This window comes from Panthera tigris, chromosome C1, assembly GCF_018350195.1.
Source record: "Panthera tigris isolate Pti1 chromosome C1, P.tigris_Pti1_mat1.1, whole genome shotgun sequence".
NCBI lineage: Eukaryota > Metazoa > Chordata > Mammalia > Carnivora > Felidae > Panthera > Panthera tigris.
This window is the reverse complement of record NC_056667.1, coordinates 149,367,519-149,629,083: the sequence shown is the minus strand read 5'-3', so window position 1 is coordinate 149,629,083 and position 261,565 is coordinate 149,367,519. Positions and strand designations below refer to the sequence as shown.

The 261,565-nt window shown below is 36.4% G+C and overlaps 2 protein-coding genes, 1 long non-coding RNA gene and 1 other non-coding gene across 7 annotated transcripts; 1 reads left to right on the top strand and 3 right to left on the bottom strand.

The window, feature by feature from the left end:
• The first annotated feature begins 56,099 nt into the window (after positions 1 to 56,099).
• Positions 56,100 to 58,718, top strand: LOC122241355. 2 transcript variants are annotated; one of them, XR_006221443.1, is made up of 3 exons: positions 56,100 to 56,217; positions 57,497 to 57,612; positions 58,533 to 58,718. It is a non-coding gene; the product is annotated as an uncharacterized LOC122241355 (long non-coding RNA). The 2 variants fall into 2 exon arrangements; XR_006221442.1 differs by having other exon boundaries at positions 57,414 to 57,612.
• A 45,590-nt stretch (positions 58,719 to 104,308) lies between these two features.
• On the bottom strand, positions 104,309 to 112,304 carry TBR1 (T-box brain transcription factor 1). Its single transcript, XM_042997240.1, has 6 exons — positions 111,613 to 112,304; positions 110,867 to 111,021; positions 110,381 to 110,502; positions 109,657 to 109,815; positions 108,426 to 108,487; positions 104,309 to 105,186 (listed from the first exon to the last, which is right to left on the bottom strand). Exons 1-6 carry the CDS (start codon positions 112,302 to 112,304, stop codon positions 104,328 to 104,330), a joined length of 2,049 nt encoding a protein of 682 aa, XP_042853174.1. The 3' UTR covers positions 104,309 to 104,327.
• Positions 112,305 to 117,232: 4,928 nt separating this feature from the next.
• On the bottom strand, positions 117,233 to 215,408 carry PSMD14 (proteasome 26S subunit, non-ATPase 14). Of its 3 annotated transcripts, XM_042994569.1 has the most exons (13): positions 215,205 to 215,408; positions 208,875 to 208,998; positions 206,088 to 206,139; positions 183,857 to 183,914; positions 161,189 to 161,260; positions 160,847 to 160,966; positions 158,260 to 158,330; positions 157,121 to 157,271; positions 143,060 to 143,167; positions 136,412 to 136,486; positions 131,688 to 131,813; positions 120,122 to 120,184; positions 117,233 to 117,649 (listed from the first exon to the last, which is right to left on the bottom strand). In XM_042994569.1, exons 6-13 carry the CDS (start codon positions 160,964 to 160,966, stop codon positions 117,551 to 117,553), a joined length of 813 nt encoding a protein of 270 aa, XP_042850503.1. In that variant the 5' UTR covers positions 161,189 to 161,260; positions 183,857 to 183,914; positions 206,088 to 206,139; positions 208,875 to 208,998; positions 215,205 to 215,408; the 3' UTR covers positions 117,233 to 117,550. The 3 variants fall into 3 exon arrangements, with proteins under 3 accessions (XP_042850503.1, XP_042850501.1, XP_042850502.1); XM_042994567.1 differs by lacking the exon at positions 183,857 to 183,914; XM_042994568.1 differs by lacking the exons at positions 183,857 to 183,914; positions 215,205 to 215,408 and adding an exon at positions 211,374 to 211,421.
• LOC122241778 lies at positions 133,949 to 134,049 on the bottom strand. The gene has a single exon (XR_006222001.1). It is a non-coding gene; the product is annotated as a small nucleolar RNA U13 (small nucleolar RNA).
• Positions 215,409 to 261,565: the final 46,157 nt, after the last annotated feature.

Below are 261,565 nucleotides of genomic sequence, written 5' to 3'. Positions count from 1 at the left end.
TGAATGAATCATTGAGGTAAACCATAATTTCCAGAGTCAGGTCAGGACATCAGGGATAACAACAATGGGCTCTCTTCATAAGGGCATGGACGTTTTTGGTTTTTGTTTTTTTGAAATGAGTGAAAAAAGATACTGATTTAGGGCTTCATTCAAAAGATTCCACCAGAGTCTACGCTCCATAACAGTATGGACTAAGTCTGTCTTGTTCCCTGTTGTTTTCTCGAGGTCTGTTTTGGTGCTGGATGCATAATAAGAATTCAGTAAATATTTCTGAGTGAACAAGTGAATGAATGAAATCATGAAAGAATTAATTAAATGAATAAATGAATGAACAGCACCCAAACCATATGTTAGACAATGTATTACAATTAGGGTCTTATCTAATAAAACCCACCACACCTAACTCTAACCACACATATAGAACATTTTAAGGACTACACATGTTATCTTTATTGATTAACCAAACAAAATACTATTCCTAACTTCACAGGGGTATCAGTTAAAAAAAACTTAATTTGGCTTTGTTTGTTTTAGAAGCACTAGAAGTTTCTAACAGGTAATATTCCTAAAAGGAAGACTACCTTTATTTTGAGAGAAATGCCAAAAAAAAAAAAATCTGTGAAGTCACCATAAATATGAATGCTTGTGTGGAGAATTCAGAAGCATGCTGTTTAAACAATAGGAATTGGATTAATCCTTAGCCTGACTGTGGCCTTCTAGAACAAAAGAAAGATTTCCTGTATCTTAAGATTTCCTATATATTAATGTCTCCCACATAGTATATTGATATCATTTATGACTAAATTACACACACTTTTAGAAATATACTGCTCAATATTTTTATTTTCTTGTCTGAGTAATAGAGACTAGACCATACCTGTGGGTGGGGGTAAGCATTCGCCTAAAAGAAACAGATGATTCTTTCTGTCAGTCACCCTGGGGCATATCTTAGACTGGGCATGAAAAAGGCTCTGAGTCCGGGATTCCTACAGACTTCTCTTTGGTGGGGATCAAGCCTGCTGCACAACATGATGCCATTTGGGAGCAAATTGATATGGGGAAAAATAGCTTAGAGAACTACAATACTGTCTTTATTCATCAGTACATCCCTAGAATAAAATCATTCAGAGTATGAACAACTGGTGGAGGGCATAAAGTGCCACCAAGACAGATTAGCAAAACAGAAAAATTCCTTTGGTAGTCCCAGACATTAATTGCGTAAAAGAAACTAGTAAGGAAAAAATTTTAACTACCCTATGTATGCAATGGACGTTTATAGTCATGTTTTTCAATATTGTGTTGGGAATTTTTTGTTTTGCTTATCATGAAAAGTACCCTTCCCCTTCATCTGGAAAATGTCCTATTTAAGCTTTTGGCTAGAATTGATTGGTCCTATTGATATTGGTCCAATAGGAGCCAATCAGTATCAGTATGCTTCCCCTGGATTCTTAATATGAGACAGACCTGGCCTGCATGCATGTCTGATGGAGGAAATGTGAGGCTATAGGGCTGACAGAGACCATGCTTCTCACCATAAGAAAAAACCTGGGGGAGAATGACTCTAAATCATAAAAATTTATCAAGGAGATATGTAATGAGTGACAAATAATAATTATCCTTTACCCTAGATGTAGTCCAACCCTTCCTGTGGTTTGATTACTAAAGCAAATAACCCTTTTTTTCCAAAGCTAATTTAAACTAGGTTTCTGTCTCTTACAATTCTAAAACCAGTGTCCCTTCACTAAACACTATGCTGAAATCACTATATCATGGACATCTTGACATTTACTGTAATATTTATGAAATATACTCAAAACACTTGATAACTGATGGGTTAAGAGTTTGCAGAACTACTTTACTTAGCAAATGGACTAATCTTACATAACATTCAGTGTCTATTTAACATAATTTGTTAATAATGGACTGGTAGCACACTTCATACTTGACCTGGAAGCTTTTTATTCACTCAAGAAATACTTAAGTGTGACAACTGTTGGGGGTTTGGGGGGGGGGGACAAAAAAAACACTAAGCCAGTGCTCTGTGCCAATGAATCACTTGGGAATCTTGTTAAAATACAAATTCGGGTTCAGTAGGTCTGAAGTGCCATCCGAGATTCTGCACTTCTCCAAGCTCCCAGGTGATATCAATGTTGCTGATCTACAAACCATATTTTGAGTACCAAAGTGCTAAATTCTCTGGGAGATGAAACAATTAATGCATATTAACCATGCTTGAGAAGCTTTTAAAGTAAAATGAAATAAATGTTGTTAAACGAAATTTTAGTTTAAAACAAGATTTTATAACAGCCAAGGAATGTGTGCAAAAGATATTTTTTACCCCATTGCTAAGCCTAGCAAAGCATAATTTTGAAATAATGTCTAGTAGCAAGGTGTAGGATTGGTTAGGGGTCAGGAATTGGATGGAAGAAAACTACAGGTAAGATTCAGGGATGGATAAAAGTCAGTCTCATTGCATAATTAATTCTAAAAAGTATTTTTACAATATACATATACCAAAATAGTTACCTCAGATTGACTATATCCAAATGTGCTGATTCAGAGAAAAACACACACACAAGTATAACATACCATTCACCCAACAAACATTTATTAATTTTTTACTCTATACCAGTAGCTTTTCTAGGCACTGACAATACAGGAGAAAACTAAATACAAAAAAAAAAAAAAAAAAAAAAAGACTATAATAAATACCAATTTTCATACTTATTTAAGATTTAGGACCCTGGGCACCCCAAAAAATGTGGTATAGAAATTCAGAGGAAAAAAAATATCATTTCTAAGATTATCAGAGAAGATTCAGTAAAGAAGATTGCAATTGGGGGCACCTGGGTGGCTCAGTCAGTTAAGCGTCTGACTCTTGGTTTCAGCTCAGGTCATGATCTCTTGGTTTGTGAAACCAAGCCCCACGTCGGACTCTGCACTGGCAACACAGATCTGCTTTGGATTCTCCCCGTTCCCCTCCACCCTGTCTCTCTCAAAATAAATACATAAACTTAAAAAAAAAAAAAAAAAAGGTTGAATTGGCCTCAACTAGCAAGAGAATAAGATTTCCAGAGGTAGAAATAGAAGAACACAGAATTTTAAGCTGAAGAGATGGCATGAGAAGGAAAATCATCCGTGTGATAGGGGATTGAAAAGAGCTCAGACTGGCTGAATAAGAGAGTAACTGGGCAATTGCAAGTGATAAGGTTTAAAAAGGTAGGTTGTTTGTTTGTCTTTTTTACGTTTATTTATTTTTGAGAGAAACAGAGAATGAACGGGGAGGGTCAGTGAGAGAGGCAGACAGAATATCTGAAGCAGGCTCCAGGCTCTGAACTGTCAGCACAGACCCTGAAGTAGGGCTTGAACTCAAGAACCAGGAGATCATGACCTAAGCCAAAGTGGGACACGTAACCAACTGAGCCCCTCAGGCGTCCCTTAAAAGGCAGGGTTAAGTAAAATCATTTGTTCCAGTTTCAGAGCATTTTCACTAGCCAGATATTTACCCTAAGCCAGAATTCTTTTCCCCCAGATCTTTGTGGGGTTTTTTTAATGTTTATTTATTTTTGAGAGAGAGAGAGAGAGAGAGGGAGGGAGGGAGGGGCAGAGAGAGGGAGATAGAATCTGAAGTAGGCTCTAGGCTCTGAGCTGTTAGCACAGAGCCTGAGGTGGGGGGACTGGTACCCGCGAACCGTGAGATCATGACCTGAGGCAAAGTCGGACACTTAACTGACTGAGCCACCCTGGCGCCCATTCCCCCAGGTCTTTGAGTGGCTTGCTCCTTCTCAAAACTCAGGTCGCAAGCTAAAATCCACCCTCAGAGGTGTTTTCCCTGAACAGTCCTTCTAAAGAGCTTAAATCTGAATTTCCCATAATCGTCTTCTTGTTAACTTATTAGCTGTTTTCCCTACTGAAATAGAAGCTCCACTTTCCCTTCTAACCTTTATAGAATACAAGTGATCAGATTTACTCTTCTGCATGGAAATACATAAAACCTGGACAAAATATGTGAAACCATAGTTCTCAGACACTTGACATCAGGCAATGCAGGACAGGGATCCTAGAGAGATAGAAACAAAATGAGCTCCCTGAATACCCCAGCTTACCGTTTCGAGAACGGCTGTAGCACAGGAAGGGGAGGATCCAGGCAGAGCTTGATGGTCTCCTTACGTTGAAGAGATGAAGCTGGAAGTCAAGACAGGTCAAGGTGGTCAGAGTGGGCAAGGCAGATACCTCAGAGGAAAGAGATACATAGAGAGGGAGACCCGTAGAAGGCCTCCTCAAGTTTTCAGCTGGATAATGATTTAGCACGTGTGTGAAGAAACTACCTGAGGCACGTGGGAAAGGGAACCAACAACAACACCTGAAAGGAGTAGAGGGATAATCCTCCAAAGTCAAACAGAGCCAGGGATACTACATTTTCCCATCAGAGTGGGAAACATCAAAACTCACAGGGCATTGGGTAGAGTATTCAGAAATGTATTGCCTCAGGTGTGAGGCAAAATTAGCCCTAGTTAAAAGGCTGGTCTGTTCCTTAACAGCAAAGCTTGGAAGGATCAAAGTGTTTCCAAATAACTTAATTGTGTCCTGGAAAAGAAAAGCTCTAGAACATTTACAGGAATAAAAGCATATCCAGCAGTCAACAAGGTAAAATGCACAATATTTAGCAACTAATAAAAAATTGTCAGGCATGCATAGAGAAGGAAAACACAGCCCCTAAAAAGGATTAAAAAGTCAACCAAGAAAAAACAGACCTAGAAATAGGCAGATAAATAGAACTAGTAGACAAAGCAAAACAATTACTATAATTATATTCCATTATTCAAAAGGATAGAGAAACAAGTAATCATTTTAGTTAGAGATATGGACCTCATGACTGACTTCACAAAAATTTAAAGAATTATAAGGGGTTATTATGAATATTATGTCAGAATAATATGCCAACACATTAGATACTTTACATTAAATGGATATATTTCAAGAAAGACATAAACTACTAAAACTGAAATGAGAAGAAATAGAAAATCTGAACAGATCTAAAACAAATAAAATATGAAATTAGTAATTTAAAACTTTTCCACAAAGAAAAACCCAGACCCAGAAAGCTTCACTGGTGAATTCTACCAAACATTTACAAAGGCATTTAAAGCGCACCTGGGTGGCTCAGTTGGTTGAGCGTCCGACTTCGGCTGAGGTCACGATTTTACAGTTTGTGGGCTCGAGCCCAGTGTCAGGCTCTGCGCTGACAGCTCAGGGCCTGGAGCCTGCTTCAGATTCTGTCTCCTTCTCTCTCTGCCCCTCCCCCACTTGCTCTGTCTCTCAAAAATAAATAAATGTAAAAAAAATTTTTTTTAATAAAAAGGCATTTAAAAGAATTAATATGATAACATCACAAGCTCTTCCAGAAAACAGAAGAGAACTCTTTGCTGCCATTATGGGTAAAATAAACGAACAAAAACCCTATGGAGTTCCCCCAAAAATAATAAATAGAATTACCAGGGGTACCTGGATGGCTTAGTCAGTTGAGCATCGACTCTTGATTTGTGGTCAGGTCATGACCCAGGGTCGTGGACAGAGCCCCTCAGTGGGTTGTGGGTGTGGACCCTGCTTAGAGGATTCTCTCTCTCTCCTTCTGCCGCTCTCCTCAGCTTGCTGTAAAAATTAAAGAAAAAAAAAAAAAGAATTACCAGATGATCCAGCAGTCCCACTTCTAGGTATACATCTTAACCTGGGTATACATCTTCTGGATATATAGCTTATCTTAGTGAAATCATGAACTCAAAGAGCTACCTGCACCCCCACGTTCACTGCAGCATTATTCACCATAACCAAGACACAGAAACAACCTAATTATCAATGAATGAGTGGATAAAGAAAATGTGGGATATATAGACAACGGACTATTATTCAGCTATTAAAAAAAGAAGAAGGAAATGCTGCTATTTGCAATAACACAGATGGAGCTCAAGGGAATGACGCTAAGTAATAAGTCAGACAAAGACAAATACTATATGATCTCACTTACAAATGAAATCTAAAAAAGCCGAACTTACAGAAAGAGAGTAGAATGGCATTTACCAGGGACTGCAGGAAGGGGATAATGGGGTGATATTGATTAAAGGGTACAAACTTCCAGTTATAAGGTTAATAAATTCTGAAGATGTAATGTACAGCATGGTAACTATACTGCACTATATACGTGAAAGTTGCTAGTAAACTTTCAAGAAAGTAAATCTGTTTTTATTTTTTTTAACGTTTTTATTTATTATTGAGAGACAGACACAGAGCATGAGCAGGAGAGGGGTAGAGAGAGGGGGAGACACAGAATCCGAAGTAGGCTCCAGGCTCTGAGCTGTCAGCACAGAGCCGACGCGGGCTTGAACTCACCAACCGTGAGATCATGACCTGAGCCGAAGTGGGACGCTTAACCGACTGAGCCACCCAGGTGCCCCGAAAGTAAATCTGTTTTTAATTTTAATTCCCGTATGGTTAACATACAGTGTTATATTAGTTTCAAGTATACAACATAGTGATTCAACAATTCTATACGTTCAAGAGAATAAATCTTAAATGTTTTTACTACAAAAAAAAAAGAAATTATGCCAGGTGATGGTGATGGAAGTGTTAACTAACCTTACTGTGGTGACCATTTTGCAATATATACATACATGTATCACATTATCACATTATAAAATTTAAATTTACACAATCTTATATGTCAATTATATCTCAGTAAAGCTGGAAAAAATTAAAATGTTTAAAACATAATGAGGTTTCATGGCACCTGGGTGGCTCGGTCGTTTGGTGTCAGACTTCGGCTCAGGTCATGATCGCGCCGGTCAGTTTGAGCCCCATGTCAGGCTCTATTCTAACAGCTCAGAGTCTGGAGCCTATTTCAGATTCTCTCTTTCTCTCTCTTTCTCTCTCTCTCTCTCTCTCTCTCTGCCTCTCCCCTCCCTCTCTCTCTCAAAAATAAACATTAAAAAAAATTTTTTAAAGGAGTTTCAAAAAAGAAAATGTCTAGCCAGTTGTCTCACTAGCCAGATTTTTACCTTACACCAGAATTCTCTTCCCCCAGATCTTTGAATGGCTTGCCCCTTCTCATTATTCACGTTCTCGAAATGTGATCCCTGTACCAACATCATTACTATCACCTGGGAACACATTAGAAAAGGTGGGGCCCTACAATTTATAGCTCAATAAGACTTCCAGGTGATTCCGATGCACATTTTCAAACAAAAGTATGAGAACTGCTGCTTATTCTAATTATGGAATAGTTAGCATGGTGATTAAAACAGCTCAGGCTTGGATTTCAATGTTGACTTCAACCAGTTACTGCCTTAGGCAAATCTGTAATTCTCTTTAAACGTCTGTTTCTTCACTTTAAAATGGGGATACAAATTGTACCTACCTCATTTAACAGTTGAGAATTAAATAATAAAGCTCTTAGAGTATTGCTTGGAAAATAATTAGTTTCACAGCCATTTATTATTGTTATCACTTGTGAGCTTACTAGAAATACAAATTCTTTTTCTTGTTAAGTTTATTTATTTATTTTGAGAGAGTGCAGGGGAGGGGCAGAGAAAGAGAGAGAGAGAGAGAGAGAGAGAGAGAGAGAATCCCAAGCAAGGTCCACGCTGTCCGTGCAGAGCCCTAGGTGGGGCTCAAACTCACCAACCACAAGATCATGACCTGAGCTAAAATCAAGAGTCTTAACCAACTGAACCACCAAAGTGCCCTTTGAAATGCAAATTCTTAAAATGCAAATTATAAGACCTGAGATCCTTCAGTGTATATTAAGGCTTAAGGAACCTGACACAGGTTGTTCCTATTGTTAAGTCTCAGGTGAGAATTATTTAAGGGTGTTATCTCAGCAATAGCCCTCAGCTGCACCTACATGGGGTTATGGTTGCTCTGCTCTGATTTTCTCCTTTCCTGATCCCATTAGCTTTTAACCTCCAAACCTCAAATGTTCTCACCCAGTCATGGCTCCTTTCCAGTTTTCTAGCAAGGTTATGGATCTTTTTGTTTCTTACCAAAAATTAATGAGATGTAGCAAAAGCAGTTCTAACAGGAAAGTTTATAGTGATAAATACCAACATAAAAAAAAGAAGATCTCAAATAAATTAATTTTATACCTAAAGGAACTAGGAAAAAAAAAATAAGTCCAAGGTTAGCTGAGGAAGATGATAACAAGGATCTGAGCAGAAATAAATGAAATAGAGACCAGAAAAGCAATAGAAAAAAATCAACCAGGTTTTTTAAAAACATAAAATTTGCAAACCTGATAGCTTCACTGGTGAATTCTACCAAACACTTAAAGAAGAACAAATAGCAATCCTTCTCAAATTTTTCAAAAAATTAAAGAGGAGGGGAAATTTCCTACCTCATTCCATAAGGCCATAACTATGGCCATAGTTATAAGGGTATAACTATGATACCAAACTCAGACAAAGACATTATAAGAAAACTACAGACCAGTGTCCCTTATGAATATTGAAGCAAAAATCCCCATGTTCCTTATGAATATAGATGGAAAAATCCCCAATAAAATACTAGCAAACAGAATTAGCAAGGTAGCAGGGCAATAGGCAAGAAAAAGAAATAAAAGCCATCCAAATTGGAAAGGAAGAAATAAAATTATCTGTTTGCAGACAATATAATCTTATAGGTAAAACAAAACAAAACAAAAAAACCCTCAAGAGTGTCCACAAAAAAAACATGTTAGATTTAATAAATGTATTCATCAAAGTAGCAGGCTACAAAGTCAATGTGTCAAAAAAAATTCCATTTCTATACAGCGAATGATCTGAAAACGAAATTATAAAAACAATTCCAGTACTGATGCATAGGGGCACTTGTACCCCAATGTTTATAGCAGCACTCTTAACAATAGCCAAATTATGGAAAGAGCCTAAATGTCCATCAACTGAATGGATAAAGAAATTGTGGTTTATATACACAACAGAGTACTACGTGGCAATGAGAAAGAATGAAATATGGCCATTTGTAGCAACATGGATGGAACTGGAGAGTGTGATGCTAAGTGAAATAAGCCATACAGAGAAAGACAGATACCATATGGTTTCACTCTTATGTGGATCCTGAGAAACTTAACAGAAACCCATGGGGGAGGGGAAGGGGGAAAAAAAAAGAGGTTAGAGTGGGAGAGAGCCAAAGCATAAGAGACTCTTAAAAACTGAGAACAAACTGAGGGTTGATGAGGGGTGGTGGGAGGGAGGGGAGGGTGGGTGATGGGTATTGAGGAGGGCACCTTTTGGGATGAGCACTGGGTGTTGTATGGAAACCAATTTGACAATAAATTTCATATATTGAAAAAAAACAAAACCATTCCATTTACAATAACATTAAAAAGAATAAAATACTTAGGAAATAACTTAACCAAAGAGATTAAAGACTTGTACAATAAAACTACAAAACATCGCTATAAGAAATTATTAAAGACATAAATAACTGGAAACACATCCCATGTTTATTAATCAGAAGATTTAATATTGTTAAAATGTCAATATTACCCAAAACAATCTAAAGATTAAATGCAATCCCTATTAAAATACCAATGATTTCTTTTGCAGAAATATAAAAACCCATTCTAAAATGTATATAGAGTATCAAGGGAGCCTGAATAACAAAAACAATCCTGAAAAAGAACAAAACTAGAGGTCTCACACTTCCTGATTTCAAAAAACTTACTACAAAGCTGTAGTAATCACAACAGTGTGGTATCAGCATAAAGACAGACATATAGACCACTGGAATAGAGAGCCCAAAATAAATCCTCATGTGTAAAGTCAAATGATTTTTGTCATTGGTGCCAAGATACGTTCAATGGGGGAAAGAACAGTCTTTTCAACAAATGGTGCTGGGAAAACTGGATATCCATGCACAAAAGAATGGAGTTGGACACTAACCTTAATACTATACACAAAACTCAACTCAAAATGAATCAAAGATCTACATTTAAGATCTACAGCAATAAAACTTTTAGAAGTAAATGCAGGGCAAAAGCTTCATTACATTGGATTTAGCAGTGATTTCCTGAATAGCGCACTAAAGGCACAGGTAACAAAAGAAAAAATGGACAAATTGAACTACATAAAAATTTTTAAAAATTGTATATCAAAAGACTATTCACAGAATAAAAAGGTAGCTGACACAATGGGAGAAAATATTTGAAAATCATGTATCTGATAAGAGATCAACATTCAGATTATATACAGAACTCCTAAAATTCAACAACAGCAACAAAAACCCAATTCAAAAATGGGTGAAGGACTTATTTAAGATACAAAATAGATAAACATAAGGGAAGGGAAGCAAAAATAATATAAAAACAAGGAGGGGGGCAAAACATAAGAGACTCAAATACAGAGAACAAATTGAGGGTTGCTGGAGGGGTTGTGGGTGAGGGGATGGGCTAAATGGGTAAGGGACATCAAGGAAGACACTTGTTGGGATGAGCACTGGGTGTTCATAGGGGATGAATCACTGGAATCTACCCCTTAAATCATTACTGCACTATATGCTAACTAACTTCGATGTAAATACATACATACATACATACATACATACATACATACATACATAAATGTGGGTGAAGGACTTGAATAGGCATTTCTACAAAGACGATCTACAAATAGCCAATAAGCACTTTGCAAACAATATAGAGGTTCCTCAAAAAGTTAAAAATAGAACTACTCTGGGGTGCCTGTGTGGCTCATTTGGTTAAGTGTCCAACTCTTGGTCTCGACTCAGGTCATGATCTTTTAGTTTATGAAACTGAGATTGCGCCCTGTATAAGGCTTTGTGTTGACAGCATGGAGCCTGCTTGGGATTCTCTCTCTCCCTCTCTCTCTGCAACCTTCTCCATTCATGCTCTCTCTGTCTCTCAAAATAAAAAAAATACTTAAAAACAAATAGAACTAGCCTACAATCCAGCAATTTAACTATTAGGTATTTACCCAAAGAATACAAAAACACTAATCCAAAGGGATAGATTCACCTCAATGCTTATAGCGGCATTAGCTACCATAGCCAAATTATGGAAACAGCCCAAATGTCCACTGATTGATGAATGGATAAAGAAGAAATGGTGTATATATATAATAGAATATTACTCAGCCATAAAAAATAATGAAATCTTGCCACTTACAACAAAGTGGATGGTGTTAAGCAGTATTATGCTAAGCAAAATAAGTCAGTCAGAGAAAGACAAATACCATATTTCACTCATATGTGAAACTTAAGAAACAAAACAAATGGGCATAAGGAAAGAAATAGAGAGGCAAACCAAGAAACAGACTTGATTATAGACAGCAATCTGATAGTTACCAGATGGGAGTTGGGTGGGCAGATGAGTTAACTTGGTGATAGAGATTAAGGAGTTCACTTGCTGGGATGAGCATCAGGTGTTGTATGTAAGTGTTAAATCACTATATTGTACACCTGAAACTAATATTACACTGTATGTTAACTACCTGGAATTTAAATAAAAATGGGGAAAAAAAACTTGAAAGATGCTCAACATCACTAATCATTTAGGAAAAGCAAATCAAAACTACAATGAGACACCACCTCACACCCAATGGGATGGCCTGTCAAAACAAAAACAAAAACAAACAAACAGAAAACAAGTGTTGGTAAAGATGTGAAGAAATTGGAACCCTCATACACCGTTGGTGTGAATATAAAATGGTACAACCACTGTGGAAAACAGGATGCAGGTTTCTCAAAAAATTAAAAGTAGAATTACCATATGAACCAGCAATTCCACTGCTGGGTATATGCTCAAAAGATTTGAAAGCAAAGACTCAAAAAGATATTTGTATGCCCACGTTCATGGTAGCATTATTCACAATGCTAAGCTGTGGAAGCAATCCAAATGTCCATCAAGGGATGTATAGATAAGCAAAATATGGTACACACATACAGTGGAATATGACTCAGCCTTAATAAGGAAGGAAAGTCTGCAAGATACCGCAACATGGATGAACCTTGACAACATTACACTAAATGAAATAAGCTAATCACAAAAAGACAAATACTGTATGATTCCATTTATAAGAGGTGCTTAGTCAAAACTATAAAAATAGAAAGCATAATGGTGATCTCCAGAGGATGGGGGGAAAGGGGTGAAGAGGAAATTATAAGTATAGTTAAAGTTTCAGTTTTACAAGATGAAAAGAGTTATGGGAATGGATGCTAGTGATGACTGCACAGCAATGTGAATATATTTAATACCTCTGAAGGGTACACCTAAAAAATGGTTAAGATGGTGTATTTTATGTCATGTGTATTTTAACACAACAAAAAATTCAAAAAGAACATAAATAAATAGCTGAAAAAACTCAATGTCATTAAGTTATAGAAAATATTAAAAAGAATATTATCTATGTACTTAGAGATTAATATATATGAACATTTTTATATTTGTTTTTTACCAAGGTATTGTTTTGCTATAGTACAATTAGTAGAACTCTAAGTCAGAACACACAGAACACTAATTAAAATATAATTAGAATATATATACAAGGAAATTTCACTAGTTTTTTTAATTCAAAATTATTTATTATGCTACATCCCATATCTGCTAAAACTTCAAATTAGACAATTCTTGGTTAAAGTAGCACAAAATCAAGCTGGACAGATGGATATATACAATTAACTGGCTCTATAAATATTACAATGCACAAATTATAATAGAAGCACAGAAGAGAGAAAAATACTTCTACTACAGAGTAAATGATATGTTAACTGGTCCTTGAAGACTAAGTAAGAACTTGATGACCAGATAGAAAGGTATATTAACATCCTTATAGCATTGGAAGCTGTAAGAAAAAGACAGGGAACTGGAAAAAAAAAAGCATGTTGAGGTGACAATAAGAAATTTTTTTGTTGTAGCTAATTCATAGAATAGGTAAATGGATGTGACACTAGGGAGAGAAGGCAGAATTATGTGGGTGAAAAAACAGTTATACTAAGAAAATCCAACAATGCCAGGATTAGGAGGTAGGACTTTTTCTTCTGGAGTTAACAGAGTTCAGCTGGTGATTTCTGAGTCAAGAGTGATATGAAACTTCTGACTCCAGCATGGCAAATAAACTCATACTAGGATGGCCCTCACACAGAGAACAACAATAACTTCTGGAAAATTTACAAACCAAAACCAAAAAACAATCTTAAAGCACTGGAGAGTAAACAAAAGAATACAGTTTATGGAAGGAAATCAAAACCTGGAGAAGGTGAATAGTGAAGAATGAATTTCTTCGTTTGTATGGCCTTTAGCCCATAACCTTTCTGAAGGTCTTAAGAGTCAGAGGACAAAGATCAGGACCATCACTTCTACTAGACAATGCAGTGGAAATCTCCAAAAATAGAGATGGAAAGGCCCAGCTTCTGTGTGTAAAATCTGCCCAGATCTCTGAGGGCTCACCGCATCTCGCATGCATGAGCAGACACAAAGCAGCCCATCAAAGATTTTAACAACTAACCTGAGACTGGAGCTGCCACTCAGGAAACACAGTACTTTGAATTCAACCAGGAAAATTGCCTCCTAAAACCAAAAAAAAACAGCACTCCTTGTAGTAATAGAAATGATCTACAATGTAATATTCACAATTTCCAGAAATTAATTCAAAATTATTCAACAAGTGAAGAATCAGGAAAAAAAAATAACCCGTTCTCAAGTGAATAAATAAATAATCTATGAAGCCCAATTCCAATATGACAAAGATGTTAGAACTAGCACACAAAGAATTTGATGCAGTCATTACAAATTTACTCAATGAAATAATTGGAAATATGCTCTCAGTGAATGAAAAGATAAGAAATCTCTATTAACAAATGGAAAGTATAAAAAAATTTAAATTGCAGAAACAAAAACTATAAATCCTGAAGCAGAAGTTAATTGTATGGTCTTAACAGCAGAGTGGTGTTAATGGAGGAAAGAGTCAATGAAATTGCAGGTAAACAATGGAAGTTATCCAATCTTATGAATAGGCAGATTTTAAAAAAAGATTAAAACAATGAACAGAGCCTCAGACATCCATAGAAAAATATAAAAAAGACTAACATGTGTAACTGGAATCCAGGAATCAGAGAAGAGAAAGAATATGCGGGGGGGGGGGGGAAATGGAAGAAATAATGGTGAAAGATATAAATGTATAATTTCAATAATTTGGCAAAATCCAAGCAATATAAATCTAAGCACATCATCGTCCAAATTCTGAAAGCCAAATATAAAGAGAAGAGTCTTAAAAACAACCCCTGCCCCCAAGTAACATAAACAAAAACAAAAACAAAAAAAAAAACCTTACAAAGTACTTACAGGGAAATAAGGATTCACAGGGATACTGCCTTTTCATCAGAAATCATAGTGATCAGAAGATAGTAGAACAATACAGAAAAGTTCTAAAAGGGAAAAAAAAGGCAACCCAAAATTCTATACCCAGTGAGAATATTCTTCAAGAATGAATTCAAAGTGAAGACATTTTCAGATGAAAGAAAACTAAGCAAGTTTGTTGTCAAGATGCCTGGACTATAAGAAATGATAAAGGAAAGTCTTCAGGCTGAAAAAAAAAAGGATGCCAGAATAAAAGTCAGACATTCAGAAAGAAATTGAGAGCATTAGAAATAGTAAATGTCTGAATAAATACAAAGATTACCCTTTCTTTTTAATTCTATAAAAGATGACAACTATAGTAATAATTATAGAAGGCAGGTAAATGGAATATTATGGTTGCAAATTCTTATGTTTTAAATGAAGTAGTATAATATTAACTCTAAATAGATTGTAAAGTTGAGGATGTGTGCTACAATCCTAGAGAAAATAATTTAAGAGAAAAATAATTTTAAAATAATCCAAAGAAGAATAGCTAAAACTCCAATAGATGTTAGAAGAATGTAAGCTATAAGAATATGCCTTTTCTCAATTATAAGAATATACCAATGGAATACTCGCAGAAGAAAATAAAGAATTTAAAGTTTAGAGAAGCAAGAGAAGTAAGAATGACTTTCTTCCTCCACCAAAATAACCAAATTCTAATTTTTTTTCAAACTGGAATGACACTGATATTTCCTAAATTCGGTCAAATGTATGAACAAACACACATTTACAGGTATAAATAAATAGTCTCTACAGATGCTTGAATTCAGAAGTAGTGTTTACTATGGGTCTTGCAACCTGTGTGGGCACAGGAGCTTAACAACATACATATGAGTGCACTCTGTCTGCGAACGTTCTTCTAAGTATGAATTCCTCCTTCTCTGCAAAGAAAAGGGGGAAAGATTTCAAGAATAGGTTGCAGTGAGGTTAGGCATCTTTGGTATTTTAACAGCAGTTTACTTCTTGTTTTCAAATAATTTACAAATAACAGCAACAGAGTTTGGTTAAACTTCCAGCTCCCAATATAACTTATTGTCAAACTAACTTTTCTTTCTTTTCTTAAGTTCAAAGTATCTTTTACCAATCCTTTTTGCACTTTCTCAAAGACATACCCATCAATAGACCCCTGAATCTTAGAATTTGAATCAGCAATATTTTGTCTGTGACCTAGGCTTTAGTGCCACTCAGTGTTCAAATCACAGAATTGCAGCAAATCAAACCACCAAGTCTATCCTAGCAACCTCAAAACATTTACTCCGGATTTAAAGACATCAATTCAAGGTCTCAAATCCCTGCCTGCTTCACACTGCCCAATACATATGAGCAAGATGAAAATTCCAGCATATAAAAGATACCCGTTGGAACTTTGACGAGGAGAAAGTGGAAAATGAGTGCCAGAGATCTTAGCTTCTCCTTTCTCTGCTTGAATCATCTAGTACTGTGCCATGTTTCCAAATATAAATGGACTTACTGAAAGCATAGAAGAGAGAGATCACTTGCTCAGAAGGAAAAAAAGCATCCAGCCATTCAGGAATAAGACCTAACTAACAGCCCCACATTAACAGAAAATAGAAACACTGACGGAAGTTTATAAACAAATGCTGAAATTAAACCACCATTATTGGGAACTAGGTTATATAATCTAAATTCTGTTAAGTAACATGAGATAAAATAAGCAAGCAGGCAATCTTCCACTTCTCACAACAAATTCCACACCAATTTTTCAAAATTTTCACTGTGTGGGAAAAAGATTTGAAGAATGAAGACTGAAATTGTGTTACAAAAGAAGAAATACCAAAATAAGAAAGGCATTATTAAGTAGAAAATAATTAGAAAAATAAGGAATAGGAATGCAAATATAAATGTGGAGAGGTTAAAGAAAATAAAATAAAAATTTGGCCAGCAAGTGAGGCTAAGAAAAATTCACCTGGAAATTATGCATAAAATTACCTCATTAGAGTTCAGCTTGGAATAACATTACTGACAACTATCCATTTTAAAATCAAAATAATGATCCATATGTATTCCTTGGAAATTTTAAAAGGATGGAGAGATCAAAATTTCCTTTCTGCAAACCTGTGACTAGCCTTTCAAATATCTTACATGCAACAAGAGGTAATTTAAAGGAAATTTCATAGTAACCTTTTCTTCTTAAACAATTAAAATGTCTATTTATTGTAGAAAAAAATTTTTAATTAAAAAACCACAAATTATAGTCACACTATTGGGACTAATAAAATGATCCCTGTTAATATTATGGTGTAAACTTTTCCAGTCTTTCATCAATACAAAAATTTACAAGTTCTAAATGAAATCCTAGTGACTTAATGACCTGATTTATTCTTTTAATATACAGTGTATATATTAAAATGTCATTAAATAATCTTTTAAAATATCATATTAAACATCTCCCGGCTTCTATTTTATAGATGTACACTAATTTTTTTAACCAATGTTGGCTGTTTCCTGATTTTAGCTATCATAAACAGACACTGAGTTCTGAAACTAACTTGTAACTAAATCCCATATATATACATATACATATATACATATGTATACATATATACATATGTATACATATACATATATACATATATGTATATATATGGGATTTTTATATATATGCATATTTATATATATAAATCCCATATATATCCCATTTATATATATATATATATATATATAAATGACTACTTTCTCAGAAAAAAAAGCTGAAAATTGAATTACAGTGTGAAAACCATAAAAGTTTAGGGACTTCGAAGATGATTTTCTAAAAGAAAGGATTTATCAATTGTCTGGTTTTCTATATCTTGCCAATTATGAACATGACCACTCTTTTTACATCTCTATCAGTTTGATAAACAAAAATGTTTTCTCATTATTTTCATTTGGATTTATTTGATTTCTGAAAAGAGTAAGTAAGTTGGTATATGTCTATCGTCTATTGTACAGCTTTCTTTGTGAATTGCCTGTTCCTATCTGTGGAATGGAGGATAGTGTCTCACAGTGGTTAAGAGGAAAGAAAGAAAGAAAGAAAGAAAGAAAGAAAGAAAGAAAGAAAGAAAGAAAGAAAGAAAGAAAGAAAGAAAGAAAGAAAGAAGAAAGAAAGAAAAAGAGCACGGGCTCTGAGGTCAGACCATCTCGGTTTGAATTCCTAATCCATCACTAACACTAAGACCTCTCCAAGTCCTAATTTCTGCATTTGTAAAATAAAGATAACAGTACCTAGCTCGCCAGATGAAATGATGGCCACTCTTTTATATTTCAAGAGCTCTTTATAAGAAGGATTTTCACCCTTTGTTCACCATATGTGTTGCAGCCATTGTTCCCAGTTGTCACTTGCCTTTCAATCTTGTTTATAGTAGATTTTGGCAGACGGAAGCTTTAAATTTTCTGTAGTAAAATCTATCACTCTTTCCTTCAGGATATTTGCCTTTGGTATCATGCTTAGAAAGGCAACAGATTTAGAGAAGGAGTAAAGATAGTACAACTTTTTCAGGAAAGCAAAATATATCTGGCATGTGTATTGTGAATCAGATCAAAATCCAGCATTCTTCTCATGCACCTCTACTAAGCATGTACAATTTTTAAATAACTTCAGTCTGAAAAAGAAATGCACAAAATTCACAATGTCAGTCACCATACACAAAACTTCCAATAATCACGGCCTGTCTAGTTCCCTGGTTTGGCTGAATCTTGGTTTTCAGCCTCAAAAAAAAAAGGTACATAGAGACATACTCTAGTAATTAAATTAAGTTCCTCTTTTTAATCCATTTCCCAGATGATTGAAAAATTTGTAATAAAATTATTTCAAAAATCAACCAACTTCCCCAAATCACTCATATCTGAGGGTTTCGGCTTATAAGTTTCTTCATCCTAGCCTCAGCAAATGTAACACAAAGACTTGCAAAGTTTAAGCAAAATAAATCAGTAGTAAGACAGCAAGGTGCTGTGCATTTGAACTAGGATGACGTTTTCTATCCAGCAGAGGACAGTACACACAAGCTGAAATACCAAACTATAAATTGGTTCTTAGACATCTCTAACACAATAGCGTGATTTATCATGGTCTCATTACAGAGATAGTGTTTTATCAGTTAGTATCTCTGAAATAAAACGGTAACCAGTAAAACATAATTGAAATTTTATAACAATTTTTCAAATTTAGATTAATACTAATTCAGTTTTAATATCTAAAAGACTTGAAAATCTAAAGAATTTCTGTAACAAGTAGAAGTACAATTCACTATTTATATTTTCATTTATAATTCACATAGAAGTTCAAACCAAAAAGTTATCACTAGCCTTACAAAAGGCTTGTCTTTAGCCATTGAAGAAACCGCATTTAAGTCAGCCACTTTGAAACCATTAACAGTAGCAAAGTATTATGCCAGGTTTTAAAAAAAAAAACAGACTTGTGTTTAAAATCTCAGTCTTCCTATTTTACAGATATTTTGGGCAATTTTTGCCTTTTTTACAATATAAAATTGTGGTTAATAAATCAGACCCATAGGAAAAGCTACTGGTTTCTCCCAGATTGCAAATAAGTAAACAATTGCATATCAGTGATAAATTTTTCTTAGTCTGCTACTCTATCCACCACAGTATGTAATTTTTTCTATAAACATCTTAAAATATGTAAGAAGTCATAAGAATTGCTAATACTACTTTTCAGCACTGTCATATTTTGTCCGCTGAGCCAAACGTACCAGATGTCTTTAAATAAAAGATTTAGACAGCATAAAAATAAAGTGTTATTGTATATGGGATTTTTAAAAATATACCAATACATTAGAAATACCATAAGGTTTGGATATATGTTATTACGAAAGAGGAAAAGAGTTTATAGATACTAACAGAATATACCTAAAGACATGAAGAGATAGTGACTGTAAATGTAGATAGTTAAGAAGAAAACAATAAAAAAATCAATGTAACACTCTGCATGATAAAGAATATTTTATCTATTTTAACATAATGAGCTAGAATCATACATTCTCATTTCTTGAAGAAAATGTGGATTTTTCATTTCCTAAAAGTAAGATAGCCCCATCAGTGTACAATTCTACTAGATCCTGTGAAGAAACCACTGTTGTCAAGTAGGTTGAAATGACTATGAGGGGGGTGAGGGGCTGTGAGGTGACCACTGGGATTAACTGGTGCTACTATATTTAAACCCATGCACTCACACTCACAACTAGTGAAAATGGAACTATCTGGGAGAACAGATTTGAAACAATAGCTTCATCCTGAGCTGCTCTTGTGCATCTGTTACATTTACACATTTCTATCTAGTAACTCTAGATGTTTAAGTGAACATTTCTATCCCCCCCACCCCCATTTCTGTCCACAGATGATCATATAGGGAAAGGTAGACGCGGAAAGAAAGGAAGATGAAGACACAATGGCAAATCTTATATCCACACATGTAAAAAGATATAAAAGGATACATATGGACATAGTTATAAACATAACAAAAATAATGTTTAAATGCTCAAATAGTTTAAAGATTACCCTCCTTTGCCTGCAGAAAGTGTCAAACTTCTTTAGCATTACATAACATATTAAAGCCCTCCACAATCTGACCCAACCTGTATTTTCAGCCTAATCTCCCACCACGCACTGATATGAGCCCCTTACTCCTCACGTCAATGCTTGCCATTCTCCTAGGACCACAAAATGTTGTGCTTTTGAGCCTTTAAACAAGCCATGTCTTCTGCCTAGATCATCATCTTCCAGTTCATCTAAAGAATTTCTACTCATCTCTCAGGAGTCATTTCACTTACCATGAGATAGTATTATTTTTTATTTGGGTGTCAAGCTCCAATAGACTAGATTTCGAGCTCCTAATAGGCAAAAATAATCTTACTTATTTTTGTATTCCTAGCACCAATCACACTGCCAGGCATCAGTGTTGATTTATAAATGTTTGCAGAATGATGAATAAATGAATGAATGAACACATTCAATCAGGACTCATAGATCTTTTTTAGGAATGACAGAATCTGTTTTCCCTTCCTCTCCTCAAACACTCAACAACACTATAAATTAACTAAAATGGAATTTTCCTCCTTTGCCCAAAACCGCCCCATTCTTGTTCACAGCAACTACTAACCTCAGCAGCAAATAAAAGATTTTCTCTATTTTGAGACATTAAAAGACACATTATTCAGAAAGATAAAGTAGATAAATTTTTCCATATTCCCCCCACTAGGTACAACTAAATATCCTAGACATTATATATAAAATAAGTTCCTAGACTCTGGAAGGTGGAGAGAAGAAGGCAGACTGATTAGGGACATCAAAACCCAAGGAACAACATGGTGGTGTGCCCTTGGGTTTTCTTGCCTCATACAACCCAGACTTACTGCTGAAGAAGCCAATAACCTGGAAACACCAACAGGCATAAAAATAGCCACAACAAAGGCTTGCTCTATCTAATCAAAGGACCAAGGAAAAGTCAACCTAGTGAGACAGAAAACTTTTAGACAATAGTTGTTCAACTCTAGTCAAACACCACAAGAAAAACTGTGGCTCCACTCTCAACCATACCAGCAAAGGCCAAGTGAGGAGTCTAGATATCCACCCTCACAAGACAGTAATGAGGTGTTCCAACACCCTCACCAGAATGGTTTCAAAGGCATCCAAATAGGAAACTGGGACTTCTATCCCTGCTGGCCAGTAATATGATCTCCCCCTCCCTGCAGCATCGGTGGAGGACACAAAGGAGCCAGGATTTCTTCCCTACCCAGCAACAAGGCACCCTTCCCATGAGGGGAGTGTCAGAGGAAGCCTAATGCAGAATAGGACTCTCACTATCACCCAGTGGTATTTAAGGTCATACCTACCACAGGGTCAATAGAGACAGTCCCCACTGCCACCCAGCAGCAATAAGGAGTCCCTTCCACTCAAGTGCCAACAATGTACTTAATATTCTTACTCCACTTAATATTAACATGGTGATACCTCTTCCCCTCCTTCCACTGCCAGAGTGGTGTCAGATAAACTCAATCAAAAAGGAAAGTTTAAGTAAAATGTAAAATCTCATAATATAGTAAGAACATGTCCACATTGCTAATAAAATATCACTCGCCACACTGACAACCAGAAAAGTCTCAAACTGAATGAAAAAGTCAATCAATGGATGCCAACAAGAGATGACAAAAGAGCTAGAATTAAGTGACAGAGATTTTTGTAAAACCCATTATAAAAATGCTTCAGTAAGCAATTACAAACACACTTGAAACAAATAAAAATTAGAAAGCCTCAGCAAAGAAAGAGAAGATATAGAGAAGAACCAAATGGAAATCTTGGAACTGAACTGAAAAAGACAATAATCAAAATTTAAAAGGCTTAGTGGACGGGCTCAATAGCAGAATGGAGAAGATAGAGGAAAGGAAAGGTGAACTGGAAGAGAACACAATAGAAATTACCGAATCTAAATGTACGTAATAGAGATTGAAAAAAAAGAAGAATAAAAAGAATAGTGCTTCAGGGACCTGTGGGACTATAACAAAAGATCTAATATTTGTGTCCTTGGAATCCTAGAAAGAGAGGAAAAACAGGGCAGAGATGAAAAACATTTAAAGAAATAGTGGTGAAAACTTCACAAATTCAGTAAAAGATATAAACCTACAGAATCACAAAGTTGAACATGACCCAAACAAAATAAACCCAAAGAAATCTACACCAAGACATACTATAATTAAAATCCTGAAAACTAAAGCCAAAGAAAAAGTCTTGAGGGCAGCTATGACATCTTACCTATAGAGGGGAAAGTATTTGAATGACATGAATATCTCATGAGAATTCTTGGAGGCCAGACAAGAAGTGGCACAATATATCTCAAGTCCTGAAATAAAAGAAATGTCAACCAAGAACCCAGGACCCTACATCCAGTGAAAGTATTTGTCAGAAATTAAGAAGAAATAAAGACATTCTCAGATGAAGAGAAACTGAGAGAATTTAATACTAGTAAGCCAAAGGAAGCTCCCTAAACAGAAAAAGAATGATAAGAGAAAGAACGCCTGGGACATCAGAAATACAAAAAGAACAAGTAAGCAAAAAGTATTGCTAAGTACAATAGGCTGTCCTTCTGGAGTTTCCCAACTTCCATTACACAATTCAAGCAAGTTTACAATACTGTCCTATGTGGTACTAAATGTATGTAGAGGAAATATTTATGACAATTATATTATAAACAGAGGAAGGTAAATGGACATCAAAGGAAGTAAGGTTTCTAAACTTCATACAAACTGCTAAAATGATAACACCAATTATTGTGATAAGATATATATTGAAATCTCTTGCAATAAAACAAAAAGGGAAACAAAAGACATACAGATTAAAAAAAGAAGAAATAAAATGGTCCGGTTTGCAAACAGCATGACTATCTACATAGAGAATTCCAAAGAATACACACACACACACACACACATAAAACCAACCTCCTAGAACTAATAACTGACTTCAGCAAGGTCATAAGATACAAGATGAACATACAAAAATTAATTGCATTTCTGTACAGTAGCAATGAAAACATAAACACTGAAATTTAAAATATCATGTCATTTATAATCACTCAAAATGAAATACAGTACTTAATGTAATTCTAACAAAACATATTCATGATTTGCATGCTGAAACCTATACAAAGCTGATGAAAGAAATCAACGGAAATATAAATAAATGGAAATATATACCCTGTTCATTGGTTGGTAGGCACAATATATTAAAGATGCCAATTCTCTCCAAACTGGTATACACTTTTAATGCAATTCCTATCAAAATCCCAGAAAGATTAGATAAATAGATAGATAAATAGATAGATAGATAGATAGATAGATAGAGAGATAGATAGATGATAATAGGAAGGAAGGAAGGAAGGAAGGAAGGAAGGAAGGAAGGAAGGAAGGAAGGAAGGAAGGAAAACTCTAAAACCACATATCCAAGAAAGGACTAGTGTCTAGAATATATAAAGGACTCTCAAAACTTAACAGTTTTTGAACAAGTCAATTAGAAAACAGACAAAAGGCATGAATAGAAATTCGCAAAGAAGATACACAGATGGCAAATCAGCACATGAAAAGGTGTTCAACATCATTAGTCATTAGTGAAATACAAATTAAAAGTACAAATTAAAAATTAAAAATTAAAAGTACAAATACAAATGCCGCTACACACCTAACAGAATGGCTAAAATTATTAAAAAGTGACAAAATCATATGCTGGTGAGGATGCACAGAAACTGGATCACTCATATATCGCTGGTAGGAATGTAAAATGGCGCAACCACTCTGGAAAACAATTTGTCAGTTTCTTTAAAAATCTAAACATGCAACTACCATATAACACAACAATTGCACTAAGGAGCATTTGTCTCAAAGACATAGTCACAAAAAAAAAAAAACCTGAATACAAATGTTTATGACACAAAAGTTTATTCATAATAGCCAAAAACTGGAAACAATCCAGATGCCCTTTCATAGGTGAATAGTTAGATAAACTGTGGTACATCCATACCACAGACTACTACCCAGCAATAAAAAAGAATGAATTCCTGATACATGCAATAAGCTGGATAAATCTCCAGAGAATGATATTTTAAAAAGTCAATCCCAAAAGATTACATACTACATGATTCAATGGAAAAGGGGAACATGTTAGAGTTATCAGGGCAGAAGGAAACGGGGGCAGAAGGAAACTGATATGGGTATAAAATGGCAACATGAGGATCTTTGTGGTGATGGAAATGTACTGTCTCTTGACTATATCAATGTCAATATCCTGATTGTAATATTATATTATAATTTTACAAAATGTTACCATTGGGTAAAGGGCACATGGGATCTCTCTGTACTATTTCTTACAACTGTAAGCAAATCTACAATGATACCAAAATTAAAAGTTTTTTTTTTCAGAAAGCTTTTTATTTGTTTAAAGAACTAAAAGAAGGAAATAGAATTATCTCCCTGCTCAACAAAGAAGGAAATAGAATTATCTCCCTGCTCAACAAAATACATATGTTGAACATCTGTATTAAATCAAAGAATGAATGAGTAACTAGGCAACCCCTATTGGCCCATGCTTCATCTAGTGAACAGCCCTGTCTTGACCTCTAGGTAATTAAAATTAAACTCAACATCTTTGTTTTGTGTCCTGATGAGCTATGCAAGCTTAGTACAAAAGGTCAGAAGGAGTCTTAGAGGTCACCCAATCCAACCCTCCCATTTTGTAAAAGAAGAAATTGAGGATCAAAAAGATTAAATTGTAAGGTCAAGGTTAAATACAGAGTTAGTAGTGAACAAGGCCTAAGTTCCCATTCACCAGTCCAAAAGTCTTTCCATCACAGACTTTAATTTACACATCTCCAAGAGTGAAGACAGTCTCCTTGACAGGTATATATGGAGAATTATTTAAGGAATCTGCTATACACCATCTGAAACTGAACTCCCACTGCATACTCTCTGGAACAGAATGGCATCTTTTATACAAGATGGCTGATCACCAAACCCTTCCCTGGAAACTATCAGGAAAGAGAAAGCACAGCAAAGAAAAACATCCATAGCCTAGAAGCTCATCATCCCTCCTGGACAAGCACAGAAGAGATCCTCACCAATAAGGAGTTCCCTTGACCCCTAGAGACCAGGGAAGAACTTTACTTTGCATCTTCCTTCTAGCTGTATTCCAGCATTCTGGAACCTAAAAACATTAAATATTGATTAATTATTAAATGCCAGGTATTATGCTAGATGCTAGAGGCAGTGAACAAGAGACACAATCCGAATCCTCAAGGAGTTTGCCATCTGTGAGAAACAATTACAAGTAATTACAATACAGTATGTTAAAGGTTAAGAGTACATCCGTAACACCCTGAGAGCACAAGAGGGAGATTGCCTCCTACTGGGAAGGGAGAGAAGGTAGGAAGGTGGTGGGGAGTGGGGGGTAGTAAGCATTCAAAATAACCAGACTGGGGCACCTGGGGAGCTCAGTTGGTTGAGCTTCAGACTCTTGATTTCGGCTCAGCTCATGATCCCAGTGTCAAGGGATTAAGCCTGGCGTCGGGCTCCTCGATGAGCATGGAGCCTACTTGGGATATTCTCTCTCTCTCTCTCTCTCTCTCTCTCTCTCTCTCTCTCTCTCCTTCTGTCTCTCTCTCTCTCCCTCTGCCGCTCTCCCCTGCTCATGCTCTCTCTCTAAAATAAAAAAACAAATGAAATAATCAGATAGTGAAGAATTGAGTTGTTTATGCAATTTACTCAACTGAGAAAGTATTTTAAGTTTATTTAGAGAGAGAGAGAAAGAGTGTGCGTGCATGTGCCTGTAAGTGGGGGAGGGGCAGAAAGGGAAGGAGAAAGAGAGAGAATCCCAAGCAGGCTCTGCGCTGTCAGTGTGCAGCCCAACCCAGGGCTCAAACTCACCAACTGTGAAATCGTGACCCGAGTGGAAATCAAGAGTCGGACACAACCCACAGGGCTACCCAGGTGCCCCAAGAAAGTAACTAAATAAAACAATTATTTTGGCCTTCCCATGGTTTACATTGAAGCTTTGGTAAATGCTTCTATAAATTTCATAATTACATTCTAATTTATCTGTTTTGTAAAATCAGCTTTTTATATAGATTTACTTTTAAAAGACTTTTCACTATTTGTAAAAGACTACTGTATCACCTCCCCCTACTCCCACTCCCTAAATCAGTTCTGTCAAAAGAATTTTTTATTGTATTTGTTTTGATACTTAAAAACCCAATATGTAACTCAAGCGACATGGTTTACATTTTTTTCCACGACTGGCATGCCATATTTTGTCACACCCACTAATCAGATATTTTCCACTCATCTCTCTGTTGTATATGAAGCTGGCAGAAGACAATATTCTAAATTGCTTTCCAATCACAGCACCTCAAGAGACTTAAAAACACATTAACCTCAGGCAAGATAGCATGCTTTCATTTTGCAGAAAAATAAAACACTAATTATTGTCCCCAAACCTTCCTTAAAGGTCAAAAATAAATCCATAAATGCAATAAAACTGAGAGAAAACTTAACCTAGACCTTAAGGGGATAAACTCTTGATCTTGGAGTAAACTTTTGAAAAACTCACTCTCATTTAACTTCTTCCATGCCACAGTACCAAAACAAAGGGGGTTAATTAAGGACACAGTAATCTTTTGTCTGGTTTGCTTTTTTCTCATTCTCACAGGTAGAAGTGTAAATTACTTGTCTAGCTTAAGATACTTGTTCACGTTTCAGGTCAATGGATATCTGCTTAGAAGAAGGCAAGCACTGTGAACGGTGTTCTTAATTAATAATATCTTCACTGCATTGTTACATATTCTGGTAAATTGAAATCAACAGCAAAAATGCCTCATTTATTTCAGTAGGACTAAAGAAAATTTTAAAATTTATGTAGTACAAACAATATGTGTGAGCCACCTGTTTGCTTTTTAACTAAATGGATTGGTATGGAATGACAGCTGCTGCAAAACCAACAACACTTCAAATACTATATATTACTTTGCCAAGAAGATGAAATTTTGGTATCATTTACTTTATTACCATGGGACGTGTTAATGGAGATTCCTACAGAAGAGCACTGTAATGAATATTTCTAGCCACTAAGTGTCACTGTTCAGTTAAATATTTTAACTCTGCACTGACAGGGGCATGATGACTGTAGAGTCTTTTGAATGGGGTCAATCAGAAACAAACGAAATAGATTATATTATATAATACACTCAAAGTAATGCACAGGCGTTATACCAGTATAAACTGCAGAAAGAGGAATTCCTAGAGATAGAGGTGTTGCTCTCAGTGGAATGCCAAGTGATCAAATCAGACATTTTGCAAGCTTAAATAAGGTTTGAGCTGCACTAAGCCTTGTAATCTGTTTTTACCAATATAAATGCCAAAACTGAATTGCCACTATAAAGTCTGCCAAGTTTTTTTGTATTGTATGTCAGTATGCTGTTTTCCTTGATAGTGCCATCAATAAACATGTCTGGGGATCAACCGTTTGTGATCAGATATGCTACTTTCATTGTTTCAAGCTGAGCTGATACTGTATAAAAAGCTAATGCCAGAGAAGTTCCATTCAGGCTTGAGCATTTGAGAGAAAGGATAGGGCAAATTCCCTGCACCCTGCATACAAGGGTCTAGGTTAATGTTGGAAATCTCCCAATGCTCACAAGTCGTAGACCTCATTTCTGAGACATGCATACATTGTAGACAACAGCATAATGCTCTGCCCCTTCTAGGTATTTTCCAAATAATTCAACAGATAAATACTCCAAGTTTCAAAGAACAGGATTTTCAGCCATACCACTCATCATTATGTAAGAGTCTTGTTATCTCAAGATAGCAATATTATTGTATATTTTTCTGGTTATGTCACCATACAGGATAAAAATATATGTTGTTGCTGGAGTTTCTTTGCAATTAAAGGATCCCTTCAAATGTTTTTCCTCAAAATAAAAAATCTATACACAGAGTTACTCAAATCTCTATCTTTTCTTGCAAGGCAGACTGCTTCCATTTTGAAATCATAGTTTCCTAGGTTCTCCTAAGTTTTGGGGGGCTTGTTTGTTTCATTTGGATTGTTTTTTGTTTGTTCAATCTTCGGCATTTCAGGCTGGACAATCTTTCATAGTTACAATACAAGTCAGAAAAATTAATGATGGTAAAAAAAATAACACAAAGAAATAAGCATGTTAAAAAATTCAGAGCTGAGAAAAGTAAATGTGTAAGGGTAGGAGTGAGCAAGTAAAACTGTATAAAAATAGTATGTTCCATTACTATATGGATAGAATCTCCTTAGACCTAAAAGTGGAGACAGGACATTCATATAGCTAGAATGGTGTGAGCAAAGATGTTGAAGCAGTGTATTTTGGAGACAGTGAGTACAGCAATTTGGATTGAGTAAAGATTTCACATAAGAAAGTGGTAATTGACTAGGATTAAAAGAATTTTTGGAACCAGACTGGAATGGAAAACAAAGTCAAAAAGTTTTAGCTCATATACAGTAAGAGACAATGGGAACCATTAAAACTTGATATGAAAAAAAATGTATCCATAAGATTAATCAGACAGAGAGGCACAGAAAGTTTAAAGGCGGCAGATGACAATTTTAAAATATTTTTTTAAGAAGGTATACTGCAGGGGCACCTGGGTGGCTGAGTCAACTGAGCGTCCGACTTTGGCTCAGGTCATGATCTCGTGGCTCATGGGTTCGAGCTCTGCATCAGGCTCCATGCCCAGTGCAAAGCCTGTTTGGGATTCTCTCTCTCTCTCCCTCTCTGCCCTCCCACTTGTGCTCTCTCTCAAAATAAGCTTTTTTAAAAAAGGATGTGTATTGCAGATATAGTTCAAGATTCTTAAAAATGTCTAAACATTTACACCAATAAATTCTTCTGCTGAATAAACCCACAAAAAAATTATTTTTTTTTAATTTTTTGTTTATTTTTGAAAGAAAGAGACAGAGCCCGAGTGGGCAAGAGGCAGAGAGAGAGAGAGAGAGACAGTATCCAAAACAGGCTCCAGCCTCTGAGCTGTCAGCACAGAACCTGACATCGGGCTTTGGCCCACAAACTGTGAGATCATAACCTGAGCCAAAGTCAGATGCTTAACTGACTGAGCTCCCCAGGTATTCCAACCTGCAAAAAATTTTAAATAAAATTGAAAAATTAAAAATCCACAAAAGGAAAATAATAGGTATACCAAAATTACAGCAACATTTCTAATAAGAAAAAAATCTCAATATCCAAAATTGGGGAAATAATGGTATGTATTCTTGAAGAAGTTTATGTAGTAGTAGTCTAATAATAATGAAGGCTATGTTAATTACATGGAAAAATAGAAAAACATGTGGCATATATATAGAATATCACTTAGTAACAATTTGGAGTGTAAAAAACATCCCCAGAGTGTAACGTCTGTTTGCCTAAGACACTAGTAATAAGGAAGTTGAAAAGACAGCCTACCCCTGACCCAAGACTATAAAAGCCCTTGGGGCACCTGAGTGGCTCAGTAGGTTAAGCGTCCGACCTTGGCTCAGGTCATGATCTCACAGTTCATGAGTTTGAGCCCCGCGTCTGTCTCTGGGCTGACGGCTCAGAGCCTGGAGCCTGCTTCAGATTCTGTGTCTCCCTCTGTCTGCTCTGCCCCTCCGCTGTTTGCACTCTGTCTCTCGCATTGTCTCAAAAATAAATAAACATTAAAAAAAAATTTTTAATAAAAAAAAAACTATAAAACCTCTTCTTCTTTGTATACCCAGAGGTCCCCAAGATTTTCATGAAAAGAGTCTAGGGGGTCCATCCCAAACCAGTACACTGGCTGTAACAGAGGGGTGTTACTACTGGGGAAAAGCTGGCCGTGGCAGGTGGGGACCAAAGCCAGAATCTAAAGCAAGGGGTCTTGCTTCTAGCAACCATTGGTGCTGAGGCAGCACCTTGAACTACTAGTAGCAATTATTCTAGAATCTCAGTTCCATTGTTCTAGTCAAGAAGAAAACTCCCAATCAAGTTGAACAGAGTCCACTGGATTATAGTGCTTTTCATTCCCTCTCTCAACCACTTTCACACAGTGCTTCAGGTCAAGACAGAAAAGGTTCTGGTGACAGTCAACTCACAGGCTTGAATCAAGAGGGGTTTTGGCTTTTATGTAACAGTGACTTTCATGGAGCACATAGGGCTAGGCAGCTCCAGAATGGAGAACAGTCTGACCCACATAGAATATAGGCCTTAAAGGGTTTTATATTTCTCCGATCACCACCTTCAGCTGTACTGGCTCAAGTCTCCCTCTCTTATCCCTTACAAACCTTTCAGAAAAAGTACAGAACTTTCTAGATCACTTTTAAGGTATAAAATAGCCCAATCTGAAATGAAACTTCCAACTTAGAGATCATTGCATCCTTTCCTCTGCAGTGCTGTCCAGGCCTTAAAGACAGAGTGACAAAGAAAACGGTGTGATCTTTCACTCCTCCTCCCCAGCCAGCCTTATTTTGGGCTCCTTTCCCCCAGCTTGTGGCAAGATGGGAAGAGTTTTCAATGAGACAAGTGGCTCTTTCTTATCTAATCCCTGTTGTTATCCTTTCTTGGCCAAAGCTGGTATTGATGAGGTCTGTGTGGCAGGTATCCAAATGTTGGCTCTTTCGTTAAGCAATGTGGTTCCATGGTATAGAAAATCTGCCTCCAGCTTGTCCTCTTCCAATGCCCCTCAGTTTGCACTCTTGGAGGTCCCTTCACTTCACATCTTCTTTCTGCCAGGACATACTTGCCTGGAGGCAAGTTGTCTTGAGTAGGCTTCTGTCAAGATGGCTGAGGCCCAGCTACCTTCCCAGCTGACTCTCCAAAAACTCACACATCCCTGATAGGCCTAACATGGGAGTGCAAGCTGTCCACATGGCCCCTCCTCCATCACACACTCTCCATTCTCTACTTTCCTGGTGAACAGGCACTGGACAGATCGGCAAGTCTATAGCATAAGCGGACATCAAACCAGGACTCAAATATCTTTACAAGTAAATCCCCATCTCTTGGCTTGGGGGTGTTGAGCACCCCCTCTTCTTCCCCTCAATAAAAGAGGAAAAACCACAGCCCTCTCCCCTTAGGCTAACGATGACCTTCCCAGTGCTTTTTCTTCCTTTCACCCGAGTCTTCTGGTCTTTTGCTTATATAGCTGGGAGCAGGGAGAGGGGGGAGAGTGATAATGGGTGGTGCTAGGGTGGGGAGTAGGAGTAGCAGAGCCTGTTTACCTCTTAAGAAATCCTAATCAGTTGCAGGGTCTAGTCCCTAATTGTTTCATGCTCTCTTAGCTACTTGATGCCTCTCTGTCTCCAGCTTTGTGTTCTAGACAACAGGAAAAGTTCAACTCAATATCCTGTTACAAGAAAGGCTGTAGGAAGTCTCTGAACTGAGAAACACAGATTTCAAGGAAGCAAAATGCTGCCTAAATTAAGAAATTTTTTCCTGAAGTTGAAAACCTATCCCTGAAGGACAAGCCTGAAACACAGAAATGGAGCCCAAGTCCTCTTTCGCAATGTTAGAATGGTGCCCCTCCAGTTGTGCTCTGCAGAGGGAAAGTCATTTCTTAATAAGCCCAACTGCCAAACATTTTCTTTCTTTGGGCCCAGCTCTGGATTCATACATACAATCTCTTCTTAAAACTGATTTCAAAAGGGGCACCTGGGTGGCTCACTCAGTTGAGCATCCAACTCTTGATTTCAGCTCAGGTCATGATCCCAGGGTCGTGGGATCAAGCTCTGCACTGAGTGTTCAGGATTCTCTCTCTCTCTCTCTCTCTCTCTCTCTCTCTCTGTGCTCCTCTTCCCTGCTCTCTTCTCTCTCATGCACGCATGTGCACACATTCTCTCTCTAAAATAAAAAAAAAGTATTAAAACTAGTCCCCAAAGAATTGGAATCAGGTGCAGAACCGACTTCCTCAAAGATTCAGAACTACTGTTGGGATAAGCACTGGGTGTTGTATGGAAACCAATATGACAATAAATTTAGATAGATAGATTCAGAAATACTACCACCACTTGCACTGTCTACCCACTTCCGTCTCACTCTGTCCACCCGTCCCATTTCCCTCTCTAACCTGCCCCGTCAGAGTCCTTGCCTAGCCCCGAAAGATTTCCCGAAGTTCAAACCACAGGGAATAAGGTTGGAACATTTTTGTTCCTCATCTCCTTCTTGACATCACCACTGGTCTTCAGATGCATAACAAATGTGATCCAAGTGTAGTACAGTTTTCTTAAATAAAACAGACTTTCTTTGGTCACCTTCCACCCCAAACTCAGAAATGGCTACTGTTTAAAACGGCACTTCTTTGGGGGGGTTTTTTTGGTGTTGTTTTATCTTAATACATAACCATAAGATCTTTTTCTAGTCAAAATAAAAATGATTGGTAAGTCTCTCCAGTTTCTTTATAGAAGAAGCAGTAAGTCCCTAAGCCATATATGTGAATCCATATATATGAATCTACTCCAATGATAGCAATTTCACACACAAAATTATTTTCCTTTTGAAAAAGTTGTCACCACAATCAGTTATAACTCTTGTGATTTTCCCCATAAACCATATAGAGACCACAGAATTAAAGTAAATTAAAACCTGCCATTTTCCCTTTCCTCCCATCCCCAATTTCAATTAAATGAAGACCAGAAAGCCGTATTTATGAAATGCTTAGAGCTCCTCAACCAGAAATGACTGCAGAAGACCACGTGTTGCTGCAAAGCTTTCTAGTATACACTGACTATGAAACCGTGGTGATGGGGTGAGCTTCTGTCTTCCAGGGTTGAGTAGAATAGAATTTGAGAAATGTGGAGGCCAATAGGAAGAAAAATCTTAGGAACACAGTCTCAAACAAAATAGGAAAAAGAAACCAAAACACATTTTTCATAAGCATGGCAGCACTATTTGGATACAATCCTGAGCCCAATTCAGCTTCCATAAGACCACTACCACAGACTAATAGCACATATCATTAGATTCTAACTTTAACAGCACAGCCTCATGGAACATATGTGCTGTCTGCATGGGAGGTCTGAGGGCTAAAGCTAGATCATGCAGCAAAAAAAATGTGAGAAAAGCAGTGCACTTCTGAAAGATTTTACCGAATATTAACATCCATTAAAAACTTTCTTTGTGTTGCACACAACTCATAACCTTTACCCATCTTTCCCCTGCCTCACTCTGTAGTATCTGTATATAAACAATTGAGATAACTAAATAATTCTCAGGTTACTCACTAAAAATAAACCTAAATACAATTCCTTAGCAAGATGCATTCTAAGCACTTATGAGCCACTAAGGCTTCTCACAGGAATCTAAAAAATTAGAGAAATGAAGATCCTCCTGTGAGTGTAAAACTCTGAAAGCTTAATACACAAGAGTAAAGTTGCAAAGTCACCTTAAAAGACAAATGGAAACCATGCCTGTAAGACTCGGCTGCTATTTGATTAATTATATGATGATGCTTTATTAAATATGTCAATCAAAAAGGGAACTGACCAATCAAATACATACAGATAAAGAAGCCTCAGAAAGCTACATGTTGGCAGCATTCACCCAAGCGCTTGTACATGAGAAAATCAGTGTGGGCCAAAATAAGGCCCACTGAAAAGACCATTAAATTAATCTAATTCTCTTTGTCCTAATTAATGCTCAAAAAAAAGAGTATTATGATTTTACTTCCCAGGTACATACACCTACAAGGAAAAGGTGGGCCAGCCTACATAAATTTGAGTATACTGGTTCTAATGGCAATTATATTTATTTTTATAAATCAATAATATTGGCTTCCCAAGTAACCTAACTACATCCTGAGCTCATCAGGATGACTAGAGTTTCTCACTACCTGTTCCAGTTAAAGTTCTCAGCATAAATTAACAAATCTACTTTATGAGCTTGATTGTTATGAGTCACCCATGACATATGGATTGAATTTACCATCAAAATTAACTTTCTAAATCTGCTGAGCTCAGGGCTTGATCCCAAGATAATAAATGTCAATTTGTGAACTCTGAGTAATAGTTTTCCATCATTTCCATTTAACAGAGATCAGCTACACTATCCTCCATAGGAATCACTTACTGGAACACATCCCATATACCTAAAGTTTTGAAATATAGATAAGATATTTCAAATAGGCCTTTAGGCCACTATTTCTCCACCCCTACCCTTGGCAGACTTCACAACACTCTTTCCTTGAAACCCAGATGCAACCTCAGAACCATTCTTAACATAATCTTCTAAACAGCCAGTCCATTAAAACTGGCATGAGATGAGACCTATTTGCCATCTCCGATATAGACTTTAGGTGGTTTGGAATTGATATTTCACATTCTTCCATGTATCAAAAGTTTAATTTGTGTCAAATATATATGGCCATATTGTATTGTGATAAACCTTCACGGTAAAAAAATATTTTCTTTGGAAAAATCGCTAAAGAATAAAAACAGTTATGCTATTCCCATTAGGCTTAAGGTTAAACATTTAAAAGAGAAAATTAAATTTCGATCTTAAATTATTTGAGTTTCCCAATAGTAAAAGTCACTTCTCCATTTTTCTTCAAACTTCGTAGGACTGGGGCACCTGGGTGGCTCAGTCGGTTAAGTTTCTAACTTCGGTTCAAGCCATGATCTCACAGTTCACAAGTTCAAACCCAGAGTCAGGTCCTGTACTGACAAGTTAGAGCCTAAAGCCTGCTTCAGATTCTGTGTCCCCCTGTCTCTACACCTCCCTGCTCTCGCTCTCTCTCCCTCAAAAATAAACATAAAAAAAAAAAAAAACTTCATAGGATTTGTCCCATAGCTTTGCATCTTGTTCAATCTTCTATATAGTAAAGAAGTTAATACCAATGAGACAGAGTGGCTACTTCAGAGATTAAAGGCACATACCAGCTGCCATAAAGCTTGGGACAAAACAGAAGACAGTGAGAAAAGATTAGCCAAAAGCCATCAGAGATAGCAATCATGATTTGTTAATTTTATCATAACTGCACACAGAGAACATACATCATCTTACTCTATATGCTAGGACAGAGTGATAGTCTAACAGCAATATTAAAATGTGAGAAAAATTTTCATACTTAGTAGGACTATTCCTTTGTCTACTTCTACTAAAAAACTAACAGTAGGAATTAGGTTTAAGCTGTCTGATGAAGGACTAAAATTGAATACAAGGGAATTTTCCTCATTACGAAATTGTCAATGAGAAGGGAAAACAGGGCCCTCATTAAGTGTGCGAAAGGAAAGCATACTTTGATTAGGATAAAGGCTAAGAAGTTGGGTGAGAAAGACCTTGCTGAAGCAAAGAGGATATCTAGACCTGGTGGGATACAGGAGTCTTAGGGAAGCTGAAAAAGAACGGTAATTATATTCTAACTAAAGTCACAAATAAAGCTTTGCTACTACATAAACTGTATGGGAAATTTTTGCCAACTTAAATAAAAAATAACAAAATAAAATTAGAAAGGAAGAGGGAAATTATTTCCAGGGGACATAGTGATGTAACTGGAAAAACCCAGAAAAATCAATGGAAAAACTACAATAAGATAATTCAGTGAAGTAACAGAATAGAAAATTAAATAAATCAATAGTTTCATGTACAAATTATTACCAATTGGAAAATAATAGAAAACCCCTAAATTGAAAAAGAAATGTGCAAACCTACATGCCAAAAGCTATAAAACTCTCATTAAATACATAAAAGTAGATGTGAACAACAGAAAAATCATGCTGTTGATATAATCAATTCTCCTAAAATTTAGTTTAACACATCTCAAAAAGGAGAAAAAAGTACCAAGAAGTTCTTGGATCTAGATATGTAGATTCTAAAGTTTATATATAAAGGGGTGTCTGGGAGGCTCCGTCACTTCAGCATCTGACTCTAGATTTTGGCTCAGGTAATGATCTCATGGTTCACAGGACTATGAGGTTCTGTGCTGACAGCATGGAGCCTGTTTGGGATTCTTTCTCTCTCCCTCTTTGGCCCTGCCCCACCTCAAAATAAATAAATTAACATTTAAAAGTAAGTAAATAGGGGCGCCTGGGTGGCTCAGTCGGTTAAGCGTCCAACTTCGGCTCAGGTCATGATCTCGCGGTCCATGAGTTCAAGCCCTGTGTCGGGCTCTGTGCTGACAGCTCAGAGCCTGGAGCCTGTTTCGGATTCTGTGTCTCCCTCTCTCTGACCCTCCCCCGTTCATGCTTTGTCTCTCTCTGTCTCAAAAATAAAAAAAATTAAAACGTTAAAAATAAATAAATAAAAGTAAGTAAATAAATAAGGTTTACATGTAAAGAAGAGTAATGGGGGTGGGGGTGGCTAGGCCTATCAGATCTTAAAAACCCTACAAAGCCTCTATAACTTATTTTTAAAAGGTATTTTTTTAAGTTTATTTATTTATTTTGAGAGAGAGAACACAAGCAGGGAAGGAACAGAGAGAGGGGGCGGGGTGAGAGAGAATCCAAGCAGGCTGTGGCACAGCCTGATGCAGGCCTCAAACTCACAAACTGTGAGATCATGACCTGAGCCAAAATCGAGTTGGACGCTTAACCAACTGGGTCACCCAGGCACCCCGTCTCCATAATTTATTGACACAGAAATGGACCAATGGAACTGACTATAAAGTCTAGATATAGAGCCAGTACATATCAAATGTTAGTTTATCATTAAAATGACATCTTAAATGATTGGGGGAAAATAATTTTTTACCAAACAATGCTGGGACAATTGGATACCATCTGGAAGAAGACAGAATTGGAGCAGTACAGAATAAATAAACTCCAAATGGTTCAGAGGTCTAAATATAAAAATATTACACAGCCATAAAAAAGGATGAGAGATCTTGCCATTTGAAACAACATGAATGGGCCTAGAGGGTATTACACTAAGTGAACTAAGTCAGACTGAGAATGACAAATACAATATGATTCCACTCATAAATGGAATCTTCAAAAAAATGACTAACCAAATGAAAAGCAGAATCAGAATTATTAATACAGTGAACAAACTAATGGTTGCCAGAAGGGAGAGTAGTGGGAGGATAGGCAAAACAGGTGAAGGGAAGAGGGAGATACAGGCCTCCAGTTATGGAATGACTAAGTCATGCGAATAAAAGAGCATAATGAATACAGTCAATGATACTGTAATAATGATGTAATGGGACAGATGGTAGCTATACTTGTAGTGAACACAGCATAATGTATAAAACTTGTCAAATCACTAATTATACACCTGAAACTAATATAACATTGTTTGTCAACTATACTCAAAAAAAAATTGATGCAGACCTGTCTGTCTTAATCTGTAGAACATGCAACCCTTGATATCAGGGTTGTGAGTTCAAGCCCCAAGTTGGGGGTGGAGTTTACTTAAATGAAAAAAATTGAAACTTTATAAGTACTAGAAGAATTTATACCTTTATTACATGGAATGAGGAAACCTTTTTCATGACTTAAAATCCAGAATCCATAAAATAAAGATTGACAAATTTGACTTTATAAATATAAATAGATTTGCACGGCAAAAATATACACATACAGAGATGTGTGCATACAGGTATAGATATATATAAAGAACCTAGAACAAATGAAGAAAATGACCAAAAATCTAACAGAAAAATAGGAAAGTAACAGTTCACACAAATAGAAATGCTAATAACCCTGAAACAAATTAAAATGTGTTCTACCTGCGGCACCTGGGTGGTTCAGTTGGTCAAGGGGCCTTGACTTGATTTCCTCTCAGGTTATGATCTTACGGTTCGTAAGATCCAGCCCTGCATCAGGCTCTGCACTGACAACACAGAGCCTGCTTGGGATGCTCTCTCTCCCTCACTCTCTGCCCCTTCCCTGCTTGTGCGTGCACACACTTGCTCTCTCTCAAAATAAATAAATACACATTTTTCTAATGTGGTCTATTTATCTCATAAGAGAAATGCATATTGCACTACACTGAGATCCATTTTTTACCTATCAGACTGGCAAAACTCCAAAAGTTTAAAAACATACTCTGTTGTTCAAGGCTGTAGAGAAACAGGCACTCTCAAACATTTGTGGTTGGAATACAAAATGATGTGATCCCTATTCAGAAGGAAGTCGATATCATAAAAAAAAAATACAAATGTGTTTACTCTTTACCCCAAAAATCCCACTTCTAGCAATCTTCTCTGAAGATACACTTCAAGAAATACAAAACTGCATGTATACAAGGTTGTCCAATGTAGCATTATTAGTCATACCAAACAATTGAAAACAACTCAAATGTCAGGTTAACTGAACAGGTCAACAGGTTACATCCACAAAATTGATAAATACCATCCAACCATAGAAAAGAATAAGAAAAATCTCTCTGTACTGTGATGGTGTGATCTCCAGAATATACTATGTGAAGAAAGCAAGACATAAAACATGGCTACCCTTTTTGTAAGAAAGGAGACACAAGAGTGTGTGTGTGTGTGTGTGTGTGTGTGTGTGCATTTATCTATTTGACTAATTTGCAAAGAAACATTGGAAGAATTAACCATAAACTAACACAAATTGTAAACAAACTTTAAAGACAGATTAGGGGTGAGAAAAAGGGAATAATCATGTAACACTCAAGACAAATTTGCCTACTCTACATTTGCCTAGAGCCAGCACACCTGTGTGCAGGCATACACACACAGAGAATTTCTCTATCCTTTTTTTATTTTGGATAATCTAATATTACACAGTACCCTGACACAATTAGAAATTGAGAGCCACCACAAAATCTAAACTATCTTTTTGGCTCATATTTTGTGGTAATGCATAATTCACGTCTAGTCATAAATGAAAGAATGAGTACCATATAAAAACTTGGTGGCTGATTCTCTGAGCTGTGTTTTATATTAAATCAACAGAATTTACACAGTTTTTATATAAGGGATAGGTCAGTTTTGAACATTTTTATAATAATTCTAGGTCTGTATATTATAGAAGGAAAAAAACTTCTTCATCGTATCTTGGGATTTTATTCACATAACTTGTAAAATAATACACTTCTAAAATATAAGCCAAATGTAAAAACCTTTCATGAAACAGTAATAAAGGACTAAAAAAATATACTCTCACTATTACCTCCTACATAAATTTCATCCTAAGGTATTATATAATGAATTTTAAGGTACTATATAAAATGAAACAAAATTTATACCAAGGTTCACTTCAATGACCATTAAGACATTTAAATCAGATGTGGAATCTCAGAGGCAATGCTATTTTAGAATGGCTTGGGGAAAAAATTAGGAAATGCTCATTAGGCTATCCAGATGGAGAAACAGAACTAATACCTTTTCTTTTCCCCAATGAAAGACCTATTAAAAATTGTGCCATATCAACAATTTAACAATTAAACTACTTTCAACATCAAAGAAAAGCAATTTAAAGGTAGGAATATTATTTTTCATTCTTATTAGTGAATAAACATTCATACAAAAGAATGCAGTCTAGTATTCACTAGAAATATTTTATAATTGAATTTACTGTAAAATATTTGATACATGATACATATAAAACAATATGAGTCCACCATTTATCTTAATGAGAACATTACCAATAGCATTAAAACTATCTCTGGGTTCCACTCTGATTCTATTTCATTCAGAGTAATCACTATCCTGAATGTTATCATTCCCACATGTATATAAATCCCTAAACCACATATTCTTTACTTTTTCCTTTTTGAAAGTATTATTTTAAAATGGTATCATACTATATGTAGTCATCTATGACTTGATTTCTTCACTAACTCTCATGTTTCCAAGATCCATCCATATTACTGTGTGAAAGTGTATTACATTCACTCTTATGTCACTATGACAATTTCTTAATCCATTCTCCTGTCAAATAACAAGTGGTTAATTTTAGGTCTTTTGCTAATACAAACAATGTTATGTAAATATTTTTGCTCACATATGCTAATATACTTGTGCAAGAGTATATCTAAAACATATACCTAGATGGAATAGGTGGGAGGTAGGATATGCATATGCTCAATTTTGAATCTAAAACTTGTTTCCAAAGGGAATATATCTATGTATACTCCCATCAGCTGTATATAAAATTTCTTATTCTTCCATACACTTACCAACATTTTGGGCTGCAAGACTTGATTGTACCAAACTGATTGGTATAAAATAGTATCTCATTGTAACAATAACATATTGTTATGATATTTACATAATATTATAATAAATGGACATAATCTAATGAGTTTTAGCATCTTTTCCATAGGTTTACTTGCCTCTGAAATGTTCACCATCTATTTTTTTAAGTTTATCTTTTCTTATTAAATTATAAAAAGTATTTGCATACTCTAGATACTAACACTATGCCAATTTTATGTCTTGTCAATTTCTACTCCCAGGATATTTTTTGTCTTTTCAGTTTCTTTTTATGCTCTTAATCTTTTATTTTATATATAGTTCACATTTTTTAGTTATGTTTAAGAAATTCTTCCTTATACAAAAGTCATAAAGGCACTCTTTTACATTTTATTTTAAAGTTTCAAAGTTATGCCTTTCACATTTGTTTTTTATGCACCTGTTATTGATTTCTATATATTATATGACATACAGACCCAATTTCATTTTACTGTATGATTGATCAATTGTTTTGAACCATTCAGTGGATAGGTCATTTTTTCCTAATGATCTGCAATGCCATATTAGTTCTATATCAAGTTTCCACATATAATTCAGTATGTTTCTGGATTCTCTAGTCTATCAGTCAACCTGTCTATCTTTGTCCACACTATCTTAATAATAGACTTTTCTATATAGCCAAGATAACATTTTCACAATATAACAGAAATTCTTTAGTATCATCTAATATTCAGTTCATAAACCATCACCCCTAACTTGCTCTCAAAATGTCTTATAGTTGGTTTTTTTCAAACAGGATCCAACCAAGGACCTCACATTACATCTACTTGTTCAGCCAGTAAGGCTTTTTTACATACCATTTTTCATGACACCAACTGGTTGAAGTAACTGGGATACCAGTCCCACACAATATCTCATCTTCTAGATTTATCTGATCGCTCCCTTGTGGTATTATTTAGTTTATTACCTATAACCTGAATTTCCTGAAAAAAAATCAACTGGAAGTTATATCTAAAGATTTGTCGGGGGGGCACCTGGGTTGCTCAATCAGTTAAGCTTCTAACTTCAGCTTAGGTCATGATCTCGTGGTCCATGAGTTCGGGCCCAGCATTGGACTGACTGGGTCTGATAGTTCACAGCCTGGAGCCTGCTTCGGATTCTGTGTCTCCCTCTCTCTCTGCCTGTCCCCTATTCACACTCCATCTCTCAAAAATAAATCAACATTAAAAAATTTTTTTTATTTAAAAAAACAAAGATTTGTCTGGATTAAAATTAAACATTTTTTGTCATAAAAAAAAGTATAAATGAGACCCGGTGGTTCATACTGCATCACAATGGAGACATATATCTGATTTCCCACCAATGACCACTGTATTCAGGTGATAACAATGCCATCCCTCCATTGCATATTTCCCCTTCCTATTTTTCAAAGGGGAATCTATGTAGTATTATTTTAGCACCATTCAAATGTTCAGCTCAATTTCAACCATTCATCCAATAGTTTTAACACCAATTAATTGTCTAAAATAATAATGTCATTAAGGATTGTGAAATAGTAATTTTCTGATTCTAATGATTTTTCTAAATTCATGTCATTATTTTGTAAAGATAGAGATTTCTCTTTTGTTTACCCTGAATTATAGTTCCTACTGGAAAGACAGTACAGATGCTTAAAGTCTTTCCCTCCATTAACAATTTTCAAAACAAATTTCTTTGGTTTAGTAATAATCTATGTCCTTTTTTAAAATAAACTTCTTTAGACCAGGTTTAGTTTTATAGAAAAAGTGTCATTCCAGGATTCTTTACTTGGTTAGAATATCCTTGAAGAATGAAGGAAAATAAAGACATTCTCAAAGAAAAGAAAGCAAGAGAAGGTGTCACCAGCAGACATACTCAATAAGAATGGCTAAAAAAAGCTTTTTAAACAAAGGAAATTAAGAAAGATGAAAATTTTGAATATCAGGAATTAAGAAAGAATGACAAACATTAAAAAAGAAAGAAGAACAAAAATATGGGTACACATAATAGCATATCCTCCTGAGTTTTCTAAATTATGTTAGACAATTGAGGCAAAAATTATAACATCATTTGATATAGTTCTCAATGTATACAAAGGAAAATATTTAAGACAACTATATTATAAAGGAGGAGTATAAAAGGACGTAAATGAGAGCAAATGTTAGCACCAGTAAAGACTGGATTAAATTATGTATATATAGCATAATGCCTAGAACAACCACAAAAAATATATACAAAGAAAAACATTTTAAATTCTAAAGATAAGTCAAAATGGAATTCTAAATAATTCCAAATAACAAACATGAAAGCAATGAGCGTGAAACAGAAGAATGAAAACAGGAAGTAAAAGCAATAAAATAGCAGATCATATCAATAATTATCTTAAATATAAATGAATTATATATACTAATTAAGAGAAAATTAGCATAATGGATTTAAAAAACATGGCCCAGGGTGATGTGACAGAAGATGGATGAGTAGGAAGCTCCAGGAATCAGCACCTCCATGGAGACAACTATTGAGTTGGCAAAAGAAGTCAAACCAACTATTTGGGAACTCCAGAGTGTAGTCAAATACTTGAAATATTCAAGGGAATACTTCATGAAGAAGAGGCTGGTAAGTTTTTTATAAATTTCACTGTTTTGCATAGCAGCTGCTATTACCTATCCCTCTATCATATTTCAAGCAACCATGGGGATAATAGCCCATGTTCTTGATGCAGCTGGATGTTGCCAAGGTGGTCAACAGGGACCCTCTACTCCAAAACTCATAACACGTATTTTTATCTGCCTGGCAGTACACTACCAAAGGACTGGCACAGAAGCTTTCTACTGTTTCAACCCCATCAACCTACAGTAGCTTCCCAAGAAATCTCTGTCAAAAAAAGTTAAGGTGAGAACGCATTTGTTGTTGTTCTTGTTCTTTTTGTTGTAGCACATTTGTAAGAAAAAAGAGAAGACACAAATAACCAAAATCAGAAATGAAACTGTACACTAACTGCAAAATTACAAAAGTTAAAATGATAGTAAGAGAATTCTATGAACAACTGTGTATCAATAAATCAAATAATCTAGAGGAAATGGATAAATTTCTATAAACACACAAACTACCAAAACTGTGTCAAGAAAAAACAGAAAATCTGAACAAACCTATAACAAGTAACCAGATTGAATCAACAATAAAAATTTTCCAAACAAGAAAAGCTCTGGATCAGATGGCTTCTCTGATGAATTCTACCAAACATTTGAAGAAGAATTAACACCAATACTATTCAAATTCTTTCAAGAAAAAGAAAGCAATACTTCCTAACACATTCCTTGTGGCCAGTATTACCAAAGCCAGACAAAGATACCATGAGAAAACTACAGGACAATATCTTTTATGAGTATGGATGCAAAAATCTTCAATAAAAACTAGCAAATCAAATCCAACAGCACATTAAAGGATTATATACCATAACTAACTAGGATTTATTCCAAGAATACAATAGTAGTTTCACATAAGAAAATTAACCAATGTAGTTTATCATAGTCAATAACAATGGAAGAAAAATGTTCATGATCATCTCATTCAACAAAAGGCATTTGACAAAATTCAACACATTTTCAACATAAAAAATGTTCAGAAAACTAGGAATAGGAGGAACCTTATTCAACACAATAAAAGAAATTTATTTTAAAAAAACACATAGCTAACATCACACTCAATGGTGAAGGACTGAAAGCTTTCTCCCTAAGACTGGGAACAAGACAAGGATGCACATTTTCACCACTTGTTATTTAACATTGTACTGGAATTCTAGCCAGAGCAATAAGGTAAGATTAAAGACATCCAAATAGGAAAAAAAAAAAATAAGTAAAACAATCCCTATTTGCAAATGATATGATCTTGTATATAGAAAATCCTAAAGCACCCACAAAATGAACTAATAAACTAATTTAGCAAAATTGCGGGATACAAGATCAACACTTAAAAATCAGTTGTATTTCCATACACTAGCAATAAACAATCCAAACAGGAAACTAAAAAACAATTCCATTTACAACAGCAACAAAAAGTATAAAACACATAGGAATAAATGTAACTAGGCAGGTGCAAGACTTGCACACTTAAAACTGAAAGATTAAGAATCATTGAAAGATATTAGAGAATACCTAATAAACGGATAAAAGATACGATTGAAAGACTTAATATGGTTAAAATGGCAATACTCTCCCAGGATGATCTACAGATTCAATGTGATCCCTATCAAAATCCCCAAAACCATTTTTGCAGAAGTGAAAGAGCTTAGCCTAAAATTCATATGGAATTGTAAGGATTTCAAGTAGGCAAAACAGTGTGGTACAGGAATACAGATAAACATACATCAACAGAACTGAACTGATGTCTCTAAATATAAACCAATCTGTCTGCAGTCAACTGATTGTCAACAATGGTGACTGGACCACTCAATGGGAAAAAAATACTCTCTTCAAAAAAGCATGGTATGGGGCACTGGGGTGACTCAGTCAGTTAAGCATCCAACTTCAGCTCAGGTTAATATCTTGTGGTCCGTGGGTTCAAGCCCAGTATCAGGCTCTGTGCTGAGAGCTCAAAGCCTGGAGCCTGCTTCAGATTCTGTGTCTCCTTCTCTATCTGCCCCTCCCCCACTCGTGCGCTGTCTCTCTCCTCTCTCAAAAAATGAATAAACATTAAAAAAAATTTTTAAACAAAAAATGATGCTACGAACATTGGGTATGCACAAGCAAAAGAATGAAGCTAGACCCCAACCTCACACTATACACAAAAATTAATTCCAAATGGATCAAAGACCTAAAACTATAAAACTCTTAGAAGAAAACAAAGGGGTAAATCTTCATGGCCTTTGATTAGCAATGGATTCTTATAGCTGACACCAAAAGCACAAGCAATAAAAAAACAGATATAATTAACTTTATCAAAATTAAAAATTATTTGCACATTAAAGGATATTATCAACAGAATTAAAAAGCAACCCACAGAATGGGGGAAAATATATGTAGATCATATAGCGGAAAACGGTCTAGTACCCAGAATATCTTTAAATGGGCAAAAGACTTGGATAGACATTTCTCCAAAGAAGATATACAAATGGCCAAAAGCACATGAAAGGATGCTCAACTAGTAATCACAGAAATGTCAACCAAAATCACAATGAGATACCACTTCAAATACATTGGGATGGCTAAAACAAAAAACAAAACCTAAGACAGATTAGAAAATAAGTATTGACAAGGACGTAGAGAAGTGAAACACTCATATTGCTGGTGAGAATGTCAAATGGTACACCTGCTGTAGAAAACAGTTTGGCAGTTCCTCAAATATTTAAACATAAAATTATCATCTGAACCTGTAATTCCACTCCTAGGTATATATCCAGAAAAACTGAAAACAGACATTCCAATAAATCTTGTAATGAATGTTCTTAGGAACATTATCCACAATAGCCAAAAGGAAGAAACAACCCAAACTGCCATCAAAGATGAATGGATAAACAAAATATGACAGGGTCATACAAAACAATATTATTCAGCTGTAAGAAAGAATGAAGTACTAATACATACTACAAAATGAATGAACCTTGAAAATATTGTGCTAAGTGAAAAAAGTCAGACACAAAAGCCACATATTGTATGGTTTCATTTATATGAAATAACCAGGATAGGCAAATCCATAGAGACAGCAAATTTGTGGTTGCAGAATTTGCGGGGAGAGGAGAAAGGGGAGTGACTATTTAAAGGGCATGCAGTTTCCTTTTGATGATAAAATGTCCTGGAACTACAGTGATGGCAGTTGTACAACATTGTCAATGTACTAATACATGTAACTAAATTAGACACTAAAATGGTTTGAATCCTGAATTTTATATGTATTTTGCCATAATAAAATATATAAGGAGAAAAAAGTTCAATGACCATGTTCAAGTGGTAATAACATCTACTTTGCTTATAAATAATTGCTTATAAAAATATTTCCAGAAATAAGTCAGTTGATACAAAAGATTTCAAAATTAGGACAAAGTACTAAACTTACTACCAAGACTCAGGGAGAGGGCAAAGTATAAGATAATCTGGATCTTTCATGGTAACGAAGATTTTTTAAAAGAAAAACTTACAGTAATAAGACGTAGCAAAATACACAGAATTTATTACACCCCGAAGAAGTGCAAACTGATAAATAACTTCAAAATGATTTAAAGTAAAATACGATGGTCATAATGACTTAAGGAAATATGCAATGTTTTAAGCCTAGCCTTCTGAAACTAATAAAAAGAAGGGAAAGCCTTCCTTCCTACAACATATCCCTTGGTTCTACTAGTGGAAACTAAATTTGGGGCAGGAAAAATAGTGGACCAACTCCATACAGCAGTTTTTATATTCGTAACTCAATATACTTTTACAAGTTCAGTCTGAGTCTTCACAACCTACTTTCTCCTAAACCTGTCTACAAAACATTTCATTGACAGATGTGGCTGGTGGTAGGTTTCCATTTTTAACAAAACTTGGTTTCTTGTCTTGAGGATGGAGTTTGCTTAAAAATCTTTCTGTATTTTTTTTCTAATTATGTTGGTGCATCCACTAAAATTCTGTTTTCATAACAACTACTATTCACGGATGTCTATTTTTATTTTATATGAAAGGAAAACTGTAATTTGGAAACACAATGGCACATTTTTTAAATATTCATTTATAAATGGGCTACCTTTGGACCAATGAGCTAGCTTTGGGAAAAAATGTTTACATTTTTGTTTCTTTTTAAAATTATACTAAAATTATTCAAAACCATTTATTTACTGTTAGATTCAAAAAGCTTGCATCTGGTGGTGATACAGGTATCATGCCAATGATTAAGCTCTTAGATTAGCAGTGCTAATAATAATTTGTACACAGATGTTATAAAAAAAAAACTCCTCTTATTCTAGTTATGCTTATTTTTATGTAACACAAAATTTGAGGGTTTTTTTTTTGTCAAGTAAACAAATGACATCGACATTTTAAATCCAAATAAGTTTCTGGCTCAACTCCTACAAGTTGAAATCTACCTTCTATAGTTATATCTCCTTTTTAAAAATATTACTACAATTCAGGATAGAAGGGACATACTTAAAGATCATAAAAGCCATTTATGAAAAGCCCACAGCTAACATCATCCTCAATGGGGAAAAACTGAGAGCTTTTTCCCTGAGATCAGGAACACGACAGGGATGTCCACTCTCACCGCTGTTGTTTAACATAGTGTTGGAAGTTCTAGCATCAGCAATCAGACAACAAAAGGAAATCAAAGCATCAAAATTGGCAAAGATGAAGTTAAACTTTCACTTTTTGCAGATGACATGATATTATACATGGAAAATCCGATAGACTCCACCAGAAGTCTGCTAGAACTGATACATGAATTTAGCAAAGTTGCAGGATACAAAATCAATGTACAGAAATCAGTTGCATTCTTATACACTAATAATGAAGCAACAGAAAGACAAATAAAGAAACTGATCCCATTCACAATTGCACCAAGAAGCATAAAATACCTGGGAATAAATCTAACCAAAGATGTAAAAGATCTGTATGCTGAAAACTATAGAAAGCTTATGAAGGAAATTGAAGAAGATATAAAGAAATGGAAAAACATTCCCTGCTCATGGATTGGAAGAATAAATATTGTCAAAATGTCAATACTACTCAAAGCTATCTACACATCCAATGCAATCCCAATCAAAATTGCACCAGCATTCTTCTCGAAACTAGAACAAGCAATCCTAAAATTCATATGGAACCACAAAAGGCCCCGAATAGCCAAAGTAACTTTGAAGAAGACCAAAGCAGGAGGCATCACAATCCCAGACTTTAGCCTCTACTACAAAGCTGTAATCATCAAGACAGCATGGTATTGGCACAAAAACAGACACATAGGCCAATGGAATAGAATAGAAACCCAAGAACTAGACCCACAAACATATGGCCAACTCATCTTTGACAAAGCAGGAAAGAACATCCAATGGAAAAAAGACAGTCTCTTTAACAAATGGTGCTGGGAGAACTGGACAGCAACATGCAGAAGATTGAAACTAGACCACTTTCTCACACCATTCACAAAAATAAACTCAAAATGGATAAAGGACTCGAATGGGAGACAGGAAACCATCAAAACCCTAGAGGAGAAAGCAGGAAAAGACCTGACCTCAGCCGTAGCAATTTCTTACTTGACACATCCCCAAAGGCAAGGGAATTAAAAGCGAAAATGAACTACTGGGACCTTATGAAGATAAAAAGCTTCTGCACAGCAAAGGAAACAACCAACAAAACTAAAAGGCAACCAACGGAATGGGAAAAGATAATTGCAAATGACATATCGGACAAAGGGCTAGTATCCAAAATCTATAAAGAGCTCACCAAACTCCACACCCAAAAAACAAATAATCCAGTGAAGAAATGGGCAGAAAACATGAATAGACACTTCTCTAAAGAAGACATCCGGATGGCCAACAGGCACATGAAAAGATGCTCAACGTCCCTCCTCATCAGGGAAATACAAATCAAAACCACACTCAGATATCACCTCATGCCAGTCAGAGTGGCCAAAATGAACAAATCAGGAGACTATAGATGCTGGCGAGGATGTGGAGAAACGGGAATCCTCTTGCACTATTGGTGGGAATGCAAATTGGTGCAGCCACTCTGGAAAACAGTGTGGAGGTTCCTCAAAAAATTAAAAATAGACCTACCCTATGACCCAGCAATAGCACTGCTAGGAATTTACCCAAGGGATACAGGAGTACTGATGCATAGGGGCACTTGTACCCCAATGTTTATAGCAGCACTCTCAACAATAGCCAAATTATGGAAAGAGCCTAAATGTCCATCAACTGATGAATGGATAAAGAAATTGTGGTTTATATACAAAATGGAGTACTACGTGGCAATGAGAAAGAATGAAATATGGCCCTTTGTAGCAACGTGGATGGAACTGGAGAGTGTGATGCTAAGTGAAATAAGCCATACAGAGAGGGACAGATACCATATGGTTTCACTCTTATGTGGATCCTGAGAAACTTAACAGAAACCCATGGGGGAGGGGAAGGAAAAAAAAAAAAAAAAAAGAGGTTAGAGTGGGAGAGAGCCAAAGCATAAGAGACTGTTAAAAACTGAGAACAAACTGAGGGTTGATGGGGGGGTGGGAAGGAGGGGAGGGTGGGTGATGGGTATTGAGGAGGGCACCTTTTGGGATGAGCACTGGGTGTTGTATGGAAACCAATTTGACAATAAATTTCATATATTAAAAAAAAAAACTGAGAACAAACTGAGGGTTGATGGGGGGTGGGTGATGGGTATTGAGGAGGGCACCTTTTGGGATGAGCACTGGGTGTTGTATGGAAACCAATTTGACAATAAATTTCATATATTGAAAAAAATAAAAAAATAAAAATAAATGAAAATAAAAATATTACTACATTAATTGTAAAGAAGTTTTGTGCCAAAATTATCAGAATACCAAAGGGGAAAAAAGGTCATAATCTCTCTACACAAATTAAACAGCACAAATGAAGTATTGATATACAACAACTCATTCATTTTTTTTAATGTAAGAGATGCTGCACTTCCTGCTTGTCAGGCACCAAGCAAGGTACTAGTAATACAGCAGAGAATAAATACAGATCCTGTTCACAAGGAGGTTACCCTGTTGTCAGAGTATTGAATATACAGTAAAGCCTTGGTCTGAGAGCATAATTCGTTCCGGAAACATGCTTGTAATCCAAAGCACTTGTATATCAAAGAGAATCTCCCCATAAGGAATAATGGAAACTCAGATGATTCGTGCCACAAGCCAAAAATATTCATATAAAATGATATAAAATGATATGATATAATGATATAACGATATAAAAATAGTAAAGGAAACACAAAATATAAGGGAAAATAAGGAAATTAACCTGCACTTACCTTTGAAAACCTTCGTGTGACGGAGATGAGATAGGAGCGTTATTGCGTAGGACAACTTTCACTATCACTAATGGCATCACTGCTATCTATTGGCTCGATGGAATATTTTTCTGCATGGGGGCCATCATATATGCTCACATGTTGACTACAGTACAGTATTAATAAACTCTTGTCATATGCTGTATTTAATGTAACTGACAATAAGACAACAAAGGAAAGGGCCTATATTTGCAGGCAGCCTAACCTAGAATGAAACAGAACATTCCTAAGCTTACTCTTATATGGAAAAGCAAAGGACTGTCCACAGGTGCTTTGAAGTAACAAAAAATACACTAATGCCAGTTGTGGGCATTCCAACGTTCTGAAAAATCACCGATTACTGCCAAGCACTGTGACCTGAAACCAAGCATCTGAGCATGGGAGATGATCACCCACAATCCCACAGCAAGAGAGAGACAGAAGAACCATTGGCTTAGTTGTGATCATGTGATATTTGGCATCACATACTACTCATATTACAAGGCATCATTCATTTATCAAGTTAAAATTTATTAGAAATGTTTGCTCATCTTGCAGAATACTCGCAAAATAAGTTACAATCCAATGTTTTACGGTACAACTATTCAAATAACGAAATATTTTTTTAAAAGTCATGGCATCCCTCTTTTCAAGTGCTTTCTTTTTTAATTTCAAACATTTTAAATTTTGCTTTGTAAAACCACTATTAAGACATGAAAAATTAGGATTAAACTGAGCTACCAGAGTTTTTTTTAAGGTTAAGCTTAATTTTTGATAAATGCTGCTAAGACTTTGGATTAAGCATTATAAATATCAGTAATATTTATGTGAACCTGGGGAGTGCTCAGCAAAACTATATTAGGGCCTTTCATGTTGTAAGGAATATAGACAGACCAAGGTGATGCCGATTTACTGGAAGAACACATGGAGAAGAAATTATCTGCAGAAACTGACTCAGCTGCTACACAACCAGACAACACTGAGAAATATAAAGACAGCTTCTTGTTGGTGAGGATACAATGGTTTTAAAACACAAATAGCAGCTATAGTAACCAACTAGTGGCTCTGATGACGTGCTCATCTAATGATCTCCTCTGTCTCAAACATGTTATTATCTGTCTCATAGTAATTGCCATTTGAAGTCATCATTCAGGGGTGCATGACTGGCTCAGTCAGTAGAGCATGTGACTCTTAATCTCAGGGTTGTGAGTTCAAGCCCCACACTGGGTGTGGAGCCTACTTGAAAAGGAAGGGAGGGAGGGAGGGAAGAAGAAAGAAGAAGGAAGAGAGGGAAGGAGGAAGGGAGGGAGGAAATGAAATAATCATTCAGTCTTCTCTTTCTCACATGTCACAACAAAACCACTGGCAAATCTTGACTGCTCTAGATTCAAAATATAACCCGAATCCAACCACTTCTTATGAGTTCCACAGCTAATACCATTTCAAGCCACCATCATCTCTCTCCTGGACTTATCATCCTGCAATGCCCTCCCTCCTAACTTAACATCCTGTTTCTGCTCTCTCCCTCAGTCCATTCTCTGACAGCCCAAGTTGCTGTTAAGGTGCACATCATGTCCCATCACTTTCCTGTTCAAAATCCTGCAATGACTTCCCAGCACACTTGAAACAAAAGTGCCTCACCATAATTTGTAAGACTTTATATAATTTGATCCCTGGATACGTCCCAATCTCATTAGCTACCAGTCTCGTTACCTATCTCCCACTGCTCCAACATTGGCCTTCTCCCTGTTCCTTAAAATACGCAGGCATACTCCTGCCTCAAAGCTTTTCCACATGCTATTTTCTCTGCCAATAAACACTCTTCCTCCACCTGCTCTCTCCCTCATGTCTTCTAGATCTCTCTCAGTTCAACTACTTCTTCCTAAGAAAGGCCTTCTTTGACCACCAAATCCAAAACAAAAACAAAAACAAAAAACTCTATTCCCATCTCTGATTTATTTTTCTTTGTGGACTTATCACTACCTGAAATAATATTATATATAATTATTCTTTACTTAATGCAAGTCTCCCCAATTAGAATTTAAGCTCATGAAGGCAAACTTTTGTTCACTACTGCATCTTCCACACCTTAAATTAGTGCCTGACACATAGTTGAGATCCAGTATTTCTTTAATAACGAATTACTTCTTGTGACTCCATGTCCCTCTATCTGCCTCTCTCTACTGACTCTGTTTTTGTGTGCCTAGAATTAAGAAACCCTCCCATTACCTGAGTTAATCATCATTCAACAGTGAGTGTCTAATTAGATAGGTTACCCAATAAGCAGCCAGATGGGTGTCTTGGCTAGAGCACCAATCCTTGGTCCCCAGTCTCTTTTGGCTACAGCATCAAGTCACGTGGCATAAAACATGTAGCCTTATGGGGTGTCTGGTGGCTCAGTCAGTTAAGCATGCGACTCTTGGTTTCAGCTCAGGTCATGATCTCACAGTTCATGGTTAAGCCCTGCATCGGGCTCTGTGAGTGCGGAGCCTGCTTGGGATTCGCTCTCTTGCTCTCTCGCTCTCTCCCCCTCTCTTTCTGCCCTCCCCTGCTCACACTGCTCATACTCTCTCTCAAAATAAATAAATAAACTTAAAAAAGAACATGAAGTCTTACATTCAAAAAATCACCTGTGGCCATTTTCCTCATGTTTTGTGAAAACATAATAGGCACTTAAGTTACTGGACTCTCCTCTAATATAAAAATAACAAAAGAGACCTTTCTCTTTAGTTATTTTTCTTCACTTCTTCTATTTCCATTATGGGCTACAAATTTTCATGCCTCCTATCTAAGATAATAAATGGAGCCAAACTTCAAAGGGAATTTCTTTCTTCTACCCACCAAAATGCTTATTCTATCTTTCCTTCTAAGCAAACCCGTAACCCCACCCACATTACTTTCCTTCAGTCTTTATGGGGAAAATTTGCTAATGTGTATCTGAGAGCCAGATTTCTTTATTAACTAAATTGTTTTTTCTGAAGATTTTTTTTTTCATTTTAATAAGGAATCTTACAGAAAGCAGCGCTTTAGCCCAGCAGCAAGAATTGTTAATACGCAATTTGGGGCAGTAGGACAATGATTATGGAGATACTGGCCTTAAAATCCCTCAAATGACTTCACTTGCATGACTATTGCTACCCTATTTATGAAATTACCCGGTTATGTGCGATTCTCATTCATTCACACATTCATTCAGCAAATGTTTGAGTGTCTATTTTGTTAAGGAACCATACAGTGCTCTTGGGTCACAAGAGTGGACTTTAAGCAGAAAGTTATCCTTTTTAAGACTTTATTATGAAATATTTCTGGGAATAAATATACTTCTGAAGCATGTTTTATCAGCAACAATCAGTGTGGATCACTTAGGCTTCTTTTTTATGGATCACTTGTTTGTAGACAGTGTAGGTATATTCTGAAATCATTAAATCTATGGGGGAAATTTTCTAATGTATAAACCCCAGTGATATGGTGTCACTGCCAATTTAGTTAAGAAATTGCATTTTCTTCTGCACGGTACTCAATTACCTCAACAATCTGTTTTACCTTTTTTTTTAGGGCACACAAGCAATATTTACTAAAAGATGAGTACCATGCTTAGGTATACACTATTTACACAGATTTACTCACAAGTGTAAACACTTTATGTAGGCTTCCATAAATGTCCATTACATCCATTCATTTTGCTAATATGGTCAAACTGTGTTTTATTTTATAAATGGGTCAACCATTTCTATTTTGATAAAAAGGTAATATCTATTCTTTATAAAGATTTGGAAAATGTTCATTTTCACCAGCTTTAAAACCATCTCTAGCCAATTTAATGTGCCCTACAATATAGCCACAATACATTGCATTGCCATCTGTACTAAATGCTATCCTCCCACTCTGCCTTGTTATTCTTACACCTAATCCTCTCTGTAACCCTTACACCTCCCACACTATCCTAACTTCATAATTGTCACAAAGGAAATGATCATTTCATCTCACACACCATCGTTTTCAGCAAATTTTCTTATCCTGGTGATGTGGCCTTTAATTCCAGCCATCTGACTGTATAAGCCCTTTCTTATCAGGCCATCAGTGGGATGACATTGATAAACTCTGTACCTCTACTCCTCTAAATAGATGACTGCTATATTTTGCTTTGACTCTTAGACATATTGAACACATATATAACATTCTAATAGCCTGATGTTCAAAGGCTTTTTCATATCTCCACAACATTTTTATGTTCTCCTACAATGTCATTTTAAGATCAAATATCTAAGCCACTTAACTTAATTGGGAAACATTATGCTAATTAAACTAAGGGTGTTGGTTCATGTGCCATAATAACCAATTAGCCAGAAAAAAAGCAAATATAAAAAAGACTATATCTCAACATTGGGTAAAGACATCACCATTTCATCAATATCAGAAGAGGTTACCAAAGTATAGAGATTACCAAATGGTATAGCACCATATTTGAAAAGCAATTGACATCCTACGCTCACTAGGTTAGCCATATCAGCTCCACAGGCTCTGGACAACATATTACATGCATATAATTGCTATGGAATATAAATTATATATGCATAATTAATTTGTGCAACATTCTTATCCACAAATAGCTATATTGAAGGTGATGGGACAGAGAGTTATGAGACCCAACCTGGTCCTTGACTCTTTTTTCAATCCCAAATAATAACTGTTTAAACCAGATTGTACCAGAGAGTGGAAAAGGCGAGAAAGGTGAACAGTTATCTAAAATTCTTCTGTTGGTGGGTAGACAATAAATCTCCTATGTCTAAATAGTGGAGAGAAAGAACACTGGAAAACACTCACAGTCCAAAATGAACTGACAGAAAATAAGTAGTAATGCAAGGAAGTTAGCAATCAGCATTAACAAAGGTAACCACAAAGGGATATAGTCCTTCATAACTACAGAGCATTTACTGATTCAGATGTGCCAGACTGAAGTGACAGAAATGAACAGACCAGTATCTCTCAACTGGGTCTATGGCCTCAGGGAGTCTGAACAGGTATTTTCTATAAGATTTTTTTTTAACGTGTATCTTCATTCCCATATTAATTTTTTTGTTTATTTATTTTTATTTTTATTTTTATTTATTTATTTATTTTTAAATATATGAAATTTATTGTCAAATTGGTTTCCATACAACACCCAGTGCTCACCCCAAAAGATGCCCTCTTCAATACCCATCACCCACCCTCCCCTCCCTCCCACGCCCATCAGCCCTCAGTTTGTTAATTTTTAAAATTATTTTCAGCATTTTACTTTTCATCTGAATGCTTGCCTTCCAATTATACTACAATGTAATTTTGGCTTCCATGTTTATTTTTCCTTTACAATTACATTAACCCCAAATAATCACCTAATATAACAACATTAAACTTATAATGCGCTCTCCAACAAGGAATGCTTCAAATCTGAATATGAATCAGTTTTCCAGTTTTACCTTACACTGTCTAAAATTCTTCTTCTCCTGCTCCACCCAATATATTCACTGCCTTAAGTCTATTTGAGGATTTCTAGCTTTTGCCATATTACTGGTACCCACCATGAAATGACTGCCAAATGTCTGCCAAAGGTACTACCATCCAATGACTCTAGAGCTACCAATTTTTAAGTTGTCGGACAAGTGTCATGTTCCCACTTTGTGCCATGCTTGAACACCTGGGCCCAAGTAGTGCCTGCCACTTGTGCCCATATACTCAGTCCCTCATGGAAGCTTTTTCACCTACCATCTGCAGCCTTTCTCTCCCCAGAATTGGATATGGATCCATCGAGCCAGGTCATGGAGGCAATACCTGAGACAGACAAACACTATTCCATTACATCGATGCTTTGCAGCAGGTCAAAATCTTCCTTTCTTTGGGAAAAAAAAATTTAAAGCAAAATGACTTCCAGTGATGCTCTGATCCAGTTCATAAGACATCCTGGAACCTATCTGAATCCTCACTAAAGTTCTAGCTGGCGTATCTTCCCTCAGTCCACTCCCTACTGCCCAGAATCCCATTATGAGGCAATAAGGACCATTCTGGATTCTGGGGGTAAAATGCAACCTAAAAGAAGAAGTAAAGATGCAAAAAGAACTAAAAATAAAAACAAGAATTAAAAAACTTAGAGTTCAAAGGAAAAGGATAATTCTCAATACACCACGTTTCCAAACTTACTCTCCATATATCTAGAATTCCTATGGTGAGTAACAGCCTCTAAGCAAAATTTGAAAAGGTCAGTGTGGTTTCCTGTAAGATACTGGAACTCAGATGACACTCTTTGATGGTCTTCTAGTGTAATATATCACTAAGGAAAGGGAGGGATTCTCCACCAGTTCACCAAAAACTACCATTCAGCTCTGGGGATGCCAGGAAAGGGTACCTGAAAGTGTAGCAGCAATGCCCAATAGGAGATTGAGGAACCTGGCAAGAAATAGTAGGTTTCTCTTTTAAGAACACATGTGAAAGATCATCTGGAAAGTTTGAGGGTACCCAGGTAGGGACAAAAGCCAAGAAACTGTGGTCATTATTCTTAATTTGACCCTTGGAGAAAGGTTATAATGATCAGGGGCACCATTTATTCGGTGCCTACAAAACAATATATGGGATAGACTTACACTAGAAAAAAATTATTAATTTTTTATCTGGAATTCAGAGCCTACAAAACAATATATGGGACAGACTTATACTAGAAAAAATTATTAATTATTTATCCGGAATTCAGATTTAACTGGGATCATGTATTTTTTATTTTTCTTAATGTTTATTATTTATTTTTTGAGAGAGACAGACAGAGCGTGAGGAGGGGCAGAGAGGGAGACACAGAATCTGAAGCAGACTCCAGGTTCTGAGCTGTCAGCACAGAACCCGATGCCAGGCTCAAACCCACAAACTGTGAAATCAAAACCTGAGCGAAAGTCAGACACTTAACTGACTGAGACATCCAGGTGCCCGGATCATGTATTTTTATTTGCTAAATCTGGCAACCCTAATCCTAGAAGCTTAGGATAAACATGGAGATGCACCACCCAGATCCCCCTTCTAAGAAAGACTTGCTAAACAGTAACAAGGAAAACGGCCAGTGCACAGATGTCTCCTTCTGTCAGCCCCAGCAAGGTCTGCCTCAACTGCAGAGAACTGTGTTCAAGAAGTCATACATTTTCTAGGGTGGCCTACATCCAGTGACTGAGCAAGGAAGGAATTCGAAGGCCCAGCAACTCTGGCCTCACATGGGATAACTCTAGAGCTGCCCAGTGAGCTGGCCAAGGTTTTGTCAGGCCTACTTCACAGTTCAACTTTTCACTCTATTCTGTACTGCCTCTTCCCATTGCCTTTAATAGGAATCCATCCCTAACAAACACCTTACAACCCCAGTTCAATTTTCATTCTGATTTCCAGAGAACCCAACCTGCAAAAGTTGGGCAGTGCCTACAAACAATATATGGCAGAGACTTATACTAAAAAAAGTATTGTTTGTCCAGAATGGACATAATGTCTCGAAAAATAGGCAAGAAGATGGAGCTGTGCAACAAGAGCACTCACTACCTGACGATGAGGACCCTGTTACTGATGGGCAGGTGGAACAAGGCACTAAATGGTAATCTGTTGTTAAACCTTTCCTAGTGGTGAATTAGGAGAATGTACTAGCATGGAGGAAATAGTGACCATGAGGGTAATGAGGTTAGATTAGTATTTCCTAAACCCCACAGGTGTTCTACAAGAGAAAACGGACAAATGAGAGTGAGTAACAGGTAACTGAAAGTCAGATGTAAAAGCCAGAAGACCTTCTCAGTTGCATACCAAAAGGTTCTCATTCCCCACAAGAAGAAGGCAGAGAAAGAGAAGACCAAGCCCAGAATTTAACTGTCACAGTAACTGAACCAAAGCAGGTCTGTGTGTAAAGGTCAGGAACTTGGCTGGGAAAACTTTTGACTGGGACAGAAGTAATGTGAACATATTGGCGAATATCTCCAAAGACTTTGACTCCCTACTAAATCTAAATAGAATTGGCCTCTACCCTACTAAGAGCTAATACCCCCAACCTCTGTCCCCCCACCCATTTCTACCCGTCACTGCCCATCTCCAATCCAGGTGCTAAAAGACAATTCAGAGCCCTCAGTGACAGAGACTGCACCTTGTCCTACTAACCTTCTTCTTCTAAGATTCCCTCAGGGAGAGAGCACCATCAGAAACCTGATAGAGCGACTTCCCAAAAATATATGGAGAGGTGGATCTAAACACTGCTAAAGAGGAGATAGGGCAGATGTAGGTCCCCACAGTTTGGCTAAGGCTTTACTTGGTCTGCACAACAGTTTGACTTCTTCCTCTGCACATTCCTGCTCCCCCCTTCCCTTTCACACGTGTTATCCCCTAGTGAATATTTTATATTTACTCTACTTTATATATACTCTACTTTCAGAGAACCCAACTGCAACAAAGGTTAGCCTAAAGTCTGTTGTTTCTGTTCCCCACTAATTTTGTGAGCTTCGTAATTTTTTTCCTACTTAAACCCTCTAGAGTGGACTCCATCACATGCAACTTTGAAGTCTGACCAATATCAACATCAAGATGTTATTCAAATACAAAGAAAACATTCAGAGATCTTCAAATATTAAAGAACACAGAGATGACAAAAGACATTACTGCATCTTGCCAATCAGCCATTTAAGAGATTATCCAAACTAAAGAACTGGAAGATGAAAAAGCCACAGTATAAAAACAAATAAAAACAAAAACAAAACACAAGATTGGTGGCAAAGAGTGAACTCATTTATATACATTACTAATAAAGAACAACTGCAGGAATTATGGTTACTTGATCACGGATATTATAAACATAGAAAATGTAACAATAATCATATAACTTAAGAAATTGGAGGGTGGTAAGCCAGGAGGATGTATAAGAGAACTAATATTCTCACTTTTCACAGCAGAGTGTCAATCAATTCTATCTAAAATTAAAACAGTCATTTAATAAGACATAATGCTCCAACTTCTTAGTTTTTCATAATCTTTTAAAATCAGAATCAGAATCTTACAAGAAATAAATCCTGTGGTAAAGAGGCACTTATTTGAAGTTCAACATTGTTTTAACTGGTCTCTTTCACCTCTATTTAATTTACATAAAATAAAATATAATATTTCATTTAAAATAGAATCTGTAATATGATCCATTTTTATAAAACTAAAAATATTTTTATGTTTTCCATCGGTACAATTTCTTTATGTCTACAGTTCTGCCTATACATACATATACTTCTGTGTGTGTGTGTGTGTGTGTGCACGCACACAGTTCTGCATTTAGAAAGAAAGTTCTATGTAGACAAAGATACCTGGAATAATATTCTCCTAATTGATAACAGTAATTTCTGAATGGTAAAATAGAGGCTATTTTTTTAATTTAATTTTTGTATTTTCCACATTGTTTGAATTACTGATAGTCAGCAAATATAATTTTTCCCCAAAGGAATGAAAATAAGCAAAGGCCAGATATTTAAAATTTTGTGTGCTATGCTAAAGCTGCAGATTTTTTATAAATTTCTGAGGATCGAAGCTCTTGAACTAGTTTGAGACGAAAATTAAAGCCATATGAATAGGTGTGATCTCCTGAGAAGATCAGAAAAAGAAAAGAAGATAACCACATATATATAATTTTTATGCCTGAGGAGCAGGAACAAAGAGAAAAGAAATACATGAAGAAAATTCAAAAGTCAGGGCAGTAAGATGAAAATCAGGATCCTATGCTATCATGAAAACCAAGAAAGGACACAGTGGTCAGCATTGTCGAACGCTACAGAGAGGCCATGTAAGACATTAACTGAAAATCACAAGCAAGAAATTACTAGTAATCATGGAAAGATAGCTTTCAATACTGTGATTGAAAGTGGAAGCCAGATTGTGGTGGTTCATGAGTGAATGACTTATAAGGAAGCATTATACTATTCATTTCTAGAGTTTGGATAAGGAGGAAAGAAAAGATCTCAAGCTGGTGTAGTTTAGAGAGAACAAGAATTTTTTTGTTATTTTTTAAGATGATAAAGACTTCAGAATATGCATATAATGAAAGACAACTATCTATAGAAAAGGAGATGTTGAAGATGAAGAAAAATAATGGGTTGGTATCTAAGAAAAATAAAGAAGCATGGATTTGACGCACAGAGGAAAAAGAATAGACAGTACTTTCAAATGAAAGAACCTAAAAATAAATCCAAAAAGAAGTACATTTCATGGAGAAGAGGAAGTTGGGAGAATTGTTATGTTCACCAATTGCGTCATTTATAATAATTGGATTCAAAGGATATCTTTTTAAGGTGATACATGACAAGTTAAGTATAAGCATATTTAATAGTACAACAGTAACCCTTACAAAAGATTATATAATTAACTAAAATAAGATAGTAAAGGAGTGTGAAGGAAAATAAAGGAAACACACTAATGTTATTGCTCAGAGTAGAGAAACAATTGTTACTGTTTAAAGTAAGACTACTAAACATATTACATAAAGATGCAGTTCTAAAAGGAACTATTAGGATAAAAACAAAACTTCTATAATAATAGATTTATGTAAAAAAAGGAAAAGGAAAAAAGACAAGACTTTTTGAAAAAGTGGAAAACAATATAAAAATTATTATGAATTAAAAATTAAAATTAAAAGCATTCAAATTAAAAGCAAAGAACTAAAAGCAAACATCTGTTATATTAGTAAGTGCAAATGAGTTTAATTCAATCATTAGAAGAAAAATATTCTTAGAATGGATCACAAAGCAAAACCCAATTCTGTAGTGCAACAGTTATCAAACATTTTTGGCCCTAGGACCCACACCCTCTAACCTCTTAAAAATTTTAGAGGACCCCAAAGAGTGTCTGTTTGTGTAGATTATATCTATTGATATTTACTGTTACTGAAATTAAAACTGAAATTTTTATTTGTTATTTATTATATAAATAAATTATTAATTTTTTAATTTATTTAAAAATAACAAGCCATTAAATGTTACCATAAATAATGTATCTTATGGGGAAAAACTATATTTTCCAAAACAAACAAAAATTTAGTAAAAAAAAGTAGAATTATGTTACATATTTTGCAAATATTGTTAATATCTGGCATGATATAGGACAACTGGATTGTCATAAATGACTCTATATCTACCTGTAAATTCCAGAAAACAGAAATAAAACAGGCTACAACATGACCACTATGTAATAACATTGGAAATTAACAAACTCATAAAATGAAAAGGCTTTTACATCTGGAAATTTTAAAACTGCAAAATAACTGCCAGGTCAAAAAATATATATAAACCAAAATAGAGAAAATAGCATTATTTTCAATAATGATAACACTATGTATTCAAATACAGTTGGCCCTTGCACAATATGGGAGCCAGAGGCACCAACCCCTGCACCATCAAAACTCCATGTGTAACTTGTGACTCCCTAAAAATTTAACTACTAATAGCCTGCCGTCGAGCCTTATCAATAACACAAACAGCCAATTAACACATATTTTGTATATTATATGCATTATATGCTGTATTCTTACAGTAAAGTAAGCTAGAGAAAAGGAAATGTTATTAAGAAAATCATAAGAAAGAGAAAATACATTCACAGTACTACTGTGTTTACTGGAAAAAAAAAAAAAAACATGTATAAGTGGACCCATGCTGAACAAACCCTTGTTGTTCAAGGGTCAACTGTATAATTTACCAAAACTGAACACAAAAAATACAGAAAATGTTAATAGACCAAGTTCCAAAGAAGCACTTGAAAATTGCTAAAGAGAAAGACACCCATTCCCACCCCCCAAAAAAGAACAGTTTCCAAGAAGTTTATGAAACTTTAAAGAAAGATTGTCCAGTGTTACTTAAACTTCCCAATTACAGAGAGATAGAAAGAAAATTTGCATATATTTGTATGAAATAACATTAATACCAAGTCTGACAAAGACTGTACAAAAAAGAAAACTATAAATCAGTATCATTTAGGAAAATTTATGCAAAAATCTTAAGTAAAATATTGCTAAATATATTTGAGCAGTACATTAAAAGATTAATATGTAAAAACCTAATAAGATTTGTTCCAGAAAGCAAGGATGGTTGGAAATTATCAAGTGGGATTCATTTCATAAATGCAATTGTTCAAAGCTTTAGAAAATATAAACATTTTACTAGTTCTAATAACAGAAAATGTTTATCTCTAATGTGCTGAATATTTCTTTAATTTTTTTCTGTTTTATTAATTTTTGAGAGAGACAGAGACAGAGTGTGAGCAGAGAGGGGCAGACAGAGAGGGAAACACAGAATCCAAAGCAGGCTCCAGGCTCCAAGCTGTCAGCCCAGAGCCTGACACGGGGCTTGAACTCACAAACTGTGAGATCATGACCTGAGCTGAAGTCAGATGTTTAACTGACTGAGCCACCCAGGCACCCCAAAATCTATTTTTGATTAAAGAAAACGACTGAATGAAATAGAAATACCGAGATACTTCCTGAATGTGATAAAATATTTCTGTTATGGCCCCAAAGCCCACATCATATTTTATAGGAAACATTATAAGTATTGACACTACAGTCAGGAAGAAATAAGCTACTATCACCACTATTCTTTAACGTGGAATGAATGCTGATGATTTGACTGAATACTTAGGGGGAAAAATACACATACACACACATGGAAACAGAATAGTTGGAAAACACAATAGATTATAGATAGATAGAGATTAGATAGATAGATAGATATTAGATAGAGAGATAGATAATAAAGATGGAGTAGAGATATGACATGACTAACTCTTACCAATGAATGTAAGCAGTAGTGCTATGTGTCACTTCCCAGACAAGGCTTTTAAAATGCAGGGTTTGTTTTTTTTATACTGTATCCTTCTCTGACTAAATGCAGACGACAGTAAGGCTCCAATAGATGGTGAAACCAAAAGATGAAGGAGCCTGAGTCTCTGAATGTAAGCTCTGAATAGAGGAAAGCCATACACTGGACAGGACTAGATTTATTAGCATCTAAGGCTAGAAGGGACAAGATGAACTACTCAATAGTCTTGGGAGAGGGTGATCACCTGAAAAAATATGATATCCATACCTCAGACTGTATATGGCATAAATTTAAATTTCATCAGATTTAAAACCATAAGCCACAATAGTATTATCATTCAAAATCCAGAATTCATAAGAGAAATCAAAATAAAAATAAATATTCTAAATGGTACAAAAAATACCATAAACAAAGTAATTAGACAGTAACAAACTGGTCAAAAAATAGTTGCAACTCATATCACAAACAAAGGGTTAATCTCACAAATTTATAAAGCCTTCAAAAAAATTGATAAGAAAAAGACCAATATCCAATAGGAAAAAAAAGAGTAAAAGATAAGATAAGTCCCAAAGAAAGGAAATATAAATGGTTTTTAAATACACAACAAGATTCCCAACCTAACTCAAGGCAAAATAAACCAATTAAATAAAACTATATTCAGATACCATTTTTACCAATCAGATTTGAAAAAATTCAAAATTATGATAAAATCATTGCTGGAGAGTCCGTAGGAAAATAGGGGATCTCATATAACTGGTGGAAGGACTAATCAGTATCATTTAACAATATTTATAAGAATTACAAATGCATATATCTTCTGACTCAATGATTCCACTTCTGGGTATAGAGCCTACATATAAACTTACACGTATGCAAAATAATTTATGTACATGTTGACTTATTACAGGATTGTATTTAACAGCAAAATGTAGGGAACAATTCAAAGCTCCTTCAAAAGAGGACTAGAGTTTTGAAAATTATAGGGAGTGCCTGCCTGGTTCAATTATAGAGCATGCAACTCTTGATCTCAGGGTCATGAGTTCAAGCCCTACATTGGGTATGGAGCTTTAAAAAATAAGATAAAAATAAAAATTATGGTATATCTATATAATGAAATGTTATTTAAAAGAAAAGAACAAGAAAATTTCTTACTTGTATGAAAGGATCTCCAATATCTATTATTAAGTTTCAAAAAAAGAACAGAAAAGCAAAAATAGTACGCTACTTCTGTGTTTTTAAACAGAGGGTAAACAAAACTGCATATACATATTTGCTTATGCTTGCATAACTGTAACTCTAGAAGTAAATACAAAAACTAATTTAAGTGGTCAACTACGGTGTACAAATCACTGAACAGATGAGTGAGAGATTTCATATTCCATCCCATTTTGAACCATGTGACTATATTCTCTATTCAATATAAAATTTTAACATAAACTTTTTCATATTCATATTTTTCAAAAGAAATAATTTCATGGGGGCGCCTGGGTGGCTCAGTCGGTTAAGCGTCCGACTTGGGCTCAGGTCATGATCTCGCGGTCCGCGGGTTCAAGCCCCGCGTCGGGCTCTGGGCTGATGGCTCAGAGCCTGGAGCCTGCTTCCGATTCTGTGTTTCCCTCTCTCTCTGCCCCTCCCCCGTTCATGCTGTGTCTCTCTCTGTCTGAAAAATAAATAAACGTTAAAAAAAATTTTTTTAAATAAAAAAAGAAATAATTTCATAAAGTTTTCTTCTATTTTATTTTACTTTTTTAATGTTTATTTATTTATTTTGAGAGAGAGAGAGAGAAGCAGATAGAGGGGAAGAAAGAAGATTCCAAGCAAGCTCCATACTCAGCGCAGAGCCTGATGTGGGGCTCAAACCCACGAACTGCAAGACCATGCCCTGAGCCAAAATCAAGATTCAGACACTTAACCGAATGAGCCATACAGGCGTCCCCACCCCTGTTGCTGTTTTTTGGTTTTGGAGTTTGTTTTTGTTTTTGCTTTTGAGAGAGAGGGGGCTCTTTCACGAGCGGGGGAGGGGCAGAGAGAGAGGGGGAGAGAGAGAATCAAGCAGGCTCTATGCTTAGCACAGAGTCAGAGGCAGGGCTCAATTTCAAAACCCTGAGATCATGACCTGAGCTAAAATCAAGAGTTGGTTGCTTAACCAACTGAGCCATCCAGGCACCCCAAAAGTTTCCTCTTTTAGTTAACCTGGAGTATATTTCTCAGATATCTTATTTTGGAAAGTGTATAGATAGTAGCAATTCTCTAGCAATTTTCAAAGCTAGGCATTCTCTTCTGTGGGATTTTTACTGAATTTTTTTTTTTCATGGCTAAGGAGGCATCGGTTACACATTTCTTAAAATATTCCAAGCTAATATTATCATGGTTTTGCTACATGTAACATAAATGTTCTCTTTGTACATTAGAGCAAATCATAACCATTTTTATAAGTGGACTCTTGGCCATGCCTATAAGTACTCCCACAGCTTCTCTTGCACCGGGGGTGGCCTCCTAGTCAGCCGTGTGTCTATATTAGGCAACTCAATCTTCACAAGAGGATATCAATCCTACTCCCAATTCAACTGTCTGTTAAAGCATATGGGTCTTTATTTAATTGGCAACATAGACTAGCAGCACTCCAGGTAGTTGTCAGCAAATACAATCTTGAACTCATGCTGTCCAATACCGATCAAAATCTTGGCCAAGATAAACAATATTTAGAGGACTGCTTCAAGGATAGAGTGGACATTTGCTATCTTTGTCAGCTCAACTTCCAAATACCGTTCCTACGTTGGGAAAATCCCAAGATAGAGGAGAGGCAGAGTCCTGCTTCTACTTAGAAATACCAAAGAGGACTCTCTAGAAACTAGAAGTCCACATGCAATCTAGTGCTGATCAATTGGATGATCTATTATTCTGGGACTTTGTATCATGAGAAGGTGAAGCAAGATGCAAAGACAATCAGATTATCTACCACAGTGGTAGCAACAGAAATGAGGTCAGCAGAATAGGTGGGAGAGTCTATAGACCAAGGGCAGCAGTGTGATAAGTGTCCTTTGCAGACTACTCCTGTGATAGGATCTTTCCTGAGGATTGCCTCTTGATTCCCACCTTTTCTGTAAGCCTGGTTCTCCAAGTTTTTAGGAACTCTGTGTGAAATCCTTACAACAACAACAAAAATTTTTTGCTTCTAAGTTAGAGTTGATTTTCTCTTACCTGCAAGCAAGAAGGGTGAATGATGAAAGATTGTTCCATGGATTAAATTAGGTAAATTTACTACCAGAATGTGTTTAGATCATATTATGCACACTCCCTGCAATTGTCTTTATGGAGACAAACTTTCACATGATGTCATTGATTGTATGTTGTATAAAGCTCTGAAATACTCACTATTTTGTTTACAGTATATCCAATATATTATATGTTATCCTCTTTATGTAAACTTTGGGAGTAATTTTTGCCTTAGTGTAGCATCATAAACACTTGGGTTTCCCTAAAGAATTGATTGGGTTTATATTATGAATAAAAATAAGTGGGTCTTACTATTATTAATGGAAATAACATGCATGTTTCCATTATTTTTAATGCTAATATTCATGGTTGTGATTGTTTTTTCCAGTATCCCATATGTTGGAATAGAGAAGACAGGTTTTTGGATTGCTTCTGATTTGAAGTTGTGAAGATTGGATGCAGTGAAATGACAAATGGTAGGAAAGCTGAGAGCACTGACAAGAGAGTAGTTGAATTTATACACCCTGGTGCCTGGGCTGGACAATAATACAACCAGAAGGGTGTTGATACTTTGAAAGAAGATAGAGTTTCAGGGACTCTCAAGTGTCCATGACAGCTAAAAAAAAAAAAAAAAAAAAAATACAATCTGTAGAGATGTATAAGAACTACTAAGATAGAAAAGTATTGTAAAAGAATAATAAGATTGGAAGTTTAAGATGTCAAATCTGGGCAATTCAAGTTTCATATATGACTACGGAAATATTTTTGGATCTAGAGGGTGGATGAACATCACTGAAGTTGAGAATATTTGGATGGGTCTTTGTTTCTAGAATGATGAAAAATTCCTAGAATGATGATAAGACTTGGAATGCAGAGAAAACTCTGAGTCTGGTATTAAAATCACGAGGCGTGTGTGAAGTGGGGAACCAGGACAGAAGGAAGAACCACGTCGTCTTTCTCTTCTACACTCCTGCCTTGGCCCATGAAATGAAACTTCTGGCCTCTCGGAAAGATTCGACAAAAAGCTTCTGCCCTTTCTCCAGTTCTCACTAGCACTTATTTGGAAATACGATAAGAGACTTATATTCCAGGGTCTGTATTTCTCTTTTGAGGATGATAAATATAACGCACATACGTAGCACAGACACTATTTGACTATCTACTTTGGAATTACTGCCCAAGGAGTGTTCTTCTGTCTAATCCTGCCTCACCAATGTGATCAGCCCATTAGGGTAATACCCTACCCCGCTTAGGGTAGAAGTCTTACTCAGCTGAATCTCAAAGTATGAATAAAAAAGACTATACTGGGAATATAAAAGTATACCAGGTGTGAGAAAGAGTAATTACAAAAGCACAACTACTTAAAGAAGATGGGTTGTATGTAAAATCCTAAACAGAATATCTTGAGCAAAGCATGCATTTGGGAAGATGACAAGAGGAGCTAGTGAAATGACAGGGACATTAAATGCTAGGCTAAAAATTTATCTTGGCAGAACAAAAGTCTGGCAGATTATCAGCTGATACATCAATAACCCACAGGAGGAAACACTCTTGTCCTTGCTTCTATTCAGGAGTTTGCTACTACTAGTCAAGGTACCTCAAAAGCTGTGAGCCCTGACAGTAAATATGAATAATTTTTTTAATGTATGTAAGGGAATTCAAATACCTCCGGAAAAATAACAAAAAATTAAGAAAAAGAAGCTGCTACTGAAACAGAAACACTGAAGAAGATAAATAACAACTTTAACACAAAAATTAAAAGAACACACGAGAATCAATTGTGGCATGAAAAGAACTTTTTAGAATTAAGCATGATTTTCTGATTCTAAAATTCAGCAGCTGAATTGAAAAGGATGATCACTACTGGAAATCAAATGAGACGCCCAAGAGAAAATACCTCAAAACACAGAGCAAAACCTAAAGAGAGGGACTTCTGCTTCTATCCACAAGAGTAACTGCTCTAGGACTTACCCTCCTTCTATAAAGAAGTAAAAGAAAGGACAAAATGTGTAAAAGAACTAACTTCAGGTATCAGACAGCAAGCAGTGCAGGACTATAATCCCTGACAGAAGAGCAGCAACTGAAGCGACCCCTGGAGGCATCCACGAGTAGCCCAAGCATTGCCACTGAGAAGAGGTGGCCAACTGGAGTTAGGTAAACTGAGATAAATGTGTATTGTGGGATTGTACCATAGAGGAGGAAGCCACACAGAGAAAGAGCTCCAGGGGCTCCTGGGTATCTCAGTCGGTTGAGCGGCTGACTTTAGCTCAGGTCATGAGCCCCCAGTTCATGGGTTCGAAACCCGCAGCTGGCTGTGTTGATAGCTCAGAGCCTGGAGCCTGCTTCAGATTCTGTGTTTCCCTCTCTCTCTGCCCCTCCCCCTCTTGCACTTTAACTCGCTCTTTCTCTCTCTCTCTAAAAAATAAATATTTTTTTAATTAAAAAAAAAAAAACAGGAAGGAGGAGCTCCAGAAACCTTTACCGGGTCCCTTTGAGTTTACACTGAATTCGAATTTGTGTGCCCCAAGGGTGAAACTCCACAATATCAGGAAAAGAACAGCTGCCCAAAAAAGAACAATTCCCAGGTAACTGTATGCAAAATGATTCAGAGTTCACCCAGGACTGGGAGCTTTTCAAGTTCCCATCAGCCAGAGATGCCGAAAACATGGGGCATTCAGTAAAGATGCTGAGAAGGGTAGGCCTCAGCATGGGGCTAAACTAGCCCTAGAGTAAAGGCTACTCAAGACCCACCCTACAAAGATTTAAAAACCAGCCCTCCAAATTCAAGATGATCCCTAAATAATTTAACTGCCTGCCAGAACAAGGCCCAACACTTTTTCAATATAACAAAATCTACCACTTGAAACATGAAATTCACAACTAAAAATTATTAGTTGTGGTTCTGCTGTGATGTGTTTAGCCCCCTAAAGCTTATCTCTCCCACTGATTACAATTTTTAAAAACTAGACAATATACCAAAATAATAATAATAATAATCTATCAACTATGCAAAGTGAACAAAAGTAGGCAGATTGTCATTAGAGAAATGCAAAACCAGAACCACAATGAGGTATCACCTTACACTCAACAGGATGGCTACTATCCAAAAACATACCACATGTTGGTGAGGACATAGAAAAACTGAAATACTTGTACACTGTTAGTAGGAATATAAAATCGTGCAGCCACTATGGAAAACAGTATGGTGGTTTCTCAAAAAATAAACATAAAAATAGAATTGCCATCTGATCCAACAATTCCACTTCTGTGTGTGCGTGCACATACATATATAATATTTAATATATATGTGTGTTCAAAAGAATTAAAAGCGTGATCTCAAACAGACATTTACACACCTGTGATCACAGCAGCACTATTCACAATAACCAAAAGGTGGAAGCAATCCAAGTATTCATCAGTGGACAAATGGATAAACAAAACGTGGTATATACACACAATGGAATAGTATTCGGCCTTAGAAAGGAAGGAAATTGTGACACTTGCTACAACATGGATGAAACCTGAAGACATGATGCTAAGTGAAAGAAGCCAGTCATAACACATGATCCTGCATGACTCCACTTGGATGAGGTACCTAGAGTAGTCAAATTCATAGAAACAAAAAGTAGAATGGTAGCTGATGGGGGTGGGGAGATGGCAAAATGGAGAGCTGTTGTTTCATGGGTATAGAGTTTCTGTTTTCCAAGCTGAAAAAGTTCTGGAGATTGGTTACACAACAATATGGATATATTTAACACTACTAAACTGTACACTTAGAAATAGTTAAGGTGGTAAATTTGTGGGGCACCTGGGTGGCTCAGTCTGTTGAGCGTCCGACTTCAGCTCAGGTCACGATCTCACGGTTCGTGAGTTCGAGCCCCGCGTCAGGCTCTGGGCTGATGGCTCAGAGCCTGGAGCCTGCTTCCGATTCTGTGTCTCCCTCTCTCTCTGCCCCTCCCCCATTCATGCTCTGTCTCTCTCTGTCTCAAAAATAAATAAACATTTAAAAAAAGTTTAAAAAAAAAACAAAAAAGAAAAAGAAGATGGTAAATTTGTGTTAAGCATTTTTCTTTCACAGTAAAAATTGTTTCTAATTTTTAAAAAGTTGGAAAATTGTAAAAAGTGATTAAAACTGGAACAAGCAACCTGCAAGAAGGTGAGCTTCCTGACCACAATCCAAAATAAATTCCATCTTTGGAATTAGAATAATAAGGAACAGGGACCCCTTTAGAGCAGAGAGAATGAGGAAACTCCCAGAGGAAACAAAGCTAAAGAAGGTGATCCTCAAATACCATACATGAACCCACAAAATCATAGGTTTACATTTAAGGTGTGCACATACAGGAGAGAACCAAAGGCAGCATAGCAAAGGCTTTGAGAACTGAACTAAGATTTAAGCCACTACTCAAATCTCCAACTAATCCTGAATGATGCACATACAAGACAGACTAAATCAGCATTTGAAAACTGAACTTAAATTGAAAAATATATCTTTCTCAGTAAGAGAATCCAGACAGTGTCATTCACTTTACATGAAGTTCTAGTGCAGGCAAAACTAATCTCAGGGAAGGAAATCAGAAGAGTACCTGCCTGGTCAGGGGCTTAGAAATGTCTAAGAAGGGACATGAGGGCTATTTCTGGAATGGTAAAGATATTCTGTATCTTGATAAGTTATGGATTACATGGTTGTGTACATTTGTCAAAAACTTATAAATCTGTACACTTAAAATCTGTACACTTCACTGTATTTAAATTATGTCTCAATTTATTTTTAAAATTTTTAAAGAGTTTATTGTTTGGCTTGGGTGAGGGGTGGGTTACAAAAAAGTAGAAATCATGAGGGAACAGTTTAGAAACTTGGAAAACACATCAAAGAGACCTAAAATATGAATAATAGAAACTCCAGAAGAAATTAGAGCACGTAAGAGGGGTAATTATTCAAGAAATAAAAGAAGCAACATTCCTTAGGATAAGGAAAGATTCAAACCTACAATAAAAAGAGTTCATTGATTAAGGAAGGAATAGAGGGAGTGAGGGAATATACTGAGGTATATCCTAGTAAAAATCCCAAGTTTCAAGGATAAAAAGAACTGTATACAAAGCTTCAGAGCTAAAGAAGTTATTTATAAAGGAAAAAATCAGATTGGCATCAGCAACATTGGGAAATAGAAAGAATACAACATTGACAGAATACTGAGAGAGAATGCAATTCAAAAATCCTATACCTAGCCAAGATATCATTCAAAAACAAGTTATTTACAATGGAAAAAAATTATATCATTCACTTGCCAAGCATAATAAAGATGCCTGCAGATATATAAGAATACAGAGAATATATCATCAACATAAGCCATCCAAGGAAAAAATATATGCAAGATAAGTACTCTAACAAAACAACACATGCATCAGAATAACGACCTTAAGATATGAGAAAATGAAGAGGAGAGGAACAGAGGTAAGCAATGAATCTTGTAATACATACAAGCTCAGGGTTTCTCAATTTTGGCATATGGATCAGATTATTGTTTGTTCAGTGAGTGAAAGTGACCTGTGCATTGTGGGATGTTTAGCACAACTCTGGCTTCTATCCACTTAGATTCCAGGAGTATTTCCTCTCCCTAGTCGTGAAAAATCAAAAATGTCTTCAGACATTGCCAAATGTTCCCTAGGGGGCAAAACTGGTCCCAAGTTGAGAATCACCAATATAGTTTATAACTATTCATTTAGATAACAAATTGACACGAATTTATAATGTACATGCAAAATAAGAGTTTTTGAAATACAAGAGGCATACTACTATGAAAAATATAATCATCTGAAACTAAATTAAAAACTATCTCAGCAAAACCTGGGCATTGGTGCAGATTGTATATGCAATACGAGAAAATAAATAATCCATAAGGACAAGATAAAACAATCCTATTGCTGTTGATATAATTATATACCTAAAAGCACAAGAGTTTCAGAACGCTTGTGTGGCTCAGTTGGTTAAGCGTCCGACTTTGGCTCAGGTCATGATCTCACAGTTAGTGAGTTTGAGCCCCACATACGGCCGGCCGGCCGGCCCTCTGCTGTCAGAGAGAAGCCTGCTTCTGATCCTCTGCCCCTCTCTCTCTCTGCCCCTCCCCCGCTTGCACACACTCTATCTCTCTCAAAGATACATAAACATTTTAAAAATAAATAAAATAAAGCATAAGAGTTTCTAGTGAAAATAAAATACAGTAAAACCTTGGATTGTGAGTAACTTGTTCTGCAAGTGTTCCACAAGACAAGCAGCAAACATTTCTAATAAATTTTAGCTTGATAAACAATGTCTTGCAATATGAGTAGCACGTGATGCTGAATGTCACATGATCACAACTGAATCAATGGTTCTTTCTCGCTCTCTCTCTTTCTCTCTCTCTCTCTCTCTCTCTCTCTCTCTCTCTCTGCAGGATTGTGGGAGATTGTCTCCCATGCTCAGTTGCTTGGTCTCAGGCTGCAGTGTTTGGCAGAAATCAGTGATTTTTCAGAACGTTGGAAGGTGCCCACAACTAGCATCCACCTGTTGCATTTGAAGCAACAGCAAGAGTTTATGGAGGAGATCTTGCCTGCAGAAGAGGAGGAGAAAAAGGCAGAGGAATCCCTCACTTCAAATGAGGTTAGGGAGATGTATAAAATGTGGGAAACAGTGCAAAATTTTGTAGAAAAGCATCACCTAAATAAGGCTGTAGCCCTGTGAGTGGTGAATCTGTTTAATGACAATGCAATGTCACATTTCCAGGAAATCCTCAAAAGGAGGAAAAGCAAGTGTCATTGGGTAGGTTCCTGTTAAAGTTGCATGAAAAGAAAAAGATTCCTTTGAGCCAATAGATAACAATGATTCCGTTAGTGATAGTGAAAATCATCCTACATAATAACCCCCCTCTCTCTTCCTACACCAGTCACGAAGGTTTTCAAAGGTAAGTGCAGGTTAATTTGTTTATTTTTCTTTGTATTTTGTATTTATTATTTTGTATCATATTACAGTACTGTAATCATTTTTATATGAATATTTTTGGGTTGTGGAACGAATCATCTGAGTTTCCATTATTTCTTATGGGGAAATTCGCTTTGATATACAAGTGCTTTGGATGTTTCTGGAACAAATTATGCTCACAAACCGAGGTTTTCCTGTACTAGAATGAATTATGAAATGTGGTTTGTTTTTTAATACCACATTTAAGGAGGAACATATAAAAATCAGCAATTTTTCTCCATAATACCATAACTATCTAGAAATGGAAATAGAAAGTTTTATAACAATAAAACATAAAATATTTAAAAGTACATTTAACAAGGACCTTTTAGGTGCTATATGAAGAAAACTTTAGTCTTGCTAAAAGAACAGATTTATTACGAAACTAAACTCTGCACTTGCCTGTGGTAGGCTGTGGTGGGCTGGGGGGGGGGGGGTAGGCCCCCTAAAGATGTCCATGCCCTAATCCCCAGAATGTGTGCATGTGTTAACTTTATGTAGTAAAAGGGACGCTGCAGGTGTGATTAAACTAAGGGTGCTGAGATGGTGGATTATCTTGGGGCCTGTTGTAATTGCAAGCATCCTTTTATAAAAGAGACAGGAGGATGAGTGTCAGAAAGTCTTGAAGATGCTGTTTTGCTGGCTTTGAAGATGGAAAAAGGGGGCCAGGAATCAAGAATGTAGACAGCCTCTAGAAGCTAAAAAAGGCAAAAAAAAAAAAAAAAAAGAAGAATCTCCTCTAGAGCCTCCAGAAGAAATGCAATCCTGCTGACACCCTGAAATGCTAGACCAGTGATGAAACCCATTTCGAACTTCTAATCTCCAGAACTGTACGATAATAAATTTGTGTTGGTTTAAGCAACCACGTTTGTGGTAGTCTGTTACTATAAGGAAATGAACACAAACCCCTTCCAAATTCCTGGAAGAGGTTTTAGCAATGCATTCACATGGTAATACGATTTTATAAAATTTGCAAAAGTGCTGTTTTGACCACAATCGGTTAAGACCACTGTTTCTTTATAACAGAAACCCATGGGGGAGGGGAAGGAAAAAAAAAAAAAAAAAGAGGTTAGAGTGGGAGAGAGCCAAAGCATAAGAGACTGTTAAAAACTGAGAACAAAAAAAAAAAAAAAAAAAACTGAGAACAAACTGAGGGTTGATGGGGGGTGGGAGGGAGGGGAGGGTGGGTGATGGGTATTGAGGAGGGCACCTTTTGGGATAAGCACTGGGCATTGTATGGAAACCAATTTGACAGTAAATTTCATATATTAAAAAAATAAATAAATAAATAAATAAAAATAAAATAAAATAAAATCAATGTGAGTATTTGCAAAAAAATAAAATAAAATAAACTGCTCAAAAAAAAAAAAGACCACTGTTTCTTTTTACCCCAATTTCTCTTCTCCTCCACCACTCTTCTCACACTGGGTAGTGCTGATGTGGTTACAGGAATATTGAGGATCAGGATCCTGCTAAGGGGAAGTTGCATCAACGACACAGTTACATATGTGGTCATTTTCACGGTCATTGCTAGCCATCCCACTATTGGAATGGCTTTAAGAAATATTTCTACCCAGCATGTTCTGACTCACCCAATGAAGGTACAGAGGAAGAAGTCACACTGCATGAAGAATATGGCCTATGGCACCCGCATGGAAATATCTGGGGAATAGAGGAAGAGAAGGTTTAAAGCTATATGTGGAGTCTGAAGTCAGTCTGATGGAAAGTCTAATTGTCACAAATGTAAAACTTCAAGAGAAGAAATCGGTACCTATTGATTACTAGTGAAAACCATCAATTTTTTTATTTTTTTTAATTTTTTTTTTTAACGTTTATCTATTTTTGAGACAGAGAGAGACAGAGCATGAACAGGGGAGGGGCAGAGAGAGAGGGAGACACAGAATCTGAAACGGGCTCCAGGTTCTGAGCTGTCAGCACAGAGCCCGACGCGGGGCTCAAACCCACGGACCGTGAGATCATGACCTGAGCCAAAGTCAGACGCTTAACCGACTGAGCCACCCAGGCGCCCCACCATCAATTTTTTTAAATGGCCAATTAACCATGCTAAAGATGAAAAGTCAGGTGCCTTCTTCTGATGAACCATCCTTCCTTGTTTCAAACCCTGGACTATAAACAAGATTAGTAAAATATTTGCAAATGGATCATTACATTGTGCAACAAGCACAAGGCTCACATTCAAGCCTGTGGTTACCAGACCTGTGTATTCTAGTCATGAAAAAACAATACCATATATTGTTACTGATCCCCTTCCATCTTCAAAGCCAGCAATGGTATGTGAATTCCTTTTCACCCTGCATCACTCCAACCTCCTGTACTGATTCTTATACTTTTAAGGACCCTTGTGATTACATTGGGTCCACCCAGATAACCAGGAAAATCTTCCCTCCTGAAGACCTTAACTTAATCACATCTACAAACTCTTTCTTGCCATGTTAGGTAACACATTCACAGGTTCCAGTGTTTAGGACATGTTAAGGGGGCCATTATTCTGGCTACCATACCACTTGGTGGACAACCACCAAGAAAAGAACATTCCATATAACTTTAAAACATGGTGATTTGACTTTACACACTTAATGGGATATATCCTAAGGATGAAAAGAACCTTAAAATCTTAAACTGTTTTCAGTAACCATATCACTAGTAGTACAGTTTGTATTTAAAAAATTTTTTTTTAATTTTTATTTTTGAGAGAGGCAGAGACAGAGGACAAGTGGGAGAGGGGAAGAGAGAGAGAGGGAGACACAGAATCTGAAGCAGGCTCCAGGCTCTGAGCCATCAGCACAGAGCCCGATATGGGGCTCAAACCCACAAACTGTGAGATCATGACCTGAGCCAAAACCAAGAGTCAGACACTTAACCCCCTGAGCCACCCAGGCACCCCAGTACAGTTTGTATTTTTATTGTGAAACTCTCATGAGTACATTGTGAAGATAAAGCCAATAATTAGATTTCTGAGATAGGAAACAGACTTTCAGTATGAGGCAGAACAGAGCTTTTCAGCATGAGAAAAAGCCAATACAAATTTAAGATTGAAAATAGTTAAAAACTCTAGAGTCCTGCATTGAAATTGGAAGTATTAGTACAAACTCATGATGTACATTATTTTATAATCTTCTTACGTGTGTGTGTGTGTGTGTGTGTGTGTGTGTGTGTAAAACTCCCCAGCACAATTCCCTGAAGGGACCAATCCATTAGTAATAATCCTTTAGCATCCAGACTGGTTTCTAATTTCCATCTCACACTAAAATGAACTAGAGCTCCTTAGAGAACTAACTGATTCCATGTAAGGAGTGGAAAGTGGAATTTAAATAAGCCATTTAGAATTCAAGATGAGGCTGAAATATCTTATAATACAAGAAAGGAAAACATGCTATCTCAGGCTACAGGAGTCTTGTCAAAAGGACTCAAGATTTACACTGAACAGGCCATCATGGGCCCGAAGATGGAACAATTTGCTAACAACTGCAATGGATTTTAACACATCAAATAAGTTTAGATCCGTGTGTTCATAATGATAAAAGAAAACAGCTCATTGGTCACTTTTGGAAAATTCAGGGGAAACAGCTCATTTATTTTAAAACTTGCAAATAAAAGGAAAAGATTCATTTACCTTGTTATAAACCAACAGGGAAGAATAATGCTTACATATAAGTATTCTAGGTAATAAATGAAGGAATGATGGAATTTTAAAATCCTATTTTATAAACTCGAATTTAATGGTTCTAGGTGATAATCCTTATGGTTCATAAAGATAGATAAAAGAGACATCTCTTTTGGCTGACAAAAGAGAGATAATCAGATATGTTAGAAGTACACAATACCACATTTAAAGTAGTCTTTTAAAAATTTTAAAAATAGTCTTAACGTAAGACTCCAGTCTGAATCTGAGAATGTCCCTAGCTCTACCAATGGATGGATAAATGGGAGTTTGTTACACCATTATGAAATATTTGAAATTTCTCTAATTTAGGGGGCACCCGGCTGGCTCAGTCAGAAGAGCATGTGATTCTTGATCCCAGGGTCATGAGCCCCACATTGAGTGTAGAGATTATAAATAAATAAATAAATAAATAAATAAATAAATAAATAAAATGTTTTTCAATTTTTTGAATACTTTTTTTAAAGGAGGGAGAAGACAAAAGTAAAACAGTTCATGACAAATAATGTGTAATCCTTTCCTTTTAAACCTTTGGGACTGTTTAAAATATTTTTTTTTATTTTTTTTTTAACATTTATTTATTTTTGAGACAGACAGAGCATGAACGGGGGAGGGTCAGAGAGAGAGGGAGACACAGAATCTGAAACAGGCTCCAGGCTCTGAGCTGTCAGCACAGAGCCCGACCCGGGGCTCGAACTCACTGACCGTGAGATCATGACCTGAGCTGGAGTCGGCCGCTTAACTGACTGAGCCACCCAGGCGCCCCGGGACTGTTTAAAATATATATTTAAAAAATATATATTGGGGTGCCTGGGTGGCTCAGTCAGTCAAGCGTCTGACTTCAACTTAGGTCATAATCTCATGGCTCATGAGTTTGAGCCCCACGTCGGGCTCTGTGCTGACAGCTCAGAGCCTGGAGCCTGCTTCGGATTCTGTGTCTCCCTCTCTCTCTCTGCCCCTCCCTTGATCATGCTTTGTCTCTCTCTGTCTCAAAAATAAATAAACATTTAAAAAAATTAAAAATATATATATGCATGTGTGTGTGTGTGTGTGTGTGTGTGTATATATATATATACAGTTTGTTTGTTTGTTTTACCATATGAGACGGTTTCCCATAAAGTCTCCAAAGTAAGTACTGCCACACAGAATCAAAACCGTATACCCATACTATATAGAGTACTGGGGCAGCTTCCCTGCCTGCCAGAAAACCACATGAGTTCAAAGCAGGACCTTTGTTTTTAGCTTACCATTGTGATTCTCAAAATATATCTATCTTCATAATCAGAAAACTGTGTATTTCAGTAGGTAAACAAGGAAATGGAGCTGAAATGGAGTTAAGGAAGTAATAGAGTAGACACGGAAGAATACTTAAAACTTTCTCTCTAGTTTCTAAATCTTTGCAATAACTAAAATAAATGAGAACGACGGTATCGAGCTCTTCGGATACAATGTCTGGACAAAAGTCGTCCTGCACCCTTAGGTTTCTGCAGTGCTGCTTTAATTTTACAAAAAGGATAAGATGGTATAACAGAAAAGGAATGAAATAATGATGAACTCTCTAGAGTTTCTTAAATACATAAGAGGTAAGCAGCGAGGATGCAATGAAAGGATATGAGTGGGAAGTTTGTGACCCATGAAGTTGATACTGCTGGTAGCTTGAATGAAAAGTTGAAAGGCTTTATGATTAGGCTAGACTAGATAGATAGTGAGGCAATTAGAATCATTCATTGCTGCCAAGGCATCAGGCCAACGTGAATTACAACCCAAACTGAATGAAGCAGAATAGAAAATAGAAAAGCCTTTAATGAAAATGTTGGAGAACTCACAAGGGATGGGGAAAGTGCCAAATAACTGGAAGATGGCTAAGTAAACTAAAAGGTCTATTCTCCCATCAATGCATAAGGGATTTACAAGTTTAACTCTCATTGCTGTTAATAGGAATTCTATGTGTGATCCAAGGGTGTACTCATGGAGAAAATGCATCTATTAGTGTCTCGATTGGCCTCTCTTGAGCCAACACTGGCAAATGCTCCAAATTGTGTGGTATTTTGGTGACAGGGACTAACAGAGGCTAGAATGAAAGCCACCAGCTTGGCTTCACCTTGTAATCCTCTGATAGTACAAGATCCCTTAGGAGCAAAGAGCAAAATATACTCTATGCAATCTTTCATAATGTTTAATTTGGAAATTAACTTCCAGCGAATTAAAGTAAAAGTGAAAAGGCAGGAATTTATATTCAATTGAAAAGTCTATCTCTGAAAAAGAAAAGCACATCTTTAAATCATTTTCTACCTGAAAAGAATCCTTTTGCTAACTTCTCTTATAATAGCAGCTATCACAGCCTCTAACATGACCAGACATTGTATCAGATGCTTTACTAAGGAGTCTACTTAATCCTTACCATGAGTCGATGATGTAAGCACTATTATGCTTATTTCATAGATAAGGAAATTGAAACTGAGACATTAAGAAATTTCCCCAAGATCACCCATCTTGAAAGTGGCACATTCAAATCCCAGTCAATTTAGCTACAAAGCTCATGACCCTCCCTCCGTACCTCATTGCTTGCCCATTATAAACAGCAAATGCAGTGCTCCACCATGGCACTTGGACTTAATTTAATTCATTTCCCAATCCAATTCGAATTTTGAAAAGTACTAAACCTCCTCTTAAATGTATATTTGTACTTTCAGAGACAGTAAAATTATCTTTTCTAATAGTATCCCCCCAAAAAGAAAAAAAAGTGATATAATGATTTTAAAGTAATTAACATTTTCATCCTAGATACATTTTTTAAAATACCTCCTTGAGCAAATATTTATTTAATCTCTTATATGCCAAGGTCTATAATAGACTCAATACAAAGACACAGTCCTAGTCTGACACATGATACAGAAAAAGTAAGTACAAAGTGCTGTGGGAGCACACTACACCATTTGTAACCATTAATTTGTTAATAATATTAGCAATGTGTATTTATCTAATTCACAATTTTAACACATTTTTTTTTAAGTAGGCTCCATGCCCAGCATGGAGCTCAATGCAGGGCTTGAACTCATGACCCTGAGATCAAGACCTGAGCTGAGATCAAGAGTCGGACATTCAACTGACGAGCCACTGAGGTGCCCCCATAACACATTTTATTAAAAGATGTCAACAAAGCTTTACTGAAGGCTCAACAGTATTTTATTTATAGCAAAATCTTCCAGCTCCAAATCCCTCTGAAGCATAACAAGGCAATCATTATTATATCCAAATTGCTGGTGGATAAATAGTGGCTCAACAAAATTAAGTGACTGACAGAACTCAGAAGTCATTCCCAATGATAAACCCTACTTTCCCCAATATAAAATCCATTTCTCTACAAAAATCTTACTTACCCCAAATATAGACTTTAAAGACTTCTCAAATGAGCTGATTCCTCAAGAATCAGTATGAACAAGTTCCATCAAATAGTCTGAACAATCTTAGTTCAACCAAACAGCAAAACAATTTCCAAAACCATCGGTAGATGCTGGATACTGCTTTCATTTGAATTAATTAAAAGTATTTGATCCACTATGGTGCATTTCCATGTAAGATCTTTAAAAGAAAAGAATCAATTAATCTATACAAGTTTCAGATAACACCCAATCTAAATGCCAGAGCTTGTGACCAGATTTAATCAAGCTCTGAACATTATTTATTGACTTATCCAAAAACGGTTATGGGTTGTTTTTTTTTCTTATATGAATGTACTTGAATAACAGATAAGCTATCAAAACCACCATCAATTCCCATTATATTCTGTATTGAAATTCTTGTGAATACTAGGTAGGAATAGATTAAGTCAGGATAATGTTATTCAAAATGCCAAACATTAAGAGAATTAGCAATGCAGGTTCTTGGGGAAGGGGATGGATAAATTTTACCTCTTATTTTCTTAATGTCAGCTACTTGGAAATAATAAACACTGATAAAGCAAACTCTACAGGCTTTTAATACATACGCATTTCTACTCAGGCTCTCCTTCCTGGGTTGCCAGCAATATCCTGGTTAGTCTTATAAAAAAACTAAGGAGGCATTACCTATGTAATGTGAGCTTAAAGATACCAGAAATGCTCCAGGCCCAAACTATTTTCTTCTCACCCTATCTGCTGATTCCTGAAGCAATCATTTCATTATTTATCTTAATGGTTCACAGCCCTGGCTAATCATTAGAATTATCTGGAGCACTTCTTTAAAACACTGATGCCCTAGATTCAGTCCAGAGATTCTTACTTTCACCTGGCCATCTGTTTCCTTCCTTCCTTCCTTCCTTCCTTCCTTCCTTCCTTCCTTCCTTCCTTCCTTCCTTCCTTCCTTCTTTCCTTCCTTCCTTCTTTCCTCCCTCCCTCCCTCCCTTCCTTCCTTCCTTCCCTTTCTCTCCTTTCTCTCCTTCTTTTCCTTCTGTTCTTTCCTTCCTTCATTTCAAATGACAGGTGATTCTAATGGGTAGCCATGATTCCAAGTCACTGGTAGGATATTCTAGCAAATCTGAACAGACAGGAGAAAGCAAAAGGATGTGAGGTAACTGAGATAAGAGAGAAGCAGTATAAAGCAGAGACACAGTATGGAGAGACAAATGCAGTCAAAAACAAGGGTTACAGTTTTGCCCTTGGCCAACCATGTAAATCTAGGACAGAGGGACACTGTTGGAACTGGAGGAGCAGGAGTAATTCTGCTGGGGAAAAATGCATGAAGATCTGGCTTCAGATCATGGATACAGAAATGAATTCAGCTTAGTTCAGACCACAAACTAAAAGGCCATTCATAAAAGTACACAAATAAACATTTTTAAAGTACAGGAAAAAGAACATTTCTCAATTTGCACGTAGAAATACTTAACTGAAACTCAAAATAAGCCATATAGGTAAAAAAGAAATAGTATCATTATTATTTTTTTCTTTTTTACATGTCTTGTTTCCTTTTTTGGTAGAAATTGCTCCACTTTAAGAAAAAGACAAGTAGATTTACATTTTGAAATCAACAATAATACAAAGCATTTAAAATAGGGGATTTCTGTAATACTGGGTGGCTCAGTCAGTTGAGAGTCTGACTCTTGATTTCAGCTCAGATCATGATCCCAGGATCGTGGGATTGAGTCCCACATCGGGCTTTATGCTGACAGCACAGAGCCTGCTTGAGATTCTCTCTCTCCCTCTCTCTCTCTACCACTCCTCAAAAATAAATAAATAAACAATGAAAAAATAATATGCCGAATAGCCAAAGTAATGTTGAGAGAGAAAACCAAAGCTGGAGCCATCACAATTCTGGACTTCAAGCTGTATTACAAAGCTATAATCATCAAAACAGGATGGTACAGGCACAAAAACAGACACATAGATCAATGGAATAGAATAGAGAATCCAGAAATGGACTCACAAATGTATGGCCAACTAATCTTTGACAAAGCAGAAAAGAATATCCAATGGAAAAAAGACAGTCTCTTCACCAAATGGGGTTGGGAAAACTGGACAGTGACATGCAGAAGAATGAACCTGGACCACTTTCTTACACCATACACAAAAATAAACTCAAAATGGATGAAAGAACTAAATTTAAGAAAGGAAACCATCAAAATCCTAGAAGAGAAAACAGGCAACAAGTTCTTTGATCTCAGCCACAGCAACTTCTAACTAGACATGTCTTCAGAGGCAGGGAAATAAAAGCAAAATGAACTACTGAGACCTCATCAGGGTAAAAAACTTCTGCACAGCGAAGGAAACATCAACAAAACTAAAAGGCAACCAACAGAATGGGAGAAGATATTTGCAAATGACATATCAGATAGAGGGTTAGTATCCAAAATCTATAAAGAACTTATCAAACTCAACACCCAAAAAAACAAATAATCCAGTGAAGAAATGGGCAGAAGACATGAACAGATACTTTTCCAAAGAAGACATCCACATGGCTAACAGACACATGAAAAGATGCTCAATATCACTCATCATCAGGGAAATACAAATCAAAACCACAATGAGATACCACCTCACACCTGTCAGAGTGGCTAAAATGAACAATTCAGGCAACAATAGATGTTGGTGAGGATGCAGAGAAAGGGAACACCTTTGCACTATTGGTGGGAATGCAAACTGGTGCAGCCACTCTGGAAAACAGTATGGAGGTACCTCAAAAAATTAAAAGTAGAACCTCCCTACAACCCAGAAATTGCACTACTAAATATTTATCCAAAGGATACAAAAATGCTGATTTGAAGGGGCACATGCACCCCAATGTTTATGGCAGTGGTATCAACAATAGCCAAATTAGGGAAAGAGCCCAAATGCCCATTGACCAACGAATGGATGAAGAGGAAGTGATACGTGTGTGTGTGTGTGTGTGTGTGTGTGTGTGTGTGTATCACAATTGAATATTACTCAGTGATTAAAAAAAGAATGAAATCTTTCCATTTGCAACAATGTGGACAAAACTAGAATGTGTTATGCCAAGCAAAAGTAGTCAGTCAGAGAAAAACAAGTATCATATGCTTTCATTCATGTGGAATTTAAGAAACAAAACAGATGAACATAGGGGAAGGGAAGAAAAATAAGATAAAAACTGAGAGGGAGGCAAACCATAAGAGATCCTTAAATACAGAGAAAAAACTGAGGGTTGCTGGAGGGGTGTTTGGTGGGGGGTTGGGCTAAATGGGAGATGGGCATTAAGGAGGGCACTTGTTGGGATGGGCACTGGGTGTTATATGTAAGTGATAAATCACTAAATTCTCCTCCTGAAATCATTATTACACTATATGTTAACTAACTTGGATTTAATTAAAATTTAAAAATCTAAAATAATAATAATACTAAAAAATAAAATAGAGGATTTCCAACTTTAGAACAAAAACTGTTACCAAAAAAAAAAAAAAATCTTACTCTCTAAGTTTAAATACCCCAATGATTAGGCCTACTATGTGTTCTGTACAAGTATCTTAGTAGATCTTGTATTTCAGTAAAACATCAAAGTAGTATTGAAACTTTTCATTTAGTAATCTCATTCAAAATTCTGGCCTTAACTATTGGCCAAATGAGGGACTAGATGATTCTGCATGAATTTAACAAGCTTCTAATAAATTCTACAAATATTGCCTTATCTTTAAAAATGTGCAATTTTATTGGTGAAAATGCTTCTTTCTAATTCAAAATAATAACTTTATTTTACCAGATATAGTTTTATTCAGTAGTACAAAGGAAGTTATATAACAAAAACACCACTGATGAATGAAAGTGGAAGCTCTTTCAGTTAGTGATTTATAAAATAAGGTCACATAGCTTAAACTGTTTTTAATTCTACTTATTAGAAACTATAAAGAACCACTAAAGAACAATAAAGGGGAAATATTTGGCAGACTCACAAGCAACATACTCTCCTATTATTCCATTCGGAAAAAATAATGATTATTGTATACCTGAAATAAAGTCCTAATTCTTTTTTGAAAAATGCAAATTGTCCATTTGTTTTGTTCATATTTCCATCCGTAAGTAAGCTAAAGTTCTAAAAGATCCACTGCAGATTTAGTTTCTTTCTTGACTTGGTAACTCCTACTTCATTCAATGTTTTTCTTCACACTGCTGTCTGTAGTACCAGTCTTGACAGAAATCAGTTAACATCTCATTTATCTTAATACTATTGTTAATAATAGTCATTTCTCTGAAACCAGATTGCCTGAGTTCAAATGCTGACTCAATTACTATTTTGTGTTCCTAGACAAGGTACTTAACGTCTCAATCCTTCATCTGGAAAATGGGAATAATAGTCTCTATCTCATAAGATTGTTATGAGAATTAAATTAGTTAATATACATTTAACAACATCTTAGGAAAATGTCATAAAGCATTCAATAAATATTTGTTATCATTATTATCAATTTAACACTTGTGGCATTTCCAAAAAAAAAAAAAAAATCAGCTTTCTTCCAGAGTTGCCATGGTGTCTGAGATACTATTTTTGCTTGTTTTTTTTTTAAATCTGAATATTAGTTGATTCTTGAATACTTCATTTGAATTTCTAATCCATTTTATAACAAAGTCCAAGTACATGAGTTTGAGGTAAGAGTTGGAGGCATATATAATAATTTCAACAGAAACAGATTTTAGACCTATAAAATCAAAGTGCTGGCTGGATTCTGCAAGGTCATCTCCATTTCTTTCCTCTCTTCCCAATCTCCACACCTACCATCTCACACCTGTATCAAGAATTTTCATCCTTCCAATGACACTATGATGAACTTTTAAATACTTCAATAAAAGTGGGTTCTGTGTCCTCCTAATTAAAAGCTTAAGACAATAATGTATTAAAGAGAGCATGGGTCTCCGGCAAGGCAAATCTGAGGTTAAATTCTTACTCTAACATTTACTAGTTGTATACCCATTGGAAAGATGACTTAAACTTTTTGTGCAATTTCTTTATCTGGAAGCCAGTGCCCATCTGGCAGGATTGTTATAAAGAGTAGGTTATAAGCCTTATAAAGCATCAGGAACAATGTAGCTTAACATCACAGCTGTAAATAAAGACAGGCACAGACAATATTTCTCAGAATTATGTTATATAATCATAACAGTGAGATACACATTCTGTTGGGAAACAAATGATAAGGACAACTGACTTAAGTTTAAAATGTAATTTAGAATAAACTAAAAAGCTGGGGCACTTGGGTTGCCCAGTCCATTAAGCCTCCGACTCTTGATTTTGGCTCAGGTCATGATCTCAAGGTTCGTGAGACTGAGCCCACATCAGGCTCTGTGCTGACAGCGCAGATCCTGCTTGGGTTCTCTCTCTCTCCCTCTCTCTTTCTGCCCCTGCCTCGCTCACGAGCTCTCTCTCTCTCCTCTCTCTCTCTCTCTCTCTCTCTCTCACGATAAATAAATAAATAATTTTTTTAAAAAGTAACCGGTGATTTGATACATTTACAGAAACATTTTTAAGATACACCTGTACTTTAATTTCTAAATCCAGTAGAAAAAAAAATATGGAGCACCTGAGTGGCTCAGTTGGTTAAGCGTTCGACTTCGGCTCAGGTCATGATCTCACGGTTGGTGGGTTCGAGCCCCCCTTCCGGCTCTGGGCTTGACCGCTCAGAGCCTGAAACCCACTTCGGATTCTGTGTCTCGTTCTGTCTGCCCCTCCGCTGCCTGCACTCTGTCTCTTGCATTGTCTCAAAAATAAATAAACATTAAAAAAAATTTTTTTAAGCAAAAAATATATGGCTTTGAGGTTGATCCTGACTTCAAATCAAAGATTTTGTGATGAGGAATATATTTGTTAAAGTCAATATTTGCAATTTGCTTACCAAACCTCTTCATTATAGATACGCAAATGGCAATTAATATGCAGAGGTAGTCCATGAAATTTTACAAAGATTCCTAGATTATTACCAGCTAAGAAAGAGTGTGTTAAAAGAAAACTAAATAGGAAATTATCTATTTGCTTGTTTTGTGTGAAGTCCCTGAGATTTATTCCAGTGAGAACAATAAGCAGAGAGAATGAAATAAAAAAGGCAGAAGGCCAAAGTGTCATAAATGCTGTTAAAGTATTCGATAAAAGCTATCCACTTGAGGTTCATTGCAACACACTGGAAAAAAAATAATCTTCCCATATTTAGACACATGAGAGAGCAAGCCAAACACTCTGAGAAGATGTGATGCTGTTACACAACACACAGAACCATATTTATTTTATTACTGCTACCTATGTGGCCCATAGTGTTCGTAGGAAACCTGATTTGATGTACATGATAGAATGTTTGGAAGCTGCTCTGATTATTCTACCCTAATTAGCAGGATGTCTGGTAAAAGTCAGCAAACAACGCAATGCCTGGGTTTGGTACTAAAAACTAACTCTTAAATCTCCATAATATTTTTAAAACAAACAAACTAGGACATGAATGGTGTTTTTTTTTTTCCTGGATTCATCTTTTTAAAAATTTTCCAAGATCCTTCCCAGTCGATACATAAGATAGGGCACATATTGTCAAGGATAAGTTGTTAAAGTGAATATGAAATGTGCTTCTCAAAATATCGTTTACACATTTACCAGATGGTAAAATAAACATGTAAATTGTTATCAAGTATACACTAAGTTTGTATTAAAATTTTACGCACTGTGGAAAGAGTGCAAAAAATTATCACATATTGTATTACTTGTTCACTTAATAGTATATTAGCATTCTATAAATATTCCCTTTAAGAAAAATGACAGTTAAATGGTCAGAAGACTCAGTGCTGCTGACTGGAACTAAAAAAGCTACGAACATCACCAGAAGAGGCAGAATAACCAATTTTCTCTTAGCCATTCATTAGTCACAGGTGAAAAGAATATTTTCCTAAAACTCCAATTAAATCCGGAAGTTAATAGAGTTAACGTAATACCTTTGCAAAATATGACATTAAGTAAGAGAACTGATTTCGTGGACATGTCCACTTTTATACTGAGGATTATCCAGAACATTCCCAGAACATACACAGTCCTCTGCTCATCACTGTTAACTACTACGATGATTTTTTTAAGTTCATTTATTTATTTTGAGAGAGAGAGAGGAGAGAGAGAGAGAGAGAGCATGTCTGAGGGATGGAGGGGCAGAGAGAGAGGAAGAGAGAATCCCAAACAGGATCTGCACCGTCAGCCGTGCATGGGGCTCCACGTCATGAAACCTGAGCTTGCGACCTGAGCAGAAACAAAGAGCTGGACGCTTAACCGGCTGAGCCACCCAGGAGCCCCAACTACTACAATATTTTAAAGTATTTATTTAAACATGTTGAGCAAAAAATTAAAAGAAAAGTAAATCTCTGTAAAGTTACCATCTTTTCAATTCAATCTAGGTTCATACTTCATGAAGAAAGTTTTTGAATGTCAATAGGAGCATTTTATGGCATCTCCAATCTCCTTTTGGATTTAGTCACAAGTTTTAATGCACAGCACTGGCATTAGTGACTTCAGTCATCTGCCACATGTCATCGCTCTCCTGCTACGTGGCCAGATTTATATGCAGCATGTTGATAAAAATGTGGTATTATTATAACGCAATATTTAAGGCAGAATTTCTAGAGTAAATCTACAGGAATGAATCAATGAGCCAATCATCAAAGCTTATTTAACATACCTCAGAAATACATGATTATTATAAAAGAGAATGTTATCATAAAATTTAATGAGTTATCTTTTAACTTTTCCACCAGAATAACTATCTTGGTTTAGGAGATCCCAGAGGTCAGGAGCAGACCCCAAGACATCTAGCCCAAGTATAAACTTTGCCTCAAGACTCATGTTTTAGAAGACATCCATAAAGAAAGGATCGATGAATCACAACAGAGAAGTTTTTTTTAGGTCACAGAGGTAGCTTAATGTATTATTATGCTCTCCAGCTCATAGAAATCAATAAACAATATGAAAAACTGAAGTTCAAATACCTGTCTGCTTCAGCCAAGACACCTGAAACCTAAAACTTCGGGCCTTAAGAATTTAATATATCAAATTCAGAATGTCATGTCTTCCAAGAATAAAGTAGAAGAGTATGGAGTAATTTATCGTGCAATCTGGGAGTTTTCACCTGGGGTTTCCTAAAAATCAGGGACACCAAAATCTCCTAGAACACTATCGTTCCTAAACTGTGTTCCCCAAAACCTAGATATTGTTGGAGGCACCTTAGGAGTCACTGGGGGAACTAAGGGAGAGAGGCCTGGTGACCAGAAGTCCACAGGTCCACCCTGCTTCAACAGAGCCCTCCCACAATTACATGTTTCATATTCTGCATAGCAGTGCATTTTGAAAAGCAATTCTGTTACTAAATATTTTTAAAATATGAAGACCATAGTCCTTCTAGGGAAACAGACAGACTGAAAAGTAATGAATTTTTTGTTAGTGCTTCTTTCCATTGGATGTGTTATCTTAAATATGAATTAGCCTCTGTTCCCTTCAGTTCATCTATCAGTCAAGAAAGTAGTGCAGATTATGTGAACTATAAAAAATATAAAACAAAAAAAAACAAAAAACTGATGTCTGCCAGTTTAAAAAAAGTGGCTTTTTTAAATGTTTATTTATTTTTGAGAGAGACAGGGAGAGTGTGATCGGTGGAGGGGCAGAGAAAGAGGGAGACAGATGATCTGAAGCGGGCTCTGCACTGATTGCAGAGAGCCCTATGTGGGACTCGAACTCACGAACCATGAGATCATGACCTGAGCTGAGGTCGGTCACTTAACCAACTGAGACGCCCAGGTGCTTCCAAAAGAGTGACCTTTGTATTAAAAGCAAAATGTATAAGAAATAAGTTAAAGTTGTTTAAGGCAATAACTTGCTCACAGCCTGAACAGAAAAAAGAAAGAGAAATAGGTATTAACTAAATTCTACTTTACAATGCTTTTTGATTTGTGTATGTGACAATTCTATCAGAACATTTTAATAAATATTTAAGGAATAGTTTGACATTCCTTTTTTCTTATATATTGATGGTTTTGTTGAACAATGAAGAAAGATTTTATGTCTTGTAATAGGTTGTTGGCTAACACAGTAATAAAATTTGTATAGCACTTCCCAATAATGCAAAGTGCTATCACAAACAATATTTAATAATGAAACAGAAAAAAATGTTCATTTTATTAATAAAAATCATATGAATTCTACATTCTATCTTCACATTTTTCAGCTAGTTTTAAAACGAAAATAACATGTATTCCTCCCAAATCTTTAAAACTTAACAATCTAGAAAGGCATGTAACGTTATTCCTATAAGTTTTCTTATACTGTCACACCATCCCATACCACAGGATATGTTTTCTAGTTAGTGGATACCTTCCTATTTTAGATGCCAATTTCTAATTTCATCAATACGATCAAACTTTTAATTATGTCAAGACTGACACAGTTGGAACTGGTAAGAGGGTGAGGAAACAAATTCTCATATACTTATAGAGTAACTGTAAATTGATACAGCCTTTAGCCCAGAAATTCCACTTTTAGGAACTTATCCAATAGACATCTAACACAAGTATACAGAGAGAAATGTACAATGTAGCATTTTTTTACAATAGCAAAAACCTATAAACAACTATATGTACATTTGTAGGACTAGTTAAATTAGCTGTAGTTTATCCATACAACGTTAACAGTAAAGATGTTAAAAAGAATAAGATAAATATGTTCTGAGTTAGAAATATAGCCTAAGTATAATGTTAAATAAAAAATATAAGTTGCACAACAGTACATATGGTTTCCTCTAATGGAATTCATAGTAAAAGTCAGTTATATTTAATCAGATTGAGTTATTTCCATTTAATCAGAGGCCCAGTCTGTCTAAACCTACCACTCAAAGTGTCCCATTACTTGACACCCAGCCTTTCTATACTTACCTTCCCGTTGCCTCCTCTACACGCTCCATTTCCCAAGCATAAAACTTTGCCAGCAGACCTCTGCCTCTCTACCTCCCAGACTTTGCTTATGCTTTTTTTTTTTTTTTACCCCGTTCAAACGCCTCTGCAAGTCCAGGCTCAACAAGTATCACATTCATAAAGCCTTCCATGATTCCCTTGGCTAGGTGTAATCACACCGCCCCTATGGTCCCAAAGGATTTTACCCATGCTTCTCTTCTAGAATTCATCCTCACTACTTTTTACCTTGTAATACAGTCTTTTCATAAGTCACCAAGAATCCATACTGAATTCATCCTACAGTCTCCATGGTGCCTTCTATAAACCTTAATTATAGGCAGCAATCTCAACAAAGCCTTGGTAAATTAAAATAATCAGATCAATAGAGAAAGTTCTTGTTACATCAGTTTATCTAGATAAAGAATCCCCAGGGGCACCTGGGTGGCTCAGTCGGTTAAGCGTCTGACTTTGGCTCAGGTCATGATCTCACCACTCAGTTCCTGAGTTTGAGCCCCACGTAGGGCTCTGTGCTGACAGCTCAGAGCCTGGAGCCTGCTTTAGATTCTATGTCTCCTTTTCTCTCTGCCCCTCCCCTGCTCTCTTTCTCTCTCTCTCATAATAAACATTAAAAAGTAAAAAAAAAAAAAAAAAAGAATCCCCAATCTTTCTGCAAAGAGGAGTGTCTTTTCATTCCTCAAAGCTGTGAATGCAACAGAGGAGTAGGAGAGAAAAGAAATTCATCTAAACTACAATAATCCTAAACAGGGACATGAAATGGGGGGATACCACTGCCCATCACTACTCTTCTCTCAACCTTCAATCCGCAGGAAGAAAGAGAAGTGATCAAACAATCACTTTTGAGATCTATCTGGGAGGCTTTCAGAACAATGGCAGGGAAATCCTAAGGTTTGGGTCAGGAATTCCTATCTTTGTTCACCTTGCTAAGTCCATAGTCACTAAGATTTATATGAAATGAATAACTATAATGCTGTTTTCAGTTTGCAACAGAAATAAACTAAAACCTTTCATTTAATTGTACTTTAAGACTGCAAAAAGAGCAAGGATAAATTAAATCCATTAGTCTAAAGATTTCATTTTAGAAATATTTGTATCCTCCTTCCTGCCAAATTGCATTCACTGATAAACAGATTTCATTTTTACCATAAACTTCCCTTTTTTGTTATCCAGTAAAAATAAGGAGTAAAAGTAATCAAAAGATTGGCAGATGGAAGCAAGTGAGAAGCGATTCACACAGATAATTCGGAAATAGGAAACGTCTGATTTTGTTAAAAATTGACTACCATCTAGAAAGTATGCTAATTGGACAAACAAAAGAGGTATAACTTATACAAATAAAACTTAGAGACCTCAGAGAATTCTAACACAATCTTACTTCACTCTCTTAAAAGGCTTAATACAGCACGATTAGGAAGGATCATGAAATCTAGTTTCAAAAAATATGTAAAATTTAAAACAAGGAGTAAACTAAAAACTGTGCATTTGTTCTCCATTCCCTTTACCATTTTCAATCTGGGAACACTTCTAAATTTAGGAGTGAGCTATAATAAGCCATGGTCAGATGACTGCCTAGTTTCTTGAACATTAATAAATACTTAATTCCAGCACAGATGAAATATTGCATTTGGAGAGGTGGGTAGTAGGCAGTGTAAAAATAAGTAGAATCAATAACTTTAACTTTTCTTCTTGTTGTTTCTCTTTTATTTTTAAATCCCAGAACTTGGAAATTTCTGAAGACTGGACAAGCTGAATTGTTTCTATGTGACAAACACTCCATCAATTTTAAGCTCAGCAAATCCTCAAATACATTTATCCAAGGTTTTCCTTTTAACCTTTCAAGCTTTAACCATTTTGATTCCTAGAGCTGGCGAATTTTTGCATTCTAAGTGATGTTTCTCAGCAAATAAACAGATCTCACTTCATCCTATCCTCTAGTTATGGTAAAATGTTTCTATATGTAAATATTATGTAAAACACAAGTGCAGGTCAATTTATGCTAACTGATTGTTCTTAGGGATAATAATAGCAAATAATAACTCTCCACACTTTAGTGGATTCCAAATTTAAATGAAACAAAATGCAAAGTTTCTATGATATTTCTATTGCAATATGCTTAATACAACAAACTCTCAAATACACAAATTAATTGTGACTCAGTTTTGATGGGTGATGTTCATATCATGACTCAAATGGATGTAACCACTTAAAAATGAATGACTTGGGAGGTTGCCATGGACTATCTGAGTAAGTAAGCTGCTTATATCTGGCCTATATTAAGGGGAAGAAATCTTTCCATCTGATACATTTTGGAGGTAATCCCTCCATATCTGAATTGAAATATGATATATGGCTGGCATTGCTAAACTGAATTCCCACCTTATAATTCTGTATTTATTCCATGGAATTAGGACTATTCTGAATACTCTGGCATTTATTGTTTTGAGAATGATATCAAATGTCAAATATGCAATGCTTCCGGACAACCTTCCAATTTCAGTCTCTCTAGATAAAGGCTACCTTATGCATGACTATAGAGTTTCCAGAGACAGTACTAATCACCATGTTTTAATCATAATTAAGCTGGAGGAGGAATACAAATGCTTGTTCTATACAGAAAGTAAGAAGACAGTGTTCTTCAGGTCGCTTTTCTCTTATAGTCAAGGGCATAAACTGCTTGTTCTAAAACATGACCATACCGTCACAATGTTTTTAAAAAATGGAAAGTTATTTGAAAATAGTTATTTTCAAATCCATGTACTTATTTTTAAGAAAGTTGCCATTACCAGAGTTCCTAGGCACAAAATTATAATGAATAGATAGTTTGCCACCATGGTTAATAGCCAGGAAACTGAAAAACAAACCCTCTGCCTTTTTTTTTTCTCATTACAAAAACAAAACAACAAAGTCAAACAAACAAAAAACCTAGGGAAGTGGTTCCCAGATTTTTTTTACTTTTTTTAATGTTTATTTTTTAATTTATTTTTGAGAGTGAGAGCACGAGCAGGGGAGGGGCAGACAGAGAAGGAGACACAGAATCCAAAGCAGGCTCTAAGCTATCGGTGCAGAGCCCCATTTGGGGCTCAAACCCACGAACCCGTGAGATCATGACCTGAGCTGAAGTCAGATGCTTAACGGACTGCGCCACCCAGACACCCCTATCCCAGATTTTGCTGCATGTTGTAATCACACAGCAATCTTCAAAAAGTACTGATGCCTGGCTCTCACTACAAAATACATTCTGACTTATTTGGGATGGAGTGTGAATCTGAGCATTAAAAACTTTTAATTTTTAAAAGCTCCCTTGGTGATTCTAATGTGAAGCCACTGACCTAAAGGCTATAAGAGCTGTTGCTATCCTCTTTTGCCCCTTTCCAGCTGTGCCTTAGTGTCAAGAAAGGGAAAGAAGCAATTCATGCAAGGAACCACGAACCACAACAGCAAGTACGCACCTGCTTATCTCCAAGACTAGAAGTGACCCTAATTCCAATAAACCAGTACACTTGAAGCATGAGTGTATGCATGAAAGAAAAAAAGAATGAGGGGTGCCTGGCTGGCCTAGTGGGTAGACCAAGCAACTTTTGATCTCAGGATTGTAAGTTTGAGCCCTACTTTGGGTATAGAGATTACTTAAAAATAAAATCTTTTTTAATGTTTATTTATTTATTTTGAGAGAGAGAGCACTCTTGCACACTCTAGTGAGGGAAGGGGGGCAGGGAATCACAAGCAGGCTCCATGCTGTCAGCACATAGCCTGATGGAGGCTCAACCCCAGGAACCATGAGATCATGACCTGAGCTAAAATCAAGAGTCAGACACTTAACCAACTGAGCTACCCAGGCACCCCTACAAATAAAATCTTTTTTAAATTTTTTTTAAAAGAAAGAGAAAAGAATATGAAATGCCCAAAAAATATAAATTAGGTTAAGTCTTAAAATTAGCAATCTCAAAGAGACAGAATTTAAAGATTTTTTTTTAAATGTGCAGATCATAATGGAAAGAACATTGTAAGGGACAGTCTCTCAGTCTTATATTTTCATGCTATACCTTCAAGTAGGTCATAAAATAAAAAGTGACGCACTCTAGGGGCACCTGGGTGGCTCAGTCGGTTAAGCGTCCGACTTCGGCTCAGGTCATGATCTCACGGTCTGTGAGTTCAAGCCCCGCGTCAGGCTCTGTGCTGACTGCTCAGAGCCTGGAGCCTGTTTCAGATTCTGTGTCTTCCTCTCTCTCTGACCCTCCCCCATTCATGCTCTGTCTCTTTCTGTCTCAAAAATAAATAAATGTTAAAAAAATCTTTAAAAAAAAATTAAAAAAAAAAAAGTGACGCACTCTAGTTTGCTAAGATGTATAGTCTGCCATTTCAGAAAATAAATATTAAAACTCAGAGATACAACAGTAAACTGATGACATTCTATGCTAGTCTAGTTAACATCACCACTGTGACAATGTTTCTCACTTTGAGGCACTGCCCATCAGAGAACCCTGAAATAAATTTACTAGGTCAACCAGAATGAAATTAAACAAAAGAAAAAAACCACCAGAGTGCATCAAATGTGGTAAATTTTGTGAAACCTGTGTGTGTGTGTGTGTGTGTGTGTGTTTATCACTGTGCGTTTCAGTTGAAAGCCTACCCTAACTCAAAACATTTGAATTCAAACTGCAGAGAAACTCAGAGGTCCACAAAGTTCTTTAAAGCTGAAAGATACCTGAAAGATTTGGTTTATAATTTCATTTTACAAGTGATTATATTGAAGATCATAGAAATAAAGTGTCTTATTTGTCTCCAGTGTTTTCTGCTAAAACTTGGGAGTCAGGTTCCTTTGAGACTTAGATTTTCAAAATAAATTTAATGCAGGTATGTTACATACTAAATTGCCATGGCACCAACCAGGAGTTTTCGGTCATATTACATGAACATTTCTTTGACGTGGTGGAATTTTCACCAATTTCTTACTCAAGTGGAAATTATACTGTGTGCAAATTAAGTGATAAATGTAAAAGCTCTTGATTCTAGTGCTTAGAAGTAGAGAATTATTTTCATAGATAAGAGATTGTTAAAAGGGTATTTTTTCAGGTTCCAACGGGAGGTCCTCACAAAGCACACAATCATGACGGTACCTAGGGCAGCACTGTGTGTGCAAGGAATGTCCAAAATTCTCCCCTTGCTTTTCTTGAGTTTATATTCTTATTCTCCCAACGCATCATGGTGTTGTATACACACACACACAGGCACACACACACGCACACACTCACACTCACATGCACACACATACACACACACATTTGCTGTAGAGCAGAAAGAATTGAAAATGAAATTTAAAATCTGTGTAATTTTAAACTCAGAAACAAAGAGTTTCCTAAAGAAGTAGTGATGCAAGTAGAACTGTTTGTCAGGATCTGATATCTGCTAGGTTTGGAATCTCCTAGGTTTGGTACTTTATTTTTTGAAGCTATGTAGAGAAAGGGCTAATAATGATGTCCTTAATAAGATATAGTACACACGATTGCGTAGCCATTAAAAAAAATTCCTTCCTAATGGTGTTGGCATATATACTTCATATTGCAATCTCCTTAAGGGGTTAAGCTAACATTAACTAAGAAAAGTTAACTTTTAAAAAATTCATTTTAATATTCATCATGCTAAACTTAAGAGCAAGGAGAACATGTGTCAGTATCAGAAGGTTCAAGGAAGGATAATAGAAAAATTCAGAATGTCAAGTAAAATGTATCGGGCTACAAAAAAATAAGAAACCATTCAATAGGTAAAGCTATTAGGCAGTGGGTGGAAGATACATATTAAGAAAACTGGTACCAGATCTTTCTCCCACCCCGTTCTTCCCTAGCACATGTATACCAAGTTTTCTTAGAAGAATATGATGACACACCCTGGGCAAACAATCCTATAGAAACCTATAAATGCATAGATAAATAAGCAGAGAGACCCATGAAAAAGCTGGAAGAAGGGGGGGAAAGTGAAGGACTTGCAGAATCAGTGGTTCTGAATCACCCGAAGGGCTAATTATGACTTTAAACAGCTAAAAGAATGAAGATTAGTCTGTAATAAGGCCATTATATTCAGTCAAGAGCACACTGACAAATGTAATAAGAAAGATTTTAATGTCTGTGCAAATGAGGAAGCTGAACTGAAAAGGATCAAAGAAAGCATTGAAAGATGGGTCCCAAGGACAAAAGAGAGCGGGGGTAAATGGAGTGCCTCACAGAGCTAAAAATGTTAGGGGTAAAGAAGAACACAGAAATACCAATAAGAGACAAAAATATTAAGTTGGCCCTTCACAAACACACACAAAAAAAGATAATAAAGTGAATGTCGAGAGATGAAGGGATTATAGAAGTATACAGGGGAAAAAAACACAAAATCTTAAAAAACAATGTGGGAGAGGTTAAATAGAAAGACATATCGTATCTGATGTTTGCCCTGAAAATTATACAATTGCTTTTGGGGAAAGCATAAAAATTCTGACCTGAAATAAACAAACTGATGAATCAGGCATAGATTTTATAAAGATTCAGGTTCAGTGTGGTAGCGTGAGAAAAAAAAAAAGAGGAGGTTAAAAAAAAGTTGTTGGCAAGAGAGTCAACAAGGGCAAAATGAGTGTCAGAAAGACAGCAGAGTTGGAGGAGGAAAGAACAAATTTGTTGAGGAGGAAGTCAGTATGTTTCTTTGACTTTCTCCACAGGAACAAAGCAGAATGTGAGCATAAATTAAGAGAGTGAATCCCAAAGGTGAGTGAGCTCTAAGGATTATTTAGAACACAGTCAATTTTTTAAAAAATATATAGCAAATTAAGACAGAGGTAGAAAAAAAAGATTTTATTGGAACAAAATATATAGCATTCAGTGGTAAATAAACCGTGAAAGGAATAAGTCCTCATTATAGCTTCTCAAAAGAAGGTACTGAATAGTAAACATTGCTATTATTTGGTAAAATTATATCCAAAATCATAAACTTTAAATTAAAAAACATATCAATTTATAAAAGTACTAACCACCTTTGAAACATTTTTAATTGGAAATAATGGTTTGGTCTTTAGTAAATTTCCACTTGAGCAAAAGCTATTCAAAATAGAAACCACTATGATAACTGAAAAGTTCTCATAAAATATCATTGTTGATTGCAGATGGCCTACACTGAATCTACATAACATGTATGCATATTTTATTAACTGAAGTTGAAGGATGTTAAAGTTTAAAAACATAAATGTGGTAGCTCAATATTGTAAACACAAAGATGAAACTATTTAAGAAAGTTATAATTCCACAAAGTAGTCTATAATTCAACTGTATTACAAAACGGGAGAGATGATTTTGCTAATTCATGTTTTAGATACAATCAAAGAAACTCTTCCAATGCAGAGGAAGGAAAACACCCCCCAAAGAGAATAACCTTTTGTTGATAGAAGAGAGCAAATGTTTGAATGTTCATGGGTGTGCATATCACTATTCTATTCAAAGAGGAGGTTTCAAACACACACACAATTTAAGCACATGTGTCTGTAATGGTCGTGACTTCTATCGACTTTCAAAGGCAGACTTACTTGTGCCCACAAATGGCAGCCCAGCAGGCAGTGACATCAGACCTAGAAATGATGTGGCCTGTAGAGTATGCAGTGAAGTGCAGTGCTCCACTTGTTTGCAATGGTTTTATTTTTCGACTAGTTTTTATCACACTTGGCATGAACAAGGGAACATGTGCTTTGCTAAATTTGAACTTTTAAGATGAAACTGAATTAACTGAGAACCAAAAAATTGCTTCTGAATTATCCTAAGATTGAAAAATGCCTTCCCTTTCATACTAGGAATGACAAAATAAAAGACAAATACATCTTGAAAGTTGAAATGTGAGCTAGGAAGATACTGTGGTTTGAGAACAACACTGTTGACTTTCTCTTTTTTTAGGAACCTGAAATAAGATTGTAATGAAAAGGCTTTTTCCCATCCAGTACACTTTTGCTAACGTGAAGATAGGAACTAAACTGAAACCTAAATAAATCTAATATAAGCACTAACCCTAATATAAGCAAGATTTGTTTTATTTTTCAACCAGAAAGTTTAATTAATGTGCCATTTCTTAAAACTTAGTATTATCACATACATATGATAAAACATATATATAACCAATATATAAGAAATCAGTATAACCCTTGCCCTAAAACTTAATCTTATATTCTTTTTTTTTTCCTGCTAGTATTAGAACAAAGTAACTGTATTGTCTAAAATGACCAGAGACATAATCGTGGAGATGCTCACCCCTCCTAAATTCCCTCTTCCTCCTCATAAAAGATATGCCAAGACACCCAAGTATAAACGCTTTGTATATAAAATGAGTGCCATCATGCAGATATTTTTAAAGAGTTGAAATCCAAAATAATGTTAATATAAAATTCAAGTTATAAATCACAAGATATGTTTTAAGGAATCTAGTGATAAGTAATAGGTCAAACAACCTGAAAGAATCAGCTTGTGGTACAAGCTTCATTGCATTAATAATGTCACAGTTAGTATGTTTATTAAATTAAATATTACCAGCAAGGGTCTTCTAAATGCCATGTGCCTAACACTAGATTACATATTTATTTCAGAGTTAGCATAGTAAGAGGGGGAGCTATCACTAGAAGGTCTATTAAGCCATGGGTTTTTTTTCATTGCTTTAATGGAACTATTCAAATCAAATTTTTCACGCCATGCCTTGAACACTGCTGCAAACCATACTGTGGGTGTAAAATACATGCAAGGCGGATATAATCAGCTCAGATGCGACCAGTGACTTGTACACCATCAAGTTTACTTTATTGTGAAAGCAGTGGGGTTTTCTTTCAAGTGAATATATTTTTAAATATGTTGCAACCTGACTTAACAACCTGAAGACGGGAACCAGAAAGGCCCACAAATCTCAAGGCAACTGAATTAAACCAAGTACAATGCAATGCCTGAAATCTTGTCTAGTTTGTCTCGGTCTTCCCTGTGAGACTCTTATCTTGTTCTGGCAAAAGAAAATCTGATTGTCCAAACGTAAATCTTGCACTCATATTGTAACTTAAATAAATCATGTAGACTCATCTTGCTTAAAAAGCCTCAGCTGACCTTTTAAAAGCCTGATTTTAGTGATTCACACTAAAATTTTATTCTTTCAAATATTAAAATTAGCCAAGTAATTGCCCACATAGCAGAGCAAAGTAAATATTTTTTACATTGAATTCTTATCACTGGTCGTTAAAGATGCTGACTTTTGTGGCACCTGGCTGACTCAGTCCATGGAGCATTAGACTCTTGATCTCAGGGTTGTGAGTTTGAGCCCCAGGTTGGGTGTAGAGATTCCTTGAAAATAAAATCTTAAAAAAAAAAAAAAAAGATGCTGACTTCCTCATAAGTAACTTTGTCTAAAAATAATAATAGTTGCTTTTCCTTTGGAGGACCTATTTTGGTTTGTTTTCACACAGGTTCTACTTTTTTCCTATCCCCATGGCTAAAATGCCTACATGATAAAGTAACTAATATACACACACAAAAAAAGTGCTGCACCCGAGCACAGGCCGAACGTTTTATAAAATCAGTTACGAACACAAACACGCTGCCCAAATATTGCTATAGAGCGTTTTAAGTTCTCCAGGAATATAAATGGCCTCTATGCAACAAGGCTTTTGTTCCTAGCCTGCACCCACAACAGAAGGTAGAACATCCTTGAACGCCTCAGTGCTAAAAAGATAAATACTTCACCAAAACGGTGGGTCAGAGAGTTTTAGCGGTAGGATTTGTAAGAAAATGTAACTGCAGGAGGTAAGAGGGTTCAGAAAGTTCTCTATAGCCCCTAAATTACTACATTTTAAGAGCTCGGGTGACTTCAGTCCTAAAGACACAGAAACAACCTGGCTTTGGAAACAAACTGATCAGTCAGCTTCTGCTAGGCCTAAAAAGGCTGTCCGCCCTAGATCCCAGTCGTTCGCCTGGCGTGGCCGTCGAGGAGCTACAAGCTGGAAAGGGCACCCTCCGACGCAGCCAAGGTTTCGGCCTGGCTCGAACGGACTTCCGAGAGCACAGAGCGAGCCTCCTGGGCTCCGGGCCTGCAGCTGGGCCCGGGTTGCCAGCCTGGACCTCCGCCCCGAATCCCTGTCTGGACTGGGACAGGACAGCCAGGGTGCAGCCTCCGGCCCGCAGACGAAGCAGGGAAGCCTCGGCCCAGGCTCAGCGTCGGGGAGCAGGCCTCCCGCACGGCCTCACTCGGCCGAGCTCCTGCAGACGCCCGCCCGCACCGGCCTGGGCTCGAGGGCGCCCGCCCGGACGGCGCTAGGCCCGGGCCAAGCGCAGCCTCGCCCGCCGAAGCAGCACGCACCGGCCGCCCGCGGCCGCAGCGCGTTCTGGCCACGCCTCTCGTCTACTCTGACCCGCGGCGTCCGCCACGAGAGGTACCAACCGAGGGCACAGCTCCCCTGGCTAGAGCGGCGCCCGCAGGCGACCGCACTCGGCCCCGAGCGGGTGGTTGCAAGTGAGTTAAGATGGCGCGGAATGTGAGTGGCGGGAAGGCGTGAGCCAGAATGCAGTGCTCGCCGCACGCTCGCCTTTTTTCTTCCTGCCTCTTTTAGAAAAGACACCGTTGAAAACACACTTTTAAAAACTGAGGATATCTGCAGGTTGCGGGGAGGATTCCGTCCTCGCCTGACCCCTACCCTCACGGAGAAAAGGCAACTCGAAATCTAACCCGGGACGCGAACTTTGGTTGCTACAGGCCCTCCCAAATCCAAACTCTGATTTCCTTGGAACAGCAGCAGCTTCTCAGACACAGCGACGGTGTCCCTTCACTAGACACCCAAGACACTGAAAGCCAGTAAAACTGATCATGCTTGAAAGGGACCCGAAAGCACACTGCCTCCGAGAGGAGCGCGGAGCTGCAAATTTACCTCACGCTGACTCAGTCCACACAGCAGATGGTGGAGATGGTGGCAGAGCTGCAAGGGAAACGACCTCCCCAATTTTTTGAAGTACTTCCTAATAGCAGCTAAAGTGCGTCTTTCGGTACAAGGCACTACGTTCCTGTGAAATCTATCCTCGGCTGCTGAGAGCTTCGTTTCCACACATGACAGCAGCTCCTTTGCTCGCCGTGACTGTGGCCCGAGGGCGGCGGGGCCGAGCGCGGCCCCCGCACCCCGCGCCCTCGGGACCTTGACCGCTTGTGCGCCTCCTCCCCGGCGGCATTGGGCGGCCGGGTCACAGGAGCGCAGACCCAGTGGGGTGTTACAAGAGTACACTGCTCAACTTCTCTGGCTACACAGGCACCGTGTTTTGTACTTTTGGTCCTCTCGTTCAGGTCTTAGGTGTGGGAAGGGTGAAAGAAACACAAAGGAAAATCAGCCATCTCCTCTCGGTGTGGCAGACAAAACTCCGCGGAACGCCGTCTAGTGGCGAAATTGCCCAGGGACGACAAATCGGGTTTGCTCCCCCCTCTCAATTTTCATTTTAATTGGAACTTTGAAGCCCCTTTGCATCTCTCAAATTGCAAAGGGGTTACGGGACAATCTCTAGGTGGTGGTACGTTTAGTCCCATAACCTGAGACTGACCCAGACTAAGCAAGAATGTTGAACCATTTTCAACCTCTTTCCTGGATCTCCTTTCTCTGGAGACAAAAGTACAAAAATCGCTCCTGCACGAAATAAAGTCTGCGCTCTGCGAACTCCTTGACTAAGACGCAGCGGACCTCCCTCCCCTCCCCGTCCCCCCCCCCCCGCCCCCCACACGCTGGGATATCCACATTTCTGCATTCGTTCTCAAGGGATAGGGATCTGGCTTGGGTAGGGCTGGCCCAGGAATTCCACCGTAGAAGAGATGGAGTGGTAACCGTCCAGATACCTCCCAAAGCAAGTTTTAAAGTCAGTGCCTGAATACCGACCGTTCCGAGTTTGTTCAATGAGTCCTTACCCCGCTCCAGCCCCGCCCAATCCCCCCGAAACAATCCACTCAAGAAATGTAGGCCATTCTGTGTTTGCATTTACAGATTCGCCACCCATCTCCAAGGCCTCGTATTTAAAGATCGGGATTTTCGACATCTGCCTAAAGCTGTGGTCAACAGCCTATTTTGACATGCATTTCAATCACACCCTACTCTTGCCCAAAGCCTCCCGCCTGTGAAATTGAAAGAAATTTTCTTAACTCCTTATTTAAGACCCTCCTTTTCCTGCTCGCATTATTTCCTACTTCAGAGAAAATCAGATAGCTATGATGAGGAACTGCCTACGTTTTCCTGGGGAAAAAAAAAAGTGCAACAAAGTGAAACTTGACTCATAGGGAACTAAGTACTTTGTAAGTAAGAAGGAAAAAGTAATTACTGGTACTGCTATAAAACAAATTTAAGTGGGAAATGGGAGGTGATTCCCATTAAACAGACTGCCCCATCCTGGAGTGGGAACAGGCTATTCTTCCTTAACCCTTAAAAGTAATCACCTATAATAAATTATTTTCAAACTGTAAACTGCTTTCAAACACCATAGCGTTTTACCAGATTTATTTACTTGTTATACACAGACGATACAAACGAGCAAAAAACAAAACGTTTCTCAATGGAGTGTGTACTTGTATAAATTATTCAGTTCACAGACAAAACGAAACAAATATAAAAATCACAACATTAGATTTACAGAAGAGCCAAAATATACACACGTTTAGACCCTGAATTCCTATTAGGAAAAATCCCCCCATGGACTGGAATCTAGATTGAATATTGTGTATGATGCATATTTCACATTAATTTTAAAATACAAAAAAAAGTATAGGTTTGCTACACAACATTAGAAATCCTACTAATCTATTTCCAGGGGGATTAATGCTCCTTATCAAATATAACAAGACTTAAGAGGGGAAAAAACCAGTCTTACTTGCATTAATGCTAGTGTTTTCCCAAGGAAGTCAAATTTCAGCTGTTTCTAGGTGGCAGGGAAATCATTTTCAAAACTAAAATGCAGTAAAATATACAACTCACACAATTTATCTTCACTAGACTACACTATAGTTACCAACAATTCAGTCATCTATATCATTAGTAGATATTCATTACAAAGATTTACAGCATATAAAGGTGGAGGGGGGGACTGAAAAGATATTCAGAAACAGTTTGTCAGCATATTTGGCACCTGCACAGACCAGTAATGGATTTGGCACTTTGGGGAAAAACAAATAAGGCAAAATAATATTGCTGATGTCGAGCTATTCTATTTAGAAGGGGGGCGGGGTGGGGAGTGGGGAGGGACATACAACTCCAGTTAACTTTGCTTTGCAGGCATCATGCCACTTAATCGACTTGCCTATGAACAAGACACCTATCCTTTACAGGTGTTTGGTCGGATTCTCCTTAGCTATGTGTGTGCATTAGAGCACAGAGCAATTATTTCATGCAACGGATTGAGGAAAAGTGAGAAGCCCATCATTATCTATCAAGTATTTCACGTTTCCAGAGCCTCTTAGAATATTGTTAATTATCTCACAAGAAAAAATTTTAAAGTGGAGGGGGGTGGAGAAAATGGCAAAGAAAGGAAAAGAAACGAATGAAAAGGTTAAGCGTGAACTGGTTTTGTGCCTTGACGATGAAAATAAAAACTAGCCATTCGTTACAGTAAATTAACACTATATACAGTCATTTTCACAGGCTTTGTTCCACTAAAATTATTAACATCCCTACCATCCATCCATCCATCCACTCGGGGATAAGAAAGGACGCGCTGGGTGGGTCCGGGTTCTAGAGTCAACATCCTACGGTTAATGGGGAGGCCGAGACTTGGAGGGTCGGAATCGCTGCTGCCTGACAGGACTGCCCAGGTCTCCTAAAGGTGAAGAGTTTCATTACAAGAAAGAGAAGGAGAGGGTGAGAAAAAGACGAGAGGGAGGAGGCTTGTTAGGAGTGTAACTTCACAGAAGAAGAGTTAGGAGGAAAACCAAAAGGTTTACAGCAAAGTTGAAGGTCGGTGTGCTAACTGCAGAAACTGCTGTGCAAAAAAAGGTTAAAATCGCACTCGGAGACCTGTACTTATTCGTCGCAGACGGTATTCGAGGGCCAAGTGAAATGAGGGGGTGCGCGAGGTGGGGCGTGGGGAGGAGGAGCTGGGGAGAGCTGCGAGGGGCTGGCTGGGGGTGGGAGGCGGGAGGGGGCCGGGCCGCGGCGGGGCGCGGGGCCGGGCGGGCAGGGCCGGCCTAGCTGTGCGAGTAGAAGCCGTAGTAGCCGCCTATGTCCTTGGCGCAGTTCTTCTCGCAGTCCCGCTGGGCCAGCACCTCGCTCTTGAGCGGCGACGAGCTCTCGGACACCGGCGTGTCGGCGGGTGAGATCCGCCTCCGCTTGGCCTGCTCGTAAATCCCCGAGTCGCTCGAGTCGATGGACTTGATGGAGGAGGGCGTCTCGATCCAGCTGGAGTCGGACAGGTCCTTGGGCTTGGCGTCCTCGGCGGCGCCGGGCGGCAGCGGCGAGCGCTCGGCGGCCAGGCCCTCGGCCTCCTCGCCCAAATAGGGGTTGGCGCCCGCCATGCGGGCGGCGGCCGCGGCGCTGTTGGGCCAGCAGGGCAGCACCGAGCCCGACTTGGCGCCGCAGTACTGCGGGGGGCTGCGCGCGCCCCAGCCGGACGGGTCGGCGTAGTAGCCGAGCGGACGGCCGGTGCAGCCCGCCGCCTGCAGCGGCAGCGCTTTCACGCCCGCGGCCGCGTACGAGAGCAGCGTGGCCGCGTTGCCCGCGAAGTCCGTGGCTGTGTCGTAGGCCGAAGCGGCGAAGTCCAGCCGGTTGTTGGCCGGTGTCACAAACCAGCGCTGCGGCGACGGCGCGCCCGGGTCCTCGGCCTGCTGCGGCGACAGCAGCCCGTTGGTGTGCGGCACACTGCGGTCCGTGCCCGGCCCGGGGCCCGCGCCCGCACCGGGGTGGAAGCGGGCCTTGGCGTAGTTGCTCACGAACTGGTCCTGCAGGAAAGAACCGGCCATAGCGTAGCGGGCCCCGGGCACAATCTGCGAGCGCGGGGAGTCGTTGGGCGAGGGGGTCAGGCGGTCCATGTCGCAGCCAGTGTAGATCCTGCGAGGGAAGGAGAGAGAGAGAGAACCGAGGGGTGGCCGAGAGGTCCCCTCGGGAGGCAGAAGGGAAGGTCACCTCCACTTGTGGCCCACCCCCACACTGTCCGTCTGTAACTTGCCGTCCAGGATGGAGAGAGACGAAAGGTCACAGACCTGCGTCCTCCCCAAAACAAAATAAATCGTGAAATTGTAGAGGGATCAATGTACTTCTACAGGAACCTAAGCAAAATGCAGACCAAGAGGAAGTCTTCCCTCTCCCTCGCTCTCTCTCACCGACTGCACGGGGGATCAGAGAGCAGAGCACAGCAGGGGATACTCATCCCACTTCTCCAATGTATTTATAAACATGAGGGCAGATTCGCCCAGGGACTACGGTGTTACTTGCCCTGTGGGCCTTTCCTGTGTAGTGAGAGTTACTGCGCAAAATTTCTAAACAAGATATCCATTTCTTCATTCTTTTAAGAACACTTTCTTCCATTTGACACACACTCGGGCTGTCCAGGTAGTAATCATGGAAGCCTGGCCTTCACCAGTCTTCTGAGACTTGAAGACTTGCTGCTGGAAGCCTCTACTGTACTTGCTGTCCATTGTTTCCCCCAGGTGATCCTTTACCCCCCACCTCTACCAATACTAACAAGAATTACTACTTAGAGACAAAGTCATCAATCAATACAATTCTTTTACAGAGAAAAGGTGCACTTTTTTTTTTTTTAAGTAAGCTCTACACCCAAGGTAGGTCTTGAACTCAGGACCCTGAGATCAAGAGTCACATGCTCTACTGACTGAGCCAGCCAGGAGCTCCAAGAAAACGTGTTTTTTACTCTGATCTCTCCCTAGCTTTTGACCTTTATTGGTAAAAAACAAACAAACAAACAAACAAACAACAACAAAAAAAAAACCACAACAACAATAAACACCAAAAAACACCTAAGGGGCAAACTCTTAACAGTGGTTACCGACCTCCTCTAAGCAATCTCCCACTAATAATAGCTAACCGTTACACAACTTGACTATGTGCCAGGCACCATTATCTAGGGCTGTACAGATAGTAATTTAGTTGACCATCACAACAATCCTCCCAGTTAGGTAGCATTATTATCCCACTTTACAGATGAGAAAACTGAGGCAAAGGGAAGTTAAATAATTGCCCACAGACAGAAAGTGTGTTCCTGGGAACCACCTTAGGTAAAATAATGAAAGATTCACTGTAGGCCCTGGGCCTAGAAAATCCCATTAGAATTGAGGGAGAACCAGAGATTGGATCAAGATTGGTAGAAGTGTTTTCTCCTACACATAGACACATGTCTCCCTTTCTATTTAGCTCACACATAAATGTTTTAATCTTTGATCAACACGCTGTTTTGAGAGAGAGCCTCAGTTTTGTCAGACCTTAATCCCTTGGGGAGGAGATTCCCTGGTGAGTGGCCAAGCAATCCTCTAGTCCCCCCTGAACCCTCATTGCTCTCCCTGTTTCTCCAAAAGTGAGCCATGTCCAAAAATTCAACATAAAAGGGGAAAGGGTGGGTGTCATAAGCCATTCTGCTCTCCCCTACCCCCTAAAAACCTGTCCGTTTGTATAGATTAAGACATTTTTATGAAAAATACACAGTTTAAGAATCAAAAGGAAGTGACTTTTCCAACAGAAGTCAGCCAGAGGAGGGCAGATGAGGGTAATGTTGCTGCTGCTCAAGTCCATTCTGCTCGCTCTACAAAATTTCCCTCCTGAAATTTAATCCCAGGTTCAAATAAGAGAAGCAGAGGGAGGCAGGAAGGGAACGTAACCAGCAAGGTGCAAATATCTTCTGTTTACCACCACAATATTTTAAGAAGAAAAAAGCAGCCTGCAAAAGATACAGTTTAGATGCCCATCCAGGTCCCAACCCACATGGGATTACCGAACTGATTTGTGCAAAATAAAATGCTTTGGAACAGATGTTCACAACAGAATTAAAAGCTCAAAATCTACAAGACCCCCTAGTACAGAGACCAATATCTCTGGTCTCCTGGGCCACACACTTTTCACAGTGCCGGGTCCACATTTTTAGGTTGTGAGGACTAGAGTAGCTGAGTTTTTATTCTAGGGAATCATCTTGACAAGGCTTGCTTCCTCAGAACTACTTTTGGGGGAGGCACATGACAGATATAGACAGAAATATCAATGACTCTCCTTTCAATTTGTTATAAAAATACCAGGAGGGAAGTTTGCAATCTACCTGAAGATGGAATAGAAGCAGCCACTTGTCTAATTCTCCACAAATTTCATCTATTGCTGGTCAAAGAGAACTTCAAGTTTGTAGCTCTATCCCAGGCACTTAATGCAAGCCATGAAATTCAAAATTTATGTACCCCTCTCTTTTGTGGCCAGAAAAGAGTGGGGGATTCCTATAATCCAGATTTAGATTTTGATATATATATATATTTTTTTCTATATAACAGTATTTGAACTCTTGGGCACTGTATCTGAACTCTGAGCAAGAATGCAAGAACAAACCCAGAAAGCACTAAGTTTACATCTACCGTTGCCCCCAGAGAACAGCATTTTGATAGAAAAGAAATGGAGATAGGTAAGGGAAGCCTGGAGAAAGGGGTACCAACACATTTAATTAAAACACGCCTAGATGCAAAGGATAAAAGGAAATATTTTTCTTTTGAAGCTTATAAATAACATACAGCAACAGCACCTGGGTCCTTCCCAAAGCCTTAAATAACTGCAACAGTGGCTCTGCTCATGACCTTGCCTATGGTGGGTGCACATTTTTATTCAGTCCATAGTAAACTTGCACAGGAAAAGCTATTACACAAAACTTGAAAACGGGTAAATAAAAGCCACATATGCCAAGGAGACTGTAACAACTGCCAGAGCCACATGCACTTTCCGGCAGGATCGGGCGGTTTCAGACACAGACAATCTGAGCTGAGCACCTGCAGCGCCACATACAGCTCGTGCACCCGGGAACCAGGGCAGCTCCCCCAGCCAGCCAGCCCCAGAGGCCCGCCACCAACTTTGTAACCCATAAGAAAGACAGAAATAAGTGGAGGAAATCTTTGACCAAAACTACAGAAGTACCAAGCCAGAAGGTCAGCAGAGAGAAGGGGAGCCCATGAAAAGGAAAGGGAAAACCTTAAAGACACCTTGTCTTCACACACTCCAGCTTCCAAAAGCCTTGTACACGACCATCCACCTTTGACCTAAAGCCCAATTCCACAACTACTTGAGAAGGAAGGTGCAAGATTACTTACGTGTCATAATTATCCCGAAATCCTTTTGCAAAGGGGTTGTGATCTATTTTCAATTGTGTAATCTGGATAAGACAAAAAAAAAAAAAAAGATGAATAAGATCTCACCTTCTATACAGGTGGATTAGGTGTTTGCAAATAAATCACCACTTTTTTTTACAGGGGCTTAAGGCCTGCAATTTCATTAAGTAGCCAGGTTTCCCTACCCAAAGATTTCGAGGGAATGAATGGAAAGGAGAAAAGAGAGAGCATCATGAAAGTTATGAGGAACATGTTTAAGTTAATGATGCCTAACACTAAAGCTTTGCTTTCAACTAGCTCTCCTATGTGTTCTAAGTCACTTCAAATGCACATTTTAAAAATGCTCGTTATAAAAAGACAAAAATCTTTAAGGGGCACTTGAATTCATCACCAAACGTTGCCTATTTTAAACATTTCACCACATTTTTAAAAGTTGGTCATTTCTAATTCATAACCCCAAGAACTCCCAGCTGCATCTTAAAACCAGCTTTAAATTAAAATAAATGCATATTTTCATTTCTGATACTTTCATTTAAGTTTAAAAAAAAAAAACCCACCATCACTCCTAGCAGTGAAATCAACAGAAGTAAAATAAGTTTTCGTGAACTTACAAATTCTGAAGTTCAAGTGCTAAAAAAAAACTCATTCCAAGGCTTCCGGGAATTTGATTTATTGTACTTTCCAGATATGTGAATGTGTCTGTTCTTTTGCTCCCCCCAAAAGTGATGTTTTTATTTCGGATGCTTTAATTTTTTGTTTAAGATAATGCCAAAGCTTGCCAAGAATAAAATGCAGGGGAAAGTCTGCTTGTTTCCTAAAGGCAAGAAGGACTCGAAAGGAAAAGCGAGAAAGGAAGGAAGGAAGGAAGGAAGGAAGGAAGGAAGGAAGGAAGGAAGGAAAGAAGGAAGGGAGGAGATTTAAACCTGTTCTAGTTTGAGAACTGACTTAAAATTCCCAAGAGAAGAGGCCCTAGAAATCCTGGGCCCCTCAAAGGTGGCCCGTGTGGCCCGCGATGGAGACGAACAAGAAGCGTTTTCCCACCGGCAAGGGATTCAGGGAAGGCGCCCGGCAGGCCCCTAGCCCTCCGCCCTAAAGGCGCCGCGGAGCCAGCTGTTGCTGCTGTTAGCGCGAGCGGGGCACCGCCGGGGACGCGGGCCGCTGCCGGGGGAAGCGGGAGCCGCCCGCCGTGCGCCCAGCCCCCAGGCCTGCTTACATCGGTGTTCTGGTAGGCGGTGACGGCGATGAACTGAGTCTCGGGGAAAGTGAACGTCTGCACGCGGCCGGGCTGGCTGGTGTCTTCCGTGCCGTCCTCGTTCACTTCCACCACATGCAGGCGGGGCTGGTACTTATGCAAGGACTGTAAAACCACCATCTGTCCGGCGGGGAGAAAAGGGAGCGCGGGGCGGTGCGTTAGCGCGGTCAACGTGCACGGGGCTGGGGCCGCGGGCCGCGCGGGGTCTGGCTGGAGCCCGCCGCCCCGGCTACCTGACCGCGGGACTCCCCTGGCTGGTGACTGGCTGGCTGGGGCAAGACCAGCCCTCGTTCCTCCCGGAGCCTAGAGCACCGGAGCACGGGAGGAAAACCGAACCCGACTGCCTGATCCTCGGGTCCTCCCCGATCCGCCTAGCCCTCCTTTTAGGAGGAACAAAGATTTTTGCAACAAGCAGGTCCTGTGGGGGTTCCTTCTCAAAATCAATCAAGTATTTGGACAGTACCAGGGAAGGCCGGGAACTCGGGAATTGGGCAGAGGGCAAGAGCAACTTTATAGGAGGATAGAAATAGAATTTTTAAAAAGGCTTTTTAATGAAGCAAAGAAACATATGCCCAGTTTCTCATGCTGATTTAAACTAATGGACTGAATGTTAGTGAGGGACATGTGTGGGAGAGAAGGAAAGAGAAAGAGAGAGAGAGAAGAGAGGAGCGTTTGAGCCACTGACCTGCCCATTGTTGTTTGAAGCTCCTTTGTTGTTTGTAAGTTTTAATTTTCCAAAAGAGATTTCTTGGCGCATCCAATGAGCCCCCGTGTTGGGGGAATCCGGATGCATATAGACCCGATTTCCTAGAGAAAGAAATACGTTGTTTACATATGCCCGGGGCACTGCCCAGTCCCAACTCCTCACCACGTAGGACGTGCACACACACACACACACACACACACACACCTTATACCACAGTGAGGCCCATTAGCTGGGTTTTTTTTTTTTAGGCCTCGCTTTCTCCTTATTAACTGGAGATGATTAAAATAGCTTTTGCATAATCCTCCCCCTTCTCGCTGCTCAGTCTGTCCCCCTATCCCCCTCGTTTCCTTTTAGAAGTCATTGGCCGATCGTTTTAAAAGTCTCTCGAGCCAGTCCACAAAGGCTTTAATTAATCATTCTCACCTAAATAAGTGTCAGGAAAATGTGTTAATTGGAAGGACTTGCCTTGCACATTGGTGTCCGCTTTGCCGCAAGGAACCCATTTGCCTCCTTGAAACCTCCAGTGATTGGGATCCGCCAAAATCACATCCACAAAAATATTGTAATGAGCCGTGGGATCGAGACCAGAAATGTTAAAACTTAAAAAAGGAAACATGCGCCTATTTAAATTAAGGGGGGGGGGAGAAAACAAGAGAAAAAAAAAAAAACATAAATGTTAAAGATTAAATGCAAGAAGCGCGGCGCCAGATAGCAAAGCAAAACTTGTTCTCCCAGCGTCGATGAGCGAATGTTTGCTGGGTTAGAGAAGGGGCGGTGGGGGAGGAAAACAAGTGGGGCTGAAGTCGGGGAGACCCGCGGGCGAGCTGGCGTGGGGAGTCGGCAGGTGTCACTGCCCAGGTGGAGAGTGAGGTTGGCGACCCGCAACTCTCTACCTGTCCTCGGTTCCGGCCGTTATTGCGTCCCTCCGATTTCCCAGCCGCAGGCCGGGACTCTCCCTCTCTTTCTCCTTTCTCCCGCCCCTGACTGGCTCTCAGACCACCTCTCTAGCGCGGGAATCCCCTTACCAACCTCACCGCGGCGGTTATACCTTCCACCTTCCCTTTTTCCAAAACCAGCCAACTCCAGGGCGCACCAGAGCGCCTTCCACTCCGCTCCCGACCCCAAATCATCGCTACCGGTGCGGTCACAACCCGGCGCACTTGCCCCCCGGGCCGTGCCCGGAACAGCGACTGCCAAGAATGTAGCATTACCTTCCTTGTTTGGTGATGATCATCTCCGTTTGGTGGCGGTGAAATTTCAGCCAGAGGGGCCTGTTGCACAGGTACACCTGAGCTTTGCCGGGTACCAGTCCGGGCTGTGTGGAAGAGAACTGGTAGAAAGGGGCTCCTTGGTAGGAGTGGCTGTACTGCTGTGGGTAGGGGTAGCCGGCCGCGGGGTAGCCCTGCGGTGAGGAGTTGGACAGGAGGCTGTTGTAGGCTCCGTTGGTGATGACCGGGTGGTGGGCCATGTAGCGGCTGGGGCTGCCGATGGAGAAGGCGGGGTGCGCCGGTCCGTGCTGGCCGGGGTACGGGAACATGGCACTGGGAGCAGTGGCCGCAGACTGTGGCTGGCTGGACTGAGAGAGGAGGTAGCGATCTGCAGCAGAGCCATCGAAACTGTGACGAAGCTCAGAGACCCCGTCCAAGACAGGAGAGAGTTTACTTCTCTGGACGTCCCCTGGTGAGTCCTTGGAGTCAGGAAAATTGTCTGTATCTGACTGATTCGTCATCCCCCTGGTAATTTTTTTCAAAGGTGAACTTCTCTCCAGGTTGTCAGTGGTCGAGATAATGGGATGATCGTGCAAGACAAGCTCAGATCCGCCTGAATGTGGGTAGCTGCTGCTCACATTGAGAAATTTCTTGGAGAGCATGATAGAAGGAGAAAGGCAGTGCTCCAGCTGCATAGCTCTAGAACCTGAACACTCGCCCTCCTGTCCCTGGTTTTTAAAGTCCTATTTATCATAAACTAGAAATCCACAGACCCCCTCACTAGACAGAAAGCACTTCAACCAGCAAATGCTTCTCAAAGGTTTGATTTACTTTTTTTTTTCCCTGGGAGAAGAGATTGGCCAATTGACACTATGCAGCAATCAGAAAAGGCTCACTTTTGATCTTGCTGCTTGTGCAGCCGATGAAACGGCTCCTGCCATTGGTTAACTGCTGACAGTAATTTAATTAGATAGACATTAATTAGGATAATCACCTGGCTCCTGGTCGCGACGATCATGGCAAATTGAAGGGGATGATTTTATTGTTGGCTTGGGGGGTGGGGAATGTGTGTTGGCTTTACGTGAGCACTGTTGTGTCACCTTTAAGCTTTGTGACCACTGCTTTAGGAAGATTCAAAGATGTGCAATTTACTAAACATTTTCCTACCTTCCCCCCCCCACCTCCCTCCTTTCAGCTGAGGGGCGGAGGAGGGAATTCGATGATGCTAGGAGACTTTTCGGATCTGAATGAGCCAAATATTCAGTTGAATGTAACGATTTCAAGTGCAAAGTATACAAAGCGCGAGCCGGTGGCCTCTTCTCGCCCTGTAAAAGTTCCAGAGTCTGTCTTTTCCAGTTAATACAGAAGCACATAACACCTGAGCCAGTCCTTTGTGAGAAGGTCCTGCGTGTCCTCGACGAACCGCCCCCCCTCCCGCACACCTTTTTAACTACATACATAAATAAATAAATCACTGCCGCTGAGAGCCACAGCGATGAAAGTGAGGGGGAGGGGGAGAAGTGGGGGCGAAAAGCAGCCACTCACCCACCCATCCACCCACCTCGGGAAGGTTCGGTTTCTTGCTCGAGCACAGAAACAGTGACAATCTATGATCACCTTTTTAAGTTTTGAAATAATCATAAGCTGTCGGGCTGAAGTGCCTTAATGTATTTGCAGTGATGTTTACGAGGTCTTTACTAAATATTTTATCAGCGAGCTTGGTTGCAGATTATCTGAAGAGCATCTAACTGGGGGCAGGCGCCATGCACGCGCGTCCCACTGCACTTCCTTCTCTCTGAGGTACTGGCTTGGCGACAAGGTTCAAAAGCCTCGCCAGGAACAGAGAGGGCCGAGTCCTCGCGCAAATGGGTTCGCTGGAAGCGCTGATCTGGGGAGACAGAGTGGAAGTGGTGTCAACGCAGTGATCGATGCTGAAAACTGGTCGTGTGTGTGTGTGTGTGTGTGTGTGTGTGTGTGTGTGTGTGTGTGTGTGTGCAATGTTTATATAATCTGAAGGGGAGAGGGAAAAAAGAAACATGCCAGTAAGTTTAAAATGAGGAAGAACTTACGGAGGAATAGAGAAAATAACCAATTTAAAAGGATGTTGGCACGAATGAATAGCACGAGGCCCAAAGCGACCCTGGGATGTCGGAAGAAATCTCCCAGCACTGGCTCTCCAGAGGAACCCAGCCCTGCGCCCGGACCAGAGGGCCAAGAGCAGCAGCGGCTTTACCCGGCCCAAGTTGCTTCCCGTGGCCCGACACCCGCCAGCCTGCCCTCCTGAGGCTTTCCACGGGGCGCGGAGCCGCGCGGGAAGAAGGAGGAGGCGCGCGGCGGGAGCTGAGCTCGGCCCCGCGGGCTGGCGGACGGGCGGGCGGGCCCCGCGCCGAGCACCTCTAGGGCTGGCAGCCTGAGCGGCCATCCCCGAGCCCGGCGGCCCACCCGGCTCTGGTGCATTGTCTAACGTCCCCGAGCGGCCTGAGCGTAGGCTGCCCAGCTCCCCGGCGGCCCCGAGGGGGAGCCGCCGCCCGGGAGACGCAGGGGAGCGTGGGGAGAGCCGCGCGTGGCGCGGACGCCGGGGGCGCACACTCTTCCAGTGCCGGAGGCACGGCCCCGGCACCTCCGACCCGTGCAGCCGAAGTCTTCGAGAAGCGCGTCAGCCCTCCTCGGGCCTCGGCACTTCCCTGATGGAGAGCGGCGCTGAGGACACTGGGTGGGTCCCGGGCTTGGGCAGAGAGGGGTTAACCAGACCCGACTTCCGCCTAGGCGGGCGCGATTTTAGAGCGCTGCCTCGGTGGGCCGAGCGGTCAGCGCGGAGCCCAGCCCGAACCCCCGAGGCGGGCTGGGCGCCTTGGCTGCAGAGGGCACCAGCTGTGGCCTCCAGCAGGGCGCCGCGAGCAAGGCCCAGGGCGGACGGCCCTGAGCTGGACAAGTTGATGACCAGATGTCCCAGACTCAAGCCGAGACAGCTTTCTGATAGAAAAATACAGCCAGACCCATTTTTTTTTTTTTTTTTTTTTTTCCTTTCGGAAGCAAATCTCAGCTCCTGGCCATGAAGCTTCATAAACAAGCAGGGCCTTGGTGTTGAGGCATCGGGTTGCGGGGGAGGAGACAGTGGCTATGACACTTTTTGACACTTGGTTTTTCTGTCCTTCCCTTTACCTTCCACCACCATTTCTCCCCGAGGTTTTTGCCCAATTTTGGTTACTCTGGTTTTTCTCATTTCTTCGATCATTAACTTCTTTGTTCCTGAGCGCCTCTCTGTCCACTGCTTCCAAGATTACCCCCCTCCTTTTTCAGTGGGGTACAATGCCTTAAGTATGTAGCAAAAAGGCGAGACTGCACCTGGGCTCCTTTCGAGGCTCATTCCTTTTGGGCTCATTCCCGGCACCCTGACTTGGCTTTTTCTTTTTTAAAGAATGGAGAATGATGAAATGTTAAAGTATAGAAGAGGGATAGAAAAGGGATAAATTCCTCAGTTTTTTTAAGGAACTGGAATAGGAGATTAATGTGCATTCTGACTTTATCAGTACTAAATTCAGTGATTCCTCACTACAGGCTATGCCTTGAACTTACATATGTTCAAAAAGGAAAACTCTAGACTTTCTTCAAAATCAGCACAGCACACCTGCTCTTGAGCCATACTTGTGTGCACCAAGTATGTGCAGACTTGAAAGTGCATACGAACCATGCCAGGATTCTTGATTCAGGTCTGTATATATAATGTATATTCTGTATATATAATGAGCTCCCAGAAGACCCAGGGGCTCCTGGTCCAGGAAAATCACTGAATTGTTGAGGCTGGAGCTTCCAATGTCCCCATGTCAGTCTGAGGAAAACAGGGACAGCTCAATGCTAGAGGCAAGTAGTTTGGGTTCTTGTGCTGCTTTAACACTGCATAATAGATGGGTAAAGATGCTCACATAAGCACACACACACACACCTTATTGAGCCTGTGATTAAATAAGTCATTTCAATGCCTAACTGGACCTGAGCCACCAGGCTGCTGCTGAAATAGCTGCACATTCCAGGACAAAAGTGTTCATTGAGACTCAGGGCATCCTCATTTCAATCCATTTCAAATCTCAAAAGAAAATGCAGGGTTTTGCTAGGAGGGATCTGATAAGGTTTTGAAATTGGGAATGTCTCTAACATGAACCAAGTAGGAGAAAGTGGTACTGGCCGTGGGAAGTCCAAGGTGAGGTGATCAAATGAGAGCAAAAGGCAGGCACTGTGTAAACCTTCTCAGGAGACATTTTCAGGAGAGTAAAATGAAAAACAAACAAAAAACTATTTTCAAATGGAATGTTGAGAATAGCCCTTGAATTATTGAGGCCTTCTTCTAGGGGCATACATACTGTATGAAAAAAAAAAATCCTGACTAGCTCTAATGAACAGTATCTGCGAAACAAATCATAGATAGAACCCTATTTATGTAAAGGGAAAAACCATGTATCCAAAAAGTCTGCACACAAGATTAAATTAGGCAAAAGGAAAACTTCTGCTAACTTCCACTTATATTTTAATTGTAAATGGTTAGCTGTTGTAATTTCAACAATTAAATTATTAATACATGTTACATGTCCTACATAAAACATACTATATGTAAAAGAAAAAGCCACAGGACAAGCAAATGCTCAGAATACCTCTTATTCCACCAAAAAAGTCTATGAAACACAGTGGGAATTTAAGCCATTTCTACTTTTAGTTTCTGGTAACTGTTCATTAGGCAACCAATAAGAGCCTAGAATTGTTCAAGTAGGACAGTAATGTGGTGTACCACGTCATTCCTACCACTTCTAGTAGAGGTTAAGTCTAAATTCCAAGCCCCCAAGTAAAACCCTCTTTTTAATGAAGCCTCAGAAACAAACATTTTTACCAATTTTCACAAAGGGTACAGACAAGAATGAAATCTGTCTCCATATGTTTTCCCATACTCTTTGGTGTACCCAGTATGGTGCTGTGCCATGAGGATTAATGGGGCAGTTATTTATGTAAATTAGGTTAGAAACAGGTTGAGGGGTAAGGTCATCTATAAAACCTGCCATTAGTCAAATTTTTGTCTTTATCAGAAAACTGAGTATTTTTAATTCGGAAAAGATGAGAGAAAGCAGAATTATTTATGTGTTCATATTAAACTCACGTTATGGTGACTTTTCTCATTTTGCTTTCAAGATTATATACCTTCTATTGCTGTCTTAGCTAAAAGTCTAATGGGAGTCGCAGCCGGCCACTCCCAGATAATCTCAACACTGTTGGTAGAATGTACTCTTTAAGAAAATGAAAAAGTCTAAATTAACACTGTCACCTTTTTCTTCTTAAATGTACTCCTCTGGAACCCTGAAAAGTATAATACATTAAGAAACTGAATATACAATATTAATTTGTGACAGATACTTCAAATAAAATATGTCAACATTTTTTTCTGGGTTACTCACTAATGGGGCAGCAACTCCTTAATGGCAATCATTTTACATTTGTCAAGTTTTGTTATCACATTGATGTTTTATGTATTATAAAATCTTAAATTGCAAAGAGAAACATATCTTTGTGTGAGATTTCTAGAGCACTGTCAAATGTTACTCTGTCAATTCCACCCAGTGCCAAAAAACCTCAGGAGACATAGATTGTAAATGTATTTTATTTTGTAAGCAACAATCAAAATATATTTGTGTTACTGTTTTCTTCAAATATTAAATGGGATCTTAACAAAATTTGTCCACTTTGATGTATTCTTATACAACTTTGGAATCTGCAAAGACCCTGACTAAAGAAACAGAAGTAATTGCACAACTGAGACTGAAGGTGTTACAGTGCTGCAAATGATGCCAGATGTCTTACATTGAACCAAACACACCTTCAGAGGTCCCTTGATTTTGAGCATTAGGAACAATAGAGGAATATACGCTGAAAAGTATCACTAATAGCCTTTTGCATTGTTTTATTTAAATACGACAGTATCCAACATAGCTGCTAAACACTGGACGATATTTGAAGTCATAAGTACATCCACATGTTCCTCCAAATGACGTTTGGGGTCCTAAATAAAAAAAAAATGGGGAAAGAAAAAGAAAAAAGAACGATGTTACTGATAGAACAGTTACTTAAAGTAGCTGATGAAACTGGTAAAGAAAGCCAAACCTAAATTTATATATATATGTACAATTTAACTTTCCTAATATATCGCTACATTCTTAGGATTTCTAAATTAATTAAAAAATTAAGTACCTGATAAAATAATAAAATTTACCACGAAAGACTGATTTACACAATCAATGCTATGACTCTGTACCAGAAATTACAAAGAGTAACAAGGAATTCTATAAAGCTGCAGCATCTGATTTTTTAAAAAACAAAGTTTAAGCATTTATATGTGTGCACAAGCCCAAGTATGTGTGCGTATTTTGTGTCTTTCATATTTATTGACCGAGTGGGCTCTTTACTCAAAGCAGACATACCAATAGGTAAGAGTTGAATGTGAATTCTCATTACTTCCTCTGTAATTTTAATTTAAATTTAATTCATGTATAATTTTTAGTATTTCAGGAAAGGTGCTTTAAATGATTCAGGAAATATTCTTGGATCAAAAGTCAATGTTAGTTTAAACATTTAAATACAATTTGGATCAATTCTACATTGTTAAGAATATATATTTCTTATTTTGAAAGAAAAACTATCATAGTAAAGTATATAGGTATAGTCTTTTAACTGAAACCTAATTAAATCCATATATAAAATGTCTTAGTTAAAAATGAGGCTTAAAATAACATTATAATAAATGAAGTCAAATTAAAATGCTTAATTTATATTCATGTCTAAGGCTGAGCTGAATGAAATCTATCAGCTAAATATGAAAGCTTTAAAATAATATATATGTGTGTGTGTGTATATACATATATATATATTGCACACATTAAAAAAACTCTCAATTAAAGCATTATTTTCGTTTGGGTATTGCTAAAATACCCAAGACTCCTAACTTTAAACAAATGTTCATCACTGGAATTATTTCTTGGCTGTTCTTTCCTAAATTACAATTTCAATATATGCTTGATTTCCTTAAACAACCCAGGGATGCAACATGATACAAATAATTTTAAGTAACTAGACCACATATTAACTTTTCTTTATTTCAGAAATACACCTTAGGACATTTTAGTGAAAGTGACTTTTTGAAAGCCCGGGAGGAGAAAAAGATAGTGATCTGATTCCATTCTAGACAGGTTTGCTTTTGCCATGCGATAGGTTAAACCAGTGAAATACTGTATTTTGAAAAATGATTCTGATCATTATTCAACTTTGCCCATTACATATTTTTCAGCTTTGCCTTTAATTTAGACCTTTTACTTGTTGCTAACTGTTACCACAATCTACATCGTAGCTTCAGATTCATTTAGTCAAAAAATCCTAAATTCTCTAAAGTGTAAGGCTCCAAGCTGGTGATCTAATAATAAATATGAGACTACAATAAATAGTGGGAAAAGACAACGAGAGTAACTGTATCACACAGGATGCGAGATTAAGATGAACTATACTTCATTTTGTTTTGGGAGAGTTCTTGTTGTTTTTAAATTATAATATTCAGACTGCAGTTGAGATTTAATTTCCCTGATTATGATATTTAAGTCAGACCTTTGCCCCTCCTGCTTTGTTGGAGTAACTGGTTTTGTAGTGAATTGGTAACACACTTCCCTCAGTTATCTACATTACTTCTTGTGGCAGCTGGGTGATTCTTAGAGATTTCCCATCCAAGAATGGTCCTGGCCCAAACCTACATAGCTTGTGAGATGTGATGGGATCAGAGCATATGGTAGGATGGCTGAAAGCAAAGACAGCTTAGTGTCTTGCATCTGAAATATCAAGATTCTGCCAACATCAGCAATATGATAACCATGTTCCATGAAATGAAAAAAAATGTAATCAACATTCTTTAAAAAACAGTTTAATTAATCTGTAGATTCTTTTAATTGGTTGGTGTGTTCCCCCAACCCTCAGAAACTAGGAACTAAAATATAGATTTCATCTTGGAAAAGTGAAAGAGCAAATACTTAAAACCCTTCTTCACTCACTATACTCCAATGGGGCTCTAAGCCTTCTCAGGAACATTACCTACATATTGAAGCCTAGAAATTGACAAACTGTATCACTTAAAAAACGGTTACATATGAAATAAATCTACCATTCTATTATTCACTGATGATGTTATTTCCAGTAAAAATAATACTTGAAAAATTAATATAACTCAGGACCTAAGTTTCCTAATTTATTTCTAGTAAATTATTTTCACTAAAGATAGTATCTCACAGGTATATTTGTGACTTCACTATATATGGCAAAGAGAATTTGATATCAAGTAATTCAGTGACCTTTAAAATTAGCATCGTATTTACATGACAGAAGAAAAATGTAGAGTGAACAGACAGGAAAAAAAATCATGCAGGCCCTAAAACAGTTTTAACTCTACAAGAGCATGTTATTATGCGACTGCATAACCTATTACGGTATACCTCACCTGCTTGCCAACATTCTTTATTGCCAGCTGTTCAGGTGTCATCTTATCTTCTTCTTCTACAGCCTGTGAATGAAACACAAAGGACAGAGTTTCAAATTCTAAATTTACTTTTCCCACTGTAGAATATTCAAAGACAATGGTGACCATAATTTTCATTCACAGAATCTTTGATTCAAGTGACTTATTAAACAAAAACGTGATTTTGCTACCCTTTAGAATAACCTTCAATTGTAGTAAAAACGACTACCACCATCATTTTGAAAACAGACTTAAGAAATATGTAAAAGACACTGAATATGTTAAACTGGACCACCAAATGATAGTATTAACTCTCTGGAAGCTGTTACAGAATTCTTTGAGGGATGGCTAAACCAGAGGACAGAAGCCCCCGAGGCAGCTGTTTATGGCACCATGATGGCTAACTAGTCCTATTCTGTCTTCTTTCCCTTTTCCTACTCCCGTCACACCTCTGCCCCAACTTCCCATTTCTTTGCCTCCTTTTTCTTGTCAACTGAATCTTTATATACCCAGTATCTATTTAACTACCAGTATCTCTTCAGATCAAAGGAGCTGCTGGCTTTTTTTAAATGTTTATTTATTTATTTATTTTAGAGAGAGAGAGAGAGAGAGAGAGAGAGAGAGAGAGAGTCAGAGAGAGAGGAGACACAGAACGTGAGAGAGAGAGGGGCAGAGAGAGAGGAAGACACAGAATCCGAAGCAGGCTCTAGGCTCTGAGCTGTCAGCACAGAGCCCGATGTGGGGCTTGAACTCATGAACAGTGAGATCATGACCTGAACTGAAGTCGGATGCTCAACTGACTGAGTCATCCAGACGCCCCAAGGAGCTGCTCACTTTTGATCCACTTAACAAATCATATAGTTTTCTCCCTTCACAACTCTACACATTTAAAATCTCTAAAAGTAGTACATGTATTCAGAAAAAAAATCTCACTTCTCCATGACTGATCTTTAGTAATCATGAAGAAACAGAGTTATGTGAAGTTTTCAGCATGAAAAACGTACTTGAATTAAAATCCAAATCAAGTAAAAATGAAATCAACCAAAATATACATAAACCATTTTCTAGTATTATCAGTTAGCTACAGACACTTAGGTGCATGACCACAAATTTTCTAGCAAGTAATTATGAAAAATTACAGAATTCAGATTAGCTACCATCACTGTCACCCTCTCTCAACAATAGCACCACCATAAAACCTCTTTATTGAGAAGGAACCTCCTTAAGAGTTTGGGTATGTTTCTGTCTGAAGCCAGGACTCTATATCAGGTGAACTCCTTGTCTTTAGTGCCTGATAAACGGAAAACAAAGAAAACTGAAGGGTCGCCAACCTTAAGAAATAACACCACAGCACTTACCACAAAGATGGTTACAAAAGAGGGTGAGATGGTGGGGGTAGAAAGCAGGAAACCAAAATCCCAGTGAGGGTTAGATTTGGATACTCTAAACTTAATAATCTTGCAGCTGCCAAATTTCTTCATGTGTGAACAATGAACATGTAGGAAATGCAATCATCAGACATTTCCCATAAACTGGGAAGTTTGGCTGCATTTCACACCTTCTTAATAGTTTTGTAAACAGAGAACTTGAAAATGAGCAAAGATGGCAAGTGTCTAATTTTATAAATGGACAAACTATCTAGAGAATTTTCCCCAGTAGAACCTGCCTAAAGAGAAAAGATGGTGAATAAGTACTGTATCTAGTGATTATTAGAGGATACTTATTTACAACACATTATCAAGAAAATACATTTATGACTCATAAAACTGAAAGAAGGAAAAATAAAAGTTAATAACACTCCAAATCTAGAATTCCCTAGATAGAGAGTATGTTCATTTTCAGAGTCAGATGTCACTCCTATTATTCTCAGCTAGTTAAAAAAGTATTACCTAAGTGGGAAATTGCTTCCCCACTATCCCAATGATTTACATATATAGAAACAAAGACAACACATAAAAAAGTTTCTTTTCCTCAATTACTTTGACAAATCCTGACACTATACCTTACCTACTTGAAAACATTATTGATGAATGGAACAATTCACTTAAGTTGTATTCTGCATTCATTCAGTGTTAGCTGCTCCATGCACATGTCGAAAACAGTACAGTATTGGAAGGAGGTAAGAGTTTTGGAATTTGGCTCAAAATACCAGTCAATGTACAAAATAGTTATTACAAAGTATTATGGAGTATCACAAATATCAAAGATGGCGGGTACGCAAAGATGAAAGTCAAAAAGCATTTTTTCACTTTTTCTCTTCACTGGTCCTTTTCTAAAAAGGTTAAACAGAACATAAAAAGTTCTAACTTAATTTTTAAAATCTTTTACATCATTTAACCACTTTACCAATTAGTTTTTCCATTTCCAATAATTAAAAGAGAGAGTTCACAAACTCTTTGAGAAGTGCAGATGGTAAAAAGTACTCCCAGCCATAGATGCCATCTGGAAAATGAGGAGCAGCTGTAGATTTAGGCATATACTAAGGTTGCAAACCCCCATGACAAAGAATAAGCACATCTCTTTCATTCTAAGATACACCAGATCAGACCAGATCATCACATCAAAACCTTGAATGTTTTCTCCACTTACCTAAGTTACCTAGATCTCTTCTGCCATCTGGGCATGACCAGTTTGTCTTCATTCATAGTTCTAATCTGGCTAGTCACCAGGAAAAATTAAGAAATGGTAGCAGCAGAAACAAATGAAATTCAGGCACAGGCAGTGTCCTCACTAGGGGAACTTCTGTGTTTATGGCAACTTCTGTGATTTGGCATCAAATTTTGCTTTTGCATTCATGCTCTTCGGTTTACTCAACCAACAAAAAAGCACTGAAAATGTTTGTGGCTATTCACACTAGAAACGTTTTTAACAGTTTATCAACAAAGACCCCCAGATGGCTATCCCATCATGCACGGTCTGCACAGTTCTAAGAAATTCCTAGAATTTGGTCTGTTATGTTATCATAATCCCCTCAGACGTACCCCCATGTTAAACAGGCTTTTACTAAACCCATTAACTTCATTCTCCTTTTTCTGGTAATGGTCAAATTTCTTAAATGGAAAACAGGTATCTCAGATTCTACCATTTTATTTACCCTTTAAAAAATATGGACTGGATCTTTTGCACTTCATTTACACTCTTAAGGATCTCCATCAGGTAAAATCCAATGAACTCAGTTTTCTTGAACTTTCTGAACGCCTTAAAGAGCTTCTTCAATCGCTATTTTCTCTTCTAACCCTTTAACCTCTGTGTTTTTATAACACCATGTCTCCTATTCCACTCCATACTTCTCTGGTCCTTGGGCTTCTTTTCTTCCCTTTGAAATACTAACTTTCTTTACTCTATAACATGCCCTGATCCCATTTAATAAGCACGTGCTTTCTAAAATCACATAGATGGTAATTTTTTTCACCATCAATCTCTGCATAACTGCTAGTGAATTTCAAGGTATTGTCTTTTCCTTCTTTCTTGATTTTATATGAAGTTAATGTATTGACTATATAACTGAAAATCACATTACTGGGTTAAGGGTAAAGAACAAGTTTAAAGAAATGGCTTTTATAAAGCATACTTGAGAAAGCAAAATTAGCACACATGAAACAATTAGAAATTTGAGACAGGAGAAGAGGTGTGAGTTTGGAGAACATAAAATTGGTTTTCCTACAACTATCAGTAATTACATATTACCAGACACTTGCTTTTACAAATACTGATTTACTGACTCTGTAAAACATCCCAGTGAAGTAAGTTAATATACATTTTATATGTAAAGGAATTAGGCACTATCTCCTTGGGAGAACCATATGTTAATTCCAGCAATACTCCTATTATATAAAAAAAAAAATGTATTTCTAACTCTCCTTTTGAAATAGCTTGTAACACTTTAGGTACATTCTATGCATGTCCTCGACAGCAGAATTTTCATTTACATATTCAATAATCACTACTAAGTACTCCCTCTGAATAAGATAGTTCTCTCTTCAAGGAGCTCACATTTGGGCTTTACTTGCCTGGAAATCTCAAACTGCAATGCAGTATGAAATATACAAAAATGGAATGTGCACAAAGAACAATGGGGCCACATATAGAATATAGCCAATAAGCAATGCAACTGTGACTTCAACAGTACTATCTATCTCCAAAGACCTTGAAGCAATATTCATGACAATTCAGGAAATAATTACTTTATAATGACATATCCTGGATAGTAATAAAGCCACACCCATGATTTAATAAGCAGCCTGAACAGCATAAGTTCTAAAAATCTTACCGGGAATCCAATTTAAAAGTGTAACTACATGAAATAGGGATATACAATAAACATCATAGGTGTATGCGTATACACCCATAACAGAAATAATATAGTTCAGCTTGTTGAAAAATTTCTATGACAGAATCTACTAGATGCCTACCCAACATGTATCCTCCCTTTCTTCTTTTGTAATACCACCCTAATTTCCTTAAAGACAGTGCTGCTCCCAGGTAAAAGACCACACTATATATATAGCCTTTCTCAAAGTAAGATGTGTCCACTTGAGTTCTACCAACGAGACTATAATCAGAAGTGCTGTTGGGTAGGGTTTACGAAAAGGACTGTGAAACGGAGCAGATTTAGCTGGGGCGCATCCCTCCCTTTTGCCCCTCCTTTTTAACCAGTTACTGGGAACTCAGATGGGATGGCTAAAGCTCTAGCAATCACCCTGACTCATGAGGATATCTAAAGGATGGAAGCCAATATGAGGAAAGCGGAGCAAAATATAGAAGGAATCTGGGTTCATGAAGACTTCAAAGTGTCATACTGGCCTTGACTTGCAAGACACCTACCTTTCTTTCTTTTTCTTTTTCTTTTTTATTAAGAGACCTACATTTCTATTTTGTTGAAACCATTGCTACTTTGAGCTAACACAATCTTAGATATAAGCAACATCTGGTTAATGCAAAAACTGAAAATAATTCAGGATTTACAGGAAGTATATCATTCCTCTACTTTCCACCTTTGAGGTGACACTGTTCATAACATAATTATATGTTGAGATAAATGTGAAATAGGTATCTTTGAAAAAGAAAAGGAAGGTAACATAGTAGGAACTTTTCAAATTGTTACACAATTCAATTTCTACACATAATAGCTGGTTGTAAATTCTTCTATAAGTCGGTACTTGTAGAATTTATTCTTCAAAATAAACCTTAAAAGAGAACATGTTACTTTTAAGAGATATACGCATTTATAATTGAAACATAGCCCCTTTGCAAAGTTCTGTAACTCTTTACTTACCCACTAGTGATGCATTTTCCCAAATCATTTCTTAAATTTGAAAATAAAATTTTTCTTTGACTACTTAATAAGGTTGAACTTGTCTTTTCATGTTTATATGCCATTTGTCTTCAGTGAGTTTTCCAGCTGTTTTGTCCAAAATTATTGTTTTTTAAAACTACGTTATAGGGATTCTTGTGGATACTATACATTTTTTTGGATGCTAGTCTTTTCTGTGTTACCAGTATAAATATTTTCTCCCAGTCTGACTCCTAACAAGCAGTCAATAAATGTTAATTTATTATTTTTGTTGCAGATAAACCATACTGTCAAGTTATCAAAACTGTAAATTACCTCATTGATATTCTTACTAGCATTAAAGTAATCTTCCCTATAATAGTATATATTCCCTATATAGTAATTTTTCCTATAATCTAGAATCAATGATGATTTCTAGCTGGAACACTACATATAAATCAGGGCACGTTCTTCAAAGCCAGATCTAATTCGGCTGGAATTTAGTTTGTACGGGACCATCAACTTTTTCAAAGCTAAATTCTCTCCAAAGACTTCTTGCTACATGTGGCAAGCTTTACAATATTGACAACAATATTTACAATACTGAATCTTCCTATGTGAAAACAAAGGAATCTATTTTATAAATGTTTTTAGTATTATTGAAATAAGCCATATACATTTAAACATGTATTTCTTATGGTAATTCTTTCTAAGTATTTTATAAGTTTGGATACTATGAACTGACTTGCCTATTACAGTTTTCACCTGGTTTCAGCTTATGTAATTGCATGGTTACCACATACATAATTCTCTATTTTAACAGTTCTGATGGTCTTCTAGTTTAGTCTCTTAGATTACTGTTTGATTGTAAACATATCCTATCATACTTAAATAATGATAATCTGTCTTGGTCTTCCCAATATTTATTTATTATTGTGTTTTTCTTATCTTATTGCACTAGCATAAACCAACATTTTCCCAGTTAAAATAGCTACTGTAGTAAACCAAATGTAATCATATAATTACATGTTTATATCTAATCACATAAAAAATATACCTGAATTTTCTTTCAGGTTATAGAGTAGGTACTATTTCTACCTGAAAGGTAAAGTGTCAGATCTCAGAATTCACAGGGCTACATGTTTGAAAACAAGGTAAATTTTTATGTCTCTGTTATTTTTTTCTAAGTTTTATTTATTTAAGTGATCTCTACATCCAACGTGGGGCTCGAACTCATGACCCTGAGATCAAGAGTTTGATGCTCTACCATCTGAGCCAGCCAGGTTCCCCTCTTTATGCTACTTTTTTTTCTTTTTGAGAGAGAGAGGGAGGGAAAGAGAGAGAGAGATTGTGTGGGTTTGTACAGGGGCGAGTGTCAGAGGGAGAGAGAGAGTGAATCTTAAGCAAGCTCTAGGCTCAGCAAGGAGCCCACTATAGGGCTCAATCCCACGCCCCTGAAATCATGACCTGAGCCAAAATCAAGAGTTAGACGCTCATCCGACTAAGCCACCCAAGCACCCCCTATTTTATTCTTAAAATGCTCCTTTTATAATTCACTTTTCACTTGCACATTCATTTACAAATATCCAATCAAATATTATCAATATTTTAAAACCTGATGCATCTTAGCATGAATAAATTAGAGGAGATTTAGAATAACAGAGTGTGGTGATTGTAGTTCAGTAATTAGATAAATCAATGACTAGTAATCAAGCAGAATCTTTGTGTGGAATTCAGACTTGAAACAGAAAAGTTGGGACAAAGGAATTTAATTATTTTCTAATCTTCTTTCACTTTAGGAGCTAACTGGCACCTAACAGTAATTACCTTAGTTTAAAACACCAACCAATTAAAAAGAATACTATGAAGAATTGGTAGCATGGGCATTTCTTTTTATATTTTAAGTGTTACTAAAAACTCCACCACATTCTCTTTCAATCACAGAGGGAATTACATTCTCAAATTTGGACTCCTTCATATCACAGCTTACACATTGTTTTCATTTTATAACCAAACCTTACAAGTTTTTGAGTACTACAGAGATTTTTTAAAACTGTAAAATAGGAAAAACTTCTGTGGATGGGCAGCAGTAACCATAAATAGGTTATTTCCTGGCAGTGGTACCAATATGAATTTACTTAAAACTTGCAATGTTACAGAGAAATGAAAACCATTCCTACAGTCTGCTGAATAATATTACTTAAGTCACTAATGTATAAAAGGTTAACTGTTTTAAGTATGATAAACTATTTTTCTCTTTAATCTTCACAGCATGAAAAACATATACTAGAAAGATAAAAAAAAATTTCCCTATAATCTAGAATCAATGATGATTTCCAGCTGGAACACTACATATAAATCAGGGCATGCTCTTCAAAGCCAGACCTAATTCTGCTGGAATTTAGTTTGTATAGGCCCATCAACTTTTTTCAAGGTTAAATTCTCTCCAAAGACTTCTTGCTACATGCAGCAAATTTATACACTCTCCCTTGGCTAGTATTTATTTGGTAGGTTAATGTAAAAAGGAAAATATTACTTTCTTTTTAAACTTTGAGAGAGAGCCTGTGAGCACATGAGCGAGACAGGGGCAGAGAGAGGGAGAGAGAATACCAACCAGGCTCCATGATGTCAGCACAGAGCCCAATGTGTGGCTCCATCTCAGAAACCGTGAGATCATGACCTAAGCTGAAATCAAGAGTCGGATGCTTAACCGACTGAGCCACCCAAGAGCCCTGAGAAATACTACTTTTTGGTGTGACAACCAAAAAAAAATTTTAGCTGTCTCCAAAATCTTAAGCTCTAGCTCCTATCATTAAATTTTAGTCCTGTATTTCTACCTGGTTGTTTAAAATACAACTCGGGGGCACCTGGGTGGCTCAGTCGGTTGAGTGTCCTACTTCAGCTCAGGTCACGATCTCGCGGTCCGTGAGTTCGAGCCCTGCGTCGGGCTCTGGGCTGATGGCTCAGAGACTGGAGCCTGCTTCCGATTCTGTGTCTCCCTCTCTCTCTGCCCCTCCCCCATTCATGCTCTGTCTCTCTCTGTCTCAAAAATAAATAAAAACGTCAAAAAAAAAATTTTTTTTAAATACAACTCAATCTCCTTTCTCAATCCTTCTACTTCAAAATTGGAAAATTTTAATGGTACTAACATACTTTTAGTCACCTAGGTAGGAAATCCTGAATTCATCTCTGATTCCTCCTTCTTCTTTCACTCCATCTATCCAGGTGCCATGTTTTCTTTATTTGTCTGCTGATGCCTCTGTTCCCAATGCTACTCTGGTAAACCAAAATACCTAGTACTTTTGTTTGGGTAACAGCAAGCTCCTCCTGAACAGAACCTCCATGTCTAATCTCCTCTTCCGGCACAGCCCTTCTTCTACACTGTCGTCAAATTACATTTCTAAAATTAGGTTCTGGGATATCATACTCCTACTCAAAAATAACTCTATCCTGGGGTACCTGGGTGGCTCAGCTGGTTAAACGTCAGACTTCAGCTCAGGTCATAATCTCATGGTTCACGAGTTCAAGCCCCGTGTTGGGCTCTGTGATGACAGCTCAGAACCTGGAGCCTGCTTTGGATTCTGTCTCTCTCTTTCTCTCTGTCCCTCCCCCACTTGCCCTCTGTCTCTTTCTCTCTCTCAAATATAAACAAACATTAAAAAAATTAAAAAAAAAAAACCCAACAACTCTATCCTGGTATTCTAAATCCTGTTACTTGAATTCAATAACTTCAAAAAACTCTTCCCCACTCACTCTCATATAGTATATACTCTAGCCAAACACAGTTTCCTAAAGGTGTCTTTGCCTTTCTGTCTCCTGGTCTTCGCCTGTGATGTTTATTTTGCCTAGGGTAACATTTCTCTGTATGTCCAAATCTTATTCATGCTTTAAGGTCTAGTTCAAATGCTGTATTCTCTAAGATAGCATCCTGGGTCTCCCACAACTGAAAGCAAGAGCCTCTGAATCTCTATAGGACTTCACTATATTCTCTATGGTAGTGTCCTCTAACTTCCAACTTGAATGAGTACACAAATCTCCTGGAAATCTTGATAAACTGTAGATTTTCATTCGGTAGGTCTGAGAGTCTATATTTCTAACATGATCCCAGGTGACACTGATACAGCTGGTTTGTGGACTATTTGAATACTGACGTGTTATGGAACACACCAATTTTAGTCTACAACTCTGATTATTTGTGAACTTTTTTTACTGCCTCTGTTCTCCTAAAAATTAAGGAAGGATCCCTGTTTTCCACTGCAACTTGTACAGGAGATATGCAACTGATATTTGTAAACAAAACCCTGCAAAACTTGTATGTTTTACAAATTACAGGTTTTCAATCCATTAATAGGTTCCAAGCTATATGTACGTGTATATGTATGTATGTATATAACTGAAACAATAAAATTAAGTCAAATGAGAAAAAATATATCACATGTAATAAGGGTAAATATTGTTTTATAAAACTTTTGTTGCAACTACATATACACACATATACATTTGCATGTACTTGGTTAAAAATGTAAAATCTGTTTTCTAATTTTTTTAATGTTCATATATTTTTGAGAGAGAGAGAGAAAGACAGAACATGAGCAGGGGAGGGGCAGAGACACAGGGAGACACAGAATCCAAAGCAGGCTCCAGGCTCTGAGCTGTCAGCACAGAGCCCGATGCAGGGGCTCAAACCCACGAACCATGAGATCATGACCTGAGCCAAAGTCGGACGCTTAACTAACTGAGCCACCCAGGTGACCCCAAAATCTGTTTTTCATGTGAGTTTTAGTCAAGAAAGCTGTAAAATACATGTTATGGGTGGAATTATGTCCCCAAAAAAGATATGTTGAACCCTTAACCATGGTTAGAGATTAAAGTTGCCACAACCTAAGAAAACCTGGGACTGAAGAATGTGGAAAAGGAAAGGAAAGATATTCCCCTGGAGGCTTCAGAGGGAGCATGGCCCTGCCAATACCTTGATTTGGGACTTTTAGCCTCCATAATCATGAGGGAATGTATTTGTTTTAAGACACCCAGTTTATGGCAGTTTGTTATGGCAGTCCTTGGAAACTAATAGAACACAGAAGAAACATTTTATTTTATTTTTTAGTTTGTTTGTGTATGTGTGTGTATGCATGTTTGTATATACTGACTGACTAAATAATTGACAGAGAGGTAGGGGCAGAGAGAGAAGGAAAGAGAGAATCCCAAGCAGGTTCCACACTGTCAATGTGGGCCCAATGCGGGGCTCAAACTCACAAACTGTGAGATCATGACTTGAGCCAAAATCTAGAGTGGACGCTGAACTGACTGAGCCACCCAGGCACCCCCAGATATAGTTTAGTCACAGCTCAAGTATTTGCTTAATTTCAGAATTATAAAAAAATATAAATCTATGAACAAGAATATTATGGTCACATATATTTTAGTATACAATAAACATTTTCAGGAGATTCTACAAAATATAACTTTTAAACATACTCATATAAGTAATCTCCCCTATTCTTTTTTTTTAAGTTTACTTATACATTTTGAGAGAGAGAGAACACAGGGAAGGGGCTGAAAGGGAGAGACAGAATCCCAACCAGGCTCCACACAGTCAGTGCAGAGCATGACGCAGAGCTTGATCTCACGAACTGTGAGATCATGACCAGAGTCAAAATAAAAAGTTGGATGCTTAAATGACAGAGCCACCCTGCTAGTTATTTTTCCTTACATCATCATCACTTATTTTCTTATAGCACTAATCCTAATACATTATATTGTGTTTCTTTGTGTTTTTCCTACCAGAAAATAAGTTCTGTGTGGACAAGTATTGCTTCTTACCATACCCCCCGTGCCTGGTGCATAGCAGGTTTTCAATAGACACTTATTAAATGGAAAAAAGAAAAGCTCATAAACTAAACTGTATGTAGAAGTATTAAATGCTGGTGTTATTATCCTACATCTACTTGTTTCCCATTCCCTCCCAAGAAAAAGCCCTTTGGATAATCAAAAAATTTCAAATGTAAAATCTAGCCAGCTGCCTGTTTTATTAAAGTTGTACTGAAACACGGCCTCACTCACTCCTTTACATACTGTCTGTGGCTACTTTTCTACTATGACAGCAGAGTTGAGTACCTACAACAGACTGGATGGCTTGCAAAGTCCAAAATATTTACTATTTGATCTATAAAATAGGCCACTCTATTTTTTAACTATGTATATATTTATACAATACTTGCCATCTAATCATATGTATTCTAAAGATTATAAGAAATAAATGCGGGAAGTAACCTTCACCTTATTGTAATTCTTGGCTAATTCCAACATCTCTTTTACCACTGATTCATTGTGTTTACAGTGTTCACTGTAGTCCTGAAGTGTCAAACCTTCCATCCAACTCTTCTTATGCAAATTTAGCAACATCTGAAAAATATAAAGAGTGATTATTTTCCTGTATTGAGGATACCTCTTCACTTGTCCTGAGAAACAACTTCACAAAATTTGGAATTAATGAATTTAAAATTTAATTTTATTAACTTAAATTCTAGTAAGAATTCTCCTAAATTTATATTAATATAACCTAAGGAGTATTCCAACCTCATGGCCTTTGTACTTGCTGTCCTTCTGTCACAAAGACTATTTTCCTTATCTTTGCATGGCTTACCTTTCTCATTTCCTTAAAAATAGATGGCTTTCCTCATCACATTATATAAAAAAGCCACCTCACACTATCTCAAACATCTTTCTTCCCTTATCATTATTTTTAGAACATTATCAACACTTGAAAATTTTATTATTGCATTTCTCGCTCACTAAAATATCAAAAGAGTAGAAACTTTCCCAGTTGATTTCAAGATCACCAGGATGTAGATTCTAGAACAATATCTAATCATAACAAACATTCAATAAACATCTGTTGAATGCATAAATGAATGAATGGATGGATGGATGGATGGATGGATGGATGAAACTGCTATGTTACACACAAGGTCTCTAATAGTTCATACAGTCCAGCTTTCAAATACCAAAGTAAGGAGGTAAATGCCCCGTTTACTGAATGACTTCATGTAAATCTTACTGCGCCTCAGTTTACATATTTATGAATTGGGGGCTTATATTAGATAATAAATTTCTTTTCAATTCTAATATTCCATCCATAATTTTTAAAATGAAAACTTCCTTACTGTCTAAATGAAAAGTCATAAAACTGGGCAGGAAATCACAGATTTATCCAGTGTGCAACCAAATCAGCAAACTAGGATCAGACTCTATTAGTGATCATGGAACTAAACACCTTAGTTCACGGTTTCTCAAACTGGACTCCTAGTTCTGAGTATGTAATTCCTGGAAGTTCCTAAATTTTCAAGTTTAGAGTATTTAAGACAGTTTTTCTTAGTCTTATTCTACAAATGTTCTTTAGTTGAACTTACAATTGAGTAACTTTTTAAAATGACTGCTAAAATCACTGTGAAAAAAATCTGGTTGCCATTAGAGCCAGTCTATTTTGTGAGATCCATGAGCTGTAATCTGACGACGTAGCTAGAATAGTTTAGAAAAACAATTCTACTTGCTCAGAGACTTGCAGTTACATGTGGTACAAAGGTTTTCTTATGCTAGAGAAAAAGGTGCATGTCAAAAATCACCTATGAGACTTTGCCAGGCACAAAGCTCCAAATTCCTCCATTCCCATTCAAGGGCCCAGGGAGAGACAAGAGTTACCTGAAAAAAATCCTACACAACTAACTCCAATTTTTTTGACTGATTCCCATCTTCTCCACTGATAAGTGTTCTAGATAATATATCTTCAGGAAATTTTGGTGCAGCTGCAACTATATATATTATAAAGCTACCTATAATTAAGTGTGGAGGACTGGATTTTTCTACCACTTCCAAAGCAAAGTTTCCACAGAGCGTGAGGATATCTCTACCATGCCTGAACAAGGATTCCACTGGGACCCCTGAGGAAGTTTAAAGTTAGTTATACAGGTTGGTGGGTAAGAGTAAAGGTAGGGCTTTTGTTACCATAAAAGCTCCTGAACTGAGCTATTAGGAGCATAAGCATAACATTAATTAACTTATGTAGGTATTTGCACATGTGTCCTTAATGCCAAGGATAGTGGCTAAATTTTGGGGGGTACCAAAAAAGGGGGAAAGCTGATGTAATTAGCTGGATATTTCTAACCAGTTGGGTGTTAGGTATCAGACTAAAAAAATATTCACATATACGAAATTTTCAGTTTGTATCTGACAGGTGCTCTTTTTCATGGCCAGTATCTATTCTGCAAAAATTAAAAATAGGTGTTGAAAATATACCCCAGGGTATCAACTAAATGTATCATGGCAGATGTAAACTTTGGGACACAGGCAAGCAGCTGCAAAAGAGCTCAATGGCTCTATGTCTCCCTTCAGCACAGCAAAGAACTGGCCCCTGCAGCCCCTCACTCATCACCATGCTCAAAGCACACAGGACCTTTGGGTGAGTTTACTGGTAGCTTTGACCTTTTATTTATTTTTTATTATTTATTTATTTATTTATTTATTTATTATTTATTTTTTTACGTCAGACGGGTAATGTGCCAACGTCATAACAAGGTTTAAGGGTGGCACATGTCACACAACGGTGTGAACACCCAATCACGCTTAAGAACTACAAAAGGATATAGCTTTGACCTTTTAAAATATGTATTATAAAAATTAAAACAACAAAAGTCTCCTTTTAATGAAAGCCTTATACAGCACATCCTCCCCACAATATATGAATGAGATTAAAACTAGGGGTCATCTGGTTGAAAAGAGGCAGCATTGACAGATGAATGGATAAGAAAGGTGTGGTGTGTGTGTGTGTGTGTGTACACACACACACACACACACACACACACGCACATATACATACACAATGGAATATTACTTGGCAATTAAAAAGAATGAAACCTTGCCATTTGCAACTATGTGGATGGAACCAGAGTATATTATGCTAAGCGAAATTAGTCAGGGAAAGACAAGTATCATATGACTTCACTCACATGTGGAATTTAAGATACAAAAGAGATGAACATAAGGGAAGGGAAGCAAAAATAATATACAAACAAGGAGGGGGACAAAACATAAGAGACCCGAATACAGAGAACAAACTGAGGGCTGCTGGAGGGGCTATGGGTGGGAGGATAGGTAAGGGGTAAGGGGGGATGGGTAAATAGGTAGGGCATTAAGGAAGACACTTATTGGGATGAGCACTGGGTGTTATATATAAGGGATTCCATACTGGAATCTACTCCTGAAATCATTATTGCATTATATGCTAACTAACTAGGATGTAAATTAAAAAAGTCAAACAAATAAATAAAAGTAAAAAATAATTTTAAAAAAATGAAAGAGGGGGCACTATGAACAGCCCAATTTATCCCACTTCTCATCCACCTCATGTGCTACAGGTGAATACCCTTCTAAGGTACCTTTGTGGGAAACAGTTTCAACCAGTTAAGAAACGTCTTGTTTACTACTGATTACTTGTCACATTTGGACCAGAGAGTCACATGGGAATCAAAATGTATTGGCTATCAATAGTACTTACTGCTCTTAAAAATTATGTTAAGTCTCTCTCAGAGAGAAATACAAGAAACTAATTTGGAAGATGACTAATTGTAATAGTAAAGAAAGAAAAAAACAGTTCTGATTATAATTTCAAAAAGCAATAGGCAGACTTAAATATTTGGCATTAGGTGAAATAATCCTAAAATAGTAGAAACAAAAGAATGTTACAACCAAGATGTGAGGTAATTGTTAGGGTAATCAAAATTTAAAATTGCCTGGGGTGCCTGGGTGGCTCAGTCGGTTAAGCATCCGACTTCAGCTCAGGTCACGATCTCACGGTCCGTGAGTTCGAGCCCCGCGTCGGGCTCTGGGCTGATGGCTCAGATGGCCTGCTTCCAATTCTGTGTCTCCCTCTCTCTCTGCCCCTCCCCCGTTCATGCTCTGTCTCTCTCTGTCTCAAAAAAATAAAATAAACGTTAAAAAAAAATTTTTTTTTTTAAATTTAAAATTGCCTAGTATAGGGGCGCCTGGGTGGCTCAGTCGGTTAAGTGGCCGACTTCAGCTCAGGTCATGATCTCATGGTCCGTGAGTTCAAGCCCCGCGTCGGGCTCTGTGCTGACCGCTCAGAGACTGGAGGCTGTTTCAGATTCTGTGTCTCCCTCTCTCTCTGACCCTCCCCCGTTCATGCTTTGTCTCTCTCTGTCTCAAAAATAAATAAACGTTAAAAAAAAAATTTTTTTTTAAATTGCCTAGTATAAAAAGGGTAAGAATGTAGCTGTAAATATCTGAAAACACTACTGCATTTCCCTCTTTAATTTTTTTTTTAAGTTTATTTATTTTGAGAGACAGAGAGCAAGCAGAGGAGGGGCCGAGAGAGAGAGAGAGAGAGAGAGAGAGAGAGAGAGAGGGAGAGAGGGAGAGAGAGGGGGAGAGAAGGGGAGAGAGGGGGAAGGAGGGAGGGAGGGAGAGGGAGAGGGAGAGGGAGAGGGAGAGGGAGAGGGAGAGGGAGAGGGAGAGGGAGAGAGAGAGAGAGAGAGAGAGAGAGAGAGAGAGAGAATCCCAAGCAAGCTCCACACTGCTTGAAGTGTGTGAAGCGTGAAGCCTGATGCGGGGCCTGAAAGCGTGAGCTGTGAGATCATGACCTGAGCCAAAACCAAGAGTTGGACGCTCAATCAACTGAGCCACCCAGGCACACCTCGAATAACCAGGCGCCCAGGTTATTTTATTAGAAAAGATACATTAATCAGAAACATCACAGAATGAGGAGAAAGATTTTTATAGTAACTCATAAAACCAAACATAAATGTTTATTTCCTACTTATTCTCTATTTTAGCACCTACCAATAAGGTAAATGTCTTTAATATGTCCAATAAAATATTCCTTTATGTTCCTGAAATTCATTAGGAATGAAAAAATATTCGAACACATCAAATTCAAACATACTAGGTAATAGTTTAAATGGCTTTCTAAGATAAAAATTTTAACTTACCTTCTGTTCCAGTTCATTTTTTCGGTAGTTAATAGTAATGGAGTAGTAGTGTCTGTTTAGTCCGTGAATTAACGCCTATATATATAAATTATTAGAAAAGGACAAATTAATATTTTGCATGTAAAAGACAGTTCAAAACTGCTGACATATCCTGTAAATAGTATCTTTACCATCTTCTAAAAAAAGTCTTTTAACCTAAATAAATGAAAATGTATTTTTTTTTTCAGCTATAAGTTTAGAAGGTTTAGAAGTACAGGTCACACATTCTTCAAAATATCATACACAGCAGCACAAATTCAACAGTTTCAGTAGCCTTGCTCAGAGTCAGAGACAGGGTCTGACCTCACTGTAATTTAAGTTACAAACTAATTATTCATAATCTATAAATAATACTTAATTTGTTAAGTCTGATTTTATGATATCTAGGGGCTCTTTGTTATTTCAAAAGAAAAGCCTAAAATTTAGTCATAATAATACACTTATCTTTTCACACACAACATTAATCTGGGGTTTCCCTGTTTCTTGATTCAGATCTACAGAGTCATATATAGAGTCAAATAATTGTGTCTACACATGTCTCCAAATTAACAAAGTCCATTATCTTAACAAAGTCCTCATGATCTTAACCAGTGAGAGCAATCTCACTAACCAGAATTTTTTCCACTGCACTTGTCTTCTAAGACAAACAGGAAGGTCATAATAAAAATTTAAGCTAATGACATGGCTTTATTAAGAAACAATGAAATCTGTTTGTGATGAAATCCAAGTGCAACTGCTCAAATAATGGAATGTTAGCAACAGACGTTCAAATGGGGTTCAGAATGGTACTCTGGGAGACCCTCTATCTGCCTAGTAAGACATTAAAGTACAGAAATACACCTTGGATTTATGTTCAACAAGTACAAAAACAAAAAGCATTTGGGGCGTAACTCAAATATAAAGCTAAAGCTGACCAAAACCACCACCACACTCTCTAATTGTTGGAATTTTACAGTTAAGGTCTTAAGGTATTGAGGTAGAGGAGGAAGGGGTAGAAAGGAAACATTTAATGAATACTCAGCCTCTGTCTTGCACATAAAGTCTTCTAATCTTCACAACAACCCAGTAAGGTAGACTGGTTCTATTTGTATTTTGACAGATGAAGAAAATATAACACAATTCTTAATCTGTACCAGTTTTATATCAAGGCAAAGATGGGATTTGAACCTGAGTATTTCTGGCTCCAAAGCCCATGTTTTTTCTACCATACTATGCCACAACGTATCTTAGGAAATTCTTGGATTCATAAGTCTTTACACTTTAAAGGACCAGGATAAAAACAAAGCATAGCCAGTCTTATTTTAAAACTTTGCTACTAGCAAAAATTATTCCACCAAGTACTAAAACATTTTAATATGTACTATAACAATCCATTCTTATCCTAACATCTGCTATAATAAAATGGTTGATGTACAAAATTAAAGTACTAAATGTATCCATTAAATCCTTATTCATCTCAATAATCATCAGGAGTAGTGAGTCAAATTTCAGTGCTCACACATGCTGTGCTATGCAGATCAAAAAGTGGAATTAGGGGTGCCTGGGTGGCTCAGTCGGTTAAGCCTCCGACTTCAGCTCAGGTCATGATCTCGCAGTCTGTGAGTTCGAGCCCCACATCGGGCTCTGTGCTGACCGCTCAGAGCCTGGAACCTGTTTCGGATTCTGTGTCTCCCTCTCTCTCTGACCCTCCCCCATTCATGCTCTGTCTCTCTCTGTCTCAAAAATAAATAAACGTTAAAAAAAAATAAAAAAAAAAAGTGGAATTAATCAGGGCCTCCCTTAATATGTACTAGTATTTATGTAAATTAGGAAGTGTATCCTCTGGGTAGAAGAATCAGAAAAAGGTACTAGTCCTTCCCGTGGATAAAGCCCAAGTGGAGAGCGGAACACTAGATTTCAGTTGCCAATTGTCCCCTCATTGAAGTGCCTTTGTACAATGCCCTAACTACATACTTCTACATAGCAGCCATAAAGCTAGTAACGCCTATAGCCAATAAACGCAAAAATCAGCCAGTGTGCCCACAGTCTACATTTTGGAGGGTAATTATACCGCTAAAATATACAGTTTGGGATTTGAAGGCACTACCTACTTTTCACTTAACATTATTTAGATAAAAGAGGTAAAACTAACACAGCATGAAAGATTAGTAGGTATCATAATAAAAAATATTTAAGCTTAAATAAAATGATATCCCCAAGCAGTCTTCCAGTTTCACTTACTCACTGTGTAAGTGAGCACTGTGTAACACCAGCACATTCCAAATCACAATAATTCGGCCAGGTACAGTCCTCCTTCCACATAAGCCCCCCAAACTCAGCCTCAGTGAATATTAAAGTCTCTCAAATTAACCAATTTAGGGGCGCCTGGGTGGGTCAGTCGGTTAAGCGTCCGACTTCAGCTCAGGTCACGATCTCGCGGTCCGTGAGTTCAAGCCCTGCGTCGGGCTCTGGGCTGATGGCTCAGAGCCTGGAGCCTGCTTCCGATTCTGTGTCTCCCTCTCTCTCTGCCCCTCCCCCGTTCATGCTCTGTCTCTCTCCGTCTCAAAAATAAATAAACATTAAAAAAAAAAAATTAACCAATTTAGTTGACAAGTTGAGGCAGCATATACCAAACATAAGATTAGTTTTATCAAGAGAGAGAACTAACCATTTGGAAGGGTCAAATTACAAATTAAACAGAATATACAAAAAAGGCCACAGTATGTCAGAGAGATAAAGAAGAAAGTTATACAGCTAGGAAAGTTCCTAAAACATCACTACATAACTTTTTGATTTACACTTAACAAACATATGATGGACTTAGGAAAATCTTCATTAAAACAGGGTTCATTCCCAAAGCTCATTCATTAATTGGCTACTTAAAATCCGCAACAGTTTCGGGGCACCTGGGTGGCTCAGTCGGTTGAACATCCGACTTCAGCTCAGGTCATGATCTCATGGTTTGTGAGTATGAGCCCCACATCGGGCTCTGTGCTGGCAGCTCAGAGCCTGGAGTCTGCTTCTGATTCTGTGTCTCCCTCTCTCGCTGTCCCTCTCCCCCTCATGCTCTCTTTCTCTCAAAAATAAATAAACATTAAAAAATTTTTTTCTTTTAAATCCGTAACAGTTTCTCAGAGAAGCAATGTTATAAAAGTCTGATTCTATTCTATAATATTGTATACTATGGGCTAAATAAGCTTTCAGTGGCTGGCCTGGGAAACCAGCCACCTTTTACAACACTGTTTCTATGATAGTATATTTTGGATTTACTAACAGCATTTAGCTTATTTATGTGCTTCCTGTATATCCTGATCCTGGTTTTCTATGCTCAAATCCTGTAACCTTTCAAGAAGAAAATTCTGCCTAGGTTGGTACTCATTATCAGAGTAAGGTGCTATCTGTTCTAGATTAAGAATGTCCCCATAGACAAAGGGGAGTTTTGAGATCTGTTGATTAACTTCCAGGTTACTTCTATGCTGTTTTAGTTCATCTTTATAGTAGAGCTTCATAATTTTATTGGCATGACAAATTCAAAACAAGTATACAAGTAATCATTACAGTGAAATAAACTTCAAAATCAATCACCATTTGAATTATTCAAATATTTATTCAAATTCTGCTAACTACCTTTTTGTACCTTTTAAATTTTGAACTGTATAAATATATTATCTGTGCTAAAATTCATTATTTAATTAAATTCCAAGTGCAGTATAAAGAACCAGGAGCACAGGTTATAAATATCAGTTCCTACATTAATTAACTATGAAACCTGGGCAAATTTTGAACTTTCTGGGCCTCAATGGTTCCTTCCAGGGCAACAGTTTTATAACTCTTCCAAAAAAAAAAAAAAAAAAAAAAAAAGTTTTTCAAACAGCTTAACTCTGTTAGACAATGCAATTGTATTCAGGGCTACACTTAGAGGCTCACGGTCCCTGCACAATGCATGTGTGCATCAAAAGTTACCAAATTTCCATGCAGTTCACAACCCAAGCTTCACTTATACTATGGTTCTCAAAGATTTGAAATGCTCTGAATAGTGTCAGTGGAATATAGTTTAAAATTTTTAGTTACTAAAATAAAATGCTTGTTAACTCTCAATCCTATTACCTTTGACAATAATGGTCAAATATTCCAAGGACAAAATAATACAAAGTCTCATATATTAAAACAAAAGTCCATAGGGTGGGCACTATACTTCTGCCTATCAGGATTAAAATGGCTTCCCTTATTTAAAACATGGAAGTTAACATAAACTTTGTCTATTAGCTTTGTTTTATGGTACCTATTTCAACCCTGTTTTCGTGTTTTCAAAATAATGTTTTCTTTAAGTAATAAACGTTTCACAGTAATAAGTTTAGGAAACACGGAAAAGGAAAAACAGGAAAAAAATTCCATAATGCCACCACCAAAAGTAATCAATACTAATATCTTGGTATAGATACATAGGCACAGTTTGTAAAATATGTATTTGCTAAGAGAACCTTTATATCCTATTTTATAACCTTTTTTCTTAACATATTTTGAATTTTCCTCAAATTATTAAACAGTAATCTATAAAATAATCATAATTTTCCCCACTACTGTAAGTATAACAGAAAAAAAAATCAATGTTAGAGAAGCATTAGTAACCACCAGCATAAGTGGTTTCTATCCCCAGTTACAAAGAAGTTGGTTTAGGAGGAAGGCCCCTCTTAACACGAACTAATTTTCCTTCAAAATAAAAGCCTTTTGGAAAGGCTCCTGATCCCCAAGTCAAAGATTCTGCTAACATATATTAAAAGTCCATTATAAATATTACCATTGATTTCAGATTTTTCTGAGTTGCTTTCTTTCTAGCTTGTCTTAGAAAATTAAGAAATAGTTCTGTCTATGGCCATACCACCCTGAACGCGCCCGATCTCGTCTGATCTCGGAAGCTAAGCAGGGTTGGGCCTGGTTAGTACTTGGATGGGAGAAATAGTTTTAAGGTGTGGCTTTGTTCTGTCACTTGTTGGCTTAATCCCATTTGAGTGTTTTAGTACTGAAATTGTCTTAAAACTATAAGGCACTCAGATAGATGACATTCTGATGGGCGCTATTTAAACTGTGAAATAAATATATTTACAGATTTTAATTACAAGGCAAAACAAACTAAAATGAAAGGAAAAACAATGATGTTGTAGCTATTATATACACAGGTCTTTCTAACTTGGGTTTGGAACTTGCTTTATTTATAAGGTCTACCTTAAATGACAGACTGTAAGGTAGCACCGAAAAATAAAAACTGGACTGCTGTAGAAAAAAACAGATTTTAGTATTGATTTTACTCAATTTATAAAGTTAAAAAGCAGTGTTTACATTTAAGACATGAAATTGGCAACAGGTGGCTGTTGACTTGCAATTAGTAAAAACTTCTGGCAGAAATATACCATGTAGTAATCACAATGATCTTGGATTGTGAGATGCTACTTAACCTTTTGCAAAAAAATAATGAAGCAGTATGATACTATGGGGGTTTATAAGAAAGGTCATTATCACAGGCTAAACAGGTCCAATAATATATTCTCCTGGAACATACAAGCATGGGCTTGTCTGTACCCAATCAAAAACACTGGTAGCTTATTTCATACTCATTAAACTCTGCAGTTTTCCCTGACTTGTAAAAAAATTTTATGCAAAAGCAACACACCTCAATTCTTTGAAACAAAACATTTCACTTCTGAAAATTTCAGATGAGCAACTGCTACAAAAGTAAGCATCTAAAGGCATAAAGTTATCAGAGTGTAACCCAGGCTTAACCATGGTTAACTATCAAAGCCACAACTCCCCAAAGACAATCATATGACAGAGCAAGGTTTCAGAAGGCAAGAAGTAATAGCTACTATAATGTCTTTGTCCTATGTGTTCTATTAAACCAAACTGGTATTTCTGTCCATTTAATTAATCTTCAGAGAAGCAATTAACTATATAGACACAGTTTGTGGTGCATTTAAAAACACATTTAAAATAATCTTTGCAAACAATAAAGATTTGTGTAAAAACAATGAGACACGTGAATGATACACAGAAAACATTAATCACTCAGGAGGATATTAAATGCCCACATAACTGTGAGAACGACGGTTGACATTATTAGAGCAAGACATAAATGAATCAAAAGTAATACACAGATATGTTTTGTAGAATTTGTTTTAAATGTGGACAGTAAACAAAGAAAAGGTAGAAAACTTTAAGTACCATTTAGGAATTCTGTCTCAAGGTGTATCAATTTTCCCATTTTTAATGCTATGAGAAATGTCTACTAACCAATCAATAGTGATACCTAACGCACTCTACCTGAAACTTGTGTTGGTCCTTGACTACAATGTTAACCATGCAAAGCCATAAGGTACTCTCAAGATAAAGGCTCCCCTATGCTCCCAAAAAGGGTATCCTCAAACTATGTTAGGAAAGTTTAAAGACTCCACAAAAAATGGACTCATAAATGAGCAAATCTAACTTTTGCAACAGAATTTCCATAATCATTTTCTCAAGCACAAGAAAAACTAATTGCAAACAAAATGCTAAGTATCAGATTTTAATATGACCATTTATAATAGGCTTTTAAAATGTAAAACAGAGTTTTAACACATTATCAAATACAGGCATTACCTGGATAGATGGCTTGTTTAAATGACCCAGATTTGAGGTTGTTTGTCTTGGTTCATGTCCTAAGACCATCATATTAGCATTGATCAATCTGAAGGCATCGATAACAACCTGTAAAAATAAGGTGTCCGGTCAATTCTTTTTTAAAAAGCAAGTGATGATGCCAAGCAACAGTGGACAAGGCATGATCAACTTGCATCTGTTTCTGGCCTATTTCCAGAAAATCATTTAATTATAATATTAATAAAAAAGAACCTCCTGCTGACTGTGCCATCAGCACACCACCCTCTATCTTGTAATGTAAGGTGACACCAATTATTGCAATTTTCATGAAGCAGTAAAGAAAAACATTAACTTTGCATCTTTAGTATTGAAATACATCATTACTAAACTTACACAACCAAACAGCCTTCATTGGTGTGCATGTTTGTCACCTAAATTTTACCTAATCAAAATGAATGACAAAGAGAAACTAAAACTGAAAGTGAGCACAAGCTAAGGGACCACATGTAAAGCCCAGCCCTGTCACATCAATTATACTACCACAGTACTTGAAATGACAACAAAATTACAGCCAGCAAGGCACTTGCTCCACGTATTCTCTTCTAGTCAGATACCTTTTACTTCTTGTGACTATAAAAGACTTTATACCTTGTCTGATGGCCTTAAATATCCAAGCCACTGTCAAGGAATAGGAGGCAAATACGAAAAAACCAAGGTCATCTGTGCTTTAAGCCAGGAACATGGTATAGAATGATATGGCCCTAAGTTCATAGTACAGAAATAACAGTAGGTATCATCTTTTTCTAAGTGTATTCAATATTTCCATAAAAAAAGAGTACATAGTCTTACATGATACAGTATTATCTGTTCTTTTATATTAAGAAATTTAACAACCATCACATAGTATCCTAACATTTTTTTTTTCTGTTCATTGTCATGGATTTGATAGAACTCGTTTAAGTTTTATGTAAAGCACTGGGACTTAAGACAGATACTTCTTTCTGGGAATTTAAATCAATTACCTAGATAATAAACTCAATACTGCCATCACATAAAAAAAATTTTAAGCAAGATAATGTATTTTTCTACATTTGCCTTTAAGGTGCTTTAACTGAGATTTATTAATGTTATAAAAGCAGCCATCAACTAGACTGTTTCCCATCTGTATTAGTTTGAGTATAGTTGAGTAAGTTTAGTTGAGTAAGAGGTAGAAAATAAAATTTATTTTTAAGTTAAGCCACATGAAATCTAATCACATCTGAAAAATCTGTTCAGAGTTATATATGCATGTTGTACACTAAAGAACAAAATCTAAAGAAAGAAAAAGAAAATCACCCTTTCTAAAAGGCTACCATGAAGGGTCAACAAACAGTATCAAAGAATACAAACTTAGACCGAAGCATTACAAGAAGTATCCACTCCAGCAGGCCACAAAAAAAAAAAAAAAAAAAAAAAAATCAACTTTGAATTTTGCTTTTATTTCTAACAGTCTGAATTTCCCCAAAGAGTCCTCCTGCCTCAAAATAAAACCAAGTATCCCCAGAACATACATGATTTAATAGTTTTGGAAACTTTTTTCTTTCCTCTACAATAACTGAAATTCAGACTCAACTTTCACATTTATATACAAATGAATATGGCCTAGGTTTATACCTCCTGCTTATACTTAAAATTTTTTAATCATTTATTTTCATATAGCAATAATAAAAATAGGTACTAATATCAGGCATGCTTTAGTAAAAAATTTCAATCACTTGTTTAAAAAACAAAGAAGTAAAATTTTCTACTAAAAAACACATAAGATAAAATTAAAATGTAAGCAAAAGGAGAAAAATGACTATTTTAATAGACAGATGTACTTAAATAAATGCAGGATTAAGAACTTCCACCATTTAAGTGTTGCAGTAAACTTAAGAGCAAAGCATCATCTTGGCCCAACTGTTCTTAGAAACCTTTGATTCCATTTTAAAATTTTAGTAAAATCATTTGTAGGAAAAAACAATCCTACAGAACTATGAAAATTCCATCATATATCACAATAAAATGTCTATGTATTTTTTTTATACTGAACACTTTTAAACAAACAGCAGGCAGCTATTTTACATGCAAAAATCTCTGTAATATTTCTCTGGAACATTATAAGCAGGTGTGAAACTTCATAAAAAGGAAATGAAAATACCAGCTAAGTAGGTATTATGATCAGTTAGAAACAAATCTAAAATAGAAAAAAATTATATTAAATAAAACATTTTAAAGGTGATACACTGCTCAACTAATAAATGATGGCCTGTGTGAAATTACATGCTTAGATTGACAATTCCTGAACAGCAATATGATAGCCAATAGAAAATAATACTTTAACTACACCAAGATTAAAGGAATTTGCTGCCATCGCTATAGCAACTGTCTTAAGGAAACTAACATGTTCAACAACCTGCAGACCAAAATTAGATTTAGTACGCAATAAAAATATAAATATGGCAATATAGTCTACATTTTAATTTCTGTACAATTTTATAATTGCCTTCTGCGCTGTGAGAATAAGTGGGTTTCTCCTTTAGAGCAACCTATCAAAATAGACTCATTAATGTCCAGTGCACTAATGAGCAATGGGTGAAGAAGGTGTTAATTATGCCACAGTAAGATTCAAGAAAAAGCCCTGGTGAGCACTTGGAGGTGTGTATAAGCTGAAGGCATTTCTCCATGTTTATGTATTTACAGCATGATGCAACACAATGACAGCAAAGTGGTCACTCCATGGATAAGAACGGTATCTTAGATACAATATACTGCACAAAGAACCCCCAAAGATTAATTAAGGTTTGGGGGAGGGGACAAGGGAAAGAATCCATTTTTGGAGCTGTATGAATTTTCTAAACAGTTTGTTTTAAAATATACACACATTAAACCAGTTCAGTTTATATCTTATAAATCCAAATAGTAATTTAGCCAAAACTCTTTGCATAAAAACTACCTCATTAATATGTACTAACAAAAACTTCCAAACTAAACTATAAAGAATATTTTCAGGAATATGATGCTAGACTTTTATAATTCCTTCCCATGCTGAAATCCTATATACCACATTGAATCTATCCACCAGCCTGACCATTTAATTTTTTCTGGTACAAGTGCCTTGAGACTTTTCAGAGGTCACTGCAACAGTAGACAGCTTATAACAAAACCATTAGCAGTTTGGCTAGCTTAGGGAAACCTCTTACTTTCCTTTTTTGTTTATTATCACTGCATGAATCTGCAGCATATGATAGTTTATAATTTCTCAGGCTTGTTAAATTCATGTTAAAGGTCTGTTTTCTTGTTGAATAAATTTTGTTCATATAATGCTGCCTATTTCATACACTCAGTCTTTAATAGCACCTTTGGTCTATGCGCAACTCACAGATCAAAACAGAGGACTAAAATAGGGGTTGATGATGCTATTTACATGTGTGATTCCTGCTGTCTTCTTGTTAGTAGCTTTAATATAATAGAAGACCTTGTCTGTTTTGTAATTAACACATCTTTACTGGAGAGATATTTGGAAGTGATTGCTGTGAATATACTGGTTAGTAAAATAAACACAATCACACACCACTTTCTGTTATCAGACAAATTTGTGAATTGTACACATTATACTCCAGATCAACAAACTGTGATATAACAGCCAAGTAGAAGACACATATTTATATAACCCTTTATTTTTCTGAAAATATGTATTCACTCTGACCTTGCAAATATAATTAGCTTGTGGGATGTGCAGATTTCAGTACCATGGTTGCTTTACTAATTGCAACTCTTGGAAATAGATACTAAATATTTGGAAGCTGCCAATACAAAATAAAAACTGCATCTTTTTTGTACATCTGTCTTAGCTTATAAAAGCAAAATAGTTTTAAAAACAATACTGTGTTCCATATTTATTCCAAGCACACCCAAGGGTCAAGGACCTATCATTTCATTTTAATAACGAATCTGGTTTAGGACTCAAAACTGTAATTATTTCCAAATTCAAGCTTAATCCATAATTTTTTGGCTTCTTTCATAAGTATAGTACAGTTTATCCAATATGCTATTTATTTGCAAATTCATATTTTCATATCAACTGCTAGGTCACTGAGAGACTAAATTTCTAAAGCATCAACCTATGTAAACCCAATGTTTACTTTCAAAGGAGGCTCTCTTCTTAAGCAAAGCTCTTAAAATTAGTTTAATACAAAGGTTTCTGAAAGAAAAATGCATAAGCACTTTTGGCAGTAGTTACTAGAATTATAATCTCTACGTCTCCGTGTCTCTCTTATAACAGTAGCTGCCTTTGGCATTTCCAATTGCATTTATATTGAAGTCAATGACTATGGAAAGTGTTTACATAAAAATAAACAGAAGTAGATTTTTTTTAAAGCTTGAAAGAAAACTTTTAAGACCTCAAAATCAATGTCAAATGTCAAAAAAAAAGAAAAAAGGTTGTAATTCAGTTACCAATTACATTACATACTTAAAAGTACATACACCTACTACCGTATCTAATGACTATAAAAATGCTAGTGTAGCAGCACTCCATATCAAATACTCTTTATCACCTAGAAATGACCTGTTATCAACTGCTTAGGTTGTCTCTAGATTCTTTAAAAATTAAGGGTGCATGTGACCTGGGAGTACTGCTGGGGTTTGTGACCCTTTCGTTACTTCTGCTGCCATGCACTGCCAGACATCTATAAGAGAAAAACATCTTCTGTCTCTTGTAAGCCCACAGCATAAAAAATTCAAAGAAATCTTACTTTTTATGCCATTTCCAATGAAAAGCACTAAGAACTAAAACTGACTCATGCCAAATGCATATCACTGAATTGCTGTGATTTCTTAGTCTCAAGTTTGCAACACGGAAATTATTTATAAAATGTCAATTTTAGCTCTGGAAAAGAAATTCCTATGTGTATGTACATTTTCTTTCTTCATCCTTGGAGAACTGCTTACTGTAGCTAGAGATCTGTAGTACAACTTCAATATACTGGGAGAAAAGGGGGATGGGGTGGAACTAGCATAATGTATTTTTTTTGACAAGTGAAGACATGCATCAAAAAATGCAAACAGTAAGTTCAGCAGGATTTTTTCTGGTATGCACGTAGTCGGTCTGGTATAGGTACCTAAACGCTTGAGACACAGGAGTCAGAATCCTGCCTAAGTTACAATTGTGGTTCTTCAATGGCTAGCTCAGCGATCCAGGGTAAGTTATTTACGCTCTCAATGTCTCCATTTGCTCATGAACGACACCTCACAGAGTTGGTGATAAGATTAAATAAAATATATGTGTACTTGCCACTGTAGTTCTTAGTGTTATTAACTGTGGCAGTCACAGAGTAGCCAGCTCAGACCTCCTTTCAGACAGAACCTGCTTCAGAGAGCATCGCTGACTCACCACCTCCACATGCTACACCTTTGGATCTTCTGGGAGTTCACCTTAAGTCATGTTTTCCTTGGGCTACTCCCAGCCAATGAATGAGTACCGTGGGGGTACTAGAACCTAGGATTACTCTAAAGGCAACTTTGTCTCAAGGACTCCCCATCAGTCTGGCTGAAACTTTCTCAGAAACATGTTGTAGTCTGGTATTTTTCCTACCCAATTCTACCTTTCCTTTTTCCTTCTACAGGGTCAGACCTGTACTGCTGTCTGAAGGGTCTCCCCTTTATCCATCACAGGTGCTTACCATAATAAATCTCTTACACAACTAATCCCATTTTGGTACCTGCTTCTTGGAACACCCAAACTGACCTGGTAAACAAGGTAGAATACTGCTACTACAACAGTGTTAAAGTTAGAAAAAAGCTACTCCAAAACCAAATCAGAATTATAAATTTGGCATCTGCAGGCACTTGACATATGAAAACATCAACAGAAAATGAGGGAGAAATATTGAAAAAAAAATTGAATGTTTATTATTTATTTTTGAGAGAGAGAGAGGGAGGGAGGGAAGGAGAGAAAATCTGAAGCAGACTCCAGGCTCTGAGCTGTCAGCACAGAGCCCGATGCAGGGTTCGACCTCATGAACCACAAGATTCATAATCTGAGCCGCAGTCGGATGCTTCACCAACTAAGCCACCCAGGCACCCCAAGGGAGAAACATTTAAAGACCTCTATTTCCTTAGGAAAATTCCTAATTAAAGTTTTTTAAAAAGTATACAGTTATGCTAAATATTATTATCTCTTTTTAAAAATGACAATATGCCTGGAATCTTGACACTCCGGTATAACAGATATTTCTAGATTGTGACAAATAAACACTAAACTTAAAGACTGAACTTCTCAGAGGACTATTAATGATACAAGAGACTATCATCTCTGGGTCACTGGTGTGATATCAACTCAGAGTACCAATTCTATCTGGTGGCTACTCACCCACAGTCTATATTAAATGAACAAGTGACTTCAGATTCCTTTCTGGTATACACAAACTAAAGCAATATAGTTGATATGCTTCTTGACAGTTCCACAAAAAGGAGAGAAAGAAAAGACTTTAGAGACTAAAGGCTGAAGCTCAACCATGTTAACAAGATGGTAGGGCAGGTGGATACGAGGAATAAAGGACTTACATACATTTCTTGTGCAGTAATATCACCTTCAAAGAAAAATGCAAACATATCCTTCAAACTGCCATCTCTCAATAGGAAAGGTCATTTTTGTAAGAAAAATATGTAATGGTTAATACTTTGTTGTGTATCATTTTCGTATTTTTATTGAGCTTATTAATTAAATACTGTATAGAAATTATCTTGTTTAAATCTCTCAACAACCAAGAGGTAAGTATTAATATTCTCAATTTATGGATGAGAAAATTGAGGCTCAGAGAACTTGGATAAATTAAATGAGGTGACACAACCAGCAAGTGATACCACTATGATCTGTACATACACAACACGCCAAAGTCAGTACTCTTCACCACGAAGCTATTTGATATAACACTTTCTCCTATCACAAAACAAGAAAAGACTACTCTGAGATCAGTTATGACAGCAGCTTTGTGTGCTACCCACCATCAAATAAATATCCATTCCCCAGAAGAGTACCTGGCATACATAATATGGTATAGAATAAACACCTATTAAAACCAACAGCTCCAAGGAAAGCATTTTATATAAAGTTTTATCATTCATGTTCATTCTTCCTCAAAAAAGGGTCATTATCTATAAACATCTAATCACTATCTTTACAAAATATATACTTCCCACCTCCTATCACTGATCAGTTTTGAAATTCATAAAGTACTCTTCCATGACATACTGAACCAAAAAACCCAAACATCACCAAGTACTGACCTACGTATAGAATAAAAACTGCATACAGTAAAGCAATTTGGAATGTAAGAAGTGGCACTGGGTATCTATTAATTAGCTTCCTAGCCATCTAAGAATAATCATTCAGGAATCAACTATGACCTACAAAAGTATCTACCCCCAATGATAAGAACATATTAAATCTATTAAAATTAAGTCCCGGGTACAGAAACATCCTCACAATTAACAAGGGCTAATGTCAAATCATTTCAGTATGATCTTAAACAATTACTATATATATGGGTTATGGAAAAGCTTCCCCTACAAAGTTATGATTTCCATTTGCTGGCACAATACTGGAATTAATAACAGGGGATAGATCTTGTTCTTCTCTATGTCTCCAGTGTATGCCTGGGACACGGTAGTGATCAGGAAGTACCTGTTAAATCAATGACCAAGGATCTTTAGATTGGGGGAAGAAAAGTATTCAAGAATCAAAAGTCAATAAATAATATTCTTACAGATAATGCAAAGAGTTTTAAAGGTTCTCCTATACCTTTACTGAAACAGCTTAATTTGAAGTGGATTTAGAGCACCCAAAATGCATAATAAGTACTAAACAATAATAAAGTAGGTCAGAGACTACATTATTAATACAGGAACTATAAATTAAAAGAACTATACTAAGAACTGTTAGTTCTATATAAGATTTATGTTTCTTAGAATTTTAAACATAAAATTGCTTTAACATTCGTAGCTGACAATTTCTGATTATATCAGCTAAATAAGTATTGTAAACTATTAAGCTTGTCTATCGGGAATACTGTAGGCACATTAGCACCTATAATTTCTTAGGTAGCCTCACAAATTAAATCTGAGAATTTTATAAAACTTCAAATTGATAATAAGAGTGTAAAACAGGAAGCAAACAAAAGATAATATAGTAACTAAACTTGTTCCAAGAGTTGGATGGGTATGCTCACAGAGCTATATTAGGAGTAGAAATAGAATTTTTATGTGTCCTATTTTCTATTTTTCTCTCGCAATCTGGAAAACTAGATGAAGGTGTGTGTGTGTGTGTGTGTGTGTGTGTGTATACAATCTGAGATTAGGACTATCCAGCCCAAACTGGCCCTTATGGGATACCAATAAAAAACAAACAAACAAACAAACAAACAAACAAACAAAAAACTTATGAATAACAGGTATTCTGAGTACCTTTCACTATCTTTAGAAGGCAAATAGCATGTTACACATGAACTCTAGCTCTGATTACATTACACAAAGTTCATACTCATCAAGGCTAATATCTATGAACTGGCTCACTGACCTTATCAATCTCACATTTCACTTATTTAATAAATGACTCTGTAACCAATAACATAAAAATTACTAAACCTCATAAAATTAACCAGTTTTTTATATGCTAAAAGCCAAAACTGGTAATGGCTGGCTGACCACTGACACATTCATTCTTTGATTTTATTTTATGAACATTTATGAAGAAAATGATTTTTTTTTTCTGAGACACTACATAAATTCCCAGATATGAAAACATTTCCCCATTGAAAGAGGCCCCAATCTTGTAGGGAAGATAATACGTAGGCAGATGAACAAAACAATTTTGGGTGCAATACATTAATCACTTGAAAGTTTGACTGCATTTCAAAGGCCAGAATTTTAATGTAATTATTTTTCTCTTCATCAGAATGTCCTAGAGAAATATGTCAGAAAAATAGTAACTGCTCACTAAAAGAATCAGCTGATTAAGTATTCTTAAATTAAGAAACACAAAATACAGGGGAAGTTTCCATTTCTTTTGTAGTCATTGCCTTCATCTTCTTAAAATGAGCAAGTCAGTTAATGTATAGACTTGTTCTTAAAAGATTGTCAGAAATATTCACATTCCGTATTTTTAAATATGATAGTTGTAAATCTCTTTAAAAAGTACCAATTATTTTAACCTTCAGAATACAATGTCACTTACTGCACATCTCCTGTATGGCATGCACACCCTACTCATTACATAGATCATTTCATAATACTATGAGACAGGTACCAAAACCCCTGTTTTATAGATGAGAAAACTGAAGTTCTAGATTCGGCAACTTGCTCAAAGTCATACTACAGAGAGGAGATAAAGAGATAAAAATGGGATTCGAATGCAGGCCTGATCCCAAAGCCCATGCTCTTCATTACTCTATGCCCTGCCTTTATGACAATAAGAAGAAAACGCTAAAACAAAACTATTTTTGAGTAGTTTAAAATCTCCACCATCTTAAAACTTCTAATACAAAATTTCTGGATAAGTAAAATATTTGCCCTCCTTACCCTGAAAAAGACAAAACCTTCTAAATCTCTTGAAAATAAAAGGTAAGCTCTTATGTTCATTCCTTAATTCTTTCCTCCAATATTTGCATTTATTCTTCAAAGTCCTATCTTTTTTATAAAATGCTGACTAAAAACAACATCATCAAAAACTGTTCATTTTACATTCTAATGTATCTGTGAAAAAGCATGAACAAAGAGGCTAGGTATACAATCTGGAATAGAACTGTTTCTACATTCTCCTCCAGAAGGTACAAACTTATCTTTTCTGAGTAATGTGCTATCAAGACTCAGTCCAAGCTTCATTTACTTTGTGCAGCCATACCAATTTCTTTCTAATTTAATTTCCATTTACTATGTTTGCTATGCAAGTACTACTTTATTGCATATTGGCACATACAAGGTTCCAAATAAGTATCTGCTGGATTATTTCTCTCTAGCAACCACCTTAATACTTAGTTACAGAAACAAAGCAGTATCAGTATAATTTGTATTCTACCAGTATGCAACATAGGGTTATCAAGCATATAATTGGCAGAATGTTATCTGGCTCACTAGTGACACTAAATGTATATGACTTATCTTCACAAAAAGACATTTTTTAGATTCATTAGCACACGGGCACATCAGATGTACTTAAGAAATCCCTGCTGATAAACAGGATTTCTGATCAGAGTAAACAGAAATTTCTCAAGAAAACCCAGCCAGTGTGAAGATTTATATGGACTAAAGGGTTATGAGGGTTTTTTTTTTCTCTTTTACTGTTTTCAAAATAGGAAACAAAACATGGAGATTGTTAACAGCAGATAACATCTGAACATTTTACTGATAGGAATTGTGATAAGGAAATAGGTTCTCAAAAGAAGTAATAGTTGCATGGTTGTTTTATGATTTTGTACAGTCATCATTCTTTTTGCCTTAAGGATGCAGTATAATCATGTTACAACTTCGAAATTTGCTGCTGGATCAAGTCCAGTTGTGGGCTATATATTCAAGACAACAAAACTTTAAGCAAGAGGCTGTCACTTTATTACTTGAGAACTGAAGTTTAGAATATTTGAATATGCGTATTTTACAAATAAACTAAAACAGATTTTTAACTATTTCACTGAGAAGTTTAGAGTGAGACTCACCAGTAATTTCTATAGCTTACTCTCCATTTAAATTATGCATGTTATTAACATTTTCTACCTGTATCATTTTTAAACATTTACAGGATTACATAATATACAGAATACTGTGGATTCTTTATCATATAGTGTATTTTATTATTTACGTAGGTCTCAATGTTTGTCCCTAGGGATGTCGCAAAAGCTGACAGGAACAGGTCTGTCTAAATTGTTTTTTTTTTTTTTTATTTAACAGAATACTGTATAAGAAAAATCAATTAATAAATAATAACTACTATAAATAGTATAGGGAACTATTGAGAACTTAGACAAAATGTGTAGCCCCTTACCCTGACTTACACTGAGGGAAGTGATACCTATCCAAATAAGTTAAGAAAGGGTGTGGTAATGACCTCTGGTACTCATTTTCCAATTCTGTGTTACTCTAATTATATAGTTCGTAACTGTCTAATATTAAAGAGCCATTAAAACAGTTTGAGCTCTGAAATTTTATAGACCTGATTTGTATCCTTGTTCTGCTGCTTAATAATGCTATGATTTTGGGGGCGCCTGGGTGGCTCAGTTGGTTAAGTATCTGACTTCAGCTCAGGTCATGAACTCACAATTCGTGAGTTCGAGCCCTGCGTTAGGCTCTGTGCTAACAGCTCAGAGCTGTGCTGACAGCTATTTTGGATTCTGTATCTCCCTCCCTCCCTCCCTCCCTCTCTCTCTCTCTCTCTCTCTGCCCCCACCCCCCACTTGCACTCTCTCTCTCTCTCTCTCTCTCAAAAATAAACATTATAAAATAAAAATAAAAAAATAATGCTATGATTTTGGGTAAAGTAATCTCTTTGACCCTAATTTTTTTTTTTACCTTTTCATTGATAAAATGGAGTAGTAATACTGCCTGTATCCCCAGAATTACTAAAGAATACATGAGACAAGTTGAAAATTTAATCACCACAATACCTGGCACACAGCAATAATTCCATAAATATACAGTCAAGTCACTATAAAAGGAAATCAAACATTATGAATTAATGAGACTACGAAGAATTAGTAATTACCTCATCACTCAAAAACAGATAATATTGGGATTTATGAAAATGAAAATATAAAATATACAGGAAAGAGGTATTAAGTGAACAGAGACTCAATGTGAATAATTTATATATAGATTGTCATTTTAACTCTTGATCTAATCATTGTTTTGCTAAATATTTTGACAGCTTTGATAAATCACATGCAGGGAAAGGGAGAGGGAGAATCCTATGTTACTCTTCTTTTTTTTTAAGTTTATACACGTAAGTTTGGCTTACAGCTTTGAGAAGTCTTGACACTAAAAGAACCATAAATTATAACCAAACTCAGACATCCTACAGATGAAGTTACACTATTGAGAAAGAACTAGATCCTTATTTCAGGTAATATTAACTATACGAATCTATGTTGGGTGCAAGAAGTGATGTGAATCATCGATGACAGATACTTATACTCTATTTTTCAAAAATATTTTTTATGACATGTAAAACTAGACAATGATACATATGATTTTATAAAGTAATTTTAGATATATTATTTTGAAAAAATAACTACATTTACCATACAACAACAGTCCTGTCATGCAAGTGTTTTAATGAAAGTCATTCTTTTAACATGAATTATGATTAATCAGAAATAAACAATGCAAATACCAATGTTATATAATACCTAAACTAGGTTTAGAAACTAAAACTGACATCAAGATACTATAAACAAGACAGAACTCTAATTATACTTAAAATTAAGCTTCAATTATCTTTTGTAAATATTATGGTGGGGGTACTTAACTGGATAACTGTTATATTTCTAAAATAATAATTATTACTTAAATGAGTTAATTGTGAGTTATTAAAAAGGTACCGTATCAGAGAATTAAACTTAGGAAGTATCATACTGTATTTTAATTCATAAAACTAACAAAATTCAAGGATTTAACTCCTTTTATCTGTATTAGTTAAGTAACAATATAGTTTTAAAAAGAATAAACTGAAATACAGGTATACAGAAAGCATCAGAAGTGATCCTCTTTGAATTATCTACTACATTGGTTTCTATTATTATTGTTTTTGTGGCTAGTTTCCACCTCTGAAAAACTAAATCAATTCTAATAGGATCATGATTTAGGGAAGACCTCAATTTTTATTCGTCATAATAATAGGATGTCAGAAAGTGTTCAACTTCAAATTCAAAACAGATAAAAACTCCACGTTTAATAGCCATATTTAGTTTGTTTGAGCTGGTGAGCAGATATAAATGTAATCTGCAATACTAGCAAATCTCAGGTCTGATAGATAGCAAGCTAATATTTATTTTTAAGTGCTCTAAAAATTATTTGTAAAAGCTGCATAAAAAGGATTCCATAAATGTATTGTGATTTTAACAATTATTCTACACTACAATGGAAGTACATGCTCAAACAAGACACCTCAGCAGTATTTTAAAGCAGTAACCACCTAGCCAATTTCTGTATGTTCTGTAGTTTTTCTAATCCACTCTCCCTGTGGTTGAGCAAAATCGAATTGCCTCTCACATTTGCAGACAGCTCTGTGAAGGTGATAATAGAGCTGCTCCCTGCTGTCATGAGGCAGGAAATAGGAAAATGGCATATGGGGCTAGAAAGAAAGAAATAAAAAAAAGAAAGAGAGAGAGAGAGAACGAAGGGGGGGAAAAAAAGAACTAAACAAGAACAAAAGATTTCAACAAAGAACAACTATAACCCAATATGCTTTGCAAGTTAATCTCTTTTCTGAATCATTTAGCATATTTAATCATTCATCTGCGTCCTCACTCCAAAAATGCGAATGGCTGATACCAAGTCTTTGGGTCAAGTTTTCATTGTCTAAAACATTTGGAACATCCAACTCCAGAATATGTTCTATACAATGTCTGCAAAACAGAGAGTCTTTAACTAGAGACATAAAATGTTGTGCCAATCCCAAATTCACCATTTTAAAATAAAGGAAGATAAAACAATGTTTACTAAAATAATAATAAAATGTGCATAGCAGGCTTTTATGTAGTTTAATGTTCCTAAATCTATGAAATAAAATTAAATTTAAAAATAAACATTTATGATTAGACAATTTTAGCTGATTAAAGTAGAAACAAATCTCCAAATAGTTATATTGCTAATTATACCAAGACACATTTTTCGACTTGTACAGTTTTTTGTTTGTGTTTTTAAATACACAGTTAGGGTTTTTTCTTTTTTTTCTGTGTGTGTACAAATCCTGCTCTAAACAAAAGAAATTTTAATCTAATGTATCTGTAAACAGAATGTGGCAGTAGGTGCTAATAAAGATAGAATCTACTCTACCTTTCCTTTTACACTCTGAATGGGATCCACAACCACTGCCACAGCTCTCTCCGACAAGGCTTCAAAGCTCTGCTGAGTGTTGATATCCACACCAGAAAGCCAACAACCAAAGCCAGGGTGACTGTGATACCAACCAACAACCATCTCAGGCCTGAAACAAAGAGGGCATTCAGCAGTTCAGAACAGAACAAGTAATACACATGTATGCTATGAAAAGAAACAACACACTAACAGGGTATAAATGAAGAAGAGATGAAAAACACACAGGTGTGAAAAAGCACCATTAGAAACATTGAAATCATACACCATATTATCCAGAAAACATGGAAATGAATAAGCATGACAAAGGAGTGCTATCATTAAGAGATGCACATTAGCAGTGGTAGATACGGCTTTCAGTTTTTCACCTTGTTACCACACTTTCTCTGAGCCAGTTTTTACCCTTTCAGCATTCAAGTAAATATCTACTCTTTAACTCCTTAGCTCTGGGAATAGGATTTTCCAGGCAGAGTACATTGTTAACAATGGACACCAGGATCCACTGTTGTGAAAGGATTAAATATCAATTAAACCAGCAGTAGAACTAGGAACTCAGTCAAAAACCAATTTGCACTGTTCTGCTCAGCTGCTGAGCCTTTTGCTAACATTAATTTTGAAGTTTCTTCCACAGTAGAAGAATTTGAGCAAGAGAATGACAACTATTGAGAGATTTAATCTGGGGAAAAACTTGAAAAATATCTAAATTCTACTTTCTCTGTCTTTAAAAATCATATGCCTAATATAATTAAATAGCCAGAATCTTATTTAGTCCCAACTCTCCAATATATGGAACATACAAGCTCTTTCAATTATAAATGACCAGACAGTAACTCCATATGCTGAACAGGGAAGCTGCAGCCCAAGCTTACTATGTGATGGTTGAGAATTTTAACATGAGGCAGTTTGCTCATTGGCAGATCTCTCTGATTCTAGAAGAAAGAGATACTAGATAGGTAGTACACAGGACTGACAGTGATAATTTACATTAAGTACATGGCTTTTTTTTTCCAGGTATGACAGTCATAAACATCCAGATTTTTGAAACACATTTCTAAAACTACTTCCCATTATTCCTTTATAAAATTAGTTAGAATACTTACCTTCCTGTCTGCTTCAACATATCTAACATTTTGGCTTGGAACACTGGATCAACTGCCTCCACACTGACACCCTGGGTTAGACAAAAAGAAAAATAACTAGCTTTTAGAACTGTGAATAAATACCCAGAAACTTTTATTTTTTTTTTAACAATCTAAATGAACAAAAAGCTACCAAAAAAAAAAAAAAAACCCAAAAAACCAGAAACCCAAAAACCCCTATGTATATTATTTTGCGATGCCAAAATAATTTTATAGGCTTGGATACTCATAATTGATTCCCATTTATGTCATTCAGTTATCAGCCATACTTTAATAAAGCTTCTCAAATTGCCATTTACCAAACTGCTGTTAGCTAATGAGTTAAGTTTTGGGGATCCTTTAAGAGTTTATGGCCATGGCTATGCACACACACACGCACACAAATACCAGAAATACCAAATGACTGAACCAACTATTTTTGGCTAGACCTATCTTGGCAAGGCATAGTTCCAAGTGCCATCTCTGATACCTGATTAGCATTATATCCCTTCCATCCCATCCAAAGTTCTACAACTATTCAGCTATTATAATAATCAATAACCTAAAGACTTTTTGTTCCTCAGCCATATAAATACTCTGAAGAAGGATAACAGTTTATGAATTTCCCAAAGCTGTTTTTGTTTGTTTTGCGGGGTGGGCTGGGAGAGGAGGAAGTTGAATGAGTGCTTCAGTAAGAACTACGTGGTAGATCAAGTGCGTGGAGGCAAATAAATACTTTTGAATATCATCTCAAATATAAAAGCAATCACAAATAATTCTTCATTAGAGATCTAAAACCAAGTCTTTTAAATGCTGCATTGTCTTGCTAGTTCAAAAGATTTTTAGAACATGGAAGAATTAAAGGCAATCATGTCATCTCTCCAGTGATAGATCACTGCCATTATAACTCCTACAAGGTTTTCTTCTAACATCAGGAATTTAATCTATCTCAATAAAGCAGTTAATATTTAAGCACTTCCTTCCCACCAAAACAAATGATATTTTGAATCTTAATAGAGAAAGCATCCTCAAGAACAGGGGTATGCCTATAGGCGTAGGTTGCCTATAGGTGTTTTTTGTTGTTGTTGTAGTTGTTTTGTTTTGAACATTTTTAAAGGGGGGTTAAAAATTAAAAAAAAAACATCATAAGAGTAGGAGACAGAAACATGTTTTTACAGAAAGTTTGTTAACTCTTGGGCCAGAAGAAAACCTTTGTAATCTACTACATAGAATGAACACAAAGATCAAAATCTTCTATTTCAAACTGTCAAACAAACATTTAGAAGGAAATGATATTAAAACTTAAGAACTCTTTATTATAATTGATAAAGACCACATATAACAGAAATACTAGTTAATTTTGTTATGCTTTTCAAATTCTGACATGAAAAGATAAATACAAGTAACAACAGCCTAAGACGTAAATCTAAATTTTTAGTTAACATGCAGCATATCTCTCTATATCCAACTGGACAAAATAAAGACAAGGGATAGCCAGGTGGACAAAATCAGCAGATCTAAATTAATTTACCTCAACAAACTTGTCTATTTGGAGAAGAATTTGTGTATTTTTCTATATTTTGCATCATTTACAAACACACTACAATCTGTAATAACTACTCTAAACCGTCTATAAAATGTATATATTACACTATTTAAAAATAGAACTTGGTTTTCTCTATTATCTACTTTGTTGAAGAATACTTACAGTTATGAGTCTCAAACAGAGCAAACAGCTGTATGACAACAATCTCTTTAATCCAGATATTTTACAAAGCTCGATAAGAGAAATGTTGAATATTAGGGGAAAAAATCCATCAGAAAAATATACATGTTATATTTTTCTAGGCAAACAGATGAGAAGGATATGTGTACAGTTTTTTGTACGAAAGGTAGAAGAGTTACTGTTTTTTGGCCACAGAAATCCAATGCATTACATAAAATACCAAAACAAAATAAAAAGCTTCCAGAGAGAATAATATAATTTATTCTAAAAGATAAAGTAGATGACTTCCAAAGTTTGTATGTAGTATGTGCTTCCTCTATAAAGAAATTACCATACCTGGGCAAAAGAACTAAAGTTTGCCATAGTTTTTTGGTTTCATTAAATTTAACATTTTGAATAGGAAAAGCTTAAGAGTTCATTTATCACCATCTATAAAAAAAGGGACCATATTTCAAAACAATAGGAACAAAACATGAGGACTAGATAATGTATCTGAATTAAGTCTAAGACAGTCTCTAAAATCTGCTGAAGTGTTCAATTAATACCCTACTATTTTAGCAATTAACATAAATCTAGGATGCTATGCTAGTTAAAGCTGAAAGTATGAGTAAAGGGATTTAATGCTAGCATCCTTCAGTTTGTGGACCTAGAGGGAATTCATGATGCATTCAAAAGATGAATGATTTAATTCAATACAATCTAGATATTTCTATCATTAATCTTATGATGGATTTTTCCTATCAGGAAGAGAAAATATAATATGATGAAAGTGATTTTGCATAGGAAAAGGAAAGAGAAAAGAAACACATTTACTTACAGCAGGCAACCATAAAAAGTACTCACTGTTCCTGACTGTGGCATAGCAAACACATCAATCACTCTGACGGTGTAATCATCAACAAATTCTCCAAGCATAAGACCCATAACTTCCATTGGAACTCCAGCACGACCATGCTTTAACATCTGTAAAGAGAACATAGGTAGATACGAAGCTTTAAAATCTTTGGTCCTTTTTATTTTTTTAATAACCTAATTTTGCTTCAGTAGAAATAAAAACACTCTTATTATAGATGTACCTAGAACAACAGCTTCCGTTTGAGGATTAACATTAACAAATATTCCCAACTAAAAGACAGAGAGTGAAAGCAATAAAGCTCTCTAAAGCAAGTAACTTTCAATACTTACTTTTAACAGTGCAAGGGAAGAAATATATACTTGCTCTGCTGTGTCCACGGCAGGAGCATCTGTGGGTGGCCCCTAGAAATAAGCACATCAATTATTATAAACACACAGTTTATGAGTTTAAAATTAGTTACATGTTATATAAACTTGATTGTTTTTAAGAGTTTTGGGAAAATATGTCAAGTATCCTTTTAGTCGGGTACAACACAAATAATCAAAACAACTTTGCAAATATCAAACCTGCTGGCAAAATAAAACAAACTTAGTACTCAGGCAAGTGTCCAATGGACATAAAGCTTAAATCTTCCAGCAATGCTTATCTACCTCTGCTACAAAATGACTACCATGCACCAATTAGCCATGTTTCTTACCACAATCTGAGACTGATTTTCAGCTACGGACAGCATGTACATTTAGGGCTATGGGATTTCTGCAGATACGTAGATGTAGTTGGGGATAGGGGACAGAAGATTTCTAATCCCCAGGTGAAAGAGCTGTGAACAACATACTATGCACTCCACCTGATGAAGTTATTCCCCTCCCCAATACAACAAATTTAACACAAGTGCACCAGGTGTGAACAAACTGGTTGAGACTGCTGTAGCTAATATGAAAATACTTTTAAATCGGGACTACTATCTTTAAAACAAATGTTACCATTAATCTTTCCACAGGTTAAGGGACACATTATGCTCTCCCTAAGGATTGTGTCTTCTTCATCAAAAGCAACAAGCCTCTTTTGACTCTAACATTCAGAGACATAAGGTAATTTATATAGGGTCATTACCCTCAAGATGACTACAATCTTATACATGTATTTCTGCACACAGAAAGCTTTATTGTTTTTTAAAACTGGCACTTGGAGAAATTAAAATGAGATGTGTCCTATAATTGTCAGGTTCTGTGTTGCTTAAAGTTTCCTTTCCTTGACAGTAACTCTATTACAAATTATAAAACAAACATGTTAGCTATCCAATTATAAATCAATATTCTATCTTGCTTTCATGGGTTTACTTACTAAAATTAAACAATTACTTCACTTGTTACATTTCAGACTTGTAGGTCTATGTGTATTTTGTGCTTCTTGTCTATTTGCTAAATGCTGTGATTTTTCAATTTTTATTTTTTGGTTTTGTTTAAAAGCTCATAATATTTGCCGGAAGCATAAAGTTCTATGTATATTTTCTCTAAGTATAAAAACCACATACAAAAATTATTTGTTTCTTTATGTAGAAAGGGGTGAGAAAAATCAAATGCATCTAATTTTATTTAAAGTATTTATTTGAAAGAGAGACCTCATGTGCATGTGTGTGCATGCGAGCGGGGGAGGGGCGGGGGGGGGAAGGAGGGAGGGAGAGAATCCCAAACAGGTACCACGCAGTCAGTGAGGAGCCCAGTCAGTGAGGAGCCACTCGGGGCTCAACTCACAAACAATGAGATCATGATCTGAGCTGAAATCAAGAGTCAGACACTTAACTGTTTTAATAATAAAATTATTAAAAATCTTATTTTTGGGGCACCTGGGTGGCTCAGTCGGTTAGGTGTCTGACTTCGGCTCAGGTCATGACCTCGCAGTTCATGAGTTCAAGCCCCACGTCAGGCTCTGTGCTAACAGCTCAGAGCCTGGAGCCTGTTTCGGATTCTGTGTCTCCCTCTCTCTCTCTGACCCTCCCCCGTTCATGCTCTGTCTCTCTCTGTCTCAAAAATAAATAAACGTTAAAAAAAATTTTTTTTAAATCTTATTTTTAATAATAAATGCCAGAAAATAAACTTAAAACCCAAGACGAATTCATCTATTATCACCTAATGCAGGTTTACTGCTAGCCTTTCAAATAGATAGGAGTCTCTTTCAGAATGAAAACTCTTAAGCTGAAGTGCTGTCATGCCAAAACATTTGTTGAGATCATCATATAAAACATGATAATTTTGTTGATATGATTTATTCATCTAAGAAAGTAAAGAAAGTTTAAGAAAAAAAAGTGAGAACAGTAGTAAGTTAGCCATGATGAGAGGTCTTAGGGAAGTATTCATCGAAATTGTATTCATAGAAATTATTTCCTGAATCCAGAGCAACTTAAAATTTCATACGGAGAAAAGAATTTAAACTGGTATCTAGGCTACAGTTTTTCTGTTTAATGTTTGTTTGTTTGTTTATTCATTTATTTATCTGATGTGGGAGACACAGGGTGTGAGCAGGGGAAAGGCAGAGAGGAGGGAGAGAGAATCCCAAGCAGGCTCCACGCTGTCAGCTGTCAGCCCAGAGGTGGGTATGGGGCTAAATCCCACAAATAGTGAGATCACGACCTGAGCCAAAAATCAAGAGTCAGGCACTTAACGGACTGAGCCACCCAGGCACCACTTTTTTTTCCCCCCCCTCTTAATACAGTCCTTCTTAACTTGCCAGAGATGATTAAGAAAAAAAGGAACAGGGAAATAAAACATCACACCATCACCAAAATATATTATTGACAAAATCCAGAAACTACCCCTGCTATCAATTAAAAAACAAACTTTAATTTGTTTAACATTTATATAACCAGTACACAGCAGAGGGCCTAGCACATCATAAGAACTTAGTAAGTACTGGCTGAAAAAATGAATGAATAAATAAACTGAAGTACTGCAAGCCAATGCGACAGAAATGAAAAATACCTGCTAATTACTCTCTGAAAGAGCACAGCCATAAGCAAGTAGATATAAAGACCATTACCTCCTCTTTCACTATTTTCTTCTGGTTCAGAAACATACTAACAGAAAACCATGCAGCTTTTTCTCTACTGGATGGGAGCTATTTTTTGAGACAGTAGTCAGTGATTATATTTCCTGTTACTCTTCTCACTCCGCTACTATTCTGTTTCTTGATCTAGTCAGTGACTAAATTCCTTAGGAAAAAAAAAAAACTTGGCAAGAAGTAGAAAAGAGTTTGTAGTGGTGAACTGCCTTTTTTTTTTTTTTTTTTAAAGTAATCTCTACACCCAACATAGAGCTTGAACTCACCATCCTCAGATCAAGAGTCAAGATCAAGAGTTATGTGCTCTTCCCACTGAGCAAGCCAGGCACCCCTGAACTGCATTCTTAAAAAAAAAAAAAAAAAAGAGTAACCCATGGAATATACTGTCTATGGGACAGCTGTTAAGGATCTCTGGCAGCTGTGAATATCTGAGGCTATCATTTTCCCACATGCTCACCTGTCCAGAAGAATGTACAATCAGGCAAAGAAGACAACCCAATTCAAGACCCTGGAAACTGAGCTAAGAGATTTGTATAAGGACCTGTACAACGGTAGATCAAAGATGACCCAAGTTAAGAAAAATGTGGGGCTATGGACAATATACCTACATTGTCTTTTAGCAAACACTCCCAAGGAATAGCATCCTCGCTATTCAAAGAGAGGAAAGACATCTAAAAATAGGACTCCTAAACAAAATTTTAGAAAATTATTTGGCATCAGTAGAATACAAGAAGCTTTCCTAACTTTGAAATAGAAAGTTCAAGGACATCCAAGATGAAAAGGTGAAAAATAATTAAGAACTAAAATTGCACTGGAGGAAACAAGGGTAAAAATAAACATGACAAGTTTAACTCACTGATACAGAACACAAAAAAGATAGCTCAAAATGTAAAATAAAAAATAAGAGATGAAAACTACAAGAAATATAATGATACGAGAGGACAAAGGAGCTGTAAGCTAAGAAATATGGTTGTTCCTGAGGATAAAACAAGAAATAGAAAAGATCAATAAGTAACAGTAAGGCTGAAAAATTTTCCTGAATGAAAAAAAAAAATTTCAACTTTTAGATCACTAAATGTCAGGCAATAATCAGCGAAGAAACTATTATACCTTGAAAAGTCTTAGGTAAATCTTAACTACAAGGATAAAAGCAAAATATCTAAAAACATGAAGGTAGAAAAACTAACCTTATGAAAAAATGCAACTCAGGTTGACTTTGGATATTTCTCTGCAACATTAAGTAGCAGAAAACAATGAAAGGAAGTTCCCAAGTTTTAATAGAAAAACAATGTGAGTCAGAAATTTTATATTTTAAAAATGTCTTTAGACCCACAAATATGTTACTAAATACACAAAGACTCGGAAAATATAATTCCATGTATCCTTCTTCAAAGAATTTCTTGAATAAATCATCCACTTGAGGCACCACAAATTAAAATTAAAACCTTAAAAATGGAAAAGCAATTACATTAAAAAAAATCTGTTAAGATTACTGAGAGTAGTTAAAAATACATATAGACGTAAAAACAAAAACAAAAACAAAAAACAGGTTCCAAACCACAGATACTGTCCAAGTAACTATACAGGGCAGTGGAAAGAAATGAAATGTACAAAATTCTCTATTTCACATATATGAGGGGAAAAAGAAAAAGGAATCTGTTTAAGTGATTTTGACTACTAAAGAAATATGGATTAAAAAGTCTTCTGAACAACCTTAAAATAACCACAATAAACATTAAAACTGAATGTACACCTTATAAAATCACTGGAGGAAGAAAAGCAGATACAACACTGACAATAAAATAAAACAAAACAGTAGGGAACCAAGAAGGGAACAAAATAAAAACAGTAAATATAAGATCAAATATACTGGCTATGAAAAAATATAAATGAATTAAAGTCCCTTGTCAAAAGCCTCTCATAACGTTTAAATTGGAAATTCATGGATATACTACTTATAAATAAAAATTAAAACGAAACAAAGGACTGGAAAGATTTGTTAGTCAGTGACATATCTGTATTTCTTTTTGTAAACACAGCCATAATGGCCACTATGTTTTACTCGGCTTGCCTTTGTCCAGCAATGCACTACAGTAATAGATTTCCCAGTATTAAATCACCTTTCTACTCCTGGGATAAACGGTTGATGTGATTTACATTTTTTTTTTTTTTTTTTTTTTTAGTTTTTGTTTCCCTGTTTATAAGTGAGACTAGAGACTAGTTGGGCATTTTCCTTCTATTTTTTTAAAGTTTATTTCTTTATTTTGAGAGAGAAAGAGTGAGCAGGGGAGGGGCAGGGAGAGGGAGATCCCAACCAGGCTCTACTGACAGCATGGAGCCAGAGATGGGGCTCGACACCACAAACCGTGAGACTATGACCTGAGCTGAAATCAAGAGTTGGATGCTTAACCAAGCCACCCATGTGACCTGGGAATTTTCTTTTTTCTGTTAAATTTGTCAGCTTTTGATATCATTATGTTAGATTTATAAAACACTTGTGAAATTTTACACTTTCCCACTTTCTGTGTTCTGGTAATATTAATACAGTTGACCCTTGAACATAGGGGGTTAAGGGTACCAATTTCCCATGCACTCAAAAATCCACATATAATTTTTTTACTCCCCCCCCCAAACTTAATATCCCACTGTTGACCAGAAGCCTTATTGATAATATAAACAATTAATTAACCCATATCTTGTATGTTATATGGACTATATACTTTACTCTTATAATAGAGAAAAGGTTATTGAGAAAATGTATTTACACTACTGTACTGTATTTATTGGAAAAACTCTGTGTATGTAAGTGGACCCGTGTTAAGTTCAAACCCATGTTGTTCAAGGATCAATTGTATATCCTAAATTGTCTATGTCTCAAAAATTTGGAAGAGTTCACTATTAAATATTTGGCTCTAAAGCTGATTTTGAAGCTGATTGTCGTAACTTTTTCAGTGGTGTTAATAAATTTACATTATCTGTGTCTGGTATTATATTGCTCCAGTTAGATTACAAAATTATCGCCACAGAATTGAACATATTGTATTTTACTTTTTAATTATTTAATATTGAAAACATTTTTTTTAAAGTTTATTTTGAGAGCGAGCAGGGGTGGGGCAGGGGGGGAGAGAGAGAGGAAGACAGGGAGGGAGAGAGAGAGACAGAGAGAGAGAGAGAGACAGAGAGAGAGAGAGAGAGAGAGAGAGAGAGAGAGAATCCCAAGCAGGCTCTGTACCAGCATCACAAAGCCTGATGCAGGGCTTGAACCCATGATCCATGAGATCATAACCTGAGCCAAACCAAGAGTCAGACAATTAACCGACTGAGCATCCCACTACTGAAAACACTTAGAACTAAATTTATTTCTCCATATCACATTACATCACCACCCAGATAGATTATTTACATTAAAAAAATCAAATTATAAAATCTGGATAAAAATATTGGTGAAGGGATCTTCCTAATTCATTCTGTGAGGTCAGCATTACCTGCTACCAAAGCCAAAGACACTACAAGAAAACTACAGGGGCTTCTGGATGGGTCAGTCAATTGAGCATCAGGCTCTCTATTTTAGCTCAGATCGTGATCTCACGGTTCATGGGATGGAGCTGCACATCAGGCTCTGCACTGACAGCCCAGAGTCTGCTTGGAATTCTCTCTCTCCCCGCCTCTCTCTGCCTCTTTCCTACTCCCTCATTTGTGCTCTCTCTCGAAATAAACTATAAAAAAACAAAAACAAAACCCTACAGACCAATATTTCTTACAAACACTGGTAAAAACTCCTCTACAAAATACTAGCAAACAAAACTTAGCTGTATATGTAAAGGATTATTCTACACATGACCAAGTGGGATTTATTCCTGCAATGCTAGGATTGTTCAACAAATGAAAACTGACCAATGTAATACACCACATGAACAGAATGAAGGGGAAAAAAGCCCACACAATCATTTCAATTGATGAAGAAAAAGCATCTAACAAAATTCAACACCGTTTCATAATAAAAACACTGAACAAACAAGGAATAGAAGGAAACTAGCTCAACATGATAAAAGCTGTATCTGAAAGCCCACAGTGAACATAGTACTCCAAGGCAAAACACAAAAAGTGTTTCCTTTAAAATCAGGAACAAGACAAGAATGCATATTTTCACCACTTATTCAACATGGCACTGGAAGTTCTAGCCAAAGAAATCAGGCAAGAAATAACAGGCATCTAAACTAGAAAGGAAGAAGTAAAATTGTCCCTGTTTGGAGATAAGATGCTCTTACATGTAGAAAATGCTAACAATTACACACACACATGAAAAACTATTAGAACTAATAAATGAATTCACAAAATAGCAGGCTACAGTCAACACACAAAAATCAGTTGCATTCATTTTTATCATGAACAATGAACAATCTGAAAAAGAAATTCTAAAAGCAGGACGCCTGGCTGGCTCAGTCAATAGAGCGTGGGATTCTTGATCTTGGGGTTGAGTTAAAGCCCCACATTGGGTGTGGAGCCTACTTAAAAAACAAAACAAAACGAAAACAAGAAATTCTAAAAGCAATTCCATTTACAGTAACATCAAAAAGAATAAAATACTTAGCAATCAACCAAGGACGTCAAAGAGTTTACAAAGAAACCTATAAAACACTGTTGCAAGAAATTAAAGAACATAAATAAATAATGTGAAATGGGAAACACAGCCCATGATCTAAAGACTTAATATTAAAATGTCAAGACTATCCAAAGCAATCTACAGATTCAATGTAATCTCTATCAAAATTCCAATGGTGACTATTGCAGAAATAGAAAACCCAATCTAAAATTCATATGGAATCTCAAGGGATGGTAACTAGCCAAATCAATCTTGAAAAAGAACAAAACCTTCTGAAGGACTCAAACTTCGTGATTGCAAAACTTATTACAGTAATCAAAAGTGTGGTACTGGCACAAAAAATAGACATACAGACCAATGAAGAGCCGAGAGAGCCCAGAAATAAACCCTTACATATATGGTCAAATAATTTTTAACAAGGGTGCTAAGACAATTCAATGGGAAAGGACAGTGTTTTCAACAAATGGTGCTAGGAAAACTGAATATCCACATTCAAATGAATGAAACTGGAACTTTACCTAACACCTTAAAAATTTTAATTCAAAATGGATCAAGGACCTAATATAAGATCTAACAGGGGCACCTGGGTGGCTCAGTCGGTTAAGCGTCTGACTTCGGCTCAGGTCACGATCTCACGGTCCGTGAGTTCGAGCCCCACGTCAGGCTCTGGGCTGATGGCTCAGAGCCTGGAGCCTGCTTCCGATTCTGTGTCTCCCTCTCTCTCTGCCCCTCCCCACTTCATGCTCTATCCCTCTCTGTCCCAAAAATAAATAAACGTTAAAAAAAAAAAATTAAAAAAAAAAAAAAAAGATCTAACAATGAGAGAAGAAAACAAAGGACAAAAGCTTCACAATGTTGATTTGGCAATGATTTCTTGGATATGACACCAAAGGCACAGGTAAAAGAAAAAACAGATAAATGGACTTCATGCAAAATTTAAAAATTTGTGCATCAAAAGATACTATCAATAGTGTAAAAAGACAACCTACAGAATGGGAGAAAATACTGCAGTTCAATATCTAGATTATATGAGAACTCCTAAAACTCATCAACAAAAAACCCTGATTCAAAAGTGGGCAAACAACTTGAACAGACATTCATCCAAAGAAGATATATGAATGGCCAATAAGCACATGAAAGGATGCTCGACATCACTAATCATAAGGGAAATGCAAATCAAAACTATAATGAGATACCATCTTATACCCATTAGTATGGCTATTATCAAAAGAAAGAAAGAAAGGGAGAGAAGAAAAGAAAAAACCCAGAAGCAACAATTCGAACCTTTGTGCACTGCTGACAGGAATGTAAAATAGTAAAGTCACTATGGAAAACAGTTATGACAGTTCCTCAAATAATTAAAAATAGAATCCGATAAGATCTAGCAATTCCATTTCTGGATATACACCCAAAAACATTGAAAGCAGGTTCTCAAAGAAATATCTGTATACCAATGTTCACAGCAACATTATTTACAATAGCTAAAATGTGGAAACAACCCAAATATCCATCAAGAGATTAAAAGATAAGCAAAATGGGGGCACCGCTGCTTAAGCATCCGATTTGCATTTCGGCTCAGGTCATGATCTCACGGTCGTGGGATCAAGCCCCATGTTGGGCTCCACTCTGAGTGTGGATCCTGCTTGGGATTCTCCCCCCCAACCCCTCTCGCTGCCCCTCCCCTGCTCACACTCTCTCTCTTTCAAAATAAATAAATAAATAAACATTAAAAATAATAAAAGATAAGCAAAATGTGGTATATACATACAATAGAATATTATTCAGCCTTAAAAAGGCAGGAAATTGTGCAATATACTAAGATATGAATGAAGTGAACATCATGCAAAGGGAAATATGCCAATCACAAAAAAACAAAGTATAATTCCACTTATATGATGAGGTACTTAGAGTAGTAAAATCAAAAAGACAGAAAGTGTAATGGTGATTGCCAGAGGCTGGCAGAAGAGGAGTGTGAAGAGTTTTATATACATATATATATGGGTATTTGTGTGTGTGTGTGTGTGTGTGTGTGTGTGTGTGTGTGTGTGTTTATACATGAATATCTGATCTGGGTGAGGAAACACATTCTAATTTGCACATATAAAATATAAAACTGACAACATAATCTGAAATTTTTTCTAAAAAGAAAAAATCTGAAAAAATAGTTGCCCCATTTATGACAAAAAGTCAATATATAAATTAACAAACAAAATACTAAAACTGTAATGGAAACATGGGCAAAGAATATAAAGCAAGTAATTACATAAATACATGATGAAATAAATATGAAAATGTTCAACCTCACTAGCTGACCTTCTTTAATTAAGAAATACCAATTAACACATTAAAATGTTGTTGTTTTCTATCACATGAGCTTTATAATGCCCGATTGTGGAGATGGTATTATAAAAGAAATACTCTGAGCACTGTTGGTGAGAATGTAAACTGGTATAATCCATCAGAAAATCTGTGTATCAAGAGCTTTACAACTGCACAAACTTTTTGACCCTACTTTTGCACTCCTAGAAATTATTTAAGTAAATAAGCTGAGATGTTTGCATGAACCAGAATGTTCACGACGCTTCTTTTAATAACAAATAAATCTAGAAAAAAAATAACCAATAATTAAAGAATATTGTTGAATATCCCTTTCTCTGAAAGACAAATACCATACAATTTCACTCATGTGGAATTTAGGAAACAAAACAACTGGACAAAGAAAAACAGACAAAAAAGACTTTTTACTTTTTTTTTTTTAATTTTTTTCAACGTTTATTTATTTTTGAGACAGAGAGAGACAGAGCATGAACGGGGGAGGGGCAGAGAGAGAGGGAGACACAGAATCGGAAGCAGGCTCCAGGCTCTGAGCCATCAGCCCAGAGCCCGATGCGGGGCTCGAACTCATGGACCGCGAGATCAAGACCCGAGCCGAAGTCGGCCGCTCAACCGACTGAGCCACCCAGGCGCCCCAGACTTTTTACTTTTTAAACTTTTTTTTTTAGCAAAGTTTATTTATTTTGAGAGAAAGAGAATCCCAAGCAGGCTCCGTGCTGCCAGTGCAAAGCCCAACATGGGCCTCAATCCCATGAACCATAAGATCATGACCTGAGCTGAAATCAAAAGTCGGATGCTTGACCAACTAAGCCACCCAGGGCTCTCCCCTTTTTTCATAAAGCTTATTTATTTTGATAGAGAGAGAGAGAGAGAGAGAGAAGACTCTTAAATACAGAGAACAAACTGGTGGTTGCCAGAGGGGAGGTAGATTGGGGGATGGGTGAAATAGATAATGGGGATGAAGAATACACTTACTTTCTTTTTTTTTTTTTTTAGTTTATTTTTATTTATTTTGAGAGAGAGATGGAGAGTGAGCAAGGGAGGGGCAGAAAGAAAGGGAGACAGAATCCCAAGCAGGCTCCACACTGTCAGCACAGAGCCCGATGCAGGGCTCACACTCACAAACTGTGAGATCATGACCTGAGCCAAAACCAGGAGTCAGACACTTAACTGACTGAGTCACCAGTTGTCCCCAAGACTACGCTTATTTTGATGACTACTGAGAAATGTAAAGAATTGTTGAATCATTATATTGTACACCTGAAACTAATAACACAGTATGTTAATTAACTTGAACAAAAATTTTTTAAAAAGTTCCCTATGATGAGATCTCAAAATACTTCAGGTGCTAGATGGCTATACCCTAGGCAAAGATATCAAGGTATAGCTGTATTTCAAATAACTTAAGAAAAACAAAATGTATGAGTCAGAGACTTCAAGAAGGGGAAATGTATAGAGCAGGAGTGATCAGGGTAACGAGGTAGTAATGAGAATCCTAGGACTGTGAGGCACTATCCAGCAAACACAGACATAATGGTTTTTTCCCTTATCCACTGACGTTTCCAAGTCCCTTTAACTAGCCCTGCCCTCACATCTCACATATGCAATCCTGTGACTTTAATGAGAAACAAAGGATTTCACAAGTAGAAACTGATACAAATTGTTTTAAGTTAGGCTTAAGTTAACTATTTTTAGCCTCTGTTTACATTCAACTAAAATGGACATGTGGTGATCACAACAAATCATCCATGTCCCACTTGTAGGATGAAAAAAATCTGAATAAATGCACAGAATTGGAATTACTTCAATCATCTTTCACTTTTTGAGAACTTACTATATTTAAGAAACTAAGCTAAATGCTGGGTAAACCAAAATGAAAAATTATACAATGATTAAAGCAAATGAAAAGCTGAACCCAAATATTTTTTGAATTTTTAAACGTGGCTATTACTACTATAAAAAATAAGTAATAGAGAAAATGTTTTCTTTCTGGTGCTTAATCAAATAGCATAGCTCTAAAATAATCAGCTTATATAGTGTGTGAACTATTCAAGTTCTCTGCTGACCTTATAATGATTCTACTACCACAATAAACAAGTACAGAAGGTCATTTTTTTGGAGATTGAACATGATGTAACTTAAATTTCAAGGTTCTTTAAAAGCAACAGAATAACTGAAGGCACTGGCATTACTAACGTGGTATTAAGCAAAAGAAAAACTAAAATAAAAAACTAGAGAAAACTGTTCTGTATGTCACACAATGCCACTACAAAATAGAAACACATGTATCATTGATAACAGGTAAGTAAAATAAGAAACATCTATGGGGCCCTTGGCTGGCTCAGTCTGTGGTACAGCATGTGACTCCTGATCTCAGGGTCTTGAGTTCAAGCCCCATATTGGGGGTAGAGTTTACTTTAAAAAAAGAAAAAAACCTAAATGTTCTGCAGCTATTATAGTCTATTGTTAAAAATTTAAATTAATGTTACAATTTAAAAAGTGAAATATGATTCAGTTATATATTGCTGTATAAGACACATAACGAAAATATACCCCTAGGATAAACAAGAAATTGAAATGCAATAGTTAAATTTGCTACACAACTCCTCAATATTCAATTCCTACAGGCAACTTTAAAATCACTTACATAAGTCTGACTCTTCAAAACTAAGTTTATTTTAAAAGGGGAGAAAATCTATACCTTTAATCTAAGAGTATAAAATCAGAGAAAATAGGTGAGCCATACGCACAAACAGCGCCTTTATACATACCATGAAAATCTACCCAACCAGTGTTATAATACCTATGATGGACTCCACAAAGGCATTAAACTAACCTCTGTACAGTAAGTTTTCATCTGCCACATTCAGTAAAACAAAAATTAACTTCTAGATCCACAAATTTTAAATGTGGTTCATTTAAATGAGACATGGTTCCCCACACCCCACCCCCATTTAGAAGGTTAAAATCTGATCCAGCATAAAAAGCTGTGACTTTTACTTGGGCAGCCCTTGTTGACTAAGTGTTAAAAAAAAAGGCATTTGCCATTATAACAGGATAAAACTAACGCCTCAAAGTGTTACCTACTCAGGCCTTTTAACAAATTTGTTAACACTATTAGTTATATTACTCCACCTTTCTCTTAGTGTGAACTGGTATCAATTATTTAGCCAATTTTATTATGTTATTAAAATACCTGCTGATTAAACATGAACCAAAGTGTCACTTAAAAGAAAGGTAAAATAAATAGTATCACTGAACTGCAACGTTCTAAAACTATCTAAAAATATAAAGTTATTTTGGGAAACGACATAAAACATTTCAAAATTTGTTAAAAAGTTGTTCTAGGGTTAAAATATCACACAGGCTTTATTTTTACAATGGTTGTTTAAAGGTGTATATTTGGTCCTGCATCACAGAATTATTTTTAAAAGTGTGTTAAAATACGTATTTTTCAAGAAAGAGAAAACAAATTTTATTAACAAATACAGGTGACTACATTTGAAAAACAAAATAAAACCTAAACATATACTGAATAGTTGACAGAAAATATTTTTAAATTTATAGTATCCAATATAACTGAAATTTAACAAATTCTGTCAAATATTTAAAAATTTGATGAACGACCTTCAGTTTCTGCAATTAAAACATCCTTAAAAAAACCAACTGACCACAAGAGGCAAATTCAAACACCTACAAATAACCACGATGGTATTGTTTATCTCCTATCTAGCAAGGTAAGAAACAACCTTTTAATACTTTAATTTTGTGAGTATTAAACAACTAGTGTGAAAAACAAGCTGCATGTAAACTATTTCTACTGCCTGAGCTTCAATGACTAGCTGAGGCAACCTGTTATAGGAGGTGTTAATTGGCAATAGGAGTACAAGTCAGAAGCATGTTCCCCATCGTCCTAACCCAGCAAGGCTAGGTCATTAAAGTGGAAATGAATTCTTTCATGTCGACTTAACCCCTTCAATGCATGATTTCAGCTGTTTTCTCTCAATTAATTTAAAAAACTTGTTACTTTTTAGAGTTAAAAAAAAAGTGTTCCCCCCAAAAAGGTCCTTTGGCTAACAGTTCCAATGACCATATTATTCAGAAGAGAAGAATAGAGCAAGTTAATTGCAATGTAAAATAGCAACTCTCCCTTCTAAAAAACATATAAACTAGTTATATTTGCTTATTTTAACACTGTAAAGAAGATATAGGACATAGTGTTTAGAAATAGCTTGGAACCACTTAATCATATAAGGTTTTGATTTACATTTCCATTTAAGGATCCAACTGTCCTATGGTGATGACTTAATCACCTTACCGTTAGGATAGGGTAATATTAATTTTTTCACTCCCATAATGTCCATACACGAATCCTCAATTTAAAAATATTTTGAAATATATATGAGTTAAACACCTTTCTAATTATGTTTTATTATTCTGATAAGGTGCACAGTCACAGCATATCCTAATGACTGGTTGCCAAAAAGCCTAAATTCCTTTTATGGCATGATCTCAGAGGTTTCCAGATGGCACATTAATTCTTAAGAAAAAAAAAAAAATACAAAAAGAAGGAAAGAAAAATAAGAATGAAAATATCAAAATAATGATGCATTGCTTTTGAAATGCTGTATTCATAAATACTAATATTCTTATATATTCTTCAGCATTACAGGCATTTTAAATAAAATTCAACTATATAAATAACATTTTAAATATTACAATTAAATTAACATATTTATGTCTTTCATCTCTGAGCCACCCTGAAAATACTTCCTTTAATAAAAAGAGTAAGAGTAAGAACTAAACATCAGAAAACTTATAATACCTAAAATTATGTACCTTGTGATCAATAAAAAATTACCATGACACTACAGACATAATTTCATCAACTGTTGTAATATAGCTGGACTCTTGAGTAACTACAACTAAAAATATGCTTATTAAAAACTTGGTTAGCAAGGGCTAAGATAACAATGGGCAATATAATGGTTCAAGGATATAAAAAATAGAAATTATACTACACCCAATTCTATATTCCTTTCCCTACCTCACCCTACTCTTCTTCCAAGTCTTCCAATTTGACAAACTCAGTTCCTCTATGCAAACAGATTTTCTTTCCTTAGGTCTACTGACCTCCTCCAATACAGCAAACCTAAATAGCTACCATGGAGCCAGTACTTTGAGAATATAAAAATTTCAGTGGGGAAAAAGGCAGTAGGGTGGGGCTACAGAATAGTAAGGGAGAGGGTAAGATGACAACATTACCTGGTTATAAAGACAACTAATCTAAGTAACAAAGGATCTGGAGGCCTAATGCACACTGCCCAACATTACATTTCTTTCTCTTTTAAGACACTCACTTTGAAATAATTTTTACGTACTTAAAAATCTGTGTGTGAAATATACTGTAAGCATCAATCACTTTAGACATCTAAGAAATGTGTCCCTCCGGAAAAGGGATCTACTATCTCCCACTCTGGGTTACGTTCACTCTGCCCCACAGCAATGAGGAAGGAGCAAGCACAATGCTTGACTACCTTTGTTATATAGAAGCATCATTCACAGAAGATCAGTTAGTCAAACTTCAGAAACCGTAAGAGAACTACAAATGTTTGAGTAGCTAAAACATGCTGTCTTTTATAACTGGAAATTAATTCCCAGAATCAAGCAGAACCTTCCATGTCCTACAACAGAACATGAAGTTATCCAAACTGTTCCACAAGAGACCCTCTACTACTAACTAGCTCAGACTTTAAAATTCTTGTAGTCATGGGTGCCCCTTTTTTCTTTTACAATGTTCAGTGTTACTATTTATCTCTGAATTTAAATCAAAAAACATGTAAAATATAAGTCAGCCACAAACTGGTTATTTTGGGAAGCACTCATAATCTATTGGCCCACCTTCTGTATTAGTACACAATACATGTATGGTATGTTACTCACACATACACAGAATGTATGTATGTTTTTATTTATTCACTGAACAACCACAAACTAGAGCCTACTTGCTGGCTGTACAAAGGCAGACATGCCCCCCCCCCAAAAGGTTTATGAACTAGGAGGTAGGCAAGAAAGAGACAAAACTGTAAATGCAACACAGTAGATTAAGTGCAAAAATAGAGGCGTATATAAGGGACACAAAAGTCAGAGCAATCTACTTGATAAAATCTTTCCATAGGCTAAGAATTAAAGAATATGCAGAACTTTTCCAAACAAAAACGGGAGAGGAATGTTGGGAAAAGGTATTCCAAGAAAAAAAAAAGACACACTGAAAGACACAGAGATATGAAACAGTTATTATCCTGCACATTACTGTTCAAAGCTTTTTAAACAATAAAATGGGCTGCTAAAGCATGAGTTCTTAAGTTAAATATAAGTTAATAGCGCTTCAATTTCAATGGGTGTTTTTCTGAAGATATGACTTTTTTTAAAAGGCCATCTTTAGGGGCGCCTGGGTGGCTCAGTCAGTTAAGCGTCCGACTTCAGCTCAGGTCATGATCTCGCGGCCCGTGAGTTCGAGCCCCGCATCGGGCTCTGGGCTGATGGCTCAGAGCCTGGAGCCTGCTTCCGATTCTGTGTCTCCCTCTCTCTCTGCCCTTCCCCCATTCATGCTCTCTCTCTGTCTCAAAAATAAATAAATGTTAAAAAAATTAAAAAAAAAAAAAAAAAAGGCCATCTTTAAAAGAAATGCTTTTTCTTTCTATCCTTACTTTTCCCTTTACAAAAAATATTTAGCACTTTAGAATATAAATCAAACAGTCTGGAATTCTCTGACATGTTTTAAAATAATATACAGTTATAAAACAGTAAAGAAGATGTGTTTTTCTATACAAAATGTTATAATAATATGTAATATTTCTTTAATTTATAGAATTTGTACAAATATTAAATCTAAGGCTAAGAACAATTTCCCTTTCACATATAGTTCTCAGAACTGAATATTGTTGTAACCAACAGTATTCTAAAAAGCTGATTACCTGACATTCAAGCAATGGGTACCACTGGAAAAGAAGACACAGAGTTCAAGGCTGGGATTAGCTGAATCACTAATCAAAGGAGCTGAAGAGTAAGTGGATGCTACTGTGATCAGCTGTTAGAGCCACTAAATGTTCAGCCATGAAAGCAGGCCCTAGAGTTGTTAACACAGAATACTAATAACCTGGCCTGTGTGGGTGTATCTTATCTTGTTTTGTATTTTTCAAATATGCTATTTATATCACCTCATGGAAAAAAATAAAGACGAAGAACAATATAGGAAAGCACCATACACAGGGGAGGAAATCCAAAAACATGGGTGAATATAGGCATGGTTAGGAGGAAAAGAAAAAAGACAGGAAAGCTCTGTGCATGACACGCCATGTATGACATGTACCGGGTATATGATGAATAAATTAGGTGTGGTGCTAGTCCTTAAAATGTATGTTGGAGACAGACAATACACAAGTAAAAATAAAAATGAGCATATAATTGTAACTTGAGTTATCAAAGGATAACTCAAAACAATAGGAAAGAGAATAAGCTTTGGAGATGTAATAAAAACAAGGCCTATTTTCAAAGAGCCTTCCCCTTTATTTCAAAGAAATAAACATGTAAGCCAGTGGTTCCTAACCTTGTTTTATTCCTCAGAATCCCCTGGAGGACTTAAAAAATCCTGATGTCTAGGCCCACCCTCAGAGACTCTGATGTAAATTACTCTGGAGTGAGGCTCAGGAATCTTTTTTATTTTTTAGCATTCCAAGTGATTCTAAAATACAGCCAAGGTTGAGAACCACTGATACAAACTTGTAAACCAAAGGATTTCATTATTTTGAGGTTAATGAAAGGACTGGAGTAAGTCTGTCTGGCTAATGGACGAGGAATTTCAGAGATCTACAGCCAATCCCCAAACAAATCACATACACAAATCACATTACAATAGGATTTTATTATAATCTCAACTCAGTGAAATGCAATGGTTTTACAAAGTGCTACAGTAGGAAGTAAGAGATTAATCAGGTTTGAAGACATCGTAAGTGATAATTACTGTTATCCACCAAATTATTTCTGGTCCTTCTCTCCAGCACATAATAGGACTACACCTCCTTGACCTCTTGAATTTAGATGGGAACATGTGACTTGCTTTAGCCAATGAAATATAAATAGAGGTGACCTGCCATTTCCAGTCAAAGCTTTTTTAAGAGCCAGAGCTCAATGATAGCATTCTGTCAGCTTGAGTCCCAGAGTAAGGATGACACTGCCAAATGGCACCTAACTGATCCATGACAGACATACAGCATAAGTGAAAAGGAAAACTTTGTAGTTTTAAGTCATTGTAACCAACAGTATTCTAAAAAGCTGATTACCCGACATTCAAGCAATGGGTACCGCTGGAAAAGAAGACACAGAGTTCAAGGCTAGGATTAGCTGAATCACTAATCAAGGCTAGGATTAGCTGAATCACTAATCAAAGGAGCTGAGATTTACGGGTTGTTCTTGAAGTTTTTAGAACTCACTGAGTTCTAAAAATTTAAGTCACTGAGATTTACGGGTTGTTCTTGAAGCACAACCCAGCTTTCCTGACTGACACACCGTAGAAGATGTCCAGAGGAAGATTATTTAAGCAGTCCAGAAGGAAAGTTAAGAAGTATAATTCAGGAGTGTCTAGCTGGCTCAGTTGGAAGAGCATGAAACATTCGATCCTAGAGTCGTGAATTCAAGCACCACATGAGGTGTAAAGATTACTTAAAAAAAAAAAAAAAGTACAATTCATTAGACAAACAATGGCGGCAAAGGGCATTTGTTTCAAGAGAATGAGTCATGAATGAGTAGAAGCAGAATGACCTGGGACTCCTGAGGAATTACCGAATAGTATAATAGGGCTAGTTTAGGATATGAGAAAGTTTGAACAAGAGAAAGCTGGAAAAAGACAACTTACAAAGAACTAAATATCTAGACAAGAGATCAACTCAAAAAAGGATCAAAGCAGCCATTCCACAAAGCGGTTCACATACTAGTCTTCAATCTTCTCTCTGCCCTGTTACACCTAAGTGAGAAGATACGTTTTCACCAGTAACAATGACATACTATTTTACATATCATTTTAGAAAGTTTCCAGTTGATTTTGATCCACGTTTAGGAGAGATGGCACTCCCCTTTCCCTAAACCCTCAAGAATCACTAGAGTTTGGCTTGAGGACTGTAATTTTTACGCTACAGTGAAGATGACTAAAGCCTTACAAAGAATGTTTAAGCAAATGAATAAAATAATAAGCTCTACATCTTAAAAAGGACTTGCATTGCTGGTAGTAGCAAGATTTAGTACAGGATACTGTGACAAGAAGGGTACAGATAAAAATTATGTAAAGGTCTGAATTAAGCAGATGCAATGACAGAAGAAATACATTCAAGAGACTTTTAGAAAACAGACCACATACTACAAATCTTGAGGACTAACTATGTAGAGGAAATGGATTAGCACACTGTGACTGCATGTTTTTCCTGGGGAAATGGGGCAAATATCAATACCATTCATCAAGATAGGAAATACCTTCAAGCCATATCCAAAATCTCCAGAATCTAACTATTTCTTACCAACAGAATCTTACTGCTTACCACCATAGCATTCTGATAATTATAAATATTACAGGGACATGAAATCCATCCATATCTCATTATAACTGTTTTTGTTTTTACTCTTATTAGAAATGATCTGAGTTCTCTGTTCCTTTCTATCACACTGATTAATCAAGACCTGGCATTACAAAGTTCAAATTTAATTCAATGCAGGGGCACCTGGTGGCTCCATCAGTTAAGCATCCAACTCTTGATTTAGGCCCAGGTCCTGATCTCACAGTTCATGAGCTTGAGCCCCATGTGGGGCTCTGTGCTGACAGCACAGAGCCTGCTTGGGATTCTCTCTCTTCCTCTCTCTCTCTGTCCCTTCCCTGCTCATGCATACTCTCTCTTAAAATAAACTTTAAAAAAATTTAATCCAATGCAACTTTAATAGCATTATATACAGTATACAAACAATGGTTTAGGCCTGCCTAAAGAGGAACAATTTAAGACTATCAAAAATCATAACAATCAGCTATTCACTCAAAATTAAACACAATAACATCTATTCTTAATAACACTAGTTTTCTTCCCTCTTGATGTAAACCACTAAAGTTCTTCATCCCCAAGCAGAGTTGATAGATAAAAAAACTCATAATACTCAGTTAAATTTGAGTTTCGATAAATGAATATTTTAAATACGTACATTTCATGAAATATTTGGGACATACCTATATTTTAAAAATACTCTGTTCAAATAGAATTCAAATTTAACTGGGCATCCCATATTTTTATTTGCTAAATATGGTAACTCTATTACACCCAAGTAACTATTAAGTATAGTACTTTCTAATTTAAGTCCATATTGGAAGTCTCTTTCCCATTTTATTTGTTGTGCCTAGCTTAAGCTAGTCAGAGGCAACTTTATACTACTACATATACCAGTAACTTTTTCAAAACCTAATGCTACTTCTTTATCTTTCTTTTTTAAGTTTATTTATTTTGAGAGAGACAGCACAAGTGGGCAGAGAGAGAGGGAGAGAAAATCCCAAGCAGGCTCTGCACTGTCAGCACGGAGCCTGAAGCAGGGATGGATCCCACAAACTGTGAAATCAAACCTGAGCCAAAGTCAGATGCTTATTAACTAAGCCACCCAGGTACCCCCTGCCTTTTTTTTTTTTTTTTTTACTTCTTTATCTTCAAATAAGTAATACTTTTAAGACTAAAGCACCTGACTAAAAGGTCCCACAGTTCCCTCTAATAAAAAAAATACAAATGAAATTTACATTTTATGATATACACATGATATTTTTGTTCTTGTTGTAAAACAGCATCTACTTTGAAATGTCTTCTCTTACCAAATGCTAAAATAATCTTTCATTAACCAAGAAATATGTCTTTTACTTTAGGCAAGAAAACATTCACTATTCATATTATACTGTCTCTAGTGTAGGTTAACAGTGGACTCTTCACGCAGGCCCTAAGCGGTGCGCCTTAGCACCACTAGATTTTCTTTACTACAAACTCTTCTTATGTCATTAAGTCTCCATTAAGTAAAACACTCTGTAAGGGCTTTGCATTCACTTGTTTGTAACTCCACACAGCATCTGGGTGCATGCTCTGCATAATAACTATTGCTCCCTGTTGGAATATCTTTTTTTTTTTTTAAATGTTTACTTATTTTTGCAGAGTGAGAGAGACAGAGAGAGAGAGCGAGCATGAGTGGGGGAGGGGCAGAGAAGGAGACACAGAATCCAAAGCAGGCTCCAGGCTCCAAACTGTCAGCACAGGGCCCGAGGCGGGGCTTGAACTCACGAACTGTAAGATCACGACCTGAGCCGAAGTCGGACGCTCAGCTCAACCGACTAAGCCACCCACACACCCCTCCCTCTTGGAGTATCTTTATAGAAAAATCAAAACGTTAAGAGAAGGTTATGGACGTAATTGAAAGAATTCCACACTAGATAAAGATTACCCAACACCCACAAAAAAGATGCTCAATAAATAACTCTTCAATCTCTTTATAAATAAATGCAGTTTTAGCTTTTATTTTTGATCACTATCTCACCCACAAACATGCCAGCAGGCATTCTGATGCCTCTGTGAGCCAAGCATACATGAAAATGCCAAAGGCAATCCTTTGCTTGTGTGGTCTCCATTAAGAACTTTAGATCCCTTCTCCCAGAAGGATAAATATATCCAAAAGGCAGAATAAATGAGAGGCTACAGAAAAGGAAATTAAGGTGCTTGAAGCACACTAGAAACAGAACAAGAGACTGAGACAGTAAACCAAGTTGGCAGCAGACTACACACAGGGGTTATTCATACTGAGAGCTGATCTTAGGACTAAGAGTAGAAAGTTGCTTTCCTGGGTGTAAGAGAGGCAAATGATACTCCTAAGTCAGCAACGAGAGGAAGAGAGAGTCAAGTGACAAACATCCAAAGTGTGAACAACTAATGTTTTTTCTAACTAATCATTGTTATTTTGTTATTTTTAAACTTTGTTTCTTTTAAAACTTATATAAAATATTTAAGAGGTCCAAAAAGATGTAATAAATAATGTAATACACTAATTACCCAGCTTATGAAATAAAACATCACTAAATAGTTGGGCTGAAGCTCTCGTGTGATCCTTTTTAACTGCATCCTCTCCATACCCTTGGTATAGCCACTACTCTAATTTTGGTGATTATCATGCATTTCTTTATACTTTCACTATACAAATATAAACATACATAGATAAAATATAGATTAGCATTTTCATGTTTTAAATTGTATACAAAAACTTCATATAGAATGTAATACTCCTCCACTTGCTTTTTCCATTATATAAGTATGGATTAATCATGTTGGTATGTGAAGATCACCTACTTTACAAAATTCCACTGTTAAGCAAAATTATGTACACATTCTCCTACTGATGGACAATAGGCTGTTTTCAATTTCTTGATATTATGAAATAGAGATCAGCAAACTACAGCCTGTGGGTGAGCCAGCTGACTGTTTTTGAAAATGAAGTTTTACTGGAACAGAGCCAGGCCCATTCATTTTTTTTTTTTTTTTTTTTTATTACATATGGCTGCTTTAACACTACAGTGGCAGGGTGGAATTGAATAACTGCAACAAAGACCATTTGGTCCACAAGCCTAAAATATTTACTATCTGGCCCTTTAAGAAAAGGGTACCAACCCCTGATATAAATAATGTTGTTATGAATGTTCCTGTCTCCATGTGGGAGACTTTCACCAGGGAACATAATTAGGAAAAGATCTGCTAGGTTGTAGGGCAGGCAAATCTTTATCATTACTAGATTTTAGCAAGGTGATTATACACTTTTACAGTTTTTTTATATTTCATATTCATGTTTCTTCTAATGTTTGTATCTTTTGCCCACCTAAAAATGGGTATCTTTCTGGTTTCTTAAATATATATATTGATAACTAGTGCTTTCTCCACTATATGTTAGATACCTCTTTCCAATCTGTGGCTCACCATTTTGCTGTAACCTTCTTCATGTCTCAGCTACATCTGAAAAATGAGGATTACAACATAACCCAACTTCATACAGTTGTTGTAAAGAGTATATGAGTTAATGTATATAAAGTACTTAGAACAGTGTCTGGTACAAGTGCTCCACAAATACTAACTGTTTATTCTATAATGGTGTTTTTGGAGGAAAATGAATTTTAAATTCCAATGTAAATTAATTTATCAATCTATCCTGTTAGTATTCATGCTATCTTGTTTAAGAAATCCAGCCCTATACATTCAATTTTATGTGTCCATAAAGTAATATTGGTCTCAACCTATCTTGTTTATTACTCCCTCTGAATGCTAAGAATGGCATTTTCAGTTAACATGATTTCAATTAATTATTCAATTTCAGCATTTTTTCTTCAGTATAATTTTAATATTGATCTCTATAAAGTTCAAGTAGAAAATAGAACCGCATCTAGAATATCTAGTCCCAGACAAATTTTACCCTTTAAAAAGTAAATAAAAGAGAGATCTGCTTATGTCCAAGATATAGTAACAGAGACTAAATTTACATTCCCACTTAAAACAAATAAAAAGATAAAATTATATAAAACAATAGTTTATAAGACATGGTTGATCAGGTAACAAAGGACTATGATTTCTGAGAACAGGGAAACACAGAGATGAACCTTACTACCACCCAAGCTGACTGCCTTAAGATAGTTTCCAGGCTACAGTGCAGGGGAAAGGAAAACAGGCAGAATCTAGTGGACCCTCTGAGTTGAGGTGATGGAGCTGAGATTACTGCGAGACCAAAGCAGCCAGAGCTATCAGGGCAGAGTACTGATAATAGCTGAGAAAACAGCTGCTAAGAGAGAAAACCCTAGAGACCTTGAGGTTCCTTCTTGGGTATTCAGCTGAGTACTGATAAGCACAGGTATGAAGAAACTACCAGGAGCTGAGGAAAGAACCACCCAAAAGGATTAGAGAGAAGAATATTTACCCCTCATATAGCACTGGAAATAGTGCCTGTTCCCACCAACAAAACTGAAAAATCTCCAAATGCAAAGGCATTAATTAGACAGAAGGGTCTTGCCTCAATAGTGGAAAATAATGAGCCCCAAACTAGGCACTGCTCCAAATTCACCTAATAATTTTTAAAAGCAAAACTAGAAAGAATCAAACAGATTGAAGTAACTTACTGCATTCCATAATAAATATCAAGAATATTTATGAGAATAAAAAACAGCCAGCATACAAAGCAAAATTCACAATGTTAGGCACTAGTGAAAAATGACCAGGCATGCAAAGATCAATCAATCGAAACCAATTCAGAACTGACAAAGATAATAAAATTAGCAGACAAGGATACTAAAATGTTGTTATAATTGTTAAAAAGTGGAGACATGGAAGACATAAAACAACCCAAATAAAAGTTCCTGAGGTGAAAACTGTAATTTTATCAGTGGTAATAGGATGAAGTAGGGGTGAATTTTGAGAGGCATGGTAGCGCTTTAACCCTAGGGTGCCCATGGGTGACCAAAAGGTGAAAAAATATTAAGATAAAAAATACACTAGATGGGATAAATGGAATATTAAATCATACACACACACAAAAAAATGAGTTAACTTGAAGACACAGCAATAGAAAATGAAACACAGAGACCAAAAAGATAGGAAAAAAAATTAACAGAAGCCATAAATGAACTATAGGTCAACTACAATGAGAAAAAATATACATGTCTTTGGGATCCTTGAATGGTGGATAGGTGGTAGGAGAACAGAAAAATATTTAAAGAAGTAATTCAAAATTTGTTGAAACTTGATGAAAATAATAAGCCTACAGATACAGGAATCTCAAAGAATCACAAGCACAAGAAACATGAACAACATCAACGTAGAGCACACCATAACTAAAAACCAGTGATAAACAGAAAAATCTTAAAAGTATTACAGTACAGTAAGGACAAATACAGATATCAATAAAACAGAATTAAAATTTCAGAAATAAATCCTAACATTAGAAGTGAATAGGTCTCCGACAAAGGGACCAACACAATTCAATGGGAAGAGTTTTTTCAAAGGTGCTAAGAATATTTACATGCAAAAGAATGATCCCCACCTCACAACATGCACAAAGTGGATCACAAAAATAAATTTAAGAGCTAAAGTCATAAAACTCTTAGAAGAAAACTGAGGAGTAATTTTTCCCGAACTTTGGTTAGACAGTGATTTCTTGGTACAACATCAAAGGCACAAGTTATAAAAGAGAAAACTGATACACTGGACTTCGAATAAGTATGAAAAATTTTAGTGTTTCAAAAGTCACCATCAAGAAAGTGAAAAGATAACCCATGGATTCGAAGAAAATATTTGCAAACTATATAAAGGAGCATATATACATAATATATAAAGATATTTAGATCTTTAATATAAAATATATAAAATATAATATTTACAACACAATATTAAAAAGAAAAATAACTCAATTGTTTAAATGGGCAATAGACCAGCATGTAAAAAATGTTATGTTCTGGGGTGCCTGGGTGGCTCAGTCAATTTAGCATTGATTTCAGCTCAGGTCATGATCTCAAGTTCGTGGAGCCTGCTTGGGATTCTCTCACCATTCTCTCTGCCCCTCTCCTGCTGCATCCCAAGGACTTGGGAGAGAGGGGAATGAGGAATTATTGTTTAATAAGTACAGAGTTTCTGTCTGGGAAGATAAAGGAGTTCTGGAGATGGATGGTGGTGATTGTACAACAATGAAAATATGCCTAATGCCACTGAACTGTATACTTAAGAATGGTTAAAGTGGTAAATTTTATGTTATGTATATTTGAGAAAAATAGGTAAATTGTAATATGAGAAAAATAGGTAAACAGTAATATCATGGATTTAAATGTAACCATATCAATAATTACATTAAATATAAATGACCTAAATATCTCAATTAAAAAGCCAAGATTGGGGCACCTGGGTGGCTCAGACAGTTAAGCATTCAACTTAATTTCAGCTCAGACATGATCTCAGTTCATGAATTTGAGCCCTGCATCAGGCTCTGTGCTGACAGTGCAGAGTCTACATGGGACTCTCCCTCTCTCTCTGTCCCTCCCCCACTCATTCTCTCTCTCTCTCAAAATAAATAAAAAGGAAGGAAGGAAGGAAGGAAGGAAGGAAGGAAGGAAGGAAGAAATAAATAAAAGAAAAAATAAAAGAAATAAAACATAAAGCCAAGATTAGCAAACTAGACTGAAGACAAACAAGACCCACCTATATGCTGCTTACAAGAAAGGTACTGAAAGTAGGTTAAATAAAGGCCCAAATAAATTCACTGGAAAAAATGTACCACATTACCACTAAATAAAAAGAAAACTGGAATCTGTGTTAATAACAAACAATTTAAAGAAGCTCATTATATAATGATAAAGGGTCAATGTGATCATCTCAACAAAAGCAAAAGAAGAATCTAACAAAATCCAATATCCATTCTAGATGAAAACTAAATAAAGTAAAACTAATAAGCAACTTCTGTAACCTGATAAAAACCACCTATTTAAAAACACATAGCTAATACACTTGATGGTAAAAGAATGAACGCTTTCTCTGAGATCAGGAACAAGACAGGAAAGCCCACTTTTACATCTATTCACCATTTAACTGAAGGTTCCAGTCAGTTCAGCAAAAAAAAGAAATAAAAGGCATCCAGATTAGAAAGAAAGAAGTAAAATGTTTTACAGACAACATAATCAATGAAATAAAATTACTTATTATAATCGCATAATATATGAAATATATAAAATATATTTCATATATGAAATATGAGATATGAAATATGAATATGAAATATAACATAAATATGAAATATTTATGAAATATAAGTGTTATGAAATATAACATGAAATATATGAAATATAATATAATATGAATATGAAATATAACAAAATGAAATATGAAATATAACATAAATATGACATAACATGAAAATTCTGTACATTTAACAACTACAAAAAATTGCTGAGAAAAATTTAAAACCTTAATAAAGAGATATATACTGTGCTCAAAAAAGTTTACTTCTTCAATATAACTCTAAAGGTTTTATTTCAAATAAGCAACAGCACTGAAAATACTAAAGAAAAAAATTATAGCAAAACTCATAATATGCTTCCATAATCCATATAATTTTAGGATCTACAGCTGCTTCTAAATAGTATTACCGCCTTTTTATATCCCTGTTATTCACCAATATTCCAATATACCATAAAATATTCAAATACAGTGTTATATTAACAGAGTGACCTGCTTTAATTCAATACATAAGTCCTAGCCACAGCAATCAGAAGAAAAAGAAATAAAAGGCATCCAAATCAGAAAAGCTGTCACTATTTGTAGGTAACAAGATACTACATATAGAAAAACTTAAAGACTCCACCAAAAACTATTAGAATAAATTCAATAAAGCTGCAAGATACAAAATTAAAATGTTCTCTTTCTATGAACTATTAATGAACTGTCAGAAAGAGAAATTAAGAAAACAATCCCATTTACAATTGCACCATAAGAATAAAATATCTAGAAGTAGATTTAACCAAGGTGGTGAAAAACCTGTACTCTGAAAACTATAAAACATTGATGAAAGAAATTAAAGATGACACAAATAAATCGAAAGATATACCATGCTCATGGATTAGAAGAATTAATATTGTTAAAATGTCCATACTATCCAAAGCAATCTACAGATTCAATTCAATCCCTACCAAAATACCAATGACATTTTTCACAGGACTAGAACAAATACATAATCCTAAAATTTGTAAGGAACCATAAAAACCCTGAATAGCCAAAGCAATCTTGAGAAAGAACAAAAAAGCTGGAGGTATATAATGTTCCAAATGTAAACAATACTACAAAGCTATAGTAGTCAAAGCTATATGGTACTGACACAAAAATGGACACACATATCAATGGAACAGAATAAAGAGCCCTGAAATAAACCCATGATTATACGATCAATTAACCTACAACAAAGAAGGCAAGAAACAATGGAGAAAGAACAGTCTCTTCAATAAAAAATATTGGGAAAATTGGACAACTACACGCAAAACAATGAAATAAGACAACTTTCTTACACCATATACAAAAATAAACTCAGAATACATGAAAGACTTAAATGTAAGGCCGCAAACCATAAAACAGAAGAAAACATAGGCAATAAGCTTTTGGACATCAGTCTGAGCAATATTTTTTTTGGATGTCTCTTCAGGCAAGGGCAACAAAAGCAAAAATAAACACATGGTACTACATCAAAATAAAAAAGCTTGTGCACAGCAACAAAAACAACAAAAAATCAAAAAACAAAAAGGCAACATACTGAATGGAAGATATTTACAAATGATATAAATGATAAGGGGATATATATCCAAAATATATAAAGAACGCACTCAACTCAGTATCAAAAACAATCTAATTTAAAAATGGGCAGAGCACATGAATAGATATTTTTCCAAAGAAAACATACAGATGGCCAAGAGACACATGAAACATCACTAATCATCAGGGAAATGTAAATCAAAATCACAATGAGATATCATCTCACACCTGTCAGAATGGCTATTATGAAAAAGACAAGAAATAACAAATGTTGGCAAAGATGTGGAGGAAAAGGAACCCTTGTGCATTGTTGGTGGGAATGTAAATTAGTGCAGCTACTATGAAAAACAGTATGGAGGTTCCCTCCGAAATTAAAAATACAACTGCCATATGATCCAGCAATTCCATCCCTTGATATGTATCTGAAGAAAACAAAAACACTAATTCAAAAAGATATATGCACCCCTATGTTCACTGCAGCATTATTTACAATAGCCAAGATATGGAATCAACCTAAGCATTCATCCACAGATGAATGGATAAAGCTGTAGTATATATACAATGGAAAATTACTCAACCACAAAAAAGAATCAAATCTTGTCATTTGCAACAACATGGATGGACCTAGAGGGTATTATACTAAGTGAAGTAAGTCAGAGAAATACATATAATCTCACTTACATGTGGAATCTAAAAACAAAACAAATGAATAAAACAAGATAGAACAGACTCTTAGATACAGAGAACAGTCTGGTGGTTGCCAAGGAAGAGGGGTGGAGGGCGAAATAGGAAAGGAGATTAAAAGGTACAAACTTCTAGTTATAAGATAAATAATATGTGAGGAAGCAATGTATAGCACAGGGAACAGAGTTAATAACATTATGAAAACTTCATATGGTGACAGATGGCAGCTACATCACTTTGTAATGCAAAGAAATGCTAAACCACTATGTTGTACATCTGAAATTAATATAATGTTGAATGTCAACTACCAAAAAAAAAAAAAAAAAATCAGTGACCCTGCTTAAATTTAACCATTGTCTGACAAAGAAGGCACTATGTAAGAGCTTGAAATGTACAATTTGCCAGCTGATATAAAAAAGTTCTAGATTAGCAAATGAAAAGTAATCTACAGATGGCTATATACAATTCAGAGAAGTCGGCTGAATAAAAGGTGGAAACTATCTGCACTTACAAACCTAAATTAGGCTAACTGAAGCCTTTTGAATGTTCTGCCATAATTCAACATTAAATACATTCCTGAGTTGTTATGGTTCCATTATTAAAATAAGTAAACAGTAAGGCTATCATTATCTACCACTCCTAATATGGGTTTCTAGCACCATTCTGGAGGTCCATTACCTAACATTACTTCTAATAATCACATAATCCTGCAAAATAAGTACTATAGTGCCTGTAGTATAAATGAGGAAGCTGGGACTCAAAGAAGTTAACCAATGTGTGCAAAGTGATCAAGGTAAGTGGTGACACCTAAATTCAAAGCTGCCAATGTTGTAGTAAATACCTTTTCATAAACATTAATACGAGAAACAAAGTAGGAGTGCCTAGGTGGCTCAGTCGATTAAGCATCCGACTTCGGCTCAGGTCATGATCTCACCAGGTCGTGGGTTTGAGACCCACGTCAGGCTCTGTGCTGACAGCTCAGAGCCTGGAGCTTGCTTCAGATTCTGTGTCTCCTCTCTCTGTCTTTCCCCTGCTCATGCTCTGTCTCTCTCGCTCTCTCAAAAATAAATAAATAGTAAAAAAAAAAAAAAAAAAAAGAAACAACCTAAGTGTTTATCAACAGAAGACTGGTTAAATAAGTCATGGTTCATCCATAAAAGGGGATAACAATCACTTAAAGAAAAATGAGGTAGCTTTATAGGTACTGAATATGGGAGGGGACAATATCCAGGATATACTATTAAGTATGTATATTCCCACTGTCCAATACAGTACCCACTGGCTAAATTGTAGTTATTTAAACTTAAATTATTGAGGGGCCCCTGGGTGGCTCAGTCAGTTAAGCGTCCAACTTTGGCTCAGGTCATGATCTTATGGTTTATGAGTTCGAGTCCCACATTTAGCTCTCTGCTTTCACCACAGAGCCTGCTTCAGATCCTCTGTCTTCCTCTCTCTCTGCCCCTCCCCTGCTGGTTCATTTTCTCTCTCTCTAATAAACTTTTAAACTTAAATTATTTAAAATTAAATTTAAAAATTTAGTTCTTCAGTCATACCACCCATATTTCAAGGGCTCAACAGCCACATGTGGCTAGTGGATACCATATTGCACAGCTGCGTATACCATGTTTCTTTGTTCACGGAAGGTGCTACTTGGACAGCACTAATACAGAGTATCTCTAGAAGGACAGAAACTGCTAACAGTGGTTGTTTCTAGAGAAGATGACAGAAATGGCAAGGCACTTATTCAACTTATACACAGTTCTAACTTCTGAACTCTGTAAGAAGTCATACTACCTATTTAAAAGTAACTACCTATTTAAAACTACTTTGTTCAGTTCTCAAAACAACTCCTTGATTTATGCTGGTTAGAAGCATAAAAATCTCAGACGTTCTGAGGCATAACAGAGAAGAGATTAAGAGATAGGAAACATCTCTCCAAGATTTCCTAGAAATACTACTGACCTCTGCCTTAACGTCATTAAACATTCATCTATGCCCAATACAATTTGGAATACCAACCAAAAGATTACAGAGTTGTTATTTCAGAGGAATTAAAGGAACGGGGACAGGAAAAAAAATAAAAAGTCAACCAAAACTTATTACAGAGCATTAAAGCTGTGGTCAAAACGCCCAGGGGAAAATTCTATTCTTTTGGGAAGGAAGGCAAAGATCACACTGTCACATCCATTTATACTGTTGTTTAAGGCTCTACATAGGAACACCTAAAAGCAAGTCATTCAGTTCCACTCTGAAATCATTATTTTTTCCTTCAAATGTCATAGTTACTTAATTGCCATATGCCTCAATTTCTTCTGTAAAATGGAAACCTGTTGCTTAATTAATGCTATTTATGAACTCCTGGACATTTTTGCCTAGGAGAGGGAAGAAAAGCCAAACCTAAGAATAAAAAGGGCACAGTGGTTAGATAATCCAAAATAACAAACAACAAAACATTTGAATTGATACTTTTTTCTCACTGGGACAAAGTCCACTCAGAGAGGTTGAAGGGACTGAGGATGATGTTAACATATGAAAACAAACCCTGGAAGAAAAATGAATAGGAACAAGACCCCAGACATCTGTTTTCCTGCATATGGATACTGTATTGTCATTTTCTCTAGTCTCTCTAGGCCATTCAGATCTAGTCTAGTTCCAGAATGTGGGCTTTCATCCTTGCCTACTGCCTTTCTCAGGGAGTTTAGACAGATCAGAGATCTGTGCCAAGGCAGAGAGAAAGCCAGGCTGGTGTCCACAAAATGACAAAGGCATGAATATGTCCGTACACAAATTGAGGACCAGAGAGGGACTCCATAATCTAACCATATCCACAAGCATTCGAAGAAGTCAACTTACTAAGGAAAACATCCTATAAAATATAAGACCAAGCAGGCACCTGGGTGGCTCAATCGGTTAAGTGTCTGACATCGGCTCATGTCATGATCTCATAGTTTGTGGGTTCAAGCCCTGCATCGGGCTCTGTGCTGGCAGCTCAGAGCCTGGAACCTGCTTTGGATTGTGTCTCCCTCTCTATCTGTTCCTCCCCTGCTCGCACTGTGTCTGTCTCTCTCTCAAAAACAAAGATTAAAAAAAAATTTTTTTAATTATAAGACCAAGCAAGGAAGATATGGCACAGTGAGAAAAAAACATATGACAATTATTCCAGAAATCTATATTTCCAAATTACTAAACAAATCTTAAAATGTAATAATTACCAGTAAGTAATTTAAATCCTAAAAAATATACAAGACAGATGTTCAATTCATTCCATATAACTGCTACATGTAGAAATCTCAACACTTAAGTGGCCTCAGACTACTCTACATTTATTTAAGGGAGGGAGACGTTTGAAAATGAATGTATGTTACCAGGAAAGTACAAAGAAACTTGCCAGTGTGTGCCAGCTTCATGGCCCATGGGCAATGAGCATCGCCTGCTTGTGCCAGTCAGATCTCCAACCAATGTTACTGTGCAGGCCATTAAAGAAGCTGTTAATACTCTGGTTTAAAAACCAATCTCAGCACAGGGCAGAGCAGCAGATTAAGCAGAACTTTACATCAGTGGCAGGTCTCCCAAGTTCTCTTGATGCCACAGAATTCATAAGTGGGATCAGTATGTTCTAAAAAAACATGGTACTGCAAAAGGAAAAAAAGGTTCCACAGCATCAAGCAGTGTAATACTTGAAACCTCATCATCAAAGTGACAGTTTTCAAGTGCCATTTATGATGCCCTAGTCTGGAAACATCCCAGCTAACCCATCTGATCAAAAATTTCACAGATGGAAGCACTTGATGGCTAATTGGCAAGTCTATTATTCAAATAAAACAGCTCTCTGTACCTCTTCTTTCATTATTACAAGTCAAGGTACAACAAGACTGGTCATTCAAATTCGCTTAGTAAAGAGCGTCTTTCCAAAAGTAATTTTTTTAATATAACAACTTTATTTTGGCAGTCAATTTAGAGCACTAATCAATTTCTGAATAGTAAGGAAAATGTTTTATAAACTAAAAGGAGAAAGGAACATAAACCTTCTTTAAAAAGTTGTCCTATTTGTATACTCTGCTTTTGCCAATATGTCAAGGTATACATTATACATTATCATAGGGAATAAAATGAAATAAGCAGTCAATACCTAAATATTCTTAAAACATGAAATTGATATTACATGTCACAATAAAGAAAAATCCTCTCAAATATTTTAGGTTTCCTAAAAATTTAAAAAGCAAGCATCTTACTCTTCACCTACATTTTGCAATAAAAATTTCCAGACTAATTAAGATTTTTTAATTTATGAAGAAAGTAGCCAATGACAACACTATAAGATTATCTACCTGATATAGATGTTGTTGATATAGAATAGACTTTGGCATCAGACTTGAGTTCCAAGTCTAACTTCACTTCTTAGTTCTGTGACTCAACCCTATAATACAGGAATAATTATCCCTATTCATATAGGATTGTTATGAGGATTAAATGAGGAGATTAAGTACATAGAACACCTCACATCAAAACATGGGAAGCATTCGGGATCTGTCCATATTCAGTATAAGACCACTTCTATAAATTCTAGGGGAATCCTGATAACTGTAAAAATATGTGGGTTCTCTTTATGGAGCCATACACTTGCCCTAGACCCCACTAACAATTACATTCCCTCTTCGGAGTATTTGGCTATCTCCCTATATTGCTACAATTTTCACAGCCCTCAAGGAAACCCCTAAGGAAGAGCCTTGTTGAAAGACTGAACTATAAAATGTTCAAAGATCTCATTTAATCTATAACACAGAAATTAGGGGAGTGCCTAGGTGGCTCAGTAGGTTGAGCATCCATCCAACTGTTGATTTTGGCTCAGGTCACGATCCCAGGGTTGTAGGATCAAGCCCTGCTCAGTGTGGAGCCTGCTTAATATTCTCTCTCTCTCTCTCTCTCTCTCTCTCTCTCTCTCTCTCTCTCTCCCTCTCTCCCCCCTTCCTGCCCCCTTCCCCATTTCACATTCTCTCTCACTCTCTCTAAAATAAAAAATGAAAAATTAAAAAAATTTAAATAGAAATCAGAGGGTAAAATGGGAAGGAAATAATAGCCTGAAACTGTGGAACCAGGGGCAAACTAAAGTAAAATCAAAATGGTCTCCCTACACTGATATGGCTATTTAAAGATAACAAAAATATATTCTACTAGGCAATGAAATAAGCAGTTTCCATGAAGTAAAAGAACACCTTTTCTACAAAACATTAAAGGGTGCCTTACCAAAACTAGATTTTGTTAGTTTATCTACTTTTGATTGGCATTTTGCTTTCAATTAATTACTTAGGCTCTGGTGTTTAGAACGCTAGAGAACAAAGAACTAATTAACAGAGAGCTACCATAGGCAGGTAAGAACGTATTTGGGTGAAAAGAGGGAAAATGTACACAGGAGTAAAAGTGTAACTATCAAAATCATTAATTTATTCTTCATTGTCCCTAAGCCTTCCCATTGTGCTCAACATAGGCATTCAGTGTCCCGGCAGGAAGAGCCTGTGAAACCACCAGCAGTGTGAAGAGCAGTGCTGGGAAGCTGCCTGAGGGAGACTATTGCCCTGCTCTGGTGGCATATGCTTCCCCGGCACTCAACCCAGATAACATCCCACAAAGAACCACCTTGAATGTGTTGTGGGAGAGAACACTAACCATATCTGTCCAGATTTTAAATGAGTATTAGTATTTTATCTAGAGAACTGTCCAAATGGTAATATGATCTGAAAAGTTACAAGTTACATCACAAAAGTTTAAAACTGGAAACCCAAAGATCAGTGCTCCAAATGAGCAAGACGGCCAATAAATCAAATATGCAAAACAATGTTGAGGGTAGGGAAGAAAACGACATACACCAGATTTTCAAGATCGTAACATCCCACACATTTGGCATATTGAGATTACATTGCAATATCTTAGTTTCCTATATTAAACAGGGGTATCTTCTCTTATTTCTCATCCCATATACTTTTTCTACCAAAAATGGTATCAAATGTCTTAGTCCGTCATATATTTGACTTCAAATTTAAAATTTTAATGTTTCATTTTTCCTCATAATTTTGATGCTCTATTTCATCAGAATGTAAGTTTGGAAGGCAATCTCACTGTAATTGAAAATAACTGCTCCCCAGGCCACCTGGGTGGCTCAGTCGGTTTGAGCATCCAACTCTTGATTTCGGCTAAGGTCATCATCTCATGGTTGTGGGGTTCAAGCCCCACATCGGGCTCTGTGCTGACAGTGTGAAGCCTGCCTGGGATTCTCTCTCTCTGCCCCTCCCCGCTCGCACTGTCTCCTATCTCTCTCAAAATAAATAAGTAAACTTAAAAAAATGGAAAACAAATTTTAATTAAAAAAAAAAAGAAAAAAGAAAGAAGAAAATAACTGCTCCCCTTAAAGAACTCAAACAAAACCATTTATGGTAATTTCACATCAAATTAGAAGTTTAACATTCACAAGTGTCAAAGATCCTTCCCCTTGAAAGACCACTCACTAGAAAGTTCAAACAAGATGACAGAGAGTAACCACAATGCACCCACCAGGAATTTGTTTTCCTTTTACTTGAGAATCTCAAGAGTAGATTTGAGACCTCTCAAGTGCACCACATTTTTCATGGGGCTTAATATCTATTCAGCAGAATTACATTACAATGACAACTAGAAAGAGTATGCTCTAATTAGCTTGCTATTGACCTGACCTTTCCTAATTTTCTACAGTAGAAACACCAGCTCAAGTACATGAATAATTAGGAACTATACTTTAAAAATAATAGATTACCTGGCAAGCACAGCAAATGAAAAAAAATAAAGGCATATTATATTTTTGCTTTGTTTCTAAAGCAAAATCACTATTTATTTGTAGTTAAGCAAAGAAAACAAATACAATTTCTTGACCCTTCCCTACTTCTTAATAGGCAGAAAAATGGCCAAATTAATCTACGAATGTTTAGAAGGGCTCTTTGTAAATGTTCAGAGGATCACCTAAGGATAGAATACTCAAAGAATCAAAGAAAAAAAAAAGGTAACCAGAAGCATCCATCAGTATATAAAAAGTTGTCAAAACAAGCTAAAGAGCTCAAGGAACATATAAAAAAAAGCCTTCTATGAAAATCTGTAATTTATCTTAAAATAGTGCTGTAGTAGCCTTTTTGTCTCTGCTTCCATTCTTGCCATCTTACCTCTCCTCTCCAGAGTACCCAGGTTTTTAAAAAATGTTTCAAGCATTAACTCCTTTGCTGAAAAATCTCTAATGATTTCCCAACTCAGTTGGAAAAGCATCTTCTACAAGGCCCTACATAGTCTAGCCTCTGGCAACCTCTCTAGATTTATATGGAATGCCTAAGCAAGGCATGAAAAAGAAGTACTGAAAAATAAATTAAGATGCATTTCTGGTTTTGTTTTACTTGGTGACTTTTTTAAAAAGTACTAAAGGCGGGGTGCCTGGGTGGCTCAGTCAGTTAAGCGTCCGACTTTGGCTCAGGTCATGATCTCACAGTTTGTGGGTCCGAGCCTTGAGTCAGGCTCTGTGCTGACAGCTCGGAGCCTGGTGCCTGCTTTGGATTCTGTGTCTCCCTCTCTCTCTCAAAACTAAATCAGCATTTAAAAAAGTACAAGAAAATGTTATTTAACGTCATTTAATGGTACTCACTGACTTGTTCTTTTGCTTATTTTTTGTTTGTTCATTTGTCTATTAAGAAGAGAGAACAGAGGCACCTGGGTGGCTCAGTCGGTTAAGTTTCTGACTTTTGGTTTCTGCTCAGGTCATGACTGATCTCACAGTTTGTGAGACTGAGCCCCACATCGGGCTCTTCTGCACTGTCAGAGCTTGGGATTCTCTCCCTCTCTCTGGCTCTCCCCCACTTTCACTTGTGCTCTCTCTCTCAAAACAAACAAATAACTTTAAAAATTAAAAAAAATAAAAGTAAAAATAAAAAACAGTATATATGAAATAAAAGTTCCTTTTACCTCCCTCCCTTCTCATGAATTTGTGTTGGTTTATCTAGGCCTAAGGTAGTTGCTAGCTACATGTAATAATACATTTAATTAAAATTAAAAATTCAGATCACACTGGGCATACTTCATGGACTGAACAGCTACACGAGGCTACTAAATTTAAATTAATTGAAATTAAAATTAAGTAAAATTTAAAATTCAGTTCTTCAGTTGTTCTACTCACATTTCAAGTGCGTAACAGCCAAATACAGCTAGTGGCTATTGTACTAGAGTCCATATAGAATATTTCCATCATTGCAGAAAGCTCTACTCGATAGTGTTGCTGTAGAATTTGTTAAACTTTTACTTAAGTTACGTACCCTTTAAAAAAGTATTGTGTTTTAAATTAACATTAATGCTTTCATATTGTATATGTCTCTACAACCTGACTTTTTCCCTTAATATGTTTATAAGTCTAAGAATCTAGTCCATTTTAACTGGAGTATAATAATTCCATTCCATTATATTCCAGTAACACATTTTCCCACAGACAGAAATTTAGGTGTTTGCAATTTTTCAATAATCTAAACAATGTCATAATAAATATCCTTAAACATGTGTCCTGACACATGTGTGTGAGAATTTCTCTAAAGTGAATAAATGGAATTGCTGAGTCACAGAAGTCAGGGCATTTTCAATTTTACTACATACCCGTCAAATTAATTTCCAAAGTGACTTCAAGCATTTACACTCCATACACAGTGTGTTCATTCAACGTATATTTATGGTTCTCTATTTGCCACGTAATGTTCTAAAACACTGATATACAATCCTTAACCAATTCTCACACCCATACTGCACACCCACACCTAACCAAAGGGAAAAAACTTACGTGAAAATCTTTGCTTTCCAAAATCTTAACACTTAACAGACTTTTGTGTTTTTGGTTTTTTTTTAGATTTTTTTAACGTTTATTTATTTTTGAGACAGAGAGAGACAGAGCATGAACTGGGAAGAGCAGAGAGAGAGGGAGACACAGAATTGGAAGCAGGCTCCAGGCTCTGAGCTGTCAGCACAGAGCCCGACGCGGGGCTTGAACTCACAGACCGTGAGATCATGACCTGAGCCGAAGTCGGACGCCCAACCGACCAAGCCACCCAGGGGCCCCCAGACTTTTGTTTTTAAAAAACTCTAATACTTGTTCTAATTTTCATTTCTGTGATGTACAGTGAAGCTGAGTATCTTTTCCTACTTGCTGGCAGTTCTTGTTCTACAAATTGCCATTACATGTTCTTTCTTCTGAGGTTGTCTTTTATTGTCTTACTGATTTATGGTTCTGCTAAATGTGTTGCAGACAAATGTGTTACAAACATCTTCTCTATCCCTTGTCTTTTAAGTTTGTTTCTACAGTCTTTGTTGGGACAAGAGATAGTAATGTACTGAAGCAGTCAAATTAGCAACCTTATGAGTTTTGCTTTCCTATTCGGAGGTCATAAAGGCAAAATTTTCTTCTAAAAAATTTTATGGGGTCTGTCTACTGTGTGACTGACACGTTAGTTTATTTAATCCTTTTAAGAAACATCTACGGTAGGTATTAATCTCATTATAAAAATATTGAAAATTGTATTGTGGTAAAAAACACACAACACAAAATTTATCATTTAAACATTTTTAAGTATACAGTTCTATGGCTTTAAGTACATTCACATTATTGTGCCACCAACACCACTATCCATTTCCAGAATTTTTTCATCTTCCCAAATTGAAACCCTGTACCCATTAAACACTAACAACCACATCACTAGGTCTCCCAACCCCTTACAACAACCACTCTACCTTCTGTCTCAATGAATTTGACTAGTACTTCATATAAGCAGAATCACTCAATATTTGTCCTTTTGTGACTGGCTTATTTCACCTAGCATCATGTCTTCAAGGTTTATCCATGTTGAATTTGGTATGTCAGATTTTTCCTTCCTTTTTAAGGCTGAATAATATTCCATAGCATGTACATATCACATTTTGTTTATTTACTCATCTATCAGTAAGATACAAGTCGTTTCCACCTTTTGGCCACTGTGAATAATCCCATGACCATAGGTGTACAAAAATCTTTAAGTCCCAGCTTTCAATTCTTTGGGATATATACGCAGAAATAGAATTACTGTGTCATATGGTAATGCTACATTTAATTTTTTGAGGAACCACCATACTGTTTTCCACAGAGGTAACATAATTTTATATTCCTACCAGTAATGCACAGGGTTCCAAATTATCTACATCCCAATCAACAATTGTGATTTTCTAGTTGTGTTTTTTGTTGTTGTTGTTGTGTTTTTTTTTTTGTTTTGGGATAACAGCCATCCTAATTGGTGTGTCTTCCAAACTTATAAAGTTTGATTTTCATAGTCATGTCTTCAATCCATGTGCTATACATTTTTGTGTATAGAATAAAGTAGGAATCTACTATTAGTTTTCCCCCAATACAGAAAGCCACTTGTTCCAGCATCATTTAATGAACAGGCCTCTCCTTCCTAATTTTTAGTACAATTTCTATCACAAATCAAGTTCCCATATATGCATAATTCTACTTCTGGACTTCTTAATTGATTGCACTGATCTATCTACATACCAATATTATACTACTTGAGGCATATAATATTAAAATATATTTTGATTTTTGGTAGAGCAAGTTTCCTTTTCCTTTCTAACAATTTCTTTGCTATTTTTGGATTATTTTTTTCCTATATGAATTTCATACTTTTTAAAACGTTTATTTTTGAGAGAGATAAAGAGCACCCTTGGGGGGTGGGGAGGGGGAAACAGAGGGGAGACAGAGGATCCAAAGCAGGCTCTGTGCTGACAGCAGAGGGCCCAATGCAGAGCTCGAACCCATGAACCACGAGATCATGACCTGAACAGAAGCCGGACACTTAACCAGCTGAACCACCCAGGTACCCCACCTATATGAATTTTAGAATCAGTTTTCTAATTCCATGAAAATGCTGGTTGATATTTTTACTGGAACTGCACTGGATTTATGATTAAATTGGAAAACTGGCATCTGATATTAAAACTCCTTATCTATGAAAATGGTATTATTTCTTCATTTATTCCAAGTATTTTTTCCCATTACTATGTTAATCCTTTCTATAAAACATTAGACCAAAATTCAAAAGACAAACAACTGAACAAACATTTCTACTCAAAGACCCATGGAAACAGAAAACTCGTTATTAGTTATGTATACAAAAGCCATACACTGCATGGATTTGAGAGTTATAACAAATACACTAGAACACATCCAATTCAGGAACTTATTTTGTTTAAATCACGCTACCTGAAATACTCCTTCAAAATTCAGCTTACATCTCACCACTTTCAGAAAGCCTCCTCTGATCATTCATCTAGAGTATTGTCCATTATTTTTGCATCTGGAAATCACTAAGGGCCTGTATCAGAAAAGATACCGACTGATAACTTACTTATAGGCAACACAGGTCTGCATACGTGCTTAGTTTGGCCTACATCATGTTTCTTAAAACAAAAACCAGAGACCAAAATAATTAGGACATTTCACACAAAAGTCCAGGATTTCTGACTTGCAGGTTTTTCATTCCCTCTCAGGGACCCAGCTAACAAAGATCTCCATGCTTCCTTGATTACCAGGACAGGCAAATCATACTTAAAGCTTCCACATAAAAGTGACCTATTAATTTCCAACTCACATTCCATTGGTCAAAGCAAAATCATGTTCAGGCTAACTTAAAAAATGATGGAAAAGTAAAATCCTACTATGTGCCTGAAAGGTTAAAAGTCAGAAGTATTTCATATAATTGAGGACTCTGACTTCAATCTCTTCCTTTCTATCTATTCTGCAAACTACCACTAGAATTACTTTTCAAGAATACAGATTGAATTACCTCGTAACTCTGCTACAAAAAAAAAAAAAAGTTTATAAACTATAATGCCTATGGGGAGAAAAAGTAAGAATCAACAGGAATGGCATTCAACCCTTTCACAATCTACTCCAAATTCATTTACCAGATTCTTTCCTCATTGTTTTCCCTTACATCACTTATTCTCCAACATTTTGAATATGTGTTGCCATATACTCATTCCAAAGTTTAGCTCAAACATCATCTTCTCAATTCAGTCTTATTTACCTTTACTGTGTAAAAAGTTAGAAACCCCACATCCACTCTACTTTCAAATCATACTGTTTTTAATGAGCACCAGTATCCACTCAAAGTAGTTAATATGTGCCAAGCACTTAAACATAATTGCTATGCGTCTACTAAAATGTAAGATACCTAGGTTAAGTAACAATGTTCTTAGAAAATCAATATACTGGCCTAACAATTTCAAATACAAGACAAGCCAACAGATGCTACCGACATTTTACTTAAGAATTCATTTACTTTTGGGGTGCCTGGGTGGCTCAGCTGGTTAAGCATCCCACTCTTCATTTTGGCTCAGGTCATGATCTCATGGTTTGAGTGTTCAAGCCCCACATCAGGCTCTGCACTGATGGTGCAGAGCCTGCTTGGGATTCTTCCTCTTTCTTTCTCTCTCTCTCTCTCTCTCTCTCTCTCTCTCTCTCTCTCTCTCCCCCCCAAAATAAATAAATAATAAAAGAAAAAAAAGAAGGCATTTACTTTTAAGCTTGAGAAGATTAAAATCTGAAAAGACTGCCCTGTTTCTAAAGCTAAAATAGACCCAAAGACTTAAACTAAAACTTTAAGAGACTGGAGATTATGCTTTAGCTGTACCTATCTCTTGAGTTTTGTCCTCACAGCTTGCAGAAAGGTTAGTAGTCAAGACCTAAGTTGGGATAGTTATAAAGACAATCAAGTAGCCAAATGCCAAATTTACAACAGTACATGCATTTAATAAATCATCTCACGTCTCACAGTAATTTCATGTTTGTAAGCACGTTAGCAAATAAAAAAATACATTTGAAATTTAAAGCCACTAGTTTACAAATTTTAATAGTTCTAATAAAACATCTGCTTGTTTCTACTTCAAATTACTGATAGGTTTATATAGGAGACTGTGGATAGATTTAATGATGTTAGCCTATCACTGTTCAAGTATTAACATTTAAAAATGTAATATTTAGGGGCGCCTGGGTGGCTCAGTCGGTTAAGCGTCTGACTTCGGCTCAGGTCATGATCTCACAGTTCGTGGGTTCGAGCCCCGCATTGGGCTCTGTGCTGACAGCCCAGAGCCTGGAGCCTGTTACAGATTCTGTGTCTCCCTCTCTCTCTGCCCCTCCCCTGTTCACGCTCTGTCTCTGTCTCAAGAATAAACATTTAAAAAAAAAGTTTTTTTAAATTAATATTTAAAAAAAAATAAAGCTTCTAGTTGTTTTGTAGGTATGGACACAATAATGAAGAACTAGGAAAAAGTACCAAGGTAAAGTTTTAATAAAGACATTGTGAACAGTTTTAAAATAATGAAGCCCAGTGAAAAGGGAACTAAAGTAGGCCAATAGATTTGGCAATTTGAGCAATTCTAAAATAGTAATGGAAGAGGCCAGTATATAACCTCACAAGAGTCGATAAAGGAAGTAGAATCTTTGAGTATAAGCTGTTGCTTTAGAAATTTTAGAAATAAATGTAAGAAAAGGCTTAATGGCAGAATGCAGTGAAGTTTTGTTGTTTCTGGATACAGAAGACAAACATTTTTGTAGGCAGAGAAAGGGGTCAATTGAAAAGAGCAAAGTTTCAAGAGAGGATGGGATCAGAGAATAAGTGGAAAGATTAGCCACGGAGAAAAGAAAATCACTTAATTTCAGAGACAGTTAAGAGTTGTTAAGATGAAGAACTCTGTTCTGTTCGTAGTCTCATGTTTTAAAAGGGCCATCTGCAAACTTACCAGCAAGTACTCTGCCCCTATTTATAACAACATTATGACTTTTCTGTTAAATGGTAAGAAAGTAACATTCCCCATTTATTTTTGGAGGGATAAAGCAGCTTATGTCTCCTTTTTTAATTTTATTGGCTACTATCCATTACTGAATGGAAAGAGTAGTTATTACCAATCCAAATATCTTTGTCTTTATTAAAAATAAACAATACACAACGTTTTATTCCTGTTTATTGAAAAGTAACACGTATTTGTTATGATAACATTATTTGTTATTATAACACTTGTTGCAAAAGTAACACTTAAGTATTTGTCAAGTAAGTCTAGAACAAGAGTAAAATAAAATGTTAGGAAAAAAAATCATTGCACACTAGTATTAGATAAAGGAGATATCACAGAAATTAGCACTCCACAAATTCTCCCTTAAGAGTTTGTCATCTAACTGGGAAGATGAAACACATACATGAAATAACAGATTCTCAAACAACATATTTTTAAGTTCAAAAAAGAATACAGAGGACACATGAGGCAATTAAGTATCAGAAACCAAGGAGAAGCTATTGAACCAAACTTAAGCTTTTCACTTACTGCAAAGGTTTGCAGTGGTCACTGAGATACAATATAGCTCAATCTGTGGTCAATAAAACCTTATTTCACGTCCAGAAATTTCCCCAGCATGGATTTGGATTTCCAGCATGGATATATAATTTATTGCATCTAATGCTTAAGAAAAATTACTTTGGTATTTAAATTTGCTGCAACTTCTACTAAGGCAAAAAAAGAAAAAGAATTCTACTAAGGCAATTACCATTGCCTACATTTTGCAGGTAAAACTGCAGTACCTACATACTACCTCAGCTCACTTCTGACACTTTCATATGCCTTAATGTTGTTATTGCTCATTTCAGAATACATTAGGGAATTCTAGAAGTTATCTAGAATGCTTATAAAAGTATGGACACAGTTTTGGAAGGGTCAAATTCAGAGAGGCTCAGCCCTCTTAGAATGGATTACACAGCTCTTACAAAAATGAAGAATCATAAAGAAACATGCTGACAGTAAATGAACCTGAGAAATATTCAACACTAATAAAAGTAAAAACAGCTGATGTCTACACAAGGATGCAATACAGAATCACAAAATGATTCCAGTTTTCTAACAGGAGAAAGTTTAGTAGAAGCCATAATAGATCTACTCAAGGAATTTGGGTAAAAGTGCCTCCACACTGAAAACACCATGAAATCCCAAACAAAACTTTCTTTCACCAAATACAGACTACTTTAAATGAAGGAAGACAAACTCACTGCCAGTGATACGGAAATGAGGGAAAGCTGGTAACTAAAAAAAAGGGTTATAAGATAGGTTATAAAAATATTCTCAGGTCTACAAACCAGCCCCAACAGAAGGCAAAAATAATAATAATAATAATAATAATAATAATAATAATAAATAAAAATAATTAAAAAAATATATTCCCGGGGTGCCTGGCTGGCTCAGTCAGAAGAGCATGCAAGTCTTGATCTCAGGGTTGTGGGTTCAAGCCCCACACTGGGTGTAGAGATTACTAAGAAAATAAATAAACTTTAGGAAAAAAAAATTCCCAAAATTTGGTCATTAAACAACATATTACATAAAAGTCTCAGGAAAAGAACAACACATAGTTATCACTTTTGTGAATGGAGGACTGGAAAGATAATCAGTGCAGAACTCAAAAAATGGCAGAAGTTTCTTCTTCAGCTAAAAGCAGAATAAATACTTTGAGACAAAAAAAAAAAAAAAATCTATCTACAGACTGTTTGCCCAACAGCATGAAGGTAAATATAGTATTAAAAGTGAAAACAAATTTAGTTTTAATAGGAATGTAAGAAACCGTATATACCAAATTTAAAAAACAAAAGAGATATTACATATTAATTCACCCATGTATCATAACTACTATAAGGAATCCATCAGTTTTAAAATTGTACATACATTCTATGGGTCAGTTTTCTCAATGTTGCCAAGAGGATGCCATGTTTACTTTTTCATGTGTTACTTCTACATTGTAAACCCAGAAATAAGATATTTTGAGTCCTTTTTTTTTTTTTTTTACTAAAAGGCAAGATTGATAACCTCACATACACTCAAATTTTAAATTAAAAAGTAGAAAATTCTTATTCCTAGGAGAAAATAATTAAGATAATAGAAAATGTTCTCCACATGTTATTTACTGTTGCAATACAACAACCAGCAATAAGGTAAGCTTCTTACCATAAGGTTATCTGTGAGACAATTTCTTGGGAGTGATTTCTTTCTCTTTGGGTAACTAGAGAAAGACATGCAGTTTACACACACAAAAAATACTAACGGTCTATATATACTAACCTGGCCCAGTCCAGGCATACCTCCTCCAAGTCTAAGAAGTCTGTCCATATTTCTAGGAAACAGAAACAAAGGAAAACGTTCCTAAGCACAAAAGTGTTTACTCAATTGCTATCTATATAATTCACCTTCAGTCACTCAGTATGTCAAAAATATTGGTGGTAATTACAACACAACATCAGACTTCCTGTTAATTAACACCACATATTAATTCAAGAAGCTGTCTTCCATGCTAATTAACAGACCTTACTTTACTGCTTTGGTTTTGGGTTATCCCCGATTTTAAAGACAAGCAATCTTAGCATACTTTCAAAACTTTGCTATCATTAAGTTAATTATATTTTCTCATTGTTATCTAATAAAGTACCCGAATGAGGAAAAAGTGCCTGAAATGCTTATCATATGTATGATTGAATTTCCTTCAATTTGTCCAGAGTATACAAATAAAAATCCTCACTTTTAAATTAAATTTTAACATCCTCATTAGTAAGTTCTGTGCTAATTAACTTACAGCTTGTCAGTTATCATCAAAACTACATGTGAAAGACATTGTGAGCAGATTATGGATCTCTGAATTAGCATCAAAGCCTTTTTTAAAATGAACTCATTATACTAAAAGAAATATTATAAAGTAAACATTAAATGCATGAAGATAGTGTTCTAGAACCTACGCAGACATTTTGCATTATTTCAGATGTTGTGTAGACATATACCTTTTTCACTGAGGAAATTCAACTGCTGTCTCAATTATAATTTTAGAGTTAATCAATACAAAGATTAATTTTATCAATCTAGAATAACTATAGAAGACATTCTTATAAGCTTGAAAAACTCAGAAGAAATCAAAGAAATAGAAAGAGTACCAATATGGCCTCAAATGAAAAAAAAGAGTAACCAAATTATAAAAAATTAATACCAGTACAGCTAAATGTTGTTAAATGTTAAACATGGCAATGAAGCACTTCTTCTACTTGAAAATCGCTAGTGCCTTAAAATTTCCTTTTCTTTCTAAATATATGCTTTAGTGGGGCGCCTGGGTGGCTCAGTCGGTTAAGCGTCTGACTTCAACTCAGGTCACGATCTCGCGGTCCAGAAGTTCGAGCCCCGCGTTGGGCTCTGGGCTGATGGCTTGGAGCCTGGAGCCTGCTTCAAATTCTGTCTCCCTCTCTCTCTGCCCCTCCCCTGTTCACGCTCTGTCTCTCTCTGTCTCAAAAATAAATAAACGTTAAAAAAAAATTTTTTTTTAATTAAAAAAAATAAATGTATGCTTTAGAAAATGGTATTACAATTTATATTCTATATTAAATGCTAACAAATTAGTCATCTGTTCATGTTATTTTACTAGTTAGAACTGCTATACAAACTAAAACTTAATAATATACTCAAGATCATTACAGCCTAATCATTTTTGCTGAATCTTGCTAACAATTAACTTCTATATTTAACAATGTTAATACTCTAAACTTTACTCAAGTCCACATATAGGAAACTTGCACAAATGATATAGGCATGGAATCTTCACAAAGTGAATACTCTCCCATAATCACCACCTAGATAAAGAAACAACATTATCAGCACCTAAAAACACCTGTCATGCCCCTTTTTCCAGTCCCTACCACCACGCAAAGATAGAATTCCAACTTCTAATGGCATAAACTAGTTGTTTTTGAATTTTATATAAACAATTTATAAACAACTTTATATCAACAAGTCTGTGAGATTCACAATGGATAAATTCACTTTAAAAAAAGAAAGGCACACAAGAAAACTTGATAGTCCAGATAAAATTTCTGCTTTACAACGTTAACACATCCTCCTAATAGCAACATTTACAAACAAAATCTCCATCAAATTCTCATTAAAATTCCTCAACTCAAATATAGCATTCAATACATGGCACTTTTTAAAGTCTATAAATGGGGGATGGGGGGAACCTGAATATTTTAAAATATTAAAGACATTTCTCTAGAATATATTACCAAAGGAAAAAATTCTTTTGTATCATTTCTAGCTTATAAACTTAAAGAAGAAATGGTAAGAAAACTAATAACATACAGTATACTTTAGACATTATATACATTCCAGGCCAAAGTCGATTCCCAGCTGTGTTCAGTTTATCTATTTCCCCTGTGTTGTTTCTGATGACTTTACACAGACTCCAGATGCTGTGAATATACATGAGCGATGTGGGGAGCAGAGGGAAAGAAAATCTGGCAGGTCAAATTTGTGTTTTTAGCAAAATTAGATGTCTCAGCAAACAGGAAAAAATATTTAACAAACTAAAACAGTTTAGATAACATAATGAGGTTTAATAAAAATATTAACATTTGGAAATGAAATACATTGATAAAGGTTCTAAATCACACTACTTTTTAAAAAAATTTTAATGTTTATGTACTTATCTTTTGAGATAGAGAGTGAGAGAAAGCAAGCCAGGGAGGGGCAGAGAGAAATCCCAAGCAGGCTCTGCGCGGTCAGCATAGAGCCTGACGTGGGGCTCAAACTCATGAACTGTGAGATCATGACCCCAGACGAAACCTAGAGTCGGAGTCACCCAGGCACCCTAAATCACACTACTCTTTAAAAGAGTTTATAGAAAGCAAATAAGAACAAAAATGCTAGTTATCTAAATGACTTTCATGAGCTTTAAATCTGGTCATCTATCACTTATTTATAATTTGATGTATGTTAAAAAAAAGGATACATTTTCTGTTTTTTTTAAAAGATACATTTTCATATATCATATCCTAAAAACAGTAGGCAAAAATTATATACATTCTTAATTCTCACCTGGTCAGTAACTACAACTCTTGTGGTGTTAAGCTTCAATTCGTTGTTTGACAAATTTCTTCTTAAGCTCCTGCTAATACTGACAGGTATAACTTTTCCCAAGTACTTTTTTTCTCTCTCCCTCCTAGAAAAGTAGATAAGATATGATTACTTTGAGAACAATGGAGGAAAATATGCCAAGAGCTTTAAACGAAGCAAAATTCCTAAAATTGAAATAGAACTCAAAATTGATTTTTAATCACCAACTTCAGAAGAATATGGAAGAAATAGCATCCCAGAGAGCTACAGAGCAAAGGATTGACCCCACATCCAAATTTTGTTCCTAACTTTCTTTTTTGAGCAGTTTTAGTTATATGTAAGGATTGACATTTTATGACTTTTAGTCTTTCTAGAGGTGTTTCAAAGACCAGAGAAAACTTACTCATATTTTTAAATAGAACATTCTATTGTGCAATTACTGTATAGGTCCACTGCACATTACATACAAACCTATGATGTACTATGGAATCTTAGTAATGTTCTTTTTCCTATGTTTCAAAGTTTGCTATTTCATTATCATAGGAATTTGTCATTTCTTAGTCAATTATCCCCAACTACACCAAAAAGACAAAAAACACCAAGAAAATGGAAGAATAAGAATTATCGAAAATGATGCAATAGTGAAATACATTATTGCTATTGCTTAATCCTTCACTTCTTATTGTGCTGTCCAAAGCATTTACCACTTTTCAAAAACACATAAAGGACAAGAGACATCACCTTTGTAGTCTTTTAGCTTTCATTTGAGCACAGCTAAGAATTCAGAACTTTGCATATTATACTCATAATGTCCAAGAGAAAACTGACAGAGAAAAAAAGTTTCGCAATTATTAGAGAATCACAAGGTGAATGTAAAAAACAGGTAACACTCTAGTCTCTAACAATAACAATAAAATTGGTGTTATAAGCCAGGGTTTCTTCAGCACTGACATTTAGAACCAAATTTCTTGTTACAGGGGGCTGTCTTGTGCATTACAGGATGTTTTGCAGCATCCCTGGCCTCTACCCATTAGGTACCGTTAATACGTACCAAGTCGTGATAATCAAAAATGTCCCCAGACATTGCCAAATGTCTGCTGGAAGGGCAAAAATCACTCCCAGTTCAGAACCACTGATATAAACAAAATCTCAGGCTATACATCTTCAAATGACAATACCCTAGATCTTCTCGATCTTAAGAACTTCTTAAGATCTTAAGATCTTCTCGAACTTAAGAACCAATCATCGCTGGAAACAGTTTGGGAACTCTTCAAAAAGTTCAACAAAGAATGATCATATGACCCAGCAATTCCACTCCTAGGTATATATCCAAAAGAACTGAAAATAGGTCTTCAAAACAAACTCTTGTACATGCAGATTTATAGCATCACTATTCACAACAGCCCAACAATGGAACCAACCCAAATGTCCATCAAAAGATGGAAGGATAAACAAATTCACATGATGGAATATATGGAATATTATTAAGCTATAAAAAGGAATGTAGTACCATCACGTTATATTATGAATGAACCTCAAAACATTATGCTATATAAAAGAAGCCATGCACAAAGGTCACAAACTGTATGATTTCATTTATATTAAATATCCCAAATATATGAATCCATAGAAAAGGAATGCAGATTAGTGATTGCCAGAGGTTGCAGGAAAGGTGTAAAATGGAGAAACTGCTTAAGGGGTAAGAGATTTTACTTCAGAATGATGGAATCGTTTTGGAACTAGATAGTGATGGGGTAGTTACACAACACTGTGAATGATTTTGGCTCAGGTCATGATCTCACGGTTGCTAAGTTCCAGCCCCGCATCAGGCTCTGTGCTGATAGTGCTGAGCCAGCTTGGGATTCTCTCTTGCCCTCTGTCTCTGCCCCTCCCCTGTTCACTCTCTCTCTCAAAAATAAACAAACATTAAAAAAAATTTTTTTTAAGTGGATCAATGAGTGAACAATATTTCTAAGACTAAAAAAGAAAAACTTTCTCATCTGGTTGGGAATTCAACAAGAAGGACTTCATTACACACTATTTTACAACAAGAACCTGTTTTGCTAAGAGATGTATAATGATGTTGATGAAGCTCATATGTGGACAAATGCTGAAGTGTCCACAAAGATGAACAAAAGTAAACAGATAATGTAGAATGAAAAAAATCATTGGACTAACTCTATTGGTGTTTATAAATCTAAAAGCAAAAAACATTTTGTGAGCAGAGATGATAGCCATCCTCTCTTCAATAAAATTATGAGCTATCAATGTTTTCAAAAGTATTGCAATTGGGAAATGGAAAAGTTCCAGAAATGGATGGTGGTGACAGCTGCACAACGTAAATGTACTTAAAGCCACTATACATCTAAAAATGATTAAAATGATAAATTTTATGTTATGCATACTTTATATATATGAGGGTTAAGAGCTATGACTCTGTGTTACAAGTGCCAGGACTCAAATCTTGTCTCTAATACTTACTAGCTCTGTGTCCTGGGGTCAGTTACCTCCCTGAGACTGTTTCCTTATCTGCAAAATGGGAATAAGGACAGCATCCACCTTATACAGTTGTTTGGATTAAAGAACACAATGGACATAAACAACACTTAACATAATGGTTGACATATAGTGAGTAAACAAGGAGTGCTAACAGCTCTCCTCAGCACCACTTTCCTTAGTATGGCTACAGTTCATACACCAAAGATTTTTCTTCCCACATGCTTTGCCACTTACCGAATTTCAAAACAATAGGTACATTTCACAGTACTAAATGAATTACACTGGAGAAGAGGGACTTGAATTTTGCAGATTTTAGCAAAAGGGTTTATAAAATTAAAGTGTTAAACTATAACATAAAAGACAATACTTCCAATTCTTCAAAATAAAAGCCATACAGGGGCGCCTGGATGGCTTAGTTAAGCGTCGGACTTCTGTGCTGATAGCTCAGAGCCTGGAGCCTGCTTCAGATTGTGTCTCCCTCTCTCTGCCCGTCCCTCTCTCTCTCTCAAAAATAAGGAAGGAAGGAAGGGAGGGAGGGAGGGAGGGAAGGCAGGCCAGCCATAGAAAACTTCTATGGATCTAAACCAAGTTTTTACACCTACCAAAAAGCAGAGGACCCAAGAGCTCATTCATGATATGATTAACTTTACTTAAAACATTATCAGATAATATGAACAAAGCGTTTAGCTGTAACTAATATGTCATATATAATGTTTACAATCCAAATTGGTAACAATACAAAATAAGTATCAGTACTTTCAAAAGGTTGTACATCAAAAGTGGATGATTTTCGGGGCACCTAGGTGGCTCAGTCGGTTGGGCATACGACTTTGGCTCAGGTCATGATCTCAGTTAGTGGGTTCAAGCCCCACATCGGGCTCTGAGCTGACAGCTCAGAGCCTGGCGAATGCTTCAGATTCTGTGTCTCCCTCTCTCTCTGCCCCGCCCCCTGCTCATGTTCTGTCTCTCTCGCTCTCAAAAATAAATAAACATTTTTTAAAAATTTTAATTTTTTTTTAAAAGTTGATGATTTTCTACTTCTTCATCTCTCTAAGTTAGTATCTGGTTAGAACCTGATACAGTTAGATTGTGTTCCTGATGGAATTAAAATAAATCAATTCTCAAATACTTATAGGAAATGTATGGAACTATGAATAACTCTAAAAACAGATCCTTCAAAACTATCTTAATCTGGATTTGGAATGTGGCAATTTTTTAACTCTTCAATCTTTTCACAAGGGACAAGGGACACCGTTTTCCTAGTAATTCATAAAATTCAACAAATCATGAAGGCCTTAGTTGTTCGAGTTTATCATTGTTTCTTAGTTCAATTTTCATTTTTTACTCCCCAATCCATGCTACAGTTACATTACTTTTCAGACTGATGCTAAATCCTTTACTCCATATTTGTGATCTCACTGTATTTCTAATTCCTCTACTCTGATTTGTGGAAAGTAATTGGAAACGTTTTTGACTTTCTTAAAGGCTTTCTTCAGTGGAAGAAACAGAGTCGATATTAAACTTTTAATTATATAAATAGGATTTTGAAAGCAAGATTTTTCCATTTTAGAACAGTAAAGATGGAACTGTTACAAATATCTTTTCTTGTGCTGTCTCCTAATTACAACTTTCAATTAAACATTCATTAAATACAAGTTTCCCCCTCTTATCCAAAAGCAGAATGTTCCTATGAAAACCTTCCTAAGTGGAAATGGTATAAATCGAAGAAAACAGTTACCATTTAGTAAAAGCGAAAATCCTCTTCAGATTTCTATCTGTTAGCAATAATGGGTATAATGCAGGTCTTCTGTAAAAGTGAAGTGGGGTAAAGCTGACTTTCAGATAGCAGGGAAAACCTGTACTACTTTGTGCATAAGGTGATACAGAAATAGAGCCACTAAGAAACTCAGTAACTTTCACTCAAAGAATCTATACTCTATCTGGGAGGAATGATATAAACCCATAAAAAAATACATATAGTGAAAGGTGGCAGGGTAGAGCCAGAAAGGCTCTGAAGGCTATCATACCTCAATTTGAATCTGGGCTTTATGACCTACTCTCGGTACGATCTGTAAAAAGTTACCTTCTTCTCGTCTCTAGACTTCATCCATAAAATGGGATAATAATCTACCTCCTGGAAATCAGTGTAAGAAAAAATACAAAGCACCTCTTATAGTGCCTGGAACATTTATAAAGTACTCAATAATTACTGCTATTGTTATGATCATCTTAGAGCCAGAAGCGATTATTTAATCCAATTCTCATTTTACAGATGGGGACACCAAAATATCACAAAGCAGGATATGAATGTCAAAGGAGTGCAACAAACTGGGTATATGACAAGATCATTAGTAATAAATCATGTGAATTTTCAGGTCAGACTTTCAGAAGTGGACACTGAATTATGAAATGAACACTGCTGTATAATGGAAAACAAAAGCACAATCTCTTGTTACTGATAATCAAACATAGGTTGTAAACCTACATACTAAAAACAAGGTTTACATCACAAGCATAAAAATAAACGCAAAAGTAAGCTTTACATTAAAACAGCAAAATATTATTTACCAAGCAACCCTGAGGAGAAAAAACAATTTCTCCCAAAGTCAACAGGTGAGGCTTCATTGAAAGATGACTTCAAAACTGTTTTCTGACAATATCCAGGGTTTTCACTAAATATCACTTCACTGAACACAACTTAACTGTAGTTAGTGTCCCACTTCTGTTAAATTTGTTTAAAACATATAAACTTTAAATGAGCCAGTTGCTAGCCTTACTGGACAAAACAAGAAAGCCACCATTGTGTTAATTATCTCCACTAACATTGTATTCAGTTCTTTTTTGTTATTTCAACATTATAGTGACTGACTTATTCCTTTACTCATAAACATTAACTTAGTAATAAAAAACATATTTTTGTAGCAATTAAAAAAAAAAAAACTTACACCTTGGAACTGCATTTCTATGCTAATTTTTAAGGCTTCTTCCCTGCCTTTCCCATGAATCTTTATCAACTTTTAAGTTACCATTTTTTATTTCAAGACTTTTTCATTCGGTCACCAAATTTACATTCCAACTCTTCCGAAAAGTTTACATTTTTTTCTTCTCTTGACAGACACAAAAGTACGTCCCAAGGAAAAGTTCCAAGAGGTAACACAGAGCAGATTTCTACTTTACTGAAAACAGGAAATGCTACCTATTCACCAAGAACTACTCAATTAGGACAAATTGAAAGTAAGCTAAAAAGCATAGCCGAAGAACCACACTTTGCTTTGGAAAGTTTCAAGGCTAAACACCAGTGCATCTCTGGGGTTTTTGTCCGGTTTTTGAAGGGAGCTGAAATCTTAACACTAAGAAAAAAAGGGGTCAAGGCCCATGGGTAGCACAAGTGATAAAGCAAGCATGCCTTCACTGAAAAAGTTAATTTAATTCTCTCTCCCTTGTTTCCTCTACCTTCTTTGAAGTTTTTCAACACCGGAGTAACTATCAATAGAGCACACACACACACACACACACACACACACACACACACACACACAGAGGCCATACACAAGGATTCTCCTGGTGTCGGGAGAAGAGGGTCCCCCAAATGTGATGAATTCAGCGAAGCAGAAACTCCTGGAAGAAGGAGACTACATCCAGAGAGGCCCGAATAACCGGCGAGGAGTACGAAGGAGCCTGGACTCCTCCGTCAGGGCCCAGGCCTCCAGCGGCAACCCGGCTGGGCAACGTGACTCAGGAAGGCGCGGGGCCGGCGGCGGCCTAGCTCGGCTGCCTCCGCGGACCTCCGGGGCCCTGCCTTCCCCGTCTTACCTAAAAGCGGGCGGGGACGGGAGGCCGCGGTCTGGATTCTCGTCTCCCACCTGCGGTGACGCGGAGGCGGCGAAGACGGCAGCAGCTGCAGCGGCGACTCAGACTCCGCCGGGCTCTGGCTCCGCGAACCGGCGATGAATCAGCCCGATTCCATTCAAAAGAGTCGCCCGGGCCTCCGCGGCGAAGCACTTCCGGGTTCACTCCTCTGCTTCGGCTTCCGTTCCCCCGACGGCCAATTGGAGACGGCTCGGGAGTTCGGCGGGCGTCCCGGAGGCCTGCGCCACCCGGACGGCGCGGGCAACCCCGCTTCTCCAGGCGAGGCTGGGAGGGCGGGACGGAAGTTAGCGCCCGCGCCGCTCCCGCATCTCAGACATTCACCCTTTTCTCCCCCCCCCACCTTTTTCTCCCCTCCTCTTCGCGTCCAGGCCGCGGTCGAGCTCTAGGACGCCCGCCTACCAGGCCCAGGAGGTGACGGGCTAGGAAATGTAACTACAGGGTTGCAGAAACCAGAACCCCTTTCGTTTGGGTGTTCACCACGGTCCTACTCAAGAACTGAAAGGTTCGTTTGAACTCGGTCATCTGAGAAGCAGAAAAGGGAGGGGTGTAAAGAGAGGGGAAATCGGTCAGGGGTTCTTTTCCACACTGCAGTCTACCCGCCTCCTTGTTTTCGCCGCTTTCCAGGGATTGGATTTCAAGGAAAACCAACGTTTCCCAAATGTTAAATCCACCTATTTTAAGCCCAATTTACAGGGCTCAAAAACAAAACACTTACTGACGTTTCTCCATAGAATTAGCATCAATAACGTTTCACCCATTATCTGCTCTGTGCTAGGTTTTCAGATAGCAAAACCACCCAAGAAATGACTGATTACTGACGAATTTATATCATACTTCGCAACAGGCTCTGTTTAGGGCAACATGTTCACCCAGTCCCTCTCACTTTATCAAATATATTCCAAATAATGAGCATCTTTAAAGCATTTCTAAATCAAAAATGATGAATCCCCTGGATAGAGGGAAAGGAGGGATTACAGCATCTGAATCCAAAGCTACTTGAGTAGGCATAATTATACTGAATTTCCCTCTTAAAGATAGTCCATTTCTATCTAAAAAAAAGAAAACAGAAACAAAAAACATGGGTTATTTTAACCATAGGTAATACTATATTTGGATCAAAATCTTTATGTTTACCCCCAAACCTGTTCCTCTTCTATTTGCTTTTTTTTGGTGAATGAGCCTATCCTTCAACTGGTTTCCCTAATCAGACCTACGAGTTGACATTTCCCTTATTCACCTATTCCCACTGGCCTCCCAACTAATAACCCTAGAAATCATGAAGGATTTAAATCTATAAAAGACCTTTTCCGATCCACCACTCACCTTTTACCATTCCCTCTGCTTCAACCTTAACTCAAACCTTCATTACTTTTTTCCTAGAATGCAGCAATAATTTTAATCTCCCTGCCTTCAGTTTGTCCCCCTTCAATGCATTCTCCATTCAATTAACAAAGATTTTTTTTCAGCTACATAAGTACAGTCATGCCCCTTTGCTTAAAATTTCACCAGTGACTCCCCCAACAATCAATACAAAGGTCAAAAATCTCTCAACTTTGTTTAGAACACTCTTGCTTCCAGCCATACTAAAGTATTTAGCTAAGGAATGAGATGTCCATAGGGTCTATGAAAAACTCTGAGTCATTCCTGGGAATCTAGAGGTAATATGCATGCTTAGGGGCATGTGCCTACCTAGGGCCCTGTGAATGCTGGGAAAGACCTGAGAAGGCCCCGAGCTCTCACTTCTGTCTGACCTTGAGGCTCTACAAAAGCAAGAAGTGAAAACTAAAACAGAGGAGTAAACTCCCTGGCTCAGTGTTGAAGGCCTGCCCCAACACATTTACTAAGCCCCTCAACAAAGACTAGGAGAATTATTGGTTGAAGACATTTAAGGAAATCTCTGTCCAGTCATCAGATGATCACTAAGCTAACTGCAAAGACTTCACTGGTTACACACAACAAAGAATATAGACTTTAAGGAATGCATTCAAAAAAGTCACTAAATCAACAACTACTCTAACAGACAAAAGTCCTGGGGAGAGAGAGTCTGATTTCAAAAGTTCTCACATTATATTATTTGAAATGTCCAGTTTTCAAAATAAAAAAAAATTTTTCAATACAATACATGCAAATAAGTAATAATGTATGGCCCATACACAGTGAAAAAAGCAATTAATAGAAACTATCCCTGAGAAAGCCTATGTGTTGAACTTCCTACATAAAGACTCTATATAAGATATTTTAGGGGCTCCTGGGTGGCTCAGTCAATTGAGTGTCTGACTCTTGATTTCGGCTCAGGTCATGATCCCAGGGTCATGGTATCAAGCCCTGTGTTGTGCTCCAGGTTGAATGTGGAGCCTGTTTAAGATTCTCTCTGTCTCAGCCTGCAGCCTGTTTCAGATTCTGGCTCTGGCTCTCCTTGCCCCTCCCCCACTTGTGCTCTGTCCCTCTGTCTCTGAAATAATTAAACATTAAAAAAAAAAAAAGATTCTCTCTGCCTCTTCCTTGCACAGCCTCTCTCTCAAAAAAAAAAAAAAAAATTACATACATTCACAAAGCTAAAAGAAACCATGTCTAAAGAACTAGAGGAAAGTATGAGGAGAATATTTCACCAAATAGATAAAATCAATAAACAGGAATTATTTTTTTAAAAATTGTCAAGTAGAAAAGTATAATAACTGAAGTAAAAATTTTATTACAGGAGCTCAATAGAAGATTTGAGCAGATGGAAAAAAGAATCAGCAAATTCGAATATAGATTTAGTTAAGATGATCAAGTTTGGGGAACAAATAGAAAAGAAAATGAAGAAACATGAATAGAGTCATGGAAGTCTGTAGAATATAATCAGGCATACCAACGTATGTATAATGGGAGTCTTAGCAGAAAAAGAGAAAAAGGCAGAAATATTTGAAGAAATAATGGTCTAAAACTTCCTAAATTTGATGAAAAACATTAATCTATACATCCAAGAAGATTAATAAATTCCAAATGGGATAAACTCAAAGAAATCCACACCTGGACACATTATTATAATCAACCTGCTGAGAGCTAAAGCCAAGGAGAAAATCTTGAGAGTGTCAAGAGAAAAGCCACTCATCACATAATCCTCAATAAATTTTACAACCAAGGCTGTGGAAGCAGAAAGCAGTGGGATGACGTTCAAAATGCTGAAAGAAAAAAAATATCAACCAAGAATTCTACATCTAGGAAAACTATTCTTTAGAAATGAAGGAGAAATTAATATATTCCCAAAATATACGTATAAACAAAGATAGAGATAATTAATTACTAGGAAATGTGCCCTGCAAGAAATATTTAAGGGAGTCCTTCAGGTTGAAACGAAAGGACACTAGACAATAACACAAAGCCACATGAAGAAATAGAGGACACTTGAAAAGACAGCTACATAAGTAAATGTACAAGACAGTTTAAACATATTTTTTGTTGTAATTAAGTTTTTACTATATGACTTAAAAAATAACTGCATAAAGCAATAATAATAATTCTGTGTTGGCATATTATGTATAAAGATGTAATTTGTATCACAATAACACAAAGGAGGGGGGAGGGAAGGAAGCTATATAGTAATAAAGTTTTTGTATACTATTAAAATTAAGTTGGTATTGGGGTACCGGGGTGGCTCAGTTGGCTAGGCATCCTATTCTTGGTCTTGGCTCAGGTAATGATCTCAAGGTTTCCTGAGTTTGAGCCCTGACTCAGGCTCTGCACTGACAGCACGGAGCCTGCTTAGGATCCTCTCTCTCCCTCACTCTCTGCCCCACCCCCACTTGCTCTGTGTCTGTCTCTCTCAAAATAAATAAACTTTAAATAAATAAATAAATAAATAAATAAATAAATAAATAAATAAATAAAAATAAAAGTAGCTATTAATCTGAACTATATGGTTATAACTTAGTAAGTAATTGTAATCCCCAAAGCAACTACTAAGAAAATAGTTAAATGATATATAATAAAAGAAATGACAAGGGAATCAAAATGGTACACTAGATTTTATGTATTTAACAGAAAAGGCAGCAGTAATGAAGGAATAGAACAACAGCAAAAAAAAAAAAAAAAACAGATGACATGAAGAAAATATATAGCAAAATGTCAGGTGTAAATACTACATTAACAGTAATTACATTAAATATAAACGGATTAAACATTCTGATTAAAAGGCAGAAATCTGCAGAATGTATTTTTATTATGTTTTACTTTTTCTTAAATGTTTGTTGATTTTTGAGAGAGACAGAGCATAAGCAGAGGAGGGACAGAGAGGAAGAGGGAGACACAGAATCTGAAGCAGGCTCCAGGCTCTGGTCTGTCAGCACAGAGCCCAACATGGGTTCGAGTCCACGAACCATGAGATCATGACCTGGGCCTAAGTCTGATACTCAACTGACAGAGCCACTCAGGCGCCCCCGCAGAATGTATTTTTAAAAAGATACAACTATCTGCAGTACAAGAGACACATTCTAGATTCAAAGACACAAAAAATATTGAAACTAAAAAGATGAAAAACATATATACTATGCAAACAGAAACTAAAATGGTACAACCACTTTGGACATTGTCCTGATATTTTTTTTTATATAAAGTTAAAAATACAACTACCATTTGCCCTAGCAACTCCACTGTATGTATTTACCAAAAAAATAAATAAAAACATAAATCCACACCAAGACTTCCATGTGACAGTTTATAGCAGTTTTATTAATAATAGTCCTAAACTGGAAATAATCCAAATGTTTCCCAAATGGTAAATGGATAAAGTGTAATATGTCCTTATAATGCAATAATACTCAGCAATAAAAAGGAAACTAATGATAGGTGCAGCAACAAAGATGACTTTCAAAAACATCATGCCGAGGAAAAGAAGTGAGACCAAAAGAGTACATACTGTATAACATCATTTTAATCAAACTCTAAACAAATGAAATCAAATATATAGTAACAGAAAGCAGATCAGTGGTTATCTTGGGGCTTTGAAGTGGAGTTAGATGGGAGAATTGATTGCATGGAGTGTAAAAGAACTTTTGGGGTTCTTGGAAAAAAAAAATATATATATATATGCATGTATCTTTTTTGTGGTGTTGGTTTGTCAAAACTCATCAAACAGTACACTTAAAATGGGTACATTTGATTGCATATTATTTATACTACCAAAAGTTTATTTATTTATTTTTATTTTTTTTCAATATATGAAGTTTATTGTCAAATTGGTTTCCATACAACACCCAGTGCTCATCCCAAAAGGTGCCCTCCTCAATACCCATCACCCACCCTCCCCTCCCTCCCACCCCCCATCAACCCTCAGTTTGTTCTCAGTTTTTAAGAGTCTCTTATGCCCAAAAGTTTATTTGAAAGAAGAAAAAAATCCTTGGCGGATCTGGGTGGCTCAGTTGGCTAAGCATCCAACTCTTGATTTTGATTCAAATCATGATCTCACAGTTTGTGAGAATGGAGCCCCATGTCAGGCTCTGTGCTGACAGCACAAAGCCTGCTTGGGATTCTCTCTCTCCCTCTCTCTCTATACCTCCTCCCCCTCTCAAAATAAATAAATAAACATTAAAAATAAATAAAAGAAGAAAAAATCCTCAAATTTGTTATTTTATCCCTTTCCTTGGTTATACCCAAGTATTTGTAGTTAAATCATGTTGTTTTATGCCTCAAGAATATTCAAACCTATTGTTTCTCCTACCTGAAATGTCCTTTCTCCTATCTGCTATCCCCACACTCCACCCCATCGTTTTGGAGAGATACTCATGTATCTTACCCTATAACCCTACTCTATAATCTCTTTTTGTACTTGTCTGCCTTCCCGTCTAAACTTTAAATTTCTTCAGAGTAGAGAACATGGCCTCATCAAAAATAGGTATTCAAAATTGTTATTAAATATTGAAGTATTACTTATCAAAGTACTTTGCTTCCTAACTATACTCAAAAGGATTGGAAACATTTTAAATCCAGATACAGCTCCTCTTGAAATAATCAATTCTTTAAAAATAAACAATTAGGGGCGCCTGGGTGGTGCAGTCGGTTGAGCGTCCGACTTCAGCCAGGTCACGATCTCGCGGTCCCTGAGTTCGAGCCCCGCGTCAGGCTCTGGGCTGATGGCTCGGAGCCTGGAGCCTGTTTCCGATTCTGTGTCTCCCTCTCTCTCTGCCCCTCCCCCGTTCATGCTCTGTCTCTCTCTGTCCCAAAATTAAATAAAAAACGTTGAAAAAAATAAACAATTAAATTTATGGAATTTAAATGGCCACATATCTGATAAAAAATGTTACAGGCTAATGCTTAAAGCATTCATTGTTTGGATTAATCCCAACGTGGCTTTAGAGAACACACTACAGTGAACAGAACTGTGAAATGTTTAACATGTTTCCTAAAATGATAAATTGCCAAAGTTCACTTTATTAAATATGTAATGTACACTGTGTCAGAGACAAAGTTTCCTGCTCATTTGGTATCTTCTGAACCTGAGAGTTTTGTTAAATGAATGGATAACTCTGGCTAGTAGCATTATTACATAGCTGTTCAAAATGTCTCATCCTTATTATAAAAATGTCTTCCTATTTGTAAAGGGCACTATGTACATATACATATAACTCCTTTCATATGCAAAGTCTGACCATGTGCCTAATAAGAAATTATAACAGTAAATTTTCAGATAGCCAAGCTTTACAATTATGAATATCAGAAAAGAGCTGTTGCCATTTGAATTTTAAAGAAATGTTTGGAAGGAATTTAAGAAACACATTGTTTTCTGCTCAAAATTTAAAATCAATTTGATTGTTATACCTAATTATAGTTTTTAAGTTATGCAGCTTTTGAGTATTATAAATAAATATAGATCTAGCACAAGAAAAAGGAAAAATAGGAAAATATTTACTCTTTAAAGTACAGTGAATTAATTTAATGTATAAGGCCAATAAAATAATTGTTACTTCTGCCAGATGGTATTTTACATTTTGATAAAAAGATATATTCTTAATCATATATGTCAAGGAAAAGCGACCATATGTTGTTAAACACTTCCAATTTGTCATTTAATTTAAAAGGCACTACTGATGTTGCCATAATTTTTTTTGGTGATGTGGCCTAAGTATCCTTGGTGTCAATAAAATGTAATCTTCTCAAGTAATTTCCATATTTCTCTTTGACTGTTTGAGTGAATAATTCAACAAAGAATTTTCTTAACATCTACAAAGAAAGGATATCATAAAGGGGATAAATCAGAATCCAGAGTCTATATCCAAGTTACTACTGGGTAAAAAGCATAACCTGTGTCTTCAAGAAACCTCTAAAATTTAATTTACTATATTCTAGCAAAACAAATAAAATAAAAAGAATAAAATGATTCCAAATTGATGTGTCTTAAGTTTAGAAACCCAATATGTTCTTTTTTTTTTTTTTTTAAGTTTATTTACTTATTTTGAGATAGAGAGAGCACAAGCAGATAAGTGGCAGAGAGGAAAGAAAGAAGAATTCCAAGCAGGTTCCCCACCAACAGCACTGAGCCAGATGCGGGGCCCAAACCCAGGAACTGTGAGATAATGACCTGAGCCAAGATCACGGGTCAGACGCCTAACTGACTGAGCCACCCAGGGGCCCCAAACCCAACACATTCTGAAAGGAAAAAAAGATGGTGACTAATTATAAAATAATTTTGCACATTACAAAAGGACTTCTGATGAAAGACACCTTACAAAAGACACAGAAAATAGCATTTTATCTATAATGGGAAAAGGAAATTGATACTAGATGATTATTAAAACAAAGGTTTAGGGGCGCCTGGGTGGCTCAGTCGGTTGAGTGTCCGACTTCGGCTCAGGTCATAATCTTGAGGTCTGTGAGTTCGAGCCCCGCGTGGGGCTCTGTGCTGACAGCTCAGAGCCTGGAGCCTGCCTTGGATTCTGTGTGTATCTCTCTCTCTGCCCCTCCCCTGCTCATGCTCTGTCTCTCTCTCTGTCAAAAATAAATAAACATTTTAAAAAATTTAAAAAAAACACAAAGGTTTAATTTTTAATGTATATTTATTATTTTTAAAATTTTTTTTTACATTTATTTATTTTTTTGAGAGACAGAGAGACAGAGCACAAATTGGGGAGGGGCAGAGAGAGGAGACACAGAATCCAAAGCCGGCTCCAGGCTCTGAGCTGTCACCACAGAGCCTGACACAGGACTCGAACTCACAGACCGTGAGATCATGACCCGAGCCGAAGTCGGACGCTTAACTGACTGAGTCACCCAGGCTCCCCTAATGTATATTTATTTTTGAGAGAGAGAGAGAGAGAGAGAGAGAGAGAGAGAGAGAGAGAGAATGAACAGGGAGGGGCAGAGAGAGAGGGAGACACAGATTCTGAAGCAGGCTCCAGGCTCTGAGCTGTCATCACAGAGTCTGATGCGGGACTTGAACTCATGATCCATGAGATCATGACCTGAGCTGAAGTCGGACCCTTAACCAACTGAGCCACCCAGGCACCCCTAAAACAAAGGTTTATATGTCTTTGTTTCCTCTGCCTTTTTCAAAAGGGAATTTTTTGGTCCCTCTTCCTTGTCATTTTCCACCCATTTCTCTTTTCACTGCACAGGGCTTTATGTATGATTTTATTCAGGCTTAAAGTTTAAATTACTATGTACATTCTGAAGACTTGCAAATTTCTAATAACTGTGCCTATCTCTTCTCCAGGTTTTTCATTGTTGTATGGCTATATTATTCTTTATCGATTCTCCAGTTGACATTTGGGTTGTTTCCAGTTTTTTTTTGTATCACAAACAATGCTACTGTAAATATTCTGTTTTTCTTCTCTATTTGACTGGGAGATTCTCAACAATATATACCTAGAAGTAAAATGGCTGGGTTATAAGTTATGCATGTTGTCAATTTCAAACTGTACTACAATATAATCTTCAAATTTTCTCATTATCTTAATTGTCACCAACATATAATTTTGTTAGACGTCTTATTTTTTGCCAATCTAATGGGAAAAATGATATATTATTTTGCTTTAATTTGCATGTTCCTGATTGCTAGTGAGTTGAACATATCTATCATGTTTGTTGGCCATTTATATTTTCTCCTTTCTGAAATGCCAATTCATGACTTTGGCACATTCTTTACTATGGAGTTATGTGTCCTTTTCTGCATACTTTCAAACTCTTCATTTTGCACTTCAGTAAAACGAAACCCAAAGAGGATATATCACATGGGAAAGGTCGTGTTGTTAGTAGCAGAGTCAAAATTCACAGTAACCAATGACATATATATATATATATGTGTGTGTATAATATATATACATTATTTAGGTGGAAGATATATATATATATATATGTTTTCCATATACATGTGTGTATATATATATATATATATATACACATACATACATGTGTGTGTATATATATATATATATATATACATACATATGGAAAAGCAAACTCATGTGCAACTACTGTCATTTCCTTCTGTTATAATTTTATTTTTCTAAAATGGAAAGAAATATAATATTAAATTTCCATGACACTTGAGATTGCATTCTATATTATAGATTGCATTTGACCACCTCCTTTCTGAGCTAGGCAGATGTATATGGGCTTAGATTGCACTCAGATTGCAATGCTGCTCCAGGGAGGCTACACTCAATAGTGAACACTGAGAAGTCATAGGTTTGTCCATTACATTTGCAAATAACAGAGGAAATTTATTAACAACTATTCTGGAAACTCAAATTTTGAGGACAGAGTGAGGGACGTATGTAGTGTAATAAAGACCCACAAATGAGTCTGATCTTTCTATTCATCTGTGTACTCATTATCTAAAGTGATTGGGAGGCAAAATCAAAGCGAGGTGTATTTCTTTTTGTTTATTATGAGTTCCACAGCTAGTACACAAGATAATCTTTTAATTTTTTTATTATTTTTTTAATGTTTATTTATTTTCAGAGAGAGAGAGAGGGAGTAGGGGAGGGGCAGAGAGAGAGGGAGAGAGAGAGAATACCAAGCAGGCTCCACATGGTCGGAGCCCAATGTGGAGCTCAAACCCGCAAACATGAGATCATAAAACTTGAGCAGAAACCAAAAGTTGAGTCGTATGCTTAACTTTGAGCCCCTCCCCATTATTTTTTACTTCAAAATAGGCATTTCCTGTTTCATATTATTAAGTTTATGTAAATATTCTCAAATTCTGACTTTTTCCCAATGATGTTGAAACTGGTAATATCATTCTCCTGGAATACTCAGGAGTAAAATGCCAGTGGTGATCCACAGATAAAGCTGACTTGCTATGAATAAGAGTTGATAAACAATACACTTAATCTTTAAAGAAAGTCTAATTTCCATTTTTATGGATTAATCATCCATCATATTTTCTCTGCTCATTCCAAAGAGTTGCTCTTTTCCATATAATGTTCTACTTCTGGTCATTTTCATGGTTAGATTTGGTGTTCAGGATGCATTTCCCTCCACTTACACCTACCTATCATTGTGAAGCTCACCAAAATCTCCATCTTTTTTATTTGTATACTTCCATTCTCATTTTAATAAGCACATGCAAGAAAGTAATCTCTTCCTATTTTTGGCATTGACAAGGCCCCTTTTGGAATCCTACGTCTAAGTTTTATCAACACATTTTAAGAAAAAGAAAAAGCAACAGTAATAATTGTTTTAATAATAGAAAACATGAATAAAGATGAGAATAATTTGAGTTTTTTAACCTAGAAAAAAACTAAGGGATGAATTCAAATGAATGCTAAGCTATTTAAAGAAAAATGCTGAATGTCCTCTATTCCATAAAGTTGAAGAGCTTTATAACAATAAATAAAGAAGACTTTATCAACTGGAAGGATAGCATAAAGCATTTTCATTCTTAATAGCTTTGAAATAAGGTGTACAGGGAGGTAATCTAATTTTTGAGCAAAGCAAATGTCCTATCTTCCATTTACTACTTGAGGAGTTTGTAGATGAAAGAAGCTAAAGTAACTCCCTAAAACTGTTAGGGTCCAGAGTAGCCAAAAATGTAGAAGAGTGAAGGCCTAGTGGCTCAGTATTTCGACACTATAATTTTTTTCCCTTTTTTAAAAACTTTAATTCCTGTATAGTTAACACACAGTGTTATATTAGTTTCAGGCGTACAATATGGTGATTCCACACTATGTTTTTTTCTATGTTTATTTATTTATTTTGAGAGAGACAGAGAAAGTGTGAGCAGGAGAGGGGCAGAGAGAGAGAGGGAGAGATGGTGAATCTTAAGTGGCTCAGAGTCCGATGCAGGACTCAAACCCATGAAACTGTGAGATCATCACCTGAGTCGAAATCAAGAGTCAAATACTTAACCAACTGAGCCACCCAGGTGCCCCTACCATGATTTTTTTTTTTTAATTGGCTTAAATGATCATTTGGAGATATTATGTGTATTCTTGCTTAAGGAAATTGCCTATATCAGATCACTATGGAAGACTCTTAACTGGGTTTCAAAAAAGTATAATACTGTCATTTATTATTTGTTTCAATATGCAGAATACTGTTTGCATTAAGTTGTACTGTCTCCATAAGAATTAGAGTAAAATACTTTTCTTAATTTCATAAAATCCTCAAACTGACACTAAGCTTCTTTTTTAAGAGTAAAAATATTAGTGACTCATTGGTTAGGACTTAGATAAAGCTCTGAACCTATTATAAAATGGACCTGATCCTCTTACAAATATGAAAATTAAATCAAAATGTGTGAAATATCAGAAAATGTTGATCCAGTTAAACTTCAAAAGCTTTCTTAGCCTCTAATGAGGTAGCTTAAACAAGATCATCTTTGTTGGGTGTTATTAATTGGGTCTATAAAGAGTCCTATTATTAGAGTATAACTACTTTTGTAATAAACTTATTTGATTTGTAGATTAGTTCACTATAAACCCGTTTAATCTTTGTATTAGTTTTCCTGGCATTTCATGATTTCTTTCTATAATTACTATGTTTAGTAAATTAAGTAATAACCTTAATGCTGTAAAATGTTAGCATGATAGATAAATTTTGTAACAATTTGGGTGAAAATGAACTCATTCATGGAGAGGATTTAATATTCATTCACAAAATGACAAGAGTTCTTTACAGAAAGATGGTAACATTTTAAATAAATCTCAGCCATTGAGTGAAAAGTTCAAAAGTGTTAACTCTGAGACTACAGATACCTTGATTAAGGATTAAATAAAGGGCAGATTATTTTTCCTTACTGTGAGATAATTTTTTGCTTTATTTGTCAAAACATAATTGGGCTATTAATGCTTAACAAGAGCATCTGAACTATTAATCATTCTGACAAAAAAAAAAAACATTTAAAAATAATACTCACGTACCAAACATCAAATCATACGCCTGAATATACAGAGATATACAGATATTTTTTTCATGAAGTAAGTTTATGAGACTAGCATGCAAAAAGGCTTTCTGGAGTTGTAATAATAACCATGATAGCTGTGCTACAGAATTGCCTCAAAGGTGACATCTCCTTATGATGAGATATTTTTGATATAGTTATAAAATGTTTCTAATAAATTTTTAAATGTTTGGAGTAATTTTTAAATAACGTAAACACAGGGGCGCCTGGGTAGCTCAGTTGGTTAAGTGTCTGACTTTTGCGCTGGTTATGATCTCGTGGATGGTGAGTTCAAGCCCCAAGTCAGGCTCTGTGCTGACAGCTCAGAGCCTGGAGCCTGCTTCAGATTCTGTGTCTCCCTCTCTCTTTGCCCCTCCCCTGCTCATGCTCTGTCTCTCTCAAAAATAAACAGCATTTAAAAAAATTTAAAATGACCTAAACACACACACAGGCACGTGCAAACACACACACTGTACCTTTCTTTGAAAAGTCTATTCCATTTTTTCTAACCTGCACATTTTTAGACTCTGTAGTGCTATAAATAATTAATAATAATGGGACACATGAGAAAGGTTTAAAACCATCAAAACTACTGAGAACTAAAGAGACAGAAAAAGTCAATAGGCTATCTATTCAATTACTGCAAAAGTAGATTTATTTCAAGGGCTTTGTAGTGTTTCATTTAATCTTAACAAAGGGATAGTGAAAACAAAAACAAAAACAAAAACAGAATAGCATAAGTTTGGACCAGATTATGCTGCTAACTTTGTGACCATATCGATTAACTGCCCTGTGCTTCAGTGTACATGAGGAGAGAGTGCTTTTCAACTTCCTCCTCTTTCTCTTCTTCTTATTCTAGCAATAGAACATTTTGTTAAATGGAATCTTGCATGGAGCACCAATATATAAAACAGATACATGCAGAACTGCTCGTTGAGGTGGTGGGTGGGAAAACTGGAGCCCTCTGCAGATTTGTTTATGCTATTTTTCGCTGTATAAAAGTTTCAGAAAAAAAGTTGGATGACTTTGCTTTTGCTTCTGTGTTGTACACAATCAGAAGAAGATTTCACAGCATAAAAATGTGTAAACAATCCTATCTTCCTTTTTCAAAGACTTTACACTTAAATCCTTGATCTATCTGGATTTTATTTTTGTGTAAGGAGTAAGTTAGGTCTCCAAAATCATATTTCTCAAGGTTACTATCTAATTGTTCCTCCATTTATTAAGTAATTTGTCTTTATCCTACTGATTTGCAATGTCATCCTTCTCCTATAATAAATTCTCACATATCATCGAAGCCACTTCTAGTTTCTGGTACTTTAGTTCTAGGGATGCTTCTGTCTCTCCCTATCCCTTACCGATTGCCAAGAAGAAATATTATTTTATTACAGTCCTGTTATTTTTTTTAGCTATGAAGATTCCATTTTGTATATTAATTGTTAGCGTTTTGTGTATCTTTTCATGTCACATTTACCATTCTTTATTGCCAACTGTATAATAATTATTGACATCCACTGCAACTATAATCAAACAAGAGATATAGAAAACATTAGCATAGTGGTTAAGAGTATGAATTCTGGAGCCAGAATGGGGACAATTATGCTACTTAGTCAATAAAATTGTTGTAAGGATTAAATGACTTACTATTTGTAAAGCACTTAGCAAATGTTATGTGTTAGTTATTATAATTATTGCCTATGAGCTTGACACCAATTGATTTAGTTTGTATATTACACGTTTCATCTTTTAAAAAATTGCTACCCTTACATTTACATGAATATTCTAAATACTATCAGCATCTAAGTTTAGTCAATCTCTCTCTCATTCCTCCCAAACCAAAGATCTTAAGATGCTTGAATGCCAACAAATTCCTCTTTTGTCTACCGTGTTATCATTGTTCGGTTCCATCTTGCTTTCAAGATTAAACATTATACTTATTTTTTCCCAATTCAATATTAGGTTTACTCACATGGTTATACATTTTTTTATTTACTATTGCTTTTGCATGTGGGGTTATTGCTTTCTTATGGGAATACATCTTTCACTATTTCTTTCAGTGAAAATCTGAGTGGTAAACACTCTGACTTTGAAAATATATTCTGGTCTCACTCTGGAATGATAATTTAACTAGTTATTACATTCTCTATCATCAGTTATTTTTCCACAGAATATTAAAAAGTTATTCTATTACCTAGTTATTTATTTTTGCTGTCTACTGTGGGTTCTGTGTGTTTTGGTTGTTATCATTTGGTTAGGTTGGTTTGGTTTTGCTTTTACATTTAAAAAAATTTTTAAACGTTTATTTTGTTTTTGAGAGAGAGAGAGAGCATGAGCAGGGAGGGGCAGAAAGAGAGAATCCAAAGCAGGCTTCAGGCTCTGAGCTGTCAGCACGGAGCCTGATGCAGAGGGTGAGCCCAATGCGGGGCTCGAGCCCACGAACTGTGAGATCATGACCTGAGCTGAAGTCAGATGCTTAACTGACTGAGCCACCAGGCGCCCCTGCTTTTACTTTTAAGATTCTCTCCTTGAGCTTAGTCTTTGCAGTTACATTTTGGTATCTCTACTAATGGACTCATTTTTACCTAACTCTTCAGTTCTCAGTGCCCTTGTTCAATATGAAGACTCAAGTTATGATTTCACTAGTTCCAAAAAAAGTTCTCAGCCGTTTTCTTTTCCTGGCCTCTCCCCACTTCTCTCCAATACTTTCATCTTGGAACTTTTGTTGATTATATGCTGTATTTCTCATTTATTCTCAAATCTCTTAATCTTGTGTTTTCCATGTTTTTATCCCTCTGTGCTAGACTCTAGCTCATTTTCTCATACCTATCTTTCAGGTCACCAATTGCTTCTTCAGAATCTAATCTTTTGGATCTATTAGTTTTCTTTTTTCATGGGATCTGGCACTATGCCAGGCATGTAAATTCAACTCTATCACTGTGCATGGTTCATGAGTGGGCAGCAATTCTGGTTCCCTGCTGCAAGTCATGGTTTCAGTTCTTGCTTCTTTCTTCACAGGGGGTCAGGATGAAGTCTTCTGTTTCTGCCTGGGAGTTAGATTCCTATTTCCTGCCCAATTTGATCCACAGCCATGTCTGATAACCTTGGTTGCCTTGGCACCTGCATTAGTTTCCTATTGCTGCTGTGACAAATTACTACAAATTCGGTGGTTTGAAACAACACACATTTATTTTCTTATAGTTCTGGAGGTGAGAAGTCTGAAATGAACCTTACAGGCTGAACTTATGGGCTGATGCCTCCTGGAGACTCCAAGAGAAAATTGATGCCTTGCCTCTTCTAGCTTCTAGAGGTGGCCAGCATTCACTGGTTGTAGCGAATCTCTCCAAGCCAACTGCTTCATCTCAGCACTTCCTCCATTCTCTGACCTCCCTCCCTTTTACAGGAACCACATGATTATATTGGGCCTACCCAGATAATCCAGCATAATCTCCTCATCTTCAGATCCTGAATTTAATCACATCTGTCAAATCCCTTTTATCATGTAAAGTAACATATTCACAGATTCAGGAGAATAGGATGTGGACATCTTTGGGGGCCATTATTCAGCCCACCCACAGCATTTGTTCATAGACTTATTGCTATGGCTGGGAGTTCCCTTTTTACTTCTAGTACCTCTGGATTCTCCTCTTTTTCTTTCAAGCAAAGTTATGTATTTAAGAAACGTTTTGCTCATATTTAATTAGAAATATCTATATATGTATTTTGTAGATGGTATGGAGGATGAGGGACAGGTCTTTCTCACGCTGTCAGAAGAGGGGTATTATAAACAACCATAAATAAATAGTCATAACTAAAATTATCCTATGATTGATTGATTGATTGATTTTGAACAAGAGAGACAGAAGGACAGGGGCAGAGAGAGAGGGAAAGAGAGAATCCCAAGCAGGCTCTACACTGTCAGCGCAGAGCCCAATGCAGGACTTGAATTCAGGAACCATGAGATCATGACCTGAGCCAAAGTCAGTCACTTAACTGACTGAGCCATCCAGGTGCCACTAAAATTATCATTTTTTAATTACAGGGATTTGAAACACCTCAGGGTGATGAAAAATAAATCAAATATATATGAACACAGGTTTTTAAATGCCAGAATAGTCTACTTCTTAAATCGAGGGACACAGTAGTCAGGGACTGCTTCCTTTCCCTGCCTTTAGGTTCAGTGCTACTTGCTTATTGGTGGCAGAGGATACGTGACTTTAGGTCAGTAATGTCCACTTTTATTTCTTTGTGACTATTCCAATTCTTTTGGTTTACTCACCCTACTTCCCATCACTGTGAACAATATTTTCAGAGGGCCCTGACTTTTGAATTTCTTCATGTGCAGCTACCTTGCTGAAAAAAGGGAATCCTAAAATGTCAGAGGATTTAGGGACAGAACCACATCATCTGTTCTTGGCAGGGTGAGAAATAGCGAGACTTGCATGAGATTACCTAGAACTCTTAATCGTAAAGTTTCATCAGTCATATTACTCAGAACAAACAGTTCTTTGTGGTTCAAGGGTTCTTCCCCTGACACCAAATACATGGTGTCTTTTCCAACACCACTCTCTAACTCTGTGATTCTCTCATACCATCTGGGTGTCCTACAATTTAATCCTATCGTGACACTAAGAGTTGGACTCCACGGCCTCAGTCTCATAAGGCTGCCCCCAATGCAAGTATCAGTTCCTAGTAACAGGTCCCCAGGTACCTAAACTTCTGTCCACTTGACCACAAGTTCCAGGGTTTCTACAACTTCTTCTCCCCACTCCAAGGTTTAGTAATTTGCTAGAATGACTTACAGAACTCAAAAAGATACTATGTTTACCATTACAATTTATTATGAAGGATTCGAATGAATGGCCAGATGAAGTACATAGGATAGGGAGGGCACAGAGCTTCCACACCTTCCCAGGTGTGTGCCCGCTCATCATCTTGATGTGTTCATCAATCTGGAAGCTCCCTGAGTCTCACTGTTTTTAGCAGAGCTCCATCTTCAGCCCCCCTCCCCTCCCTGGAAGTCAGTAAGTGGGGCCAAGAGTTCCCACCCTCTAACCACTTGGTATTTCTGGTGACCAGCCCCATCCTGAGGCCATCTAGGGTCCCTAGTTAGTTATCTCATTAGCAAAACCCAGACGTGATCAAAGGGGGCTTACTTAAAATAACAAAAGTCACACTTAGCACTCAAAAAATTACCAAGGGTTTTAGGGTCCTTGTGCTAGGAACAAGGGACAAAGGCCAAATATATTTTTTTATTATGCCACAATAATATTCTATGTCCATTTTCCTTACTCGGCTCACAGAAGACCACACTTCCTAGCCCTCAGGAGTTGGCCAGGGCCATATATTTCCAGTCAATAGATTGTGAGAGGAAGTGATATATGGGCTGAGGTAGTAAGAAGCCACCATGCAAACTTCCAGTTTCTTTTTCCCCCTCCAGCAGCAAATGGAGATGTCTTGTGATAAGAAGTTGGAGCCAGAAGATCAAAGTAGATCTGATGACCAAGTGACACATGAATGACTGCTGCCCTGGAGAACTGCATCGACTATAGTGATCTTTGATTGACAAAGAAGTAAACTTTTATGTTTTAAACCACTAAGATTTTAGTGCTTGTTATCACAACATAAAGCTAGCTAGCCTCTTCTGCCTGTCTCTCCTGCTTGGTCTATATATTTTTTCTATAATCTTCTTGCTGAAACTCTGATGAGAAGCCATCTATCAGTCAGAATCCCAGCAAGAAAGAGAAACACATTCAAAAGATGTCATCAAAAGACAGATAAATGAGGACCTCGTTTAAGACATGTGAGCAAGTTTAATGGAACTCAGCCAAAGCACCTGCCAACAGGAAGCCATTACTATTCCTAGACTTGAAAGGGAAAGGGGAAGGAGTAGTTACCAGAATCTGAAAGGGGAGTTGTAGCTGTGGGGGATGGGCTAAGAACTATGGCCTTAATGGAATTCAGACATTCTCAAAATGAGACTGGCTTCCAAATGAGGCAGTCCTTAGGGGCTAGTCTCACAGAGCACAGAGCAGGGTGAAGAGCAAAAACTATCCAGCAAAGCCTCATGTCCTTGAATATCCTGCTCTAGAACAATGACTCAATAAATGGTATCTAAGGAGAAATTTCATGGCCAAACCACATCTTGACAATCACCTTGAAAGTTATAAGAATCAGGAAAAATGCACTGGTGTCAGAGGACCACCTGGGGATATTCATCCAAAAGAGCCATGAGCACCTTCTCTGTGATTAATGCATGTGAATCTGAAAAATTAAAACTTGAGAAATAAAAACATGGGGCACCTGGGTGGCTCAGTCAGTTAAGTGTCCGACTCTTGACTTTGGCTCAGGTCATTATCTCACGATTCCTGGGTTCGAGCCCTTCGTCGGGCTCTGTGCTGACAACATGGAGCCTGCTTGGGAATCTCTCTCTCCCTTTCTCTCTGCCCCCACCCACCCCCTGCATGTCTCTCTGTCTCTTTTTCTCAAAAATAAATAAACTTAAAAAAAGGAAATAAAAACATGAAATGAATATATTTACATATAACTGAACAAAATTAAAAAAACAATCAATGTATTTCCTCTTAAAAATCATCTTCCTATTAATACCATAACCTGCAATTTTGGATACCAAGCAAACTATTCACCCTAGTTATTTTGAGCTCCTTCAGTACAGGGACCTAATCTTATCAGTCTTTATAACTCAAATATCTAGCACATTTTTCATAGTAGAATGAATGAATGAGTAACTGCTAAGTACAAAACAACTATGAAGGATGGATAGTGACAGGAATTTATTTCATATACTGCTTGGATAGTTTATATCTGTGCTATAACAATGCCAGCTCTATCCTGAAGGATGTAGATTCATGGGAATTGGAACAGAAATGTACTCTTTCTTTTGCTTTACAGAATAATCTACGGGGTGTCTGGGTGGCTCAGTTGGTTAAGCGTCCAACTCTTGGTTTTGGCTCAGGTCATGATCTTACAGTTTGTGGGTTCGAGCTCTGCCAGGCTCTGCATTGGCAGCATGGAGCCTACTTGGGATTCTCTCTCTCCTCTCTTTCTTCCCCTCCCCTGCTCACACACACACTCTCCCTCTCCCCCTCTTTCTCTCTCTCTCTCTCTCTCAAAATAAATAAATGAACTTAAAAAAAAGAAAGAAAAATCTGTGAATTCATCCTATATCCTCGAGGTGGGGGGTGAGGTGGGAAGCCCTGGGCACCTGAGGGGTGAAAGAAAATTTAAAAGAATTATCTATGAATTCAAATGAATGAGAGGTGTGTCATTATACAGAGAAATATGGGTGCGCTATAGCCTTATAAAAAATTATTTGCCAACTTTGCTGCTTTATTTTTTATTAATGACATATGTTACTTTTGGCAGATCTCACAGTTCATTGTGGCACTCAAACCAACGGACTTCAACATGGAGGTTAAGAAGCACACTCTGCATGGGGGTGCCTGGCTGGCCTAGTTGGTGGAGCATGTGACTCTTGATCTCAGGGATGTGAGTTTAAGCCCCATGTTGGGTGGAGGGATTACTTAAAACAAAAGAAAGAAAAAGAAAGAGAAAGAGAGAAAGAAAGAAAGAAAGAAGAAAAGAACAAAGAAAAGAGAAAAGAGAAGAGAAGAAAAAGAAGCAGTATGCTTTGGGGTATAAATAATTTAGCTAATTATGTATTTCATTTAAAAACTGGATTGTGAAGTTTGCAAACATGAGAACCCATGGACCTAGTTTACAAGAGGTAGGGAAAGATTATGTATGATCAATTATGTCTATGTTCTCCTGAGGACAAACTATAATCTAATACTTCTTGACAGGAGCTACTGTGGTTTTTAATAATTAAAGATTAATTTATAAAACATTATAAAAATAGCTTTTTATGTTTTTTTTAATGTTTATTTATTTTGAGAAAGAGAGAGAGAGAGAGAGAGAGAGAGAGAGAGAAAGAGTATGAGCGGGGGAGGGGAAGTGAGAAAGGGAGACAAAGAATCCCAAGCAGGCTCTAAGCTGTCAGTGCAGAGCCTGATGTGGGGCTTGAACTCACAACGAACTGTGAGATCATGACCTGAGCTAAAATCAAGAGTTGGATACTTAACCAACTGAGCCACCCAGGTGCCCCCAACTTCTATTTAAGTTATTTTTCTAAGGCAAGTCCCATTCAAGTAGAATGGCTTAAAGAATTTTAAGATGATATGTATATTTGATATAGAAATTTTTAACAGCAGAGTTTATAAAGATATAGATGGATTCATGGTTTTGATAGTTTAGGAAGATTAGTGTATTAAATAATTTGTTTCCAGATATCAGAAGTAAGGAAAGCTGAAGAAGTTCTTTAATTTTTTCCCTAAGAATTTTAACATAGCTGTTCATCAAAACTAAAATGTAATTATCTTGGATTTTTTTTTTAAACTATCAAGATAAAAAGAAAGAAAGAAAAGAAAGAAGGGAGGGAGGAAGAAAGAAAGAAAGAAGGAAAAATAATGTAAAAGAAAGAGATGGAAAATGCCATGATTGTATGTTGAGTACTATGGGTGCCAAGGGAAAAACAAAAAACCTGTTTTAGGAAATTTTTTTCTTAATTTTTTTTAACGTTTATTTATTATTGAGAGACAGAGGGAGACAAAGCATGAGTATGGGAGGGGCAGAGAGAGGGGAAGGCACAGAATCAGAAGCAGGCTCCAGGCTCCGAGCTGTCAGCACAGAGCCCGACTCAGGGCTGGAACTCACAAACCTTGAGATCATGACCTGGGATGCTTAACGGACTGAGCCACCCAGAGGCCCCTGTTGTAGGAAATTTTTCACAAAGATTTTCCTTCGAGGTTTCTGACCACATACGAGGTTTCTGACCACATACAGACATGGAAGTAACTGATTCTCTAACTTTTTTTCCTTCCTTAGAAAGACTCACAAATAAATCGCTGTGCATTTAGATCGAGTCAATATAATAGCAAAATAAAGTGGTAAATCTGCTCCTTAAATGATGTATTTCACTGTTTTGCAAGAAAATATTATGGTTCCCTATTGCTTCACATAAATCTTTAAAAGATAATTCCCTGCATGACTCTAGTCTTTCTTTTTACTTTTCACATTGATCTCTATATCAATACAGCATGTTAATTTCCATTTTTATACTCCTAGTTTATATGCCTTTTTGTTTCCTCTTTGTCATTTTATACCTATCACTCTGCTCAAGATCTTCTCAAAATATCTTAAATCCTCCCTTGTCTAATCATGCCCCATTTAAAATATTTCCCTTCAGTACTTGTTCAGTTTTTACTATCAACGAGACTTCCTTATCTATATTAATGAAAGGGTCAAAGGGTTAGTAACTAAATACCTTCCATAGCCAGGCAATGTCACATATGGTTTCACATAATTGACATTATTAATTCTTTATAGATGATCATGATGTAGCTCTGAGAGTTTGTATACTTTGCAGTCTCAAAATTAAAAACGAACAGAACTGGGATTTGACCCCAGAGCCATGTATCTCCAAACCCTATCTACTCTCCATCCAAAGACTGCCTCCTATTGCCTCCTAATCCAAAATGGTGGCTGATTCAAAAAGAATTCTTATTTAGCTTTGGAAAAAGTTGATTTTGTACTTACATTTGAATGTGGCAGTGTCAGAAATTATAGAAATATATGTCAAACCAAATTATGAAGCACACACAATATACTTTTAAGAAAGATGTTTTCTCCTAGGCTGGCACAAAGCACCAGGATAAGCAGAATGGTCTTTCTTGAGCTTTGGGCAGTAGTTTTAGGTTTGGAATGACTTTTAAATTATTTTCCCTACCAAATATTTTCTGTTGTAGGTAATCTGTTGTCACATCAGCTGCATTTTGTTAGATTATAAACAGAAACTACGTGTTTTTTCAATCGAATTCATTTCCTGGAACTCGTTGAGTTATGAAGAGAACTTATTTCATAAATATTTGTTGGTTAACTATAATTAATCAGAAAACCCAGTTTTCTTCACAACTGGCTAATTTTTGAATATATAATAATGTTGCTTGTAACCACCTTTATTAGAGAAGAGAGAATTCCACCACACATTAATAGTTTTAGACAGGGCTCTGAATGTAAAACAAAAAACAAAACCACAAAAAAAATTCCCTATGAAATCCATATATATAATTAATAATATATCTATGATCAATGCTTAATAACGTTTTTTCTTAAGCCCTATCTGTATTGATTTTCCCTTTTAAACTTCCCATATCTCCACTATTTGTTGACACGACTTTCGTCATTTCCAGCTTCTTCCTCACTTTGTGATGTTTATTAGTCTCAGTTATTTTGAAATTTAATAAATATTTTTCGTTTTAATCTGTGCAACTTAAAATTGGCATTTTTAAAACTTTAACAAAACCTCTGGGTATAGCCAGTTCCTCGTTGTCCTAATTCACTGATAAAACAATTACCCTGAAACTATTGCTTTTTGCCAGTAGATGGCGCCTATGTCTAAGTAACACGCTCCCTATTTATTTATTTATTTTTTTTAAGTTAAACTATTTGGAAAAAGCCTGGTCTTCCTTTGAGGTAAATCCTACTAGTGAATTTTCATGATAGGCACAATTTATCTCTTTAAGATTTAAGTAATTGTTAATTCTAAGCAATCTGGATTAAGACTTTTCTAAATGGAGCTATACATTTCCTTCTTAAACTAGAGCATATAAGCCTGTTTCCTGATGATTGATAATGATCATCATAAACATCAATTACAGTACTACATAAGCATATACAGATTATTCTAGTGTTTGACTGTCCATTAAGGGGCCCCAGATACTATGCTTTTTGAGATTAAGCTTTACAGTATTTTAGTATATAGTCTAGTATTTGGGGGCTTGTTTTTGAATAAACATTTTTTCTCTTTTTTCCAGATATTACTTCTTAAAAGTAACTGCTAACAGCAAATATTTTCTTTACCCAAACTTTGCTTTGAAATATAACTACCTCTAATGTACCATAATCAAATAAACCAGATAAACAAAGTTATTAGAACTGGGTCAAATACAAATTCTATTGATGAATTACATAGACTTTAGTATGTTTTATGGCATCTGTTTTGAGTACTGAGACACTCTGATAGTTCTATTTCTTAATAAGTGACCTATTTTAGTTTATTGATTAATTTATAATTAATAATTGAATGCTAGAGCATTCAAAACTTTGAGTGCTATTTACCATATCCTTTTGACTTCCTTCTCCTTTTAATTTTAGTATTAATAATATTATTGATCCCATTAAGATGACTCCTGGTCTAAGAACTTATTTATTATAAAAAATTTCAGGTCTATTTTTTACACTATGCAAAAATATTTTCATATGTCTATTGAAAAATAATTTTGTTTATAAAAGGAGATATTTGAAGAAATATGTGATAAACATAGATATTAATAAAAAAAGCTATTCTGAAACTTTACCGTGTTTCAAAATCAAGTAAAGATTTTTGTTACAACTGCATACAGATTCCAGGGTCTCACTTCCAGAGACTGTATTTCAATTGGTATGAGGTAGAGACCAGGACTCTGTATTTTAAATAAATATCCCCATTGATTGTTTTATCTCTCTGTACTTCTCAGAGTTCTTAACTAACACTATAGTAGGAAATCTCACTTGAATGGATGTAAAGTTGAGTGTTTTATTTTGGATTCAAAATTAAGGTGTGTAAAATCTTAAAGAAAATAATAAAGTAGGGGGCACTGTCTGGCTCAGTCAGTAGAACACATGACTCTTGAACTTGGGATTGTAAGTTTGAGCCCCATGTTGGATATACACATTACTTCAAAATAGAATCTTTAAAAAAAAAACCACAAAAACAAAAACAAAATTAAAATGTGTTATACAATCATAACTTACATGAAGGAAATTAGTTTTCATATCAAATCTGCTTCCAAAGTAGGGCAACACTGAAAATTCCACTTAATACTTACTTTCTCGATAATGTTTTGGGACATCTCATCATTACCCAAGTCACATTTAAAGACGGTAAACTAAAATCACTTCAGATTATTATTAAGACTTTCTAATATGCAATTATAAGAAATTAATTAAAATTAAGATAACTATCTCAGTTTTTAAAATACTGATCCTGACTTTTTTAAAAAAAAATGCTCTTTCTAAAAATCAACTTTTGCCCTCCTTATCTTGTAGTAACGCTTTTCCACGCCTTTTAAGTGACCCTGTTTTGAGCAGTGTTAACACTTCAGAAAAATCTCTAGATATGTGTCATGTATCTTTTGGTCTACTTTAATAACAAAACATAGTCTCCTTGTTATCCTCACTTGCTCAACCAATGCATGTTCTTGCCCCTGTGTTTATACAGTATATTCATTAGTGGTTTTTACTTGTCTAGTCTTTTGGGCCATAAAAACTAGAGTTTATTATCCTCCAGGTGATGAATCTTATTTACAAATTAATTGCAGATCATGTGTGGGCAGCATGATTGCTGATCCTGCCTAACGAATACATTTAGTGTTTAATCTTTTTTTTTTTCTGTTGCTATTTTCTAATTTGAAGTGGGTAGACCAAAACCAATTAATTCTATTCCAGTTTTTCAGTACTTTGCTGCATGCTTCTTCTGTCACTACAGATGCTTATGACTCTTAATGTATGGCTTTAAATAACATCGATATTAGAGATGTGCTGATAGTAAACCCCAGGCTCCTGATAACTGTAGTTTTCAGGTAAACCAGAGCTGCTAATTACATTAAGACATTTTGGGTCACATACTCATAATCTGAATTAACGTATCTTGAACAAAACTACTTATATTCAGATTGCCTTAATAATCATCATAATCACAGAACTAGAAATCCTTAAGAATGTTTTAAAAAATAGCTTAAAGATTATAATACCTAGTTGAATGTGATTTTACCAAAGGGAAGTTTTGTGTGTGTGTGTGTGGGGGGGGGTTATATCTGAATATAGAATTAAGAAGTAGACATGTGGGGTATTTTAGATGTAGAAATTAGTAGGTTTGTGTACTCCTCAACATCTAGTCAATCAAGACGTTTGAATGAAGTAGAAAAGCAACTTTGCACCTGTGAAGACATACATTTACTGAGACTATCATAAGATTCTACAATTTCTGGTGATTTTTATCATTTGTGACCAAGATTTTAGCAATAGTGAGTTAGTGGAAAGGTAAATTAAATAACAGGTGAATATTGATGTCACTCTATCATGACATATAACTCTATTATGTTAGCCATAACCCGAAGACTATAAGAATCTGGAACATAATAGAAGTATCTTTATTTTTTCCAAGTTAAAAAATTGTGAACTGCTTCTATTTCATGATATTAAATTGATGACATTCCAACAATTCTAACCTTCACATAATAACAGACAAGCAGGTACCAAAAAACTAGGTGATGTAATGAGTGTGATATAAATGAACTTAAATATGACTATTGTTTAGTATGTATTATATTTCTAACACTGTGCTAGGCATGACCAAATAGGTTATTTCATTGAATCCTCAGTCTTATAGATATTGTGCAGATGCATAAATAGTAATTTATTCCTAGTTTATTAGTTCTCCTGTTCTCAATTATATATGCTCCAGCAGAAGTAAGCATTACCATCACTAGAATTATTAACTCTAAATCTGTGTAAGTACTTGAAGAGATTAAAGCATCAGATAGGTGCTTGAACTTGATGAAGTTAAAATGCATCCAACCCTAAGATTCTATAAATTTATGTAACACTGCTCTGTTTTAGATTGTGGAGAAGCCTTAAAAACCATTCGGCTAAAGCACAAAACCAGCAGGATACTATGAATATGAGGCAGAAACCATGTCCTAGTGCTCCTAGATAGGCCACCTTCATGGCAGTCTGTCCAAGAGAGGTGGGAGTAAATTATGTATACAAAATTAATTGTTTGTCTCTAATTGTCCACATCATAGTAAAATAATCACCTAATACATAAAACATGAGAAAAAAATTAGCTAGAAAGGACTCTCCCTCCCCAATTTTTAAAGCAGTCAGCTTTATACTCTCACCTACAGAATGAGCAGAGGTTAGAACATTCTAATTCTATTTCTCTGTAGGACACCAAAAATAGAAGCAGCTTGCATTGAAATAGTACTGTGACTAAGCCTAGCCTCACTGTTGCATGTTTCTAATTGCATGCACTTCAAGGTTTGAGTTTTTTTAGAAAGCTATTAAAAAGTAGGAAAGTAGGCCCTACAGTATGACTTAGAGTTTACTTTTTAAAAATCCAACTACTTAAAATTCATTAGTATTTAAGGCAGTGTTATTTTTCACTTCTTTTTACTTTATTCCTTTTCATTTTTATAAATTGTCACGCAGACAATTATATGCTCATGTGCATGGGCTTTAAAAAAAATAACAACCCAGAAAAAAAGATAGCCAGTTGGGAAAATATAGAGGAGAGACTAAAAGATATGTAATAAACTTTGTCTTGCTTTAATATTACCTTTTGGCTACTTTACATGATAATCTGTGTTTGCATAAACTCCAAGAGCAAAGAATTCGGAAGTGTGTGCTCCAATGAACTGGGAAGAAAGTTTAGTTTTTCTGCTTCACCTCTCAGATGTGTCTGCATCCTTTCTGTGTAGAATTGCTTTTTTGTGGGCCAAGTACATTCTTAGAGTCAGTCCCTAATTTCTCACTCAAGTTCATCTTAACCTCTACTTTTCTATTGTGGTAAAAAATAGGTAACATAAAATTTACCATTTTAACCATTTGAAGTGTACAGTTCAGTGGGATTAAGGACATTCACACTGTGCAATCACCCCACTACCATCCACCTCTAGCCATCTGTTTTGTTTTTTTTTTTTTTTCACCCTTGTTGTTAAAAATGTAGGATCGGGCCATTGTTGCAGCTTCCTGAGTCCCACCTGACTTTTCTTAGCTGGTTTCCAGAAGGTAAATTTGCCATAGTTCTTCTAATCTAAAAGGCTACATTTGTTTATCTGTATTTGCTGCCAACAGATACTAACAGGATAAGGGAGATAAGAAGTGATGGCATTAGATGAGTGGATGAGTCAAAGTGAATTATGAGAAGTAATATGGATGTTTGCAAGCTCAAAGATGTTTTGAACTTTCTGTAAAATTAAAATCATATATTTGAAATGAAGAGTTTAAAAAAAAATCTTTAAAACTAAAAGCTAAAGTTTAAAGCTATGAAATACTGCAGCATGGACGCTTTCCCTCCAGAATATGAAATATGGCACACAAGATATGAATTTATATGATATTGGGGATAAAACCTGTGAAAATGTCAATTCTTTGTACATTAACTATTTGTATCGCTGAACATATTACCATAGATATTGAATCTCCAAAATAGCTTCATTCACTTGTTCTCAAAACGTGTATGTAAGATAAGGCCAAACTCACTCTTCCAGTAAATATTCATTCCATAATTTAGTTTTCAATTGAGCCTGAACATATATCAGGTGAAAATAAGATGATCCAGATCTGTCGGTATTGACGTACATGTAGGTGGTTCTTTTATTACAATTTGTGAAATGCTTGCAAGCTGTCTTGGTGAGGGATCTCACACGGAGAGAGATAATCGAGATACAAGACGGCAAAAGTAAGTCAAGTTGCACAGTTTTGTGAAGTGACCAAGTCCGATATGTTTTAAACAAACAAGGCAAATTATTGGCCTATTCAAAGGCGAGGTGCTACAGTACAGCATTTTAGTGCAAATTATTTGATATCTTAAAAGCTGTTTCTTGTTATTTTTTTTTCAGTCTAAAGTGACTGACAACACTTCTGAAATCACTTGCTCCCATTTGAGTGACATTTCATTAAAAATCCCAAGCTAAAGCCCCTCCTATTCCTTTATTAAGTACTGCAGTCTACATCAAAACTGTCTACAACCATGAGTTGTTTGTGTTTATGTCTTTACATTAACTGCTTTTCAATTGTATACAGAAAACCACTTTTGTTTTTCAATTATTTATTGGATTCTAAGAGAAACAGTTGTCAGAAGTAAGTTTACACTGGCGAATGGCTGCCTCAGTAGGTGTAAAATCAATTTGTAATTTCTATTTAAGAAAAGGGATATGCCAACTACCCCACTGTTCCTTTAGTTACTGATTTTTGGTAGTGATGATATACCTAATTCTGAAGGGAAAATTCTGTTTTTGAAAAACAAGGCAATGTACCTTATCATGAAGTCAAGCATACCATGAGCTATGTAGGCTGACATTTTCTAGGAAATAATTTTTTTTTCAACTTTCCTTCTTTATGTGTCTTAATTTTCTTCCTGAAATGACAGAATCATGTATTCATCCTACAAGTAAATCTATTTCGGAAGCAAAGTTCACAGTGGTGAGCCAACAACTGAACGCATTTAGTGTTAAGATGAAAAAATGACAAAGACTTCAGAGAAAACTAAAGATCCAACTATGCAACTAGAGGTCATGCTACCATAGAGCCTATAATTTTAGGTTTTTTACCTTTAACATTTCTCTTGAGGTCAACCTCTGCATTTCAGAATCAATGACTAAAATAGCACAAGCAGGAACAGCAGGTAGATATGTTGTCTAATAGGGTTATATTGATGCCAACCTCATTTGAGGTAAAGGAACTATTGGTAATTGGCAAATAATCAAACAAGGCCACGTGAGGCATTCGGGTTCTCGCTTAAACACATCAAACATTGCAATGAATTTGCCACGTGGACGATTTTGATTCAAATAATAACTAGAGAAGGACAGTACTTGCAAACACTCAGAAAATAATTTAATTTTACCAAAGGCAAAGTATTAACGGCCTGCATTTGAAAACAAAACTGTTGGGTTGAAGTGTAGCCAACTAAGCAAAAACAAATTGTTTCGAGGGACGCCCATCAAGCGGGTGAGTTATTCTGGGTCTACCTGAAGGGGGACAAAGATGAGAGAAGCCATTTAAGAGCAGTTCTGCTTTCTGCCTCTTTTGTTCTTGCCAGGGTGCCCATTTTTAAAGTATTCAAACAAAGAACCACAGACCGCCAGTCACACCATAATACCAGCTTGTGTTTACATTTTCAGCTCTCCGGATCGTGATCCTATTCAGTGCACACAGAGCGAGAGCTCGTGTACACGCGCCCGTCCGCCATCAGGAGGACTGAAACTGTAAACACAAGCTGGTATTTTGGTGTGATCACGCTAATATGGCGGTTTGTGAGGTCGAGGGGTGGAAGGTGAATTATGGATCCAGAATTTCCTTGCTTTTGTCAGTTTAAGTCAGGCTGCTGACGCAGTCGCTGCTTTTCAAACTTGAATAACTCAGCTATTTTAAAGAAATGAGGACCTACCTTAAATAATTAGAGGGACTACACGGGAGAATTGTCTTCCCGGGAAAGGAGTGAAAGTTTCGTTCTTCAGAACCTACAAAGTTAGACCATGAAAGGCATGTTAACAGTCTAGTTCAGAACAGAACCATGTGTTGTTAATGTCAAAAAATGTTGGGTAAAATAACCCAATGTCTGACTTCTCATTTCAAAGGAAAATCATTTAGGTGGCTTGTTTTACCATTAAAAGTCCATTTAACCAAGAAAATAGGGGGAAAATTATTTAATTGTTCGGTGCACTCTAAAGAGAAATGGACCAAGTTTGAGAAGTAACTCAGAATACTCTCCCCATTTTGCTGTTGAACAACAATTGATATTTGCCCTTTAGTTACTGGTAGGAAATATATCTTTAATGGAAGTTGTGCTAGATGAGATCTTCAAGAGTATTTGGATTTTGAAGTTTTATGGAAGTATCCTCACTCAGTACAAAAAAATCTCAGAAATGGTATCTCAACTCATGCCAACAAGGTCAAGAAAAAGATCATTAGAAGCGGATTTATTAAAGCACAATTCCTATTGAAACATAGGCTAGCAAATAAATAGATAAAATTAGTTTTATAGTCTCATTTACACCTTCATGCAGATACTGGTAAATACAATACTTTCAGTCTGTTAACTTTTAAAAAATATAATCTTACTAAAATTATCGATGTTAGAAAAATAAATGGTGATTTCAGTATATGGGATACACTTATCTTGCTTTTTGGCTCTTTTGAGTGAAATTTCCACGAGGACTATTTATATTTCTAGTAAAGTAATTTAAATTTTCCATTCCTGCTGACAACACAGACATTTCTTTCAATGTGTATTCTTTAGATTTGTGTGAAAAATAGTTCTAAATAAAAATTGGTCATCAAACTGTGTGTGTTTGTTGTTCTATGTATAAAAATGGAAAACAGGAAGAACATTTTCTTCATATATTCAGTTATTTCCAATTCATTAGTACTCAGTATGAAACAAATCTCAAAGACATGAAGTTTTCATCTTTAGGCAGAGAGGCCAATAATAATTGTGCATAATAATATAAATAAAAATGTATATTATTTGTCCCACAGACAGCAATTATTCCTGTGACAGGACTGCAATTTCTAGAGTAAAAAGTTCAGGCACTCCTTTGGTCCATTATAATCTTAAAGCTGATTACAAATGTGGAATTATCAGCCCTCCATATGTTGAGATATGTGGAGTCCCTTTCTCTTAGAAGCCTTCTCTCATTAATATAAGCAATTAACCACTTTGTCCCCTACATGTGACTGTATTCACAGGCAACAATATATTCAATGAATGCATATAAATATTATATAATAAGCAAACCTACAAATACATAACATGAGTAACTGAATACCCATATTAGCTAATTTTTTTTTTTAATTTTTTTAAATGTTTTTATTTTTGAGACAGAGAGAGACAGAGCATGAATGGGGGAGGGTCAGAGAGAGGGAGACACAGAATCCGAAACAGGCTTCAGGCTCTGAGCTGTCAGCACAGAGCCCGATGCGGGGCCCGAACTCACGGACCGTGAGATCATGACCTGAGCTGAAGTCGGACGCTTAACCGACCAACCCACCCAGGCGCCCCCATATTAGCTAATTTTAAGTGAGCTCATTTCAAGCTTTTCTCATCTCTCCTCCTAGACCATCAGCTATTTAAAAATTGAACTATATTTAAATGAAAGTTGTAGCTCCCACTACATCATTACTAAGATCTGCTGGTCTTAGTAATGATGGTAGTACTGATTAAAAATGGAGGTGGTGAAGGATGAAAAAATAGAATGTAAGGAGAGGCCAAAATCCTGAACAACTGTTAAGACCTCAAAATTTTCTACATTTTGACCAAGAATTAGTGCATCTTCTGTTACTTGGTATGCAACAATGTCTTTATTTTCCATTGACTTTAGAAATACAACTCTTTTATTTTTTTATTATTTTTTTTAAATATAAAATTTATTGTCAAGTTGGTTTCCATACAACACCCAGTTCTCCCAACAGGTGCCCTCCTCAGTACCCATCACCCACCCTCCCCTCCCTCCCACCCCCCATCAACCCTCAGTTTGTTCTCAGTTTTTAAGAGTCTCTTATGCTTTGGCTCCCTCCCTCTCTAACCTCATTTTTTTTTTTTTTTTGTTTAGAAATACAACCTTTTTAGAAGGAAGAGGGAAGCATATTTAAAGAATAAAGAAAACAATATAAATGACTAAAAACAAACAAAAAACATTATTTCTTGCTGTATTTTCCTGCTTTAAAGTTTTACCTGCCTCTTTTTCCCTTGCAACACAATAATAGAAAAATACATGAAACTAGTTTTGTTTTCTACTTGTTTAGTTACAAATCTTCCTTTCTTGGGGAAAATGGTGGCTACTTCTGAATTTGAAAAGAGCAGAAAGAGTTGACTGTCATTAGATTTTGTTTCATCTTATTAGATTAATGCTTTTTCACTTAGAAAGTACCAGTATGTTTTAGGAACGGATTATTTTGTCATTAGTTCTACTGACCAGATCAGATTCTGTGGAGGATAATGAGGCAGGTGATGCCCAAATTTTCTTCTTAATCGTCTTATGTTATAAGTTAGCTCAAAATGGCATTAAATGAGACAATTGACAACCTCAGGCCTCAATCTTTAAAAATGTTCCTCTTTTGGGGGGCACCTGGGTGGCTCAGTAGGTTAAGAATCTGATTCAGGTCACATTCACCTCAGTTCACATTCTTATGGTTTGTGGGATCAAGACCAAGGTTGGGCTCTGTGCTGACAGTGTAGAGACAGCCTAGGATTCTCTGTCTCCTTCTCTCTCGGCCCCTCCCCCATTCACTCACATGTGTGCTCTACCTCTCTCAAAACAAACTCAAAAAATTTTTTTCCTCTTTTCAAGAATGACATCTGTTCAGATTAAGTTAGGCTTCAGAGAAAATAATGAAAGACATGGTTTAGATATTCAGTTTTGAAAAATGGACATCAAAACCTGTAGGGAAATCTAAGTGAGAGTTTACATAGAGAAAGTAAGTTTAAACATTTGTAACATTTAAAAAATTTACCTTTTTTTGAAAGCAACTTCTCATACATGAGCATTTTCCTCCCTATTCATTATTTAAAATATATCTTGAGGCACTTAGGTCCCTCAGTCAGTTAAGTTCAACTCTTGATTTCAGCTCAGGTCACAATCTCAGGTCATGATCTCAGGATGGAGATTGAACCCTATGTTTGGCTCCATGCTGAGTGTGGAGTCTGCTTAAGATTGTCTCTCTCTCAGGGCGCCTGGGTGGCTCAGTCGGTTGAGTGTCTGACCTCGACTCAGGTCTCACGGTTTGTGAGTTCAAGCCCAGTGTCGGGCTCTGTGCTGAGAGCTTGGAGCTCGGAGTCTGGAGCCTGCTTCGGATTCTGTGTCTCCCTCTCTCTCTGACCCTCCCCCGTTCACGCTCTCTGTCTCCAAAATAAATAAACGTTAAAAACAAAATTAAAGAAAAGAAAAGATTGTCTCTCTCTCCCTCTCTCACTAAATAAATAAATAAAAATATTTCTCATATGATAACACAGAACAGGAAATAATTTTATAACCACATGTTAGATTGTATACAAGTATATGTAAAAGTAGAGAGTAAGAAGTGACAAGAGCTAAGTAGTGCTTTTCCACTTATTTTTATTTATTTTTTATTTTTTTTTTTAATCTATCCATCTATCTATTTGAGAGAGAGAGCGAGAGCATGTGTGAGTGAGGGAGAGAGAGAGGGAGAGGGAGAGAGAGAGACAGAGAGAAGGAAGAAAGAATTTTAAGCAGGCTCCATGCTGAGTATGGAGCCAGATGCAGGCCTTGACTTGGTCCTCGATCCCATGACCCTGGGATCATAACCTGAGCCAAATAAAGAGTCAGATAGTCAGCTGACTGAGCCACCCAAGTGCCCCTAAAAAACTTTTTTTTAAATTAAACTCTACCCCCAACATGGGGCTCAAACTCAGGACCCCAAGATCAAAAGTCACATGTTCTACTGACTGAGCCAGCCAGGCACCCCTCTTTGGTTTACAAAGGCATAGACAAGACTTAGTCTCAACAATCAACAATGTCATGTGTGAGGCAGACAACTAGGCAATAGAACACACATTATCACAACAGAACATACATTAATAAATATTAATACCTAGTAGGATTAAAGCAATGTAACCTGTACTTAAAGAAAAACATTAACACCAGTCTGATATTATTCAGTATAAGACAATCAGATAAAATGCTAACAGGATGTATCTCAGTCTGATATTATTCAATATAAGACAATCAGATAAAATGCTAACAGGATGTATCTACTCATTCAAAAGCATTTAAGAACTGTTCTGTCTTTAACTTTTGGTAGAAATGATCAGCTGAATCTCCCTGGAAATTTGCCAAGAGGGACCAACATGCCAGGTTCTCGTGCTGTTAATACCATGTGTATGAATGGTATTCACCAGGTTAAATAGAAATTCGGTTTTTTGCCACTGAACAAAGAGATGGATATAATCTAAATGAGGCATTATCTAGGCACATCTTTATTTCCTTTTTTCTGTTTTTAAAGAGGTTTTGGCTTTTTGTAGCTTTGTAATGGGTAGAGTGTGTGAAGAGAGGAACGGCAGAAAAGACGGAGATGTGGAGAATAATTATAAATGTTTAAACTTATACTTTAACAATTATTTACCAGGGAAAAGTTTCTCTGCATAAAATAGTATTGTTTAGGGGCGCCTGGGTGGTGCATTCGGTTAAGCGTCCGACTTCAGCCAGGTCACGATCTCGCGGTCCGTGAGTTCGAGCCCCGCGTCAGGCTCTGGGCTGATGGCTCGGAGCCTGGAGCCTGTTTCCGATTCTGTGTCTCCCTCTCTCTCTGCCCCTCCCCCGTTCATGCTGTGTCTCTCTCTGTCCCAAAAATAAATAAAAACGTTGAAAAAAAATTAAAAAAAAATAGTATTGTTTAAAAAACTCACAGGTTTATTTAATTATCTCATTCATAAACGTATGCTGTTGTTAAAAATTAAAACACAATACCAATACATTAGAGTATAAAAGCCCATGTCAGAACCTTCAAACACATGATTTTATCAGTGTACCTCTGTATTCTAAAGGTAAATAATATTAAAAGTGTTCTGGGGCGCCTGGGTGGCTCAGTCAGTTGAGCGCCTGGCTTCGGCTCAGGTCATAATCTCACAGTTTGTGAGTTCGAGCCCCGCATCAGGCTCTGTGCTGACAGCTCAGAGCCTGGAGCCTGCTTCGGATTCTGTGTCTCCCTCTCTCTCTGCTCCTCCCGAGCTTGTGCTCTGTCTCTCTCTCTCTCTCAAAAATAAATTTTAAAAAAAATGAACATTAAAAATAAATAAATAAATAAACAAACACAAAAGTGTTGTGCCTATCATTTTAGAACATGTTCTCATTCATTTACATCACATAAATTATTTGGAGAGTTTTTGTTTTTTTTTTTAACTCTCAACAATACATCTTGGAGATCTTTCCATGTACTAATGCATAGACCTACCTCCTTCTGTCAAAACTGCTGTATAGTATTGATATACCTCAATTTATTTAACTATCTGCCAATGATGAGCATTTAATTACTTTCAAATATTTCTGTTGAAAGCAATAATGCAGTGAGTGACTTTGTATACCAACCTCTGTATGTTTGAGTACTTTATGGGATAGGTTTAAAAACTGGAATCACTGGGCCAAATGTGTATGTATTAAATTTTGATGAACACTACCAAACTGCCAACTACAAGGAATGAAAATGCCAGCTAACTACTTTTAAACTGTAGCTTTAAAAACAGCAAAGTTGTGTCCAAGTTCAAAGAACCTACCAAAGGGCCAGTTTGGATACCACCCAACTGAGAAACAGTATGGAGTGTGGTCATGCCTTAGGTGTTGTTTGGTGGTGGGACAGTCAGTCAGCTACAAGGCAGAATAAACACTATTCTCATCCTTAAGATCATAGTCCTGATGGCAGAGTCTTAAGATGCAATTTTCCTTTTGTTTTACAAAAAAAGGAATAAATGAATAAAAGACAAAATAATATAAAACTAAATTGATTTTAGGGGCACCTGGGTGGCTCAGTCGGGTAAGTGTCTGACTTCAGCTCAGGTCATGATCTCGTGGTTCGTGAGTTCAAGCCCCGTGTCGGGCTCTGTGCTGACAGCTCAGAGCTTGGAGCCTGTTTCAGATTCTGTGTCTCCCTCTCTCTCTGCCCCTCCCCTGCTCACTCTCTCTCTCTCAAAAATAAATAAACATTTAAAAAGTTATAAAAATAAATAAAAATAAATTGATTTTTGAAACTGAAGTAGACATCCTATCTATTTAATTTGCAACCTGTGCATATAAGTGCATGCATTGGTGATTCCATCACCAAGAGAGCAGGGCTATCACTTTTGATCACACTCTTCTCCAAATGGTTTGGTCTCTCTAGACCCAATGCAAAGAAAACATTAAAGGATTTTCAAAACTAATGCAGACATCAATACGCTTTGACAGTCTATTGATAATACAGATATGAAACTATCAATAGTTGGAATAATGCAATTTAAAAAAGTGGAACCCGCGGGAAGCTTTCAAGCAACAAAGGCTATTTAACCACATAATGATGAGTAAGGCATCAAAAAGTGAGAATAGGCCTTCACTTGGTTCAAAAGGCAATCAGGGCTAATCATATTAGCAGTTCAAAAAGAATATTTATAAAAAAATTGGGCAGAATTAACTGACCTATTTATAATATGCAAATGCACTGCTTTCTTACACAAAGTTTCCTCCACTGAGCTGAGATCTGGGAATAAACTAATGTGTTTTCCACATACACACACACACACACACACACACACACACACACACACACACATTTCTCAGAACCATTGGCAGGTGATTAAATAAAAACAAAATCACCGTACCTCATTCTTGCTTTCTACCAAAACACATTTCTTGTGACTAGATCTAAATTAATTGACAGGTTTGCATTATATTTTTGAAAGCTGACATTTACTCTTTCTTAAAAATTCTCATCACACACACATACACACACACACACACACACACACACACACACACACAAGAAACAGCCAGTGCCTCATAAGACTGAAAGCAAAGGATGTCTCAGCTCCTCCCAATTGCCCTTTTACTGAGAATTTCTTGGTTTTTATGTTACAGACCCCTTTTTAAATGCATTAAAGATGCCCTCTTTGAGAAATCAGTTTACAGCACTAACAAATAACATTTAAAAGGGCATTTTAGTTCTAAAACCTGGGTCTTTGGAGGACAACCTGAAATATCCAACTCTAAAATTAAGCCTTAAAGTATCACTTAAAAATACAGTTTAAACTCTGAACTTCTGTTATAATCAAGAATAAATGGGTATAGTTTTGGCAACATTTTGTTGGATGCATGTGAATAATAGCCTAAAATGATCCACAGAGTATAACTAACCAAATCCATTTCTAATATATCTGTTACTATTTATTAGGAAGAAATAAGAGTCAATTAGGCAACTATGCTATTTTGTTTCATGTTCAAAATGCATATAAATATGTCAATATATTGCTAGGATTAAACTACACAATAAATATTTGAGTTAATTTATTAATGAATAATACAGATTAATGTGTTACACATCTTGAGACAAACTCATAGGCTAACACTGTTGGAAGGGTTCATCTGGTCTGTCACTGACCTTCAAATGACAGTTTTAGCCAACTGATAATTGTCTATTCTCTTAGTTAAAAAAAAAATTCTCTTTCTACATATAGAAATTTGATTTCTATGTTTACTTATCTCTAGTGTTTCCGTGACCTAACAATCAATGCTTCCTTATAAACGTCACATCAGGGGTGCCTGGCTGGCTCAGTCAGTGGAGCATGAGACTCTTGATCTCAAGTTCAAGCCCCATGTTGGGTTTAGAAGTTACTTAGAAATAAAATCTTTAAAAAAAACAAAAAAAAGTCACATCAAACTGTTTTAATGAAAATTTCTGTTCTTATTTAGACACAGAGGTCTCTTGCTCAGTATCTTTTCTCTGAAAATAAATTCTACATTTGAATACTAATCAAGTCACACCCTATCCTTTTACAACTAAATAATACAAATTCCTTTAGCTTTCCCCCAATTGAGGACCTAAATTAGATCTCTTTAGCTATTTTCCTGTTCTTTGAACTCACATCAATTTCTTCACATCCTTTAAAAATGTGATCCTAGGGGCGCCTGGGTGGCTCAGTCGGTTAAGCGTCCGACTTCAGCTCAGGTCACGATCTCGCGGTCCGTGAGTTCGAGCCCCGGGTCAGGCTCTGGGCTGATGGCTCGGAGCCTGGAGCCTGTTTCCGATTCTGTGTCTCCCTCTCTCTCTGGCCCTCCCCCGTTCATGCTCTGTCTCTCTCTGTCCCAAAAATAAATAAAAAACGTTGAAAAAAAAAAAAAATGTGATCCTAAACTGGGAGTGGTTTTCAAGCAAATTAACATATGTATGATACAGAGGAGAAATTGTCCCTTGTCTGTTTAATAATATTTAGGAAATCATAAAAATTATGTTTGTGTTCTCCCATATCATTGACTATTTGTACTTTGTAGATTGTACTTTGTAGATCTTAAATTCTTTTTCTTCTGTCCTTTTGCCCTGACACTGATTACGATCCTATATTGCACTGAATAATTATGAATGTGCCTTGTATTTATTTCTTTTGAGCATAGTTTTAAAAAATATGATTATCCTAAATTGAATTATAGTGTATTTTTTTCAAGATACCAAGCACCTCAATTAATATCATTTGAAAACTAGTGCAGTATTGTTTTGACTTTTTTGAATACACAGAAAAAAACATTGATTATCATGGGTCTTACAAGTAATCCCTCAATCCCTTTTTGGTAAGGCCTTGAAACAACTTGCTCATCATTCTAAAAGTAGCATGACTGAGATTTTTTTTTCAGCTATTAATGAGATGAACATATGTGATGGAATCAAAAGTTTGTTTATTTACCTGGAAAAAAACAGTATAGTTAGAAAAATGATGTGAAGAAAGAGTGATGGGGTAGGAGCTAATCTGCCCTTTCACATATTAAAGTAGGTTGTAAATCTGTCGTATATGGTAAGGAAGCAGATACACATTTATTGAATTACTAGATGCCAGGTGTTTTACATTTATTATTTATATTATTGAATCTTTACAATTATATTTAATCATTAAAAACCTGAGGCTTTAAAAATATAACTGGTTCGGTGAGGTAGATCATATTATTTGTTTATAAGTTTTCATCGTTTTAACATGCTTTTCCTGGCAAGGCGATATACTTTCCTTTGCCATTCACCTAGGGCATGGCCAGAGCAACGGAATGTGGATGGAAAAGAGAATGTGCTGAGTTGAGATTTAGGAAGTATGGCCAAAATTTTGCCAGCCCTCTTGAATTCCTGCCACTTATTGTAAGAAGAGTATGTTTTAAGGAGCTATTGTTACTGAAAACAAAAGAGGCCTGTGGAACATTCATAAGCCTGACCTGGAGCCTGGAGTTAAGTCCATTTATATCTAGCAGAACCCAGCAATGTCACAGTTGACCCAGATACCCATGAGAAAGAAAAAGAATAAAAAAGGTTTGTTGCTGTAATCCATTGAGATTTGGGGGAGTCTTTGTTACACAGCACTATTGCCGTAAACCCTGAACAATATTCTCAGAATCTCACTAATACAGATCATGCTAATACAGATAAATGAAATAGAAGATAAAAATAAAATCTGGAACTAGATTACAACATATCTAAGAATTTAGGGAAAATTATGGATTGCTCAAAAATGGTGCGGTAACATTAATGGTGTGGAAAAAATATGGTTAGATCTCTATTTTGTGTTAGAAAAGAAAATCTAGATAAGTTAAAGATATAAATGCAAAATAAGAAAACATAAATATAGTTAGCATAAAACATATGAGAATCTTTTCTTAGTAATCTTGTCATAGAGAATGTCTAAGAATGATGCCAAAGATATTAAATTAAGTGATAATTTGCAAATCTGATCACATAAAAATTTGTATGGTAAATGACACAAACAAGGTAAGAAGACCAAAGATACACTGCAATATATGGATATAACAAACAAAGGATTAACATTCTTAATCCTTAAAGAGCCATTTTCAGGTCAATAACAACAAGATATATAATCCAGAAGAAAAACTGGAAAGGATAGAATAGCTAACTCACAAATATGGAAATAACAATAGACCATAAACATGCAAAAACACAAAAAACCTTGGTAATCAAGTTCTGGAAATTAAAAAAACAGTGAAATACCATTTGTCACCTGTCAGATTACAGATTTAAGAAATAATGTCAATGCTCAATACTGGAAAGGTTTGAGAGAAAAGTCACTATGGAGTTTTGGGGGGCCAGTTTGGTTGTATGTATACAAAGTCTTAAAATTATTCAAACTTGTTGCTCCAGCATTTGCATTTCTTAAGGAAATTATGTGTCAAATGTGAAAAGATGTTTTAGAATATTCATTGTAAAATACTGGAAAGTACCTAAAAGAACTTGGAAGGCTGATCAAATTGTGGAACATCATAAAATAAAATAAAAATTTTAATGGTAGCCATTAAGAATTATGAAGATCTGCATTTATGAAAATTAAAAGACAGTACTGATTACACACTAAAAGAAAAAGAAAGCCATTAAACAGTATGCATAGTATGGTCTCATTTTATAAATATGTGAAATACAGGGGCATTTGGGTAGTTCAGTTGGATTTCGGCTCACGTCATTATCTCACAGTTATTAGATCAAGCCCCGCATTGGGCCTCCTTGAGATTCCGTCCCTCACCCTCTCTCTACCTCTCCCCTGCTCATACTCTCTCTCAAAATAAATAAATAAACTAAATAAATAAATAAATAAATAACAAAAGAATTCTTGAAGAATAGGCAAAATACTATTAACAGTATTTTTTTTTTTTCTGAATGATAGGGTTGTGGTTGAACTTCATATAAGGAAGTCCTTTTTTTTCTATAATATTTGAATGCTTTTTACAATGAGAATATTACATATTTATAGTCAGGAATAAGAGCAATAAAACACTTTCCTTTTGGAAAAGAACATTTAAAATAGCAGTATCTTCTACAAATATGGAAACAAGTCCACAGGATTCAAAATAGGTCATATCTATTATTTCTTCCTTGTTTAGGTCCTCATAAATTATTCATGGAAATCCTGTCTATACTAATAATTATTTTTGTTCATTACTCCTTTGCATTTCTTTTCAAAAAATGACAGGTATTGTCTTCTACAGTCATTTATATTTCAGAATATTCCTCATAATTGCTACTTTCTTAAGGCATATTTACATGATTCCAAAAAGAAGCATATAAATAAAAACAATTACATTGGGTAAAATTAGAGTATTTTTCTACATAAGCCAATAATTCTAGCCTGAACTTAAATTGACCAACTTGAGCTGACCAATTATTTTAGGATTATTTTTGAAGTTAAAGTCAAGAAAACTAAAAAATCAATTTTTTAAAGGAAAAGAAAAAAACAACTAGGAAATAGTCTTCAATGAGACAAATTAACTTTACAAACAATAGCAGTAATGCAATATATATATTTATGATGTTGTATGCCTTTATATTTCTGTATATCAATATATAGATATAGATATATAATTCACATATTTGTAGATAGTTAAAATCTAGGTATAAAAAACTGCACAGCTTGTGTAAGACCCATCTGAGAACAATTAAAAATCTTTATTAGGAACACAAAAATTTTTATAAACTGTTCCCATACGGGAAAATTACAGTATTATATAAAGGTGTCCCGATTCATTTATAAATTGAATCCAATTCTGTTTAGAATTTCAGGTGAGTTTTTAAATCCAATCTGCCTAAAAGGCACTTTATAGCAAAAAGGAGAAGTCCCTCTTCCCCACAATGTCCATTCCCACTCTCCAAAGGTAACTGTTGTTAACAATTTTTCTTCTTTATTCCTTCAGTAAGTTTTCATGTGTCTATAAGGCACATGCTCACATATACAGGGGCATGCACACACACTTCTAGCTTTTTTTCTGACTTTTTTAATTATAGGAGAGATAATATCATACGTACTGTTCTACGACTTGATTTTTCCACTTAATATATCTTGGGCATTTTTCCACAGCAAAACATATGTTCTCAAGTGAATTTTTTAACTTGATAAAGTAATTCTGAAACATACAAAGAATAAGTACTCAAGAATGACAAAGATGACTTTGGGGGGAAAAAACTACTAAACAGAGATTTGCAACATCGGATGTAAGAATGTATAATTAATATATCGTGATTAAGGTGGAAGAATAGAGAAATCAGAGGGGCAGAAGTTAATCACAGGAGTGAACTCTGGAATGTAAAGTCTTTCGGCTTGATTCAAAAGTCTTTTTACATCAATAGGAAAGAAGAATAGCATTCAATAAATATTCAGGGACAATTGCTGAACAACTGGAAAGAAAAGATCAAATCCTCGCCTCACATGATAAGCTGAAATAAACTGCAGATTGCTTAAAACATTAAATGCATGAAATGAAAACAAAAAATAAAAATAAACCAAAGTTGTCAAATATGTAGGAGGAAATATAAGTGAATATCTGATCTTCATAAAAAGTATATTTTAAATGTATAAGCAGGGGTAGAAGTTTTAATGAAAACATTTGAGAAACTGGTCATTTAAAAATGAAAATGTTGGCATGCCTGGCCGGCTCAGTCGGTGGAGCATGTGACTCTTGATCTCTGGGTCATGAGTTTGAGCTCCATGTTACGTGTAGAGTTCACTTAAAAAAAATTTTAAAAAATGAGAAAGTCAAGATAAAATATCATATTACCTTGGAAAAATACTCTATACTGTATGGCACAGTGTTACTATCACTATTATATAAAAAAATGTCATAAATTAATTAAAAAATAAAAACATCTCAATAGAAAAAATGGATGATGTAGAGAAAAAAGGAAGCCGCTCTGAAACAACATAAGTGGCAAATAAACATATGAAATACATTAAAATTTTTGAGCCAAAATAACAACTAGAAGAACAGAATTGTTTTTTAAACATCAGAGTAGATTAAAACCTGGTAACATTTAGTGTTGGTGTAGAATGGACAAATGAACACCTTCATATCCTTCCATTTTGAAAGACACTTTGTCCTTACGTATTAAAGCTTATAAAGAAATTTTCTGAGCTGAAATTCCTCTTTTGGGAATTTGTATGGAGGATATCATTATAGGTGTATGCAAATTTTGTCTACAGAGATGTTCATCTTAGTGTTGTTTATAATGTAGGAAAATTAGAAACCACCAGATAGTGTTAAAGGATTTGTTAAACTATGTTGTACTATATAGTCATCCAAAATAATGTTGATGACAAACATTTAATGACATGAGGAAATATTTGTGATATATTCTAAATGAAAAGGGTAGCTCACAAATAAGATGCCATGTATTCTAATTATTTTTTTAAGTGTTTTTTTATTTTTGAGAGAGAGAGAGAGAGTGTGAGCAGGGGAGGGGCAGAGAGAGGGAGACCAAGGATCCAAAGAGGGTTCCGAACCGACAGCAAAGAGCCCTATGTGGGGCTCGAACTCACAAACTGTGAGATCATGACTGAGCTGAAGTCAGTTGCTCAACCAACTGACCCACCCAGGCACCCTTCTAATTATTTTTAATATGTATTAGTACACAGAAAAATGTGCTGTAACAATATACATTAAAACATTAACAGTGACTGGGTGCCTGGGCGGCTCAGTTGGTTAAGTGCCCAACTCTTGATTTCAACTCAGGTCATGATCTCATGGTTGTGGAATCCAGCCCCATGTGGGGATCTGTGCTAATAGCACAGAGACTGCTTGGGGTTTTCTCTCTCCCTCTCCTTCTGCTACTCCCCTGCACGTGCTCTCTCCCTCTGAAAATAAATAAATATTTAAAAAAATACAAAAAAAAATATTAACAGTGACTATCTCTAACTGGTTGGACTATGGGTGATGTTTATTATATTATTATTTATTTAATTATTATGTATTATATATAATATATATAATATATTATTATATATTATTTCCATAATTTTAAAGAACATTTATTAGCTTTGTAATCAGCAATAATGTTATAAAAATAAAATACTTTAAACGAATGTTTATGATGCAGACATTGAAATTTATGTTTTTTCTCAAGTGACTTGTTGCTTTGGGTCACTTTGTTTAAGCATAAGCCCAGGTCAGCTTGTTGGCATTTTACTGAAAAAATATATCAAGTAAATCATGAGAATAACATTAGAGGTTGAATTTGCAAAAAATCGTGATCTTTGTTAGACAAAATCACAGTTTATATACGTTATGTTTTTATTTTTAAGTGAAACAAACAACTATCATAATTAAAAGAATTCAATTAGCATTATATGCCTTTAAAAAAAGATTAAATGGCTTCTCCCTAAATTTTGTTATGTAATCTAACCTCATTTTTTAATTAATGGGAACACAAAAAAGCATAATTTTAAAATTTGATACTCAGCAACAGATTTTTTTTTTTTTACATTTTTTAAAATTTATTTTTGAGAGACAGAGAGAGAGAGAGCACGTGCACAAGTGGGGGAGGGGCAGAGAGAGAGAGAGAGAGAGAGAGAGAGAGACAGAATCTGAAGCAGGCTATAGGCTCTGAGCTGTCAGCACAGACCCAAGCAGGGCTTAAACTCACAAACCATGAGATCATGACCTGAGCCGAAGTCAAAGCCTTAACCGATGGAGCCACCCAGGGGCCCCCAGATCATTTTTTTAATAAAAAATTTGTAAATATTTTTCCATATACTATCCCTAGGGAACAAATCACACCACAGAATATGGCAAAATAAACTCTAGGGAAAATTCATTTCTTCTTTCTGGAATATGCTAATTTGTTGATTTGGTGATAAATGTATGTATACATATTGTGTTAAAAATAAAATTAGGGGCCCTGCTGGATTTCACCTCAAGTCATGATCTCATGGTTTATGAGTTGGAGCCCTGCATTGGGCTCTGCACTGGGGTTCTGCACTCAGAGCACAGAGCAGGCTTGGGGTTCTCTGTCTTCCATTCTCTATGCCCCTCCCCTGCGTGCACCCACACTCTCTCTCTCAAAAATAACATTTGAAAAGAAAAAAAATTAATGTAAACTTAATATTAAAATTGTGAAGCACAAAGCAGCTAGTTAAAACTACCCATTCTTGCTCATGTATCCTTTCATTTACTATTTAAATTCATAGAACACACTTTGCACACTCCTCAAATGGTTAATTAATACAAACCTTTAAAAGACTCCCAAGTAGCAAATATTACACATAGTATTATTTTAGGATCTGATTTTAGGTCTGACTAATTCGGCCAGCAGTATGATAAGCAGCAACCTGAATGACATAGAGGGGTAAGCTCCAAGCACAGCCTGAATGAGAAGTGCAACTCTTTTTCCATGAGCCAGATGCCTTTTTAATTTATCTGTGCAGTTTCCATCTGAAACCAGGTGCTATTCCCAAAGGAGAAAATACTGCCCTCCAGTGGTCTTCCCTGGAGAAATGGAAATAGTTTCAGGTACCATGACTGCAGCACTTCTATAAAACATTGTGTATATATCTAGTCTCATTTCTGGCTATATTTCTTAAGCTGAAGCCTATGTCTACAACTGAGCATAAGGACAAAACCTCTGAAGTAAATTCTAGCTTACAAGTAGCGACTCCAGTTAAATAGTCCTATTAGATAGGGGGAATGATTATGGCTGTCTGACCCCCAAAGCTGACCATTCATTTGACAGTCACAATTGGATTATGTTAGCCACCTATGCTTCTCACTTCCCAGATAAGGAAAAAGAGATTTCATCTCTATGTTTCCCTTGTTGGCCAATTTTTTAGCTAAAAGACATTTAAAATTGTACAGCAGGCAGAACCCCAGGGGACTGAACAGTGTTCCAACATCCTTAAAGGCTTCCCATCACTTGAAAAACCAAATTCTTCCTCCTGTTTCTTAAACTAACCAAAGTAGGCAAAAGCAATTTTAAAAAGTCTTTGTGTCTAGCATTGGAAGTTTCTCATATTTCACACCATTATATAAATGTCACTCTAACCTATATGTATCACAAATGCTACGCTAAATTAGGGCCAAATTTGCAACCTAGTTTAACTGGGTTTCCTCTTTTTGCAAATGCAGTTTTTGTGTCTGCATTTAGCAATGCATACAAAACTGTCCGTGTAGCTAACTGCTTCGAATTGCTAAATTTGAAGATGGATGTGTAGATCGCCTGAGTCTTTATGCCTGTGCCAAAGCAATCCTGTTTCCAGTCATATAGAGTCTTCCTAATCAAATGGACCTCAATTACACTGCTAAATTTTTGGACTACATCATTGAGTCTTTTGGATTTAGAAAAGCAAAAATGGAATTTTAAGAGGAGAGAGGTGGTATCCTAACCTCCCATGTGTCTATCCTTCAGACACCAGAATGTTAGTACCTTGCATAAGAGCAAGGGCTAGAGTCCCACAGCCCTAGGGGCTCATCCGTTACCAGCTCTGTGACTTAAACTTAGCCTCATTTTCCTCATCAGTGAATAAAGTTAATAATGATCGTCATAATCACCATCACTGCTTAGACTATTAAACCAATGGGCAAGTAAATGTCCTAGAGGCATG

Bases quoted from the DNA above. Each gene is read 5' to 3' on its own strand.
- TBR1 (XM_042997240.1), bottom strand. From the start codon at position 112,304: ATGCAGCTGGAGCACTGCCTTTCTCCTTCTATCATGCTCTCCAAGAAA. The intron at 111,022-111,612 runs GTAATGCTACAT...TAATTTAAATAG, and splicing joins ATCATCACCAAACAAGGAAG to GCGCATGTTTCCTTTTTTAA. The intron at 110,503-110,866 runs GCAAGTCCTTCC...TTCTTTCTCTAG, and splicing joins AGCGGACACCAATGTGCAAG to GAAATCGGGTCTATATGCAT.
- PSMD14 (XM_042994567.1), bottom strand. From the start codon at position 206,135: ATGGACAGACTTCTTAGACTTGGAGGAGGTATGCCTGGACTGGGCCAG. The intron at 161,261-206,087 runs GTTAGTATATAT...GCTTATTTCTAG, and splicing joins GTATGCCTGGACTGGGCCAG to GGGCCACCCACAGATGCTCC. The intron at 136,487-143,059 runs GTAATGCCTGTA...TTATATATATAG, and splicing joins TAAACAAGCCATCTATCCAG to GCGTTAATTCACGGACTAAA.